Source organism: Ahaetulla prasina, chromosome 17, assembly GCF_028640845.1.
Source record: "Ahaetulla prasina isolate Xishuangbanna chromosome 17, ASM2864084v1, whole genome shotgun sequence".
Classification (NCBI taxonomy): Eukaryota; Metazoa; Chordata; class Lepidosauria; order Squamata; family Colubridae; genus Ahaetulla; species Ahaetulla prasina.
In genome coordinates this window covers 609397-873567 of record NC_080555.1, presented here as the reverse complement: position 1 = coordinate 873567, position 264171 = coordinate 609397, and the positions used below count along the sequence as shown (strand labels likewise).

The window sequence follows — 264171 nt, the reverse complement described above, 5'->3', positions numbered from 1 at the left end:
TCGATTTTCGATTTTTGATTTTTGAAATTTTTGATTTTTGATTTTCGACTTCTGACTTCCAAGTTCCTCATTTTGATTTTCAATTTTTGAAATTTTTAATTTTCAATTTTTGAAATTTTCGATGTATGATTTTCGATTTCCAACTTCTGACTTCCAAGTTCCTCATTCTGAGTTCCTCATTTCAATTTTCAAAAAAAAACCTGCACACAGACATGCACACACACACACCTTACAAAGTCGATCAGTGCTGTTTCCTAACCTGGGTCCCGTTTCCTTTCCAGGGTCTGGAGGTGGAAACCCTGATTGAAATCACCTCCACTCGACCTGCAAAACAGCTTCAGGAAATGCTGGCTTATTATAAACAGGGTAAAAAAAAAATTAAACTTATCTGCTTGTTCTTAAAAAGGTAGAGAAATAAGAGAAGGGAGTTGCTAGGAGAGAAAGTGACCTGATAAACTTGGAAAACCAAGGGAAGCTGGAGCTGCCCTCCTTTTCATGCCTGCGGAACTCCCCGCAACATGATACGATCCTGAGCTTTGACTTTTAGTGTTTTGTTTGTTTTACTTCGTTGAGCATTCATATAGACCAGGGATGTCCAACTACGGCTATTTGAAGACTTGTGGACTTCAATTCCCAGCACATCCAGCTGTGCTGCCTGGGGAATTCTGGGAGTGGAAGTCTACACCTCTTAAAGTGGCCAAAGTTGGACACCCCTGATGTAGATTAAGAAAAACGTAATAATGCCTGGCCATAGAGTTTCAGAAAGGATAATTCCATTAACCATACACAACCCATAAAATCTATGAGACGCTCAAGAATGTCTCTTTCCTGAGCTTACTGCAGAGCCCCCTTGGGCAAGAGCAGTCTACCTCGGAGCATTTTCTCAGGAAAGGAAACACACGTATCCCTCCTCTCCTTGCTTGGGTGTGGAGAGCTAAAACTCCGTCCTTCTGGCTTCTTCCATTTGTTCAGATTTCAAATCAGACTTGGAAAAGGACATCGCTTGTGGTACCACCGGCGGCTTTAGAGACCTTCTTCTCGCCCTGATCAAGGTAATAAATAAAATTAAGATAAAATAAAATGAATAAAATAAGAATATCAAATAAGATAAAAAAATATAACATTACAATGTAATATATTTTATAACACTATAAAGTAAAATAAATAAAAATAATATAATATCACATAACAAACAATTTATAAAAGTATAAAATAAAATTAACATAACATACTAACCCTAACCCAACATAACATAACATAACTTTACTTTATAAAGCTGTCAATGCAATACAATGCAATGCAATACACAATACAGGGTCCCTTTATACGAACCCAAGGAATGTGGGGTGCTTCCCTAACATTCAACGCTCTCCAGTTTATCCTTTTTAAGCCCAAACTGTTTGGCCCAATCAGCGCCTGGCATCGTTTAGGAAAATAATGTCTATTTTGCAGCAAACCCTCACAGCTGACTTTTTCACGCCGTCCTTCTCCGCAGGGCCAGCGGGAATGCTACTCGGGGACGATCGATTACGTCTTGATACGGCAAGATTCAAAAGTGAGACGGGGATGTCAGGGTGCTTCCCTTCAGAGTCCCCTCCGCGCTGGGGCCCCTCTCGGGACCCATTTCCAGCATCCCCCCCAAACACCCAGACTTTCTCTTCCACTGCCCCCAGGCCCTGGCTGACGCAACCAACGGTGGGGACGCTGGACTCCTGGAGGAGAGCGAGTGGATCCGGATCCTGTCTCAACGCAGCCCCGAACACTTGAGGAGAGGCAAGGGCAACCCCGGGCCAGGTGGCTGCGTTTCACCAGGCTGGCATCCCCAAACGTGCTAATGGTCTAGGCCAAGCCGGGCTAGGGAGGCTGCCCGCTGCAACCCTGGCAGAGTCCCTGTTCCAAAGCTAAAGAAAACCTGGCAGTTCCAAGGCACAAAGGGGGCAGTCTTCCCCCCACCACCCACGATAATTTTTTCCTTGCCTTTCTTCCAGTGTTCAGCTGGTACCAGGAGATGACCGGAATCTCAGTTGAGGAAATTATGGAGAAACGTTTCCAAGGAAACTTCCGGGAAGCGGGTTTAACGCTGGGTAGGCGGACCCCAGATGCAGAGAATTTGAGAGCCCCCCCTTTTTTTAATATGGATTAGATTGGGGAGGGGGGGTATGAGGCTAGAGTCCCAGCAGAGCTTTCTGTACATGTTCAGGAGCACTCTCAACCTTCGTTGTGTCTTGTTTTGCACAGCCTGCGCTGTGAATACCCAGAATAAGATCCGCGAATCTTCATTTTCGTTGCTTCTAAAAATCCCAAGTTGCTAGTCCTCTTGATCCTATTTCAACATGGCTTTTACGGGACTTTGTCTCCGAGCTAAGAGAGGGTTGGAAGGCCGCTTAAATCCGCTTCTTCCTCCTCTTCCTTCTCCCAAACGAGCCGAGCAAGAAACATTTAGCCTAAATTTGAGTTTGGGAATTTTGCAAGCCGATAAGCAAGTTTTAAACCAGATCTGTTCTGCTTGGCCAGCCTTCCTTCCCGTCTCTAGTGCTTTGCCAGGCAGAAATCCAACTTGCGCAGCTCACTTCCCTACAGCATTTCAGCCCAGAAATAGGAAGGGAGCAGAACAACAGGAAAAATAATTGTAATTTTTTAAAAAAAATCTTTCTTGCAGTTTCCCTCCTGAGAAACACACCGCTATATTTTGCCACCAAGCTCCACTCAGCCATTACGGTGAGAGTCTCTCCTTTTGGTGCCCGCCCCTTCCTAAATCCCACCCCCTCTTAGCCCAATGGGTCTACCCTGAACCCCCCAAGATGTGCCCGTCTTTGGCGTTCTGCTTCCTGGCTGTGATTCGCACAGGAAACCAGCTGAGCTGCTCCAGACAGTGCAGGAGGGTCTCCTCTGGAGGAAATGAGGCCCCGCTGACTGGCCACCCCCCCAACAAGCCCCCTTCCCCAAATGAAAGCCCATAAGCTTTCTTCTGAAGTGAAAGAGAAGGGCAGAGATGGACTCTGTAGTCCTTTTTCACAGTCTGGCTTGGGGACAATGGAAGGTATTAAAACACGCACCGTCTTGTCCATGAGTGGGGCAAAGAAGCGAGTTCGATTCCTGATTTGCAAAGCTTTCCAGCTTTTTAAATTATTTTTATTCAATTGATTGGCTGCCTGGTCTCGTTTCACAGCCATTCTGGGTGGTTTACAACTTTCCAAAGGCGATTTGTCGTTTTATTCCAGGATGCAGGAAGTAACCCCCGGACGGCTGTCCGAATCATGATCTCTCGCAGCGAGACCGACCTCCTGAGCATCCGCACTGAGTTCAAGAGGCGCTATGGGATCTCGCTCTACTCCTTCATTAAGGTAAAGCATTGGGTAGTATTGGGGACGTGTTTCAAGGGCATGTTAAGAGACCCCAAGTGGCAGCCACAGGCCCCCGGGGACCCCCCACCCAGCCAGGATTCCCTCCAATTTATTTTCACGACGTTCTTGCAAGGTAGGCTGGCCTGAAGCTTCTTGGCCAATTTTATGCGGCCTTGTCCATTCCCTATATTGCCCCGCTCACCAGGAACAGAACCTCTGTCTGTAGGAGCAGTCTATCTGCAAGTTAAAAGTTTGGGGGCCAGCAGAAGTACCTTCACTGCAAAAGTATCCAGAAGATACAGAAAATGCCCCCCACCCATGGGAATTAAGCGCCCCTTTATTTCCCGCTGGGGTTGCCCCAAACCTTTCTCCTCCTTGCCCCTCCCACCCCTCAGGCAGAAACGCAAGGCGAACACCAGGCAGCTTTCCTCGGCTTGTGCAAGGCGGAAGATCTGTGAGACACGCTGCCGGCCGAGGATCCTCCCCGTCCAGAGGCAGTCTATCTTGAAAACCCTCCAGCTTTTCCTTCCAGCGAAGCTGCTGCTGCCTCATGAAGTTGCAAAAAAAGGAGCCGCCGGAAGGCAGCTGCAGAATTCAGCCTGACCGGTTGGACAGGTTTCTGTCTCTCTCTCCCAGCCCAAATTCTTCTGATGCTTTGCAGGGTTTTTTTTTTGGGGGGGGGGAGAATGTAGAGACCTGCCAAGTTTTGCCAGGTTTTTACAACAAAACGCGGGTCAAAAGTTTAAAAGCAGGGGATAGCAAGCAGCGAAGACCAATAGAGCCTCCAGCATCAGGAGCAATCTACCTCTGACTAGCTGCCAGAGAATTGCCGACGGGCTTCTCACTGGCCGGTTTAGGAAATCAGACCCTGGAGTAGATACAACTTCGGTCCGATGGCATTTTAGGGAGGGGGGGCTTAGATTTCTAGAAAAAAAGGCTTAATTTTACATTCCACCTCAACAGCTCCACTTCTTCTTCCTTCAGCCCCATATCCTCCCCTCAAGGGACCCCCCAACCCATCAGCCACAGCCCCACCCCATGTGCCTGTGCAACCCCGCACATCCTTCCTCTTTCCCCCCTCCCCCCCTCAAAAAAACTCTGGGCCTCCCCTTCCCGGGAACTGAACCGTTGCTTGTAAAAATAAAACGAAACCACCATTGGGATCCGTCTGGACCGAGTGGATGATCTGGGGTTCAAAAACGCTTCCCTCACCGTCAGGACTGCTTTATTCCAATGTAAACAGAGGCAGGATTAATCGATTAATCGACTCAAAACGGAGGCTTAAGCAATTTTAGAATTTAGTCCAGTCATAGCCCTCAAAAACCAGGAAAAAGAAAGACAGAGAGAGAGGAAAAGAAAGACAGAGAGAGAAACAGAGAGAGAAAAAGAAAGAGAGAGAGCTCATTTGGGCTGCATCCCCGGAGGCGTTTCTGCCTCGCTTCGGCTGCCTTTGAGGGGGGTGGAAAAAAACCCAGAGTTTAAGCCCACCCAGCCCAAAAGGTGCTTTTGGCAAAGAAATCCATTTTTCCATCGGGTGAAAACCGCACCGGTTGGATTGCTTCGGTGGTAACTTTGGGAGCGGTCCCTCATCTGTGTGTGCGTGGCCCTCGAGGGCTTTGGCGATAACCCGATCCGGGGTGCTGGCGAGGTGCGAAACGCCCCCCCCCCCCAATTCCGAAGGCTCGGCCCTTCCAGGCAGGGACTCGGTTTCTCCAACCTGCAGAAACTGTCTGTCCCCCATGACGAGAATCACATGGGAAACCTCCCATAAATTGATGTGGCCTCCATGGGGATCCAAGCTAAGTCCCCTCTTCGCTTCTCTGTCCCTCTTCCCACGTTGACACCCCTGGGTGGGAGAAGCAAATGCAATCTGGGGAGTTCCCCCCCCCCCAGTGTGGTTTGTTTTTTTCCAAAACAGAGCTGTTTCCCCCCACTTCTGAAGCATTTTTAGTGTTGCAGGAGAGCCCCTATCCGAAGTGCCCACATAGCAAATTGAGAGGGGAGGGGTCCTTCTCAGTCGCAGGCCCTGGAAGGAAAGTGGGGGGGCTCGTGGGACTCCCACAGGCTGGCCTCAAAGGACGATGCAATCTGTGTCCGCCTTCTGCCGCTGCCTGCGTTGTTCTCCGGCGGGCCGGGGGGCCGGGGGGCTTCTCCCCTAAAGGCAGAAAGGGAAAGACGAGGAAGGGGTTAATTGGGGGGGGCAGAATTACTTTCAAAACAGGGCCCAGGGGGTGGTTAGGTGGGCGTACCTGTGCCGGGGAGGGCAAGGGGCTGGGCGGTGGGGGCTGCTGGTATTCCTCTTGCTGCAGCTGCTGCGCCAGCTCCAGGTCGCTCATGGCGGGACCCCCTTGCTGGCGTTGGAGGGACAAGGCAATCATGTAGTCCTTGGGGAGGGGAGGGGAGAAAAACAGGGAGGGGTCAGAAGGGCTCCCTGTTTCTTATCCACACCTTAGGCCAGGAGTCTCCAACACACGGCAACTTTAAGACTTGTGGACTTCAACTCCCAGAATTCCCCAGCCAGTTGTGCTTAAAAGTCTTAAAAGTTGGCTGGGTTATTCTGGGAGTTGAAGTCCACAAGGCTCCAGGGCAGGGGCGAAATGTAAAATTTGTTACTACTGGTTCTGTGGGCGTGGCTTGGTGGTGGTGGGGTAATGTGACTGGGTGGGCGTGGCCAACCTTTTTTTTTTTTTTAACTTTTAAAGCATTTTTTTCGGCCGAAGAGGTTGTTAAAAAAATGCTTTTAAAAGTAATTTTAAAAAAGGCTCTGACGATCGCGTGGCTCAGCTAGGCATGGTGTGTGTGTGTGTGTCACGCAAGGATTTTTGCTATCGATTCTCTGAACCACCCGCCACCATTGCTACCCCCGGTTGGTGCCCAGCAGAACTCCAGTTCCCAGGATCTGAGAGGGGACATGTCAGCCAGGTTGAAAAAAACTTGCCAGAGCCACCCCCGTCCTCCCAGGGCCCTGTCCTTGGAGTGATCCCGCCAGGGAAGGCAATGCACAAGTGACCCCCTCTGCCAGGACTCCTCCCCCCCCCGCCCGCTGCCGCTGGCATACCTGATCCACCTGCCTCTGGTCGACCGGGGAGCCCCCTGCTGCCTCCTTGCCCAGCGTGTGGCTCAGGTGGAACTCGGCGTCGCAGAAGCAGCTGTCTCCGTCCACGTTGTGCAGACTTTCCCAGGTGACCTGGTCTTCGTTCAGGAAACCCTGGTCTGTCACCAGCAGGTAGAGGTGGCTCTGAAGCCCAGCGGGAAAAGGAAGGAGGAGCAAAAAAGTACAAAAATTATAGTGAGGGAACGGGATCCATGGAGCAGTTTCTTTTCAAACAGCCGACACCGGAATGTATTTTCCAGGAACAGAAGCTAAAAGTACCCATTTGGGCATGCAATGTCGAAACGGTTGTGCCAACCAGTTTTTAATTTTATTTATCCTGCATTTTTACCCCAGTGAAGCCAATCCTCACTTTGCTTTGGTTTTCTAAGCTTTTCTTTTTCTTTCTTTCTTTCTTCCTTCCTTCCTTCCTTCCTTCCTCTTTTTTCTTTTTTTCTTTCTTTTCTTTCTTTCCTTTCTTTCCTTCCTTCTTTCTGTCTTTCTTTTCCTTCTCTCCTTCTATCTATCATTAAGTGTTGTAAGTGTTGTACCTTGATGAACGTATCTTTTCTTTTATGTACACTGAGAGCATCTGCACCAAGACAAATTCCTCGTGTGTCCAATCACACTTAGCCAATAAAAAAATTCAATTCTATTCTATTCTATTCTATTCTATTCTATTCTATTTTATTCTATTCTATTCTATACACTGAGAGCATCTGCACCAAGACAAATTCCTCGTGTGTCCAATCACACTTAGCCAATAAAAAAATTCTATTCTATTCTATTCTATTCTATTCTATTCTATTCTATTCTATTCTATTCTATTCTATTCTATTTTAGTCTAGTCTAGTCTAGTCTAGTCTAGTCTAGTCTAGTCTAGTCTAGTCTATTTCTTGTTTGTTTGTTTGCTGCTCATCTCACCACAAGGCGACTCTGGCCAGCTTACAACATTAAAACAAAGCCATAAATATACGTATAAAATCACATTACAGTAAAATACAAGTTATAGCTAAAAGATTGAAAATATTTGATTGGTTAAATCTACGTGCCGCTCCTCCCGCCTTCAAGCAACTCCAGGCAGCTTACAAGACAAAACTGACAACATAAAAAGAATTAAAATATGAAAAGGATAAATGCTGGCATGAGAGGCTAAGAGATGCGAAGCCCTTCTTCACAAGGAAGGGCGAGAAACTCATCCTTTTTACAAGAACAAACTGCAAAGAGGAACAAACTCAGTGGAGTGGCGTCATAATTCTGTTTATTCATCAGGAACAATACATGGCAAGTAAGTTCTGAAGCCCCAGCCATCGTCAACCATCATAAATCCCTCATTTCTCCAGGAAAAGAAAATACCTTGTGCTTGATCATGGCACTAAAGTGGTTGTTTCGGAAGAAAACGCTCAGTTCGCCTTCTTTGACCGTGGACGTGAGCTCGCACAGCCCGTGGTAGGTGAGCTGCGATGCCGTAGACTCCAAAAACTGTTCTGCGATCAGGCCTGGAAGAGGGAAGAGACGGAGCCAGTTCATCCTTTTATATCGGGGTGGCCAATCTGGACAACAACTTTTAAGACTTGTGGACTTCAACTCCCAGAATTCTCCAGTGAGGTTTAAGACTTGTGGACTTCCACAAGGCTTAAAGTCGGCAGGGGAATTTTGGGAATTGAAGTCCACATGTCTTAAAATTGCCAAGAATGGACACTGTTGCTTTAGAGGTTTCTAAGCCACCTTCCCAGGCCTGCCAGCTACCAGCAATGCCCACCCACCCCAATTTGGAAACGATGGTTTGTGCTTAGACCCACCCCCCATGTTACCTTCGGTCACCAGGTTTGGGTCGCTGGAGTGTTTACAAGTGATAATTTTTTCCACCAGCTGGTTGTAGCTCAGTTTGCTGACGGCTCCAGCCACCTCGGGAATCTGGGGGAGGAGAGGATAGAAATGCCCACCCTAAAATCAGGGTGCAGGCACAAGAGGGCATAGCGAGAACTGGGTTTCATTTCTGTGTTTCAATGCTACTCTGCAGGGGTGTTGTTCGTGTCGGGGTGGGGGGTGGAACAGAACTGTCTACAGGCGAGTTTTGAGCACGGACACAAGAACAGAAATCAGGGACTTAAAAACAGGACGCTTACAATTCCCTCTGGTGGTTTTGAGCCTTCCAAAAGGCCAACCTTGCAAAAATCCAGCTTTCTAAATTTCTCCATGAGGACTAGTAGCCTGGTTTTTTTTTCTCCCCTGAATTGGAGTCTGCAGTCTTATCTATTGGGTGGGGAAGTGGAGAGAGTAGCGCATCTTCACACCAGGCTAGGCCACTTTTGAAGCAGTGGATTAAGGGCTAACTATGCCAGGTTTTGGTAATCCTTAAGAGGCCTGGACTTCAACTCCCAGAATTGCTGGCTGAGGAATTCTGGGAGCTGAAGTCTAGACCTTGTGGAGTGGAAATTCTAATTTATGCCAAGGCCTCTGGCTGTGCGGAAGCCTCGGTATATTTCACTTTGCTCACCACCACCAGAACCCACAGCTCTGGCCCCAACCCAACGCCAGGGGAGCAAAGCCACCCACCTGGGGATCCACCAGCCATCCGTGATAAAGGGGGACATTCAGGAGATCAAAAACAATGCACTCGGGGGTGTATTCGAAGTCCGAGACCCCCGTGAACCTCACGTTGACGTCCAGCCCCGTGGAGAGCTTGGAAAGGACCATCATGGCGTCATTGACGTTCTGCCCGGGAAGAAAAGTCGACGTCTTCTCAAAGGGGGCCCAGAAGCCAACAGGCCTGGATAAAGTGGCCCCCAAAGGGCCCCAAAGGGTCCTGGAGCCATTTGTGATGTGCTCCGAAGCAAATTCACTCACCTGCTGGAAGTTGAGCTGGACGGCCTCAGCTTGGTCCTGGGGCTTGATGGACAGGATGCAATCCCCTGCAGGGGCAGAAGGGGAGGGGGGAAGAGACCCCTCAGTTAGGGGGACCCCACATGGGGGTGGGGAGGGAGGGACAGGGGAGCCTATTCAAAAAGGACCTTCCACTGGGGAGGAGGATACGGGAACGCTGCTTGTGTAGAGAAGGAAAAAGGGAGGGCTGGGAGGACTGAACAGGCAGCACACAGAACCCCAGAGCAGGAAGGGACCCCCCCGAGGTCTTCTAGTCTGACTCCCCTGCTTGAGCAGGAGACCGTAGCACATTCCTGTTCAAAGGCCTGTCCGGTTTATTTTTGAAAACCTCCAGCGATGGAGCACCTACAACCCCACCATGCCAGCTAAGAAAGGCCACCCAGGATTTCTGGGATTCCCCCAAAACGTTCAGCATTATTCTGTCGTCAAGAAGGCGACGACCATCACTCCCCTCGGGTGCTCTCCAATGCTGGCCTACCTCACAGGATTGTTGTGCGGAGGGAGGGGGAAAAGGGAGGGACGGAAGGAGATGCTTTGCCAATGCTGGCAGGTGGGTAGCGCCTTCCAGGATTTGGAGAGGTGCCAACCGCGAGGGGGCTCCTTACCGAGGTAAGCCATCAGCTCATCCGAGGTGACCACTTCCTTCTGGGCAGGCAGCTTTACCTGGGGGAGCAAAGAGTTGAGGGTCCGTTTCTCAGCCCCCATCCAGGGCAAGCTGGCTGTGGCCCCTTCCCCACAGGTGCCCGTTTTTACCTTCCACTGCAGAAAGAGAATGTTCATGATGGCCAGCAGTGGACAGGGACCATTCTCGCTCTGCATAATGACCGGCGTCCTCTCGCCCTTCCAAGTGATCCATTTCACGCAGTAAAAATCCGGTGGCTTGGGCTGGCTGGCTGGAGACGGGCGTGGCTTGGGGGCATCCTCCGCCGGGCTGCAGCTGGCGGGCACCGGAGAGGCTGGCAGAGGGGAGGCCTCCTCGCTTGGGGACGGGGGTCCCTCCTTTTGCCGCCCTTCAGCAGCTTCTACAGAAGAAAGCCACCCGTCGTCTTTCTGCGTGACGCTTTGGCCGCCGTCCTTGGCGAGGTGGGGTGGGGTCTCTTCTGCAGCCCCTGGAGGGAGAGCAGAAGAAACCACCTCCTCGCTACCCACGCCAGCCTCCGTGGGCTGGGGGAGGCCAGATTCAGTGGGCTCCGTCTCCCCCCGAGCTGCTTCCCCTGCGGCTGGCACTTGGGTCTCCATCCAGAAGAATCGTCCTTTGGCTTCTGAATTCTCAATTTGTCTCAAATAAATTCGAGGTTTTTCCAAAGGGGGTTGTCTTTTTGGGACAAGCCTCTTCACCGACTTTAAAAGCAAGTGCTTTGTAATCAATTGCGGGAACAATAGTTGTATTTTTCTTTCCCAACAGCCAAAAAATGCAGAAACTTCACCGAAAAGGGAATCTGGGTGCTGTGTTCCTTCCCGATAGATTCCTTCCTGATCTTTGCTATAAGCAGACAACCCTTTTATAAAAACTTTACATGGCACGAGGTTTTATTGGCTGAGTCTTTTCTCCTTTGGTTAGGCACTGATGAACATTGGATGCAAATTCCTCAAAAAGTCTATTAATTTATTTGGTTTGTTTTTTGTTTTTTGTTTTTTTACTTGCCAGTTCCTGGGAGGGTCATTGAACATTCAATACTGCCATTTTTCTCCCGGATTTTACACTCAATTATTTAAAATCTGGGGGAAGGGGAGGTTGTGGCTCTCGTGACCTCCGCTTACAAGTTTTCATCTGTGCCAGATCTGGATAAGGCTCAACAGACAAAAACTCTTCTTCCAAAAAAGAAAAGAAAAGGAAATCTCTTTCTTATCCCAGAAAAAGGAATACAAAATGCTTTTCTTTTTAAGAAAAAAAAATATCAAAGCTGTCCTTACAATAAAAGAAATGGATGCTTGTGAAATTTTTAAAAAAGCATTAAAAAGGCGATGCGTTTCTCTATGGGTGATATTTTAAAGCTTTTCTTTTTTAAAATATATATATATAGAAAACAAAACATGCACACACACATACACAAAATCCCAGTGTCTTTTTCAGGGCATTAATTTTTAACGGATTAGTAGAAGGGAAATTCTGTGTTTTATTGACCTTTGTGTGTTTGTTTGTTTTTGTCCTTGAAGCTCAGCCAAGAGCGTGGAGGTGAGTCCTATTTTGCTTTGGTCAGCTCTGGGTATCTTGTGCAAACGGATGTCCAAGAAATCTTCTTTTCTCCAGCTTCATGGCCCAAAGTCGAGAGTGTGGTTTGTATTTGTGGAAAATGCAGAAATTTTAACAGCCAGCCAGCTCTGAGCCTAGCAAAAGAATAAGTGAAACAAAGGTTGGAAAATCAGTTTTTTTTTTCAACCCCTCGCCTGCCTTGCCATCTCTCTCTCTCTTCATCTGGAAAAGTGCCCAAATTTTGCCCAGTGCCCGAATTTTGATCCCATGGCTGTCGGGATGTTGTGGCAGACAGAGAAAGGGTGAGGATAAGTGATAAATCCAGGGGTGGGATTCAAATAATTTAACAACTGGTTGTCTGCCCTAATGATTTCTTCCAACAACCAGTTCACCAAACTGCTCAGAAAGTTAACAACCGGTTCTCCCGAAGTGGTGCAAAGTGGCTGAATCCCACCACTGGATAATTTACAGACCCCTCACATCCAGGACATAAACTGTTTCAACTCCTACCCTAAAAACGACGCTATAGAGCACCGCACAACAGAACAACTAGACACAAGAACAGTTTTTCCCCGAAGGCCATCACTCTGCTAAACAAATAATTCCCTCAACACTGTCAGACTATTTACTAAATCTGCACTACTATTAATCTTCTCATAGTTCCCATCACTAATCTCTTTCCACTTATGACTGTATGACTGTAACTTTGTTGCTGGCAATCCTTATGATTTATATTGATATATTGACCATCAATTGTGTTGTAAATGTTGTACCTCGATGAACGTATCTTTTCTTTTATGTACACTGAGAGCCTATGCACCAAGACAAATTCCTTGTGTGTCCAATCACACTTGGCCAATAAAATATTCTATTCTATTCTATTCTATTCTATAAGCCCCATTTTCAGTCCTGGTGTCACTTCAGTTGCTAAATGATGGTTGTAAATTGAGAATCACCTGTACACAAAACTGCCCACAATTCAACGTGCACAAAACACTCACACTTCTGACTTTTGAAGTTGTACAGGACCCCGGCAGATCTGCCTGGACCATCTGGACCCCTGCCCTGGAGATGTGGGCGCAACCACTTCCAAATGTTTCCTTCTGTAGCCCAGAAGGAATGCACCTAAAGACAGGCCTGGGTTGACCGGGGGTGGGGGGGGGGTGGGGGGGTGTCATCCAGCTGTTCCTGGGCCATCCAGCAAGGTCCGCAGCAGGAAATGCCAGAGAGGCACTTCAACATCTGGAAGAAATCGGCTGCACCCAGGAAGCAAAGGAGGAAACCGCAGCCCTGATGGCTCTCTCTCTCTCTCTCTCTGTGTGTGTACATGCCAGGATTTACCTGCTGACAAAGCAACCTCTTTTGCAAGAAAGAAGCCGCCCAAACCAGTATTTTGACAAAAACACCTCCCTGTTTTTAAGCAACAGCTGGAAACTTCCAGAGGGGGGCAGGGGAGAGGAAGAGAGGGACCGTCTCCTCACCGCTGGGCCCCTTCCGCTCCCACTTGGAAAATATGCCCCCCCCCCCACAACACACGAAAAGTGGGAAGCCTGCTCAGGCAGGGGGGGGACTTCAACTCCCATACTCCCCAGCCTTGCATAATAAGGGAAAAGAGGGGGTTGAGTTCCCTGCTGTACACAGCCAGAAATCTCCTCACCCACCTTGCAAGGTTTAACGTGCCAGGAACGAAGAAAGGAAACCCAACTACGCCAAGAATTCAATCCATTCTCCCGTCATAAATTCCACAGGATTTTATTATCCCTCCCCACCCGCCAAAAAATCTCTCCCTTAAGTGGCACCCCTTCCCTTCCAATAAATCTCTTCCGCCGGCCCCCCCCCCCCCGCCTTTCCACCGTTGTAGGTTTGCAGCAGAACCGAAGGAGCTGCTGCAAACTTTGTTTTCGAAGGAAACTGTTGCACAAGGGAAACTGTCAACAGCTTTGTGAGCTTGCAAAACAAGAGGACGGATGGACAGTTGGGTCAAAATCCACCCTTTCCCCTTTCTGGTTTTGGGGGTGGGTGGGAAAGAACACCTCATTTCCCCCCCTCCCCATCTCCAACCCTGGGGGCAGAGGCTCAGCTGGGCGAACCCCACCCGGCTGGGGCAGCACCAGAGGGGCGCTCTCTTTTTAAGACCCACCAACCCAGGAGGAGAATCCGGAAAGAGGGGTTCCCGGCAGCCGGCACAAAGGAAGCACCGAAGCTTCAGGTTCTGGATTCGAATCCCGCCCGTTCTACTCCAATAAGCAGGGCAGGGATTGAAGAAGGACTCAAATACGCCATACCTGGGTTTTCCTCCTCCGATCCTTCTGGGCATAAATCTTGGGTTTTTTTTTCTTTTCTGCCGGTCAGCCTGTCTTTCTCCTCCCTTTCCTCCTGCCACCACCCCTCCCGCCCCCCCCCCGGGTGAGGCCAAGACTGGGAGGAGTGGATCCCAGCCTGGCAGAGGAGGGAAAAAAGCACCCCCCACTTTTTTAAAAAAATAAATAAATAAAATACAACCTAGCTGGGGTTTATTCTGCCCAGCCTCTCCCCTTTCTGCAGGGACATCTATGGGAGGGGAGGATACACCGCAGCGCAGGGGCGTTATAGGGAAGCCAGGATTGGGGTGGGGGGGGAGAAAAGAGGGGATGGGAAGGAAAGAAAACAAAGGAAGGAAGGAAGGAAACTCTGTAGCCACCCAAGGAGAAAAAGAAAAGCAAAATTTAAACAAAGTAGCAGCCAAGCAAGGAAGTGGAGGAGGAGGAGGAGGAGGGGAGGCTTCGCGAGACGCTGGAAGGGACCGATGGGGGGATCAAAGCAAGGGGGGGGGCTTTGGGGGTCCCCAATGAAAAAAATAAGGGTTGCTCCTCCCTTGCCAGCCTCGCCGCTTTGCAAAGGCGGGGGAGTCGCATTGCAACCTGCCACGCGGTGCCTGGGAGTGGGGTGGGTGGGTGGGTGGGAGGCTTTACCTGTTGAGCTTCGGCTTGGCGTTCGGGGTCTGGGGGGCTTTTCTCCCCCCCCCCGGCTAGGCGGGCGCGGGAGAGAGGAGGAATTGGGGGTCCGGAAGCGGCCACGAAGCCCGCACAAACTCTGGAGGAAAAGTCCGGGATCGCGCGGGGGCCCAGAGGGAGGGGAGGAGGGGGTCCTGGGGTCCCGTTCCGCCCCGCCCCCTTTTTTTAAGGTCCGGGGGCTCCGCCTTGCAAAGACTCGCCCGAGCCCAGCGAACTGCGAAGCTCCCCCGTTAAAAACGCCCCTTCCGACGACCGTGCAAGGCTGCACGGAACCCCTTTCCACGCGCCCGGCTCCCGGGAAGAGCTTCTCCTCCCACCCCCACCCAGCGTGCTTACCGCCCGCCCTGCAAGGTAGGCAAAGCCGCCTTCAGCCGCGGTGACGTAGCTGGGAAAGCGCGTGCTTCGGCCACGCCCTTTTTTTTACGCCAGCAGGGAGGGGGAGGAGGAGGAGGAGGCGGGGCGCTCCTCCGCGCCTGCGCAGAGCGGCGGGTGAAGCCGCGCCCTTCCGCCTCCCCGCCGGCCAATCAGGCGCGGCTGTTCCGGCCCCTCCCGCCGGGCGCCCGTAAGGAGGTCGGGTCGACACGTGTCTGGGCGCCCTCTCCATTCACACGTGCGGCCGGGCGGTGGGGAGGGGTCCGGAGCCATGGAGAGCTTCCTGGCAGGCTGCAGGGCCGCCCTTCAGGTACCCCCGCGCGCCCGGGGAGGACTACCAGCCCCATCATCCGCTCCCCGGCCTCTGCTCGCTCCCATCACCCCCAGCCGCTGTTGGCATCTCTGCCAGCCTGATTCCCCATCATCCCCACTCATTGCTTCGACATGGGCAGGATCCGACTCCCATCCTCCCCAGCCGCCGCTCCCGAGGAGGCTGGACTCTAGCTCCCATCCTCCCCAGCCGCTCCTGGCATCGCCCACCTGCTCTGGACCACTCTGACTCCCATCATCCCATTTATCACTCATTGGGAGTGCTGCTAGATTCCAGCTCCCATCATCCCCAGCGGCTCCTGGCAGCTCCACTTCTTTTACATGATTCTGACTCCCATCATCCCCGCCCTCCGCTCCTACAAAGGCTAGACTCCCATCATTTCCCTTGTTCAGTTTTGTTTTATTTCCTGATCAAGTGTGAACCCATCTCCTTCCCGCTGGAGCGCTCTGACTCCCATCATCCCCGCCCACCACCCCTGCATGGGCAGGATTGGACTCCCATCATCCCCGCCCACGGCTAAGGAGGTGGAGACTGCCAGCAATCTGAATGTTCCCACTCTGCCGGCTTCAGGGATGAGGCTCTTCTGGGGGTGGGAGCGAGAAGGAGGTTGGGGCCGTGGACAGGATTCGAATCCTGCCTGGGGAGAGGAGCTTTTCCCAGCCCAGCCCCCCGGGGGGGGGGGAGGTGACCCCTTCCCCAGCCTTGTTTTGACACCCATCTGCGGGTGACTCACCGTCTTGTGTTCCCTGGACTGGGGTGAGTCAGCTGCTTGTGCCCGTCTGCTTGGCATCCTCTCTGGCACAGAGGCCACGCGGGCAGAGCCACCCCTGGCCGGAGGGTCCAGACCCGGTTGGACAACTCTTCCACCTTGGTCAGTGCTTCCAACTGCCCCTCTGGACCAGAACTGTCCAGTAGCCAACTTTAAGACCGGTCAACTTCAACTCCCAGAATTCCCTTGTGGCTGCCTGGGGGATTCTGGGAGTTGAAGTCCACCAGTCTTAAAAGTTGCCAGACTCGGATACACCCCTGAGATGTACACTTTGTACTAATGTCCAAAACATTTCATACAGATAGTCCTCAAGTTAAGGCCATACCAGAAAACCCGTCGTTAAGCAGCACGGTCATTAAGTTTGCTTTTCCAGGTGGCTTCTACCTGGGCAGCCCTTTCTGTCGGACCGCTCTGCCCTCTCTCTTTAGCGTTTTAATCCCCCTCCCATTTTAATTTCCGGTCTGCCCCGCAGCCATCTGCCACTGCCGTTAAACCTGGCCACATCCCACCTTTTAAGCCTCAGGTGATCTGAAGGTGGCTTATCGCCTGACAGACATTCTGCCGGCGCTGGGAAACCAGAGTTTGTTTGCCGAGAGGGAGGGAGGGCCGGGGTGGGTGGGAAGCTTTTCAGGGCTCCCTGATGGCTGTCAAAATGGATTTAAAAGGGGCACCAACTACTTCTCCACCAGCCATTTGCAAACCCTCCTTAATTTAAATAATAAAAATAAGCCGTGTCCATCTGTGGTTCTAATCTCGACCGAGTTAATTCAGAAAATGTGGAAGTCTTGTGAGCCAAACGCCGGCGTTTTTTCACTTGGGATTTTCCTTCATTTATCCCGTTCTCTTTTCTTCCACTTGGTTGGCAAGTAGGAAGTGGGTGCCCTGCATCCATATCTATCCCCCTCCGAAAGTGGGCATTGCACCCTCTTTGCGGACGCTGCCCCAGGCTGCGCCAGGGAGGTCGGGTCTCGAGTGCAAGTTTTCCCCTCGAATTCAAGCCCGGAGATCCAAGCCCCATGCGCTCCGCAGCGTCAAATGCCCCTTCCTTTTCTTTTGACGTCACCAGAAGGTTCTCCCCAAACACGCCCTTCTCTTCTCAGCAAATGCCAGGGCAGAAGGGCTGGCACCATGCCACCCTGTGGGCAAAGTCAATTTTGAAGAATGAATCCTCCCTTCTGCCATGTCCCAAGTCTCCCAGTCCTTGCACCCTGGACAGCAGCCCTGGACGTCATCCCCCAGTGGTTGGTTGAGGATTATGGGAGCCGGAATGCCGATCCCACAGGGAACCAGGCTGAGTGCGACTGTGCTCGTTTCATCTCTTTCTTTGTCCCCTGGCAGGACCACGTGCAGAGCAAGAGGGCCGTTCACGTGGTGCTGGGCAACGAAGCGTGTGATCTGGACTCCATGGTATCCGCTTTGGTCCTCGCCTACTTTTTGGCAAAGGTCAGCCTTTGCATGCGCTCCGCAGCGTCAAATGCCCCTTCCTTTTCTTTTGACGTCACCAGAAGGTTCTCCCCAAACACGCCCTTCTCTTCTCAGCAAATGCCAGGGCAGAAGGGCTGGCACCATGCCACCCTGTGGGCAAAGTCAATTTTGAAGAATGAATCCTCCCTTCTGCCATGTCCCAAGTCTCCCAGTCCTTGCACCCTGGACAGCAGCCCTGGACGTCATCCCCCAGTGGTTGGTTGAGGATTATGGGAGCCGGAATGCCGATCCCACAGGGAACCAGGCTGAGTGCGACTGTGCTCGTTTCATCTCTTTCTTTGTCCCCTGGCAGGACCACGTGCAGAGCAAGAGGGCCGTTCACGTGGTGCTGGGCAACGAAGCGTGTGATCTGGACTCCATGGTATCCGCTTTGGTCCTCGCCTACTTTTTGGCAAAGGTCAGCCTTTGCATGCGCTCCGCAGCGTCAAATGCCCCTTCCTTTTCTTTTGACGTCACCAGAAGGTTCTCCCCAAACACGCCCTTCTCTTCTCAGCAAATGCCAGGGCAGAAGGGCTGGCACCATGCCACCCTGTGGGCAAAGTCAATTTTGAAGAATGAATCCTCCCTTCTGCCATGTCCCAAGTCTCCCAGTCCTTGCACCCTGGACAGCAGCCCTGGACGTCATCCCCCAGTGGTTGGTTGAGGATTATGGGAGCCGGAATGCCGATCCCACAGGGAACCAGGCTGAGTGCGACTGTGCTCGTTTCATCTCTTTCTTTGTCCCCTGGCAGGACCACGTGCAGAGCAAGAGGGCCGTTCACGTGGTGCTGGGCAACGAAGCGTGTGATCTGGACTCCATGGTATCCGCTTTGGTCCTCGCCTACTTTTTGGCAAAGGTCAGCCTTTGCATGCGCTTCTCCGATCTCCCCAGGACACTTTGGGCCTGCCTCTGGACCCCCTGGCTGCCCCCCCCCTCCCTCATTTGCTTATGCATTGGCAGCGGCTCCTTCGGGAGGCCCTCCTGCCACCCCGACACGGCATCTCCTCCAAATTCCATGTCGCAGAATTAAAACAGGGTGCCAGGCGGAGATTGGCGTCTGTCTGCTGGATTCAAACCAGAGGGGGGGGGGAGGGTCCCAGGAGGATACAGAGACTTCTGCCCCTCCCACCCACCCACCCACTTCCAGGGACAAATTGAATATTTGGGGTATTTTTAAAGCAATTTATTTGGCTGCTGCCACCTCATGGTTGTGTCATTCTCTTCCATGGAGGCTTGTCTTTGTCCTATTAAGAGCCAGGAATGTCTGGTTTGGAGGCTTCATCCTTGTCTGATGCTCTGCTTGCTGGGCAGGGATTCCCACGATCCTTTTGTGGCCCCCACAGACCTCCCCGGACTCCAAGGCGGCCTTCGTCCCCGTCCTCAACATCCCCCGGGCCGACTTCCCACTGCGCACCGAGAGCACTTTCCTTCTCCTTCAGCAACGTATCCCCGAGGAAGTCCTCATTTTCCGGGATGAGATCGACCTGGCGGGGCTGCACAAGGCCGGGTTGCTCTCCCTGACCCTGGTGGATCACCACATCCTGCCCAGGTGGGCGGTAAGAGGAGCAGCTCCCCACGCGAAGGGGGGGCAGCTCGGCTCATCCGTTGCGTCTCTGCCTCCGGTTTGGAAATGTTTGATGGAGAGATCTGGGGGAGCGGGTGGATCCCTCAAGATCCCTACAATTTGAGACCCGAGCGAGATCTCTCGTAAGCTGGTTCGGATGGCATTCGGACCAGCAGAAACGACCTACAGGTAATCCTCGAGTTACGACATTCCTTCAGCGGACGTTTGAAGTTATAACAGCCCCGGAAAATGTGACTTACGATCGTTTTTTCACACTTAACAACTGTTCAGGCTTCCCCAGGGTCACGTGATCGAAATTCAGGTGCTTGGCAACTGCCTCATGTTTATGACGGTCCTGGGGGGGGGTGTCAAGTGATCCCCTTTTGCGACCGTCTTGACGAGCAAAGTCACTGGGAAAGCCAGGTTCACTTAGTGTGTCGTAAAACGAGGCAAAATTCAGTTAACAAATGTCTCACTTAGCAACTGAAATGTTGAGCCAGTTGTGGTCCTAAGTCGAGGACTACCTGTACCCAAAGTCCCCCAGCTGTGCTCCCTCCCTAAAATGTCTACCGACTTCAGAGAAGCCGCTCTTGGCAGCTGCTGATGGGTTGGGGAGTCCTTATCCCCACCTCTGTGTTCTGTTCCCCAGCAAGGACGCAGCGCTGGAGGCGGCCGTGGTGGAAGTGATGGACCACCGGCCCCTGGAGTGGGAGAGACCCCCTACCTGCAGAGTGACGGCCGAGCTGGTGGGCTCCTGCACCACCCTGGTGACCGAGAGGCTGTTCCAGGCACAGGTGCCAATTTTGGACGGGCAAATTGCCGCAATGCTCTACGGTGAGGGCGAAATTTGGTATTCGTCCCCGTTTGAAATTGGCAAGAAAATCCAGGGGAGATCGTCTGAATGGGGGGGAGGCTTCTTGAATGTAGTGTTTTTGCTCCGCCAGGAACCATCTTACTGGATTGTGTCAACATGGCTGTCGAAGCCGGCAAAGTGACCCTGAGGGATGCCCGTTGCGTCTCTCGACTTGAGTCCTCGTTCTCTGAGCTGCAGCCGAGGAACCGCGTCTTCGACGCTCTGCAGAGAGCCAAGTTCGATGTCTCAGGTGGGTAGGGGGATGGGGGGGGGTTTCCGGGAGGGGCCTTTCTTTTAAACACCCCCCTCCCCCCCAGCCAGGGTCGTCTGCAAGCGAAGATGGCAGGATGCGGGCTTCGCATCCTGGCCTTTTTTGGGAATCCGCTGGGAGGCAGGACGAGGGGAGGGAATGCCGTCGACTTCCCAAAAATTAACAGCTAAGAGGGATGCCGAGGGGACCATCAGGCCTCAAGCCCAACCTCCCTTGGCAGGAATGCCAGGTGACTCCCCCCACCTCTCCCCCCCCCACCCAAAATAATTGGGACTCTCCCTCCCACAGGCCTCACCACCGAGCAGATGCTGCGGAAGGACCTCAAAAGCCTGACCAGCAAAAAAGCCACCGTAGCCATCAGCGCCCTGTACATGAGTCTCCAGGTGAGTGGGAAGCCTGCAGAGATACAGGCATCCTCCTCATACGACCAGATTTGAATCCAAGACACTTGGGAAGGGTCCCGCTTAACGGTCTTTCTTGCCGCCGTTGTTAAGCGGATCCCGTTTGTATCAGCAGAACCTTGTTGGCTTCCTCTAAACCAGGGTTGTTCAACCTCAGCAACTTTAAGACGGGTGGACTTCAACTCCCAGAATTCCCCAGCCAGCACAGCTGGCTGGGGAATTCTGGGAGTTGAAGTCCACCCGTCTTAAAGTTGGTGTGGTTGGATCGACCTGTTTTAAATCTCCTTTTCTTAGGATTTCTTGCATCGTCCGGGTCTCGAACAGGAACTGGCCGACTTCTGTCACCAAAAAGGCTTCGACCTCTTGATCGCCATGGCCATCTCCTTCGGGGACCACAAGAAGCCGTTTCGGCAGCTGGCGGTGTATGGCCAACAAGCCGAATTTCAAGAGGCGGTGAGTTTCCTTCAAGATTCTTACCCACCCACCCACCCCCGGCCCGGATTTTGCCTTCTCGGCTACTTCTGCTGGTTCCGTCCTCATCAAAAGCTATTTTAACGCAAAATTTCCAGCGCTATCTCACAAAACGCATGCAAGGAAGGATTATTTGCACAGCTGAGCTGCAAAACCGCCTCTCTCTCCCCAACCTCCCGGTTGATGTTAGAATTATTCTCCTACCGACCCCGCTAACGCCGGTCTTGGATTTCCAGTTATTTTTCCCCAAGGTTTGAAACTAGGTGCGAGGCAGCCAGCCAGCATCCCCTCTTGGAAAGAAGCCTGTTTGGCAGGTTGCGAAGCCCAGAGGGGCGTTCACGCAGGCGCCCCGTGGCGTTTCTGTCACTCATTAACCACAGCCAAAGGTCCTTGCGATTGCCGGTTAGCCGAGCAAGCAGGTGGGGAGGGGGAACAGCCGGGGCAGCTGTGAGGAGGGGGCCGGCCGGAGAGCGGAGGCATGATCGCCCGTCCTCGCCAGCCAGCAGCAGCTCCACCCGGGAGGTAAGCAAAGCATTTGGTGGGTGGGGGGTCTTTTGTATTCCCTTTGCCACACCCACATCACCCCTCCCTTCTCTTCTGCCTCTTCCACCCCCCCATTATTAATGACCCCAGTAAATACAGTGCTGGGTTTTGCAAACGGTGAAGGATTTCAGGAGCGGAGAGATGGATGGAGTCCATTTTAATCCTCCTCTTAGTTATTTGCCCATTTCTTTGAATAATCCATCCGAAGGAGCAAAGCCAGGAGGGTAGAACAGGGCTGTTTGCGCGGAGCGTGCGATGCACAGAATTGCAGCCTTTTGTTGCTTTTTAATTGTCGCTTTTTTAATCGCCCTGCGAGTTCCGGAGGCTTTTGCTGCCGGCAAATTTGACTCAGGGGTAACAATCACAAAAACGTTCTTGGCTGGGAATCATCATTTTTATTGTCAAATCTGGGTTTAACGTCCCATTTCCAAATCCCTTATTTTTTTTGTTTTTCTTTTTAAGCGAGCTTTTGCTGGTTCCGTCCTCATAAAAAAGCTGTTTTCATGCAAAATTCGCAACCCTTTTTCCACAAAGTGAATTCAGGAAGGATTATTTGCTCAGCTGACATGCAGACCGGCTCTCTGTCCCCCAACCTCCGGGTTTATTTTGGAATTATTTTCCAACCGACCTCGCTTAATGCCGATCTTGGATTTGCGGTTATTTTTTCCAAGATATGAAAGTAACAACTCTCGGAAGGTTTCCGGTTCAGTCTTGTTTTGCCTTCCTGTTCAAAACCAGCTATTGTTGGTTTTTTTTTGTCTTTTTCCTCTTCACTTATTTACATTTTAACCTGTGTTGCCAAGTGGATAAATAATTGAAGTTCGGCCGCCACCCTGCATGACAAAACATTAGCTAACTCAAGTTTCTCAAAGGTGAGGCTGACTCAAGAGTCATGATGCTTAAAAAGAAAAAATATTTTTAAGCCCGGCTGGTGTTCTCTTGCAGAAACGACAAAGAGCTGGTGGGACTCCCTAAACATTAATGGGTGAATTTGTGATGTGAAGTTTGCCCTTTGCACGCCCAAACGGTTTTCCATTATATCAGAGGTGGGAATCTTAGGGGGGGGGGGGCACCTTCTCTTGCTGGCGTTTAATTCAGTCATCCCGAATAAATTCACCCTGCGATTTTTAGGACCTGTTGGCTTGTCAGAAAAAAGCAGTTTTCAGCTGGGGTCGCTTCTTGTTTTATCCCAAAGAGGGATCGAGTTGATCAGTTACCCCCAAAGCCCCTTCCGGAGTTCAAACTGAAACTTCTCTGCAACCTTTCTAATGGCCGTAAAATGGACTTGGAATGGCCCCAGGGCCGGGCTTTAGAAAGGCAAGAGACTCATTTTAATGAAAAATGGAGCTTTTTGTAGAATTGTTAGAATGGCAGAATGCCCAGTTTGGAGAAAAGGGGGGGGGGCTGGGAAAAAAAACCAGGCATGGTATAAAAGATTTCAGTGTTTCCCATTCCAAATACTTTTCTTTCTGGAGCAGGACTGGCCCAATGTTGTGAAGAAGGGGTGAGCGCCCGCTGGCATGGAAGTTCCTTCCTTTTTGACCTCCTTCCCTCCCTCCCTCCCCCCCCAGCCTCCCCCAGGCCTGCAGCTCCCCGATGCCGGCCTGAGTCATCCTTGGGTGACGGCAAAGAGCCCTTCTCCAACTTCCCACTTTATGCCAAAGCTGAAAACGCCCTCTGGAACTCAGGGCGGTGTGGAGGGAAACAACCTCTGCCTCGCTTTGCGGCCGTCGTATCGGGCAGTTCTCTGGCCCAGGTGGGTGCTGGGGTTGGGTGGGGCAGAGGGGCAGGGGAGACCCTCCTGGCTCTGGCTTGCTAAACCTGAGTTTTGGAGGGATTGGTAAAAATGGAACAGGGGGTGAGAGCTTGGGCAGAATTTGCTCTAATGTTTCACTTCTCCACAAGAGAGGCCAGCGTTGATTCATTTAATCTGGAGTATGGGATTACCTGGGAAAATATGGCCTTTCTGGCACAAGGGAACTTTCACAGTTAGGAATAGTTTACCTTTAAACCCATTCTTTTGTACGTGAGAGAAGGCGTCCTTTCGTGGTTGGCTTCTGGACATTCTAAAGAGGCCCGTTTGAATGGAATGGAATGGAATGGAATAGAATTCAGAACAGGATAGGATAGAATAGAATAGAATAGAATTTTTTATTGGCTAAGTGTGATTGGACACACAAGGAATTTGTCTTGGTGCATACGCTCTCAGCGTACATAAAAGAAAAGATACATTCGTCAAGAATCATAAGGTGCAACACTCAATGATAGTCACAGGGGACAAATAAGTAATCAGGAAACAATATCAGTATAAATTGTCAAGACTTTGGATCCTCCAGAGCTGTTTTCTTCCAGAGTGGAGCTTCCATGTTCAGAGTCACTCTACCTTTTGTATAACTAGCTGCTGAGGATAACTAGCAAGCTTTGGTTTCAATAGAAGAAGATGTCTGTTGCTCAGGATTGAAATGAGAAGTCCCTGGTGGTCTCTCAACTTGGTGGTTTCCTTGAGGACATTTCATCACCCAACTAGGTAACGTCATCAGGGCTAGAAGGGAGTGGGGCTTGCAGAGTGGAAGAGGAGGAGGCCTATGGGATCCTTGGGGGTTGCTGAACTTGACTGTTTCCTTGCAGACGTCTCATGACCAAACTAGGTAACATCATCAGTACACTGGTTTGCAAACGGTGCTGAAAGCTTTCCAGATCCCCACAGGGTCTGGGTGTAGGGGGGAGGGAATGTGGGTCTCCCCCACGTCCGGAGATCTTCTGAATGTTCATCCTTCCTGGGCTTCTGTCTTTTTCCAGGCGTGCCAAGCCTTGGAGGGCTCTAGCAACCCATCCCTCGGCCTGATCCGGCTGGAGACCCCCTGCCACACCGTCCGCGCCTACCAACAGGTCAACACCGGCGCCTCGCGCAAGAAAGTCCTCCCCATCGTCCGAGAATTCCTGCACCAGTGGGCCAGAGCCAGTCCTACCGGCCCCGACATGCAGCCAGAGCTCTCCAGTTGCGTCCCACCAACCAGGGTGGACCCCCAAGGCGCCGGTAGCCGCGATCCCAGCGGGGCCGCCAAGGATGCCCCGAAGCCTCCCCGCCTGGGTGAGGAGGCCGCTGAGGAAGACACCCTACTGCCTCCCACCCCCATGAACAGCCTGGTGGACGAGTGTCCCCTGCACCAGGGCCTGCCCGAAGTCTCGCCCGAGGCCATCTTCGAGAGAGTCAACCGCATCGCCATCGATCGCTCGTCGGGCGGCCGCAGCCCGGAGAAGAAGTGAACGCCAAATCCAGGGAGGCTGTCAGCGAGTGGCGGGCGTCGGGTTTTCAGCTGGAGGGGCTGAAAACATTGTTTTTGAATTAATTGTAGGACATCCTCTGTGATTAAATCCCCATTGCAATGAAGGGAAAGGAAGGGTGGGGGCTGCTGAACTCAATGCGGGGGGTGGTGAGTGGGGGGGGTTGTGAAATTAAACTGACCGACTGTTGCAAAATTGCAGAATTCTGATTCTCGGGGGAGGGGGTGAAAATGTCTTTCCAGCACCCCAAATCCTTTCCTTTTTTTTTTTCTGGTGCATCCTTCCAAATTGTCCCAAAATGGATTTTGGGGGGAGGGGGAGGGGGAACCGAAATGTTACGTTGGTGCTTGTTGAAGGGGAGACTTAGTTCAGGCTCTGTTGAGGCAAGGACAGCAACGGCCACTCGGTCCCACCTCAACATGTTCCAGAACTGCCTTTTTTTCCCCAAAAAAATAAAAAAATAAAAACCTGAGAGAGTACAAAAATCTCACTGAGACCCCCACACCCCCTCATGTCCATGCATGAAATGTAAAACGTTGTGGGTTTTTTTGCAGCTGAGCTCTGCCTTTTCAGCTCGGCTGAATTCTGTAAAACGGAGGTCTCCAAATTTGGCAGCGTTTTAAGACTTGGGGACTGCTGGGAGTTGACGTCCCCAAGTCTTAAAAGGTTTCCAAATTTGGAGAGCCCTGCTATACCACGAAACTCGGGCTAATTCCTCAATAGTGAATAAAAACACTCGTGTCCTCTTTCTTAAAACGCGTTCCTATGAATGTCTGAACGGTCCTGTTTTTTATACTTGCGCAGGTTTTACCGCGTTTTGTAATCCAGCCAGGAGGGGTATTTCACAAATAACGGTGTTTTATTAAGGTAGCTCCTAAGGCAGGGGTGAAATGTAAAATTTGTTACTAACGGTTCTGTGGCCGTGGCTCGGTGGTGGAGGGGGGGAAATGGGTGTGTGGATGTGAGTGGGTGGATGTGGCCAACTTTTTTTTTTTACTTTTAAAAGCATTTTTTCTACAACCTCTTCGGCCAGAAAAATGCTTTTAAAAGGCTCTGACGATCCCAGCTGAGCCGTGCGATCATCAGAGGCTTTTTTGTTTTACTTTTAAAAGCAATTTTTCGGCCGAAGAAAAAATGCTCTTAAAAGTTAAAAAAAACCAACCTCTGATGATCGCGTGGCTCAGCTGGGCATGGGGGGGGGGCAGGGATTTTTGCTATCGGTTCTCTGAATCACCCGCCACCATCACTACCAGATTGAGCGATCCAGTCCGAACCGGGAGCATTTCACCCCTAACCTCTAGCCTAACGGGGGGGGGGGGGCTTTTGGAGCCCCGAAGCCAGGCCCCTCACTTGCACACCTCACCCTCTGCACTCTAGCCTTAATTTTGGCCCACCTGGGATAGGCCGGTGGAGATGTTTGTCTTGACCCCCAACGAAGGAGAAAAATAAAGCAATTTTTAGACACACAGGAGGAACGGATTTGTGGTTGCTGGGAGCAGACTGGTGTTGTGTAGAAACACCGGATCATTTTTAGAAACGGTGTCACATCGGTGTAAATAGTGTTTTGCCTTATTTCTGCCACCCCGACAGTGAAAGCCTGAGGCCTGAATCAGACCCCCCCCCCTCGTCTCTTGCTCCTGTTTGTCAACGATAGAGTGCCACTGAAGCTGGATGTTCTTCCCTACCTCAGGCCTAATTCAACCGGTAAAGCACAAAGTCTTGTGTTCACACATGCATCAGCCCTTCCCTTACGACACGTCGATCCTGGTTCTGCATTTATCCTCCAACCTGCGTGCCAATTCAGCCCATTTGGGGTTATTGTAGCCAGAGGCTAGTTCACAAAAGGAACCCCGCCGACGCGCCTTCGTTGTTGAGTGCGATGTGTGAACCGGTGCGAAATGTGCCACAAACAAAACTTGACCTGATGGAAATTTAATTCCTCCCACCGGATTTTGACTTCCTGTTTTGGCTTCCTTAGGAGAAGAGTTAAGGGCACAAATTGTATGTTGTTTTCCCCTTGGATATGTATATATTTGTATATATTTGCAGAAAAAAATTATCAGGGTTCCTGCCCATCAGGACCAGCCTGGCCTCAATCGTCCTTAAACTAACAATGGCACAAAGATCATGTGTCCCATAATAGTCCCTAGGGACCATCAAAACAATGCTTGTACAACCAGCGAACTGCACTGGTGGTGTGCAACCGTGGCTGCTTTTAAGACTTGTGGACTTACAACTCCCAGAATTCCCCAGCCAGCTGCCTGGGGAATTCTGGGAGTCCACAAGTCTTAAAAGCAGCCACGGTTGGACTTTCTTGTTCAACACCCATCAGCTAACTTGGCTATAAATATTGACACCTTCTCCCTGCGTGGCACCCAAATAGGAACCGAGCCCAAATCCCCAACGCTGCACTCTCCTAAAATTCCCATCATCCCCAGCTGACCAGTGGCTGCTCTCCCAGGGTGCTGTGTCTCCGGCGTTAGGACCCAGCCTCCTCCTGCCAAGCTCTCCAAGCAGAAAAACCAGTTTGAGAACCATCATCTCCCGGCTTCCGCTGGCATGTCCACACCTCCAGGGCTGCAGTGCGAGTTCGGGTGTCCGTCACAAGCAGGGTTGGCTGGAACTGCACCTGGCCAGGCAAACCTCCCTCCCACCCACCCTCCATGGGTTCCTTTGTGGGAGATGGCAGGACCCTTCCCTCCGAAAGGTGAGTTCTTACCAAGGTGGGGAAGGGAGGACTCTGGAAGAGTGCACGGTTCTCAAACCAATGAGTGTTTGCTTTCTTTACCCTGGGCAACTCGGGGCCAAATGTGTTCACAACTCCCCTGCAAGGTTGTAATTCGTCTCTAAGGTGGTGCCTGGCCAGGAGGAGACACCCCCCTGACCCTTTGGATGTTGGTGGGAATTGTAGTTCAGCCGCACCTAGGGAGATAACCAGGTTTCTCCCTATTTTCTAATTGACCACACAGTGAGATTCTATCCTTCTCTCTCACCTTTTTATGCGGGGGAAAAAATTTCACTAAATCTTCCAAAATATAAATAAATCAGAACCGCCTCACTAAACAAGGCAAAATTTACCTGATGGTCTTCCACCCACCCAACCCTTCTGCAAACATTAATTTTAAAAAACTATTTGTTAGTCTTATTTTTATCATTGTGGTTTAAACACCTCCTTTGAGCCAATCCAGGAACTTCTGTAGTTCTCTTAAATGGGAAAGCAAATTCTCGTCGCTTTGAAGGTTCTTCCTTCCTTCCTTCCTTTATTTTTATTTTTTTTGGAAGTTTCCCTTGAAGTCAAAATCTCCTGGTGGTCTTCCACCCACCCCTGCTTTGCTTTCCCAATTCAGGGGAGGTTTTGCTACAAAGGTTTTTGGTACTGAAACAAGTGCCGAGAGAACTTTTCGTTGACTTTAAAGGGGCACCAACTGTCTCGCCCAGTCATGCTACAGATTCTTGCGCCTAGTTCAGGGATGAGAAGTTCAGGTGCTGGATCCTTGCTGGATCCAGCCCAAATTTTGGCCCAAAGTATTGTGGCTCCCGCCCCCAAAAGGATAAGCAGAGGCTGAATTTTGACCTGGAAGATGTTCAGCTGCTATTGCAAACTCTCTGAACCGGTTCATTAACTAGACACCTATTTGGACGTCATGCTCGCCTGCTGGCAAAGCGCCTTTAAATTATCCCGGGTTTTAATTTCAACCCTTCAGGCCTTCTGACCATCCTGTTTACACGGGGTTCTCCCTGAGTCACGGACAACGCCGGAGGCCTCTCTGGAAGTGGGGCTGCCCCCATCATATCGACTAGTATCGTCTGAATGCAACCTTCACATACAGGATTAAATGTCTGGATTTTGTCTCTACTGCAGTGGTCCAATTCACATTCATAAGGTTATTTTTCACCCCACGAGGGTTCTTTTGCAGCTAGGCAGGGCACCAATTTCCAGCTGTTCAATGCCCCCAGGTCTGGAAAGGAAGAGCCTTTCCCTTCTTGCCTTTTGAAGGTCAACTGCAGCTGAAGCTGGAGGTTCTACACATCTTAAGAAAAACAATACTCTCTTTCCATTTCTTTCACTTCCTTCAAACCTGCCCCAAATTAGGTTGTTTCTCTCCCTTCAAGTGGATTTCCCTCTGGATGGTGGGTGGGGGGAGTGTTTCTTCTCTGCAACGCCCCTTCGGACAGACGTAGATACATCTGCACTTCCTCCCTCACAGACTAATTACAGGTCTCAGCGCCCTGCGACACATATTTGGTCTGCTTTGGCAGGATTTCCCCTCTACCTGCCCGGGAAGCTGTTGATCAAAGTTTAATCAGCTTTTGGAGTTTCTGGAATAAGGAGGTTTAGGAGCATTCTACCTGGGTGCTAGTTGACTGGAAGACTGGGAGAGTTGACCGCAGAGCCGGGGTCCTGCTTGGGAATTTCTCGGGGGCAAATAGTTGGATTCAGGCGGGCACTAAACCAGGAGTTTGCAAAGTTGGGCACGTGGACATGTGGACTTCAACTCCCAGAATTCCCCAGCCAGGTGTGCTGGCTGCAGAATTCCTGGTGTTGCAGTCCACGCGTCTTAAAGTGCCCAACTTTGGTGACCTCTGCATTAAACGAAACCTTCCAAGCAGTCTGCTGGTTTTGTATATTTAAAACATCAAGGGAGGGGTAGATTTGTCTTTTTCCTGGGTGTGCCGGGAACTATCTCAAGGATTAGCCAGAAAGAGAGAGAGAGGAAGAAAAAAACACGTTTATTTCGCCCCAGCTATTTACTGTCCCATCCAGCCCCAAAGAGGAGTGGGGACAGAAGTGAAAACGGAGAGACAGATTTGGGTGGGACATTACAGGGAGCGCCAAGGAAACAGCCAAAATTTTGTAGAGCAGACTCCAAGAGCCCCACAAAAATCCACGAGTTGGAAGGGACCTTGGAGGTCCTCCAGTCCAACCCACCCGCTCAGGCAGGAATGAGAAGATTGTTGGTTGAGGAAGTGGGGGATGTTTTTCCTGCATTGAGCAAGGGAGGGACTAAATGGACTTCAGGAATCCCTCTGACTACAACTGCATTCACTAAAGCAGGGGTCTCCAGCATTGACAACTTTAGGACTTGTGGACTTCAACTCCCAGAATTCCTCAGTGATGGCTGAGGAATTCTGGGAGTTGAAGTCCACAAGTCCTAAAGTTGCCAAGGTTGGGGACCCCTCCCCTAAAGCAATTTTAATCCCTTCTTGGAGGTCCACTCCAGACATGAGTAAGGCCTTAACCCAACAGGCTGAGTGTGCCAGCCTACAAAGTGAGCGGAAAACCATCCTGCCCGTTTTAAGGCACTGGGTGACTGCATCTCTACCAGGGAGATTGCAGCCTGCGATTCTGGACAGGGCAGGTGGAAAATCCGTTCGCATTTTTGCCTCGGCAGGCTTAAGAAGGAAGCCACGGAAGCGTCGGAGAATATCCGAGACATGGAACTGAGAGAAGAATGGCAAGACGACGAATTCCCACGGTAAAGGAGACTCCATGTTCGAGAGCAGCCTATCCTTGAATACCAAAAAAAGTTCCCTTAGTTAGGATTCAGCCAGGCATCTCACTTTTCTTTCCAATTCCTGCTGTTTCCCCCCTCCCACCATCCTAGATAAATAAAACCGGATATCTGAGGCTGCTTAAATTGAAGCCAATTTGCAAACTTGCAAACTGTCTATAATGAAAATTATTAGAGGGTTTCCTGCATGCTTTGAATCCTAGAGCTGGAAGGGACCCGAGAGGTCTTCTAGTCCAACCCCCTGCTCGAGGTTAGAGTCCTTATAATCCCCTCGGTAGATTGAATTGTCTGTATGGCTTGACTTATTTATTTATTTAGAGAATTTATATGGCTACTCACCTTCAGTGCTATATAGCTTCATATAGCGATATAACATCATAATCCAAAGGCTTTCTTTTAGATGTCTTCCTCAAGCCAAAGTTTTGGAGATCAGGGTTCAGTTCCGAAAATATCCAGATTCTTTCCTTTTTGGTCTTACAGGCCTTTGCCGGAGGATACGTCTGAGGAAGATCTAGAAGTCTCCAGTTCAGAATTGACTCCGGGTAAGATTCAGGAAAAATACTGCCTTTTGGGGTGGTTGGTTTTTTGTTTTTTGGTAGAGCCTCCATTGCTGAAGGCAGTCTACCTGTAACCACTCATGTGTCAAGAGATTGTCTTACAATCCTTTCCTTCTTCTGCAGTCGCCTCCAACACCCTGGAACTCTGTGGCCGGAGACACATGAGGAAGCGTCTCCAGGCGCCGGATCTCAGCGAGGGTTCGGTTAAATCCGGGGACCTCCCCGAAAGCACCCCAGATGACAGCTTGGACATCAACCTGGACGAGCTGGAGACGCCCTCTGAAAGCGAGTTCCAAGAAGGCCCGGAGAGCGGGCATGAATTCGAATGGGAAGGTGAGGCCCCGAGTTCGAGTCCCAAGGAAGCAGAACTAGGGGGTTCGACCTGCCGTTAAGATCCCAGCTGGCAGAGATGCGGTCCCTTCCTGGTTTTATTCCGCTGGGATTTGATGCCCGCTTTCCCCGTCTCCCAGATGACCTCCCGCGGGCCAGGCGAGTGGAGGCCAACCTGCCTGAGAAATTCTGCACTGGCTGCGTGGTGGACACGAAGGGTCCCGACGGACAGCTCTGGCGCATCTTCCTGGGAGACGAACATGAGCACAAAGTGGATCTAAGCGCCATCGAGCCCTACACGAGGGTGATCTCCCATGGAGGTAAGCTCACCCTCTGGGTAAGACGAAGGCGGCTTAAATTTGGAACCATCATTCCTGGTTTGTCAAATTGAGTGGTGCGGTGGCTTTAGGGGTGGAGCTCTGGGCTCACGATCAGGAGGCTGTGAGTTCGATCCTAGGTAGAGGCAGATATTTCTCTGGTCACAATGAGAATGTATCTGCTGGAATAAAACTCAGCACTGGCGATAGGAATGGCATCCGGCCAGTAAATACTTGGCTCCATTCAGTTGCCCAGACTCCACCCCACAAGGTGATCTCTTCTCTTCCCTCCTTTCTTTCTCCAGGCTATTGCGGGGAAGGTCTGAATGCCGTTCTCGTCTTTGCTTCTTGTTACTTACCAGAAAGCAGCGTCCCCAATTATCCCTACATCATGGAGAACCTGTACAGGTAACGTCCACCTGTCCCTCTACCTGAGCTGGGGAGAAGTTGGAGAAGCACTTTTTTTTCTGGAAAAGAAACTGGGCTTCTTATTGTTTTGTGGTTAGCTAGCCCTCAAATCAGTGAAAAGCGAAGTAAAATAAAAATAATCCTTCCGGCTGATTATCTGGAAAAAAGGGGTGATTTTTCAGGCTGAAAATGCAAGTTGCAGCATGTCGAGATTCTGCCACGGGTAATGCCTGATAAGTGTGCACACACTTCTCATTTGGGGTGTGTGTTTGTGTGTCAGCTGCCTGCTACTACAAGTTTGCCATGTGACCGTCTCCTCCCCGTGAACTGAACCTGGAAAAGAAAATTGGGGCAGGGCTGTCTGTTGTTTTATATACATACAAGGAAGAAAAGAAAAGAAAAAAGAAGAGAGAGAGAGAGAGAGAGAGAGAGAGAAAGGAAGGAAGGAAGGAAGGAAGGAAGGAAGGAAGAAAGAAAGAAAGAAAGAAAGAAAGAAAGAAAGAAAGAAAGAAAGAAGGAAGGAAGGAAGAGAGGGACGGATGAATGGAAAAAGGAGAGGGAGAGAGGGAGGAGAGAAGGCAAGAAGGAAGGAAAGAAAGAAAGAAGAGAGAGAGTAAGAGAAAGAGAGAGAGAAAGGAAGGAAAAGTAGGAAGGAAGGAAGACAGGAGATAGAGAAAGAAAAAGAGACAGAAAGAAAGAAAGAAAGAAAAAGAAAGAAAGAAAGAGGAAGAAAGGAAAGGAAAGGAAGAAAGGAAGAGATAGAAAGAGAAAGAAAAAGAGAAAGAGAGAGAAAGGAAGGAAGGAAGGGTGGGAAGGAAGAGAAGAGAAGATCGTATATTCTCCAGCTATTATCTTTCCATGTGGATTGTTCTGTTGCTGTGGGAGCGAATTAAATTGGATTTTTTTTTGTAGGCTAAAATGCAGGAAATGGACTCCAGCCTATTTTCTCATTCCCCACAGGTACATCATAGGCACTCTGGAGCTGATGGTAGCCGAGAATTACATGCTGGTGTGTCTAAACGGCGCCACTTCCCGGAGTCGTCTCCCGTCTTTTGCCTGGATCAAGCAGTGTTATCAGGCAATCGACCGGCGGTAAGAGAAGCAGCTTCCAAATTAAAGCAAAGCCATTTGAAGAAACCCCCCCTCCCTCCCCCACCCACCCTGATATTTTCCTTTTTTTTTTTTTTTTGCGTGTGAACCTGGCTTCAATCTGCGATGGGTTTTTTGTTTTGTTTTTTAAAGGTTACTATACAAAGCTGAGATCTCCTTTGTGCCTTTTAAGGGCCGTTTGCAGAAAGGGGAGTTTTAGCACGGCAGGAAAGGGGGGAGCGCAGAAACGTGGCTGGGTTTGGGCATAAATAGCATTTTCAAAGCAGGCCTGTGTGGCTGACAGATGCTCGCATCTCTCAGGGACATTAAGCAGCAACACTTCCCCCCCCCCCCTTTTTAATTCTGAATTCTTCAAGGTGAGGCCTCTAGAAACAGGTGGGGCAGATTTTTCAGCCGCTTTGACATCAAGGGCATTGAATGGCACGTGAGCGCCCGTCTCAAAGAACAAAAGGAATAGAAATATGGGGGGGGGGACCATTCTGCAGACTGGCAGAAACTATTTCTGTTTTTCAAATGCCTTTTGAAAAGTGAGGCACAGAGGCTCAGCAATTCGGGCACGTTGGGTATGTCTAGTCCAGGGAAAAGAAGCACTAGGGGGGGACAGGATAGGAGCGTTCCAATATTTGTGGGGCTGCCACAAAGAGGAGGGGGGGTCCAAAGCACCAGAAGGCAGGACAAAAAGCAACGGATGGAAACTGATCAAGGAGAGAAGCAACCTGGAATTAAGGAGAAACTTCCTGACAGTGAGGACAATTAATCAGGGGAACGGCTTGCCACCAGAAGTTGTGGGTGCTCCATCACCAGAGGCTTTTAAGAAGAGAATGGATAACTATTTCTCTGAAATGCTATAGGGTCTCCTGCTTGAGCAGGGGGCTGGACTAGAAGACCTCCAAGGTCCCTTCCAACTCCGTTATTCTGATATTCTGCGCCAAGAGTGAGACAAGGGGCATCTACATTTAACAACTAAATGAAAATTTTGACTATCTCAAGACCACACAGCGAGTCGAGACAACTTAGAAAGCACGGTATCTCCAGTTTTACTCAATTAGATCAGCTCCACACACACACACCCTCGAGAGACAAACAAACCAGGATATCAAAATCATGTGGCATGGAGTTCCACTGTCCCTTTCCATTTTATTTTCAGGCTTCGGAAGAATTTGAAGTCTCTGGTCATCGTTCATCCCACGTGGTACATCAAAGCCCTGATGACCGTCTTTAAGCCTTTTATCAGGTGGGTGTAAGATGCCAAGACAAGGCTATGGGCATCCATTAACTACTAGAAGGATGGGTGCCAAGGTTGACTTGGAAAAAAAGACCATTGCATTGCAGCCACAAAGATGGCAAAGCCAACATAAACACACCCTTCACCAGCCTCATCTTCCTTTCCGCAGTTCCAAATTCAGCCAAAAAGTGAAGTTCCTAGACAGCTTGGATGATCTGGGCCAAATCGTCCCCCTTCAACAGATCCACATCCCAGCCTGCGTCCAGCAGTGAGTATGGTCTGGTTTTTTTGGCCTGTCCAGTTTGTTCCCCATCTCAAAAGACCCTCCGGACTCTGGCTGAAGTGCAAAACTCCCTGCCTTGCAAAGCTATCCAGAGTGCCCTCTGCACATGTTCTGGGGAGGCGATCAGGCTTGAGCAAAATATGAAGGCCCTCTTTAGGGGCAGAAAACCCAGCTATGGGAGAAAACCCTTAATTCGTGGGCGACCTGCTCAACCGCCAATGGGCAGGGGGAGCCACAGAGGCCTGTCAATCCGGTCCAGCCACCCGGATTGGGGATGATGGAGACTGGAGTCCAGCAGCTTCCAGCCATCTTCCCTCCAAAAAGGCTTTTTAACAGGAGAGAAATAAATTGCTTATTCTATTTTTATTTATTTTTATTTTATTTTTTTATTTGTCAAATCTTATATAAGATAACAGGTAAAAGTATAAACATAATTTGGATACATGAAGAGTAAGTAAAATGAAAAATCAAATATAAATAATATATAAATAATAATAATAATAATATAAAAATAAAAATAAAAATAAAATGAAAAGAGAAGTTTCAACCTTGGCCTTCTGTTTTCTCTTTCTCTTTCAGGCTACATCAGTCCAGCAGCAATTCCTGAAGCCCCCCCTCCCCAAATAGCCAGACCGGCTGGATGGCCTCTGGGGACCCCCACATGCCCACTCAATGCTTCCCTCTTTCTTGCTCTTCTGTTTTAAAGGGATACTGAAAAGCAGTCCAACGTGCATCCCTGCCCTCCCCAGAGTTATGGGCCGTGTTCCTATCCTTCCCATGGTCCACCGCCCCCGATGGGGGGGAGGGACGGGGAGCGGAATGGATTCGGACCCCCAGAAGCAGAGCAAAAGCCCCCGGGACTGTCGGGCTCATGGGGGGGGGGGCGGGGGAGGCGAGGGAGACTCTTGGGCACGCCCGGAGAAGTTGCGGGGGGCGAGGCCGGAACAATAACCAGGTTATTGCCCTTCCCCCAGGTTATTGGGGGCTGGGGGTCGACCGCAGCCCCGGGGGACCGATGGGGAGGTGGCGGCGAGCGGAGGGCCGGGCCGGGCCGGTGGGGAGCCCGCAACGGCTCCTGCCCCGAGCTCAAGCCAGGGGAGAGAGGGGGCAGGGGCCTGGGAAGGAGCCCCCAGCCCAGCCCTTGGCGCTGCCCTGCCCGGATGCCCGGATGCCCGGATGCCCGGATGCCCGTCCAGGCAGCGGACGAGGCCGAGGAGTGGGCGTGGGTCTGGGCGCCCCCCGCGTTCCAGCCGCTCCTTTGTCCGGCCGGCCGGTTGCCTAGCGAAGATCCGAGCGGCCGAGGCGGCGAGGACGGAGGGTCCCCGGACCCCCATGGCCCCCGGGCGGGCGCTGGCGCTGGCGGCGCTGCTGGGCTGCTGGCTGCGGGCGGCCGGGCTGGTGGTGCACGAGGTGGGCGACGAGGACGAGGGCGAGGCGCTGGTCTCGGCGCCCCCCGAGCTGCTGGAGAAGCTGCCCGCCGCCGCCAAGGCCACGGTGGCCGCGGGCTACATCAACCCGTCCGAGGCGGAGGCGGCGGGCACCAAGGAGATGCCGCTGGTGGCCGCCACCCCGCCGGGGACCCCCGCGGCCGGCTCCCCGCCCCACGGGACGGCGCTGATCGTGGGCGACACGCGCTTCGCCTGGCAGGAGTGGAGCGCCTGGCACTGCAACTGCGAGGCCGGCAGCATGTCCCGCGTCCGCGACATCACCTACGCCAGGCCGGCCGCGCGCCTGGATCCCGCGCAGTACGACCTGCTGCGCTTCCAGCGCCTGGTCTGCAGCTACGCCCTCTGCGCCTGCAGCCGGCGCAAGCGGCAGTGCGACCTGCTGACCCCCGTCTGCCACCTGGGCCAGATGCACCTGTGCGCCTTGCGCGACATCCAATGGGACCAGGATGAGAAACGGCGGCGCTTCTGGGCGAAGGTGAACAGCGGGCTGAAGGCGCTCTGGCGCAGCCTGAAGGAGGCCTTCCCCAGGGACAAGAAGGTGCGAATGGAGCCCGGCGGTCTCGGTTGCACTTTGCACATGCTCGGGGGCAGGATCCCCTTTCGCTAGCCCCGCCCCCTGTGACTGGGGAGCCAATCACGATCAGTTTCCAAAAGCAGAATAAAGGGGCAGCGTTAAAATCTGGGTAAAGAGCCTTCCCGCAGATATGGGATAGGTCACCACGAGGTGATTTTTCTCCTGTGGTTTGCAACCCAGAAATGACATCTGCTCCATCCAGGCAGCTTGGCCCCCATCCTTGACCTCATCCGATTCCCAGAATCTTAATCGAGCCAAGCGGGCTTAAACCACAAAGAAGCGAACCATAGTTTCTCAAATAAGGTCCATAGGTCTCAAATAAGTCCCAGAAGTGCTATCCCAGAAGTCTTTGCCACCCTGAAATTCCCTTTGACGCTTAACAATCAGTCAAAACAGTGCACACCAGTGATTTCCAACTTTGGCAGTTTTAAGACTTGTGGACTTCAACTCCCAGAATTCCCTAGCCAGCCTGGGGAATTCTAGGAGTTGAAGTCCACAAGTCTTAAAGCTGCCGAGGTTGGGCATCACTGGTGTACAGTCTCTAATGTGGTATTTTTGTGGGTCTGCTGGCATTTTGTGGCCTCCTTCAGCATTCAGAGAGGTATCGTGGTCTCTTTACCTCCAATAATTAATTTCAGAATATTTCATTTCCTTCTCCAATTCTGACACCCTCCAGAGCAGGGTTTCCAACCTTGGTCCCTTTAAGACTTGTGGACTTCAACTCCCAGAGTCCCTCAGCCAGCAAAGCTGACTCTGAGGAGCTCTGGGAATTGAAGTCCACAAGTCTTAAAGGGACCAAGGTTGGAGACCCATGGACTAGAAGACCTCCAAGGTCCCTTTCAACTCATTCAATGAATCAACCACATTATCCAAGCTGGGGGGAATGGATGGCTTCTTAAACCTCTTTTCTTACGTTTTCAGTCGAAAACAATTCAAGTGAAGAGCAGCCACTGACCACGGGTTCAAAAGACGCCGGAGCGGAGCAGCGGCAACACCAAGTCAACACCATTCACAAAAAAACCCCTGCCCGAATTCCCCCCCCTCAGAAAGCGAATGAGTTTATTTTCAAGAGATCGAAAGGACCCTTGGTTTGGGCAAAGCAGCTGCTTTTTTAGCAAGTAGCATTTCCCTCTCTTCCGCCCCAAGTGACCCTCAAAAAAAAAAAAAAAAGGATTTTTAGCTTTATCAGGCAAGAATTTTCCAAAGAGGGCCCTCCCCACTCCCTTGTGCTATAAAGACTTAATAAAATACTGATTCCTACAGCCAGTTTGCTTCTATTGGACCAAAGAGGCGTTTTGAGACCATTGGACTACACTTCCCATCCTCCTTGCCTGCATGGCCATCATACGTTCTCCTCCAGTCCCTGAAAATGCCCCCCCCCCACTTTTTTTTTGCTTCAAAGGAATAACCTGCTATTCTTTGTGTTATTTCTCATTCCAGCATCAGAAATGTGACTTTTAAAATATACATCTATCTATCTATATATTCTATGTATTCACCCTGAAGCCTTTTCTTTTTTTGTCTGGTGTTCATTTCCTTCAGTTGCAAATTTCATTTATTACATTACAGCCAGTGAACAGCAGCTCGTGTTCGGTCCTAAATCTGCTGGTTCTTTTCAAAAGTAGCTCCCGTCCCTGAATACATTCTAAATATACCTCGGAAGGAAAGTCACGGTAGAGTTCGCACGTTCTCCTGGCCCATCCTTGGCCAAGGAGCAAATTTAGGAAGGACTGGCTTGGTCTGAATTCCTGTTAAAATGCTCTCTCAAAAAACAAGAACAACCCCAAATCACAAATTTCTCCTTTGCCATTTAATTTCATCTTTCCAAGCATACATTACATTCTGTGCAAATAAGGGAGAAACATATCAGAAAGAGATTGCGTAATTCTTTTGTTGCACTTAGCCTAAAAAAACAGGCTCTGGTTTTTTTGTTTTTTTAAAAAAGACCAAGCCAGCACACAATACAGATCTCTCTTTCTCCCAGATTTTAGTGTCTCAATTGCAACATTATATTCAAATAATATATTTTCTCCCTTCACACACACACACACGATCATTTTCTTGTTTCCAAAAAAGAAGAAAGATAATTTTTTGGCGAATAAAAAGACAGGCGAACAGCTCGGCTATTCTTTTCCCCCAAAGCAATCATTTTTAACCCCAGACCAGCTGGGAGGGAAAAATAATAATAAAAAACATGGCAAAAGTTCCATTTTTTTTGTGTGTGTATGTGTGTTTTTGAAACATCGACCCATTAGCTAAATTCTTGGAGTGACAAAAAAGAGAGAGAGATGTTTTTCAGGTAAGTTAAACTATAGATCCCCTCATCCACTGCCAACATGTGGTGGGAATAAGGGACATTGCAATCCTAAAGCCCAGAAGATTAAAAGTCTTGGTAGCCAAACAGCCGTTCTGCTCCCGGAAATAATCTTAACTTTTGCTTGGTCAGCAGACACAGGAAACAAAGAGGAGAAAAAATGGACACTTTTAATTTGACACTTCGCTGTTCTCGCGCCGGGGAAAAAAGGGGGAAAAAATGTCAGAGTTTATTGGCTGCTGAAAGTTTTCTCTTTTAAGAGCTGACCTGCTTGCAAGGAACACAAGAGACATTAAAAACCTCTCCCTTTTTCCAACCCTGTAATCCAGGGGTCTCCAAATTTGGCAACTTTAAGACTTGTGGACTTCAACTCCCAGAATAACTCAGCCAACTTTAAGCACAGCTGGCTGGGGGATTCTGGGAGCTGAAGTCCACAAGTTGCCAAATTTGGAGACCCCTGCTGTAATCCCTTAATTTGGCGACTGGATGGAGCTGGAGACACAACGGAAGAGACAATGGTGCGGGTTTCGTTGCAGTGAGAATCCACTCGGGGTTCTCAGGCTCAGCCGGATGGCGTCATGCGGACTGCAACTCCAGTTTTCAGAAACGGCATGAAGAAATCCCACAGTGGGACGGAGAAAACTTCCACAACCTCACATGTCAGGATGCTGGAAAAGCTGATCCTGGAATTTGAAACGTATGTAATTTTTTTCCCTCCTCCTCTAGGCTGGACCGTCTACAACGCTTGTTTTGGCTCTGTGGGTGCCTCGTTCCTCCTCTTTCAAAAAAATCAGGTCCCTCGTTCAGCGAGAAGGAGCGCGGGAGAATCGAACCTGGGAAACAAGGAAGCAGGATTTTCATGCCTCCACATTTTTAACCCAAGTCTGTCTGGAGGAAAGAGCCACATAATCCAGGATCAAACAGAGGTGGGACTTTCGGACAAGGGTCAGCAACTGAGCTTCCTCCAGGCAAAACAGTCTCCATGCGAGATTCTCTCCAGCCCCGTTACAAGCGTGCAGGGATCTGGTTGATCCTGGTTGCAAATTTGCCCCAGTCCCCAGCTGCTCCATCGGCGGGTGCGGTGGGGGGCTTCAATCCGCGAAGGAAAGCCCCCCCCCCCCAGAGCGAATTCCTCCTGGCTGGCGGGAATTTGAGTCACGGAGCCTCTAGGCTTGTCTCTGGACCCCGACATCTTCGCCACCCTGTGGGGGTGGATTTCCCCGGATCCCCATTTTTATGCCAAGAGCAGAGGGGTGATCGATTTAGGGCAGAAACGTTTGAGAGGAAAAAAGCCGCTCAGTCACATCGAACCGCGAGATAGGCAGCAAGTAAATTTGACAGGTAAGGCAAAGAACCCCAAATCCAACCTGAGCATCTGGCTGACTATGTGACAATCCAGAATAATAATAATAATAATAATAGCAAATATCACAAGCACCGCATTGCTGTTGGTTTTCGAACTCTGCTTCCTGGAAAGAATCGGGAGCTGCTGGCTGGCACCAGGAAAGTGGCCCACCCTGTTTAGGGCACCCCCTGCCTCCTCCGCTTGGGGGTGGGGTGGGGGGGTCTGTAAGGAATCCGGAATGAGATTTGTCAGCCTCCCTTTGGGGGGATCGTTCTGCAAGATGGCGGCCGCAGCCATTAATGCCACCCGAGATGTCTCGCATCGTGGGCAGGACACGTCCTTGAGAATAAAATCCAGTGGAGAAACTTTGGCGAAAACACCACGAATAATTCGTTCCGTCTCGATGCTTTCTTCAATTTGTAAAGGAACCAAAACATACGGATTATTTGTTATTGTGGGCACGTTGTGGATCAATGCCGGGTAAGAAAGCTACAGTTCTTCACGAGGTTGCCAGACACTCCACTCTGCTCACCAAGGCAGGGGTGGGGGGGTTTCTGCCAAGCGAACAATGCCAGGAAAACAACAACAACAGTCAACTGGGCATGTGCAGAGTGATGGATGTCGGTGAGGCTGTTGCTCTTACAATTTTTTTTTAAAAAAAGGATAAGTTACGCGGTGACTAATTCACTCAACGGTTTTGAGTTTGGCAACCCGTTTCGACAAGACCAAACAGGAAATTCAAGTCAGGCAGAGATGGGTTTTTTTTTTCTTTTAAGGTTATTTTTGCAATTAATTAGCCTGTAAGAAAAGGAAAAAAGAGAGGAGGATAAACACGAAAGGCTTTCTCCCCCCCCATACGTTGGCAATAAGGTAAAATTATGAAAGAGGAAAAAAGCAAGATTTGGACCAGCCTCGTAGGGAGCTACTCCGAAGCACAATGGTCCTCCTGAGGCTTTAATCGATCTCCTGGATTTGATCAAAATGGATCCCCCAAAATATCCAACTTTCTGCCCCAGCTGCCAGGAAGACAATCCTTCCTCCTGTCAATGATCGCTTATTATTTTATTATATTAAATTTTTACGCCGCCCCCTACAAAGTGATCCTGGCAGCTTACAAGTTATAAAACAGGTAAAAAAAATACTTCAAACATTAATACATCAAAACTAGCCAGATAAAAATGTTATTTTTTTAAAAAAAACCTCCCAATTCTTCGAGTTGACGCAAACCTGGGTGGCACCTTTGCAAATCAAGTGGCTAGTCCTCATTGAGCAGTTACCGACCGGGGGGGAGTGTTTCTGGAGGGGCTTGTGCAATTCATCCAAAACTTACACGAAAGGGACGAGGGGGAGGATCTCCACAAGGTTATAAAATGTGGGAATTGCTCCAAGGTCTTTCTCGCCCGCATTTGGATCGCATTTCCTGGACGGCTCCCGACTGCAGGAAGAGGGGAGAGAAAAGCAAGAGGGAATGAAGACCCTTCCTCAATCTCTAGGCTGCGCCACAGCTTTCAAACCAGCCTCCCTGCACTTAGAAATCTAGCGCTTCATCTTAACTGCTAACTTTCTACTTCTGGGGCATTTCTGATTACATGTCGTCCTCGACTTACGACAGTTCATTTAGTGACCGAAGTCAATGGCGCTGAAACAAAGTGACTTGGGACCGTTTTTCCCATTTGCAGCAACCCCAACGGTCGCGCCCTCGAAATTCCGATGTTTGGCAACTGACTCGCATTTATGACGTGATCCCCTGTTGTGACCTTCCAACAAGCCAACTCAATGGGGAAACCGGATTCACTGAATGACCGTGTGGCTAACTTAACAGCTGTGGTGTTTCGCTTAACAGCCGTGGCGAGAAAAGTCGCAGAACAGAGCGAAATTCACTTAACCAATGTCCCGCACAGCAACGACAAAAATCGGAGGCTCAGTTTATAGTCGTAAATCGAGAACTGCCTGTCCTGTACTCTCCCAGATATACGTCCCTGCAAAGCCCCCGGCCCTCTGGATGAGACCACCCAACAGATTTTGTTAAAGATTCCGCAAGTAAATTCCGCAAGAGCGGAATATCCAGCCTCCAATGTTTTGGGGGCCAAATAAAGCTGGCCTCTTGGCAAACGGAGCTCGTCGCATGTCTGAACTCTCGGGATTATAAATATGCCGGCCCTCTGCCAGAGTTTCCGGCTGTTTAATCAGCAAACTCGCTGTCTCCGGAGGTTTTTGCCGCCCTCCCATCCTTGCTGCGTCCCCCGAGGATGGCGCTTGAGATTCTCGGATTGCAGAGCTCCGAATGGAGAATCTGCACAACCGTTGCGGGTGTGTGGGAGGCGATTCCAGGGCAGGGCAGGGAAAACCTCTCCTCCACCATGTCATCTTCGAGTGGAGGCCAACTCTGGAGATTCTCCAAGGCTTCAGTTTAAAAAAGGCAGCGCTGCTTCTTCCCTGCACGGAGCCCAACAAGCCAGAGAATGGCAGGCAGGAGGGAGGAAAGCCAGACGCTGAGCCGGCCTCGTCACGCAGCGGCAAAACGGGCAAATACCATTGTTAGGAGTGTGCCCGGATCTCCGGAGGGGATGCCATCCTTTCAAAAAGGAGGACTGTTAGGCCTGCGGACTTCAATTCCCAGAATTCCCCAGGCAGCCCTGGGGAATTCTGGGAGTTGAAGTCCACAAGTCTTTAAAGTGGTCAAGGTTGGGCTCCCCTGCTTTAGAGAAGGAAGCAGCACCCCAATCTCCGTCCCCCCCCTCTGCTTGGGCTTAAATAACCAAACCTGGGGTCCCAACCCACCACTTCAGCCTCGGGCCCTTCCCCACAAAGCACTAGGATCCCCTGACTCAATTTCTAAGGACCTTCAATTTTCTTTGCTTGGGAGCAGCCCTTTAATGCCCCCTCTGGGTGGGCTCCCGGGATTTAATAGGGGACCCCTCCCCCGTCCCAGTTTTGATCCAGAAAACTCAGCAACGTCCCCGGAAGCAAAGATGAGCGAAGTCGTACCACGGCAGGGAGACCCTCGTTCACCATGTCGCCGGAGCCGATGTGCGTGAGGTGGATGAAATTCATGGGCTCGCCGATCATGCTGCGGTCGATCCGCCGTCTTTTCCTCTGCTGCTGTGGAAGATGGAACCAGGGGAGAGTCGGTGAGGGGAGGAAGGGAAGGCTGCACCAACCCCAGCTGGCACCTCCATGCCCGGCAGAGGCCACCCCTGGGATGCGAGACCTAACCCGAGCTCACCGGAAGCAGAACTCACCGGCTGCGGTTTCTCCACCACGCAGCAGCCCAGCTTGTGCCAAAAATCACTCATGGTTAGAGTCGCTTCCAGCTTTCTGACTGGTGGGTGCCAAGGACTTGCGGACGGGTGGTTAGGACCTCTTGTCCAGCCAGAGATGCTGCTCGGACGGTGCCGTGGGGTGCTCTGGTTTGGTTTGGAGCCTGGAGAGACCTTCAGAGGGCAAAGAAAGCGATTCGGATGCTGATGGTTGAAAAAGACCTTTGGAAGAAGGAGAAGATAAGATTAATGTCAGGGGAGGAGGAAGAGGAGGAGGAGGAAGAAGAGGAGGAGGTAGAGGAGGAGAAGGAAGGGGAGAAAGAAGAGGAGGAGGTAGAGGAGGAGAAAGAAGAAGAAGAGGAGGAGAAGAGGAGGAGGAGGAGAAAGAGGAAGAAGAGGAGCAATTTAACAGTGTTAAATAAAAATTGGAGTAAAGGAGGAAGAAGAAGAAGAGGAAGAAGAAGAGGTGGAGGAGGAGGAGGAGGAGGAAGATAAGGAAGGGAGGAGGAGGAGGAGAGGGGAAGAGAAAATGATGACAACACTGAGTAAAAATTAGGGGAAAGAAAAGGAGGAGGAGGAATTTAACAGTGTCAAATAAAAATGAGAAGAAAGGCACAAGAGGAGGGAGGAGGAAGAAATGGCAGGAAATAAAAACTGGAGGAAGAGGAAGAGGAGGAAGAAAGAAAGCCACCACATCAACAACTAGCAGACTTTTGTTCCCTCCGGCCCCTGGGGAAGGCCACCCGCCGATCTCAGGGGGGCTGCTCTGCCGTTGCCCCACCACTCTGGGAGGGTGAAGGAAGAGGAGCAGAAAGTGGCCACTCAGCCTCCGCAGGCAGGAAAGGCCACAGACGCGGCTGCCGCCTACGACTTCGGGGAAGAAGCCCACGGGTGTCCCCCCCCCCAGCTTTTCTCTTTCGAAATGCGGCCTCAGAGGATGAGTCACGCTGGGTGTTGCAGACGTCGTGCCTCAGTTTCCTCTCGCAAAGTTCAAGGGTAGACGGAGGAGGGGGATGGGCAAGAAGAAGAGGAAGAGGAGGAAGAAGAGGAGGAGGAGGAGGAAGAAGAAGAAGAAGAGGAGGAAGAAGAGGAGGAGGAGAGGAGGAGGAGGAGAAAGAGGAAGAAGAGGAGGAATTTAACAGTGTTAAATAAAAATTGGAGTAAAGGAGGAAGAAGAAGAAGAGGAAGAAGAAGAGGTGGAGGAGGAGGAGGAGGAGGAGGAGAGGGGAAGAGAAAATGATGACAACACTGAGTAAAAATTAGGGGAAAGAAAAGGAGGAGGAGGAATTTAACAGTGTCAAATAAAAATGAGAAGAAAGGCACAAGAGGAGGGAGGAGGAAGAAATGGCAGGAAATAAAAACTGGAGGAAGAGGAAGAGGAGGAAGAAAGGAAGCCACCACATCAACAACTAGCAGACTTTTGTTCCCTCCGGCCCCTGGGGAAGGCCACCCGCCGATCTCAGGGGGGCTGCTCTGCCGTTGCCCCACCACTCTGGGAGGGTGAAGGAAGAGGAGCAGAAAGTGGCCACTCAGCCTCCGCAGGCAGGAAAGGCCACAGACGCGGCTGCCGCCTACGACTTCAGGGAAGAAGCCCACGGGTGTGTCCCCCCCCCCCCCAGCTTTTCTCTTTCGAAATGCGGCCTCAGAGGACGAGTCACGCTGGGTGTTGCAGACGTCGTGCCTCAGTTTCCTCTCGCAAAGTTCAGGGGTAGACGGAGGAGGGGGATGGGCAAGAAGAAGAGGAATAGTTTTTGGTTTTTTAAAAAAATCATTTCAGATAACAGGAAACCACAAAAGAGTTTCCATAGAAGCAGACTAGAGGCATTTAAAAAAAAAAATCACACAAACACAAACGCACAAACGACTCCACTTCCTCCTTGTGAGTAACCTTGCCGGAAAGTTTATTTATTTTATTTAATTTTTTTTGTGTGTGAAAGTGACGACAACCCCTTGGGAATTTCGCTTGGCAAGAGATTTGGAAAGACAGGTGCCGCCTTGTTTAGACTGCTAAGATTGGAGGGGCCCCTTGAGGGCATGAAGAATGACCCTCCCTGCTTGAGAAACCAACTCAAGTGACTTCTGGGAACCACGCAGGATGCGGCCACGTTTTCCTAGCATCAACACCGAAGTGGCCGGCCAATCTTTTCTCCCAAAACGCTTTTGCAACCTTCCAGCTTAGCTTCCAGCCCTAAGTTCCTGGTGGCCTCCCCTCCATCCCTGCTTGGTCTTCCCGAGAGAGTTGCTAATCGATCCTTCCGGGAATCCAACCCAGTTTGGCCTCTTGCCCTGCTCCCTGGGCCGAGGGAAGACCCTCCAAATGAGGAGCTGGACAGAGTTAAAGGGGAGCGAAAATGCTGGAATTTTCGTACCTTTGGGTTTTTTTAAAATTTTTCTTAAAATAAGAAAAACCAGGGTTTGGCTCTGCAGAAAGAGGCCTGGAGACTAAAACATCTAAAGAACGGTTGCTGGAATTGGGTTTGACCAATCTACAGAAAAAATGGGCTGGGGGTGGCGTGATAGAAGTCTTCCAGTATTTGAGGGGCTGCCCCAAAGAAGAGGGGGGGGGGTTCAACTTATTTTCCAAAGTGCCAGAAGGCAAAGCGAGAAACAACGGATGGAAACTAATCAAGGAGAGGAGCAACCTGGAATTAAGGAGAAACTTCCTGACAGGGAGGACAATTAACCAGTGGAACCGCTTGCCACCAGAAGTTGTGGGTGCTCCAACACGGGATGCTTTTAAGGAGAGATTGGACAGCCACTTGTCTAAAATGGAACAGGGTCTCCTGCCTGAAAAGGGGGTTGGACTAGAAGACCTCCAAAGTCCCTCCCAGCTCTCTCATTCTGTATTCAGCAGGAGAGGAGAGGATCTCCCCGCAGAGAGCAAAATATGATTTTCCACCATATGGGCTGGTCTGCTTCCAACTCCCGCCCGGAGCTGATGAGACCCCCACACACACATCTGAGGCGAGAGGCACCAAGGGAGCACAGGATTAAAGTTTGCGGCCAAACAGCTGCCCTGCCAGAAAAAGTGACTCAGCGAACCGACGGACACGGCTGGGCTGCTGGGGGTTGGCGGGGGGAGGGGGGGGGAAGAGGGCTTTGCAAAAACTCTCACGTCATGACGACCTTCCAGCCGGCTTTGGACAAACAAGGTCAACGGGTTCAGGACGCCGTGACTCGCTCAACAACTGTGGCCAAAATGTCATTAAGAACGAAATTGCGACGTGCTTTTTTAAACGTTTTGCCCATAAGCAAAATAAGCGCAACCGAGGAAGTCATAAAATCAAATACGGATGTTTTAACTGTTGCTTCGCTGAATGACGGAAGCTCCCGGCGTCCTGATTTTGGTCATACGTCGAGGACTACCCATAATCCCGAAAGAAATACAGGCAGTCCTTGAATTATGACCACAGTGATGGAGCCCATAGGATCTGTTGCTCAGCGAGAGATTTCTGAAGTGAGTTTTGCTCCGTTTTACGACTTTTCGTGCCGCCGTTGTTAAGCGAATCACTGCCGTTGTTAAGTGAGCCACACGGTTGGTTAAGCGGCTCCCCCTGTTGACTTTGCTGGTCAGAAGGTCGCAAAAGAGGGACCGTGTGACCTCGAGAAACTGCAACAGTCCATAAGTCCACGTCAGTTGCCAAATCTCTGAATTTTGGTCACCGTGGGGAATCCTGCAACGGTCGTAAGTGTGAAAAAACGGTCCTAGGCCATTTTTTTCAGTGCCGCTGTTAACTTCGACTGGTCACTAAACGTACTGCCCAGAGCCTGGAAGAAAGAGGCCAAATAAAGAATCTGTTTTCGCACCATGGGATGGGCAGGGAAGGTAAACCTGCTTGCACGCACCTGTGTAAATTGGTGTGGCTTTGCAGTGACTTTTCCCCGCCTGTTCTGTGCCGTGTTGCCGCAGGAGCGAAATAACCATTCTAGGCGTTGGGGGCAGAGGCACCGGGCAAGACCCAGCCTGCCCTAGACATCATCAGTGGAGGCCTGACTCATCTTTGACTCACCACCCACCTGGGCCAGCTGGAATTGCCGAGAAAGCAGGAAAAAGGGAAGAGAAAATTCCCAGAGTTTTCCCACCCTCCAACTGGAGAGGAGAAGAGAACGAGGGGCCCAAAAGTGAAAAGGGGGTGGCTAGCCATGTGCCCCTGACGCCACTTGGGGGTCCGAAGATCGCCTCCTTCGATCTATGAGTGATCTCATTGCTCAGAAGGTGGTTTCCTGCAGCTGGGGGCTTGGACTACAGGCCCCATCCTCCCCATGCAGGGCCGGACCTGAAGAGGACCTGCGATGGCCATGCCTGTGTGAGAAAAGTGACTTTTCCTTCCTTTTCTGGCATGTTTTTGCATCTTCTTAAGTCTATTTTCCTGCCCCGGCTTCACCTGGTGGTCTCCTTTCCATGTAGAACCCTGATCCGACGGACTTTGAATAGCACAAATTGCCATCAGGCAGAAATCTTCCTGGTTTTGTAGACAGCAGCCCATCAGGTGCAAACGCGGGACGTGTGCAAAAAATCTCACGCACCTACCAGCAGCAGGCGTGACCAGGCAACCTTGCAAAACTTTACACGCTTGTTTGGAAAGGAAGTGACAGTCTCCTGTGTGCAGCCGGAGGTGGAGGCTGTGATTTTTGGTCCCTAACCCTGTGGTCTCTTCACCTCATGAGGGCCAGAAACATGAAGTACCTTCGGCTGGGCAAATTAAAGCCGGTCGTTTTTAGGGAAAAGGGAACACCCCTGCCTCCCGCAAATCATTTTAAAATGGGGGACGTCAAACTAGGATAAAAAGTTACATGTTTGATCCACTGTTTTAACCCCCCAAATACTTCAGCGTCCGAGCCATTGAAAAACCAAAGTTAATGATTTACCAAGCAAACATCCAGAAAATGTAACATTTCTGCCAGATAAACTCCCAGTGTTTGCTAACCGCTGTGATTCACCAGTTCCAGTTCTGAGCGTTTTCCTGACAACAAGCTGACCATAATTGGCCTTTTGGGATGTTTTTATAGCTCCCAGGTCTAAGCCACGAGCCTGGCATCTCCTGGTGGCCTCCCATCCACGTTCAGGTTCCGCACTCTCCTCCTGGAGCAATCACGAGGGTCAACAAGGCCTGTGCCAATCCATTTCTTCTGCATTTGTATGAGAAGATCGAAGGAAAATCCTGTCCCACCTAACAAAAGCATGGAATATTCTCCATCAGGAAGGCCGGTTTCTTTTCCAGCTGAGTGGTGCCGTTCCCCCCACAGCCCAGAGAGCTCAGAGCATCCAGCCGCTCTTCCCCGTAGTTCTGCCTATTTTTTTTTTTGAAAGCTGTGACCACCGAGCCATCCTGTTGACAAATCTGTTTTCTTTTCCAAAACCCGGCCCTTACTCTGAGCCAAGTTGCAAAACAGACTTTTCTTCGCCAGCTTCTCCAAGCTCCTGAACCACCGACGGGGATGATGGGAACCGGAGTACGCTAGGAACGCCGGCCTAGAGCAACCTCTCAGCCGGGGTCTCAAGAAAACGGGACCACCAAAGAACGCTGGTGACTAGAAGTGGCCCTTTGCATCTTCTCCAGGCCACGGATCCACCCTGGCTTCGGTGAGTTGCGGCTCTCCGCCTGGTTCGGGAGAAGGGCAGCTGCACAGACCAGGTCTGACTCTGGCTTGTGATCTGAGGAGGATTCAGGCCAACATTGAGCTAGAACTGTCCCAACGCACTAAGCTAGAATTCATGGTTTGTCTAAAGCCACAAGGCTGAGTTCAGAGCTAACCTAAGTTGAGTCTTCTTAACTTAGCACCATGCACATTTTTTTTTTCCTGTGGGGAAGAATTCCTATTTTTTATTTTTATTTTTTTGCAAATTGTGCATCCCGCCACCATGCAGAGGTGCAAACGTGGAGAACCTCCACGTCAGGAGACAGTTCACCTGCAAACATTGGCCTTCGCCTCTTCGTTTGTTAGCACAGAACAAAGACCCAAAAACGAATTTTCGGTCCCAGCTGGAAAAAAAATCCCCTAGGGCCGTCCCGTCCAATGCAGCCACGCAAGCTGGGCATCTCCAAGGCTTTCCTTGCCAGGTGGAGAACCAAGCCGTGCCAACACCCCATCCCAACGTCCCTGGTTTTTCTTCCCTCTCCAATGATTTAAACAAGGCTGGTTTTTCTGCTGGCCGGTGGCATCCAGCATGGAGAGGTTGGGCTCCTGATCGCCCCTCCGGCCAGGAAGCGCCAAGCCTCCCTCCTGTGGCCAGAACAAAAGGACCCTTTGTTGCAAGAGAAGGCGGAGAGGAAGATCTGCGCGCGGCTGAAAAGGAAAAGGGCCTTGAATCCCATCTGGAGAGTGTGTGGGGGGGAGAATTTCCTCCTTGCATAGAAGGAAGGATTGTCGGCCGTCTGGCCCTCCCAGTGGCTGGCCAGCCAAGTCATCTTTGCCCCCTGGTGATGTCACAGGAGCAGCCGTGTTTCCTCGGCAGCTCCAGAGAAGCGCTTGGCTCTCCGAGAGACACTTTTGCGCTGAATGTTGGGCTTCCTGTGAGGCCCCATCCCAGCACAAACCCAGGTCCGACTTTGGCTTGTGAGCTGAGGAGGATTCGGCCAACAGTGGCCTAGAACCGTCCAACACCTAAGCTAGAATCCATGGTGTGTCTGAGCCACAGGGCTGAGTTCAGAGCTAACCAGCCTCCTTAATTTAGCACCGTGCACATTTTTTTTTCCTGTGTGGAAAAATTCCTATTTTTTATTTTTTTGCAAATTGCGCAGGCAGAAAAGGGCTCCTACGAATGCACCAGGGTCTTCTCCAGAAGCTCACCTTGAAATACCCCAAATTCCCCCCACAGTTTTTTTTTTCTGCTTGCAATTTGGTTTCTACTGTTTCTGATGTCCACCAGAGCAGGCAAAGTCTCCAACTCTGGCAACTTTAAGCCTGGCGGACTTCAAGCAAAGCTGGCTGGGGAATTCTGGGAGCTGAAGTCCTCCAGGCTTAAAGTTGCCAAAGCTGGAGACCCCTGCACCAAGGTGTGTGTGGTGTGAGTGGCTGAGTTATAACAAACGTCGGAAACCTCAAAATCAGAAGTGAAATCCAGCATTCTCTGACAGGTTCTGGAGAACCGTAGCAGAAATTTTGAGCAGTTCAGTGAACGGGCAAATACCATCTCTGGCTGGCCCCAGAGTGGGGTGGGAATGGAGATTTTGCAATATCTTTCCCCCAGGAATGGAGTGGGAATGGAGATTTTGCAGTAACCTTCCCCTGCCACGCCCACCAAGCCACGGCCACAGAACGGGTAGTAAAAAAAAATGGATTTCACCTCTGCCCAAAATGAACCCCAAAGCGGGCGTCCCGTCCCTGGCCACGAAGTCTTGGCTTTGAGAGGAAGACAAGGCTGAGGGATTTCGGGGGTCCAGGAATTGGGGTGGTTGAGAAAGAGCCCCCTGAAGAGCAGAAACATTTCAATTCACAGCAGAGGCAGTCAGTCCTTGGATAGCGACCGAAGCTTTATCAGGGACGCATTTAAAGGTCTCTTAACTCCGTCCTGACACCCCAAGTTTTTCCCCCTCTTCCCACTGCTGGGCTGCTCCCCACCCATCCCTGAGTCACCAGAAAGCTGCACGGGCACCCTGCCTTTTTTTCCAAAGCCTGGCAGATTTTGCCCCCATTGCCTGAACTTTCCCGGGACGAGGTTGGGGAAAGGGTGAGAGATCCTGCTTCACCCCAAACAGGGGTCCCTCCGACAAAATGAACCCCACCCCCATGAATTTTTTTGGGGGGGGAGGAAGCCAGGTTAAAATCCGAAATCTTATCCTGGTTTAGAAGATCAGGAAGTTTGCAACCCCTTGGAGAGATTTATAAACTGTGGTTACTCAGGGACAACATTTTAGTCTGGCCTGGAGGGCATATTTGCAGGCTGCCCCCTGTCATTTGGGAACTAGTCAAACAGCAGAGAGAGGCAAGGGCTGGGGAGGATGGGATCTGGAGTCCTCGGTCAGCGACGAGTAGGAAAACCCAGTTCACTCGTCTGCTGTTTGCAATCTGTGTGCAATTTGCCCCACTAAGAGGGTTTATAATATTTATAATGTCGACCAATCTGGCTAAATTTGCCCCATGAATGAATTGTGGAATCTCTCAGCCTGGCTCACCTCGCAGGGTTGTTGTTGTTAGGGGGAAAATTGGAGGAGGATTAGATATGTTGGTCATCTCTTGAGTTATTTACAAACATAAACATAAAGATTTTGGAAATGCCAAGGACACGTTGTAAAGATTCTGTTTCAAATTGCAACTGGATGAGAATTTCAAATAAATAAATAAGAAATTAGCAGCCATGCCAATCCTAACAATAAATAAACTTCCTGCCTAGAAAGGTGGTCTCTGAGATAGAAACACCCAGCCACGGCTTGCATCAGAGCATATGAGGATGTTTGCAGTGGAGACCCCTGAGCCCTTGCACACGCATGTTACACACATGTAAATGTAAACACATGTAAATGAGGACATTTTCACTCTTGCTTGTACAGAGGTGGGAGGCAGAGAAAAGCAAAGCAGTTGGATAATTTGGGAATATTTCCTTGCAAAATATCCATTAAAATCTCACCACACAGACACAGACAGACAAACACATAACACCAATGATGGCATTTGGGGGGAGGGGAAGAAACCCACATTGCCCCTTTTAGATTGTGACTCTGTCACTAAGAAGGTTTTCTTCTTCAGTGCCAAAACATTACAGGTTTTTTTTGTTTTTTTTAATCTATTCTTTCAAAAATCAAAATTTCTCAAGATAATGTCCCTGGCCTTCCTCCACCTGCAAGAATGCAGGAATCATTTTTATTTATTTTTTTAAATGTGATTTGGGCACAACTCAGGAGCACTGCAGGTACGTCCAGCCTTCCTCAAAACCAGGCTGCAGATGGGAGAGAAGCCAGGGTGATGGGTGGGTGGGTGGGCTCCAGAAGGAGGCAAGTGCGGCCCTGAAGACTTCCAGCCGAGCTGTTCCCTCTCTTGAACAATGGGGCTGCTTCTGAGTCAGGGCCGTAAAAGGAAATGCAGAGGTGGGGAGGGGGAAGGGAGGAACATAAGGGTTAAGCAGAAAATTAAACTTCCTTAGGAGAATTTTGCAAGACTTCTTTCTAAGAGAAGAGAAAGACAGATGTTTGGGGGAAGGAGAGGGGGGTGGGCTGGGGCTGCGGGGCGGGGGGGGGGGTCTGGGTACTACTAACCCAAATATAGGTACTTTCTAAAATAACAGAACGATGTAGAAATCATAACTGTAATCAAGAAGGAAATAAAGTTGCATTCACACCACCGCCATGCAGCAAACTTTTCTAAGAGAAAGGAAGGGTGGATCCAAGGGGGGGGGGTCACTCGACGTCCCCTACACCAGGGTCTCCTGGAGGGACCACACGGGCCATCCTCCACATCCACTGGGCCCAAGGAGGCCTCCCTTGTGCTTCCCAGCCGTTACAGGGTGGGAAAAATGAGGTTTTAAAATCCAGCCAGCCTCTTGGAAATCCCTGTGGCACAAAATCAGCCCCTCCCCCTCATCAAGCCAAACTTTGTGGGGTGGCCAATAAGCCTTTTCATGTATTAATTGGATTTTTCACGCTGCCACATTCCTGGTGAAGCCTGAAAAAGTGTTTCAGAAACCGAAACGAGGTGGGGTTTTTTGGGGGGGGGCATAAAAGCATCTCTCAAAGCGAGCTGGGTTTCCTTTCGCCAAAGTGTCACCGGCTCCAGCCGGTTGGCGACAGGGAAAGGGAAATGAAAGAATGGTTTTGGAGGGGAAGAAGAAAAAGTTTTGGGGGAGAGAAAGAGCCCCATTTCCTGCCTTTTTCTATCTCCCCCATTTCTTCAGCTGAGATGCTCTAATCGTTCTTCCCCTCCCCAAAGTGTCAGAGTTTTTAAAAAAAACCCACTTTAGATCCTTTGCATGGAAACAGAGTCTGAAATGAATAGGGCCTTTCTTCTCTACCGCAGGAAGAAAAGGAGAAATGAAACGCATGGTTAACACCCAAACCTCTTGCCCTGAATCAATGGGACGGTTTTTTTTTTCTTCCTTTCGAAAGTGCCAGTCTGGGCAAAGACGCCATTCCAAAGGCAGAAAAAACCCAGTTTTCTAAAAAGGGAATTAAAATAACCCGTTCTTTCTTTTTCTTTTTTTTGGGGGGGGGGCGGGGGGCTTGTCTCGCAAAACGTGTTTGACCAACGAAGGTGGGTGGGTGGGTCGGGGAGGAAGGTCGTGAGAAATCTCAGGTGCGGAAGAAGAAGAAAGAGCAACTCGCCTGAACTTTCCAAAGAGAGAGAGAAAAAAGAAGACTTCGGATGTCCGGCAAAAGTTTTGCGCAAAAGTTTTGGGAGAACTTTGAAGCCACGAAGACAAGGCTAGGAAAAGCAGGCGAGGGTCTCCCTGCCCACCCCGCCCCCACGAGTGGTCCCCGAGACCCCGAGCGCCCTTCTCCCCTTACCTGCCCACCTGGGGGTCCCGGGACGCCTCCTTCTCCCTCGGCGGTGCCTCCTCCTCCTCCGAGCGCGCCAGCAAACCAACATGGAACGGTTGTCTTTCCGTGGGAAAACGAGGCTCGGCTCCTCCGCCCTCCTGCTGCCGCTGGTAGAAGGAGGAGGAAACGCTCCGAAGGATTTCGACAGGCAGACCGAGGAACACCGCCTCCCCCCCCCCTTCCAACATCCCCGCCCCGCGATGATTCAACCCACAGCCGTCCCCTGGACTCGCCGGAGCGGCTGCTGCCAACTCTGGCGGTCTTTGGGCATTGCAGCCCCTCGCCCGGGGGATTTCCAGATGCTGGAGGGTTTAGTGGGGCTGGCGGTGTCTTCACCCCCCCCAATACTGCTGTGCCAAGAGGCGAGGGTGCGGGAGGGGGGGCATATCCTGACTTGGTGCAGTGCCCAGTTTGCAGTACACCCCCCCACCCCAAATGTGGCTTTGGGACAGAGAGAAACTGGGTTACTGAGGCTGCCATCCCCAGATAGAACAGAACAGAACAGAACAGAACAGAACAGAACAGAACAGAATAGAATAGAATAGAATAGAATAGAATAGAATAGAATTTTTTATTGGCCAAGTGTGATTGGACACACAAGGAATTTGTCTTTGCTTCATAGGCTCTCAGTGTACATAAAAGAAAAGATACATTTGTCAAGAATCAATATTCTATTCTGTTCTATTCTATTCTATTCTATTCTATTCTATTCTATTCTACTTTACTCCATTCCAGAATAGAATAGAATAGAATAGAATAGAATAGAATAGAATAGAATAGAATTTTTTATTGGCCAAGTGTGATTGGACACACAAGGAATTTGTCTTTGTTGCATATGCTCCCAGTGTACATAAAAGAAAAGATACCTTAAGGTGCAACACTTAATGATGTGGAGGTTTTTAAGAAAAGACTGGACAGCCCTTTGTCTGAGAGTTGGGTTTCCCGCTTGAGCAGGGAGTTGGACTAGATTACCTCCAGGGTCCCCTCCAGCTCTGTTATTCAGCCCGGCCTCAAAGCAGGGATGACACCAACTTGGCCGAAGGACTTGTGGTGTCTGTCACAACACATTTTTAGGAACCGAATCAGCCCCACCAGTCAGGGGACTCCCAGGGGCCTCGTATTACGGCCACGTTTCTGTTCAGAGACGGTTGTGAAGTGAGTTGAGTAACCCCCCCACCGCCACCCCAAAGCTATTGAATTCAGCACACTGGATAGCCGGGAGTTCCACAGGCTAATTTTTTCATTGGAAGAACCAGGAGCGTCTCAGATTGGCAGGTGAGCCTTTGTGGGAGAGGGCAAACCAGCTGCCCACCACCCTTTCTCCCCACCTCCCCCTACTCTCTTTCTCGGAAGCCAAGGCAATCAATGCCTCCTTCCCTAGAGACCTCACACACACACCCGCCCCTCCCGTGCAAAACATCCCTCCCCTCCAAGCCCTCCCCATGCCCCCCCCTCCAGCTCCCCATCGCTGCTTTTCTTCCTTCCTTGGAAATAGCCCTTCTAGCAGATTCATTGGCTGGGTGGACGGTGTGGGGGGAGGACCCACCGCCAGTGAAATCTCTTTCCAGGAGGGGCTGCATTGCAGCAAGAAAGGAGGGGAGACAGACACGCCTGGCAGCCCCCACCTCCCTGCCCAGCCCAAGGCAGCCAGACGCAGCTTCCCTGGTAGCCAAGGAGCATCTTCTGAAGAGGCAGGCAGACAGATCAGATCTCTTCCCCGAATCCTGCTGAGGAGGAGGTAAGACTGGGGAGACACTGAAAGCACCCCAAAGGTTAAGTTAGATGCCTGGAGGGAGGGCAGAGCGAGCCCGTTGCATCCTTAGGATTCATCTATTCCACCTTACAAGGGTTGAGCTGCTCCAAAGCCCCCCCCCGCCCCCCGCCCCGCATCTGGGGAATGGGATAAGGTATTTTATCGAACCACATAGATACTTGAGGGTGGGTTACACTCATTTCTGTGGCAGGAAATCTTGGTGTACTGTGGTATTGCTGTAAGTGAACAGACAATGCTATATTAGATATTTTTTCTAGGTTATTTCCAGCCAGCAAACCGTGGCCTCATGTGATTTTATATGATATAATATTGAATATTGTATTGTATTATATTACACCAGTACATGGTGCTATCTATCTTTATCTCTATCTTTATCTCTAACTTTATATCTATCTCTCTCTCTCTCTCTCTCTCTCTCATCTCTCCCTCGCTATCATCATCTATCATCTATCTCTCTCTATTTCTATCTCTCTATCATATTTCTCTATCGTTCTCACTCTCTCCTCTCTGTCTCTCTGTCTCTCTGTCTGTCTGTCTGTCTGTCTGTCTGTCTATCTATCTATCTATCTATCTATCTATCTATCTATCTATCTATCTATCTATCTATCTATCTATCTGTCTATCTATCTATCTATCTTCCTTCCTAAGTTTTATAGATCCAGAAAACCCTGACACAATATATAATTTCATTTCATTTTCCTATTTCTTAGCAACCTTTTAGCTGAAGCCCTTGTAAAGCTGTATTATGTCACACACTTTATATACTATAATGTTTCAAGGATTCCATTTTTTTAAAAAAAAATGCCAGTTTCTTCCATCTTGTCAATTTCAGAGAGCTGGAGCGTAAATAAATCTGATGGAGCCCCTTTATACATCTTTTTAAAGCCCAAACCTCAGTCCTTTTAACAGACGCCTTGCCTTTTTTTCTCTCTCTCTCTAAAATCAGTGGGGGGAATTCAGCCCCACCTACCCCCAAGAGAGAGGGGATTTATAATTGTAACCACTCCCTGTCTCTTTTCTGTTTATTAGGGTGGGCACACGCCTTCCTTTCTAATAATGCCAAGTCATTCAGCTATCTCTCTACTGCCGGGAGGGGTAAAATAATTCTCCAAAAATGTTTCCAGAACACAAATAGAGAGATGCAAATATATCTCCTTCCGTACAGTCTGCTGAAGATGCTATATTTAAAGGAAGACAGATGTCTGAGTAATTTCATATGCGCCACCAAGCTCCTCGTTCACAGCCTGGCCATCCTGGGTAAAATAAACCCAGCCCGGATTGGCTTGGAAAAGTCTTCATTAAGGCCCAGAGGATGGCTGGGCATTTTAAAAGGGTTTTGTGGAGGAAAGGAAGAAGGAGGGGGCGGAGATGGCGGCAGAGTGGGTCCCCTGGGAAGGGGGCCCAGAAGGGAACCAGGCTGGCAAATCAGCCACCCCAAAGAAACAGGCCTGTATCTGGGGGGATGCACGCAAGGGAAGAGAGGAATAATTATTGCAGAAAAATCTTCCACCGAGCCAACAGGAGGGACCCCTGAAAAGAGACCTGCCTTGCAAAGCAATTCATACAAGGAAGTGGGTGGAAAAGATGAGGAGAGCAGAGGACTCTGGGCAACTCACAATTCAGGAATGTATACAAACAGTCAAGCTTACAACAGTTCATTTAGTGACCATTCGAAGTTACAACCATTTAATGACCCTTTTTCGCACGACTGTGGCCCCTTCCCCATGTTGTTGTTGTTGTTGTTGTTGTTTACATTTATACCCCGCCCTTCTCCGAAGACTCAGGGCGGCTTACAGTGTATAAGGCAATAGTCTCCATGGTCGTGCGAACAAAATTCAGACGCTTGGCAAACTGACTCGTATTTAAGACGGTCCCAGGGTCCTTCTTTTGCCTACCTTCTGACAAGCAAAACCACTTAACAACCGCGTGACTCACTTTTAAGAACTGCAGTGATTCACTTAAGAACCTTGGCAAGAGAGGGTTGTAAAACGGGGCAAAGCTCGCCTAACAACTGCCTCACTGAGCAACATAAACTTTGGGCTCAGCTGTGCCCGAACTGTGGTCGTAAGTTGAGGACCACCTCTATTACCATTCAAATCTCAAAAGCTTTTTAAAACCATCATGTCGCCTCTTTCCTCCCCCAAGGAAGAAATGAGGGACACCGTGAACTCCCAGTATGATTCCTTCCTTTACTGGAGAATGCCCATCCCTGAACTGGATCTTTCCGAACTGGAGTGCCTGGGACTGGCCGACCTCGCCCTCTTCAAGCCCAAACGAGGCTACGGCAGCCTCGCGTCCGAGCAGAAGACCCAGAAGCCGAGCCTGGGGGACCCGGAAGACGTGGAAAGCGCCCTGCTCCCCTTCAGCAGCTTCAACTTCTGGAGAGCCCCCATTGCACGCATCAGCCCTGTAGATTTCGACCTCATCTGAAGTCCAGCGGCCTGGCGGAAGCCACACATTTTTTTTATTACACCCCCAATTGCATCTTTTCTGGTGGTGCTTCCTCCCTCCCCAAACTTCTCTGTGGTTCCTCTGTGCCGTGTTCGCGCTTCCACGAGCTGATGTCTCCGAATCATTTGCCATAAATGAAAAGTGAACTGTTCACGTTGGTATGAGTGTATTTGCTAAAATACTGTCTCTCTCTCTCTCCCCCACCCCCCATATACCCCAGATCTGCCAGGGTCCACAGGAGGACTAGGAGAAGGAATTGTTAAAAAATAAAAAAATAAAAATCCATCTTCCTGTCCGCGTGGGACTGATCAGCCACTGGGGTTAGCAACTGGCAGCTTTGTGCCCAAATCCGTCCTGCAAAGATTTGGCCCATGCATATTATTATTATTATTATTATTATTATTATTATTATTATTATTATTATTATTATTATTATTATTATTATTATTATTATTATTTTCCTTTGACCGAAAATCTCCTGCCAGCAGGAAAAACACAAGTTTTGCGTTAAAATAATCCCAAACTGAGAGATTTATTTGAGCTGGGGGGTTGTTCGTTTTGTAGAACCTTCCCTAATTTTTCCTGGAAAAGGAAGGAAATGGCAGATAAAAAGGGAATTAAAAATTGGAGGGATGTGCATAGAAGAAAAAAGGGCTGTCCATTATGGGTTAAAGAAAGAGGTCCAATTAAAATATGGCAGGGGGAGGTCTGGTATGCTTTTCACAAGCTCTGAAGGATAGCAAAGATTAGTCAGGTATCACCCCCAACGCCCCACCTCCTCCCACAAGTCGGCACATGTGGGTATCTACAGCCCAATGCTGGCTGAAGCTTAAAACATCAGGAATTGAGAAAAAGCTTTTTTTAAAAAAAGGTGGATCTGGTTCAGGTGATCCAATTGCTTGAGGGGTATCCAGAGGCTCTGGAAACGGTCCCAGCTTGGGGTGCAGGGGTGAATTGGAGTGCTTTATTCATTTCCTTCTCCAGAGATGGGGAAGTCAATGGGCAGGATTCACACACACCCATTCCTCTCTGAGTGATCGCTCAAAATTCAGCCCTGTTTTAAAACCAGGCTCAGGTCCAGAACCAAAGGGCCACCAGAAAGAGGCAACTGTGAAGCAGCCCCTGGCCTCTGATCCGGTCCTAAGCGTGGATTTTCCATGGGAGCAAACAGGTCCCGGGGTCTCAAGCACATGCGTCACCATGGCTCATCCATGGGTTCATATCCTCCACATGTGGCATCTTCAGCGTGTTGCAACTGGAAGGGGTTGCGTCCACTTGGCCTTTTTTGGGGGGTGGGAGTGGAGGAAGGAATGACCAGAAGGGCTGCCATCCAGGATGGGAGCATGTCAGGCAGTCCTGAAGTAGCCTAGAATTAAACTCTAGAATTAAACGCTCATAGCCAGCGGGCATCTCTGCTAATGCTGCAGTTCACACAGCTGGGGAAGATGGGACTCCTAGTACAACGCTTTGGGGTGGGGGGGGGGAAGGGGCTTCATTGGAGGGGTTCCCAAAGCACGCGGGGATCCAGGATGATGGTTTTTGGGTTTCCAGCCCTGTTTGTGCTCCCCATATAATCAACACACACAATCAAGGAGATGGGAGATTTTTTATGCCATTCTGGGCACTGTTGGTGATTCTACAGGAGGCGCCTGACCATGGAGATGCGGAGGGAGAGAGCGCCTCCATTCAGGGAGCGTTAGGACGCGGTCGGCCTCGCCCTACCATAGAGAGATGGAGGGGCAGAGCGTCCCCACCCGCGCCCAAGCGGTTTCCTTTCCGCTGCCGGAAGAGCGAGGCTGTGTGTGTCACACCCTAAAGGTTCCCCCATTAGAGATACTTCCGGGTGTGCCATTTTTTCCTCCCGTTTCGGGGAACGGCTTGTCCCGTTTGAAAACAGCCTCCTCTTATCGCCGTTTCCTCCGGAGCGCGAAGAACTTTCCGAAACAGGCTGATCTGGACACGGGGAGCCCCCCCCCCGCTGCTTCCCAGGGTGAGTCTGAATCTGGGTGTGGGGGGGTGTTAACGGTGTCTGGACTGGAGGAAAAGAAACCCCCCCAATAGGGTTGGACTACAACGCCCATGGTCCTGTCCTACCCTACGTGCCTGGATTGCACTGCCCGTCCTCCCCTCCTCCTGGACTCCAGAGCTTTTCGTCCCCACGCCTGGACTACTTCATTTCCCATCATCCACCGACCAGCAGAACCACAGAGACTGCGGCTCCCATCATCCCCAGTGCCAGGACCGGCTGGGCCTCCCTTTAGAGTGGGCACGGCCATGAGGACTACAACTCCCATCCCCGATCCCTATTCCTTGGCTAGGCTCACACCAGATCCTTGCTACTTTCTCTTAATTCCCCTGGATTGAGATCAACAGAATAACAGGACTTGGAAGGGGAGGCCTTGGAGGTCATCTAGTCCGACCCCCTGCTCAAGCCGGAGACCCTATTGCAGGAGTGTCCAAACTTGGCCACTTTAAGACTTTGTGGACTTCCAACTCCCAGAATTCACCACCTGGCCATGCATGGCTGTCAGGGGAATTCTGGGAATTGAAGTCCACAAGTCTTAAAGTGGTCAAGACCGGACACCCCTGTCCTAAACTCTATCCCATTCCGGACAAATGGCTGTCCAATCTTCCATTAAAACCTCCAGGGTTGGAGCAGCCACAATATCCAAAGGTTAAAGCCGAACTTGTCTTTCTTGTTAAGATTTTGCAGAGAGAAGGACGCCAGGCGAGGAACACAATGGCCCTCTTTCCACCTGTGAGTAAAGCTTGACCCTAAAAGGGAGGCAAGGGGCCACGCAGACCCACCATTGACCTCCTCTCCCACCACCCCAGTCCAAACCAATGAGATTTCTCTCCCCCCCCCCAGATGTTTGAAATTATCTGTTCCCCTGTATAAAGATGTCACTGATGGACCTGGGGAAGAAGCTCCTGGAAGCGGCCCGCCAAGGCCAGGATGATGAAGTCAGGCTGCTAATGGCCAACGGAGCCCCCTTCACCACTGACTGGGTACGTCCAGGGTGGAAAAGCCAGCAAGGTGGGGAGGAAGGCCAGACAGGGACAGTAGGATTATACATTTCAGGAGATAAGATGGAAAAGGGTTATCTCAAGCAGAGCCCTCCGCTATGGAAAAAGGAAACAAAGAAGAAGAAACTCTGCAGGGCTCGGCGAAAGAACCAGAGGACAACCAAGGATAATAATCTGCTTAATCATCCAACAGCTGGGAATATCGGCCCTTCACCTCGCTGCTCAGCACGGGCATTATTCAACGGCCGAAGTTCTGCTTCGGGCCGGAGTCAGTCGAGATGCTCGGACCAAGGTTGACCGGACGCCCCTCCATATGGCGGCTGCGGATGGTCACAGCCATATTGTCGAGCTGCTGGTCAGGGTAAGCAGGTGCTTCTCGTGGCCTTCCGCTTTTCCTTGTAACTCTTGTAAACATGCCGAGGCTTCTGCCTTTCTTTTCTCCGCCCTCCCCAAATGGTTCTGATCCCCCCGGCGGTGCCTCCCTGTCTAGAACGGTGCTAACGTGAACGCCAAGGACATGCTGAAGATGACCGCTCTGCACTGGGCCACCGAACACAACCATCGAGACGTTATTGAGCTGCTTCTCAAATGCGGGGCGGACGTCCATGCCTTCAGCAAATTTGGCAAGTCTGCTTTCGACATCGCTTTGGAGAAGAAAAATCCCGAAACTTTGTTGCTGCTGCAGGTGGGCCGAAATCCCATCTTTGGGCCTTTTGATTGTCCCTTCTGCTCATTGTTTAGTTGTCATTTGGGGCTGAATTTTTGGGATCCTGGCTTTAATTGAGCAGGGCGCAAGAGGATACTGGACTCTGGTACTTATTTGAGTCGTTTCCACTGTGGATCTCTGCTCAGATTTTGGCTTTGGCAGCAAAGAGCGGTTTTTGGCCTGGCTCCATGAAGCCCCAAAGGCTTTCTCTTCTTCAGGAAGCGATGCAGAATCCGGTCAGTGCTAACCCCGAAAGGGCGCATGTTGTCCCAGGCTCCGTGATGGTGACCCAGCCCTTCATTCTGGCTTCAGGAGAACTGCTGAGCCTGGCCAGCATTGTTTCTTCGGTGGATACCAAAGCAACCTCAGGTTGGAGCATGATTCCTCCCTCCAACCCTTGCTAAGGGGCAGGGATAGGGGTCCACCTTGTTAAGAGGGCCATCTCCTTCTGGAGCATTTTAATGTTTTGACTCTGTGTCTCTCTCCTGTTTAGGAAATTCCATTGTTTTCATGGGACAGTTTCTAGACTCTACCACCTCTGTTCTAGCTACCCTGGCGGCCGTTGCAGAGGCCTCTGGCCCCATTTCCAGTGCCAACCAAATTCCTGGTGGGTTCAAAGGGGCAATCAGGCTGGCAGAGAGAGTGTTGACATGTGTGGGTCGCAGTTAGACAACGGCGACACTAATAACATGCTTTTTTTCCTTTTAGAAATTTCGCAGTCATGTCTGAAACAAGGAGAGTGTCAAATCTTTAGAGCAGTGTTTTCCAACCTCAGAAAATTTAAGACATGTGGACTTCAACTCCCAGAATTCCCCAGCCAGCCTGAAGTTCGCACCTCTAAAAGTTGTCAGGGCTGAGAAACAAGGTTTAGAATAATGCACTTTCCCTTCTTAATTGAGGGAAGAAGCCAGGCCTTCACCTTCCTGCAAATTGCTTGTGCTTTATTTCCACCAGGAGATCAAGACGGTTTTTATTTATTTATTTTTTTTAAAAAGCGAAGCCTGCCATTGTCTAGAAAAGTGCAGCAGAGCCTTAATTTTGGGGACTCTTTCGAATCTCGATTTTTACACTGGTTTAAAGACTCCTTCCTCCATCGTTGCAGCTGTCTCGGAAGAAATCGTGGAAACTCTACCAGCCGATACTTCTCCCCGGCAGGCGGTCGGTAGCGGCCAGCATGTTCTCACGCTCGTGACGGAGGGCGTCCCTCTGGGTCATCTCCAGGCGGCTGTGCCAGCCACTCACCTAGGACAGCGGTTCATTGTAATGGCGCAGAAGGAGCAGGAAGGTAAAGAGCCTTTGGAGAAGTCCTGCCAAACAGTCTTCCTTGATTCAGGATACCCAGGTGTCTGGACTGCCATACCCATAAGCCTGGGGCTGATGGGAATTGTGGTGTTTGAGGCTGAATGCTGGGAAGATGGCCAAAATAATTTAAATTGTTTTTAATGCTTAACAATTATTTTCGGCACTGGCTTTTATTTTTTGTTTTAAAAAAATTTGGTGCCAGCCAACCTTCTGCATCTGCCCTTCTCAAGGTCTGAGAGGGAGGGCTGGAATTTATCAAAAAAAAAAAAAATTCTCCCACCTATTTTATCTGCCTGCGTTGTATTCAGCCCCTCCCTGATCTACTCAATTTCTCCACTGACTCCATCTTTTAATGTCTTCCTTTTTCTCCTCTGCCCCTGCCTCAATTTTCAGTTCTGATTGTGCCTGCTGGTCAGGAGGCAGAAGGACCCCTCCTCAAGACCCTGAGCGAGAACAACCACGTGGCCGAAGCAGAGAAGCCCCCCTCCAAGAAAGTCAAAATGAAACCAGCGGGGGATGGGAAGGAGGAGGAGGAAGAGGAGCAGGAAGGGAGGAAGGTAAGAGCCACTCCCCTTTGCACACCTATGTTCACACCCGTCCTCACAGCATTGGTGCCCTCCCAGAAGTGCTGGACCTCAGCTCCCATCATCCCCAGCTGGTACATCGGATAATCCAGGTCGTCCGATACGCAAAGCTGGAGAAGCAAAAGGGCACCAAAGGTGAATTTGAGATTCAGGAGACTTGGTTGCAGTTCAGCTACCCCTTATAGTCGGTTTGTTTCTGGCTTTCACCCTGGTGCAAATCCAGCCCTTTCAGGTTTGTTTACCAGGATTCGTAGCTTAAGGTATCACGCAGCCCCACTCCGTGGTCGATGCAAGCCACCTTCCTTCGTAAACCAGAAATTCAAAGGTTTCTGCAGCACGCTCCCTCTCTCTTTGAAGAATGTTTCTCTCCCCCGTGATAAAAGTCCTGACATTTTCCTAGGACGGCCACGCCAAAGAAGCTTTGCGACAGCAGCTCCAGGAGGCCAGTCACCGAGCGGCAGAATACCGAAGCCGGCTGCTGAAGAAGGAGCAGGAAGCTGAGCTCTACCGGCAGAAGCTGGCAACCATGAGCCAGCAGGGAGAAGGGGCTGCCCAGGAGGAGCTCGGTGCGGCTGACACCGTCAAGGTGTCTTCGGAAGAAACGGGAAACTCCCAGGGACAGCGGCAGCTCCTGGCCGACCCAGGCACCCAGACGGCCACTTCCTAACCCTCAGGTTGTTGTTTTGCCGCACTTGTTAAAAAAGTTTTGCCCCAGGAAAACTTGAGATGGGGGAATGTGGGAGAAGGTTCTTGAGGCTGCCCCTCATCAACCCCCTAATGGGCTCCTCCTGGGGGCTTGAAGCCCCCCCGGGTGTCTCTGTTCTCTTCAACAGAGGCCTTTAAGGCAAGCCAAGGAAGTCAAAAGTCCCCCTAGGAAGGTCAGCTTGCAAGCGCTGTCTTGGGAAAGGCCCCGTGTCTTGGGGCAATCCTGGGGTGCAGGAAGAGGGGAGTGGGCCCTGGGAAAGACCCCTGGATCAGCTGAGAGCCAAGAGCAGCCGCAGGGATCCGGCCAGCTCAGAGAGAGCCAGAAATGTTGTCCAGATGCCACATTCTTTGCGGTGAAGGTTGCTCGAAGGAAGTGGGGGCTCCACTAGCCCCCCCCCCGAACCCAAATGACACATCTATCCAAAGTCCTAAAAAAAAGCTTGCAAAATTGCAAGGGGTCATCAAAAGCGAGGGAGTCAGTCTCAGGGACCTCCCCCTGCGTGGAAATCGCCTTCTGCTTAAGCCGTCGTGCAGTTGTGTTAGCGTGAGCTGCGTTAAGCCAGATTTATGCGAGACGGGACACACTTTTCAACAAACCCTGTTTGCTGCCTATAGGAATGTGGCGTTTGTGGCCTTCCCACTGGTGTGTGGACCGAGTTAAGAAGGGCTGGGCATTGGGGTGCAGCCACATCTGAGGAACCCACCCCAGCCTAGAGGGGCGCAGAAGGACGGGCTAAACTTTTAAGACCTGTGGATTTAATCATGGGGGATTCTGGGAGTTGGAGTCCAAACTGGGATCCTTGCACACTTCCGGGGCTGCCCAGTTAGGATTGTGAGTGTGCTAGCAGGGAGGGAGGGAGGGCGTCTGAGGTCACAAGGCAGCCGCTGTGGAAAACGGGCCCTGTTTTATTTGAGACCTCTGCCCACCTTGGTAGAAGGGTCTCCAAATGAAAAGTTGTGCCTTATGGGTCCTTAACGGGGCAGGATTCACACGGGGTGCTTTTCCCCACAATGCCCTCGTCTCTTGCCGGCCACAAAATGTCGCTCCCTCTTTTAGGGCAGTAAAAAAGATTTCCCAGACACGTCCAATAAATTCTGCTTTTCAAATAGCTTTATGTGCAGGGGTGTTTTGTTTAGCAAAAGCAAAGGTTCTTTTAGAGCTTAAAATATGCGTTCTGCAAACTGCGCGCCTCCCTCTCCTCTCGCCCTGCTTTGAGGCGGGCACGTGCCTGGCTATTCAGATGCCAACCGTTACCTGCCTCTTGTTCCTCTCTAAGCCACAAAATCTTTGCCCCGAGTTCAAACCAGGATGGGCAGAACCTCCCATCTCTGCCGGGCCCGAGCAGGTAGACTGCCCCCGTGCGTGGAGGTTCCGCTGAGGCAGCCGTATCCAGGCTCGGGCCAGCCATTTCCACCGGTGCCTTCAGGCCAGGCGGTAGTCCAAGGTGTCTTTCTCCACGTAATCGGTCCAGGTGGAGGGAGGTGGCATGCTGCGGTAGGGGTCCAGGAGGATCCGGAAGCAGCGGACAATCAGCACCGCCAAGAAGACGAAGAGGAAGAAGACGAAGAGGAAGGTCGCCTTCTGCTCCAGGGAGAGGGTGGGGTCGGGTCGGAGGGCGCTGGCCAGGGCGGGCAGGGAGCTGCCCAGGCTGGTGGCCATGAGGACTGGCACCCCCAGCGAGCGAGCGGCCGCCTGTGTCCGCAGCACCACCTGGAAGGGGGAGAAAGGCCCCGTTAGCAGTAGGTGGTCTATGCAGCTGCTGAAGAGCCAGAAAGTAGAGAGGAGCCCATGGCCAAGACGGTTGGCAAATCAATTGAAGAAATAAATGTTAACAAATCGATGCAAGGTGGGGTCTGTCATTCCCTGGCCTGGGAGCCTTTTGTAAAAAACGCCCTTTCGTTGCAACTCTGATGAACCTCAAGACTGGGGGCTGGGCTCCTGCTTTGGGTGCTTTGATGCCCAGCCCAACGAGAGGGTGAGAAATTGGGGAGGGGTCATCCCAGGTTGCTTTCTTGCCCTGCCCTCTCTCCAGGGTAAAGTGCTTTATTTTAAAGCTCGTGCAACAGGGCTCTAAAATTTAAAAGCATCCCTTTTGCAGAAGGGCTGAACGTATTAAGAATGCAACCCTGAACTGCAAGAGGAAGGGGATTTTTAAGGCTGGGAAAGGGGGAGGTGGCAGGTGGGGCATGGAGGGGGGGAACCCCACAGCTGTCGCCCACTTGGGACCCTTCCCATCAAAGGCTCCCATCCCACCCTACGACCTGCACTGTTTGAGCGCCAGCCACTCCAATTCAGCCCCCTGGAATTGGAAAAGGGAGAGGTCTCACCTGGAGGAAAGCTCGCCGCCAGCCAGGTAGACGGCCCCCTTCTTCGCCCAGCCGTTCCGGGAAATCAAGGCTGGGTGGGATTAGCAGACAAGCCGTTGCCGGAGGCTTCCTCCATCTTCCTCACTGATGGACAGCAGCATACGAAGGCAGGGAGCAGAGGAATTCATCCCAGCTGGGACTGGGGCTGGGGAGGGAGTCCTGGGGAGGGCAGGGGTCCCCTCTTTGCCGGGGGTGGGGGCAGCTTCCTCCGGTGCCCACGCGTCCCTGGCCAAAGCACCCAAGATGCTTCATAGCTGTTGCCAGGGGCAACCAGTTGCTATGGAGATGACGAGCAAACTCTGGACCAGGCAGGAGGGAGAACGCCGGAAACGGTGGATGTTCAGCTCCCCCCATCTGAAGCTAAACTTTTGGGGCGACGGCCGGGCCGCCTTCTGAGCTGCCCCCAGGAAGCCAATGATGGCCAAACCCTAAACCTGGAGGAACAAGCCACAATTTGCGGCGTCCGTGTGACACGCCTCGCCCAACCATACACACAACACAGTTTTCAAACCTTTGCGTGACCTTCTTGGGCCGTCACACCGGATCAAGAGAGATGGTTGGGAATCTGCCCCTTCTCTCCGCCCACCCATCCAAAAAAAGGATAAATTTTGGTGGGATTTGGCCTCCTTTCACAGAGAGAAAGAATTGTGTTTCCAGGTCTCAAAAAATCCAAGCCGTTTAGCAAAAAACAAACCTGGTTTAGTCATCCTGGTTTGGTTAGGGTTGTTTTTTTTTATGACCGACCCAGATTGGTACATCTTTGATCCAAGGCCAGTCACGAGCAAATGGGACCCCCGATGCCCCCCTCCTCTGAATCTGCATCCTTTCTGGATGTTCCCAAAAGCAGAGCTGAGTCTCTGGAAGACCCCAGACCTTTGCAGACTCTCCATTGGAGCAGGGGGTCTCCAACCTTGGCAACTTGAAGCCTGGAGGACTTCAACTCCCAGAATTCTTTGCTTTGCTAGCTGGGGAATTCTGGGAGTTGAAGTCCTTCAGGCTTAAATTTGCCAAGGTTGGAGACCCCCTGCTCCAATGGAGCCTGCTGGTGCCAAGGAAGTGTGACTCACAAGGGGCCACCAGGTGGCACTGCCAGGCCAGGTTTGCTGCTTTGGAGGGTGCCCAGATGTCTCGGCACTCGAGGGAGAAGTTAAGGGACCCCAATTTCCTGGGTTGTTTTTTTTTTCTTTCAAAGAAAAACCTCAGCAAAAAGTTCTCTTTCACATCCTCGTTTTTTAAAAAAATAAAATTGGATGCACGATTAAAGCTGCAAAGACACTTTTCTAGGGTATTTTTTAAGAGAGTTATTTGGTGGCTGGCTTTCCTTCCCTCCTAAGAAATTTATCATCTCCAAATACTCGGCACCCCCCCCAAACTTTTTTTGGGGTGGCCCCAGAATCCGTGAAACGGAAGGAAGGAGAGGGGACGTTGGCTGGAGGATTCAAACTGAGCTTCCCAGTGGACTCAAGGAACCTCCCCAAAAACTCCCGTCTCTTCCTTTTGCTGCACCCACAAAGGTAGACTGCTCCTGGAGTCGGAGGCTCTCCAACTTTTGCATAGGGTGGGGCCCCTCTGTGATCCAGCATCGGAAGAGCTGGCCAGGGGTTGTGTAGCAAGAACCACTTAGAAACTCTTTCCCCTTCCTTCTTTGCTGTTTCACCAGCAATAAAGGTGCAGGAAGGCAGGAAGCTCCATTTTAAAAAAAAAATTCTTAGCAATGGCTTCCTTGCTCCTGTTGCCTCCTTCTGCCCCGCCCCAACGGGAAGGCTCCCAAATCATCAACCACATCTGTAGGCCTTTTGGCATAAAAGGAGAGGAGGAAGAAACACCTGGCAACTTAACACACACACACAGACACACAGGGTCTAACTTGGCATTGTCTTCCCAGTTTTGCAGGAAGTTGCAGCCCTATTAAATGCAAAGAGCAGCAAAAGTCGAATGCTGAGGTTTAACATGAGCCAGCAGAGACATTGGTGGTAGGGGGGGGGATTGTTCCCCTCTCTCCCCCAGCATTTAGATTTCATCTCCAGGTTTTGGAAATTAAATCTAAACTTCCTTTTATTCTGCAACTCATGGAGGGGGAGGATAGGAGACCGATCACCAAGCAGGGAAAAATTCTTATTAGGTCATTTTCTGCAAAATCCAACCAGTTCGGGCAAATCCTCCGTTTTCTCCTCTCTGGGTATGGATTCAGCGGTTGTGTGTGTCTCTCGGCTGCTGTTTTCGAGGGGTCTGCGACTGGTCCAGGCTTTGTAGGAGAAAAGGCAATTTTGGGGATCTGTCTGGTCACCGTGTTGCAATGTTGGGGGAAAAAACGAGATGCGGATGATGGGCGCAAGAATTGCAGGTCCACTATCCTTGCAATCGATCGCAGGAGCCCTCAAATGGCCTTGCCAGCTGTGCTGCACCTCTGGCTAGTTTGAATAGAAATGGTTTAAACCAGGGGTCTCCAACCTTGGCAACTTTAAGCCTGGAGGACTTCAACTCCCAGCAAAGCTGGCTGGGGAATTCTGGGAGTTGAAGTCCTCCAGGCTTAAAGTTGCCAAGGTTGGAGACCCCTGGTTTAAAAAGCTGTTTTAGCTAAAGATCGTCTCTTGCGCCTTGGAAAGACAGTCCCCATAGTGCACTGCCGGACTACAACTCCCAAAAGCTGGGGGACTCGATGGGGAGGGCCGTTGCATCCACTGAAGGACTCCACTTTGGAAGGCGGGGAAGCCAATCCATCAGCCCAGCTCTGGGGTTGCTCTAACCGCAGTTTGGAACGTCCAAATTAGGATTATGAGCTCATCCCTCCCACGGTTCGGGTGTTTCTTTTGGGGGTGGGGGAACTGTCTTCCCTCCCCCAGCCACCTGCCCAATTTGGGGAGGGGGATGTCTGTTAAGATGAAACAAGGAGGAAGAGACGGGGTGGGGGGGGAGAAAGAGAGGGACTGTCTGCTTTAGCAATCAAACCTGTTTATTCTCCAAGCGAGCCAAGAGGGATGGGGGGGGGGGCGCAGAGATGGCCAGATGTGCTGCAGAGGCAGGAAGGTCTGAGAGCAGAGACAGCCCCCCCCCGAAGGCTGCAGGGTTCTGCCAGATGTTCAGGGAAGCTGGAAGCGGCAGTCTGGCCAAACGGGGCCCATTTCAGCCCCTCCGAGGGAGACCCTGGAGACCCTCCCCCCTCCCAGCTGCCCCTCCTTCCTGGAGTTGTAACCCAACTTAAATAGGAGAGAATCTGTTCAGGATAAGCAGATCAGCCTTCAGCTATTCTGGCACCAACATGCGGGATGGGACTTGTAGTCCAGCTAAATACCTTGGACTGGACTGGCTTTTTCCTCCAGATTGTAGAGAGGAGCAAATTCGATCAGGAATCAAAAAGGACCAACGAGAGTGTCACGGTTGTACTTCCTTCGCAGGGGGTTAGACTAGAGGACCTCCAAGGTCCCTTCCAGCCCTAAGGTTTTATATTGGATGGGGGATAATGGCCAGGGGTGCTCCAGTGGAAGAAGCAGGCAGGGGATGATGGAGGAAGACAGATATCCCTACACCCCCCCACCCCCAGAAGGAATTGGTTCTTGATGGTAGGAAACGGAACCTGGAAAATATATATATATATATATATATATATATATATATATATATATATATATATATATATATATATATATATATATATATATATATATATATATATATATATATATATATATATATATATATATATATATATATATATATATATATGTTTTCTGAGGTTTTATATATATATATATATATATATATATATATATATATACATATATATATATATGTATATATATATATAATTATTGCTTTTTAGGAACACTTCTGCGGTCATCTAGAACGGACCAGTGGCACTGAAGAAGTCAGGAAGAGCCCCACGTGCAGTGGCACTCTACCTCAGAGCTCAGCCCTGAGTCACTGGATGCATTTGAAAAGAAAGTTTGGAGCCTCCATATCCTTGCTGTCCAGAGGAGGGGTCGTCCTCTTTTAGTGACCACAATTGAGGCCGGCAATTTGGTCACTCAGCCTAGCGGTTGCTAACTGAAACCGCGACTGGGCTTGTGACCGGAACCACCAACTTTCCTTTACTTGACCGAGTTGAGAAGATCCGTCAGCGCCAGGATTGGTAGCCAAGGAGCTTTTCCATCGTCGTCGTAACGGTGCCCGGTCGCTAATTGAGGCTCTGGGAATGCCCATTGTGTAGATACGCTCATCTTCAAGCACACCCAGCAGACTCCACACAAACACAAACACACACACACACACAGCAGGATTGGCCTGGGCAGGCTGCAAATTTTCACTGCTTGGTCTCCATTCTGAATGGGGTGAATTAAAGGTTTAATTATTAAACCTTCGTTGGGACCAAATTAGGTGCTGGTTTTCAAAGTTTTTTTTACTTCTCTTATACGAAGTTAAAACAATGAAATATACACATATATTAATACTTTATGTACATTTTTTTTTTTAGAAAATAAAAGTGCTGCAAGGAAAAACTTTCCACACACACGCTCCAACCCCCCCGGCCCTCCCCCCCCCCAATATCCTGCCCACATGATTAAAAAAACAGACAAACCAGAAAACGGATTTGCAGCCCTCGGTGGGTTTCTCCGGATGGCACTTAGCAAAAATAAAATAAAATAAAAATGGGTCGGTTTACAGATTCTCCCCTCCTCCTCTTGGGTTGCCCACCCCTCCCCATTTTGGAGTGGGACAGATTTAGGGACTATTGAAGTACGACACCAAAATAATTTCCCACCCCCCCTCTGGTTTTCATTTTCTTTTGCAAGCCACGCTCTCCGATTCTGGAGCATGTGGGAAAACATCTATACATTATTTTCACTGTTCATGACCGGGGGTGGGGGGGCACCACCTTGGAAAGGAGTTTACAAACCTCTTTGTGGACTAGCTCCTTGCATAGGCTGGGTTTGACAAGCTGGGGCTTCCAAACTCAGCCAGCCAAGAATCGAGGCGTAGGTGAGCAGGATGAACCAAGCTGGCCCAATGGGGGTGGGGACTGTAACTTGAGAAGAAAATTTGCCCCCCTACACCCTAGGTAATTTGGCCTTTATCAGAGTCTCTCCACCCACCCCCCAAATGGGAGGGGAGGGTCTTTAGAAAAAGAGAGAGGTCAAAACTGGGTGCAAGGAAGAACGCCAGCCAGGAGGGGCTCCTTGGGGGCCGAGCCAGGACCCTGAAGATCTTCCCTCCCTGGAGGGAACGGCTGCGAGTTCAAATTCCGCAAAGGCTCATGTCTCAGAAGGCCATTCAAGCAACAGGAGCCACAATAATCTGCCCTTTTGGGAGAAAAACACACGCACAAATACCAAAAGTGCTACAAAGACGGGCTGGGGTGGGGGAGCACCCCCTTCCCCACTAAGCAAACACGGTTCTCTCACCCCATAGAAGGGGCCGTGGTCCAGCCTGACCTGAGTTCAGATCATTCGGAGTTTGAGCATTGCATTCCTGATTTGGAGAGCCTGTTTGGTTGCTGAAATGCCCACTGCTCTCCAGCTGGCTACACCCACCTGTTTGAAAAGGACGAGGCCACCCCAAAACCTGCCCTGGGACCCCCTCCCTCCCTCCCACCCACCCCAACCCTCCTTTTGCTCCCCCGCGTGAAATCCATCCTTTGAAACTTCAGGTTTTTGCAAAACGCGAAAACGTTGAGTTTGGAGTCCTTCGGCCACGTGGCAGAATCGAAACACGACCGTTTGCAGGTTGGCCCTGGCAGAGAGGAGGAAGGGCCCCACCCGGGGGGGAGGACTGTTCCCAGCCGGTTGCTCGAATGGGTCTCTGCTCCCCCGGAGAATCTGTGCCCAAGCATTTCGCCAGCCTTTGGAAGCAGAATTCGGTTGCCCGTTGGCAGGGCGCGAGCAAGCCAGGACGGGCATCCTTGGTGGAGATTTCTTGCATAAGGAATGGGTGAGGCTGGGCTTTGCCGAGGCGGCCGCCTTCAAGGCATCACCCGTGAGGTAGGGAGGAATGGCCAGCTTTGCTACTTTGGGGCCCCTCGGGGGCCCCGGAGGCCGAAGAAGCTTCTGGAAGAATCTCGCGGGAAGAGAGAAGGAAGCAGGTGTCCCTCCAGCCAAGCCCCACCTGTGCCACCTGCGTGGGACCTTCCCTCTCACAAGGCACTCGAATTTGAAATCCCTGGGGGGTGGACGTGGCAAAAGCGACCTTCGCAGAGGGGCCCGGCTCTGGGTTCAAGTCACGCTTCTCCTTCCGCAGGGCTCAATAGTTGAAGGGGCCGGAGGGCTGGGCGGGCGGAGACGAAGGCTGGAAGAGAGGCTGGGGGGCCATGCCCGGCTTGATCAGCGAGACGGACCGCCGGATGCCGCCCCCGTGGCTGGGCAGCGGCCCCTGGTCACCGTAGCTGTGTTGCCTGGCCAGGAAGATGGCGTGGTGGCCCTCTTGGGGCAGGGAGCTGCCCGTGGAGTGCATGCGGGTCAGGAGGGCCGGGGGCAGCCTCCCCGCCTGGCCCAGGCTGTGCTGCCGCATCAGCAGCCCCCCACCGCCCCCACCCACGTTCACCAGCTTCGGGGCGCCGCAGAGGGAATGTCTGTGGCCCACGGAGCGGCCTCCTTTGTCCGAGCCCAACGGCAAGGGAGCGTCCGGAGGGATGTCCAGCCGCCGAGGCAGCGTGGAGGTGTTGTAATATGGGGTGCCCTCCAGATTGGGCACCTTCGGCTGCACCCGGTTGGCAAAAGCCACGGCTGAAGGCGGGAAGGCGGGGGGCACGGAGCCCCCAGCCCCGTGGAGATGCTTGAGCAGCTCTTCCAAGGTGGTGACCTCCATGCCTTTGGGCAGGTGGGACGGCCGCACCAGCACCCGCTCCGAGTTGGAGATTTTCTTCTCGTCCAGATAGCCCCCCAAGGGGGCCTCGTAGCCGTGCAGGTGCCCCGGGAACCCTCCCGGGCTGGGGAAGGAGAAGGTGTTGGGCACCGGGGTGTGGAAGGGCATCGCCTTCCCCTGGGCATCCTTGGCGTTGTTGAAGTTCTGGTTTTTCTCCCACTGGTTCCGGATGGCCTTCATGTTCTTGACCGGCAGCTCTGGCGTGGATTCCGGTGTGGGCAAGGCGGAGAGTTCGGGGTGCTCTCGGACGCCGGGCTTGGCCGGGGCGCTGGGCAGCTCCTTCTCGCTGGGCAGCAGGGTGGTGTAGAGCTGAGGGGCGGCCGTCTCCATCAGCCCGTCCTTGGCCTGGCCACCTTCCAGCAGGGTGTTCATCTTGGCCAGGCTGCGCAGGGACAGCGGACGCGGGATGCCGTTCTCGGGGTCCTTGCTGGGGTGCTTGGCGCGCTGCAGGCTGTGGCTGCAGTAGCAGGAGACCAGGAGGCCGGAGAGGAAGGCGCCCAGAAGGAAGGCCACGAAGACGCAGCCGATCAGGAAGGTGAAGTGGACTGACTTGGCGCCGTCTTTCGCCTCCGACTCCTGCCTCACGCCTAAACCCGCAGGAGAGGAAAAGAGAGTCAGGAGGGACGGTCTCTCCCTACAAAGGCCAAACGGCTCGCCCGAGACCCCCACCGGGTTTCCGTCCCGGCTGAGCCAAGATCTCCAGAACTTCCCAAGCCATGCAGGGATGTCCCAGCCATCTCCCCGACATTCCTGGGGCGCACTGCAGCTGCTTTTTGATGCCCGCAGGGACCCCACATGGATCAAAAGGAGGACCAGGGATTGCAATGTGGTGGAGGTGTTAGTAGGAGCAAAGCAGGCTGGGTGGAAAGGCTCTCGAAATCCCAGCAGAAGAAATAGGGAACTGGGATGGTGCAGGAAGACCCACTAGTTCCCTCCACCCCCTCCCCAGGCCATTGCTGTGCCCCAAAACTTTCTCTAGGGGCCAGGATGGTCAGGAAGACAGCAATTGGGCTTCACCCCCAAAAAAGAGAGCCAATGTTGGTTTGGGTGCCCTGAGTAGAGGGGTGAAATCCAGCAGGTTCTGACAGGTTCTAGAGCAGGGGTCTCCAACCTTGGCAACTTTAAGCCTGGCGGACTTCAACTCCCAGAATTCCCCAGCCAGCAAAGCTTAAAGTTGCCAAGGTTGGAGATCCCTGTTCTAGAGAACCGGTAGTAGAAATTTTGAGTAGTTCGGAGAACTGGCAAATGCCACCTCTGGCTGGCCCCAGAGTGAGGTGGGAATAAGGATTTTGCAGTATTCTTCCCCTGCCATGCCCACCAAGCCACGCCCACAGAATTTCACCACTGCCTGAGTACACTGAGATCCGTTTCTGGGTCCATGCAGAGGTGCAAAGGAGCAGCACCAGAGGAGGAAGGCAGAACCTTGCAATGGGTGTGTGTGCACACACACGTGTTTACACACCCAGTGCAAGGTAGTCCAAGTGGTCCAGACTAAAACCTGAGTCGCTCACGAAGGGGAACGGAGACCCGCCCGGCTTTGATAACGAAGAGCTCTCCATTCCCAAAACCACAGAGAAATTCAGCCCCAGAAGGATAAAAATGGGCTGCGTGTTTTCAGGGAAGATGGAACCGCTGTTGATTAAAATTACTTTACAGAGGTTGTTGGGTTGTTGTTTTTTTCCTTTCCCCTTTTAAAAGCACAACTGAGTTTAATGAGCTCGCTTCTTTTAAATCGTGTAAATGGTACAATTACATAATAAGGAGATTCAATTAAAGGCAGCCAAACAGGTCAGCAGAGCCCTCATTTATGCCACGCTTGTAATGACCCAGAATAATATAATCCTGTTTCATGAGGGGGGGAAAAAAAACCCTTTATTTTCGCTGTGCCCGGCTGGAAAATTAAACTCGCTGACGTCAACCTCTCCTCCTGCCCTCTCAGGGGAAGATCTACCGATTTAACACAAATGTCATTCCTTCACCACTAATTTGATTATATTGACTTTTAGAGGGAGAAAAAGTGGAATATTTTTCTTCATCGTTTTTTTCATCCAAATCTCTCATAGCAATCTATTAATTGTCATCTGTACCTTTAAGGACCAAACCCAACAACTTAAAATCATTTCTATCGGTTAAATTTCTTTGTCTCTGCTTTCTGAATCCCCCAGTAATTATGCAATAAATATAAAAACCCACAAGCCGTGTTCGCAGGACAATCAGCTAAATATAAAGACGTAGCGACCACATTCATACAGCACATGAAACCTGGCTAAAGTTAACCTGGTTTGTTTTATTTGTGGCTTGGGTGCGCTGGCAAAAACCCAACCCGTTTGGATGACTAAACAAATGAACCCAAAAAATGCTTGGATCGCACATGATATTTGACCCGCTTGCAGAACTAACCCAGAAAATGGGTGAGTTCAGCAAGGAGGCTAAATGCATCGTGTGAACGTAGCCAGTGTGTACAGACGGCTTATGTGCAAGACGCAGTGTGCCAGAGACGCTGCGTAAAAGCGTTGGCGAGTGTGACTTTTTGTGCACGTGTTTTCAATTAAAAGAGGCTGAGCTGCTTTGCCTCACAACATCACCAAGGCGGCGCGTGGCTGGTTTGCCAACGTGGAAAAAGAATAGAAATGGAAGGAGCGGGGCGGGGGGGGGGAGACGGTGAACGGGAGACAAAGACAAGTCAGGAAACAGAGGAAGGGGCGAAGGAGGCGGCCAAAGGACCGAGCCAAAACACCAAGAAAAAGGAGAAATATTGGGGTGAAGAATGGCTGGATGTCTCTGTGTGTAAGTGTGCAAATGTGACACCGAATTAGTGAAGCCAGACACCACCAGCCCCATAGCCCTGCAGGCCCCTGCGTGGGTGGGGGAAGATCCATCCTCATCTTAGCAATTATGAATTGGAAACACAGTTGGGGAAAAAAAGCTGTTTTTTGTGGGTCATTTGTGCCCTTTTCAACTCACACATTTCCTAGGCTAACAAGGGCCCTGCTGTTTTGGGTTTTTTTTCTTCCCCCACTTGCAACCAAGACTTGGAACCGACTCAAATTTCCAGCAAACTGCAAACATTTCCACAATCTGTCTGGAAAGTTGCTTTCCGGGGGTGTTTTTGTTTTTCAAGATTTTTTAGAAACGTTTTCTTTTTCCAGTTGGCTTGCTAAACTTTCAGGACACTTCGGTTATGGGGAAGCATCTACCCTGCGTCTCCGTTCTCAACGGACCGAGCGGTGAAGTTTTGACTTTTTAGAAATTTATATATCAAAAGTTCAGGAAAATGTTTCAGCTCTAGAAATTGGATCCTTGGTGGTGAACCGTCGCCCTATAAATCTGGACAGCGTCAAAGCGCAAAGAGAAGCATTTCACTTTTTAAAAGTTTCAGCTGTTAAATGCATTTTTTCATTCAGACACAGCTTTTTCACAAGGCTTTTTCAAGACTGCTCTGTGTGTGTGTGTGTGTGTGTGTGTGTGTGTGTTTTGGGGTGTTTTTTTTGGTGGTGATGGGGAAGAGATAAAGAGAATTTTGCATTTTGTTTGGGGGTGATTTTTCTCTTGTGCTCCAGACCAGGAAAAAATTAGTAGCTTGCAAAGTTTTGCTCCAACTCTGCAGACACTTTATCAGTTGCCGAATGTTTTATCTCTTCCTTTGCAAAGTAATAAAAGGGCTTTTTACAAACAAAACAAAAATCTCAGAGTTTGTCTGGGGGGGCGGAGAGAGCTGGAGATCAGGAAGGAAGGAAAGAAAGAAATTTCACCAGTTTTATCTTGCCTGCCACAGCTTCCCCCGGTTTCTAGACAAAGCAAAGTCTGGGGGATTTTTTATTTTTTTCCCCAAGACAGTCTAAAGCAGCAACTTTCCATTGCATAAATGGGGCGCAATGGCAGTTGCGAGCTTTTCGGCCAACGCAAAACACCTGCAGACTGTTTCACCACAACACGCTGCAGCTCCCAAACACCCTCGAGATGCGTCCGGTCCTGTTCTGAGAATATGCCCATCCTAAACAGTGGAGGATGGTGGGAACCATAACCCCACACAGGTAGGAGGGGGGAGGGTCTGCCCACCGCCAACTCAAAACTTCTTAGCTTCGTGGCTGAGCAAGTGAAATTTTGGAAACCAACACAGGAAGATCCTGGCCGGTGCAAAATACGGGCCACGCTGAAGTCACCACAACGGAAAGCTAATGCGGGCGATAAGCAATCACAACAGGAACCCACAAAGTTGGCTGGGTTGCAGGAGAAAAATTCACCCGCCGCAGCCCCACGTTCGAATTTCAGCCTTTCTGGTGAGGACTGCAAACCCCCACCACCACCAAACCCACCTGCCGATGATTTTAGATTACAACCCTCCCCCCTCCCAATTTTAGCCTTGCTAGCAGTGGATGATGGGGTTTGTAGTCCCAGCAAGCGAGGAAACTACCTGGATGGTGTCTGGTGGTGGATGTTTTCTCCACTCAGCTGTATCTGAAATAGCGCCAGGCTGGGTCCTTCCTTTGCAGGCAGGGGCATCTCACAATCACACACCCGGCCCCTGTGCACCTCTGGGAGACCCCACCCCATGGCACATGCAGTGCGCAGGTCCAACGGTGCACAACCTCGCTCGCATGCCCCAACGTTCCAGGTTGTGGGTTAGATTCCCGCCTGCTTCAAGTTAGTGACCTCGTGCGGGCAAGCATTATTTGGGGGTGGGGAAGAGGAGCACCTCCTTACCCTGTGTGCTCACAGCCACGTGGAGGGTGAAACGGGGGTCCCCTGCACCAGGGGCTGGGCGGGCGCCGGGAGCCAAGCTAGCGGAGGGAGACCCTGGGGGCGCCTCTGAGGAGAGCCCGGAGGATGCTGGCGTGGTGTGCGCATTTCCTGCATCAGCAGTGACAAACACACCGTCAGGATTGAGCCTGTCACATTCCCCGAGCAAAGAGTGGGTAGCACAGAGAGCCGCCTACAACTTCAACACCACAACCCTGCAGGGTAGGCTCAAGACATTTTCTAGACCTAAAGGATTTGAACTCGTCTCTTCGCTCCATCCCAGTCTGGGGAGGGAGGTATATCTGTGAGAAGGGCTCCAGGCCAGGGGGTCTCCAACCTTGGCAACTTTAAGCCAGCAAAACTGACAACAAAGCTGGCTGAGGAACTCTGGGAGTTGAAGTCCAGAAGTCTTAAAGTTGCCAAGGTTGGAGACCCCTGTTCCCAGGCCACTTGTAAATAAAGGGGATCCACATGACCCCCCCAATATGGGTCAGTGAAGACCCACTTGGCCGAAATGCAAGTCCGGTTATTTGTGCCCTGAGCTGGGCACGGCCTGAACGACACTATCCAGGACCCAAAGGCTTGTTCTGTGTTCGAAACCTCCCTGAACCCTGGTTTCTCTCTTGATCTTTGCAACTGCCAGCCCTCGTGTCAGCCCACCCCCTGCCCAGAACCCCTTCCGGCCAGAAACTTTGCCAACTCCTTGCAGGGCACAGAAAACAAGCAGGGGAGGTTTGCAAAGATTGGGGAGGGGGACTCAGGGTGGGCCCCAGAAGATCCCATCCGCCTCATGCAGGAGGAAGACAGAAAGAGCATTTTGGGGTGCTAAGAAATACCTCCCCCCAATCTTCCTTCCTTCCTTTTCCCCAAGAGATGCCCCCACTCTCAGCCTCTTCCTTTGGCCCCATAACAATACCTTCCCCCACCTTCCCAGTCTCTCTCTCTCTCTCTCCCCCCACCCCCAAATTCAATCAAGGGAATTTGCTCCCCTGCTGTGCAATTAATGGACTTGCTTAGGGATTTAATTGCCTTCCTTACAAGGGATTAACTTCACAGTTGCCCAGTTGGGAGAAAGTTGGAGGGGAGGGAAGAGGGAGGGGGGGAAGAGACCGCTCCAGGGATCCTGGCTGATGGAGTGGGGGTGGGGGGGTGCTGTCCACATCTTTTCCCCAGCAAGCAAAGGGTGCGGCTCGGATCCTTCACTGAAGTCAGTAAGCAAGGAATTGTGTGCTGGGTTTGCTGTCCCATGGGATCCTCACAATGTGAGCAATGGCCCCCCATCTTCTTTGCAGAGGTTCCCCCCTCCCCTGAGAATCTCCACAGATACCACCACCCCCCGCACCCCTATTTACAGGCCACCCAATCCTCTTTTGCTCTACGCTCCCTGGAGGCATCCCCCCCCCTGCCCAAATGGACCAGAGACACGTTTCGCACACGGCACCCAAGACCATCTTCGGTTGGGCCCTGAATGTGAGATGTGTGGGGGTCCCCCTCTTTTCCAAAGGGGGTTCAGTCAGGGTCAAAGAAGGTGACTTTGCCAGCTGCATATCCGCAACATCTGGATGGATTGGACGGTGCAGCTAAACAGCTGCTCACCAGTTGCTTTGCCAATGCTTGAAAACTTTACCTGGGGTCTTTCAGAGCGGAATCTCCCCCCACCGTGGCAATTTGGGAGGGTGGAGCCAAGCTGGCAAGGTGAGAGAAACTTAACCCAGATGTCCGAAAGAGCCATGAATGTCAGTCAATGTATGTCTGTCCATCACACCCTAAAATGCACCATTGAGGACAGTATCTGTCAAACTCGGGCACTTTAAGAGGGGTGGACTTCAACTCCCAGAATTCCCCAGCCAGTTGGCTGGGGAATTCTGGGAGTTGAAGTCCACCCCTCTTAAAGTGCCCGAGTTCGACAGACACTGATTTAGAAATGGGGAGATGTGGCCAAAAAGCAGGAAGACAGGGTGGGTGGAAGGAAGGTGAACGATGAAAAAGCATGGGGGATGGAAGAGGAGACAGGGGCTACTGACCATAGGCCGAGTCACTGAGGCTGTCGTGTTCTCCCGTGGACGTCACACCGTCTGGAACGGAAAGAGGGAAAGTCAAAGGCTGAAGAAAAAAAATACCTGGCTCAACCAAAGGGCCCCACCTCATGAGCACAGAATAGAGGCAGCCAGGATGGTAGCAAAATGAAGGAGGCCCCATTCATTTCTTTGAATAGTGGCCTGTGGGCAGGAATAACAACTGGGGTCTTTAATTAACCCCAAAATGCTTGAAAAAATTTTCTTCTGGAGGCTGTTACCTTCCAGGCCACAGGTGCCAACTTGCCTGCTCGCTTCAAGCCACAAAATTTTGATCTCTTAGATTCCAGGCAAAATAGGGGATGGGAACAATTGTTTTATTTCAGCTTTTTTTTTAAAAAAAACAGCACAAATTCAAAGGGAATCATAAGGTGGCTGAAGGGTTTGCAAATTGTGTGTGGGCAGCAGGCAGTGGCTTTTAGGGTGGGGGGGTCTTCTCCAAAAGATTTCTGCTTCTCCAAATAGTCACCCACCTTGACAATTGGCGGAGGGCTTGATGGTGTTTTCCAGATCTTGCTCAAATCCGCTTCTGCAAGGAAGAGAGAGAAGAGACGCCTCATTAAAATTGTCGGCTGCTAATTAGTCAACTGGGCAGCATCCAGAAGGAGGGAAGGAAAGCAGCGTTCACACACAGAGCCCAGAAGGGACTCCCATTCTAAGCTGGCTTGGGTTCAGGATTGGCCAATGGGGAGAAGATTAGACCAAGATGGGGTGATGGAGGTTGGGGAAGGAAGACCCTGAGAGAGAGCGAGACAGAGGTCTCTTTGTGTTTACTAAAATCCTAACCTCTCTGTTTTGTTTTTTTTACATCAATTTTTATCTAAGCTGTTCGAAAAGCGTGTTTCTAGTCCTCATGGAAAGAAAGACAAACACAAGAAGCCCCCCAATCTAAATTCAAGTTTTGGTTTCTAAATTCCAGGCAGAATAAGGAACGGGAGTCGTTTCGTTTCAGTTAAAAAATAAATAAATAAAAAACAATTCTTCTTCCGGAAGGAATTCAAAGGGAATAATAAAAGTTATCAGGATAGGCAGCGCTTAAAAATAAAACATGCAATGCCTTTGGTTGACCTGATTTCGTTGCCGAAGTTTGCACAAGTCCCGGAGGGCAGCCAAACGCAGTAGGGATCTCGGGAAGCCAGGCAGCTCCTGCAATGAGAAAATGAGAGGAGGGGAAATGTTTGCACGCATCTGCTCCCCCCACTTAGAACTGGGGGTGGGTGGGAGAAACCTGCTTTACAGGGTTGTTGTGTGCGCCGACCCCCACGTTTCTCGAAGGAGAAGCATAACTGAGAGGAGGGAGAGAAGGGTTTGGTTCAGTGGTAAAATCCCATTTTTTTTACTACTGGTTCTGTGGGAGTAGCTTGGTGGGCGATGCAGGGGAAAGACGGTGCAAAATCCCCATTCCCACCCCACTCTGGGGCCAGCCAGAGGTGGTATTTGCGGGTTCTCCAAACTACTCAAAATTTCCGCTACCGGTTTTCCAGAACCTGCTGGATTTCACCCCTGGTTTGGTTCCCAGCTATCGACCACAATAGAGCCTCCAGAGAGAGGGGCAGTCTATCCCAGAACAGCACCAAGTCCTTTCTTTGAACTCCAAAGCCTAGAAATGTCCCAAGGGATCCCCTCCCCCCCCCAGGCACCCTTCCCAGGTTCCCACCCACCCACCCACAGTAAGGGGAGATGCCAGGCCCCTTGACTCTCCTACCTGCGGCAGGTGCTGTGGGACCCACAGCGGCTGAGGGGCATCCGCACCACGCAGCCGGAGAAGGCTACATAGAGGGCGTGGTTCGCCTTGTCCAGCTGTAGCCCCAGGACCTGTCGGTCCTCACGCTTCACGCTACACCTGTGCAGGTAAGGCAGAGAAGGGCGGGCGTGATTTCTCCCACGCTTGGCAAACTCTGGACTGCTCGTTTTGGGATTGGGGAGGTGGGGTGGGGGTCAGCCCAGCACACGGCAGTGGGAAAAACCAGCATTAGAATAGAATAGAAGAGAAGAGAAGAGAAGAGAAGAGAATAGATTAGAATAGAATAGAATAGAATAGAATAGAATAGAATAGAATAGAATAGAATAGAATAGAATAGAATAGAATAGAATAGAATAGGAGTTTTTTATTGGCCAAGTGTGATTGGACACTTTAAATTTAAACAATTTAAAATTTAAAAAATAAATTTAAATAATAAAAATAAAAAAATAAAATTTCTCTCTCTCCGTACTTACTTACCTATCTCTCTTTGTAGCCTATCATAGCATCTATCTATCTAGCTCTCCATCCAGTCAAAAGATATACCTTCTAAGATTGGGGTGTCTTAGGAAAGAGGGGGAGAGAGCAGGGGGGGGGACCCCAGGGGAAGACGGCCTCCAGAAGCGGCTGCTGGAGGAAGCAGCCTTTGAAAAGAGCTGAATTTGAAAAAAAAACAGAACGGGGTTGAAAATGAGCAGAACTTCACACAGGTCTGCGAAAGTGACGGGTGTGTGTGTGTGTGTGTGTGTGTGTGTGAAGCCCCAGGTTCTGCACCGATTTCTGTTCATGCTTTTTTGACTGCCAAGCGGGATGGGCCACTGAATGCGGGGAGCCCAGCTCTGTGCCCTGTGGGGCTCCTACCGGGAGGGCTGGTAGACGGAGACCTCTTCCAGGAGGAGGGTCTGCACCGAATGGTTGCCGGTGGGCCGCGAGAGCACTTTAAGCACGGTGCCGTCTTCCGAGCCCAGGAACAGTACGGTGCTGTTCCTGAAGGGACCGGCGGAGGCGTCCACGGCCAGGCGGGTCAGCCGGTACCTGCGTGGGGAGGGAGAATGGGAAAAAGTGAACCGCGTCATAACAGCGAAGGGCCTTGAGGAAGAAGGCTGCGGAAGAGAACCGCTTCTACCTGCTGGAGGTCTTGGTGAACCAGGGCTGCTCGGCCACCGAGGCCACAGCTTCGTCCAGGAGAGGGTGGGACTTGATGAAGCTCAGCGTGGCGTCAGGAAACTCGTTGGAGGTTCGGTACCCCGAGGCTTGGCCCACCCCAGAGCAGCTGCCAGGTCTGCAGAGGGAGAGACACCCCCCCCAAAAAAATAACAGGAGGCAGGTGAGAGAGATGGTGGAGCCCAGCAGGCAGGTTTCCTGTTCTGAAACACAGCCTCGAGACACTGAGGACTAGAAACCTTGCTCTGGTTATGAAGAAGCGGCTGGTGAGCCTTGGTTTATCCTGCAGCATCGGTGGCCCCGTTTCCACAACTCACCTAAGAGGACCAATTAAGCCATTCAAGGGGATTGTGACTTGGGGCACAAATGGGTGTATTTGCATTTTTTTTCAGACTTGACCTCCAGGCTTTTTTAAAGTCTCTTTTCACGAACTGGTAACTCAGAGGTTTCAATTTCTCTTAGGAGCTAGAAACTTGATTGGGAAATTTAGTTTGGAGAGATGAGAGCAGAGCGCAATTCGATCAAAAAGGTCTGGGGAGTAGAAGGAAGGAAGGCAGGCAGGAAAGAAGGAAGGAAGAAGGGAGGGAGAGAAGGAGGGAGGGAGGGAGGGAGGGAGGGAAGGAAGAAAGGAAAGAAGAAAAAAAAATACCTGGGGGTCGGGACTTTGTCCTCGGAGATGGGGGTCCAGCTGGCATCCGTGTTTTTCTGTTCTTTGAACCTCCCACCAAAGACCCTCTCCACTTCGTCCATGTCAAAGGTGCAGACGGCTGAGCCGGTGATGCTGGGTTGAAAAAGGGAGGCCCCCCCAAAACAACCTCAGAATCGAACCTCTCAGGTCCTGAAAAGCCGGTCTGAAATATCCCTCTCTTCAGGACTCGCACTCGGGTCCTGCCCGGCCGAGCTTCCAGAGCCGGACAGAGATTGCGGCCGGCCAAGCTTACCTGTTGGACTGGGTGGTAAAGACGCCGAAGACGGCCGGCCGGCCATTGACCAGAATGACATCTGTGACAGCTTGAAGGACGTCGAAGTAGAAGAAGGCATCCCCGGGGACCGAGCAGTTGAGCCGGGCCTTCAGGAACGACGTCCAGTACTTCTCCAGCACCCGTGGGGAGCCCCCCATGTCGTTCTTACAGACCCTCCCCACGCGGGAAAAAATCACCTGAGATTTTTCCAGAGGAAAAGAGGCAAAAATTAAACCCCTAGAAATCCCTTCCCTTTGGAGACCTAGCAGAGAATAAAACAGGCAAAGCAAAGCCTCCATGTGCAGGAGCAGCATGCTTCGAGTCCCAATCCAATCTCTCCAGCACGAAAAGAGGATTAATTGAGGCATGAAGAAGGGAAGGGCAACCCGTGGCTGTTTTAAGACACTCGCAGGCCAGGTGGAGCCTCCACAGAGAGAGGCAGTCTCTCTTAATGTCACAAATAAAAGCAGGGGACCTTTTGGGAGAGTGAATTTGGCCCTTCCTGAAGTGGGGCAGCCTGGCACTCACCCGTCCCAGCGTGGTATATTCCACAGAAATTTCACGGAAAAAGAAATAGACATACTCCTTGTATTCCAGAGCGTGAATAAAATGAGGTTCTGTGGGAAGAAAACAACACTGAAAAGCACGACAAATTTGGCACAAGGATGAGCATTTTCGGAGCGAGGGGGAAGGGGGGGAGAAGGACCCGACGGTCTCTGAGCACGTGCAGAAAGCCAGAGAAGGTGAAGGCAGCTTAGGGGACGTCCGAAACTTCCTCACCTCGTAACCACTTGGAGTCGTACTTGACCGTCCTCAGCACGGGGCTGCGCTCGCCCAGACTCCGATAGATGACGGCATCGCTGGCTTGGAAGTCGGCCACGGTGGCAGAATAAAGGTTCCCGTCTGGAAAATGGGCAAAAAGGGGAGGAAATCTATGGGGCTGGCTGGTCTGTGGGGGTCACAGCATCCAGGACCCACTTCGTTATCAGCAGGGGAATAGAAACAGTTCCCTTCTCTTTCAAATCCTTCGTTGTTCCGAGTCCCCATTTTTTCCAGCCTCTTTTTCCAAACACCACAAATTGCTTCTCGGTTCTCTCCCCCTTAAATCGGGCTAATTGCCGACCCTGCTGCCACCTTTCCTTGTTCATTGATCAACCTCTTAATTAACTCTATATTTAAGTTATTTCTGTGGCTGCCCACCTCACCCCAGGGACGCCGCTGGGCTTCCAAGCGCGAAAACAGTCTGGCGTGGAGTTTGGGATCACTTTAAGGAGATGGAAAAATGGATTTAATCCAGGGGTGAAATCCAATTTTTTTTTTTACTACCGGTTCTGTGGGCGTGGCTTGGTGGGCATGGCAGGGGGAAGGATACTGCAAAATCTCCATTCCCACCCCACTCTGGGACCAGCCAGAGGTGGCATTTGCCGGTTCTCCAAACTGCTCAAAATTTCCGTTACCGGTTCTCCAGAACCTGTCAAAACCTGCTGGATTTCACCCCTGAGTTAATCTCCCCAAGTCTATGAAACAGTCCGAGGTGTGTGTGTGTGTTTGTGTGTGTGTGTGTGTGTGTGTGTATGTGCGTGTGTGTACAGAGATGTGGCTGTTTCAGAGACAAACCTACCCGCAAAGATGGCCACGTTGGTCTGCTTGGTATCGAAGGGGCATCGCGCCTGCCCGTTGAGCTCCTCACCTTCCTGTTGAAAGTCGCTGATCTAGTGGCCGAGGGGAAGGGTCAATCAAAGCCCCTCTTCCAGGGGAAGAAGCCCCGCCTCTAAAGATCCCCGAAAGACACCCCCCACCCAGAGTCTTGATGCAGGCCCAAAGCCCCTCCCTGGCAGTGCCAGGACAGCCAATGGGGTGGATGCAGGGTCCCCCCCCCCAAAAAAAAGCCTCCCTCGCTTCTACCTTGTACGTCCGGCACACCGGGTGGAAGGCGTTGGTTCCGCAGGCCAGGAGGGTTCGGTCGTTCTTGGGCACCAAAACTTTGATGTAGTTGTAACATTCGTCCTGGGGGTTGGGAGAGAAAGGTCAGCCCGATGCCCAGCGGCCGTGGGAGAGTGCAGAGGTGGTGCCCGCTGAATGGGGCGCTCTTACCCGAAGCTTCCCCCGGACGGCACAGTTCTCCACATCCTGCGTCTTCCAGGTGAGATGCTGGGAAGGGAAGGCAAACATCAGAACGAGGCAGAGAAACCCGGGTCAGACTGCAGAGAGCAACAGGGGTCCCTTCGGGGAAGAGATTTAATGCAAAGGATCTCTAGGTTGGCCCATAAAGGATCCCCCCCAATAAAAGGTAGCCCTTGATTTGCAAAAGTTCATTTAGTGACCATTTGAAGTTACAACGGCGCTGAACAAAGTGACTTGCAACCAGGGGTGAAATCCAGCAGGTTCTGACAGGTTCTGGAGAACCGGTAACAGAAATTTTCAGTAATTCAGAGAACCGGCAAATACCACCTCTGGCTGGCCCCAGAATGGGGAGGGAATGGAGATTTTGCAGTATCCTTCCCCTGCCACGCCCACCAAGCCCACCAAGCCACGCCCACCGAACCGGTAGTAAAAGAATTTAGATTTCACCACTGCTTGCAACCATTTTTCACACTTACGACCACTGCAGCATCCCCAGGGTCCCGTGGCAACTGACTCATATTTATGACAGTTGCAGAGTCCCGGGGGGTCACGCGATCCCCTTTTGCGAAGCCAGTGGGAAAGCCCGCTTCACTTAAGAACGGTGTGACTCATTTAACAGCTGCGGTGATTCGCTTAAAAGACCGTGGCGAGAAAGGTTGTAAAACGGGCAAAACTCACTGAACGACTTGTCTCCTTTGGTAACAGAAACCGTGGGAAACCGTGGCCGTAAGTCGAGGACTATCTATAATGGCACCTTGCAGTCTTGGCTGCATGATCAAAGTTTTGATTCTGCCAATTTTGGAAATGACCTGAAATCCACCATCCGCTGCCTTCTAAGACAAGCCAAACTAGGTTTAAATCAGCTGGCTCCCACCTGACATTCCCCCAGAGGGAGAGATTACAAGATTGCAATCATGGGGGGGGGGCGTGTGTGTGTGTGTGTATGTATGTGTATATATATATATATATATTTGCCTCTTATATATATATATATAAGAGGCAAATGCCCAGGTCTCTGTATTTGTAAGCCTGGAAATTGTGCGCACAAAAATTAAACGCAAACGGGGGAAAAAAGCCAAAATAAGGAAGGAATGTGGGGAAAAATATCCAAAAATTTGATATTGGGGCACGAACAAAGGAAAACGGTACTCAAAAAAGACAAACAGCCTCTCTGACAGACCAATTTTTTCCCTGCAGACTTTGAAACAAACTTTCTCGCTGGAGCCCAAACAATAACAACAAAAAAGAACAATATAAAACATTTGGGAAAACGTTTACAGGCCGGTAGAAAGTGAAAGGGGTGACCCTCCTCTCCAAAGGCCGGTCACCAGCAAGGACATCCAGCTCACCCTCGTGGGAGAGAAACTGCTTGTGGTCTGTCCGAGGTCAAAAGCGAAGACGTGGTCCCTAAAATCCAGAAAGGGGACGGGGGGGGGGGCAGGGAAGAGGGAAGGAAGAGAAAGAGAAAAACAATCCTTGATTACCATTTAAAAGTATCCAGAGTGGAAAAAGAGTTTTGTTTTATTTGTTTTGTTTGTCTCCAAAGCACCTGACCACGGTAGGACACGAAGCAAAGGGAGGAAACTGATCAAGGAGAGAAGCAACTTAGAACTAAGGAGAAATTTCCTGACAGTTGGAACAATTAACCAGTGGAACTACTTGCCTCCAGAAGTTGTGCATGCTCCAACACTGGAAGATTTTAAGAAGCTGTTGGATAACCATTTGTCTAAAGTGGTGTTGGGTTTCCTGCCTAAGCAGGGGGTTGGACTAGAAGACCTCCAAGGTCCCTTCCAATAGAATATTCTATTCTATTTATGCTTTTGAGCTGGGAAGAGCCGCCGATTTTTAATCTTGGCCTCCAAATTTGGTGGGAAAGAAGAAGCAAAGGCGAGAAACCTTTCAGCTCTGGGTGCTAATTTCTATTTTCCTGCCCAAATCTTTAGCCTTTCGCGGTGGGTTCTGCCCATCTCGGGCAGGGAATTGGTGCTTCTCCTGAAATGTTCACTCCTGCCGCCTGAATTTAGGGACGCGCAGCCCAAAAATTCACCTTTTGGCAGGGCTTTCTACCCCAGAAAGAGGGTGCAATGCCCTCCCCTCCAATGCCAGCTTTTTCTCCTTGCATAAAGGGGTTATTCTTCGAAAAGAAAGCATCCCTTCTTCCCCCCCCCCAACATTTTTCTTTCTCCACTGCACATGGCACACGTCTTTGGCATCCAGGATGGGAAAGGAAAGAAAATAAGAGGACCGAACCCCGGAGGCTGCAGACGGCTCTCCTTTCCCAAAACTGCTCCCCGATGCTTATTTTCAATGGGGGGGGGTCTGAGCTGCAGGGAAGGAAGATTCGGACGGTGTGGCGAGAGACCCTTGAACCGTCCCCCACCTCCTCCTGTTGTGTCTGCGCCCCCCCCCCCCGAGCCAGGCCCCCTGCCAGAAAGTGACTTGGAAAGTGAGGGGGAAGGGCCATCAGGACTTACCCCTGGAGCACCGGCTTCCCTGGCTCAGCTCCAGGAGCCAGAGGCAGGTCAGGTGGAGGAGATAATGAGGCCTCCGTCCCCTGACTCTTCCCCCCCAGGCCACACCTCCAGACCCAGCCGATGGCAATCAGGCCTGGCTGGACCCTAGGTTTCATAGGCAGGAGAGGCGGGAACAACAGACGCAGGGGTGAGGCAGGCCTAGGAAGTGCTGAGTCATGGAGCCACACCCCACAGGATATAAAAGCAGCAAGGGCTGCTATGCCTCTTCGTAGCAGGCAAATCAACTGCTTGACTAGAGCTGAAGTACTGTTTGTTGACTCATCGGCATCAAGGGAGATAACAGAGACACTTGGCAGATGCTCGCTAGTTTGCTGCCAGTGCCGGCTAATTAAGTCATTGCTCGGAGGGAGGTGATGGGGGACAGAACACCTCCCTTGCTTACCGGGCAGCCACGAAGAGCGTCCGGTTAATTTGCAACATGCTTTGGAAGTCCAGGCCCAAAGCGTCCGAGTCATTCTCTCCCCCCAAGCCACGGAAGGAAGGATACAGATGGGTTCCTGGTGGGAGAAACTGCTTGTGGTCTGTCCGAGGTCAAAAGCGAAGACGTGGTCCCTAAAATCCAGAAAGGGACGGGGGCAGAGAGGATCCGGGGGTGGGGCCGGTGGGAGCCTAGGAGCCCAGCATGCTCCCGCCCTGAAAGACGAGGACTGCATTTCAACATCCAGGATGGCAGAAAAGAAAAGACTGGCCAAAATGGACCTCTGGCGTGGGGCCTTCTCAGTGGTGGCTCCCAAAAGGGATTTTCTTCTTCTTTTCCCCACTCAAAAACTGCTCAATTGGATCTCCGCAGCTACACCTCCCATCTGAAACAACAGCCAGCCTCCTCCCGCCCAGATACTCCAGACTGCTTGGACTACAGCTCCCATCATCCACAATCAGGCTGGCCAGATGGGCTGCTCCACCTTTTACAGAAAATCAGCTGTCCGTTATCATCGTCATCCTCCCCCACCCCCACTGTTTCCCCCCTGCTCTCTTGACAAAGCAAAGATTAATTTAAGGCCAAAGACGGCTAAGTCCGGTTCCAGCCCTCCAGCCACCGTCCCTTCCCTCTGCCCTCCCTCTTTTACCCTCCAGAAAACTCTCCTTGAGGTCTCCATGCCGTCCAAGGCCCCCTCCCCATTTTGCTGAAAAAAGACAGCATCCAGAACTAACTGGCTATGAGAAAGTTTTACAAGAAAAAACTCCAAGCTTCTCCAAGGGGAATTCCCGCCCTCCCCCCCACCCACATGGATTTCTACACCCCTCCCCATGTAATTAGCCAGCCTCCCTTCTCAGTGGGTGAGCTGGGAGGCAGAGGCCTGGCCAACGCCATAAAGGAGGAAGCGCAGGGCACTCTTGCAGTGCACAGTCTCCTTTGGGCAGCAGCGGGCGAGAGAAACCCCAGATGGAATGCCAGGTGTGCCAGGAGAAATCCGGTGGGGCAGCCGGCTCCTTCTGCAGTTAAATCTCTGCCCTCCCCAGTCGGATGAAAGTGGCTGGATTGGGGCTGAGCTCAACCTGTCCCTGGTCTGTGGGAGGGGTCTCACTCAATGGCCGGGCCCAGGAGCCCTGTGGGGCAGGGAAGAGGGAAGGAAGAGAAAGAGAAAAACAATCCTTGATTACCATTTAAAAGTATCCAGAGTGGAAAAAGAGTTTTGTTTTATTTGTTTTGTTTGTCTCCAAAGCACCTGACCACAGTAGGACACGAAGCAAAGGGAGGAAACTGATCAAGGAGAGAAGCAACTTAGAACTAAGGAGAAATTTCCTGACAGTTGGAACAATTAACCAGTGGAACTACTTGCCTCCAGAAGTTGTGCATGCTCCAACACTGGAAGATTTTAAGAAGCTGTTGGATAACCATTTGTCTAAAGTGGTGTTGGGTTTCCTGCCTAAGCAGGGGGTTGGACTAGAAGACCTCCAAGGTCCCTTCCAATAGAATATTCTATTCTATTTATGCTTTTGAGCTGGGAAGAGCCGCCGATTTTTAATCTTGGCCTCCAAATTTGGTGGGAAAGAAGAAGCAAAGGCGAGAAACCTTTCAGCTCTGGGTGCTAATTTCTATTTTCCTGCCCAAATCTTTAGCCTTTCGCGGTGGGTTCTGCCCATCTCGGGCAGGGAATTGGTGCTTCTCCTGAAATGTTCACTCCTGCCGCCTGAATTTAGGGACGCGCAGCCCAAAAATTCACCTTTTGGCAGGGCTTTCTACCCCAGAAAGAGGGTGCAACGCCCTCCCCTCCAATGCCAGCTTTTTCTCCTTGCATAAAGGGGTTATTCTTCGAAAAGAAAGCATCCCTTCTTCCCCCCCCCCCAACATTTTTCTTTCTCCACTGCACATGGCACACGTCTTTGGCATCCAGGATGGAAAGGAAAGAAAATAAGAGGACCGAACCCGGAGGCTGCAGACGGCTCTCCTTTCCCAAAACTGCTCCCCGATGCTTATTTTCAATGGGGGGTCTGAGCTGCAGGGAAGGAAGATTCGGACGGTGTGGCGAGAGACCCTTGAACCGTCCCCACCTCCTCCTGTTGTGTCTGCGCCCAGCCAGGCCCCCTGCCAGAAAGTGACTTGGAAAGTGAGGGGGAAGGGCCATCAGGACTTACCCCTGGAGCACCGGCTTCCCTGGCTCAGCTCCAGGAGCCAGAGGCAGGTCAGGTGGAGGAGATAATGAGGCCTCCGTCCCCTGACTCTTCCCCCCCAGGCCACACCTCCAGACCCAGCCGATGGCAATCAGGCCTGGCTGGACCCTAGGTTTCATAGGCAGGAGAGGCGGGAACAACAGACGCAGGGGTGAGGCAGGCCTAGGAAGTGCTGAGTCATGGAGCCACACCCCACAGGATATAAAAGCAGCAAGGGCTGCTATGCCTCTTCGTAGCAGGCAAATCAACTGCTTGACTAGAGCTGAAGTACTGTTTGTTGACTCATCGGCATCAAGGGAGATAACAGAGACACTTGGCAGATGCTCGCTAGTTTGCTGCCAGTGCCGGCTAATTAAGTCATTGCTCGGAGGGAGGTGATGGGGGACAGAACACCTCCCTTGCTTACCGGGCAGCCACGAAGAGCGTCCGGTTAATTTGCAACATGCTTTGGAAGTCCAGGCCCAAAGCGTCCGAGTCATTCTCTCCCCCCAAGCCACGGAAGGAAGGATACAGATGGGTTCCTGGTGGGGAGAAAACAGGATAAAAGGACATCAGATGGGGATATGGGACTCCTGCCTTGGGTGGGGTGGACTAGATGACCTCTAAGGCCCCCTCCAGCCCAGGATTCTATGAAAAAGGAGGGAAGGGTTGTACATAAGCAGGTCTAGGGTAGGGAGGGGGCTGAGGGAGGGAGGGAAACCAAAGCTGTGGCTTTTCTCATGCAGGGGCACCTGAGGAAGAGGGGAGGGGTGGGCTCCTTGCAAGAGATCCCCCCCCCGCGAAGGTTTGCCTGAGGGTTTGCAAGGGACGGGGTTCCTCACCTGCCTCACTGACCACGTGGAAGGGAGCCAGGTCTTTGGGGAAGGAAGCCGCAGATGCCAGGAAGAGAAACAGAGCAGGCAGGGCCTGAGAGGTCAGGATCATCCTTTCCAGGGGGGCAGAGAGGATCCGGGGGGTGGGGCCGGTGGGAGCCTAGGAGCCCAGCATGCTCCCGCCCTGAAAGACGAGGACTGCATTTCAACATCCAGGATGGCAGAAAAAGAAAAGACTGGCCAAAAATGGACCTCTGGCGTGGGGCCTTCTCAGTGGTGGCTCCCAAAAAGGGATTTTTTTTCTTCTTCTTTTCCCCACTCAAAAACTGCTCAATTGGATCTCCGCAGCTACACCTCCCATCTGAAACAACAGCCAGCCTCCTCCCGCCCAGATACTCCAGACTGCTTGGACTACAGCTCCCATCATCCACAATCAGGCTGGCCAGATGGGCTGCTCCACCTTTTACAGAAAATCAGCTGTCCGTTATCATCGTCATCCTCCCCCCCCCATCCCCACTGTTTCCCCCCTGCTCTCTTGACAAAGCAAAGATTAATTTAAGGCCAAAGACGGCTAAGTCCGGTTCTAGCCCTCCAGCCACCGTCCCTTCCCTCTGCCCTCCCTCTTTTACCCTCCAGAAAACTCTCCTTGAGGTCTCCATGCCGTCCAAGGCCCCCTCCCCATTTTGCTGAAAAAAGACAGCATCCAAAACTAACTGGCTATGAGAAAGTTTTACAAGAAAAAACTCCAAGCTTCTCCAAGGGGAATTCCCGCCCTCCCCCCCACCCACATGGATTTCTACACCCCTCCCCATGTAATTAGCCAGCCTCCCTTCTCAGTGGGTGAGCCGGGGAGGGCAGAGGCCCCTGGCCAACGTCATAAAGGAGGAAGCGCAGGGCACTCTTGACGTGCACAGTCTCCTTTGGGCAACAGCGGGCGAGAGAAACCCCAGATGGAATGCCAGGTGTGCCAGGAGAAATCCGGTGGGGCAGCCGGCTCCTTCTGCAGCGAAATCTCTGCCCTCCCCAGTCGGATGAAAGTGGCTGGATTGGGGCTGAGCTCAACCTGTCCCTGGTCTGTGGGGAGGGGGGGTCTCCACTCAATGGCCGGGCCCAGGAGCCCTGTGGGGCAGAGAAGTTGGCAAGGCCCTGCTGGAGAAGACACAGGGTGATGGAGACGGCCACCGATGGGGCAGAATTTTTCCAGTGTGGTCAGAAACCAGGGTGGGGGTTTTTGGGGGGTGGGTGGGAAGGTTACTATAATAAGACAGGACAGGCCCAGAAAATAGAAGCCTCGAGCAAACCTCGGTTAACGCCAGTCGTGGGTTTCAAAACCCGTCGCTACTGGTTCACTCATGGGCACATGCGCAGAAGCAGCCGGGCGGGTGGGGAGAGCCCAATCCTGGCCGAACCGGTAGCAACCCACCACTGGTTAATGCAGGTAGCCTTTGACTTACAACAGTTCGTTTAGTGACCGTTCGGAGTTACAGCAGCACTGAGAAAAATGATCTACAACTGGTTTTCATACTTGTTACGATCCCGTGGTCACACGATCAAAATTCATTCGCTGGGCAACTGACTCGTATTTATGACATTCCTGGGGCCACGTGATCCCCTTTTGTGACCTTCTGTCAAGCCAAGTCTACAAGAAAGCCAGATTCACTTAATGAATATGTGACTAAATGAATGCAGTGATTCGCTTAACAACGGTGGCACTTAACAAGGTTGGAAAATGGAGCAAAAACTCACTTCACAAACGTCTCGCTCTGCAGCATAAATTTTGGGCTCTACTGCGGGGGTCAGTCGAGGACTCCCTGTAGTTGGGAAGGAGACCACTAGGAAATCCCAGCGGTAGGTAAGCGTGGGAACGTGAAACGCTTCTGGCCCTTAAAAAATGACTGAATCTGAAACCAAAATCTCGAGTCTGGTGCACAAACACCCTCCTCCTCCTCCTCCTCCTCCTCAAGACTGCTTGGATGGGCTGAGATCCAGGCAAGAACAGAGGCGTGAAAAAGAAGATGTGCCTACCTTACAAGGCTGTTGTGAAGCCAAAGAGGCCCACTTGCTCCCTGCGGGGTGGGCAGGGACGGCATCCGATGCCGGGAAGGAAGTAAAACAGGATTTGTAGTATCCTGAACGAGGCCTTGGAGGGCAGACGATGCCAGGCGCTATAAATAGCAGGAAAGGAGACACCGCTTTGGCCACGGATGGCCACGGGAGAGAGGACGGTGGGATATTTAGGGAGGGACACTCATGTTGTGCAGGAAAGGTCCAGCCAAGCTGCCAAGAGGTTTCCCGAAAGCGAATGGCAAAGTAATCCCCAATCCCAAAGAAGAGATAAGGCTGAGTTTTCAAGCGCAAACAAAACCCAGACCCAGACGGGTTTCTAGTCCTCATGATGAGCAGCTTTCCAGCTAGCAAGTCATCTCTCCTAGCCAGATTCACTCCACACACCCACCCACAAACACACACACAGAAAGTGCAGAGTTGCAGGTTTGCGCGAAGAAGCGGTTTAACGAGTCCCAAGTGCCAGGCTGCCTTCCTCGCCATCTGTTTTCCGCATGTCACCCGCACATCTGCGTGGGTAGATTTGCATTTTTCACATGTCCTGGTCTCTTTTTTCCCCCTTTCTCTCCAGACTCTCTTCTTCCCCAAGTGAGCCACAAGGTGAGAAAAAATCCAGGCCTGGATTTGTTTACACTTGTGAAGCTGAACTTTCCAGCGGGTGTATAATTAGAAGCAAGAACTCAGCGGGGGAATTGCTTTCATAATAATTCCATATTTATATTTTTATCTCATCTGCAGAAGCTGCGGGAGAAAAAGCTGGAAGTGGGGGGGAGAAACGGGCCAGGCTCCATCCGCCTGGAGCATTTACACCCCCCGCCACCATCCCCTACCCAATGGTAAGAAATGGGTCCAAGAGGCAGGAAGCGATCAGATTGCAAGGAGGTCAGAGGTCAGGGGTCCCTCTATGGCTAGGCACCTTTCGACCTTGGCACCTTTAAGTTGGGTGGACTTCAACTCCCAGAATTCCTTAGCTGGCAATGGACTTCAACCCCCAGAATTCCATGGCTGCTGGTTAGAGCATTCCAGGAGTTGAAGTCCACTCCTCTTAAGGCATGCTGACTGGGGAATTCTGGGAGCGTCCATTTAACACTTGGGGGGTGGGTTAAAGCCCACCCCAATGGGGAATGAGGGTGGGGTTTTTTTTTAAGAAAACAGGGCATAAAATCAACCCAATGTCCCAGGGTCTGGGAAAATGCCTACCAAGGGGAGGGGGCATTTTGCAGCAAACCGGGGGTGGGTGAGTGGGTGGGTGGCAGCCTTGGTGGGGTCTGGACCTGCTTAGCTTTCCGGGGATGAGCGGCTGCGGGGGACACACACACACACACACACACACACACACACACACACCTCAGCCATTCCGGTGCTTTTGTTCTTTTTTTTAAAAAAAACTCCAGGCAGATTTTCTGTGATTTTTGGGGTGGGGAGTTGTCTGTGTCAAATCCAGATCCAGAAAACGTGTGAAAGGGAGGAGGGACCCCTGTTACGGCGTGAAGCCGCCACCGTGTCAGCACTTCCCTGAACCATCTGCCAGGCACAACTTTGTCACTATAAATACAACTCAAACGACGTTGTTGCTGCCACCACTGAGGGTTCTCAGCCTGGCATCTCAGCGCCACCCAACAGCTGAGCAGGCTGCTGTGCCTCGCCAGACGCTGACGGGAAAGTTGTCGGGAGAGATCATCTGTCCAATCGCACGCCGGGCATCGGAGCCCCTGATCTGCCCTCCTCGGCCACCCTCCTTGAGCTGCCAGGCCTGCAGCAGGCAGGACGCCCCCTCCAAGATGCTAGTCCTCATGGCAACCAGTTTGTGCGAGGTTCGAACCTGGCCTCTTTTTCTCCCGAGATGGAAATAGCTGAATCATGTGCAAACACACACACATACACACAAATACAGCAGGGAAGTGTTTCTATCTGTCTTTTTTTTTTAAAAAAAAAAACATCCTTGCCTTCTGGCTACCAAAAAAATATGTCTTCCTTTGTCATCATTTTAAGTAGCTGAGCCAGGCACCCTTCACTTAATGAGAATCTCCAGGCTTTGGAATTATATATATAACATACATACATACATACATACATATATATATATATATATATGTAGGTCTTTGGTTATTCGGGTTTTCTCCCGTGTAAAATTGGAAGTGTCTTGGCGACGTTTCGACGAAGTCTCATTCGTCATCTTCAGGCTTCAGCTTCGTGCTTCTGGGAGAAAATATATATATATATTTCCAACGGGGAGATAAAAATGAAGATTTTGTTGGATATTTGCAACAAATTTTACTGTAATGTTGCAGTAAAATGATCTTCTCAGCACCTTAATGCAGTGGGAGTTTGCAAAAAAATCAATTTGGTGATTTTTTTGCCTGCTGGCTGTGCAATCCTGGGAGGTTGTAGTTTTTACCCATTGTAAAAAAAATCCTGGGGAATTCTGGGAGTGGAAGTCCACCCATCTAAAACTTCCAAGGTTGAGAAAGACCTCCACCCGAAAAAGAAAACCCATCCAGGCCCACGTCTGAATGGCAGCTTCAGGGTGTCACACCTGAAATTTATGAGAAGTTTGGCATGAGAATAATTGCCTCCTGGAGGTGACAGTTTTTTCAGGGGATTTTCCATCCCTCTTTGCACCGTGCAAGGAGACCTCCAAGAGGAAAACAATTGGATGGAAGAGACCCTCCTAGCCCAACTTGGTCCATCCCAGAAATGCATTTTTTTAAAAAAAACCTCTCCCATGCTGCAAAGCCGGGTGCCCCCAAACGACCAAACCTTGGCTGAAGAGGAAAGGGTGAAGATTCTCCAAACTCATCACTTTCTTAGAGGAGGGGGTGGGTGGGGAAGAAGAGAAAGAGGGGGAGGCTCCTTATTTTCCCCCCCACCCTCAGATAGACTTTGCCTGGACATGGAGGTTCCATTCTGAGCCTGAAAGCCAAACCTAGCCACCGTGTTAGGAGTTCTGTGGCCATTTCCACACACACACACCCCAATTGCATTTTTACATTTTATTTTAAATGGATCCTGTTCACCTGGGGTAGCGAAAAGCAGCGCAGATCCATTGACGTGACTCCTGGGTGGGGTGGGGGCAGAGAAGAGGAGAGGATTGGGGGGGTATTGGGGGGGTGGTCTGGGTGTTCTCCCCAAAGGACGATGGTTGCACAAGCACAGAAAGGATCTGCACCCTGCTGTGAGCGCACAGGCAGCCTCACCTCCGCCTGGCCAAATCCAGGTATCAAAATCTCATTACTGGAGACTTACAGATTCCCGCTTGCTTAGGACCTTCATCTTCCCTGCCTTTCTTCCACCACCAAAGAGGAAGGGTGCCCCCCCACAGAAAACGGCCCCCGCCTGGCCCACAAACGGAGATGTTGCAGGCAAAAAAGACCCCAACCTATTTCTGGTGCTTGTTGCTGAGTGTTTGGGAGCTGAGAAGCATTCTAGTCCTCATGAAGGAGAAGGGAAGCAAACCCGGATGGATACCTTGCAAAATAATTGGGGTCCCCCCCCCGCTGTCTGTTTAGAAAGGCCTAATAAATAGAGGTCAGCCTGAATTAGAGGAGGGCTTGTTTGCTTCAAGCGATAAGCCTAAAATTAAGTCATATCTCAGTCTCTATCTGACTTACTTGGCCAATGGAATAAATAATACATTTCTAGATAAATCTGCCTTTTCAGGTAAGGTTCTGTTTGGGGCAAAGCACACCAGGTTAACGGACTGCTGATGTTTATGGCAAACAGCTTAGCCAAAGAGAACATACTTGCAAGTTTCTAGCCCTCAGGGTTTGGCCAGACCTGGGCAGCGTGGGGGTGGGGGTGTGTGCTTTGCGAGGGACGGCCCTTCCATCCCCTCATTTCCCCTTCATTAAAACCACAACAACGACAACCACCAAGAACAGGAGAGATTTTTTCCCGTGCAAAAGGCAGGCAAAACAGTTTCTCAACTCCAACAGGGAGAGGAATGGCTGCCTGGTGCGCAGCAACCGGTCCTTGGAAATAACAGGCCTTCTGCCAGGGCCTGCGGGGGTTTGGGGAAGGGGGGGGGGGAGGCAGAAACAGAGGACCCTTCCTTTTTATTTTAAATATGCCTAACTGCCATTCTGCAAAGCGCTGCATCCCACTGGGATGCTCCCTCCCCTCCCTCCCTCCCTCTCTCTCCCCCCTTGGCGCCTGTCCCATCCTCAGGAAGGGAGGGAGGGAGGGCTGCTACCGGAAGCTACAACTGGCAGGAGAGGAGGGGGCTGGAATACAGAGGCAGCTCTGCCTGGCCCAGCAGAAATGCTTTATTGCTTCCTGGCTGCGGAGAGGGGGAGGGTCTTTGTCCCACCAGCCAGCCGCCTCCCCCAACCCAGCTCCGGCTATGTGCCAGCTCACTGGTGGGTTTTTGGGGTGCCTTGGCGCAAGCTAACCGAGCTAAGAAGGAGCAGATTGATTGGGGGAGGGGGCTTTGGCATGGTTTCTGGGAAGCTGCACCTGCGGTCACTTTAAAAGATGCCAATAAAGGAGAATATTTGTAGCTCGGGCTCGAAATAAGGGGGTCTTTGGTGGTCTCTGAGCTTGGTGGTTTTCCTGCAGACATTTCATGACCTAACTAGGTAATAGCATCTGTGCTAGAAGGAGGGGGGAGGAGGAGGAGGAGGAGGATTATTGGGGCTCCTTGGTGGTCTCTGAGCTTGCTTGTTTTCTTGCAGATGTTTCATGACCCAACTAGGAAACATCACCAGTGCTCGTGGGGTTTGCTGCAAATGTTCCTTCTAGCCCTGATGATGTCACCCAGTTAGGTAATTAGATGTCTGCAACAAACAACCAAGCTTAGAGACCACCAAGGAGCCCCATTTAAAAGATGCTTTTTGGAGGCTGGACAAGCAACCAGGCATGGGGTGTGTTTTTCCGTCGTTCACAAAGCCCAAGATATTCTGCCTCTGAAGCCATAAATAAAAACAATAAATAAATAAAATCAACCTGAAATAAAGACTCAAAGCGATGCAGAGGTTGACACTTGGAGAAATTAAAACCCTAAAACGATTGGTGGGCTTGCTGGCCATCTAAGAGTCAAACCCAGCACTCGGCGGGCTTTCTATCTGCGCCATCCGTACAGTTGTTTGTGTGTGTGTGTCATATTTACTTTATCCATCCTTTCTTCTTTATTATTCTCTGGTCTCTGCAACAACAACAACCTTGAAAGGAAGGCCAGCGAGGGAAACGCTGGGTCCTTTGGCCAGGGCATCTCTTTATAGCTTGGGCATCAGCTGGCGTAAGAGCTGGACTCAAACGGTCAGAAAACAGAAGCTGAGTTTTGGATCAGGTCTAGCCAGAGGTTATCTAAGGTCCTCCTTTACCTGCTGCCTCTCGCAGCCAAAAATATCTGGATCAGTTGGGTGTCGAATGCCAGGCTGGAAAAAATCCCTGCTTGGCTGGCTCCCCTGCTCGGGAGGGGCTTGATCTGCAGAGATCACAATTGGGTGGGGGGCCGATAATCCCCAGCACTGCAGAATTGCCGGAGAGAAGTCGAAAAGCTGGCAATTCTCATTTCCAAATACAGAGGCAAAGCTGGCACTTCGTCCTTGAGCCGTGCCAGGTGCCAACCTGCCCCGTCTGACCCGAGGAGTTTACCCCAAAGTTGGTCTCTCTTTCCTGGAGATCACAAAGAACTGATGGGCAGGGAGTTTTCCCCCCACCCTTAATGTGAAGCACCGAGCCAGCCACGTGGTCGCCTCCAAAAATAGACGGTGTAATTAAATGAAATATTATGCCAATTAAAAATCCAAAGCTGGCTTCTTCCCCATCATCTTCTTCTTACCCGGGGCCACCTCGATATAAATTTAATATATTACTTCTCATCAACTGGCACATTATATTCCAGGCCCTCCGTTCGATCCACACGGAGGAGGGCTAATTTTAGCAGCTGCTCCAGCTGCCTTTTTCTTTTCCAGAAAGAGAGAAGAAGAAAAAAGGGGGGGGAGAGGAGGGAAGTGGTGTGGGAAAAGAAGGGGAGGGGGGTTTCAGAAAATTGAGTTGGAAGGCGGTGGGTGAGACGCTGTCAGAGGCTTTTTATCTGAGCGATAAACACACACACAAAGCGCTGGAGTCTCTGCCAAGGCTTGGAGAGCATTTGGAGTCTTCATTAAGGCGCTAGTCCTCATGAACTGGACCTGGGGGGGTTTTGGAAAGTGTTCAGAGTCTTTATTAAGGCACTAGTCTTCATGAACTTAACCCAGGGAGGTTTGGAGAGCATTTGGAGTCTTCATTAAGGTGCTAGTCCTCATGAAGTGGACCTGGGGAAGTTTGGAGTCTTCATTAAGGTGCTAGTCCTCATGGACTGGACTGGAGCAACCTCCTTAAATTATAAAAACACACAGATCTTCCTACATGTGATGTGTGACACTGACATCCAGAAAGTCTAATGAATATCACCTGGAGGGCAGCAAGCTGGGACCCCCTGTCCACACACAAACACACACACACACACACACACACACACACACAGAGTGTTCCTGGGCGTGCAAATGAGGGGGGGGGCTCCAAGGGTAAAGAGCAGGCGGGGGTGTCAAACTGGCTGCTGAGCCCCTCCCCTCCCCTGAGCCCTCCTGAGCTTTGGCACCGATGTCGGAAATTAAACTATTAATAATTCAGGGCCCGGCATTGCCGTTATAAATTCAGCGTCCTGCAGGAGTCATCCATGCAGCAAGCTGAGACGGGGGTGAGGCGCAGAAGTGTGTGTGTGTGGGGGGCTTTTTGGGGAGGGGGGGAAAAGGAAGGAGAGCCCAAAGCCTTTACGTTGCCTCTTATTGGAGATGGGAGCAAATGGGAAGGAAAGCGGAGCCTTAAAATTAAAAAAAAAAAAATCTCCCATGCTGGAGGATGGATGAAGTTATAAAACAATAGGAAAAGAGCCTCTGCACTCAAGGCGTGCTCAGAGGCACTCTTGTCTAGCAGGCTGAGCAGGGACAGAGCCCCCTGGGTGCCATTCTCCCCAGGCACCCGTTTCCCCATAGGAACATTAGGGGGAAAAAAACAATTAAAAGTCTCTCCTGAGTTGAACCCAATTCGTTTTGTGTACAGCAACATGGAAGCATTTTGCTTTTTCTCCTCCAAAGTTGGCTTTGTGCAAACAGATTCCCCTGAGACCCTTTCCCATTTTATTTAATCGCATTTTTTAATTTTATTTATTTAATCGCATTCCCATCCTCGTAGGGTCCCCAGTAGAACCCCCCACCCCCCCCGCAAAAAGGCACTTTATCTCTAACTACCCCAACTTAACCATGGGAACAGAAGCATTTGGGAGCAGAGCTAAATTATCTGGCTGCTGGGCCTTGGCAGAGAGACTCCATCTCAAACCCAGGTTTTAGCAAAGGGCCCCATCCCTCCAGCATCCCCGGGCCCTAATTCAGGTGCAAACCAAATAAATAAACCCCAATTTCATGTCCCTCCTTTGGAAGACGCTTGTCCCTGTTTCTAGAGAGCTGTAAAAATTCCAGTTTGGGAATCGGGGAGATGACATCGCCCCCGAACGGTCCGGCAATAACCGTATCAGAAGATTCGGGGGTTCCACTTTGCTGATATAAATCCCCACGGCCGCTTTGCCTCGATAAAACCCAGCCGGCCCAGCAGCTGAAGCAATGAAGACAGAAATAAAACAACGTTCACCCAGCAGTCAGTCTCCCAGTCGTACAAGTGAAGCCCTTTCGGTGCCAAAGGCCTGTCTGGATGGGGGAAAAAAATAAAAAACCCAGAGAAAGCAACCACTGGGGCCGGTTCCGAGGACACCCCCTATAGGGGATGTTGAGGGCGCTTCCTCCCAGGAAATTTGCAATGATCTCTCAGCCCTTTCCTTGCCAGATGTGCCAGAGTGGCTGGCTGGCTGGTCCTTTACCTCTCGCTTGTGCTTTGCGACATCATGAGTTTGATTGTTCCCTCTACCCTCCTCGCTCCTCCTTCCTCTTCTGCCACGCCTTTGGGAGAGGTGTGTGTTTGTGTTTGTTGTTTTGTTTTCCCCTCTAAATTTCCTCCGGGGACTTTCTGTGCATATCCTCAACCATCCAGAAGCAATTTGACTGAACGGATATTTTTTTGGCTGAGGTGCTTCGCCCTGTCTAAACAAAGGGCACCCAAAGGAATTGGGAGGTCAGTTCTCCAGGCAGCACCCGCAGGCGGAAGAGTAACAGGACAAATGAGCTGCACAAACCAGCCGCAAAGCTGGGACAAACAGGCCAGGCTCCAATCGGCGGAATTAAGCTTCTCTGCCCTCCCACCCCCCATACCTCCCCCCAGTCCTGCTGGCTTTGAAGGAAGCCAGGAAGAGGCGCGCAGAGGAGCAAAATCGCTCCGTCGGTCGAAACGGTTTGGCTTGGGCCGAGTAAAACTGGATTTTCCATTATGGGAAGAACAAAGATGGACTCCAGAATCCAGAAGGGGCTCAGAAGAGGAAGAAAGGAGAAAGCGAGAGGAAGAGTTTCCGAACTTGGCAACTTTAAGCTGGCTGGGGAATTCTGGGAGTTCAAGTCCACACGTCTTAAAGTTGCCAAGTTTGGAGAGCTCTATGCTGGAGACATTTGCTCTCCAGCAGATGACAAAGCCAGCCCTGGTTTCCTGGAGGAGACACAGCAGAGCCTTTGCCGTTTATCTAACGCTGGGAGGCAAAATGAGTTAGCTTTGCAAACGTTCTTGCAAGTGACCGGAGGGGCTACACAGGGTTCCTCCGGATTGTCCACTCCACACTCCACTCGGCGCCTCCAGCTCGGAGGTTTTTTGCTCGGCTGTTTTTTTGGCAAGCGATTCCCCCCATTAAGAGCTTGACTGTCCAAATGGGAGGCAGCCGGGTGGAAAAATCCAGAGGTTAAGAAAACACAGACAGAAACGGGCCCCGGTGAAGACAAACAGGCTGTTGTGTGCCCAGCGCCTCGCTAGGAAGCTGCCAGAGCACAAAAAGGCCGGGGAATCGTTTATTGGGGATGTATACCTTTCCAAGACTTCTTTTTGTCTTTTTCTTCTCTCCTTCCTTCTCTATCTCTCCCTTCCTTCTTTCCCTCACTTCTTTCTTCTCTATCTCTTCCTTCCTTCTTTCCCTCTCTCCTTTCTTCTCTATCTCTTCCTTCCTTCCTTCCTCCCTGTCTTCTCTATCCCTTCTTTCCCTTCCCCTCTCTCTCTCCCTCCTTCGTTCCTTCCTTCCCTCCCTAGATAGATAGAATAACTTTGTCACATCAAATGTACACTAATCGGCATACATTAAAATGAAATTTTGTTGCATACAGCTCTCAAAGGGTCAACACCTCCAATATACACTACATAAACATAACAAAATAATAAATACAAAATTACACATATATCCACATAGGTTATATGACACAGAAAAAACAGTCTAGTTCCCTCCCTCCCTCCCTCCCTTCCATTCCTTCCTTCCCTCCCTCCCTTTCCTTCTTTTCCTTCCCTTCCTCCCTCCCTTCTTCCTCCCTCCCTCCCTCCCTTTCCTTCTTTCCCCCACTCCTTCCTTCCTTCCTCATCTCCCTGCCACTCAGGGCCCCACGGGGCAGACCCCCCCCCAAACAGCGTTCAACACCCCTCTTCCTAACCGCCGCTCAGAAAAAGTCCAGGACAAAGATAAACCCACCGACTCTCCCTCTGATATCACAGGATAAAACGGCTTGTCACGAGATTAATCGCTCGCCCGCTGCTGTCCATTTCCACGCACCACGAGGCCACCCGCTGGCTCCCGATTCCTCCAACGGGTGTCCAATTTAGGTCTTATGATGATAATAAGACTCAGGAGGGGAAAAGACACGGCTATTTTCAAAAGAAGATCTGCTTTGTTCCAGTGCCCAAAAACAACTCGATCAGGGTCTCCCTTGATGTGGCTCCGAGTGGCAGCACAGAAGCTCCCGGCCTAAAATGCTTTCTTCAGAGTTTTTACTGGGAGTTGGTTTTTTTTTTTCTGGAATGCTGACATCAAGACCAGGTTCTTGGGTCGCAATAACACAAGTGAAGAGACCCCCCGCTTTCAAATTTCCACCTGACTGACCTGCTCCGAATCCTTCCTTTGAACTTAAATCAGTTTTGTTACCCAATCTTGAAAACCATCACAGGAGGTTAAACAAAGGGACGTTTGGTTTGCCTATTTCAACGTCTCCCTTACTTTGATGCCTGTTGTGTTGGACTACAAGGCCCATCTCCCTGCCCTGGAAGAGAAGCTTAGCTTCCCTGGGAATCCATCCGGAGAACCAGAAACCTCTACAATGCATAGGGACGAGCCTTTCCTTAAAAACAGACTCAAGCTGCTAGTCCTCTTTGTTGGATTAAAAAGCAGGCAAAGAGCAAGCCCAGCGTTTTTTGTTCGCATTGCCCCCCCTCCCCCCCAGCACCTGGCTCCATACTGCAACCCCAATTTCCAAACCTCCGGTTTCCCAGGTCCGCTGAAACAAACGTGCTACAATTCCCAGCGCCGTGGTGTCCACATCCTGGGAACTGCAGACCCTGCAGGTTTTCGGGGAAGGAATTGAGTCAGCCCCTTCTGTGTTTTGGAAGAAGCTGGGGTCTCTCATCCTGAGGGTCTGGATGTCCAAGTGCAGGAAACGGGGCGCAGGGAGGCCCAACACCCACCCCCCCGAGTTAGAGCCCCCAGACCACTTAATCTGTGCGGGGGCTGGACGGCTTGTGTCAGCCCCACCCCAGCTCCATCGATTCATCTGTTTGCTTGACAAATGGCGTCTTTTCTGCAGCCCCTGGATGGGATGGGCACTGAGAACCAGCCACGGTGATTTATGTGCCGCCCGACTTTAATTCGATTCTCTCTGAATATGGGCTGCGGTTCAATAACCTCCTTTGGCAATGCTTGGGCCGTGTGTGTGTGTGTGTGTGTGTGTGTGTGCGCGTGTGTTTACGTCCTCCCTCCTGCCAAGCATCAAGGCCCCACGTGGCTCAACTCGTGGTCTCTTTTTCAGAGCAGACAGCCCAGCTCTTTCTGTAGATGGAAGAAAAAGATGTCCTTTCAAAAAAGCAGCCGGTATGAATTGTCTCAAACTACAGCCGTTAGCCCTACAGAAAGGGGACCACAAGGAGATCTCGGTCCTATAGTCAAGGCCAAGGGAAAACATGGGCATCCAGCAACTCACTGCAGAAAATGGGGGAGGGAGGGGGAGAGAGAGAGAGAGGAAGGGAATAACAAGCCAGGCACGGATTCTAGCAATCGTACTGCAGTTGCAAGGAAGTGGCCCACAGCAACTCACTTGCAAGGATTATGGGCAGTGGAGTCCAAACCAAGGACCTGCGAGAAGGCCTCCTTCCAGTCTATGATTCTATATTCTACGCAAGATGTCCTTGAATCCACCTGCTCAGCCTTCTTACTCCGCTGAGTTTAAAAAAAATAATTATTTTCCAAATTCGCCCCTTTCTTAAAACAACAGCAGCCTCTATTATAACAGAAGTCTAATGGAGACGTATTAGCTTTTTATTTTTTTATTTTTCAAACAGAGTTGCCCAAATGGATAGAAATTAATCAAGGAAAGAACCAACCTAGAAATAAGGAGACATTTCCTGACAGTGAGAGCAATTAATCAGTGGAACAACTTCCCTCCAGCAGTTGTAAATGCTCTTAACACTGGAGGTTTTTAAGAAGGGATTGGACAGCCATTTTTTTTTTTTGTTTACATTTATATCCCGCCCTTCTCCGAAGACTCAGGGCGGCTTACAGTGTGTAAGGCAATAGTCTCATTCTATTTGTATATTTACAAAGTCAACTTATTGCCCCCCCAACAATCTGGGTCCTCATTTTACCTACCTTATAAAGGATGGAAGGCTGAGTCAACCTTGGACCTGGTGGGACTAGAACCTGCAGTAATTGCAGGCAGCTGGTTTTTAATAACAGGCTTCTTATAGCCTTGAGCCACCACGGCCTGCTTTTTAATCCAACAAAGAGGACTAGCAGCTTGAGTCTGTTTTTAAGGAAAGGCTCGTCCCTATGCATTGTAGAGGTTTCTGGTTCTCCGGATGGATTCCCAGGGAAGCTTGTCTGACATGGGATAGGGTCTCCTGCTTGAGCAGGGGGTTGGACTAGAAGACCTCCGAAGTCCCTTCCGACTCTGTTATCCTGTTCAATTTGAAGGATTAAAAAAGCTCCAGAGAAACCGATGGAAAAGCAATCATTTTTTGGAGGGGGAAGGTTTAAGGGACAAAAAATCTACCAGAAGCCAAGCATTTTGCAAAACTGATCCCAAATGTTTAGGAGGAACTTTTGGCAGCACTGATGCTGAGTTGGCATGATCAACCTCCTCAATCTCGATTTGTCGAATAAACCCTCATTATTCCTGCCACACGTGAACCAGCAAGTTGAGCGTGTGGTGCGAGCCCAGCCCAAGGCGGGGGGGAGGGGGGCAGGGGGGCAGAAATCGGCCAGGTTTTCACCGCCGCTGACCACTTCGGAGAAGCCGCCTCAGGTGTCCCAATCTCGTGTCCATTTATAGCACCTCGGCTAATCCCTTTTAATTCCCTTTCCAGCCACTGCCGAGCCCCGCCTGCTGGGCCCGCCTTTTCATGCCTCTCGGCGGAGCCCAGAAAAAAGGAAAGAGCCTTGGCTTCCTCAACAAATTCCCTGCTTTCGTTTGCAAAAACAACCGATAAAGAGAGAGAGGCAAAGCGGTCCTTTGGGGAAAGGAAGGCCACGCAGGGCCACACAAACAAAACAATATTAAAAGTGAAATCAAGGACGCTGGAGAAGAGCCGCGATTCCTCTTGAAAATGCTCCGCTTCTCTCCACATCCGCAGTGCTCCAGTTTACGTCCCCCTGCGGGAAAACAATTTGATGATTTCCCCGTATTGAGGCTTCAAGACGAGCCATGAGGACTAGCACCTTAGTTTCTTCTTTCAAGGGCAAGCAGCTTAGCTGCGCTTTTGTAAGGTTACCTGAAAAAAGGAACTAGATTTCGGAGGGGGGGGGGTCGCCTCCCCAAAGTCACAAGCATTCCCCAATGAGTTAACCCCAATTCAGCTGCCTTCTTCCCACCCCTCTTTTCAGACAAGCCAGCCTTGTGCATGGGAACCGCTTCATGACAAGCCTGGCGCCAGACCACGAATCATGTACAAACCGGACTTTCTATTTGTACACAATACAGTAATATACACTAGCCACGCAGCCTGTTTGCGTAGACGCTGCGCTCGAGCGAAGGGCCAGCCAGCCTCAGCCGTTTTGGGAAACGCAGCGGCCCGTCCTGCTGCCAAAGCAATGCAAATCCCGGGGGGGCCAGGCTGCCCCCAGAGTCGTGGGAAGAGCAGCAATTTGGCGGCACTGACCGCCCGGCCGCCCTTCCACCCACAGCTGCGGTGACCCCAGGCCTCTCTCGGCCGAGCTGGGAACCACCAGTCCCTGTGACAGTCTCTCTGGGAAGCTTCGCACCCGAGGCTTGACATCCGACGTGCCGGCCGCTTCCGAGTGTGGGAACAGTGTAGTTGGAGGACTCGCACGCAAGGCAGGGCTCCCTCGGGCCGCTTGCTGGACTGGAGATGGTCCTTTCCCAATGGAGCCCCAATTCCCAGCTGTGGGGAACAGAGGCTGCAGAATAAGGGGGGGGGGAGTCAGAGCCCAGAGATGGAGGGGCTGCTTTAGGGGCATCTGAAATGTCCCCGAGTCTGTTCCGGAAGCTCACCAGAGCCAGAATTTCTTATTTGGGGCGGGGGACTCCTTGAGGGTCTTCAATCATCCAAAATTCAAAGGAACTGGAGTGCAACACCCTTCGATCTTAGCCAGCCTGGTCTACCTCGCAAGGCTCTTGTGAAGATAAAGAGGTAGGAAGGATTGTACGTGCTCTTGCAGGCGTCTTTGGGAAAAGCAAAATTAAAAGGCCCCAAATCCATCAAGGATATGGTCCCTTCACCTGATGATCGCCCTGTGGCCTCCTTTCCCTAGCCTTTTCTCCTACAGATGCTTGGGACATTCTCCCCCACTGCACCCCCCCCCAACCAGGCCCAATGAAAGCCAAAAGTGACCTCAATGTGCGAGTCGAAGGACTGATGCCCCTCCCCAATTCAGATTTCTGGGCAAAGAAAAATTGAGGGGGGGGGTTTTGTTCATTTTTATCCAGAGCCCAGTCAGCACAAGACAAACTGGAAATTTCCCTCAAAATTTCCAGGAAGGAAGCTTCTTGAGGGCCGTTTGCAGAAGTGGAGGGGGGCAGAGAAATCTCTTAATGGCCTCTTTTCCCTAATGAGATGCTATTTTTGTTGGTTAAGGACCAACAAAAGAGAGCCCTGGGTGGCTGGAGAAAATTGGCGGTTAAAACAAGAATTAAGGAAATAATCCAGAAATGATTTCCAAGAAACAAGATGCTGCTGGCCAGGAAGGAGCCCAGCAATGGCCATTCATCTCCGTCCCCTCCCGCCACCAGGCGCTTTGCCCAGCCCCCCCCCCACTTTCCCCTGGGGCCCAGTTCCGGCTCATCCCCAAGCAGAATGAAGCCCCCTTCCCAAACAGAATTGGAGACTGAAAGCAAAGGTAGACAGGTCCCCCTGCTTTTATTCCAGAAGGCATTTGTAGATTCAGGTTTGTGGGGGGGTCTTGGAAAGGGGAAGCCCCTCCTTCATGCCGGTAGAAAGCTGAGTCCTCTCTCGGCCTGGCTTGATTAGCAATTAAAGGTGCAGAAATCCCTTCCCTCATTTGCAAATGGGGCAGCTGGAATGGAGGGGGGGGCTGGCAAGATTCAGCTAAGCACCTTCTGCCATTTTTCAAGGCTGCCGGGTGAGACCCCCACCCACTTCCCTTTCCTTGGCAGCTGGGTGAGATCCCTACCTGACTGCAGAACACTCCTGGGGGGCTGAAGGACCCTACCTGGACCCCCAGTGACATCCCCAGTCAGATACTGGACCTGCCCTGCCCTGCCCTGGATGCCAGTGTCCAAGCCCCCCTTAGATGAGCGGGTGATGCCAACTCAACCGGGAGAAAACAGGAATTGCACAATACAAGCCTTGCCTTCTGCACATCAAGCTAAACCATGGCTTGTTCTCCACACTGGACAAACCACGATGATTTGTAGGGCATGTCGTGCTGCCCTGTGGCTTGGCTAAACAAACTTTGTGGGGTATACACATTGCCAAGGGCTGTACAACAGCAACACTGCCACAGTTCCGCTGCGCCTTGCACACTCGGCCCCGAGCGAGGAAGCCGTATCTGGGTTAGTGCCAGGGTGATCCTCCCCTCGGGGTGAATTCCTGGCGTGGTTAGTTTACTCCTGGCTTCGCAAGGGGCACAACCTGGCCTCTTCCCAAAACGCTGGTCGGTTTCCCCAGCTCCAAACTCTAGCAAGCGGCTCAGCCAAAATTAAGCCAGGATCGTTACTCTGGAAATGATGGCTTATCGGCAATAGCCACCCACTCTTTTTTTTCAACGCAGTGACCATGTCGCAAAAGAATGAGAGAGTCTCAACGTTCGGAGAGCAAAGGCCGGCTGGAGCTGCTCTGCTGCCCCACTCAAGACAGGAAGGTCCCTGAGCACGTGCAAAGTGCTTTTTCATGCCAACAAGGCAAAAGACGCCTTCTTGGGGCGAACCTGGAAGCCATTCCGTGTTTTAACTGTAGGAATCAGGCAGGATTTGGCCAAGTCACGATAGCATCCTTGGGCACATGGTTCAACATCAGGGTTGGTTTGAAAGCTGCTGATGGGAAGCCCCCTCCCCTCCTTTTTCCGACCCCTTTAAGGGTTCAAGCAGCTTCCTCAAATAACCTTTGGAAGAGTTCAGCCCTCCACACGTTTGCTGAGTGTGCGATTGTGGAGGGGCACAACCTCCAGCAACGGGGTGGGGGGGGTGCGGGATCTTTCCAGACCGTTTCCTCTGCCAATTTTTCTATGCGCAGGAGATGCAGTTTTGTTTTTGCATAACTTTCCTCTTGTTTTGTTTTTGGCATTTTTTTGGGTGGGGGGCAGAGAATGGGCCAAAGACCACAATTTCTGCGGTGTCGCCTGGCACCCTGGCAGGGGGAGGGGGCCGAGACGGAGTTGTATTGAGCCCACCCCCAGGGAAAAAACCATGGCCACAGCTACGCGATAAGAAGACCAAGCTGCATAGAGGGTCCTTGATTTACGATGCCCACCGAGCCCAAAATTTCCATCGCTAAGCGAGACAGCTGTTCAGTGAGATTTCCCATGCTTTAGGATCTTTCTTGCCACCGCTGTTAAGAGAATCGCTGCATTTGTTAAACTAGCAACCCGGTTGTTAAGTGAATCCAGCTTCCCCATGGATTTAGCTCATCGGAAGGTTGCAACAGGGGATTACGTGACCTCACCCATAAACTCATATTTATGACGGCACTACGACTGTCATAAATATGAGCCGGTTGCCGAGCGTGTAAATTTTGATCACATGATTGGGGAGGGGATCTTGCAGTGGTTGTTGAAAAACAGTAATAATAAATGCACACAACTTTCCGGCTTAGGATAAACCTGGTTTCCCTCTCGCACCTTCATCTCATCCCATGAACATCCCTCCTACCCATGCTCTTCCGCAGAAAATATTTCTTTCCAGGCAGGCCTACTCTGCAGGGTTGTTTTGAGGCTAAAGTGGGCCTTTTGCCATCCAGGAATACATGAAAAGAGGCAGGATTTTGGAGCCATTTTTTTCCACGGGAACCAAAATTGGAAAAAAACCGACGGAGAGATACTGAAATGCAACTAATTTTGAACCATCTCATGTTTGGTCCACAACAAGCCCTGCCTTACAACAACTTTGCAAGGTAGGCCTTTATTATGAACCACAGGCGACAGAGACCTGGAGAGGGTGCTGAAAATCACAGATTATCCCCAAGCAACAATAAATGAAAACCTCCCCCCAAGGCAGAATTAAGCAGAATGTTTAGCAACGAATAACAAGGGACGAAGCGCACTTCGTCCATGCTCAAAGGAAGCACTTTTAGAACACTGTGCCACTTGGAAACTGAGACCCCCAAAGCGGTTCCATAATCTCCTGGCCTTAACCAATTAAAAAAGAAAAACTAACCAACACAGACACACACCCCGCAAACTTTCCAGGAACTACAACAACAATACAGCCAAGAATAAATTCCCTCTGCGAAGGCCAAAGACCCAGATATGATAGGAGGGGAAAAAAGGTCGAAGCCTTTGTGGTGTGAAGCAAAGCACACAACTGGGAGGAATCGCACTACAAAACCTTGAGCCGTTCAGTTTAAATTTGGCTTATTCTGCAAAGCTTTCACTACTCCTTGGAATCTGCTATCTTGATCCTCATCCAAATCTCTGCATTAACCTAGTTTCAGGTCGGGCCTTGCTAACTTTCTCAAGATTTCTTAATTTATTTCCACCAGAGGGGAAAGTTAGAGAGAGAAAGAGAGCGAGAGAAACAGGCATCGAAGTTATCCAGACCAGGGGTCTCCAACTTTGGCAACTTTAAGTCTGGAGGACTTCAGCACCCAGAATTCCCCAACCAGCTTTGCTTTGCTAGCTGAGGAATTCTGGGACTTGAAGTCCTCCAGGCTTAAAGTTGCCAAGGTTGGAGACCCCTGGTCCAGACCCTTGTCTAGCTCCAGAGAAGCCAGAGGCCTTCTCTGGGGGGGGGGGGAAACCAGCACCATCCACTTAATGCAGCTTTCTCCTTGCAACGTGGATCAGGAGTCAAAAGCAGAATATTAACAGGATTTGGCTAATCTAAGCAGTCAGCTGAGCCTCGGCTGTTCCCTTCCAGTCCAAGCTGGGTTACTATATTCCAGCTGTTGGTGCAGGCAGGGCTGGGCTTCATTATTAGCCAAGCCAAGCCAAAGACATTTGGGGAAATATTTCTTTTATTTTTTTTTTTCAACCGTTTTGCAAAAGGCGGCTGTGTGTGTGTGTGTGTGTGTGGACGTCAACACTCCCAGAGGGGCCTTTCCCACCCAGCAGATTCCCATAAGCAGCAGAGAGGTTTCCCTGCCCCCCTCAAATACACACACACACACATAAATGTCCCTTCTTGTGCCTCCTGTCCTTTCCACACACTGAATGCCCCCCCCCTTAAACAACAAAAACAAAAGTCTTGGTGGGGATTCAAAGACATCAACCCTGCTCTGTTTATTTGTGGGAGAGTTTTTTCTTCTTTCCTCCTGTTCTTTTAAAGTTTTGACTTTTATCCTCTTTTTTTTTTTTTTGGTGTGGGGGGAGGGAGAGATAGGGATGAAAACAGAATAATTTGATCGAACGGGGAGGGAGGACTGGAAGAAAAGGGGGAGATGCTTTTTAAAAGGCCGGTCTGTGCAGCAAAAGCAGCGGGAAGACAGCCCCCCCCCGCACCCTCCAGCGTTGCAAAACGCAAAGGAGCGAAGGAGCAGCTACCCGACCTTCTCAAACGGCGGGGGACGGGGGACGGGGGACGGCGACTACAATTCCCATCGCGCCTCCGTTAGTCCAGTTCAGGGCTTCCCGGGGGGATGATGGGCGTTGGAACCCCCGCGCCTGCGAAGGGCGCCCGGTCGGAGAAGGAGGCAGCGAAGAGACGCTCCTTTGGCTGCCCGCAATGGGGCGAGGCTGAACTTCCAAGGGGGTCGGGGAGCAAAGGGACCCTTCCACGGGTGGGGGGAGAGAGGGGCTTCGTGGGGGGTGCCCGGATGGCACGGAAGAGCCTGGCAGCGGATGCCCGCGGCGCTGGGGGAGCTCCGGAGGGCAGGCGGGAGAGGCGAGGAGCCGGGCTGGGCACCGAGAGGGAGGGGAGGGGGAGGACGGCAAAGAACCCCCCCTCCAGCCCTGGCCGCCCCCCTCCCATCCCGACGCCCCCGCCAGACACAAAGCGCAGCCGCGACGCCCGGCTCGGTCTCTTACCCGGGGGAGGAAGACCCCGCCCGTCCCCCGCGGGGCTGTCCGGTCCGGACGGGGCTGCAGGAGGGGGCAGCAGCGGGCCGCCAGCCCCCCACGCCGGGGAAAGCTGGTCGGAGGTGCCGAGCTTCCCGGAGCGCCCCGGGCAAGTGGCGGGGCGGGAGGGAGGGGCGGGCAGGGGGCCAGCCAGCCAGCCAGCCAGCCAGCCCGCCTGCGGCGGGGAAAGGCTCCGGAACAAAGCCGCGGCGGCAGAGCCGAGCCGAGCCCAACCGAGCCTCGCAACTCAGCGCCGAGCCCTGGCAGCCCTGCTCCAATCCGGGCGCGCGGCTCCGCCCCCTCCCCGACGGCCCCTCCCCCACCCGCGACCCCCCCGCCGACCCTCCGGAGGGCTCCCCACCCCGGACGCCCCCCAGAGGGGACAGGCGGGGGAGGCTCTGCTCGCGCGCGGGGTGGGGGTGCAGCCGGGGGGCGCCTTGGGCCCCTTCCCTCCCCGGCCGGGCTCGCGGAAGAAAGTTCGGTCCGCAGGCTTCCTTGGTTTGGGGGCGTCCGCTGAAGAGCATCCCCGCGGCCCATCAACAGACCTGGGCCGACGACGGTCCCGCAGGGTCGGCCAGTCGCGGGGTCCAAACGCAACCCGGGGAGGGGGAGAGGGCCGGGGGCTGCGGCAGAAGCGAGCCCGAACTCTGGTATGCTGGGGTCCCCCCGGTCCATCATCCTCGGCCTGCTGGGTCCAAGGAGGCGATGGGAAGGCTGGGAAGGCGGGGGGGGGAGGCAGATCAGCTTGGCAGCTGGACCGCAGCGGGAGGGGGGAGGCTCGCTCCGGGGCTCAACATCTGGCTAGAGACAGCGGCAACATTGGGGGCTTGGAAGCAACTGACACCGGCAGAGGCGCCCGAAGGCTCAACGGAGCTTCCTTTCCCAAGCTGTCACCTGCCGGCTGCTTCGCACCACCGCCCCCATCATCCCCGCCCGCAGGCCTTGGGCTCCGTATCTAGACGGATTTCAAAGGCCGGCCGAGGAAGCACTTCGGGGGAAAAGAGAGACCCCTGGCCTCGCGGGGGGGGGCGGCTCCGGACCCCCTCGTGCCTTTTCTCCCGGGTGCAGAAGCCCCCTCCCCAGGAGCATCTGAAGACTCGGGCGGGGGACTCTTAAATCGGGAGGGGGGTGTCTTTCTTTCCCCTCGCTGAAGGGGGGGGAGAGCCGGCCCCTCCGCAGCCCCTTCTCCGCCAAAGGAGCCCCGGCGACCAAAAAAATAATAAAATGCGATTTTGAAGATGCTAAACTAGGAGAGGAAAAAAAACAACCCACGAAGCTTAAAACCTCCAGAGGAAACTTTGGGCCACGAAGCTGGAGCTGAGTTGACAAACCTCCCCGCTTTTTCCCCATCCAGTCGGCAGGAAAACCATCCCCGGGATCTGTGCACGCGCGTGTTCGTGGCGCAGCCCACTGAATCGCCGCTCCGGAAAACGCACACACACAAAAGAACCGCAAAAGCGACAACCGGAGAGACGTCTTGCCCTGGCGTGGGAATCTGCTCACCCATCCCCCCAGTTCCGTGACCAACGAGCCACGCGGGGAGACCCACAGTGGAGGAGCCGAGGAGCCACCCCAAGGGGTCACTCCTGGATTGGATGTGGGGGGGAAGAGAGAGAGAGAGAAAACCGTGGCCAAACAATGAAAAGTTCATATTGCATAGAAGCAGTATGTCCCCCCCCCCTTAAAAATGGGGGGGGGGGAAATTGGGGGGAAAAGGTCGGAAAAGGCAGAGATTTTCCAGGAAAACTTTGGACTGTGGAGGGATGGTGCCAAAATTTGTGTGTGTGTGTGTGTTCTTCTGTCCCTTTTAGTACCTTTTTTTTAACCACCTCATCCATTTATTTCCCTTTTCCGTAAATGAAAGGGGAATGGCCCAGAAACGCCGCCCGCCCGTCCCTAAGCGGAAAAGATTGCGAACAGGACGGGAGGGGGGGCGAGGAGGGGGGAGAAAGTTCCCTACGGGGCGCCCCCCCTGCTCCCCCCCTTCCCTTGCCTGAGCTCATTAGCCGCTGCCAGCGGATCCATTAGCGAGAAGGGTAATTAAAAGTGTACAACGGGAAAGGCCTCGGAACAGCTGCTTCCTGCAGGGAGGGGCCGGTGCCCGGGGACCTTGCCGGGGTGGGGGGCCTTTTGCACCATCAAACATCTCTCTGCCTGCAGAGAAGGGGCGGATGGTAAGGGGGGGCGCTGTCCCCCCAGGGGCTAGCAAGGAGGGTGGGGGGAGGGCAGAAGGACCACTTTTGCATTCTGGTTTATGCAAACTTTTGTTTACTCTGCTCTGCAAATATTTTTTCCTTGTGAGATTGATGTTTGAGTGGGGGTGAGTGGGTGGGTGCGGGTGTTGGGCTCCCTTCCTCTCCCCCAAAAGAGCCTTAACCTCCCTCCCCCTCCTGCGGGAACTGAAGGCTAAACGCCCCCTCCCAGAAGTTCTCCGGGACAAATTTCGCAAGGAAATGAGCCTTAGAACTGCTGATGATTTTCCAAGGAGTTGAAAGAAGAGCCTGGAATAAAATAGATTTATAAAGGGAGTGGGACACACATTCAAAAAAGGCTAGGCAGATTCCAGATTCTGCAGTCCCTCCAATGTTGCACCCCATGTGCCTGGGCCACAGGGTGCAACATTGGACGGGTTGTAGAATCTGGAAACTGCCCAGCCTTTTCTGATATATTGAGGCCCCAAACCCAGATTCTACGTTGGGGGCCACCAGCCCCCTCTTTCAAACTCTGCTCCCCTTCTTTGCAGGTGGGTCAGACTTCAACTCCCTAGATTCCAAGCTGGTGAGGGGTTGGGGGGGTGTCGCCCCACAGTCTTCCAGCCTGGCCTGCCTCTCTGCACCCCAAAGGTGGAGATTTATTTTCCTAGACATCTTTTGCAGCCCCTTTGACAGCTGCCAAACACCAAGTTGTGGCTTGCAGAAGAATAATCCGAGGAAATGCTTATCAACACGCAAGCCCAGACTCGTTGCCGTTTGTGGGGTGTCTCGGCCCACCCCGAGTTCTTCTCCTCCACCCGCAGTTTCGGCAGCCAGGGACTTCCTTGCTGGTGATGACAGAGGTGTGGAGCAGGGCAAGAGAGTTTCAGGCACAAGAGGAGGAACTGGTTTTGCCCGTGGTGGACCCCCCCCCCAAAAAAAATCTGGCTGAGATTCGGACATCTCCCCAAGGGCTCCTCCTTTCTAAACCGTTGTGCTTGGCCAAAAACTGCAGTTGTTTGCTAGGGCTCGGTGGGTTCATACAACACAGAAAACCTGTGTTTTGTCAACCTTGGTCTTTTGAAGATGGGTGGACTTCACCTCTCAGAATTCGGCAGGCAGGCAGGCAGGCAGGCAGGCAGGCAGGCAGGACCTCTGGACTTCAACTCCCAGGATTCCTAAGCCAGCATAAAATCCAGGCATGCTGCCTGTGGAATTCTGGGAGTTGAAGTCCACCCACCTTTAAGATGCCAAGGTTGACAAAACACTGTTCCTTAACTTGAAGAAATGGCAGCTGCATTCACAAAGCACCAATTGACGCTTCACAGCATCCACTTTTTCTGTCGTCGTTCCCCCCCCCCCACTTGGTCTCCCTTCTCCCTCCCCTCCTCCTTTCTCCCACCCCCCCCCAGGAAGTATGGATCCAGGCCGTGCCATGAATGCCAATTGAACTGTGGCAAAGTGGATTAAGCCTCGCCATTTATTTATTGATCTGTCTCGGTCTGCGCAAAAGTCACCCTTCCTCTGCAGGGAGCAGGGCCCCCGTAAGGAGGGGGGGACGAGAAGAGGGGTGGGGAAACAAGGAAAAGGAGCGTGTAAGAGGGATTTGGGGAGCCGGTGCCTCTTCTGGACTTCCGATTTGAAGGGGAGCGGAAGGGGATCATCGAAGCACGCTCAGTGATCTGGGTGGGCATCTCTGAGCATGTCAAGAGAGCATCTTTCAGCCCTGAAAGGGAGGATTTCGGGTCCCTGGATGGGGGGGGGTTTAAAAGTAATATTCCCCCCCCCCATTTTTCTTCTGGTTTCCCCCCCTTGTGGGACTTGCCTTGTGAGTAAAAAAAGAGACACCTGGTGGAAGACACGACACCCCCTCCTCAGGAAAAAAAATCAGCAAGGAGGCGGGGGGGTGGGGGGGTTTGGGGGACCTGAACAAAAAGTCTGGGGTGTTTTGTATCTTTGGAGAAATGCGTCTTCCACACAAAGGATGGGACCGAAAGGATGGGCAGCCAGCCACCTTCCCGGGGGAAGGAGAAGGATAAACGAATGAATGTAAAATGTCTTTTCTTTCCCCCCAAATGAATCCTTGCACTGCACAATTCCATCAGCGCCAGGAAATTGCTTCTCGGCTGGTGGCCTCCATGCAGCCTTCTGGGGCCCAGGGATGACGGTGGGCACTACACACACACAAACACAGAGACACACACACACATTCAGAAGAGCAACCATTGGCTTTCCAGAATTGGAGCAAGGGGAGGAAGAGGTAGATCCCCCTCCGCAGCTCCCCATATCAATCCCCCAGCCCCCCCAACTCAATTCAAGACCTCTTTTGCAGAGAAGGTCTTTGCACAATGCCAGATGTGTGTCTTTCAGTCCCCACCTTCTCCAGCCCCCCCCCACCCCCGGAACAAAGGGGGAAGCGTGGGAGGAAAGACAACAAAATCTGGCACAGCAAAGGACACCCCCTCTCTCTACTCCCCCCCCCTCAGGGCAGGAGAGGCTGAAAGGCCTGCAGACCCCCCAGGCTCAAAAACGGCTGCTGTTGCTGCTGCTGCTCCTCCTGTGGTGGGGAGAAAGCCGGGGGGGGGGTTGGTTGTCAAGCAGGAAAGGAAGGCTGCAAGGCCCGAGAAGACGACTTCCGAATTTAGCTTTAAAAGCAGATTTTCCTTTCCTTGCTTCAGAATTTAGGAAAGATGGGCTTAAAGGCAGGGCGGGGAAGTCCTGCACGGAAAGAATCAAGAGGAATGGGAGACTTTGGCCAAAGAAATCCAGAGGGTGTTTGTCTGCGGGGCTGTTATTCTTCCTTCTTTTTTTCACTCTCCTGTATTTTCCAAAAGGGAAACAAACCCTCCTCCCGTCTTGCTGTCACAGCAGAACTGCCTGGGAGGAGGGTTGCGACCTCTTGCAAAAAGACACACACGTTTGTTTTGGCACCCGCTGGTGGTGTTTTGGCCGCTTCGGGCCTCCTTGCTCTTGGACCCAACAGGGCAGAAAGGAAACCCAAGAAGCGGAGGGCGGGATCGTCCCTTCTGGGAGGTGGCCCGCCACAAAAATAGGTTCACGGCAGCTCTCCTGCATCCCCAGATTATCCTGCAACCACCAACAGAGCTGTTGCTGGACGCCCTCCTTGGTCACTCCCTGCTTCCGAGATAATTTTTACACGGTTTTCTCCCAGCTCGGGGTAAAGCTCAGCGTTGGGAAAACAGGTTCCTGCCCACAAGCCAGGTTTCTAGATCTAATTAAGGTTGCTGCTTTATCACGTTTTTAACAGGTCCTGGGCAGGGTGAGGCAAGAGGGATGGGGGTGTCATTAGGTGGGGAAGAGTTCTTTCTGGAAAGCCCCCACCCTCACAAAATAGGGGAGAAGTGGGGAAGGCCAAAGGCTTGCTGTGAAAGCAGGCAGAACAGAGGGAGAGAGAGAGATCGATGTTGGTTTGTAGAGTTGAGATGGCGGTTTAATCCCAGCAAGGGAGGGGGGAGGGTGGACAGCCAGCCCTGGAGACCAAACAGGTTCCCCAGCAGGTATCTGATCCTCCTCCCCTCTCCTTCTCTCCCTAATCTGGGCCTCCAAAACCTGCCCCATAGTCTCTCCCAGCATCTTCGCAGCCTGTCCGGGCATGTCACGCTAGGCATGGTGCCACATTGCTTGGCTCCAACCCACAGAGAAGGAAGTCACACAAACACCTGTTGCCACCTCTGGCTCTGTTTCCCCAAGCCAAGGACCCCATCCTGGACAGGTGAACATCTGGGTGCAAACCAATGCCAACCAGGGCGGTTTTGCTGTGTCAACCAAGCCTGGCAGGATGGTTGTGCCAAGGAGTAGGAGTCAGCTTCCCCCCACCCCTTCTGGAGAAATGCAGGGGGTTGCAACACAAACTTTGATGAGGAATTCAATTGAATTGTCAACTTCCTTCCAAATGGATTCCTGTAACTTGGTTAAATGTTTCTTCTGGTTGGCCAAGGAGGGGCAGTTGGAATCCCCACCCAGTGGTGAAATCCAATTTTTTTTACTACCGGTTCTGTGGGTGTAGCTTGGTGGGTGTGGCTTGGTGGGCGTGGCAGGGGGAGGATATTACAAAATCTCCATTCCCACCCCACTCTGGGGCCAGCCAGAGGTGACATTTGCCGGTTCTCCGAACTACTCAAAATTTCCGCTACCGGTTCTCCAGAATCTGTCAGAACCTGCTGGATTTCACCTCTGGCCCCAACCCACCCTGGACAACTCCCCTTGGTTGCAACTCATTTTGGGTGATATTTTCATTTTCATCCCATTCACAACAAATTTCTTCGCCTTTTGGACAAGCAACTGAGCAAGAAAAACATCATTTGAAGCCACCAGCCATACAGACATTCTACTATTTAAAAAAAAAAAAACTTCTTTCAACTCTAAATATTTGGCTTTTTCAAGAAAAAAGAGAAAGGGGGGGGAATAGGGGGGAGGGGGGACCAAACTAGGGCAGGAGCTGGTGATAACAGCCCCTCTCCTGCTTTATTTATCACAGGTGTCCCTTGGATGGAGATAATTAAAAAGTTGGCCATCTCCTCCGAGGAATTAATCATCCCCAAAGTGACAGAGGTCCTTTTTTTTGGGAACCAGAAATAGCAAGAGTCATCAGTGGGGTGAAAGTGAGGGGGGGGGAGGGCTGGTGGTTTGCTGGAATTCATAGATAATCTCCTTTCATTTCTGGAAAGTTGCGTGTTTGAAGATTAGCAGGCATTAGCCTTCTTAAATTAATAACTCAGAAGCAAAGAGCAGCGGGTGGTGGAGGGGTGAGAAAGGGTCCCCTGATCCGTCTTCACAGGCAGAACAGCGGCCCGCCCACCCTCCGGTGTTCAGAACCACAATCGCCAAACCATGATGGCTTGAAAGCTTGCCTGTTCTGTGGGTGCCAATCTGGTTTATACCCTACCTGAATCTCTGGCTTGCTTTGATCACGATACATACAGACAGACCCCCCCTCCCCTCCCCCCCCCACAGGTCGGGTTTGCAATCTGGGCTGAGCTGTAAACCATGGTTAGAGGTTGGAGTTTTTGTGCTGGCTGCCGTGAGCGACGGCTGCCTGCAAGAGATCCAAGGCAGAACCACGGTGGTGTCTCTCGTCTCATGAACGTAGCTACTTCCTCGCAGCCAATATAATCTGTTATGGACATGGGGCTCAAATCAGGTCTGAGCTCTTTGCTGCTGTTGCTGCTCCAATCTGGTTAATACCGAGTAAGAGCCAAACAAGACTGCGACCCAACAAGACAGACACAGACTTCAGAGGAGAATTAAAACTGCAAAAAAAACAATGGCTACCAACCTGCCTTCCATGGAGGACCTGTATACTGCATGAGTCAAAAAGAGGGCTGTGAAAATACTTACAGACCCCTCACATCCTGGACATAAACTGTTTCAACTCCTTGAATTTGTACCCTATGACCATCATTCAGTGTTGTAAGTGTTGTACCTTGATAAAGATCTTTTCTTTTATGTACACTGAGAGCCTATGTACCAAGAAAAATTCCTCGTGTGTCCAATCACACTTGGCCAATAAAAAATTCTATTCTATTCTAAATGCATGGAGTCGTTTCCTCGGAACCTTGAGGACTAGCAACTTGGCTTCAGGTTAAATCCTCAAAGATGGAAGCCTGCCACATTCAGCAGCAGAGGAAGCTTCGGAAGAGTTGTGGGGAAACAGTTTAGGGAGGAAACAATGTCCGCAGACACACGTTAAGGTGTGGCTGCACAATCACCCCGCCCCTTTTGCTGCCGAAGGAGGCACTTTCCTTCCCCCTTGTGTGTATGTGTGTCAAGAACAATAGAGGCTCTTCCTGCACACCCAGCAATACTGCAACCCACACCCTTTTGTCCTTCTTCCCATCCATCACAATTAGCAGGGCTGCCAGGGTCTCGGGGGGGGGGGTGGGGGGGGATGGGGGCCGGCTGGCTGGCCCTACAGAGGGGGCACCTGGCAGGCCCCATGTCTTCCTTCCCACCCGTGATGCCCGCATCTGTCTCTAAACAAGGATTAAGGCTCTATTTTTAGGGTGGAGTGAAAGTAATCCACTTTATCACCTTGGGATCAAGGAATCCTTCTCTTGAACCGTTCCATGCTGCCGGCCACCACCGGCTTTCTGGAAGAGCAAGAAAAGAGGGTTTCATTGGGAGGGTGGGATACAAAAGGCCAAGACGGGGAGACATAAATAGTAACGGAGGATGTGCAGAGTGCAACCACCCACGAATGGGGGGGGGATTGCTCTGCTCTCTTCGCAGCCCCACCAATCCGTAATCTTAGCAACACCGAGTCGGATCCAATCCCGCTTCAGCACGTTCTGGGAGAACCAATGACTTGGACGGCTCGTTTTTATACGATCTGATTACATTTTGAATTAAGGGCAACCGTCCCACACCGGTTGTAAACCACAGCTGGTCTCCGACTTTGCTAAAAATAAGGCACAGAAATTGTTGGAATCGGTCGGACACGAAACAAACAATAAACCAGCAGCACAGCCTGCCTGGAGAAGTTGTAGGTGCTTCATCCCCGGAAGATGTTAAAGAAAGACTGGACAGCTTCCTGTCTGAAATAGGGCAGGTAGGGTCTCCTGCCAGAGCAGGGGGCTGGGCTAGAAGACCTCCAAGGTCCCTTCCAGCTCCATAACTGATGAAACATCGAAGAATCAAAGTCAGGCCTTTGGACATCGTCCAGCCTGATTTGGTCTTTGACCAAAATGAGCGAAGGCAGGGGGCTCCAGCCTTGGCCACTTTTAAGACTTGTGGACTTCAACTCCCAGAATTCCCCAGCCAGCCATGCATGGGGGAAGTCCAGAGGTCTTAAAAGTGGCCAAAGTTAGACACCTCTGGACTAAGTGCGTAAATCTTGCTTGGATCCCCCCAAGGCAAGTTAACTCAACTTTTGCTCTGTTTAGTCAAGAAGTACCAGGTTTTTTTCGAATCCCAGAATCTGGGCGGTGTGTTAATTTTACCTTTCTTGGTGTGGATCCAGAAGCACACAAGCGTGCACCGCCTGACAGACACACAAGTCATCCAGGCAACCAGCTGGAAAAACATCCAGTCCCCTACAGAATTTCCTCTTCCAGCTACTGGGGTGGAAAAGACACAGATGAATGCAGAGGCAGTGGGGGAAGCAGAGGAGTAGGGAAGCCCCCTCCCCTAAAAGCAGATTCTGGCTGCAAGGATACCCAGCCGAGGGAATGCAATGCACAATAGCTGCGGTTGTGCCGGAAAAACACATCGTAAAAACTGGAAACGGAGCCGCTGAACTGCTTTCCAGGGCTTGTAGTTCATTGTTATTTTCTCAATGGCCATTTCTTAATTATTTATTTTTGCTCTGGATGCAGGGGAAGGAAGCCGAGCGTGTTTGGAAAAGGGGAAACAATGGCATTTTCCTTCCGGGTGGGAAAGCTAGGTTGGGTTTTGCTGCTCAGCTTCCGATTTAAGGAGGGGGGGCTCCAGGTCTGGTCAAGCCATCCCACCCCTCCAGCAAAGGGATGGATCCAATCTGAAGCGAAGGGCTTCAAATTGGATGCATCCCTGTGGGAAATCTTTTGAACAATGGAGGCAGCATGACCAAAGACCCAGAGGTCCCGAGTTCAAGAAAAGACCCTGCAGGGAGGGGGCAGAAGGGTTGGCCTGAAGGGCCTTTGGTTGAGGGCCAGCCTGCCAAAGCCCAAATCTGCTGGGTGGAAATTTTCCCACCCTGCCTGGGGCTCTTTTGACGCACAACAGCCCTGCAGAGTTGGACAGCATCTCGTCTTGGATAAGATGCCCTGGAAGGGCAAGGAATTAAAACCAGGTGGAAAAGGGGGAAAAAAATCCCCTTTAGTAAGGAAATACTGTATTGGCTAAATTCTCATGGCACCCAAAATTCTCTTTCCCCAAATTGTTTGAAGAGCTCGGCTGCTTGAGGTCCCCCCAGGAGCCAGGATGGGATGGATCAGTTCCAGCAGGGGCCAAAGGGCCCCAAATCCCTGGGACCTTCTTTAGGGCTATCGGGCATCGCTCCAGGGGGCTTGTGGGCCGAGAGAAGGCTGACCTTTCACCCTGACCCTGAATAAATGCTGCAGGGAGACCCCGGCAAGTAAACACGGCAGAAGCCAAACAGAGGGAGGCACGCATAGGTGTGTTCTGCCAGACTGCTCCTGTGGGTGGAGGCTCCATTCCTTTTCCTTGGCTGCCAGGAAGGAAGGGAGAAAGGAAGGAAGGAAGAAAAAAGGAAAAAATTAAGAAAAGTTCTGGAAAGTAATCATGTGTCTCAGCTGGCGCCTAATAGTGGGGCATGCCCTCCCCAGCCTACCGCTTCCTAGCTTAAAAGCCTGACCTTTCCAATTTTGAAGCTTTCCGCAATTTATTCTGCCCCCCTCCCTGCCGACTGGCGCAGAACATTGCTCCCTGTTTTTATTAAAGTCCCCACAGCAATAATTTCTCATAAGACTTTTGCCTGATCACTTCATGTCTTCGGCCCATTTCTTCCTCTCTCTTCAGCCTCCCCCCCACCCAAATCTCAATTTCTCATTTTCAGAAGGTGGTTCTCCCGGGGGCGCTGGGAGGGAAAAATAATATGAAGGGAAAGGGATTTATTAAAATGCAAATTTCTGGGATGCTTAAAATGTTTAACTTTTCGGCTCTCTTCCTCCTTCAACCCAGAGGAAAAAACATCCAAACTTTTTTGGGGGCAGAAGGACAGCTGTGCCAGGGGTGGCAAGTTAAGAATAGCAACTGGTGATGCCAGAACAGGTGGGGGAGGGAAGATGTGCCCACCTGGAGGATTTCATAATACGCGCTCGCCAACCACCTGACACGGTGGAACCGTGGGAGGCAGGCAGGATGAGTCCCAGCTGGAAGGACCTATTGAAGCACAGGGACCACAGTGGCACACCTGGGCAGGTGGCAAGGAATTGGAGAAGGGGGGGCGGGGAGTTTACAAAACAAACCCCACAGTTCAGGGGTTGCTCCATCCTGAGCCCAGGTGGAACACAGGCAGAAGACTCATGGCAAAGCCACCAAGAGGGCTAGAAACTTGAATCTGCCAAAACATCAGGAATCAGGAAGGGAATAAACAAAGAAGGTGGGGCTGTGTGTGTGGGTGTGTGGGAGTGGGGAGGAGCTCATTGTTCTTAATTGCTGGCGCTATTCATCCCCTTTCATCAAATTAGCTCAGGATTCTTGGTGGAAGAAAAACAGATTTTTTTCCCTCCCAAAGGGTGGTGAACACTGCCCTCTGGTGGCCAGCGCTGGGATGGCCCCGATGTCCCTTTTGCTCCACCATCTAGTGATGAATCCAGGTTGGTTCTGCCAATGGGGAGCTGTTTGCACCCTCACAACAACCTTGCAAGGTGGGGTGGGTTTAAGACTAAAGGAAGGAGCCCCATGTGGCCATCCCAGGCTGGCAGCCAGGTTTGATTCCAAGGCTCAGAAGCGTTGGAGTGTTAAAAGTGGACCTGGGGGCTTTTCTGCCCTTGAGGCGGGTGGGGGAAGTAGCATCCCAGCTGGCAGTGCCCCCTCCCCCTTTCTGCCTGGAAGAAAACTCTAAAAGGAGCAGCTGGGGAGGTCTCCCTGAAGAAGAAGAAGAAGGAGAAGAAGAAGGAGGAGGAGGAGGAGGAGGAGGAGGAGGAGGAGGAGGAGGAGGAGGAGGAGGAGGAGGAGGAGGAGGAGGAGGAGGAGGAGGAGGAGGAGGAGGAGGAGGAGAAGAGGAGGAAGAGGAGGAGGAGGAGGAGGAGGAGGAGGAGGAAGAGAAAGAAGAAGAAGAAGAAGAAGAAGAAGAAGAAGAAGAAACTGGCGTGGCTAGTCCTCATGATTTTGCTGGGCCTCTTCTTAGTGGAAACACAGAATTTTCAGATTTCAGCCTTGGCTAATTTCCTGCTTTCAATTACTCTGAATTATTCAGGGAGCCTCATTCAAAGGGAGGCAATGCATTTAATTCCCTGCCTGCACTCCTCTGAGGGAATTGCCCCCTGAGGGCTGTTGCGGAGGGGAGGGGAGGGGAGCGGGTGTTGGGCAAAAAAAGGAACAGCCTCCTGTTAACCTAGGACCCTGATGGCGAACCGATAGCACGCGTGACAAAGGTGGCACGCAGAGCCCCCCTCTGTGGGCACACGTGTCATCGCCAGCTACTCTTCTGGTTTCTGACATGCACATGCGTGCTGGGCATCTGGTCTTTGTGGGCGCCGGAGTGATGGAAATGGCCTGAAAAACGGCCAAAAAACAGACTGTTTTTGGGCTGTTTTCAGGCCATTTTTTTGGGCCCGTTTTCCAGACAAAACGACTCAAAAACAGCCCCCAAAACAGCCAAAACTGTCCCCAAAACAGGCATGTGTGCAGTGACCAAGCTGGTCTTTCGGTGCACACACGTGGACACGCACACATGCAAGCGCATTCTGGTTTGGGCACTTGGTGCCGACAAGGTTTGCCAACACTGACCTAGGAAGTGGAGGTTGGTTAATCAGTTTATGTGTGTGTGTGTGTGTTTGTGAATGTTCAAATAAAAGAGGTGAGCCAAGTTTCTAGACCTTAGGAAGCTGCTCAGATCATCTTTCTCTCTCTCTCTCTCTCTCTCTCTCTCTCTCGTTTTTTGTATTGTTCTGCTGTGGAAGGGTTCTGCCTTTGGGGCAGCCCTTAAAATGCCCCAACAGGAAACAGGAAACCAACCCAATGATGAACTGTGTGCATCTGTGTGTTTGTGTGTCGATACTGAACATTTGCTGGTTTAAAAAAAGGAATTTTTTTTCCTCCCCTAAGCAAGACTCTTGCGGGGCTTTTCTGGGTTCCAACAGTCAGACTGAAAAACAAAGATTGAATCGTAATCATGATGGCGCAGGCTGTCTCTTGTGAAATCCCCCCCCCTCTCTTTTCCCCTCACCCACCCACCCCCTCCCCACTCACTTCCTTTTTGTCTGTTGTGGTTTCCTTCCACTCTTCCTCTTTTCAACTTCCGGCTTTAAAGTTTCAGGCTGAGTTGGTAAGCAGAGCCCTTCAAAGCCCAGCCCAAGAAGACTCCCCCTCCCCAGGCCCAGAAATGGGGCGGGAGAACCCAGGTGCAACAGGGGCGTCCGTCCAGGGCCCCCTGATTTTGCCCTCGCCTGCTTTCCTGCCCACCTTGAGAAAGGTCTTGATTCCACTGCAGAATTCTGTCTTTCTGCCTCCTTTTCCTTGTCCATCAACAAGAACTTTTCAGATAAAAAAAAAGGGAGAAACAGACCGGGAGGTGGCCAGATTTTGTGCTGTTGTGTTGCTTTTTGAGAAACTGCACTGCTGACAAGGAGGCCTGAAGAGCTCAAGTAGCTTGTCAGTTTCAGCCTCTTGGGAAGCAGGTCAGATCCGATTTCTTTGGGACACACACAGCCCATCAGACAGAGGGTTAAAATCAGGAGGAGGAGAATGACGCAATACTGGAAATTCAACTCAAAGACCAGTCTGTCCTGGGGTTTCTCTTCCAGGTAATGGGGGGGGGGTGCAGTTGTAAAGAAACCACCCCCAAGGGAAAGGTATCCCCAGACTCAAACAAGCCTCATGCGGCTCCCGTGTGAGGGAGCCAAGCTGCAAGAGGCCACAATCAGTGTTTCAAAGTGAAGAGAGCAAAACTATGTTTTTTGGGGGGACTATAGCAGGCAGGGATTTCTAGCCATGCTCAGAAACTTGGTGTCTTCCCTCCTCCCTGCCTTTAGTGACATTAGTCCCACCTATAACCCCCCTGCAAGCAGAGACCCCGACCAGACGACCCCACAGGCACCACTGGCAGGCAGAGAGTTCCCGGCATCCCCTAACCCTTGACTCCCTCTGGGGTCACGTTTTGACATTCCCAGGATGGTTTTGAAAAGCTCTCCCACTTTTCCAGCCGGGCAGGGGGATGCTGCAGGCCTCTAGGGAAAGGGCTGGCCGGGAGGGGGGGGAGAATGCCCCCCTCCAGCCAGGAGGGAAAGGCGCGGACACGGGTCTGCCCAGACGTGTGAGCAGAGGTCTCAGACCAGAGTCCAGACCTTCTTGGGAAGAAAGCGGCTGCAGAGGTGCGGGAACCCGGGTGACGCCGCGCACCAAATATGCGGACCGTCCAGTTTTCCTGTCTTGCCTTCGGCGGGAGCTTCAGCGCCGAGACTGCCTCGCTTCGGGGGTGCGCCGGGTTTTGCTCGGGCGGGTCAGCTGACGGGGCGGGCTCGCCGCGGGAGGAAGTCTTGGTGGGACCCGAAGCGGTGGGGGGGGGACCTTCCCGAGGCTCTTCTCCCGCCCTCGGGGTGCAAAGCCGGCAGGGGCGTCTCGGACGCGCCAGCAGGACCGCGGAGCTCCGGTGAGTGAGCGCCGCGCGCTTTGGGGTACCTCCCGGGCAGGTTTCTTGGGGGGAGAAGGGGATGATGGAGCCTCTTCCTTTCCTTTGGGGTGGATGGGGGGGGGCTTCATTCGCCTCCCCCTTGTGTTGCAACCGGCTCCAGCTCTCAAGTCAGCGGGATGGCGAAAGACAATTAGGGAAGGTTCTGGTTTTTTAGAAAGTCGGGTTTTTTTTCTTTTGCGCCAGAAAATGCGCCCTCTTCATCTAAGGCTGAAAGCGGCGTGGAGAGGCTCAGGTGAGCCTCTGGACATATGCAAAGCGTGCTCCTTCCTTCCCCCTCCCTGAGCATCCCCCTCCAGACGTCCCAGGGCGGGCCACCCCCTCCCCACCCCCTTCAGGGATTCCTGCGCCGCCTTTCCTCCCAGGACGCATCTTCCAGGGGCCAGCAGCTTGCCAGGTGTGTGTGCGGAATGGGCTTCGGTTTCGCCCTGGGGCTGCACGTGCCGAGCTCCGCCGCCTCCAGCATCCCGGGACCGCAACTCGGGGGGCGTCGGCGGGCAGGGGTGGGGGAAAGCTGCTTTGAAAACGAGGAGGCACCCGCCGGATGCCTCTTAGCGGGCACCCACTCCGCTTCCTTTCCTCCGTTCTGGCCTCTCCTCCAGCACTCGGACCGGGCTGCCTGCTGGTCGCTGAGCACGGTCTTTGGGGACCCAGCCCTCTGCACCTGCTCAGAGGCACCCTTTTCCTCTCTCTCCTCCAAGTAGGCAGAGAAAGGAGATTCCACCTTTGGCCCTCGGAGTCTCTGGAAGAGCAACGGGGACCAGACTGGGTGGCATCGCTGTTCACCCTCCACCCAACCCCATACGTTTTACTCTCCCATCTCTGGCTGGGTCTGCATTCCCCTGGCTTTTTCAGCATTTAAGGGCCAACGGTCTCCCTGCCCGGAGATCCGAAAAGAATGCAGGATGCAGCTAAAAGCAGGAAGCCCCCTTGGCACCTGGAGCGGAGAGGGTGGGTGAGGGGTAGCCAGGAAGAAAAAACGGGGGGGGGGAATAGCTAAAAAAAAAAAAAGCAGACAGGCTCATCAAAGCCACTCCTTGCAAACAAGGCATGGGGCAAATCCAGCACTGGATACCGTAAGATTAAAGGCTCCCCTCAATTCCCCAATATTTCTACCAGGGCAACCTTTCTCTTGGGCCCACTCAGAAGGGACCAGCTTTGGAGACAGGCAGGTCTCTTCCTCAGGCAAAAGGAACAAAGAGCTGAAAGGAGAGAGAAGTCGGAAGAGGAACTGTTTGGTATACAGAGGAAGTCGAAGCAAACCAGCAGAATTGGCCTCTCAAAAAAATATTTTTTTTTTAAAAAAAAGCCAAGCTTTACTTAACGTGGCATCCATTTCAGAAATCAGATCTGACGCAGCAAACCTGATTTATTTCCCCTAAAAAATAATAGTAATAAGCTGTTTTTTTTTTAAAAAAAATCTTTATGCAGGACTGGCATAAAACGGGTTTTAAATTGGGTTTTAAATGGGGTTTTATAATGTATGTTATTTTTAAATTATTGGCTATATTGAATAAGTTTTTTTAATTTTGGTTTTATTGTATTGTATTGTATTGTTATTTTATCTGGCTGTTAACCGCCCTGAGTCCTTCAGGAGAAGGGCAGTATAAAAATTAAAATATTATTATTATTATTATTATTATTATTTTACACAATCTGACAAACACAATATATATAGCATATAAATATTTCCTATTTCTAAACAGTGTTTCTTAGTGGTCTTCTTTTGCTTTTATACCTTTCCCCCCATATCACATTTGTTATTTTCTTTTCTTTCTTATCCCCCTTTTTTTTGTTTACATTAAATTATTTAACATTAATAAGCTTTTCTAGATTCTTATATATTTATTATTTACATATTGTACATTCCTAATACATTCCGTACATTCTAATTTCTCCTTTATTTTTTTCCCTTTATTTCTAGACTCAAGCCATTCATACCTCATCTTTTTTTTTGGTCGGAAAACGTCCCCCTGGTTCAAGGAGTTCTCCTGGGGAGCCCCCCCCCATTCTGAGCCTGGGGTCGTGCCCCCCCAACCTCACCCTGCTGCTCCTTTTCTCCCCCCTCCCCCCAGCCAAGATGGAGGCCTTCAGCTCGCGCAACCTGGCCTTGCAAGCGGAGAAGAAGATCCTGAGCCGCATGGCCAGCAAATCCACCGTCACCATGTTTATCGATGAGACCAGCGGAGCTGTGCTGGACGAGCTCTACCGCATCTCCAAGGAGCACACGCAGGACCGGGCGGCCTCCCAGAAGGTCATCAAGAACCTGGTGAAAGTGGCAGTCAAGGTCTCCGTCCTTTTCCGCAATGGCCGCTTCAACGAAGCCGAGCTGGCCGTGGCCGAGGACTTCAAGCGGAAGCTGCGCCAGGGAGCCATGACGGCCGTCAGCTTCCACCAGGTGGCCTTCACCTTTGAGCAGGGCGTGCTGGGCCAGCTGCTGGAGGAGTGCCGGGACCTGCTGCTCCGGCTGGTGGAGAAGCACCTGACCCCCAAGTCCCACGGGCGCATCCGCCACGTCTTCGACCACTTCGCGGATGCCGAACTGCTGGGCCGGCTCTACAGCCCCGGGAGTCCCTTTGAATCGCACCTGGAGAGGGTCTGCCAGGGGCTGAACCAGCTCATGGACCAAGGGAAGCTGTGACGGCCCCAAAAGGAGGGAGGAGAGGGGGATGGAATGGGGAGGGGGGGGTCTCTGGGTCAGCCGATGGAACTCACGGCCACTTGGGCATCCGCTGGGATTTCGTACCGGGGACATTTTAAAGGAGGGGGGCAGCTTCAGATTTCTGGAAGGAAGCACCCACCCACCCACCGACCCTCCAGAGCTTGCTTTTGGGGCCTAAAGACTCAGCAGGTTGTGTTTGCAATGGATCAATGAGGACTAGGAGCTTGGAATGAAAGTTCTTGGCTTCTTCAGCTGGATGGAAGAGTCCCTGAATGCAAATGGGGTCCACTTGATGGACAATTCCTTCTGGTCAAAGGATGTGGGTTTTTTTCTTCATGACTTGGATGGGGGGAGGGATTGTGGTCAGTTGGAAAAGCGGAAAATGCTTTCCTTCCTTCCTTTTTGCTTTCTCCGGCAAGCAGTGCTTGGAAAGTGCCTGTTACGGCATCTGCGGTGAGCCAAAACTCAGAATTGGACCTGCTTTGTGACCTCAAGGGGACCCCACCCCCTTTCAGTTTGGCTGGCTGGAATAGTCTGGAATAAGAGATGATCCTCTGGAAATGATTGAAATGGATTCCTAGCTTGGCTTTTGGGGTGGGGGAAACTCAGAAATGCCCCCTCCCCCACATCCCATCTCCTTCCTATCTCTGGGTTTGGACTTTTCCCCAGCGTGGAATTTTTGTCTCAGGGAATGCAAAATCTGAAAATACAATGATTGTGGTTTTTCAAGTGCTGTGTTTCTGGGGTTATTTTTCCCCCCTTCCATGCAGGCCAGGGACTCATCAGGAGAGACAACAGGCACCCTCAGGAAGGAAAAGCCCTTCTCTGGGGCCTCCACTGCAGGAGCGTTGGGCAGCTAATTGGATCCCATTCACATCAGCCTGACCCGAGCGAGGGAATCACGCAGAGACACGACAGGGAGGCTCCTTGAGACTCCATGGGGAGGGGGGGGGAAAGGATTCCTGGGGCTGCTGAAGACCCCCAGGGTGTTCTCGGGTGTCACTTCCTGAAAACATTCCGACAGCCACATTCGGCACAGACAACAGCAGCACAACCAATTCGCAAAACCTGTATTTCTTTAATCAGAGAATTACGGGCCACAAATTCCAAACGAGAAAAATCAGAAGGCGGAGGGTTGGTGGGCGAGGTGGGAAAGGAGGCACGCGCTGCTCACTATCCTCCCCTCTGGCCCATACTCCACAGCCCTTCCCAGGAACCCGGATGGACCCGAAGAGCCTGAGAAGGCAGAGGGAGGAGGTGCAGATGTGGGGCCGTTTCCCCCCCCACCTCCAAGGTCAAGCTACTGGACAAAGAAGCACTTGAGGCAATAAATATTAGGGGTAGGGGGTGAATGGGGGGGAAACAAAGCAAGGGACCCACTCAGGCGCCCATCGTCCTGGCCGGCTGGCGGGGGGAGGGGTGTCCAAGGGAAGTAGAGCTGAAACCAGAGCTGGAAGTCCCTTTGCGTGGAATCTTTTATTCCCCATAGCGTGATGGGGGTCAGGCTGATGCCTTTTGGGCCGGGGGGTCTCAGAGCTTGAAGATTTCGTCCTCCTGGTCCAGCAGAGCATCGGCACGGGCGATCCGGGTGAGGGGCACGGGGCCGAGGACTGCCCGCTGCTGGGTCTGGGGTGAAGGCTCGCCCTGGTAGGAGCCGGAGGAGGAAGGTGTGGGGTTCATTCCTGATGTCTCCCCCAAAATCCTGCAGGGGGAGGACGGAAGAGAGAGAGAGAGGGAGGGGGTGACGCCAGGTGCCAGTGGGTGCCAGGGAAAACAAGCATCTTGCCTTGCCCAGTTTCTTTGCCTGGCATTTCATGAAAGCGCCCTTTAGCCGCAACGGATGAATTCGAGCGAAACAGACGTTGAGCCTCCAGAGCGAGGGGCAGTCTACCACCAAGCCAATCCACCCACCCATCTACGTTTCCTGGCTGTGTTAACATCCATTAGTAGCCTTATTTGATGCCACCTGTATTTATTGTATTTTGTACCATCTTGGTTGTTTCAATAGTTTTTAAGCTGTAGAAATTAGACAAATATAGAAAATAAAAATGAACATTCATTTTTATGGGTTGGGAGGGAAATAGAGGAAGCTGTTAACATTTCCCCATCAGCAGTTTAAGAGTCTGCAACTATCTTCTTGTTACATGGGCGTCTTTTGTAAGAATTTAAAACACAAACTTCCCTCGAATACAAAGCCGTTTAGAGCAAGGGCGCCCCCTGGTGGACAACACAGAGGCCGGAAGAACATTTAGTCAGGTTGAATTAAAGGTGAGTTTTACTAACATGGTCTCCAGAATATTAATATCCTGCCGGCCTGGAATTACCTGGTGGTGCCCCATCCACGCCTGACTCAGGTCTTAACTGTTTTTTTTAAGGTAGCGAACATAATAAAAAGTTTTTCCTCTCTCAAGCAAACACTTCCACACTTCTGCCTCCATCCCGAGAAAAAAAAAAGTCAAGTTATTCATTCCCAAACGCAGCTTGGCTCATTTGCGCCGAGCTACCTAAAACAGCGCTCCCTGCAAGCAGCTGGGCCAGCACTGCCTGCATGTAGACCCCCCCCCCCCACACTGTTAATCGTCTGCTCCTTGCAACCCCCCCCCCTCACCTGCTCTCTCCTTCTCGCAGCTTCTTGGCGGCTGCTTGCTTGGACCGTCGGATCTCGGAATCCAGTTTGAAGAGAAAATCGGCAGCCGAGAGGTCGTGTTTGGGGACTGAGCCCCCCGAAGAGCCGTTCTTCCGGGGCTGCTTCTGCTTTTTGGTCGACTCGGGCAGGACAGCCTCCCGCTGCCCTTCCTCTTCCTCCTCATCCTCAAAGTTCAGTCCGTTGGAAAAAGCTTTCGGTTTGGTGGGGATCAAGAGCGTCTTTTTGAGGAAGATGGAGTCGTTGGTGTACAGCCGGTTGGCCCTCTTGATCTGCTCCGTCTGGAAAAGGAAGGAAGAAGGATGCAACGCAGAAGGAGGACAAAGCAAGGGGCTAGTCCTCATTCGGTCAAAAAAACAACACCGCCCTGAGCAGACACAACATCCCCTTGGTCCTCTCTGTGCCAAATTTTAAATTCGAATTGTAGATCCCAGGGTCCGTTGGCTGATTTTAGGGGCAATGTTTTTGGAGACATTCTGCACAGGCAGAGCCTCTGACCTTGCGGTGCTGGGCTGCCTGCTGTGGCTTATGGGAGTTGTGGCTAAAACAAAACTGAACTTCCCTGCAGATTGGGGGGGGGTCTGGTTTAGAAGAGGAAATACCCAGTTCCGAAGGCCTTAACAGGAGATGGGATCAGATCAGTGGTGAAATCCAGCAGGTTCTGGAGAACCGGTAGCGGAAATTTTGAGCAGTTCAGAGAACCGGCAAATACCATCACTGGCTGGCCCCAGAATGGGGTGGGAATGGGGATTTTGCAGTATCCTTCTCCTGCCACGCCCACCGAGCCGGTAGTAAAAGACATTTGGATTTCTCCACTGGATCAGGTGCCCTTGCAAGAACGGAGCTTCCACAGGGAGAGGCCGTCTATCTTAGAGGGGGGAGGGGTTGGTGGTGCTCTGACCGCCTCTTGCAGATTCGATGAGCTCCCCTTCCGGAAACACACTCTGTGCATGCTCAGAGGCTGCTGCCTTTTCCAACCCAGCCCGGGGAGGGGACACGCACCCGTCCCACCCCACCGCACGCTCACCGTCACCCCGTACATGACGGCCAGGCCCTGCAAGGTGTCTCCGGGGCGCAGCTGGTGCTCCAGCCGCCGTTCGCGCACCGGCGAGCTGACCAGGCTGCCGTAAGACCGCGCCCGGCTCCCCCGCAGCAGCCCGGCGGCCCCCGGAGACCCCTGGCCGGAGGGGGAGGCCATCCCGCCGCCCGCGAGGCTCGCCCCGAGGAGGGAAGGAAGCTGCTGCCCCGCTGCTGCCGCCGCCCACCGCCCGCCCGGGGCATCTCAGCAGGCGCCCCCCGCCAGGGCCGGCAGAAGGCGGGCGAGCGGCCCCATGGAGACCCCCGAGATCGCGGCTGCTGCCCCGCTGCTGCCGCCGCCCACCGCCCGCCCGGGGCATCTCAGCAGGCGCCCCCCGCCAGGGCCGGCAGAAGGCGGGCGAGCGGCCCCATGGAGACCCCCGAGATCGCGGCTGCTGCGCTCCGGCGGTCAGTTGAACAGAAGCCCCGCCCCGGCCCCGCCCTCTCGGCCGGTGGATCGCCCGCAAAGGCTGCTGGGAGTTGTGGTCCTGGCCCTTCCCCTCCCCCCAGCCTCCCCCACCCCTTCTTTCAAATAATAGAATTTTTTTATTGGCCAAGTGTGATTGGACACGCAAGGAATTTGTCTTCGGTGCATAGGCTCTCAGTGTACATAAAAGGAAAGATACGTTCATCAAGGTACAAGACTTGCAACACTTAATGATAGTCATAGGGTGCAAATTTAAGACTTAATAAGTTTCCCTATTTTAAAATTCCCCCCCCCGACGTCGTTCCTGGTTGCTTTGCCCATTGACGTGCCTGGCCGCCCCAGTTGCTTCTCCCCCCGCCCCTCGTCTGGGGTGCAGAAAACAAACTACATAGCCCATGCTGCCCCTCTGGCAAAGCCGTCCTAGAAGGAAGGGCTCCTCTTTTTTTTTTCTCCTCCCCCTCCCCATCCGAATGGAGGAGCTTTTTCTCATTGCAATGGGAGGGTGGGGGAAAAGGCCCCTTCCTCGGGACAATAAGAGATAATTTCACGATTTTTTCTATTATGATGGATAATTTTGCAAGATTTTCCGGGCTCTGCTTTTGCAGCAAACAAAACTTCCCGCGGGGCCTGCTGGGAAATGGAGTCTCTCGCCTGCAGGTCGCAGAGAAAAGTAGGCCGGAGCGCCCCCTGCCGGTCCGCCGGGAGTCGCGTCCTGATTGGCGGAGAGGGAAAAGGGCTCGGCCGGCCCGCTGCCTGCTGGGCAATGTAGTCCGGTCGTCCCTCCAGCCAGGAAGCCCTTGCCTGTCCGGGCGGGGGGCAGCGGTGGGGCGAGCGGGTGGGTTTTTTTGGGGCGGGGGAGCATGTCCTTCAAGCGGGAGGGCGACGACCCCAGCCAGCTGCAGGTGCTCAAGGTGAGGAAGGGGCATCTGGGGCATGGCGGGGGTCTTCTGCCCGGGGTCCCCCCGTCCTTTGCTCGCAGCTCTTCGCTGCTCGGTGTCCAGGCAGTGCCGGAGCACGTGCAGAGTGCCGGCCAGCGCAGATTGCCCGTTAAGGGTTGCCAGTCGTCGACAGCCAGAAGTTGGGGATTGTAGTCCAGCATCCAAGGCGGCCACCATTCGGGTGGGGTGGGGGGCTCGCCCCCTTCCTTTCACAGACACACACAGGCTTCCTCCCTCCCTGGAGCACGACAACAGCCACCGGGTCTCCCTCGCTGGGTTGTTGTAGGAAGCGCTTCACACATGGAGAGGTGCCCTGTGATCGCCCCCCCCCCGTGCTTCTGCAAACAACCTGACCTGTTGGATTTCTGCCTTTTTTGCTCCCTGTGCAGAAACGGAGGGTGGCAGAGCTTCTGGCCAATTATATTCCCGAGGACGAAGCCTTGTTGCTGCGCGATGGCAGGTGAGGTCTGGCTGGCTCGGCCCCGAGTGCTGATCCTGAGCCTGCTGTGTACACCAGGCGTGTAGGGTGTGAGCAAAGCTTGCCTTTCCCCCCCCCCCTCCCTTTTTTAGGTATTCCTGCACCGTTTGCTTCCAAAGGCCGGTTTTTGATACTCTGGACATGCTCACGATTCACCGTTCTGGAAAGAAACATTTAGCCAGTAAGTCCTGCCAGGATCCTCCCGGGCTCGGGGCTTCAGCTAATTTCAGTATCTCCCTCAGCTTTGCAACCAGGGTAAACACCTAACCCTGGCTCTGAACTCGGTGAGGCTCTCTGCCAAATCAGTTTGCATGCCTTTACAAGCCACAGAGAGCTTAGTCCCATTTTACAGACTGAGGCCCTGAGATTTTGCTTCCAGTCCAGGTGGCTTAAAAGACCGGCTGCTGAGCACGTTTTTTGACCCTCTCCATCACAGGTTTGCAGAAGTTTTACGGGAAGAAACGCTCCCTCGAGAACGAAATTCAGAAGCGTCGGCATCAGGCGTACGTGGACGCGGAAGAAAATGGCGCCCAGGTAGATCCCGCAGAGTGCATTTCTTTAAAAATAAGTCCTTATTCTGAAATAAATGCTTAGCATGGAGGGAGCCTTAGAGTCGCCGCTGAGAACTTAGTTGGTTAAATTAAAAACCCTCCAGATTCTGGCTTTGTTTTCTAGGTGGCTCAGGGACCGGCGCCATTGCTTGCCCAAACGCGGAGGATTACCCAGAATGCATTGCTGAAAACCGTGCCCTACAACAGCTGCTGCCGCCCCAAAAGGTGAGACCCACCTCTGGAAAGGGCCAACCGCTGTTTCTCTGCTTTCTATGCCAGGAAAGTCACTTAATATGAACATCTGGATCTCCGCGGTTTCTGATTTGGTGCAGGAATGAGGCTGCTGCCGGCAGTTCAGGGGCGAGTGCCGGCTTCAGAGCAGCGGAAATGCCAGTGATGCCCAAACCCTCCGGTTCTGACTCGGTGGACGAAGAGAGGCAAGTTGAAGAGGAAGCGAGCCCCTCTGCCCGTTTGTCCGGCTGTGGACACGCAACAGCAGGTCAGAAGCTGTTTTGAGATCTTGTAAGTAAGCCCAGACACAAAATGGGCAGGGAAGGGAGGTCCACCTCGCAGGGAGCATAAACCCTAATCCTGGGAAAGGACCAGAGTTAGCCAGGGAAGTGTCGAGGACAGGAAGAGGGAACGTGGGACGTGAATCTTGTTTAGGTCCAAGAACCATTTGTGCATGAAAGGTGGCTTAAACGTGGCTTATTGTTTTATATCTGCCCAGAGTCTCTGGAAACCAGATGGGGCAGGGGTGAAATGTAAAATTTGTTACTACCGGTTCTGTGGGCGTGGCTTAGTGGGGGGGGGTAATGTGCCTGGGTGGGCGTGGTCAACTTTTTTTTTTTACTTTTAAAAGCATTTTTTCTACAACCTCTTCGGCCAAAGAGGTTGTGGAAAAAATGCTTTTAAAAGGCTCTGATGATCCCAGCTGAACCGGGCGATCATCAGAGGCTTTTTCTTACTTTTAAAAGCATTTTTTCAGCCAAAGAAAAAATGCTTTTAAAAGTAAAAAAAGAAACCCTCTGATGATCGCATGGCTCAGCTGGGCATGGACGGGGGCGGGCAGGGATTTTTGCTACTGGTTCTCCGAATTACCCGCCACCATCGCTACCCGATCGGGCAATCTAGTCCGAACCGGGAGCATTTCACCCCTGAGATGGGGGCAAATACATTTCATGACAAATAAATAAACAAACTCCACTTGGCTCCACCTGCACAACAAATGGCCTTTGCAATCCACAGGGGGGTCCTGCGTGAGCAAAGCTCAGTCATTTTCACCGTTGTTCTTTCTCGCAGAGACTCGGGAGAAAAAGGCTGCCCGACAAAGAAAGAGGCGCACAACCCGGAAATCGTCCGAGCCCAACGATCCGGAGAAGAGACGCACCTTGGAGCATTACCTGAAGCTGAAAAGGTAAGGGCAGGGAAGAGGCCCTGGGGGAGGGGCCTTATGCGTTATTCTGGAGTCTCCTTCCTCAGCTCAAATGTTCTTTTCTTGCAGTTCAGGGTGGATTCAAGACGGGTCGGGCAAATGGGTCAAAGATGAGAACGTTGAGTTCGATTCGGACGAGGAGGAGCCCCCAACGCTGCCCCCATCCTGATGGCGGATGGAAAATGCCCCCACCCCACCCCGCCGTACTTTGGAAGTGTGTGAAGAACATCCTGGAAATCTGGAATGAAAGAGCACAACTCTCAGAAAAAGCACTTTTGGCCCGAACACTGTGACCTTCGTGCATTGAAAGCATCCTTTTTGCCACCTTTGTGTTTTGTCTTTTACTCGTACAGTTTTTGGCGTTTATTTGTCTTTGGTTGCAGTTTGCATTTTGTTTCCCTGGGTGCATTTCTGACAATGCCTTCGTTTCAGTTGGTTGGAAAGTTTCCAAGCAGTTTCTGAGCAAGGGAGCGGCTGGAGAAGAAAAGCCCCCAAGACAACTTTAAAGTAAATAAAAATAGAATTTAGGGGAACTGCTGCGGAGAAAGAGCTGGCCTTCTCCCTCAGCTGCTCTTTCTTATTTACGTCGCGCAGAACCACGAAGATGGGAAATCTGATTTTTCTATTTTGGAAAGTGAAAAGGAACCAACTGGTTTAGATTCCTTGTCTGAGTGGTTTAGGTCTGAAAATTTGGAAACTCGGTGCCAGTTTAATACAGTTCGAATTCCCATTTGTTTTTTTCCGCTCATAATCTACATTTGGGTGCCCGCGGATGGAGCAGTTTTAAATGCAGTTTTGTTGGTTCCTTTCTTCACATTGTAAAAGCTGTTGCTTGCATGCTCCCTGCAGGCAAGGATTTGTACCGTCCTTGGGAATTTCAGAGACCTGCGACTCCCCTTCCTCCTCCTCCTCCTCCTCCTCCTCCTCCTCCTCCTCCTCCTCAGGCGGCCATTCCAGGATCCTTGCAACCCGACCCCCTGGTTCTCCCATTTCGCCTGCTGTGTCTCAAGGACGGGCTGGGGGTTGCGCCCAGCAACACCTGCTTGGGATAATTCTCCCCCGTGGCAGCTTCTTCGGACAGCGGACAGCCTTGGTCTTCTCTGGTTTCAGGCAGGGACGGAGGCCCTGGGCCACCGGAAGCCAAGCCAGCCGAGAGGAAAACCAAGGCGAGTTGGATCCTGTTCTGGTCCTGCCTGCCCTCCCCCCCCCACTGACTGTTTCTTATTTCTCTTGCCCCCACCCCCACCCCAGGTTGCCTAGATAGGTCTGACCCTCCCCAAATCTTTGAGCCATTTCTTGTCCCCAGCAAAGGAATCCGATGAAGCTTCCCCCCCACCCCAGTGCTTAAATGTTCAATAATCCCTCTTCATCTCTGAAGGGTCTCAGCTGCCTTTCCTGTGGACTGGAGAACCAAGCCCCTCCCTCCTTCCACCCCAGGCCCCTTTATTTATGGAAAAGACGTCCCCCCCCCAAGTCTACGGTCAAAATTCCTGCCTACCAAGTACAGGTAGTCCTTGACTTACAATAATTCATTTAGTGACCATTTGAAGTTATATTTTGAGCTCAGTTGTGGCCGTAAGTCGACCACCTGTAATTAAGAGCCTTAACTGCCTCGGGAAGATCACAGACGCCTGAGTGGCAGAACGGAAGCCAGTTGGGAAGAAGAAAAGACAGGTCATCCCTGGGGAGGGAGGGGAGGGGTAGCATCCTTCGGATCTCTTTTATTTACAGAGGTATTTAAAAGACGGGGGGGCCCTCGGAGGTGAAGGGAGGAAAAAAAACCTGAGTTGGGCACGTGAGACCCAGAATGGCTCTTGGGCCGCTTTGGAGTTATAGCCATGGGGAGATGCCTGAGCCATGAAAGTCGCTTCCGGGATGATGGATTGTACCCCCAATTTATGTCTTCTTCTGTTTGCGTCCTGCAAAAGGAAAAAAAAAAAGATGAAAAGGAAGAGGGCTGAGCAAATGACCACTCCCCCCCCCCCACTGATCCAGCTCCTCCCTCCTTCCCTCCCTCCCTCCCCTTCCTTCTCATCCTTCCCTTCCCCTCCCTCCCTCCCTTCTTCGCTTCCCTCCCCCATCCTCTCCTCTATCCTCCACTCCTCCCTCCCCTTTCTCATCCTTCCTTTCCGCTCCCTCCCTCCGTTCTTCGCTTCCCTAACCCATCTTTTTCTTCCCTTCCCTTTCTCATCTTCTCCCCTATCCTCCATTTCCCCGTTTCCCTCCCTCCCTCCCTTTCTCTTTCTTGCACCCCATTGCTCCTTCCTCCCTCCTTCCCTTCCTCATCCATTTCTTCTCTCCCCTCCTCTTCCCTGCATTGCTCCTTCTCCCTCTCTTTCTCCACTCTCGGCCAACCTACGCAGTTCATTGTTCCTGGTGATGGCGATGGAGGCTCGGGCTCTCGGGCCCTGCTGCGTGAAGTGGTACCCAAACCGGGTGATGGAGGTGCAGTTCTCCAGCATGGCAGCCATCTCCATCTCCACCGAGTCGCCCAGCCGCTGGCGCTGCAAGGAGGGAGGGGAAACAGTGTCAGGTGGAAACTTGGGAGGGTGTCTAAAATGTCATTGTTCCACAGTTGGGGAAATGCAGGATCCCTAAGTCTGGCTCGATGGTGTTGGACACTTCTTAACCGTGTCAACTTTAAGCTGGGTGGACTTCAACTCCCAGAATTCCCCAGCCAGCAACTTTGGGAGTTGTAGTCCACCAGCTTAAAGTTGAGGGCCCCTCACCTGGTTGTCCACCTTCAGTTCGGCCAAGGTGCTGTTTCCCTTCATGGCTTTGATGACCTCCATCATCCCTGCGCTGGTGATGAAGTTGGACTCGATGCTGAGGCTCTGGAGGGTCTTGTTCTCCTTTAGCATCTCGGCCACCGCCTGGATAGGAAAAGGGGTCGGAGGAGGAGAGAATCACGGGGGTGGGAATTAAAGCCCAAGGGCAGCCAGGCTCAACGGCCACTGGGTGCCGATCCCTGGAAGAGGATTTTGGAGCTTACGTGGGCCACTGGATCGTTGCTTCTGGTGGCCACTAAGCTGAGCTTCTTCACGTGGGTGTTTGTTTTCATCGCTTCGCAGATCTCCTTCAGGGTCTGGATGGGGATGTCCTGCACGACAGAAGAGAGGAAACGACCATTTTTGTTGAGGTCACACCTTGGATGGCCACGTTTTTCCTCTGCCCTCCTCATCGGCCTTTCCTTTTAGGCCACTTCTTCCTTTCCAGATTCTTAACTTGAAGCTGCTGGCAAGGAAAAATTGTGACACACACCCCCCCTCACAGGTGTGGGGTGTGAACGACAACCTCCGTGTTCACAATATGGGCTCCTGCTTTCTTGTAGTCTTCGACTTACGACCTCCATTGGAGTCGGAACGTCTGTCAGAAGTCATTGCGGTCGTAATTGGGATCAGATTTGCAGCCGTTTTGACAAGGGTTGTTAATCCAGCTCCCCAACGGGAAAAAAAACCCTCACAAATCGTGCTCCTGTGACCACAGGACGCGGCAACTGGTCGTAAAGGTGAGACAGTGCCAAGCACCTGAATTGTGATCTGATAACCGCAGAGTGGAGCAACGGTTATTAAGTGTGAGTACAGGCCATTAAGTTAATTTTTGCAGGGCAGTCATAACTTGGAATTGTTGTTCGACAAACAGCCGTAGATCAAGGACTAAGAACAGGATAATCCCAGGATAAGACCATTTTTTAAATCCATTTTTTTTACTACTGGTTCTGGGGGCGTGGCTTTGTGGGCATGGCAGGGGAAGGATACTGCAAAACGTCCATTCCAACCCCACTCCAGGGGAAGGATACTGCAAAATGTCCATTCCCACCCCACTCTGAGGCCAGCCAGAGGTGTTATTTTCCGGTTCTCAAAATTTCTGCTACCGGTTCTCCAGAACCTGTCAGAACCTGCTGGATTTCATCCCTGATTGGACCATTCCACGTCTCCCTGGTCAATTCACTATGGGGTAATCTTGTGGGTTTGGCACTCACTCACCTGGATGTTATTCAGGTTCACCTCTTCCAGGTCTCTGTCGTTGCTACGGACTTTCGCTAGGGTTTCTTCGACGTTGGTGGGGTTAGGGGGCTCATCCGGGACCGGCTTGTACTTGTCTGGCTGGACGACACCTGTGCAGAAGAGGATTGGGGGGTTGGGGGGAGAAAGAGGTCTGGCTAACCCTCTTCTTACATCTTGGTGTTGCCCTCAAGTCTTAATCTTTGGCTGAGAAGCGAGATGGAAGCCAACAGAAGCTCCTAGTCTGAAGACCACCCTCTTCTGTCCCCTCCCCCAGGTTGTCCCCCCCTTGGCAGGGGATGATGAGCTGTGTAGTGAACGATACAGTGTTCAGCCAACTGGTAAATTGGGTAGGGGGATCTATTCAGTCAAATTGGGTAGGGGCATCTTTTGAATCAAGAGAATTGGGTTGGTCTCCTCGAAGCCCCTCCGTTGACAGGGAATCAAATGATCTCTACCTGCCCAAACTGTTTTAAATGCGCCTTGTAACAACACGGTAGGAAAATATTAATTTCCCACCAGCCGAAGTGTTCTTTCTCTCGTTCTTTCACCTCTGCAGCTGAGGCAGGGGAAGGCGTGGCTGTCACTAGGACTAGAAACTTGACGGGAAAGCGACTCCTCTCTTAAGTGTTTCACTGCCCTGAAACCCAACCCTACCCACTCACTGTTGATGCCTTCGGTGCTGGTGATGTTGCCGCTGCAGATGGCATCGTAATATTGCTTGTTGCTCATCAGGGTGTACATGCCCAGGATGGCTGCAAGGAGGCAGAAGGAAAACAAGCCCAGTTGCATCCAGGTTCAAAAAATAACCAGGTTTGCTGCAAAATCAGGCACGCTCTGGCCCGGCCGAGCCTGGCCTGGCACAGTTGCTAAAGCTGAGCGAGCGACGGGGCTGGCAGAGTGCCAGGCAGGGACTAAAAGGAGAAAGGCTGCTGCCCTATCGGCTTACACCTGTCAAGGGACAGACTTTCTTGCTGAGTATTGATGTGGGGCAGGCCGCTGACCCCCCTCCTCCCCTCCCCCCATTTCTCTGCCACTGGCTGGGCCAGGCGAGGCTGCAAAATGTGGAGGGATTGATCTCCTGTGGTATTTGCTACAAAGAAGCTGCATCCCAAAAACCAAACCTTGAAGCTTTTTTTGTGTGTGTGTGTGCGTGCATTGATCCAAAGCGGGATTGGGCCCTGCCTGCAACAGCGGCAGCAAAGGGCGGTTCGCAGCCAACTGCCCCTGGATAGGGAGGCTCCATGGGGGCCCTGGATGCGCCTCGCTGTTTGGCACCTGTTGGCCTCCTTCTTACCTGCGATGTCGCACATTTCAGCATCGGTGGCATTGGCCAGAGCTTCTTCCAGTTCGGGCTCCAGGATCACGTCCTCTTCTTTGATGACTTCTTTCTTCTGAACTTTTGGGATGAAAGGCTTCCCTGTGGACAGAGAGACAGAAAAGGGTGAGAAACGGAAGAGAAAAGGAGGATGCAAAGAAATTGAAGTCAGTTGTAGTGCGGTGGGGGACTCATGCGGGGTTCGAACAGGCAGCCTCCTTCATAAGCAACTAGAACTGCAGAAAAAACAATGGCTACCAACCTGCCTTCCATTGAGGACCTGTATACTGCACGAATCAAAAAGAGGGCTGGGAAAATATTTACAGACCCCTCACATCCTGGACATAAACTGTTTCAACTCCTACCCTCAAAACGACGCTATAGAGCACTGCACACCAGAACAACTAGACACAAGAACAGTTTTTTCCCGAATGCCATCACTCTGCTGAACAAATTATTCCCTCAACACTGTCAAACTATTCACTAAATCTGCACTATTATTAATCTTCTCATCATTCTTATCACCCATCTCCTCCCACTTATGTTTGATTATAATTTTGTTGCTTGTATCCTTACGATTTATATTGATATTGATTTTTTCCTGATTGCTTATTTGTAGCTTATGGCTATCATTAAGTGTTGTACCTTATGATTCTTGATGAACGTATCTTTTCTTTTATGTACATTGAGAGCCTATGCACCAAGACAAATTCCTTGTGTGTCCAATCACACTTGGCCAATAAAAAATTCTATTCTATATTCTATTAGAGCTCACAAAATTCTTTCCTTCCTTGCTTCCTTCTTCCCTCCCTCCCTCCCTCCCTCCCTCCCTCCTTCTATCCTTCCTTCCTTCCTTCTTTCCTTTTCCTTCTTCTCTCCCTCTATCCTTTCCTTCCTTCCTTCTTTCCTTCCTTCCTTCTTCCCTCCCTCCCTCCCCTCTAAGAATAGAGGGGATTTTCCTTGGTTTTTCTGCTTTGGTTGGGGCTGGCTCTCTCCTTCCCCCTCTGGGTCCTGAAACCCCCTGGGGAGGGAAGGAGGGACCCCAGGCGTCACCCAAGCCTTGCCAGCATGGACAGTGGAGGCCAGGTGGGCAGTGCGGCCCTTGCCTTTCTTCTCCCCCGTGAAGGGCACCAGGTCTTCCCGCTCCTTCGCTTCCATCGCCTGCTTCTCCAGGTGCTGCATCAGGGCGTCTCGGTCCAGGGGCCCCGTGGGGTCCTTCTTCGTCTGGTCCCGTTGCCGGAGCCCAGCCGGGAGCATCATATTCTAGGAAGCAGAGCAGACATCAGGGTACCAAGGATGGCCAGAGCAAAACCTCCTTCAATGCCCTGTAAAAACCCACCAGGAGCATTGTGGGGGGGGGGGCACACTACTGTCCCCTGGCGCAGGAGTCTAAATAGTGCTTAAAAGGGGGGCAGGATGATGGGCTTGGGGATGGGTTAATCTTTTAAGCAGTGATAAAAATGTGCCAAATGAACGAATGAATTTATTTTATTGATAACATTTATCACTCCCCCAATCTTATCATAGGGCTGTGATGGCGAACCTATGGCACATGAGCTCAGCTCTGGCGTGCATGCCAGCTGATTTTCACCGGAAATAGGGAAACAGATTGTTTCCAGCCTCCGGAGGGCTTGTGGGGTGGGTGGGGAAGGCCCATTTTTTGCTCTCCCCAGGCTCCTAGAAAGGATCTGGAACCTAGGGAGGGTGAAAAACGGGCCCACCGTGCCATTGAGTGCCAAAAGTGGGGGTCGCGCGTGCATGTGAGGTGGGGGCATAAAATTATGGTTGTGGGCACACACACACACACACGACCCCCCCGCAGTCCCCCCGCTTTTGGCACGCGATGGCAAAAAGGCTAGCCATCACTGCCCTAGGGTAAGTCACAACTAAATAAGTCACAACTTTCTGATTCTCCCCAAAAGATGGCACAATTTTGCTACTTTGGGCAGGACTGCCGTCTTCCCAATCTCTCAACGGAAGAGGCTCCAAGTCCGTTTGATTTGGAGCGTTTCAGAGTGAAATCCAGAGTTTGGCAGAGTCCTCCCTCCCCCCCCCACCCCGCCCCGGTTGCCCCTGATCTCACTTCTGGATCCATTTCCTGCAGCTCCATATCGAGCTGGTCCAGCTCCTCCGGGGAGAGTTCCTTGAGGAGTTTGTCTTCATCGATATCTCGGTATTTCTCCAGCTCTTGTCGGTAGGAAGTCGTCATGGTGAGGGTAGCCAAGAGGCAGTTGGCGGAGGGTCTTTCCTGTAAGAAAACCCAGCCAGGCCGGGGGTGGGGGGTGGGGGTGGGGGGTAGAGCTGTAGCTTATGGGTAGCCCAAAGAACGTGCTGCAAACATGCTTACCGAGCAACAGGGGGCACTATTAGTGGATGGGTCAGCAGAACTCCCTGCCTCATGATTGTCGGAATGCTCTTATCATCTTAATCTCGCCAGCTGTGCCGCCTGGAATTTGGGGGACAGCTGGATGAATCTTGCATGGGAGGCGGGGGGCGTTGATGCCTTCCTTTGCAGATTCCCTCATTGTTTCGAGGATCAATGGAAGAGGCACTTAGCAGCAGCTTCCAGAGTTTCGTCAGCCGCTGAGCTGTCTTGGCCTTTTGGGTTGGCCAGCTGTTGATGGCGGGCAGGAAGGAGAAGGGTGTTGAATGAGCTATGGGACCAGCTGACTCTGCTCCCACCCGGTTTACGGCCCCAGATTCAGTTCCTCCGAGGCCTCCTTTTATGCCTCGAGAAATCTAAGACGAGCAGCGATTGCTGTGGTTTTAGCCAGAGCTCCCTGCACATGGAAATCTAAGCATTCATAAAGATGTCTCGGCCAGGCACTGACTCCCCCCCACCCCCCACTCCGGTGCTGTAGCCAGATTTGAGGTCCACCGGTAGGAGGGGACGAACCACATCTGGATGCCCCCCCCCCGCTTTTTAGGCATCTTCACAACTTTTCCAACACTTTGTCCCAAGTTGTGAAGTTGCAAACCATCTCTTTGTGTGTCAGCCGGCTGCCAATCAGTCAATTCCTATTGCAACTAAGGGATCCAGTCGATCCCAAAGAGTGGAACCTGCACAACTTTTGGGAACAAGCTAGGTGGAGGGGGGGAAAATCCCACCCACCCACCCACCCAACTCCCCACGAAACAAGTGAATTTGCCATGGGAGAAACAAGTTTAGCAAATGTCCCCGTTTCAGGCCTTCCCCCCTCCTCTTTCTTCACATGTCACCCAGGCCAGCAGGTAGAAATTTGAGCTGGAGGGTTGAACTTCTGCCTTGGCCGCTGGTGACCTACAAGAAGCCGCTGGGACTGGATCCCCTTTTTCTCTTTGGCAATGGAGGGATCACCAACCAGGATCCCTTTGCTTACGTTTCCTGTCTGCGGTTTCTGCTTTGCTCCATCTTCAAGAAAGTTGCCCAAAATATTTTGTGTATTTTGCCCACACACACATACACTCAGGGAAGGAAAACCTGCATTTGTCCAGTATGAGGGAAGCTGGACATTTCAAGGACTTATGGAAGATCAGATTTGGGGGGTGTTATGTTTTTTATTGGTGCCATTTTAGAGGGAATTCATCTAATAATCAATCTCTTTGGATGATTTTAGCCTTATGGGGCGGGGGGAGAGGAGGGAAGTGGCTTCTTTTGTGCAGGCAAGCCACTTTGTCCAGGAGCCGAAAGCAGCTGTAAGCTCAGAGGCACTCTTATTCCTGAATGGCACATTTATTTCCAGACCCCTGTTTTGCTCCCCACCTCCGGGTCTCATCCCCACATAAACTCCCCTGTGGACCAGAGCATTTTTCTCTCCGGGGCTAAACTAGCTCAAAGCAAAACTCCCACCCTCCAGACGTCGGGCTCTCTGTCCTGCTCACCCACCCACCCGTTCCCCAAATCTTTGGCCCCAGAGGACCCTCCTGGCCTGGAGTAGCCCCCCCCCCGCGCGCTCCATCACGGGTGTGGCCAGGTAGCGGGACGCCAAGCCCAGATCAAAGCGAGCTTGTTTATTTCTCCGGTTTCCGACTCGCAAAGGAGCCTTGGCGCTGAATTCGCACCCGGAGGAGCATCGGCGGGAGTCTCGGACTGACCCCCGCCGGCCTGGGAGATGGAAACCGCCGCCCCCCCTCCCGCAGAAGCGAGCCTGCTGAAGCCGGACGACCCCCGCCCTGCCCTGCCCTGCCCTGCCCAGGTGCGCCCAGGTGCGGCGAGAAGCGCGGAGCGGCGGGAGGGCTCCGGATGCTTACCTTGGTCAGCGGCAGCCTCTGCCTGGCCCCCGCCGGCCCCCCCGGCGCTGTGCATCCAGCGGGCGGCCAATGGCGAGGCGGCCGAGGGGAGGGTGAGCTCAGCGCTTTTTTATTTTAGCCTGGCAGAAGGGCGGGGGGGGGGATCGCCCGGCAGGCTCGCTTATCAATCACTCCGCAGCCGCCCTGCGGAGCCCCGCCGGCCTCCAGTGGCCGCGGGGGGGAATGACCGGCTCCGGAGGGAGAGGCTGCCTGCCTTCCTGCCTTCCTTCCCCCCCCCCACCCTCTCTCTTTCCTTCCTTCTTCCTTCCTTTCCTTCCTGCCCTCCCTTTTTCCTTTCTTCACTTCCTCTTTCCTCTCTCCTTTTCCTTCCTTCCTCTCCCTTTCTCCTTCCTCCTTTTCCTTCCTTCCTCTCCCTTTCTCCTTCCTCCTTTTCCTTCCTTCCTTCCTCTCCCTTTCTCCTTCTTTCCATGTCTCCTTCTCTTCCATCCATGGTGGTAAAGTGCTTAAAAATCTTTGCTTGCTTTAATTCGCACCCCCATTCCCATACAGGTCAGTCAAAGAAAAAGACACTCTGCAAATATGACCAATAATCATCCTGCTCCCAAGTGATGATAGAGGTAAACTGCCTCTGAACCCGGAGTCTCACCAAGCCTCCATGGTTTTGCTCAGAGCAGAAGAGCCCCCCCCCATCAAAACAGCCCCCAGCCTGTCTAAATCAGTACTTTTCCTTCTTCATTGGCCAAGAGAGGCTTCCAGCAGATTTCCTGGCTGGGACACAACAGCCCTCGCTTGCGGTCTGCCTTTAGTTTTCAGATACACTGCCCCTGACCTTGGAGGTTCTGCGGGGCATCCTGCAGCCCCGGACAGGGTTACGCTTTCTGGCCGGGCTGTTTCCCACAGGCGTGCGAGCGAAGAAGTGTTGAAATAAGGCTGCCATTCCAGCTAATCAAGTTCTACCATTAATATTTCTGATAAAACTTTTATATTCCTCCATTCGCCAATGGGATTATTGGGAGATTTAACCTCTGCTGACATGATTTGATCAGCAAATGTGGAAATCTCAGTTTGAAACTCCTCCCTGTTCAGGAGCTTTCTCACATCCCGAAATCTCTGCGCTGGGACCTAAACATGACCTTTCTCCGCCTGATCTTCAGGAAAATATTCCTAAAGCTGATCAAGGCTTCCCCTGACCGAGGCAACCCAGGACAGGAATGCTGGCAGAGCGATCTATTCCAGCTTTGATGGGGTCAGTTTAATTAAGAATCAGGACTTACTATGAAGCTATGCATTTATCATTTTTATTTTTTTTTAAAAAAAGAAATACTAGCAAACGAATATCGAGCCATGGCTGGGATTACCGCTTTTCCTGCCCTGATCCAGCCTGGAAGATTTGAGGGCGGCAGAATTTCCCAGCAGAGTGAAGGAGCCACTCTCTACAACAGTCCCATATGGGACACAAAAAAAGGACAGAAAATAAATAACTTGAGAGTCACAACGGAAACAAAAATCTAACCAGAAACAAGAAACTAACAGAAATAAAAATCATGAGATGTTTTAGGAAAGAATCAGAATTATGCACAATCGTGAAGGAGCTGGCACTAAGCTATTGTGGCTCATGTCCGGTTTGTTAGCGACAGATCGGAAACTCTGCCTGTGCTCAGGCGCCGTTCCACCATCAGGATAACGTAGCGAATCGGAAAGGAATAAACTGGGAATAAAAGGAAATATTAAGCTTCCACCATAGACTGAGATTGCAGATGGGGTGTGGTTGGGGGTTGGGGTTCAGCTGCAGTCCCCTCTTGAACTGGTCAGAAACTGACTAAATCCACCCCCACCCCAAAAGTCAAGAAAGCTGTCAATGCTGGTCTGCCACGATTTTGGTGCCAAATGACCTATGGTGGAAACGGGGAGGCCACCTGGCCTTCAGGTGGCCGGCACGCTCTGCTTGATGATGATTTTCTGCCTGGTGGGCCGGACGCCGGGGTCGGGCATGGGGGAGCCAGCCGCCAGGGCAGCCGAGGCGCCAGCGCTGGGCAGTCCGTGGGCGGTGATGTACTTCTTGTAAGCCTCCCGGATGATCTTGAAGGAGCGGATGTTGGAGTAGGGGATGTCGGTGACGGGGTCGCGGTAGATGGCGGTCTTGTGGGTGACGGGGCAGACCTCCTTGACGGGCAGCTTGGGGGGCGGGGCTCTGGGGAAGACGCGCTCGAAGGTCTCGTCGTCGCTGAAGGTGATGAAGGTGCGGGAACATTTTGCGGCGGGTGCGGCGGCCGAGGGGGTCTCCAGAAGACCCTCCTGCTCTAACCTAAGAGACGGAGAAGGAAGCAGAGGTCAGTTCTCAGACCCTGGTCAGGCTGGCGAAATGGCCTTTGGGGCAGGACCCACAACGGCAGCCGGGTGTCCTAAATGCCATTGTGGTAGAGATAATCCTCGACTTACGACCGCAACTGAGGCCAAAATGTATGTTGGTAAGTCCTGGGCAAAGCTGCTGCTCTCCGCCCCCTGCCCAGCGAGCATGAGGGAAGGGGGCACTTACCCCTCCACGTCCACGTTCTCCTCCTTGTAGCCCAGGTCGGAGATGAGGGGCATCGTCCCTGAATAGTAGCGGATGGTGGGCCCTGTGCACTTCCGCTTCTTCTGTACCTGCCTCTTCTTATCCGCTTCCAAGCGTTCATAGGTCTCTGCAAGAGAGAGGCAAGCTCTGAGGGAGGGGCTCAGCGGCATGGGAAGGGCTCCCACCTTTGACCCCCTCCCCCATCAGTCGTGTCCCACTCCTCCGCTGACGGCCGGGTCAGGGAAATCCGAATCAGGCTTGCCTCTGCAGCTCTGCCAAAGTCCTAGCAAAGTTCTCAAGGCAGGCAGGAGACCAGAAAGTGACTTCAGCAAGATAAGTTCGACTTTGCCTGACTCAGAGAATGCCAGAAAGCAGGTCCTTTATATAGGCCATGGGGTGTGGCTCCATGACTCAGCACTTATCCAGGCCTGCCCCTCCCTTCCTTCTGACGCCGCCGCCTATCAATTCTTCTGAAGCGAGGGTCACTCCAGTCAGCAGCTGTTGGCAATTGAACTCCCTCAGGCTCACATGCTGTGGGGGAGGGGGAGGGGTCTAGTTGCTCCGTTTGCCTGGGCATGGAGCCAGGGCTGGGGCCGGGAGGTGCTTCCTCCTCCTCAGCCTGTCTGGGCATGGAGCCAGGGCTGGGGCCGGGAGGCATACTAGGACATTCCTCAGCGTTCGGAAGCAGATAAGAAGGCCCCGGCTGTGGTGAGAGCGGGCAAGACACATCACCATTCAGCAAACCTCTGGCCCCAAATCCTGGAATCCTTCCTACTTTCCTGTGAGAATAGAGGCCTTCCTTTTTTCAAAATGGATTATTTCTGCTCCATTTGTCCCAGAGACCAACAACGTTCATTACGCCGACCAACGCGTTCCATAAAATATGACGAGGGGACGTAGATTAAAACCCCTCGAAACAGGCCAATAATTGAGAGCTGCTCGAAAAAGCGCTTCTGTCTTCCTCAATGTGGACTAGCTGCTTTGGCAAGCGAATTGGCCCGGCTTACCCAGAGAGCGCAGGTTGAGCTCCTCGGTGATCTTGGCCTCCCTCAGGAGTTCTTCCTGGGTCAGGGGTCTGTCGTAGCTGGGGCCGCCCCCCTTCTTGCGCCTGGACTGCACCTGGCGCTCCTGGAGGCGTAGAAACGTCTGGCGGGTGTGTTCGGTAGTCGACTGGCGCATGTATTTCCGGCCTGCAGGGTGGTGGGAGGAAGAAGAGGAGCTGGGAGGCCGAGCAAGGGGGCTTCGGGTCAGGCTTGGGAGAGAAGGAAGCATCACACAGACACACAAACACACACAGAGACACACACAGAGCTGCCCCCTCCCTCCAGGGACACTCACTGTCCACCGTGTCTTCCAGTTCTGCAGGTGCTGATCTTTCCTCTCGGGTCTTCTGCGAGCTGCTGGCCGGAACATCAGGCTTCTTCAGCCTCAGGCTTTTGAGGGGTTCCTGCAAAAGGTTCAGACTCACTCAGTGGCACGTTGCTAAGTGGGTGGAAAAGTCTTTAGGGGCCTGGAAGAATAGGATCCGCTCTTCCTGAGAAAGAAGAGCCACTAAGATGATTAAAGGCCTGGGGGCAAAAACATGGTTGCAGGAACTGGACTTGGCCAGTCTAGAGAAAAGGAGAACTAGGGGAAACATGATAGCAGTCTTCCAGTATCTGAGGGGCTGCCCCAAAGAAGAGGGAGTCAAGTTGTTCTCCAAAGCACCTAAAGGATCAACGGATGGAAACTTATCAAGGAGAGAAGCAACCTGGAACTAAGGAGAAACTTCATGACTGTGAGAACAATTAATCAGTGGAACAACTTGCCACCAGAAGTTGTGGGTGCTCCATCACTGGAGGTTTTTAAATGGCATAGGGTCTCCTGCTTGAGCAGCGGGTTGGACTAGAGGACCTCCAAGGTCCCTTCCGGCTCTATTCTGATTGAAACGGGGCCGCTTTGGGGCTGGCGCTGCCCAGACGCCACCAATGCTGCCGCCCAGCAGGGACTCTCACCTTGTAGGCCTTGGTGACCACCCTCCTCTTCCTCTTGGGCACCGAGTCGTCCTGGTCGCTGCTGGGCTCGTCCCCTTCGTCGATGTCGAAGTCGGAGTCCACTTCGTCCTCGCTGTCCGACTGGTCCCCCTTGTACTCGTCGTCGCCCGATTCCTGCCAGAAGATTTCAGACTCCAGAGCTCCATCCTTCCTTTGGACTACAATACCCATCTCCCAGGAAGATGGATAGGGTAACCCCGCATCTCCCGAGAGGGGAAAGGCTGCAAGATCTCTCACAAGAAAGCCCATCCTTCCCACCCTGAAACCGAGACGGGGAGGATGGGTATGGGAATCAAGGGCGGCCCGGGGGCGACCGGTTGGGGACGCGGGCCCTGGAGGAATTCTTAGCCCCGCCCCCTGCCTTTATTCCAGCCAATCCCGCCCGAGCCCCGCCTCCTCCGTCCTGGCCCCGCCCCCCCCCCCGCGGTCCTCCGCCGCCGACCTCGGTGAAGCCCCCGTAGGTGGTCTGGTAGAACTCGTCCTCCTCCTCGGCCTCCAGCAGCCCCGAGAGCCGGTTCCCCGCCGTCCGCCGTGGCGCTCGCCCGCCGGCCAGGCCCGACGAAGACCCGGAGGCCGACGAGCCCGCCGCTCCCGCCGCCGCCATCATGCCGCCGCCGCCTCCTCCTCCTCCTGCGCTCGATCCATGCGCTCGGCTCGCCACTGCGGCGCCTGCGGGGGCGGAAGCGCTGAGCCGGGCGGCCAGGCGCGACAAGTCGAGCGCCGATGCGGCGATCGGGGAATGAGCCAAGCGAGCGCCCATGGAGGCGGGGGCGCCCTCGCAGCAGCCAGCCCGGCTCCTCCGGCCTCCTTTTAAGGCGGGAGAGCGGGCGGCTTCCAGCCTTGGCTTGGCGGCCCCCGGGAATAGGTAGGGGGAGGGCTGCTCCAGGTAGACTGCTGCTGGACCTGGAGGCTCCATTGGAGTCCTGGGCTGATTTATGAGTCCACGGCCGGGGCTGCAAGTAGCGCTGCGTCTCAACCCCCCCCTTTTTTTTCCCGGGCTGTCCGGGGTGGGTGGGTCGCAAGCCGTGCTGGGAATTTGCAACGATTAATGGGAGGGAAATAAAAAATCAAATCCTGCACTTTTTCCTTTAATGGCTGGTTAGGAGACTTTGGGTGTGGTTGTATTTTTAGGGGACAATTTATATATTGCATTTCAGCCTTGGGGGGGGGAGGGGAGGGGTTACCCCAAAGAGGGAATAAAACGAATTTATTGCAGAGTCTGCAAATAAATCATTCTAAGGCTTGACGTCACTCTCGCCCGGCTCGTGACGTTTGGAGGCGGGCGCCCAACGTTGGTGGCGTTGCCTTGGCGACGGGCGTGCCTCCGACGTCAGGACCACGCAGGCCTGCCCCTCCCACTGCAACGTTGACGCGGGCAGCCACGATCCTCTGTTTTCTCTTCTGCGGCTGCGCGGCACCGATGTCCCTGCCCCTTTCCTGACGGTCAGTTTTCCGTTAGGATAAACAAGGAGGCGCTGCCTCTGCTTCTCTTTCTCCCCCCACGTCGCCGGCGGAAAGTGGTTTCTCCCGACGCCTGCCGGGCGGGCCGATTCCAGGAAGCCGGGGGGAGGAGGCGCTTCCAGAGAGCGACCGGGAGGAGGCGTGGCCACCCCTCCGGAGGCGAGCGTGGCACGGCCCACAGCGGCGGCCGGAGCGGGGCGGGCGAGACCAAGGGGGCGCCGCGGGGGGAGGCGAGCGGAAAAGCCGGGGACGGAGGCGCTGCGGCGGGAGAAGCGCTAAAATGGCGTCGGCCGGGCCCGAGTCCGGGGGGAGCAGCAGCAGCAGCAGCGGAGCCGCCACGGGTAAGGGTCCCCGGGGACCTCGTGAGGCGGGGCGGTGGGCGGAGGGAGCCCCGTTGAGTCTGGGGGACCGGAAGAAGGGGGCAGGGCAAGGGGCAACGGTGAAATGAGGGGCGAAGGTGGGAATGTGGGAGGGGCCGTTGGGGAGGGGCGCTAGGGATCCTCCTTCTTCAAGGATTGGGCCAGGGAACCAGAGCCCCCCCTGCAGGAGGGACCATCAAGAGCCCCAATGGGAGCCCTCGGGGGGGGGAGGGAGGAGGGCAAATGAAGGGGGGGGCGGATCCTCTTTCTCCACGGCCGCTGTTGCCATGGCGACGAGGCGGCCCCCGGAGGGGCTCTTCGGGGAGCCTCCTGCCTCCCCTCGCCCACCTTCCGCCTCCCGGATGGGCTGGCAGGATCCCACCCAGCCGTGGCCACTCATGGACCCCCACCCCACCCGAAGGCCACCCGAGGGGAGGGGGGCGAACTGCCTCCCCCAAGCTTGTCCTGAGTCACAAGGTGTGTCTGTGGGGGGGGGAAGCTTTGGGGGGGGCTAGAGCAGCTCCCCCCCCCCGTTGTCTCCCCAGTGTCTCTGTATCTGTGGCTGCCTCTCTTTATTTCCTTCCGAATATCTGCTGGCTCATTTTGAGCATTGAAAAGTTGGTCCAAGGGCTGCCAACGCCTCGATCGATACCACTGATGGCTTCAAGCTCTCTTCCGGCTAATTCGGACCGTAGAGCTGAAATAAAGCCCAAAATTCCTCCGAATTCATGAATTCATCAGTTGTGCTTCCCACTCCCTTCATCCCCGGCCGGAGAGACCAGATAAGAAAGCAGATGTTAGCCTGGGTTTTCCTGACTCAGCAAGGCAGCAGCCTTTTTAAAAAAGAAGAATGCGTTAATTGGAAAGGCGTTTCTGTCATTGCTCTGATTCTCTCACATGTCTCCTACTTGTACCAAACAATAAAATCCTGACCGTGCCATGGAAAATGGGAAATGCTGTGATGTCTTTGCCAGACAAATATCTTGATTGATTCTTCTGTGTAGGTTGCTATTTTCCACTGTCTTAACACCAGGTGGTTTCCTTTCCGGCCAAACATGTTAGGAGAGAGATTAGTTTATGGCCATCGGCCTCTAAGGGCCCCCTTTCTTTTTTCGGGAGATACTCTGCTATTCAACCGCCTCCTTCCTTACCGTTGCTTTCCTTGAGGACAGCCAAAATCTTCAGTTGGGAAATAAGCTATTTTAGGCGTTGCCTTTTAAAAATAGGCATTGATTCTTCCTGCAGCAGTTCTGCTCTTTGGAATGAGGGCTGATTCTAGCCCCTTTTTTTCTCCCTCCGATTTTAATTTTTGCAAGCTTGAGTGTTGCAACCTTGTGGGATCCAGATGTCAATAAACCGCCTGTTGGATGGACCCAGTGCCATCCACCTTCCCTTTTAATGCCGTTTCCTGGAAGCTTTTTGCGCGGAAGCGTTTTGGATTCGAACTGTGTGGTCCGAAACTCATCAGGATGTCTGCTAAAGCCCCCCCCCCATCTTTTGCAACATTTCCTGGTCGCCTCTGCTCTGGATGGTCTCTTTGCCTTTCCCGGTTAATGTGATTCTGACTTCTCCCTTCCTTGCAAGCTGCCTGTTCCTCCTTTAACCAGTGGAACATGCAAGACGTGTTTCCGTGTTTCCGTTCTCTTTCTTTTGGGTCTCAAGTGGCTCGGATGTAGCTCCAGCATCCTGGAGTGGTTATCTTCTAATATTCCTTTACAGTCTCAGTGAGGAAATTCAGCCTTAGCCTAGGGAAGGAAGGAAGTAGGGAGGGGGAGGGGCCGTTGGGGAGGGGCGCTAGGATCCTCCTTCTTCAAGGGGCGATTGGGGCAGGAAGCAGAGCCCCCTGCAAGAGGGACCATCAAGACCCCAATGGGAGCCCTCGGGGAGGAGGAGGGCAAATGAAGGGGGCGGATCCTCTTTCTGCAGGGCCGCTGTTGCCATGGCGACGAGGGCGGCCCCCCCCCGGGAGGGGCTCTTCGGGGGGGGAGCCCTCCTGCCTCTCCTCGCCCACCTTCCGCCTCCCGGATGGGCTGGCAGGATCCCACCCAGCCGTGGCCACTCATGGACCCCCACCCCACCCGAAGGCCACCCGAGGGGAGGGGGGCGAACTGCCTCCCCCAAGCTTGTCCTGAGTCACAAGGTGTGTCTGTGGGGGGGGGAAGCTTTGGGGGGGGCTAGAGCAGCTCCCCCCCCCCGTTGTCTCCCCAGTGTCTCTGTATCTGTGGCTGCCTCTCTTTATTTCCTTCCGAATATCTGCTGGCTCATTTTGAGCATTGAAAAGTTGGTCCAAGGGCTGCCAACGCCTCGATCGATACCACTGATGGCTTCAAGCTCTCTTCCGGCTAATTCGGACCGTAGAGCTGAAATAAAGCCCAAAATTCCTCCGAATTCATGAATTCATCAGTTGTGCTTCCACTCCCTTCATCCCCGGCCGGAGAGACCAGATAAGAAAGCAGATGTTAGCCTGGGTTTTCCTGACTCAGCAAGGCAGCAGCCTTTTTAAAAAAGAAGAATGCGTTAATTGGAAAGGCGTTTCTGTCATTGCTCTGATTCTCTCACATGTCTCCTACTTGTACCAAACAATAAAATCCTGACCGTGCCATGGAAAATGGGAAATGCTGTGATGTCTTTGCCAGACAAATATCTTGATTGATTCTTCTGTGTAGGTTGCTATTTTCCACTGTCTTAACACCAGGTGGTTTCCTTTCCGGCCAAACATGTTAGGAGAGAGATTAGTTTATGGCCATCGGCCTCTAAGGGCCCCCTTTCTTTTTTCGGGAGATACTCTGCTATTCAACCGCCTCCTTCCTTACCGTTGCTTTCCTTGAGGACAGCCAAAATCTTCAGTTGGGAAATAAGCTATTTTAGGCGTTGCCTTTTAAAAATAGGCATTGATTCTTCCTGCAGCAGTTCTGCTCTTTGGAATGAGGGCTGATTCTAGCCCCTTTTTTTCTCCCTCCGATTTTAATTTTTGCAAGCTTGAGTGTTGCAACCTTGTGGGATCCAGATGTCAATAAACCGCCTGTTGGATGGACCCAGTGCCATCCACCTTCCCTTTTAATGCCGTTTCCTGGAAGCTTTTGCGCGGAAGCGTTTTGGATTCCGAACTGTGTGGTCCGAAACTCATCAGGATGTCTGCTAAAGCCCCCCCCCCATCTTTTGCAACATTTCCTGGTCGCCTCTGCTCTGGATGGTCTCTTTGCCTTTCCCGGTTAATGTGATTCTGACTTCTCCCTTCCTTGCAAGCTGCCTGTTCCTCCTTTAACCAGTGGAACATGCAAGACGTGTTTCCGTGTTTCCGTTCTCTTTCTTTTGGGTCTCAAGTGGCTCGGATGTAGCTCCAGCATCCTGGAGTGGTTATCTTCTAATATTCCTTTACAGTCTCAGTGAGGAAATTCAGCCTTAGCCTAGGGAAGGAAGGAAGTAGGGAGGGGGGGAGGGAGGGGCCACCCTTAGGAGGCTGCTCCTCATCCCAGGGAGATTAAAGGGCTTATCTGAGGGCAGTTCTCATTTCTCTTTTTTAAGATGACTCGTTTCCCCCATTCTTGAGCCCAAGGCTCCAATGTGTATGAAGCAGGAGCCATTCCAGGCCTTGTAATGGGGGAGGGGGGCAGATCAGACCCTGCTTTGCACAGAGGGAGGTGTTGTCCTATTGAGGAATTCAAACAGGTCTCCCAAATGGGGTTAGCCAAACAGGCAGAGGTCAAAAGCAGCAGAGCTGACTTTACAAAAAAAGAGGGGGGGAAATTTTTTTTTGTTCCTCCCAGCATGGGAAAGCTGCACCTCCAAGCCAGCTCCTTTCTCTGCGTCTTCTTCAGAAGCGTCCAGCCTTTTCAGACTTCAGGGGGAAGCCGCTCGAAATCTGTGCTGTCAGCATGGGAGGAGGCCAGTTCTGACCCAGAGTTTCCTTCTCTGGAAATCTCAGCCGCTGTTCCGGATGCTCTGCCCCGGAGATGTGTTTTAATTAGGAGCAGCGGTTCAAAGGTGGCTTCCCAAAAGGGCGAAAACAGCCCTTTTCATGATGCCGGTCTGCGGCCTGTAATAAAGACGGGAGTCGGCAGCCCTTTCGCCGAGCGAGCGGAAAAGCTGCTCCTCTCAGGGAGGGCGTGTCGGCAGGCGAGCCCGGCGGTGCCAGAACCGGGATTGCCAGGTTTTCATCACAGGGAGATATTCAAACCAGGGCGTTGCGGGCACGATGGAGGATGGGGAGGATTAGATGGGCAGGTGACAGAAAGTCAGTCTCTGGTGAGCTTCCCGGCCTCAGTAAAGGAGAATGTTTGTAGCTCAGGGTTGAAGTGATACGCTCCGAGTTTGATGGTGATCTTACAGACGTTTCACGACCCAACTAGGTGATGCCATCAGTGCTGGAAGGGAAGGGGGTTTGTGGAGAGAAGGAGGACGTTGATGATGACGTTGATGGGTCCTTGGTGCCCTCTGAGCTTCGTTCTTGCAGACGTTTCATGATCCAAACTAGGTCACATCATCAGTGCTGGTGGGGTTGGCGGCAAATGCTTCTTCTAGCACTGATGTTGTGACCTAGTTGGGTCATGAAATGCTTGCAAGAAAACAAGCGAGGACTTCTGAGCTCTTGCGCTGTTTTGTTCCTGGGGAGATGCAGAAGGAAGGGAGGGGGAAGAGACGTGTGGGAGGGGCGGTGTTTCCTACTTGTAGGTGAACCCACAACTGACACCACCCTTTGTGGTGGTTTTCATGGACAGCCTTCCTTCCCTTCCTCTCCAACTGAACTTCAGTTCTTCGTGATCCCGACTATCTGCTGAGCAAGCACTCTTTCCTTCCGGAAAATTTCTATTGCTTCCTCTTTTCTCTCTCTCTCTCTCTCTCTCTTTCTCTTTCTCTCCTCTTTGCCAGCCTTTAGCTTCCTCTGCTGCTCCGTGATGCCCTCTCGAAGACGTAGATGTATGGGTAAAACCATGGCCTGAGCATGACCTTCCGCTAATCCGCCTGGCCCGTCATTGCCTGCCGTGGTGGTGTGGAAGTGACCGGGTGATGCACTGGCATTTTTGCCCCCCAGGCAGGGCTGGTTTGACATGAAGCAGCTGCTTCGCTTCCTCCTCCCTTCTGGTCTTAAAGAATCCCCGGCCTCGCACTCGGGCCCCTTCTGGGTTAACTCCCTGGCAGGGTCTGGGGGTGATCTCAGAAATGCTTGGCGGGTCACTCCTTGGGGAAACATACCCCACTTTTAGAGATGGAAAGCTGGAGGCCTCAAGGCCAAAGTCGTCTTCAGAGCGTTGACAATGAAATCTCTTTTCCCCAGGATTTAGCCTTGCTGGCCTCTTCCCAGCGCAAGCTTGCTAGAGCTGTGGAATCAACCGCGACAGAAAAATGTGAACTAACCTGGGGTTTCCCCCCCCCCCCCCCGCATCAAACGGGGCTAATCTTGCTGCAGACGTGGTGCTGGCAACACCGCCGTCTTCTCTCCTTTAGAGCTTTTGCAAGTTCAGCGCATGGTTTGGCCAAGCTTCGCCTGCTTTGCAGCACGTCTTCCCGCTTGGGGGCTGGAGCTCCATGGGGCTGGGCCTGGCCAGGGTGTCTCCCGGTCAAACTGGAAGCGGCAGAGAACAAGGTCTCTGCAGAGTGTGTTGAGACAGGAGGCGTCTGACCCAGATGCCTGAGAGAAAATGGGGATGAAGGGGGGGGTCCCCTCTGCTAAATATTTCCCCCACGTGCTGCAGCACCAAGGGTGAAGCCCACTCTCCCCTGCCCCCCCCAGGGCCTGTACAGTGCCCCCCACCAGCCTCCCTCCCTCCCTTCCCCACAAGTGGCTGCGGACTGAATTCCGGACACAAAGGAAGAGCAAATCCAGAGCAAAGCCACATACCTGGTGAAGATGTCCTGCAACTCCTTTGTGTGGAACCTGACTGTCAAAAGTCCAGGGTTCAGAGCCGAGGGGCCCTTGAGATCATCAAGCCCATCTGCTCAGGGCAGGACCCCAAACTCACCTGCTCCCTGCCTGGCAGGCAAGCAAGCAAGTGACTATTCAGTGGCTTTTGCAAATTTCCCAAAGCAGAGAGAGCCACGACAGGAGAATTGGAAACCGAACCATCATTGTTTATTCAAATTGTTACAGCCGCCAACTTTTGACAGATCCTGCATTTTCTCAACCAGCCTAATGAAGGCTGGAAAATGAAGCTGGCGCTCTCCCCTCCAGCCCCTCCTAAGGACCAGTCTTGATCTCTTCGCTGAGCCAAGCTTTGGCCCGCAGCCCCAGGGAAAAGCCTGCGTTCGGCGGGCTGATGCAGTGACGCCTTAACCACCTCCTTCTCCTTCAGTGCCCGCTGGGCTCACAGCACTGCCGTGGCTGCCTTGGCCCACTAGAGGGCGCTGTTCCCCTGGCCCCCTCTGCCAAAGGGCACCCCTTAGAGGACGGGTCTCCAACCTTGGCTACTTTAAGGCTTGTGGACTTCAACTCCCAGAATTCCACAACTCTTTAAAGTGACCAAATTTGGAGACCCTTCCTCTAAGGCTGTGATGGCAAACATATGGCACGTGTGCACAGGTGGCACGTGGAGTCATATTGGTGGGCACGCGAGCCAGCTGATTTTCAAGCCTTCTGGGCCCACCAGAAGTAGGGAAACAGGCTGTTTCCTGCCTCCGGAGGGCCTGGGGAAGGCCCGTTTCTTGCTCTCCCCAGGCTCCTAGATAGGCTCTGGAGGCTGGAGAGAGCAAAAAAAGGGCCCGCCGGGCCATTGCATGGCAAAAGCAGGGGAAGTGCACGCACATGCATGGTGGCAGGGTGCATATTATGGGTGTGGGCCCACACACACGCAAACCTCCACCCCCCGCTTTTGGCACGCGATGGCACAAAGGTTAGCCATGACTGCTTTAAGGGGTGCCCTTTAACAGGGGGCCGAGTGAAGGAGGGGCCGCTTTCAGTGCCCAGCCCCACCCGGGTGGGGTGTGTTTCCCAGAGCAGGGGGGGGGGGAAGTCCTGGCCGAAGTGCAAGGCTTGTGGGGCTGGCGTTTCTCCCCCTCAGCCAAAGGCACCTGGGGTTGCTAGCAGTGGAGAGCCGGCCGCTGCCTGCAGGCCTTCCTGGGGGCCTATCGCAGAGCTGTTCGGATAGATTGCAGGCAGCTGGAGTTTCCCCGAGGCTGGGTCCACCCCTTGGCCCCAGGCGCTGAGCCCTTGGCATCTGGGTGACTCAGCCCCGAATGACGTGGGTGGCTCCCTTGACAGAAAATGGGTGGGATTTGGAGAATCCCTCTGCGGTGGCACCTGGATACGTCAGGCCACAAGCCAGGGAGAGCCGCTAGGTGCAGGGGGTGGGGAAGATGGAGGGGCAGCCTTGCAGGTTCTCCCCCCCACACCTCCCTGCAAGGCAGAAGTGAGCAAAAGCACCTGCCAGGCTGAGCAGAAGACCCTTTGGGTTTGATTCATTGCAAATCCCCCGCCCACCCACCCACCCACCCCCTTGGGCCAGTTATTCCTGCAGGGACATTGACCGGGGTCAGCTTAATCTCTGCCTTCCTCTTGGTTGCCTGCCAGGGGTCTCACCCCCTCCCCTTTTCCCTTCCAGGGGCGCCCTCAGCCGGGACCTTCAAAAAGTCCTTGGAGGTGAGTTTCCATTCAGTTGGGTTTTTTAAAAAAACAACAGAACCCGGGGGGGGGGGGGGGCTGGTGCCGAAAGCGGCTACCACTCATTGTTCGGTGGGGAGGGTGAAGGGAGCAGCCTGGGATCACAAGGCAGTGACTGCAAACTTCTGACTTTGCACCCTGTTGTAAACGTGGAGGAAGACCTTCCTGCCCCTGTGGAGAAGCTTGGGAAATAAGGAGGGAAGGGGCTGCTGAGCCGAGCCCTGTCCCCTTCCCCATAAAGGCAGGGGCCGCCTGCTCTCCAGCTTCAGGCCTCTCAGGGGGCCTTCCAAGTGCAGGGCCTCCCGGCCTTCAGGTGGGGCCGCGCTGGCCTTGTCCCAGGCACACCGAAGCTGTGTGTGCACATAGTCTTATTCTCCCCCCCCCCCCACCGCTGATGGTCTGGTGCTGCCCCCACCTGAGTGGGGAGAGGTGCCCCGATTTTGGGGGGCTTGTTCCACTCTGCCAGCGGGAGGATTGGAAACCCTGGGGCCTTTCTCCTCTTCTGCCCCCAGGTGCCAGGCTCCTCCGGGCACGGGTCCTCGCAGACCATCAAGAAAGGCCACCGGAGCGTGGATTCCAGCGGAGAGACCACCTACAAGAAGGTAGGCAGGTCGGTCGGTGGGTTGTTGGTGCCAGGCTGCTGCCGCCGCCTCTGAATTCCTCTCTCCTCCCCTTCTTCTCCCGGGCCCGCCTGCCTGCCCGCCTCCTCCTCCTCGCATTCCCCAGCCTCTGAGTCACCCCACTCGCGCTCGGCATAAAAGGCCCAGGTGCGGTTTCGGAGACAGGTTTCTACTGGCAGATTCAGGCAGAGCAGATCCAGGAGATTTGAAGGCCTCTCAGTTGGTCGGTCACTGCTGCTGCTCAGGATCTCTCTCGTGGATCGAGGGGGGGGGGAGGACGGTTTCTTTCGTCCTTTCGGTGCTTTGGACTATTGAAGACGGTGGCAGCAGAGCGATCTGGGATTCCCTTGAAGGGTCTCTTTCCCCCCCAAAAAAGATGCAGAGGTGCTCTCTGGAGCATGCATAACTTCCTCCTCTCCTCCGCACGGGGGTTGTGCTGACGCTCCCTGGATCCAAGGGGGCTTGGATCTGGGCCGGCATGTTCCAGTGGACTCTGAAATGGATATTAGCCGGGATGGGTCCTTTCGGAAGCCGCCTTTATCCGTAAGTGGCCGCCTTGCTGTGCCCAGAGATACGCCTGAGATTGTGGAGGTGATGGGTACTTGGGGACCCTGAGGATAGTGGTTGCTGTGGGTGGGGGGAAATACCCAGGGGAGATTGGAGGAGGCCTTTCCTCCCCTGGTTTGTTTCTGTGTACAGCAAACCAAGCAACAGTTGGTGGAATTTGAAAGTTTACACAAGAAATTTCACTCCTCCCTCCCTTCCTATCCTTCCTTCCTTTCCTCCCTCCCTTCCCCTTCCTCCCTCCCTCCCTCCCTCCCTCCCTCCCTTCCTTCCTTCCTTCCTTCCTTCCTTCCAACCTTTTGTGGCAGCTTCTTGGCCTCCAGTGCCTTGTTGTGCATCACTTCTGTCCACCCTCCTGAAGGGTGTCCCTGACACGGGGTGGGGATGGGAGGGGCAGCCCTCTTTCTCCTGGGGTTCCTCATCCCTTTGGTGGGTGGCTGTTGGATGCTTCTCCGGAGCCTGGTCCCCAAGATTGAGGCAGTGTGGGTGGCGAGGAAGCCCTCTCTAAGCTCCCCCTGGCTTAGCTGCCCTCCAGGCTGTGAAGTGATCCGTTTTGGCACACGGCGCCTGTAGCTTGGCACAAGTCCCCTCCGCGTGCCACCGGGTCCCTGGCCCCTCCAGCCCTCTGCCCTCCCAGGAGGCATCCGGGCATCCATAGCTCACCTGGAGACCCCCTGGCTCACCTGGTTTTACTTCTAAGAGAGCCAAGGGTGGCCCCAGAAGTTAGCAGCAGCCCTGCCCCTGGCAGGCAGAGAAAGAGGCACCTCCCTGGCATCCTTAGAGGGGAGAAGAAGCCCCGATTGGGAGCTTTCCAGGGGCATGAAGGTCTCTGATCTTCCCAAGAAACAAGCGGAAAGGTCCACCGTTCAGGGCTTGGGTGGTGGACTGGCCATCCCGTCCCCCCAAGAGATCGAGTGGGAGATCCCTGTTTCGGGCTGCCAGGAGGGGAATCAGGAAGCAAAAGCAGCCAGGGGAATTTCCAGGCAGAGAAGGCGCCCCGCCTTTGCCTTTGACGTAAACAGCCCTGTGATTTACGGGAGGCTCCCGCAGGTGAAGCCCCGTCAGTTCTCAGGAGAGACTTAAAGACACTTGAGGCAGGCCAGTTTCCCCCCCCCCTCCTCCTTATGGGGGCAGTGAGGGGTTTCCTTCATCCGAAAATCAGCCATCAAGTTTCTCCTCTCCTCCGTTCAGCCCCAAACACCGGACTTATCAGGCCTGGCCAAATTAAAAGGGCTCCCAGATTAATGAAGAGGGCAGGTGGGGGGGGGGTGTTTAAGGTTCAGGTGGGCTCCAGGCGGACGGCAGGTCTGCGGAGCTTCCTTGGGTGGGTGCAGTCTGGCGGAAACGGGCTGGATTCCGTGACAGTCGTTTCCTGCCTGTGAGCTCCCAAAAGGTGTTTCTCCAGCTATGGGGAACCTGGGATTGAATGTGCAGCCCCTGCCCCCCCCCCTTTCAAGAGTTTCTCCAAGGAATAACCCGGCTCAAAAGTTATGGTAAAATGCTGATTTGGCAGCAGGAACGGCCTAAACTCGCTTGCTCAGCAAACTCCAAGTGAGCCGGGAAACGTTTGGGGTGCAAAAAGACGAGGGTTGTTTTTTCCCCCCTTGAAATCAGCTCTTTTTTTTTCCCCCTCCCTCTTCTAGACGACTTCCTCGGCTCTCAAAGGTGCCATCCAGCTGGGCATCACCCACACGGTGGGCAGCCTCAGCACCAAGCCGGAGCGGGACGTCCTGATGCAGGATTTCTACGTGGTGGAGAGCATCTTCTTCCCCGGGTGAGCCGCCACCTGCCCACCCCCAGGTCAGCCGCAGCCAGGCTGGGAGGCTTCCTCCGCCCTCCCCTCCCGACGGGGGATGCTGACCCCGGCCCCTCCCCTCTCTCCCTGCAGCGAAGGCAGCAACCTGACCCCGGCCCACCACTACAACGACTTCCGCTTCAAGACTTACGCCCCCGTGGCCTTCCGCTACTTCCGGGAGCTTTTTGGCATCCGGCCAGACGACTACTTGGTGAGTGGGCTTCACGGGGAGGCCCTTGGCTTGGATGGAAGCAGCTTTGGAGGAGGGGAGGAGGAGAGGGTCAAAGCACTGATCCTTCTGTCCGTGTCGTTCCCCCCCCCCCGACAGTGTTCCCTCTGCAGCGAGCCCCTCATTGAGCTCTCCAACTCCGGCGCCAGCGGCTCCATCTTCTACGTCTCCAGCGACGACGAATTCATCATCAAGACCGTCCAGCACAAGGAAGCTGAGTTTCTGCAGAAGCTGCTGCCGGGATACTACATGGTGAGCTGGAGGGGAGGCAGCCCAGGCTGAGCGGCCTTCCTTGGGATGGAGGACGGGGGGGGGGGAACCAGTCCCGGGAGACCCTCCCTCCCTCCCTCTCCCTTGCCTTGCCCCCTGGAGCCAGGACCCCCGAGGCTCCTCCTCCACCCTCCTCGGTCAGCCTTTGTGGCAGGAGGAGGAAAGGGCTCCGGTGCCTTGAACGGTGTCGTATAAGCTATCAGGAAAAACTGACTGAGGAACTGTACAGGGAGTCCTTGACTTACGACTGCAATTCAGCCCCAAATCAATGTTGCTAAGTGAGATATTTGTTAAATGAGTTTTGCCCCGTCTTGCCGCCTTCCTTGCCACAGGGAATCGCGGCCGTCAGAAAGCTAGTAACACGGCCGTTAAGCGAATCTGGCTTCCCCGTGGACTTGCCAGAAGGTCGCCAGAAGGGATCACGTGACCGTTGTCATAAATGTGAACCAGTTGCCAGGCGTCTGGATTTTGCTCGCGTAACCTCACAATGGTCATAAGTGTGAAAAACGGTCATCAGTCCCTTTTTTCAGTGCCGTCGTGACTTGGAACCATTGCCGGATGGACAGTTGTAGGTCGAGGACTACCTGTGGGGCCAGGCAGCATGCTGAAGGTGGAGGAGGGTCACCTGCTTGCACCACGAGCCCCCTTCCCCTTCTTTGCACTCCAGCCTGCAACCTCCTGTCCCTGGTGGTGGTCCCTGCCCTTCGCCTTAAGGACCCCCCTCTCTCCCTCCCCTCCCCCCCAGAACCTGAACCAGAACCCCCGGACGCTGCTGCCCAAGTTCTACGGCCTCTACTGCGTCCAGGCGGGCGGGAAGAACATCCGCATCGTAGTGATGAACAACCTGCTCCCCCGCTCGGTGCGCATGCACCAGAAGTACGACCTGAAGGGCTCCACCTACAAGCGCCGGGCGTCGCAGAAGGAGCGCGAGAAGGTCTTCCCCACCTACAAGGACCTGGACTTCCTGCAGGACATCCCCGACGGGCTCTTCCTGGACGCCGACATGTACAGCGCCCTGTGCAAGACCCTGCAGAGGGACTGCCTGGTAGGTGGGGCAGCCGCCTGGGGGTCTGGCTGGCCAGCCAGTTTGGGGGGGGGTCTCCAAGGATCCGAGTTGTCCTCATTTGGGGGTTTGCAGGAGAGGATGGGCGAGATGGGCTCCCATCCCCAAATTTTGAAGCCAGGAGGGGTCCGTTTCTTCTTTATTTTGAGGCTGGGGGCCTCTCAAAGCAATCTTGGCTCTAGCAAGGAGAGAAGGGAAAACCAGGAATGAATGAATCCACTTTCACGAGTGGGGTGTGTGTGAAACCAAGGGGGTCTTGAGATGGGGCCCGCAGGCCGGGCTGGGTTGAGAGGCAGGGGGCTGTTTTGGGAAGGGGGGTTCAGGGCGGCTTCTCCAGCCGGGCCCTGGGCCTCCTTGAGGAAGAGGCCTCCTGGGGTTCTTCAGGGTCAGTTTGCATAAAGGCCTTTTATAACTTCCTGGGACAAAGTCTGCCTTTCATTCTCCACTCACCTGAGCTGTGACATTGCTGCTCCAGGGGGTGGGAAAAGGGAGCACAGGGAGTCCGGACCGGACCTGGCAGGATCGTGGCCTTGTGGCTTAATTTGGGGGCTTCCTTTTCTCTTCTGTTCCCCCCCCCCTCACCCAGGTCCTTCAGAGCTTCAAGATCATGGATTACAGTCTGCTGGTGGCCGTTCATAACCTGGATCTGGCCCAACGGGAACGGGCGGTAGCCGACGGGGCCTCCCTGGCAGACACACGGCGGCCGGCCGGCCAGAGGGCCCTCTACTCCACGGCCATGGAGGCCATCCAGGGGGAGGCCCGGCGGGGGGGCACCATCGAGACGGACGACCAGTAAGTGCAGCGGCAGAGAAGGGAGGCTGGGGAGGCCCACTTAGACAAGGCCCTGCGCCAGTTTGCGAGCAAAGCCACGGGGTCTCGGAGGAGGGATGTGGTATCCTGTGTGGGTGGGGGGTGGTCTTCCAGTCAGCACTAGCTCCAGTCTGAGCCACCCACCCATCCCATGCCTCCGTTTCCTCTCTCCTGCAGGATGGGAGGCATCCCAGCCCGAAACGCCAAGGGGGAGAGGCTGCTTCTGTACGTGGGGATCATTGATGTGCTGCAGTCCTACAGGTGAAGCACCCTGGCCTTCTCCCCTCGGTTGGGGCCCTGCAGGATGCCAGCCTGGCAAATGGGCCACCTGCCTCCCTGATGGAGGAAGCCAGGAGCCCCCCCTCCCCCCGGAGGTTTCTTTCCCTCTCCCAGCCGGCAGGAAGCAGCCCCGGTGCAACTGCCCTCCCTGCCCAGCCTACTCAGAGGCTCCGTGGCTGCTGGCAAAAAGAGGGCGGAAGTGAATAATGGTGGCAGGGAAGCCGTGGGAGGCTGGAACGGAGGAGAGCCAGATCAGCCTCCAGAAGCAGATCCCAGCGGGAGGAGAGCAGCCCAGATGGGCAGTGGGGGGGCAGATCCAACCCCCCTCCCAGCCTGGTTTTCAAAGTGACCTTCTCTTCCCTCCCTCCTTCCTTCCTTCCGATCTCTCCAGGTTCATGAAGAAGCTGGAGCACTCCTGGAAAGCCCTGGTTCACGACGGGGTAAGCAGCCGAAATGGCCACTTCGGTCTTTGGACGCAGCAAGTGGGAGAAAACAGAGGTCTGGAGGGGGAGGGAAGGCAGAGATCCTCTGTCCCCTCCACCCACTCCCCGTACCCCAGATTTCTTTTGGGGGTGACTTTCGCCCACTTTCCTGCAGGATACGGTCTCGGTTCACCGGCCGAGTTTTTATGCCGAGAGGTTCCAGCGCTTCATGTGCCAGGCGGTCTTTAAGAAGATTCCGCGTGAGTCCCTTCGGGCCACCAGTCGGTCTGGTGGGAGTGGGGGGTCTCCTTCCCGTGCCCCCCCCATATTATTAGCATTAGAGACCCTCCAAAGACTTCTCAGCTGATTTTGGTGTCTTTCTCTCCAAAGTAAAATCCTCTCCTTCAAAAAAGAGCCGTTCCGGGATGGGTCCTCCTCGTCGGCCGGGCCAGACTGGGACCCCCGCCCAGGTGCTAAGCGAGATGAAAGTCCAGGTCACGATGGAGGCAGAGATGGAGCCAGGTGGGGGGCCCTTTGCCTGCAACCCTGTTCTTGTCATCCAAGTTGGGGAGAGGCTCCATATTCAAACCCCTCTCCCCTCCCCCGCTTCCAGCCCTTTGCACAAACAGGAAGCTTCCACCCCCCCAACCAGGAGCCCTTCTAAAGCAGGGGGGTCCAACCTTGGCCTCTTTAAGGCCAGTGGACTTCAACTCCCAGAATTCCCCAGCCAGTCATGCATGGAATTCTGGGAGTTGAAGTGCACCACCGGTCTTAACGAGGCCAAGGTTGGACACCCTATTCTACAAGGTCTTCCGGAGATTACTCACCCCCTCTATCGCCCTTCCCAGCCTTCCCACCCCTATACCCAGGAAGGGTTGTTCAGCCTTTCTCTCCCCCACCCCAAACCCTTTCTCAGGTTCCCAGCTGGGGCGTCCTGATCTGCTCCCCCAGACGCCCCCCGTTGAAGAGGCCAACAGCGACTCGGCGGCGACCACCTTGTCCACCTCTTCTCTGGGCAGCCCCGGGCACAGCTCTCCAGCCAATCGGTCAGTTGCTGTCCCCCAGCAGGGCGGGGAGCGGGCTGGAGAGTCCCTGGAGCCATTGGGGTGCTTGGACAGCACGGCCAGGGGGCAGAACAGCCTCGTCCACCCTGGGTGAGATTTCGGAAGGCTGATTCGTGGGGGTATCTCGTTTGGAGATGGGTCTGGCGTTCACGCTCTTCCCCTCTTTCTCCCTTCAGCTCTATGGGGGCAGAAGCGCCCCCACCGGACACCCCCAAGGACCTGGCTGTCTTCCATCTGGAAAGGTGAGGGGCGGGGAAGAGATTGGAGACCCCCAAAGGGCCTCTGCGTTCTCGTCCATCTTGGTTTTGATGACCGAAGGAGACCTTTTGCAAGAACAGCGTAGTTCTCTGAAAACTTTGAAGCCCTTGGAAAGGGACGGGGTGGGGGAGGACCTTCTCTTTCCTACAACTCCCCCCCCTCCCCAGTTGACCAAAGGTCTGTCTCCTAATCTCCACGTAGGTCAGAGAGCCGAGAGTTTGTCAGATCAGACAAGTTGCCTACGGAGCTAGATAGTGCAGGATGCTTTCAAGTAGGTGAGGCGGAGTCTAGGCAGATGTGGGCGAGGAAGCCCCCCACCCCACCCTGGGGCCAAGGAAGCGGCTCCTGGGAGCCCCCAATCCTGCCCTTCTGGCCAAAGAGGGTTGCTCTCATCCAGGGAACACGAGTGGCCGTGAAGGGCACCACATCCTTCTCCACAGCTTGGAAAGAGCTTTCCGGCACACTCGGATGGCGCCTCTCGATGGCACAAGGGGTTTGTGTCACAGGACCAGGACACTCTGTGTAGGTGGGGGTGGGGGTGGGGGGTCACCTACTCTTCTCGGCCTCCCCCTGGCTCACCCCTGCCCCAGACAGCTTAAGGCGAACCCCGTTGACTGCTGTGGCTCTTGGGCAGCCGTGCCGGGGATGTGTGAGGACTTTGGTCCAAGAATGGTGCCCCCCTCCTCTCTGCTCATCCTCTGCTTTCCTCCCCCCCCCCCCCCAGTGCTTCCCCCAGCCCTTCAGTCACAGGGCAGCCTTCTGAGCTGATGCAGCAACTTGGAGATTTGGCCGAAACGGAAATCAATTGTGTGAGTCTCTCTCTCTCCCTCCTCCCCAGCCCCCATCCCACCCCGTTTGGGGGACCGTTTTGGGGAGGGGCACACAGAGGAAAGGGTGCCTGCCCTCACCGAGACTGGCAGCACCCCGTCTCAAGCCGCCCCCCCCCCCCCGGGCTTGGAGCCTCCCCAGATCTGATTCTCCTTCCTTCCTTTTTTCTTCTTGCAGTGAAAGTGCCCTGGGGGGGTTTCCTTTTTCCCCCCTGGGGGAGGAACGTGAGCAGAAGATCTTCTCTGCGCTCTGCATGGCCTGTCTTTTTGTGGGGGGGAGGGGGTGGACCAGCCCCACCCCCACCCCTAGGAACTGCAGATACCACAAACTCCTTTGAACTGAGCAAACTGAAAGAAGCCTGGGGCCCACTCGCACCCCCCCCTCGGGCAGCCAGCTCCGGGGTGCAGGGACTCATGGAAGGCGTCTAGCCCCCTCCAGCCTGGGCAGAGGACAGAGCGGCCCAGCCTGGGGGGGCTTCAGAGGAGAGGGGCGTCCAGAGGAGTGCCGGCACCAGCCCCTCTCCCCACGCCCCACAAATGACCATTCCATAGTCGCTTCCTCCTGGGGTGTGTGGAAACGGATGCCGCCCGCTTGGAGAAGATTGCAAAAGACACACGATCTCTCGTAATTTTAGCTTCCTAAAGTATAGCGATGTTTCTTCTCTCGTCCATTGCCATATCGGGGCAGGGGGAGGGGCTTGTTTGAAAGACAGCCGGCTGAGGCCAGGATCCTCTCAGCCGGCCTGTATCGGGAGGGGGGGGAGCCCCTTTTTCAGTGCTGTATTGTGGTGGAAGGTGGGTCCAGAATCTCCCCCCCTCACCCATCTCCCTGCTCCAGGACACTTGTGGGCCTTGTTTGGTCGGCTCCACCAGCCCACCCGTGACCTCCGGGCCTCCCTGCCAGGCTTGCCCAGAGGGATGGGAGCTGGAGTCCAGATGCAGCTGCTTTGCTCAATGCTGCCAAGTATAGTTTTCCAGGGCTTTTAGTATTGTACTGACGGACCAAACTTTACCTCCTGGCTTTGTGGCAATGGGAGATTTCAGTATTAAACCCCTTTTGAGAAGCCTGTAAAACTTCAGGGTTTCCTAGCTCTGCCTTCAACCTCCGTTCTGACTAATATTGTTTAGCAACTTGTAAGAATTGCTAAATTCACCCCTGAATTCTTTTGCACATACAGAGGGGGTGTTTCCCCCACCCCTTTCGAGCATTGGGTTGCATTCGGAGATGGCCACCCTCAGCGTGGCTTTCCTTGCCCCAAGCACGTTTTTCTGGCCCGAGCGAAGCCTCTGCAGCTACCACGGGAGGAATTCTTGGAAGTGGCGAATGTTCAGAAAAGGTTTTAGGGCGTTGTCAAGAGAGACATCTCACTGTCTGGGAGGGAGAACACATATTTTTGTTCCTTCCGACCCATATTTGGAGGGAGAGCAAGAAAGAAAAAGAAAAAACCACAGTTGTGTTCCCAGTGAGTTTTATAGATATTTTTGTGAAGCATTTAACAAGAAACAGACTAGCATTGAATGTTGGCTGCAGAAAAGGGGCAACTCAGCCCCTGAACGAAGGTGAGATCAGGGTAAATAAAATGGCCAATTCTATTTTTGAGAAAAGAATTTGAAAGGGAGCAGTGCATCTGTTACACCTCCAAAATATATATATATATAATCACATGGCTGGTTGTGAATATGGGATCTGCCTTGAGAGCCCCCTTTGGGGGGGGGGGATCTTGTTAAACTTGAGCCTTTGAATCTCTCCCCAAACTGTTACATACATGTTAAGGAAATGTCTACATTAGACCGGTTTGGAAGTTTCCTGCCACAAACGTTTGTAATTTATAAACTTATATTTCAAGTCTGTTTGTAGTGGTGCCTGTCTCTTCCCCCAGGGAAATCGATTTTCAGACTCCATCGAGGTCATTGGAGACTTTGGGGGAATGAAGTGGGAACTGACTGCAGGTCGGAAGCAAAAAATAAAAAATGGTTGTGTGACATCCCAGTGGGGTATCTGAAGTGCTGCCCTGCCCCTCCCCATTGTGTCATGAGGGGTCTCCATCGGGGTCTCCACCTTTGCTCACTTTTAAGACTTCAACTCCCAGAATTCCCTAGCCAGCCAGTGATGGCTAAGGAATTCTGGGTGTTTAAGCCCACAGGTCTTAAAAGTGAGCAAAGTTGGAGACCCTTAACCTAAGGGCCCCTCTCATACCTGGTCAGAATGTATAGACCCTCTGCCCAAATTCCCTGAACATGGTGAGGGGGAAAGAGTTCATGTCACCCAATTATATAATTCCCCCCACCATCCCTTAGACATTCAAAAGACTTTAGTATGTGGATTTGAACACCAAGCCAGAACTATGTGCACCTTTTATTGGGGAGGGCGACACTCCAGGGGTCATGAGGCTTTGCAGTCTCCTACAGGGAAGAATAGAATTCTTTATTGGCCAAGTGTGATTGGACACAAGGAATTTGTCTTTGGTGCATAGGCTCTCAGCGTACGTAAAAGAAGATACCTTCATCAAGAATCATAAGTACAACACTTAATGAGTGATAGGGTACAAATAAGCAATTAGGAAACAATATCAATGGAAATCATAAGGATACAAGCAACAAAGCCAGTCACAGTCATAATCAAAAGGAGATGGGTACCATGCATTTAGTAATAGCTTGACAGTGCCGATAGAATTATTTGTTTAGCAGTGATGGTATTCAGGGGAAGAAACTTCTTTGTTTAGTTGTTCTGGTGTGCAGTGCTCCCTAACGTCGTTTTGAGGGTAGGAATTGAAACTTTTTATGTCCAAGATGTGAGGGGTCTGTAAATATTTTCCCAGCCCTCTTTTTGACTCCATGGAAGGCAGGTTGGGAGCAATTGAGAACCTGAGAAGAGAACCTGAGCATCCCAGTCTTCCCCTGGGTCCAGCCAATAAGGGCTGCAGGGGACACGTATTGAGCCTGTGATTTCACGCTCGCCCTCCTGGTCAGTTCGCAGGGTTCCCATCAGGGCCAGTCCCTTCGCCTCTTCTCGCGAACTGCGCTTCTACCCCACCGATGGGACCTCTATTTATACTTGGCGCTGTCCGGCTCCTAGCCAATAGCGCGTGGCTGCCTCACTGAAGGCCGCTCCATTGGTCCGTGGCCAGTGACCAATCGAGAGCCCGTTTTTCGGTGACTCCGCCCATTCCCAGGGGTACCAATGAGATGCGTCCCTTCCGAAGCCCCCCCCTCGCCCTATATAAAAAGCAGGAACGCGCCTCAGTTTCCTTTCTGTTGGACTGAGACTGGGTTGCTGTTCTTTTTAGTTCGCCATTCGGGCTCTGCTTCACTTTCGTTCGGTCGCTTCGAGGCGAGCGGCTTTCTTTCTTTCCGTGCCTGAGCAGGCATGGCTGGGCTCGAGCCGCTCCCCGCACTGGCGCGCCTCCAGACTAGCTAAACTCCAGTCCTCATCAGCCCCAGCCAGCAGGAAGAATAGAATAGAATTTTTAGAATAGAATAGAATAGAATAGAATTTTAGTGGCCAAGTGTGATTGGACACACAAGGAATTTGTCTTGGTGGATAGGCTCTCAGTGTACATAAAAGAAAAGATAGGTTCGTGAAGAATTCTAAGGTACAACACTTAATGATAGTCATAGAGAACAAATAAGCAATCGGGAAACAATATCAATATAAATCATAAGGATACCAGCAAGAAAGTTACAGTCATACAGCCATAAGTGGAAGGAGATGGGAACGAAGAGTGGGACATGGATGATAGATATCCCCCTATATCAAATAAACGATCTCCAGAACAGAACAGAATTCTTTATTGGCTAAATGTAATTGGACACACAAGGAATTTGTTTTTGGTGCATATGCTCTGAGTGTACATAAAATAAAAGATACAAGAATCATAAGGTACAACACTAATGATAGTCATAGGGGACAAATAAGGATATATATGCATGCATGTAAATAGATATGTATTTTTGTATACATATTTATACCTACACATATATGTATAATTTATAAATTATATTTATACTATATACAAATTATACAATTTATACGTATTTCGGGAGAACCTGTATGTAACACACCTTGGAAAAGAGAAAGAAAAAACCTGCGCCTGCGCGTTCCGCCCACGAAAGCTCCCGCGCAGGCGCTAGAACTACCCCTCCCGGGATGCCCCGCGCCCTGACCTGCCAAGAAGAGCGACGCTGATTGGCGGTGGGGCAGCGGCCGGTCGGCCGGAGGGACAGAGGCAGGAAGCAGAGTCGGGGGGCGCCGGTGGGGCGAGCAAAGGGGCCGCGATGGTGCTGGAGAGCACGATGGTCTGGTGAGCGTCGGGGGCACCTGGGGCCGGAGGTGGAGGAGCGGCCGGAGGGGCGGGAGCGGGTTTCCCTGAGTCACGGCGGAGTCTGGGGCGGCGGGTTGGGGGCGGGAGGGAGGCGGGGAGGAGGGGCTCCCTCAGGAGGACGGCCGCCTTCCTCGCCCGCGGGGGCTCTGGGGCTTCCCGAGGCCCCCAAGTGCCCCCTAAGCCCCCTCCCCCCAATTCGCAGCGTGGACAACAGCGAGTACATGCGCAACGGGGACTTCCTGCCCACCCGCCTGCAGGCGCAGCAGGACGCCGTCAACATCGTCTGCCACTCCAAGACCCGCTCCAACCCCGAGAACAACGTGGGGCTCATCACGCTGGCCAAGTGGGTCCCTTCCCCCGCCCCGCTTCGGGCCCTCCTGGCCTCTGAGGGGGTGGACTGGATGACCTCTGGGGGTAGCCCCCTGGGACTCTTAACTGGGAAGGGGGTCGGACTAGATGACCTTTGTGCGGGGCCTTGCCAGCCCTGGGAGTCTCTAACCTCTGCCTTTATCCCCCCCCCCCCCCGCTTGGCTTGACGTGCCTGTCTGTCCCAAATACACACACGCACACACGTGTCTCTGTCAACCTGGCCTGTCTTGTGTTGCGGCACCTGGGAAGAGGGTCAGATTAGATGACCTCTGTGAGGGCCCTGCCAGCCCTGGGAGTCTCTAACCTCTGCCTTTATCCCCCCCCCCCCCGCTTGGCTTGACGTGCCTGTCTGTCCCAAATACACACACACGCACACACGTGTCTCTGTCAACCTGGCCTGTCTTGTGTTGCGGCACCTGGGAAGAGGGTCAGATTAGATGACCTCTGTGAGGGCCCTGCCAGCCCTGGGAGTCTCTAACCTCTGCCTATATTCCCCCTGCTTGGCGTGCCTTTCCTGGATCTCGCTGGGGCCTTCTTGGGAGGGAGGGAGGGAGGGCTTTGCTTTTTGACCCTGGCCGGTTTGTGTTGCAGCAACTGTGAAGTGCTGACCACCCTGACGCCGGACACCGGCCGGATCTTGTCCAAGCTGCATTCAGTGCAGCCCAGAGGGAGGATCACCTTCTGCACCGGCATCCGAGTGGCTCACGTAAGCCGCCTCTCTCCCCCCCCCCCACCCCCAGGTCTCTCCCTCTCTGCCTGGATGGAGTCATTCCCCGCACACCCACATTGGCTCTTGCCTCGGCTGTGCCTGCTGGGATCTATGAGACTTGAGCTCTGCTTGCTCAGAGAAGCTTTGAGCAAACTTCCAGAGAACTCTGGTGTTCTCTCTGCTTAGTAGATGGGCAGAAAAGTGGGGGGGGAATGGAAATGGACTACAGCCTCTCCCCTAAAACACTTCCTCCTTTGCAGCTGGCTCTGAAGCACCGCCAGGGGAAGAATCACAAAATGCGCATCATTGCCTTTGTTGGGAGCCCGGTGGAAGACAACGAGAAGGATGTGAGTGACACAAAAGACAAAACACCTCAACGTATTTTAAAAACGTAGATGCCACAGTCCCGAGAGAGACTTTCAATAGAATAAACTTCAGAAACGCTGCTGAAGCATTTCTGGTCCCAGCATTCCTCACCCTAGAGCTGGGATTCATCCAGAGGGCCCAACATCCAGCCTTAGTCTTCCCAAACGGAGCTCCTGTCCTTGGTTCAGGTTGCCCCATGGAAGGAAGGATGCCCTCCCAACGCCTCCTTTATTTACAGCTGGTGAAACTGGCCAAGCGGCTGAAGAAGGAGAAAGTGAACGTGGACATCATCAACTTTGGAGAAGAGGTGAGGGGACCCCCAAGGTTGGCTTTGCAAATCAAGTCTTTGGGGTGACCTCATCTCCCCTAACATCTCCTTCCCTCCCTGCTCTCTAGGAGGCCAACACGGACAAGTTGACGGCTTTTATCAACACCCTGAACGGCAAAGACGGCACCGGTTCCCACCTGGTGACGGTGCCTCCCGGGCCGAGCTTGGCCGATGCCCTCATCAGCTCCCCCATCTTGGCCGGAGAGGGAGGAGCCATGCTGGGCCTGGGGGCAAGCGACTTTGAGTTCGGCGTGGATCCCAGCGCCGACCCAGAGCTGGCCTTGGTAAGGCAGGCCGTGGCGCTCTGGAAATCTGCTTATTCCAACTTTTCAAGCCGGCTGGTTTGCAGTTCCCTGAATGTCTGAGTTCACTATGAATTGTGCAAGGCAAGGCTGCCCAACTTGCCCACTGGGGAATTCTGGGAGTTGAAGTCTACAGGTCTTAAAAGTTTCCAAGGTTGGGCCCCCCATAATGTAAAGCATTCTGGTAAATGGATCCCAAACTGCCTGGGCATCCAGCACCATTGGGGAAGGGGCTGCTGATGTTTTTTTCCTGCCCTTCCAGGCTCTCCGAGTGTCCATGGAAGAGCAGCGGCAGCGGCAGGAGGAAGAGGCTCGCAGGGCGGCTGCCGCCTCTGCTGCCGAGGCTGGCATTCCTGCCACGGGTGGGGATGGTAAGAGAAGAGCTTGGCGGCGGGGCGAGGGGGGCAGCACGCACTTCCTCTCTTTCGAGGCCCCTTGGCTTTCCTCGTTTTCTGAGCAAGCAAGAATTGAACTCATGTATGTGTTCAAAACGGGAGAAACTAACGTTGTGGCATTATATTTACCTGTAATCAACCAAGGGGCAATATGTGTGTTTGTCTTTTGTCCTTTTTAACAAATGTTTTTCTTAATGTTTTGTCCTTTTTTTTTGTTTGTTTCTTTTTTGCTTGTAATTTTTTGGGGGGAATTTGTATTTTAGCTTTCTGAATTGCATAATTTTTTTAAAAAAACTGGCTCTCTTTAGCTGGATGGCATACAGAATTAATTTCAAAGCCATCTTTGAAAATGCGGAAAGAAAGCCGGGCATTTGCATGCCACCAGGCAGACCCTTGGGAAAGCTGAGAAATCGTCTCGTTCAACCCTCGCTCGGGGCAGCTTTGAAGCCCACCACCTGCCAACGTGAACTCGCCTCTTTTCTATGTTTCAGATTCAGACGATGCTTTGTTGAAAATGACCATCGGGCAGCAGGATTTTGGCCGAGCCGGTCTTCCCGACCTCAGCACCATGACCGAAGAGGAGCAGATAGCTTATGCTATGCAGATGTCTCTTCAGGGAGCTGGTGAGCTGGGAGGAAGGGGTGGCAGGCTGGGGCAAGATTCAGGCCTGAAGAAGCTTGACCAGTGAAACTGACGTTGCCACCAATCTCTTTTCTTTCTTTCTTTCTCTCTCTCTCTCTCCAGAATTTGGGCAAGGCGAGTCGGTGGAGGGGGAGAGTTCGGCTGATATGGACACGTCAGAACCTGCCAAGGTTTGAGTTTTGGGGGCGCGCGAAGGTGGGCTTGAAGGGGCAGCACTGAAGACAGTAGCCTCTCCAGACTGCTTGGAGGTGGGGGGGGGTGTCTCATGAGACGGGATGTCCCCTGGCCCAGGTTCTGTTGCAGCTTGGGGAAAGCTTGCCAAGCAATTTTTTATTTTTAAATGAGACGTCGCCGATGATAGCAATGCAGGAAAGGGAAATTCTTGCATGGTGCGTCCCTGGGCCTGGTCTCCTCTCCTGCCCACCCAGCTTTCCTAGAACACCTGGTTGAGGGGGTGGAGGGGCTCCCATTGTGGTCTGTTCCCTAATCCCAGATTAACCCAGTTGTGGTCTACTGTGACATCTGACCCCTCCCTCAGGAAGAAGATGACTATGATGTCATGCAGGATCCTGAATTCCTCCAGAGCGTTTTGGAAAACCTGCCAGGGGTGGACCCCAACAATGAGGCCATCCGCAATGCTATGGGGTCCCTGGCCTCCCAGGCCTCCAAGGAGAACAAGGAGAAAAAGGAGGAAGACAAGAAATGAGTGTGGGGGGATGGGGGCGGCCGAGTCCCTCCTCCTCCTTCCATCCACACACCTCCCCAGGTTGTGTGGCCTGGTAGCGTTCGGTTTCCATAATCTTTCTGGGCTTGTCTGTCTGCAGGGACGTGGGGTCCCGGGGGAGGGGTGGGGTCCTTTTCGCATTTTGCTTCTGGTTCAACAGTTAATAAAATCCTTAAATTTTCTCCGTACCTGGTGTGTTTCTTTGAAGCAGGCACCTAAAGTGTCCCGGGGGGAGGGGGAGCGGGGAGTGGACGTGGTATGTAAACCTGTCTCTGAAAAAAGTGAAAATTCATCCCTGTGTAATTGGAGAATGCCCAACTCCTAAGCCTCCATCCAGATCTTATTTCTCCCCAGGCTTCTGCATCTTTGTCCGTTAGATGCTCCCGGAGAGGATTCTAGCAACACATGGAAACAGCCCTCTCCTAGAACTATGATTACTGCCGATTGTAAAGCACTGCATCACTTACACCAGCGAGTATCTCTCTCTCTATGGTGGGTTGCAGGAACATCAGAAGGTGCCTGGAATTGCGTCCGACGAGGTGAACAATCCCTAGTGCCTGTGATTAAGCTTTGTTAAGTTTGCTGCAACCATCCCCGGCTCCTATTTTTAGTTCAACATTTTAAAGATTGGTGGCTGTGAATGAGACGCTTCTGGCCCCCTCCGTCCTTCCCGTGTTCTTAAAAGAGTTGGGAACTTTGGAAATGCAGAGGGTTTTTCTGAACTGAATTATCCAGACCAAAGACTTCCGCGTTCTCTCTTCTTTATTAAGTGCTACAAATTCAGCGAGGGGGGTGGAAGACGGTCTCGTGGCTTGTGGCTTGTCTTCTTCCACAGCCATGCAGCCGTCTCGTGGCCTCTTCCGTGGCAAGGGAAGATTTTAGCAGGAAGGAATAAGGGGATCTCTTTCCTAAGTAGCTCTGGTTCTCGGAGAAGCCACTGGGGAAAGAAGTGAAGAAGAAGAAGAAGAGGGTCTGGCTCTGTTGGAATGAGGGAAGGAAGGTGGGTTATGTTAGGCCTTGCATTCCACACACACACCCCAGTTTGGGATGCAGAGGGAGGCCTCTTGCCCACCTTGACCCATCCATGCAACTTACATGCTGAGCTTCCAACCAGGTATGTTGGCTTGTTGCTGCACAGCAAAGTGACCAGGCCTCCCAGGGCCCCCGTTCCCATCATCTGTACCTCCGCGGTGATCCCCAGAGTGACGTTTTTCTACAAGGGAATTGAGAGCAGATTTGGCTTTGGATCACCCCATCCTCCTTCCCTTGCCCCCCCCCCCCTTTCTCTGCTTCCCTAGAGAAAGAGAAAAGGGAAAGAGCAAGAAGCAAAGCTGGATGGCTGGACCATTTTAGGCAGAGCCTCTGGGAGCGTCTGCTCTGTAAGGGGAATAAATTGCACCCCTGCCCCTTCCCTTTGCCCCAAAGCAGCAGAGAGAATTACCAGGACAGCTTGGAAGAAACTTTCCAGCTCTTGGCAGGACGGCAGCAGTTCAGAGGGGTCCATTTTGCGGGTCACACACCCCTCCGGCTGGCCGTGATACACCATCAAGCGCTGGAGAGAAAACAGCCCATAGACAAGGGGTTGGCATTGCCTGCACCTAAGTTTCAACTAAACGCCTCTTTTTCCTCTCCTACACATTAGAGGGATCGTTACTCCCACTGGGCAAAACAGGATCCAAACAACACACCCCACCACCGTTCAATTAAATCTGATCAGCCTTGGGGAGGGGGGGGGCGGAATCCATTTCTGTAGCTGCAAAATGACAAAGGGAGACGATGCATTCACCAAAAAGTGCATCTGAAGCTTTCCTTCATGGCTCTCCACTCCCTGGAAAACCAAGAGTGGCTTTTCCTTCCACCGAGAGTTTTGCTATTTAAACATCGTTGCTTTAAAAGAAGGGTAAAACGCAAACACATTTTACATTTGTAACCGAGATTGATTAAGAATACTCTGTCCTGGCTCTCTCCGTTTTGCAACGCAAGCAAAATGATGAGGGATATTGGCAAGCGCTTTAAATTCCCTGCTCTGGAGATGGTGACGGGAAAACGCTCAATGATTCCAGGACCCTTTGGCTAAACTAACGAGGCTACGCCAGAAAAGAGGGGAAAGGCAGAGACCAGCCCAGGTCACCCCTCGAAGCTCCGGCTTGATGCCGTGACTCACGTTTCTCAAATCGCAGGTAATGCCGGGCGAGAGGCCCTGTTCGTCGAGCTCGCTGAGAGCCAGGAGCAGGGATGCTTCGTTTTGGACGTTGACTTGTGCAGGGTAGGCAATGGCGCCTCTCTTTGAGCAGGGGAAGGGAAAAGGAAAGTGGGGAGACCGTCAGATTTGGGTTCAAGGCTGCCTTCCATCCGGACTTTGCCAGCAGAGCATCTGAAATGCCAGCTGTGTCACGGGACACAATCCTACCCAATCTCATTCCCAGCCTACATGTCCCACAGTTTATTTACTTTTATGGATCCAATATCGGGTGTCTGGGATGCAGTATCCCCACCTTTATTCTGGTGCTCCTTCACAAAATTAGTACAGGACGTGCAGTTTTGGCATATTCCGATCGCTGCCTATGTTGGTGCTGTGTTGTGATCACGCTTTATGATTGCATTGGCTCCTGGCCAGATGCTGCCTGTGACCTCCCTCTTTTAACCTGACTGGCTCAGAAATGTAAACCTGGCCATCTCTGCTCTGTGCTCCGGCCCCTTCCATTCAGAGACAGACAGTCCAGCCGCCGCCTCCCTTTTGGTACCTGGAGACAAGAGGTTCGCCCCAGGAAAGTCGCCACGAGGATCCCAACGATGCTGATGGAAAGAGCAGCGATGGCACCCACTGTCAGGATCACCAGCTTGTGGTTCGAGACCGCGGGAGTCTTGGTGAGCTCCAGTCCTGAGTGGAGAGACTGTCGAACCAATTGAGAAGTTCAGAAAGAGACAGACGATACAACTCAAGGTCAATGATCACAAACGCCCAGTCCGTATGCCTTGAACCCCACTTACATAAGGAGGGCTCTTCGGGTGCAGCCCTTCTGGCCAGGAATCGGGGTGCTTCTCTTCATTGGCCATGTCCTGTGGGAAGCACACGGATGGTAAGGAAAAAGGGGTCACATTGCCTCTTTTATAGCATTTGACTCATCAAAGCCTCACCCACCTGGCTGGGAGCCGAGGCGAACAATGCGCCTCTATAAATTTCCCAGCTCAGCATCCTCTGAGCTAGAAATCCTTCTGCGCCTCTCTGACACCCAGTAAGTTTGAAGGTCATGAGGCAGGATTAGAAAACAGGTATTTTTCTCTCAGGTAAGAAAGTCCCTTTATTAGAGAAAATGCAGAGATACCCAGGCTAGGTGTAGGATATTGACTTCCCCCCCCCTTTTTTTTTAAGTAAGTTACTAGAGTTGAGTTTACGCAATTCAAAGTCTTGCTAATTTTTTGGAGGTATTGCTTTATCTCTTCCGACACTCCGAAAAGTATTATTTTGGTGACTGTTGGCCAAGGTCCATGCCAAGGAGCAGAACGGGGAGGTTCAGTCTATTGCTGCATCATCCTTTGCAATCCGATGTCCATTGAATAAGGTGTTTCTTTCTAAAAGGTGAAAGGAAAAAAGGTTGAAAACAGCGCAGGAGAGAAGTCCAAGTCCAAGCCAAAAACAAAGCCATCCATTTCATCTCTCCTGTTGCAAGAAAAGCGAGAAGAGAGGCAAGCAAGAAGGCGGCCTTTGTTTCAGGGTCCAAGAAGATGGCGGGAGGGCCCGTCTCTGTTTCTCTCTCATTTTGTTCAGGTCAGGTTGCACCATCTGAGATTGGGAACAAGGCGCTTTTGAGAGGGAGGCCCCAGGGCTGGCCGTTCACCCCAACTGGGCCCAAGCAAGGCCACCACTCTCCCTTCGAGGAAAAATGCCTCGTCACGGCGGCCTTGGAAAGTATCCAAAGCCCGGCCTTGGGGAGGGGGAGACTGAGACCCTGGCCTCAATGGAGCACAAAGGGAAGATTGTTCCAGGCTGGACCGGCATGGCAAGCCGGGCCAGGGAGATCAAGATCTGGCTTAGCATGAGGCAGGTGGAGAAACAAAGCACAAGGAGAGTCAGGAGGCCAAGGGTCTCGCTTTTTCTCTGGGCCTGAGACTCCGGCCTCCTCAGGGCTCTAGTCCTCATGGGCAAATCTGCCTTGCAGGGTTGGTGTGCAGAGCTGAAAAAGCGATTAGGGTTGCAAGAGCAAAGGTCATCTGCTGCAAAGCTTTTTTCCACTGATTTTCCCAGCCATCTCTCAGCAATACCCCTGTGAGGTAGGCCAGGAAGAGCAATAGTGGCTTGGATAGGGTTTTCCATGCTGGCTTATGCAATAAGCCTTGGCTTGGAGTGGAAAGGAAGCCGACTTTTTGACCAGGCCTCCTTCCTCCAGGCCAAGGCTCTCAAACTTGGCAACTTTTAAGATTTGTGGACCTCTCAACTCCCAGAATCCCCCAAAATAGCTGGCTGAGGAATTCTGGGAGTTGAAGTCCACAAGTCTTAAAAGTTGCCAAGTTTGGAGAGCCTTGGCCTAGAGAATTTTTAAATTTTTATTTTTTTTAAACACAAATCAGTTTCATTGGGTTTTTTTATTTAAAAAAGCACATTTTCCCCTGGCCGGAAGTCTAGGTTGGTCAATGTCGCCCACAATCCTTTGCGCTCTCCCTCAGGCGCCGGAGTCATTTTCTCCCAGTCGCCCTTGCGCGGCTTCCGTGGCCTCTCCCTCCCATCATGCCTTGCGAGTTGGTGTTTTTCATGTTTTCAAGCCCTTTGAGGGCGGACAATTTATTTGAATGACGGGAATAATACGCAATAGGATGATTGGAACACGAGGACAAAGCCCCGCCCCTTCATAGTCGAACACCAATAGGCGGTTCGTTACACCTGCTGCAGTCGCTGTGTTCTCAAGCAATGAGTCAATATAATGAATGTCCCGCCTGAGGCGGATTATCACCAATTGAAAAGCGACCTTCGGTGTCAGTCTGAGTGACGTTCGTAAGAGCCAATCGCGACGAGAAGTCCCTGGGCAACTATGGCACTCTTAGCCAATAAAACCATTGGGGGGAAGCTCACCCTGCCGAGTGAATTTACCCAGCTGGGTCTCACAAACCGATCTCCCCCGGCCAGCGGATGAGGCGTGCCGAGCGTCGATAGGCAGGCCGTCCAACCAATAGATCCACAAGGCGACAGGAACATGCCAGCCCCCTCTGCTCCCTCGCCTCCAATGAGTACTGAGGTCGAAGTGGGCGGTGCATCCCTCTGTAGCGAAGGCCCTTGACCCTATAGCCACCCGGAGCGCCTGCTCCCGCCCTTGAGTGACGTCCCTCTCGACCAATGGCAACCCGCTAAGCCTCTGGAGTGGCGGGCGAGCGTTCCAATGTCGATTCGCGAGCGCTGGAGGGGGGCGAAGCAGGAAGCGGCCGAGGAGGCGGAGGCCCTCGGAACAGTCGGAGAAGCGCCGCGCCGACCGCGAAACCTCCACGCCGGGCTGCCGAGGAGGCTGGGCCCGCGCAGGTAGGAGGCCGTGGGGCCGCCTCGGGGTTCTCTTCCCCTCCCCCGGGACCTCCAAGCGTGGGGGAGGGGCAGGGCAGCCGCGTGGGGGGTCTCCCCCCTGGGGAGCCCCCTCCCTCCCCGCCCGGAGGCCTCTGCAACCCCACCCCCGCCTTCGAGGGGTAGGACTACAAACCCCATTTCCCCTGGACTCCAGATCCCATCAACTTCGCCCGCTCCCCTCCCCCCCATCTGTGCCTTTTTTTAAAGGGAACTTCCAAAATAAATACAGCCCCCCCCTCAAAATAAAGCCTACCTGGAGGGAGGGGGGGCTGCTGAAAATTGCAGTGTCCCTGATTTCCCCCCCCCCAAACCAGGAAGACCCCCTTCCCCCATTATGACACTGGGCTAAAATTTCATTAATGCAAAAAAAGGGTGGATATTTTTCCATGGGGGGGCAGATCTGGGGGAGACCCCAACCCTAAAAAAAAAAAAGAGGAGAAGCTTTGAAGGAGCTCAAGGGGGCTTCCTGGGGGCTTCTCCCCTTTCCCCCTTAAGAGGGATGAGAATTAAGGGAGATGGGGGGGGCTTCCTGTGGTTCCCCCCCCCCCCGCATTAAGAGAGCAGAATAAATGGAAATGAAGAGTTTTGGGAGTCCTGCAAATCCCCCTCCCCCAAAACATTAACATGCAGCATCTTCTCTGGTGACTTATTCCTGCTCTTTTTGTGGCAATGCCAGCATTTTAATATTTCACAATTTTAAAGCAGTTTGCCGGTGTAACTTCAACAGCTTCCAAATTTCCTGCCCGCCCGCCCTGTGAGTCCTTACCAGCCCTGGACCTGTTCAGCTTTTTCCCCTTAATTTTTAACAAAATTAATCAAAAGGCGCGCCTAGATTACGGGCATCATCATCTGCCTGGGTTGGGGAGTTGGAAAGTGTGCTTGGCAATATTGAATTGATGCATCAGTTTTGGGCAATGCGAGGTCATCTTGTGCAGGATCTAAATGGGGGCGGTGATGGATTTTATGTACTTTTTATTTTATGCACTTTTGAAGTCTGGAAATTTCTCTTGAGAGGCGGCTCATATCTTTGTGTTATCGATGAAACTCGGGACAGGGGGGAAAAGTGGTTAAAGAATACACGAAGCCCCTTTCCCCAAACCTGCAATGGGGAGAATTTATCTTTAATTCACTTTTGTTCTTGGTTTTCTTTCTTTCTTTCTAAATCCTGTGCAGCTCTTTTCTGTCCAGCGGACAAAACTTGGGCTCTCCTACAGATCTGTGCCGAATGCATTGGGGGGGGGGATCTTTGCCATAAGTATATAAAGGCCCACCTTGTGTGAATTTGATTAAAGCAGAAAAAGCTGCATGGTTTGAAGAGGAAGGTTTAAATATTTTTTTAAAAATAGATTTTTCTTTTTTTAATTTTCACCCTGGGTCCTTCTAATCCTTGAGAAATTTATAGGTTGCAGAAACAGCCAACCAACTATTGGCTTTACCGTTTCCTTTTTAAATATATAATATAATATGCGCTTTTTCAGAGGGAGAGAAGAGGCTTCTTGCTAAAAGTGCCACACATTGGGGCATTATTGGGTTTTTTGAAGTGTGGTGTCCACTTCCTGTGGCTTCCTTCCTGGGGTGGGGGGGGGAATTTTCTTGTGAATCAGAGTATTGGGGAAGGGGTGGAGTGTGGGTGGGCTGGCCAGAAAGTTTGGTGTTTTTCCTGAGATGCTAGTTTTGGATTTTAATGCTGCCTTTCTTACTGTTTGCATTTGAATTGGTGCCATCTAGGAATGACTTAAGCCACTTGTTGCTATTCATCTGCCCTTTCTGCCCTAGGTGATAATGTGCCTTGTGGGTTTGTTATGCTTAAGAGTCCCTCCAGCCAATCAATATTGTATTTTCATTAAAATTAACCTCCCTTCCCCCTTGAGTGAGCTTGGAGTCTTCTTTTTTTTCCTTCCCCTTTCTCCTCCCTGCTTAGTACTTTTAAGTTAGCAGATGGTCCTGTCTTAATTCTCTTAAATGGGCAGGAATTTAATCTCTTGCCAGACATGGCTTGGTCGGGTCGTGGGTGGGCAGCTGCTGTGGGCGTTAATTCATCTGGAATAGTAAACTCCATGAAAAAAACACAAACCACAGCTTCTTGCCCAACCTGTTTCTAGGGTGGTTTTTGAACCCTGTGCTGGAGAAAGAAAAGAGGGGAGCGTGAAAGTGGGTGATCTGCCCCTGCCTTGGAGGGCGGGGAAGGGGGGGTGAGTGTTTGGATAACGTCTCCAGCTAGAAAATCCACGCTTGGTGTTTGTTTCGGCCCCTGCCCGGAATGTACTGCAAGGTAGGGTGTGAAGAGGTCAAAAGCAGAGAGAAGGTGGTGCTAAGATACAAGCAGGCTTTGCAAGATCCTGGTCAGCAGGTGGGCTTCTCTGGCCTGCCTCTTTCCCCAGCTTCTGCCCTTCTCATTCATCCTGTGAATTAATTTTCCACCCTCAACTCAAAATTTCTTCAGTTCTCCTTGGCTGGGGTGCAGGAGAATAGGGGCCCAGTGTTATTGTGCACCCCAGTGCCAAATTGGTGGCCATAAATATTGGGGCTTTCTTTCTAACCACTTTTCTTCCCTCTCTCTCTCTCTCTCTCTCTCTCTCTCTCTCTCTCACACACACACACACACACACACACACACACACACACACACACACACACACAGACTTCAGTGTGCTAAGACTTCCAATCCCAAAGACATAACAATTTAATTTCCCATCACACGGGTCCATTTTTAAAAAAAATTTGGGATCCGACAAGTGGGGGGCCAGCTGTGTTGCACATTTGCCCGGAGGAATCAGGGCACCCAAGCGCAGGCCGTTGGGTGCCCTGTGCGATGCCCTGGCAGGAGAACCAGCTGTTCCTTCCATAGATTGGCAGCTAATGAACGGCCCCCTATCAATTTCTGTGCCTTCCTCAAACACTAAGCCTCACTGACAGGGATTTAAATCTCTCCCAGGGGAAGCCCAGCCTTTAGGATTTAAGAGATCTGCTGTGGGGGAATCCCCCTGAAAGCTTTCCTTCCTGTCCTGTTTCGCCTGGCTCTCCCCGAGCGGAGGTGAGCAGGGGTGTTTGAGACAAGATGTTTGTGTACCCTGGTGTGACTCTTGTTTTGGCTGCTGGGCCTAGGAAACCGGTCTGTTTGGGATTGGCGTGCAGGGATGACTAGTGATCGGCCACAGCGAAGCTTTGAGCGTCACCTCCGTAGATTTTGTCCATTGTGGAGACTGTCAGATGTTGAGCAGAGTTTGGGGAAAACGGAGCTGTGGGATAACTTGGTGTGGACAAATTGGCTTTTAGTCTGAAACTGTAGCTCAGCTGTTTCAAGGGATTCCTGAACCAGAGGCGCCGTGGGAGAGGTCGGAGGGCCCGTAATGGGGGGGGGGGGCTCGTCTAGGAGACCCCTGCCAGCGTTGCTGAAGAAACCTTTAAAGGGCTTGGTCCTTCCTTAGCAGGGAGCACAGCCACAAACTTCCCCCTGGGCTTTTCCTTGCAGGCAGAGGGCCCTGGCCAGGGGCTGCCATTCAGCTTCTGGGGCCTGAAACTTTGCTTGAATCTGGTGGATCAACAGAATCTGCTGGAGGATGAGGTGTGCCCTGGGGCTGCTCCTGGAGTGGCAGTGGGTTGTTGGCACATGTTTATCCAACCTTCCTTGGAGCAGAAGCTTCACACACACACCCACACCAGGCCTCCCTCTCCCTCTGAGGAGGGGTCCCTGCATCCGTCTCCTAGACCTCCAACCAGAGGCAGAGAAGGGGGATGGGGTGAGCGAAGGGTCTCCCCATCTGGTCCCTTGGTGTGGTGGAGCCTTTTCTTCGCCCTGGCGGCCCTGCCTGGCGATGGGCCTCCCTTCCTCCTCTTATCCAGCCAGCCCTGGTTTTCTCTCTTGCCAAGAGCCCAGTCGGGCCTTCCTGCCCTCCACCCCGGGCTCCAAAGGGGCGGCTGCTCCTAACTCCGGGTTTTCTAGCATCAGCAGATGGCAGAGCAGGGCAGGTGCCCTTGGGGAGGTGGGGGGGGACGTGACTGGCACGCCTGGGCTGGAGAGGAGCAGAGCTGCGGGAAAGGTAGCCCTGCCTTCCCCTCCCTGGCTCGGCCCCAGGGGGGGAGCCGGGTGCTTGTTTTCCTCCGCGTGGCTTCCCTCTGCAGCTGGCGCTGGCTGGGGAGGCTGGGCAGAGGGACTGCGCCCGCCTGCCTCCTTCCCCAGGCGGCACCTGGCTTGCTGGCCTGGCAGGAGGCGAAGGCCCTCGGTCACCACCCTCCTCTTCCTCGCCACCCCTGTGCTCGCCTCCCGCCCCGGTTCCTGTCCTGTAGGGAGCCTCCTTGTCAGGTTAGTGATGTGATCCGGTAGGTTCCCCTCTCCAGTGTGGAGGGAGAGAAACGGCACCCTCCCTGGCCACTGCTGCCCTTGCTTCTCCCCTCCTGGCAGGAAAGGAGACCAGTTCTGCCACCTGGCTGCACAGAGGCTCAGGCAGGCGGGCGCCTCTCAAGAGCGGAAGAGGGTCCTGCATTCCTCAAGAGATTGGCCTGGAATAAGGTGACACGAACTGGGATGCTGCCTAGAGTGGTTAAGAGTGAGGTATCCTCTAAATCTAGGGGCGCGGTGACTCAGTGGCTAAGACGCTGAGCTTGTCGATTGAAAGGGTCGGCGGTTTGAATCCCTAGTGCTGCCGTGTAATGGGGTGAGCTCCCGTTCCTTGTCCCAGCTTCTGCCAACCTAGCAGTTTGAAAGCAGGTAAAAAATGCCAGTAGAAAAATTAGGGACCACCTTTGGTGAGTGGTAACAGCATTCCGTGTGCCTTTAGCGTTGAGTCATGCCGGCCACATGAGCACGGAGACGTCTTCGGACAGCGCTGGCTCTTCGGCTTAGAAATGGAGATGAGCACCGCCCCCTAGAGTCAGGAACGACTAGCACATACGTGCGAGGGGAACCTTTCCCTTTGCCTTTTCCTCTAAATGCATAAATGTATGGAGGAGAAGTACCATCCCAGCCAGATCCAGGGGGGCTATTTTGCCTCCAAGCCTGTTTGCAGAGCTGGAGGTCAGATGCCAGGCTGCCCCTCTGACCTCTGGAATTGCCAGGAAGTGCCAACGCCTCAATACAGGGACTGTGTCCTTCCTTTTCTCTGGGGAGAATCAAGCAACCCACTGGAGCCCCTAGTCTTTATACCCTCCCACTGGCCCCCAGACCCCCCAAGGGATGATGGCTGTTGCCGGGTGGGATTTCTGCCCGCAGCCTGGTTCAAATGAGTTCAAACCCATAAACTGCAGCTGAAGGTCCCTTATAGGGCAGTCCTGGCTTCTGTTGGGTCCCTAGATGTCCACAGCATCCCAGGATCCCCCTTTTGCGACCTGCTGACAAGCAGAGTCAAGGGGGAAGCGGGGTTCACTTAATGACCGTGTTCCTAACTTAACAGCTGCGGTGATTCACTTAGCAACTGTGGCAAGGAACGTCGTAAAATGGGGTAAAACTCACTTAATGGCTGTCTCGCTGAGCAACAGAAATGGGCTCCATAGTAGCCGTAAGTCAAGGACTCCTTGTGTTCCGCCTCCGAGGACAATTATCAGCTCTGCTTTTGGGCCTTTTGGTGTCTTCTTTGGCCTTCGTGGGGAGGTGCCGTCTGGGCAGCCGGGGGTGGGGGAGCCTTGACCCCGTTGTGTCCCTCTCTCAATTTGACCGCTGGCCCTTGTCTTCCAGAGCCTTCCGAGCCCCTCGCCATGGGGGACATGAAGACCCCGGATTTCGACGATCTCTTGGCAGCCTTCGACATCCCCGACATTGACACCAGCGAGGCCATCCATTCGGGCCACGAGGAGGCTGAGGCTCCCGTCCGTCCCGTCCCTGTGGAGGCGGCCGCCCCCGAGCACGTCCTGCCGCACGCGGACATCACCACCGTCAGCGTCATTGTGAAGAACACCGTCTGCCCTGAGCAGCTGGAGGCGGCGGACGGGCGGCTGAAGGACAGCGGGGGCCACCCGGGGGGCTCCCGCTTGCTGCAAAACGGCTTTGCGGCTCCCGAGGTGCCTCGCGCCTCCCCGGTCTCCTCGGCGGAAGCTGTGGCCCCCACCAACGGCGAGTGTTGGGCCCTGAAGGAGAAGGCCCCCAAGAGCCTGGATCTCTTCTCCCCCTTCAGCCCCGAGGCGGACAAGGACGGGGAGGCAGACCTGATTGACCAGCCACGGGGATGCAAGGCGAAGGAGCAGGGCCCCCACATCCCCCCAGTGCCCCTCTTGTCCGCCGCCCCCTCCCTGGACGGCCCCGAACCCATCGAAGAGAGCTTGGGACCCTCACCCCCTCAGGCCTTCCCTCCAGCCTTTGAAACTGGTCCTCCTGGTGGGATGGGCCTCTCGCTGACTCCTCCTCCTCCTCCTCCTCCGGCTGCTCCTCCTCTTCCGGCTCCTCCTGTGATCAAGCAGGAGGTGGACTGTGAGATGGCTTGTCAGGGCTCCAGCCCGTTGGGGCCGCCCAAGTCCGCTTCTTCCTGCTACTCCGCAGAGACGTCCCCGCGGGTCCCCTGGCCTGGCTCCGAGGCGGACCTGGAGGGAGACCTGCCCGACATCAAGCACCCCCTCTCCAGCCCTCGGGAGCAGCTCTTCCAGGGCTCCCCACAAAAGGGAGCCAGTCCTGGGCCCCGGGCCTCCCCAAAGCCCCCCGGCAATGGGTCCCTGAAAGAAGAGCCGGTGGAAAAGCCACTGCAGTGCCCCCCAGTCCCTTCCAGTGGGGAGGAGGAGGAGGAGGAGGAGGATGGGGGGGACCAGAGCCCTGGTTCACCCTCGTCCGGTTCCTCGCGGCCCCTCAAGGTGAGGATCAAGACCATCAAGACGTCCTCGGGAAGCATCACCCGGACGGTGACGAGGGTCTCATCGGACTCCAATCCAGGAGCTGCCAAGTTGTCCTCAGATCAGGGGGGCCCGGAGACCCCTGCGGCCGGGGATACCTTTCTCCCTGCCGTCATCGCCCAGAAGGAAGAGGCCGCTCCGGAGAGCCCCAGCCGGAAGGCCCTGGCAGCCAGCCCGGGAAAGGCTGCGGAAGCCCCCAAGGTGGTCAGCGTCCAGCTGGGCGACGGCACCAAGCTGAAGGGCACGGTGCTGCCCGTCTCCACCATCCAGAATGCCAGCAGCGCCATGCTGATGGCGGCCAGCGTGGCCCAGCAGAAGGCCGTGGTGCTGCCCAGCAAGGCCTTGGCCAAGAGCATCCTCAGCCTGGTGCCCCAGGCCCTCCCCAAGGCCCCCGAGGTCAGGAGCGGGGGCCCCGCCCCGCCCGCCAGCCAGAAGGTCAACGGAACCACGGTGGTGGTGATGCAGCCGCAGAAGTCCTCGCCCCCCGTGGCCGGCACGGTCATCTCCCGCAGCCAGTCCAGCCTGGTGGAGGCCTTCAACAAGATCCTGAACAGCAAGAATTTGCTTCCCCCCTACAAGCCCAACCTGCTGCCCCCCGCCGAGTCCAGCCTGGCCCTCCCGCCCCTGGGCTACCGCTGCCTGGAATGCGGCGACGCCTTTGCCCTGGAGAAGAGCCTGGCCCGGCACTACGACCGTCGCAGCCTGCGGGTGGAGGTGACCTGCAACCACTGCGCCAAGCGGCTGGTCTTCTTCAACAAGTGCAGCCTGCTGCTCCACGCCCGCGAGCACAAGGACAAGGGGCTGGTCATGCAGTGCTCCCACCTGGTCATGCGGCCCATCGCCCTCGACCAGATGATCGGCCAGCCGGACGTGGCCCCGCTCGTCTCCCCAGCCCCCCTCAGCCAGGCCAGCAAGGCTCCCTCCCCAGCCGGCCTCACAACGGATGTCGGGGTGGCCAACGGAGGCACCGGCCAAGACCTGCCCGTCCTGCCCCTGGGCGGCGGCGGCGGCACCGAGCAGCTGGCGGCCATCAACTCCTGCCAGTGCCTGGAGTGCAAGGAGCAGTGCAAGGACAAGGCTGGGCTGGCCGCCCACTTCCAGCAGGCCGGAAGCAACGCCTCCACGGTAAATGAGGGGAAGGGGACGGGGGGGGGGCAGCTGGACAGAAATCCTGGGTGTCCCCTGGGCGGTTGGGCCTTCTGTCCACCTACAGAAAGAGACCGGACGGCCCCTTGTCTGGAATGGGAGGGGTCTCCTGTTGGAGCAGGGGGTTGGACTAGAAGACCTCGAAGGTCCCTCCCAATAACCCTGTTATTCCTGCCCCATTGAAGGAGCCTAGATTACCTTGGAGGGGCTTTGGGTGGTGGAAATTCACCGTGGGTGGCTCCTCTTGTGGAAGCGCAGCGTAGTCCTCGCTTACTGGTTGTTTTGTTTAGAGACGGTTATTATGGGAAAGTCAGTTTGTCGGCAGTCCTTGCATTGAGGTCCGCAAGGAAGAGGGAAGCCGTAAACACAATCGCAGCTTCACTTAGCAATCCCTATTTTGCTGAATAACCATGCTGGCTGATCCCAAGGGTGGTCACTAAGAGAGGACCGCTCCTGCAGCCTGCAAGGTCCCATATCTCTGAACTTCTTCTGCAACCCCCAGGCAGAATTTGAGCTGTGGGGATGAAGCTCCCCCCCCCCTCACTCTGGGGAAAGAGAAGGAGGGTTGGCGATCCTAAAGTGGCACTTTTCTCTCATTGATAAACGCCCCCCCCCTTCTGCTTCCCCTCCCCCCCCATTCCAGGTGTGCAACAGCTGCCCGATGATCATGGCCAACCGTTGCAGCTTCAGCGCCCACCAGCGCATGCACAAGAACCGGCCGCCCCACGTCTGCCCCGAGTGCGGGGGGAACTTCCTGCTGGCCAACTTCGATGCCCACCTGAAGGACGCCTGCCTCCATTTCTCCCGGAGGATCGGCTACAGGTAGGATCGGGTGGCATCCTGAGCTGCCCTCGCCTGCCCTCCTTCAGGGGAGCGAGAAGAGGCCTCCGCCTCTCCCTGCCTGGCCCCCAGTGGGCTTGGAGGGCAGCCAGGGGTCTAAAACGAAACTCCTGCTTTTGGGCCTGGCCTGAGCCACAAGCTCTCCCCGCTTCCTCCCAGGTGTCCCAGCTGCTCGGTTGTCTTTGGCGGCGTCAACTCCATCAAGTCCCACATTCAGACGTCGCACTGCGAGGTCTTCCACAAGTGCCCCGTCTGCCCCATGGCCTTCAAGTCGGCCCCCAGCGCCCACGGCCACATCTACACCCAGCACCCGGGCTTCAGCAACCAGCAGTCCAAGTAAGATAGAGCTGCGGGACAGAGGTTGCCGCCAGAAGTGGTGGGTGCTCCGTCAATGGAGGTTTCTCAGAAGAGACCGGATGGTCACTTGCCTGGAATGGGATGGGGTCTCCTGCCTTGAGCAGGGGGCTGGACTAGAAGACCTCTAAGGTCCCTTCCAGCTCTGTTATCCTATTCCCTTCCGTTCCGTTCTGTTCCGTTCCATTCCATTCTATTCTATTCCATTACGTTATTCTATTCTTAAATCTATTTTATTCTATCCTATCCTATCTTATCCTATCCATTTTCTATTATTATTATTTCTTCTTATTCTATATTCTCGTCTACTCTACTCTTGTTATTCTTATTCCTATTCCATTCTTATCAGAGGCCACCTTGGCTCTCTCTGCCTGTCCCGGCAGGGCTGGGGGTGGGGCTCCCAGTTGGAGGGGTGGGGGCACTTGAGGGCAGGAAGGAGACCCCCCCTCTTAGGACCCCCTCCCCCGTCTGTCTGTGCCCAGAATGATCTACAAGTGCGCCATGTGCGACACGGTCTTCACCCACAAGCCGCTGCTCTCCTCCCACTTCGACCAGCACCTGGTCAACCAGAGGGTCAGCGTCTTCAAGTGCCCCGACTGCCCTCTGCTCTTCGCCCAGAAGCGGACCATGCTGGAGCACCTGAAGGTCAGGAGGGGGTGCGGGCCGAAGCCGGGGGTGGGGGTGGGGGGGAGGCAGGGAAGGGCGGCTGGACCGGGCCTGACCACTGCCTCCGTCTCCCTCCGGCCCTCAGAACAGCCACCAGCAGCAGCAGCAGCAGCAGCAGAAGCCCAAGGAGGAAGCGGTCCAGAAGCCGGCCCCCGCCACCCCCGCTGCCCCCAAGCAGAGTCCGGCTGAGGAGGAGCCCCCGCCGCCCCTCCCGAAGCCTTCCTCCTCCTCCTCTTCCTCCTCCTCCTCCTCGGAAGACGACCCCCCCAGCTCCCCCGAGCTGCGCAAGAGCAAAAGGGGCCGCTTCCAGCGCAAGGCGGAGATGGGCAGGCGGTCGCGGAGCAACGGATGGACGTGCGGCATCTGCCATTCCTGGTTCCCCGAGAGGGACGAGTACGTGGTGCACATGAAGAAGGTCCATGGGAAGGTGAGGGGGGGGCGGGGAGTGGGGAGACCCTCAGCCGGGTGGGGCCAAAGGACCTGGCTTGGGGCGGCATCCCCACATTCGCCTCTTACCTGAGCAACCTCCCAGTCAGGGAGTTCTGCCAACTGAGCCAGGTTCATACCCAGTTTGGGGGGGTGGGTGTCATCCCTCACCCTGGCATCTCTCCCCCCCCCTTTTCAGTGTGTGAAGAAGTTCCCCTGCCATCTGTGCGAGCGCTCCTTCTGCTCCGCTCCCAGCCTGCGCAGGCACATCCGGGTGAACCACGAGGGCATCAAGAGGGTCTACCCCTGCAGGTAGGTGCCTGCCCTCTGCCCAGGCAGGGAGGGCCTCGGGGTCTCCTAGGCTGCCCCCCAAGCTCCCCTTCCCCCTCCCTCCCTCCCACCCACCCCTCCCTTCTTCTCCCAGGTACTGCACGGAGGGCAAACGGACTTTCAGCAGCCGGCTCATCCTGGAGAAACACATCCAGGTGCGGCATGGGATCAAGGTGACCGACGCCAACCGGAGCCAGGAGGTGCTCGCCACCCGCTTGGGCTCCAGGAACTCCCAGGTATGTGGGGTGTGTGGAGAGGGAACCCGCCCCGCCCCAGACCAAAATCTCTGCAGGAACTCAGAGGAACATCAGCAGCCTTAGCAGAGACGGCCCAGGCTCTCCGATTTGGGTCTGAAAACGGGGGAGGCTGAGAAAGGCAGGTGGGGGGGAGGGTCTTTTCAATCGGTCAGAATGTGGTTAGGGGGCCCGTAAAGGCAGTCCTCGACCTACGACCGCAATTGAGCCCAGGATTTCTGTTGTGAAGCGAAATATTTATTAGGTGAGTTTTGCTCTATTTTACAACGTTTCTTGCGGCAGACATTAAGGGATTCCCTGCAGCTGTTCATTTAGCAACAAGGTTGTTAAGCAAGTTGGGTTCCCCCATTGACTTTGTCCAGTGGTCGCCAAAGAGGGGATCCCGGGACCCCAGGACCCTGTGGCCATCATGAACACAAGTCAGCTGAATACGAATGAACGGTTGTAAGTCAAGGCCTGTCCTGACTCAGGTAGAATTTGCTTCCTGGAGGTTTAGCCTCTTTGGCTGCATTTCCAGTCCTGCCAGAGAGAGAGAGAGAGAGAGAGCTGCCCCCTCCCCACGCCTCTTGGGTGGGGATCCCTCCAGCCCCACCCCCCTCCAGCCTCGGTCACGCCGCCCTCTTCCTTCGCCCTGCAGGGGTCCAGCCGGAAACGCAAGCTCTCCTCGGACGACGGTGACTCGTGCAGTGAAGAGCCGGACAGCACCACCCCGCCCTCCAAGACCCCCAAGGGCAGCCGGCGCTCCCCCTACCACTGCCGGAAGTGCGGCTACGTGGCCCCCACGGCGGCCGACTTCCAGGAGCACATCCCCCGCCACCGGACAGGCGAGAGTGCCCACCAGTGCCACGAGTGCGGACTCTGCTTCACCTCTCAGGTGTCCCTCAACCGCCACCGCTTCATCACCCACAAGAAGAAGCGGGGCGAGGGGGAGGCCGGCGTCCCCCGGGGGGCCCCCGAGGAAGGCTCCCCCTCGGCCAACGAGGGCAGCCTCTCCTGCACCGTCTGCGGCAAAGCCTTCGACACCCAGCTCAACCTGAAGACTCACTTCCGCACCCATGGCATGGCCTTCATCAAGGCCCGACAGACAGGGGGGGCCGAGAACTAGCCGGGCCTTGGAGCCACGTCAGAGAGGGGGGATGTGCCCCCCCGTGGCTCCTTCCGTGGCTCGAGTGATGGAGACGCCTTATGTATCGTCCCAGCAGCTGCGGTCCTGCGGCCGCCTCTCTGGAGTCCCGGTCTCCCTTGGCTGGCAGCTGTGGGCCCGACTTGGGCTGCCCCTCGCGCACTCCTTTCTCACGCCCCTCGTGGTCCAAGGGTGCTGGGCTTCAGTGGCAGGGAGGCTCTGAGCGTTAAATCCATTCTCGCTCCGGAAGGTTCCCCTAAAGTAGGTCAGGAGGGGTGTCTGGACTTCAGCCCTCGCCATCCTGTCCTGCCTGAACGACGACATGGGTGTCGAAGTATGATGCATGAAGAGGACACGTGTGTTTGCGGGCGACTTCCCCGTCAAAAGGCAGGTTCTTTGGCCGTCACCACTCCAGTTTTCCTTTCCTGTCTGAGGTTCCCAGAGAGAGAAATTGGGGGCTTTTTTGTGGGGGGGGGGTTGAGGAAGACAGCTTGGCGTCTCCTGTGCAAATGATGGCTAGCTTAAAACCAAGACAAACCAGGTTTTTTTCTCTTTCCAAACCATTCCAGGCCTCAGAGTTTGGAGGTCTGCGCTTCCTCCCCCCCCCCCCCCCGGTTTCTTGCTCTTGGCATGGTGCCCTCCCAGCATTGGGGGGGTGGGTCTTCGCCTCGCGGTCCCCTCTGTTCCTTCTTTGGAGCTCAAAATACCTCAAGAGCCAGCTGGTGCTTAGGAAAATAACAGATTAGCAACGAACGCATTGCTTGTAAAATCCAAATTTTGCGGGGTCTGAGCGACGCGTCTACACCTGGTCAGACGGGGGCAGGAGACAGAAATTGGTTCCCGTGAATGAGGAGGGCGGGGTCTTTCCCAATGGGCAGGGCCTCTTCACAGGTAGCCCAGCTGCTCCTCAATTCAGTCCTTGGGCTCCCCATTGGGGTGTCCCCATCATGTTATTTGTCTGCCCCCCAGATTTCTAGTCTGTTCCCTCCGTCCCTTCACTCTTCCCACCAAAACTCCCAAGTTTCCAGTCGCATCCTGACACCCCCCCCCCCTCCGAGCATTCCTCTTCCAGCTCAGCCAAAATCCGGAGCCATGTTCCCATCCGGTATTTGCCAGATCCGCCCTTTGGAAAATGCTGGAATTCCAGCACAGCCATCTCTTTATCCGAACACTTGAGACGACGGCTGCGGGTTCAAGACAAGGCGCATTTCCATGCTTTAGGCCTTCACATTCTCTGGAATCATAAAAATGACTTTTGGGGGTTGGGATTTTTTATTTTTTTTTATTTTTGGTCTTAAAAGGCGTTTCCTTTTGGGGGATGGGATCTCTCTTGATTTGTGTTCCTTTTAGTTCCTGGGTTTGGTTTGGTTTATTTTTATTATTATTATTATTATTATTGAGTTGTCACTAACGCAGACTAACGAAGCGCGTGTCTTTTGAACCAATCATGTAACATAAAAGAAAAGAAAAACATACGAATGAAAGCAAACAGGTTGAGTGATTGATGCTAAGTGATTATTTCCCAAAAGAGCAGAAAGACCCTTTTGCTCCTTGGTTTTATAAAAGAAAAGAGATGGGTTAAAATTAGGTTTTTATTATCGTTTGCTTCGGTCCATGTTAAATCAGTGCTCCCGGATTAGGGAATTGTGCAAAAGAAATTTTCTTGGCTTCTGGGCGGGGAGCCGCTGGTCAGCTCTGGCAGGCCAGAGGCTGGTGGTCTTTAGGCCTCCCTGGGGTGAGTTTCCCTGTCCCCACCGCCCCCCCCCCCCGAGCCCGGGGAAGGGGGCCTCTCAGAAACTCTTTAATCTCCTGCAGACTTTCCTCCATATGGTGGCTTCCCTTGCCCCCCCCCCCTCCCCGGGGCCAAACACCGAGAGGCGTCTCCCTCTGAGCCGGTTGCGGTTCCTTTGCAGTGGCAGAGCTCCAGGTTTGGGCCAGTAAATTCCACGCGTGCCTCGGGCTAACCCAGTCTGCTTCCTTAATCATGGTCTGTCGGGGAAACAACCATCCCTCCTCCCGTGTACCCTGGAATCCTCTCGCAGGAAACGCAAGGTGGTTTTTTGTTTTGTTTTTTAAAGAAAAGGGAAAAAAAAACATGCGGCAACAAATAAAACTCCATTTTCAGAAAGGGGCCTGAATGTACATAATTTATTTATCTCGCTTTTTTCCTACGCTTCCTGTGCCGCCTGCAAATTTTAGCATTTCTCCCTCCCCCCTCCCAAGGGGCTTTTCTTCTGGAAGACTGGATTCACACGGGTTTGGCAGCAACCGGGCGCAGCCCCAGGCCCTCCCATCGTGGCACGTTTGAAAACCCAAGACAGAAGTTTGAGGCTTCACCACGTCAGCTGCAAACTTTTAAAAATTCATTCTAAAAGTCCCATTATTATTTTTCTGCCTTTAAAACATTTGTTGCAGTTCTCTCTCTCTTTCACGGCTACCAATTCTCCCCCCCCCCCTCTGCCCGCGTTAAAAAGGTCCACCAGGTTGGCATCTCTTGGTGTGGCTTTTAGGGCAGCAAGACGGGCGTTCGCATCTGCAGCAAACAGACCCGTTCCTGCCTGGTTATCTTGGCCGCGTTCAGAGGAAACCAAGTGGCACCAAATTTCTGCAGGCCAGCGAGGTGCCTTCCCTTACTCTCCTGCGAATATCGGCTGCCCTCCGGTAACGTCCTTCAGGAAACTCCAGGCCTTTTCCCGCCACCAAGCGAAAGCCGTGGGGCAGCCCCTCGTGCCAGTGCCACCTCCGTCTCAGATCTTCTCCACGTAGTTCCCCGGAAACAGCCCTTCTTTGCCCCGAATGCGGCCCTCCCACCATCCGGATGGATCTGCAAAGGGGAGAAAAACAAGACGGACTGGATCCCTTCTCCATCCCAGCATGAAGACCCCCTAACCCCTGATGCCCCTCTTCCCTCCAGGCGCTGATCTTCCAGACTGACCCACTGAGCAAAGCGGCTGTATGGATGGCCTCGGGGGTTCCCCTGGAAAGCCTCACCTTCCTTGATTATTTCAATGAGGTCGTTTGCGTTGAAGCTCAGCTCGTCCGTGTCCTGGGCATCGTAGGCATACAGAGCCCGGCACCGGGGAAGGCACGGCTGGGGTTTGGGCTTGGGTTTGGGCTTGGCACGGCCTCCTCCTGGGATGGGTTTGGCTTCTTTGCTAAGGTGGCGCCGAAGGCTGCAAAAAGACAGTTCTCAGCTCCCTGGCATTTTGTGGGCATGCCTGCCGAAGGGGAACCGACTTCCAGGGTGTCCCACAGCTGTAGAGAGTCGTGAGTGACAAGGCAAAGGTCTGTGCCTACCCACTACCCACCTACCAGTCGGGCACAAAAAAAAACAAAACATGAGCAAAGAAGTTCTTGAAGACAGCAAACCTCAAAATATGTGAATTTTCAGCTCTTAAGATGGGTGGACTTCAACTAGAATTCTGGGAGTTGAAGTCCACCCGTTGGCCTGGTTGAGAAACGCTGCCAGCTGGAGAAAAATAAAGAGAAAGCAGGAAAATTCCTCACCCAGCCACCCCTCGGTCAGGAACATCCATGAAGCCCAGGTCAAGCGGTGCAGGGAAGGCTTTGGCACGCGGACTGGCTCCCTGGCGTGGCAGGCTGGGCTGCTCCATGCTGCCCTGGCGCGTCATGGAGTGGCGCTGCTGGAAGGAGGGCCTGGCCCCCCGGGCGTGGCTGCCCCACACCGGCCCTGCAGAGAATGAGAAAGTCAGCAGCCACCTTCTGCTTAAAATGCCCAGCAATTCCACCCAGCCAAATGGAGTAATGAGAAACGGTCATTCTGGAGGCCTGTTGGTCTGTGGGCAGTTTTTGGCTTCTGCAACCAGGGTCTTTCGTTCCCAGCCAGAAGCGTTATTTGAGGGTTCCTCATATCTCCCAAGAGATACGAATTGGGGAAATTCTGACTTTTAAGGAATCGGGATGCTCTGCAAATCATGGTTAGCAAAAACCCTGGCATATAGCCACAACTCTGTGTTACCTGTGCGGGTCTGGGCATTCCAGCCCAGGGCAGGGCCTCCCGCTGAGTACCGGCTTTTCCTGGTGTCCTTCCGGTTCGGGCCTGCAAATTTTGCAAATATGTTCTGAAAATTCTGCAAATGATTCCTGAAGATTTATGCAAATAATTCCTGGAACATTTGCAAATACGTTCTGAAAATTCTGCAAATAGGTCCTGATTTTTTTTGGCAAACCGTGCGCCTGCACTTTCCTTGCACTTCGCTTGTTGCTCTCTCGCTGGGCTTCCCCCACATGCGCAGGCTTGGCGTCTCCCCCCCCCCCAACAATCAAATCGCGTGTCCCCGACTTACGGGCATTGCGGGGTAGGCCTGGCCCAATGCTGACCACCAGCACTTTGCCGTTGGTGCGGAGGAGAGCCAGATCCCCCTGGCAGATCTGGAATTGGATCTGTCGGGAGCCGGCCGCTGCCCAGGGCCCCCAGCCGTCCTTCTTCACCTTGAACTCCAGCCTGGGGGAGGGGGGGGAACGTGCACAAACAGAGAGAGGAATTGGGGGGGGGGATGCAGGCAAGGGGCAGAAATCAGGGCAGAAGTGCCCCATTAAGGTTGAGTTCAAATCCTCCATACTAAGCAGCTTCCAACCGCTGCCTCCTGGGATGTTTTCGACAGGGCTTTGATCTCCTGACGGTGCCCCATCCCTAACTTTGGGGAGGTTGGCCAAAGACAGCCCCGCCCTCCCGTCTCCTTGAGGAAGTCACCCAAAGGAGAAATTTGCAGTGACGATCAACCAGGGCTGGGAAACGAGGCCTGGAAACCCTCCGTGCGCAGGAGGAGTCTACCCCACAGTCCCTCAGAGCAGGAAAAGGGGAAGATGCTGCTTACTGGTTGCTGAACTTGATGGGCAGCTGCTTCTGGGTCCTTTCTCCGTAACGCTTGAAGAGCAGACTCAGCAACTCGGTCTTGAAGACGGACTCCAACACGGTGTCGTACTGGGACTCGTGGAGGATGAGGAAATCGTCCTGCAGCGTGCTGGAGGGGAGGGGGAGGGGGAGCATAGTCAGGAGGGGGTCCTCTTGGCACGGCTCTCCCCCTCCGCATGCTGGCTGAGCTGCACGATCATCAGAGATGGGAGTTTTTTTTTAGTTTTAAAAGCATTTTTTCTTCGGCTGAAAAAATGCTTTTAAAAGTAAAAAAAAAAAAAGCCTGAGCAGGGCTCAGCTGGGATCATCAGAGGCTTTTAAAATCATTTTTTCTACAACCTCTTTGGCCGAAGAGGTTGTAGAAAAAATGCTTTTAAAAGTAAAAAAGAAAATGGCCACACCCACCCAATCACATCACCCCACCACCAAGCCTCACCCACTGGTAGTAACAAATTTTACATTTCACCCCTGGCTCCAGGGTGAACAATCTGCAAATGTCTGGGAATCCCGGTTTCAAGTGGCAGGGAGTCCCACGGGCTCCCTAGAGGACAAGTACTTAGGAGAGCCCCTCTCTGCCGGGGGAAGCCCCCCAACCCCACCTCCCTGATTCTCCCAGCTCACCTGAGGGAGACCGACTGGATCCTCTCTACCTCCAGCTGCCTCTTCAGGACCTCCTTAATGGCTCCCTTCTCGGGGCCCTGCTTCACCTTCTCCCGCCCGATCAGGTAGAGGAATTTGGGGGTGAGGATCAGGTCCCGCTTGACCGTCTGCAAGAGGTCAGTCCCCAAAGAAGGTCAGCACCCCGGCCAGCCAGATGTGCCCCGCAGGTGCCCCTCTGCTCCCCAAAGGCCAAATCCTCATCTTGACAAGAGAAGGCTGCCTTTAGCCAAGGTGGAGAACCTCCAGCCACAGGCATGGTCTATCTTAGTGCCCACCGAGAAGGGAAACGGCCAGATCCAGCCGCGCCACACCTCACCTTGAAGCGACGGTCATACTTCGTGACGGTGTCGGCAAAGTCCACCCGCTCCCTGCGGCCCAGGAACCGGCGGAGTTCGGGGTGATTGTCCAGACCTATGTAGTCGCCCATGAAGTTGCGGTTCAGGCTGTTGCGACGGCGTTCCTTCTTGTTCAGGACAAGGTTGGAGGCTTTGGTGGGGGGAGGGGAGGAAAAAACTGCAGTTAGAACTGGCTGCATTTGGCGTGGTGTAGAAGGCAGGAGTCCCTCTTCACATGCTCAGAAGCAGCCTTGCCCTTCTTCCTCTGCAGGAGGAAGGGATGGGCTTCTCCAAAGGATGGGTAAAGGCTGCCCTCTGGTGGCTCGTGTTGGTGACTGCACCCGGGCAGGAAAATAGAATAGAATAGAATAGAATAGAATAGAATAGAATAGAATAGAATAGAATAGAATAGAATAGAATAGAAGTTGGAAGAGACCTTGGAGGCCTTCTAGTCCAACCCCCTGCTTAGGCAGGAAACCCTACACCACTTCAGACAAATGGTGGTCCAATCTCTTCTTAAAAACTTCCAGTGTTGGAACAGCCACAGCTTTTCGAGGCAAGTCGTTCCACTGAACAAATAAACCCCCAGTTTTGAATTCTCCACCAAAGGAGAGAGAAGAGGGGGGGGGAATTCAGCCATTGCTCCTCCTCCTTAAGCCAGGGAACGTGGCGGGGGATGCTCCCAGATGGCTCCTGGGCTGCAGCCCAGCCAAATCATCCCCTTTTCTGCCCGCCACTCCGTCGCCTGAGCCTGCAGGTCTGGCCGGGCAGGGGTCTCTCTCACCTTCCTCTCTCATCTGCATGTTCCTGCGGACAGCCACGTGTTTGCGCCAGGCCTTCTGGATCACCCGGGCGAAGCCGTCGTAGCGCCGTTCCCGCATCTCCTCCAGGAGGAACAGCTGCAGTGGGGAGCCCAGGGGAAGGGCAGCGTTGAGTGCCAGGCAAGCGGGCACGAAGGGAGACAGTCCCCATTTCCCTCCCCCTCCCCTAATGGGGGGGTGTCTCTGCCTTTTGGGGAAGGGAACCAGGCCGTCCGCGCTCCCAGAGGGGCTCCTGGAGCTCACCGATTCGGGGGCTTTGATGAACACTTTGGTCCGTCCCAGCTGGAATTGGTCAGGGTCCATGTTGACCGACTTCATCAGGTGTACCACGCCCTGCCTCTCGTTGCCACGCCAGCACGGCCACGTCTCGGGCGTCAGGATGGCGTACCTGGGCAGGAGGAGGGGAGAGACGGAAGGGTGGAGTGCTGCCCTAAAGGCTGGAGGGATCTCTAAACCGGAGCTCTTCCTCAGTGGAGCTTGGCAGATCCACCTCAGTAGGTGGGCTGAAAAAGCAGAGGTTTTTTTGGGGGGTGGGGTGTAATAAGAAAGGCTGCTGGGAGGCCAGAAAACAGCTCTCACCTCTGGAGGAACTTCTGGAAGACTCGCCGATAAGCGTAGCCGGCTCGGCGCACCCGGATATTCTCTTGCAGCCCCAAATATTCCACCTGGTGCTTCACCCTGCAAAGGGGGCAGAAATGGAGGGTCTCGGAGGCCCACCTTCCTATTCCTGCACTGCTGTGACACCCCCACCCCCAGCACAAATTGTGGGTCCCTGATGGAGGGTGGGGGGGTTGCGCTCTGTTTAAATTAGTGTTTCCTAATCTTATCCAGTTTAAATTCTGTGGACTTCACCTCCCAGAATTTCCCTGGGCAACGTGGCTGCTGTCCTACCGGCTCTCCTCCCAATCTCGGGACTTCTTGGTCTCGTTCGGCTTGATACATCGGATGTAATGAGGGCTGCACTTCATCAGGGTGCTGACCAGACTGTTGGCTTGTTTCTTTGGAGGAAAGAAAGGGAGGGACGGAGGGAAGTAGAGGAAGGAAGGGAGGGAGGAGGGAGGGAGTGAATAAGAAAGAAGGGAGGGAGAAAGGAGGGAGGGAATGGGAAGGAAGGGAGGGAAGGAAGGAGTGAATGAGAAGGAAGGGAAGGAGGGAAGGGAGGATGGAGGGAGTGAATAAGGAAGGGAGGGAGGGAGGGAATGAGAAGGAAGGGAAGGAGGGAAGGAAAGAAGGAAGGAAGGAAGGAAGGAAGGAAGGAAGGAAGGAAGGAAGGAAGGAAGGAAGGAAGGAAGGAAAAAGCTGGCTGCTGTTACCATCATATTTGCAAACAGATTTCCCAACAGCCAAGGTGGTGGGGGAGTGTCTGCCTTTCTCTTAGGCAGTTCTGAAGCCACCAAAGGGCTCCCCTTCCTTGCCCCGCCTGGGCGAATCTCTACCCCTCCCCTTACCTTGATCTTGCTGCCTGCAGTGGTGGGGCGCCCCTTCTTCTCCGTGCTGAGGCTCTCGGGGAAGAGGTCGCGGATGAAGGGGCTGGAGGAGAAGCGGAGAGCTTCAGTTCCCCAGGACAGAGAGAGCCACCATCGCTCAATAGCCACGAGGGGGCTCTCTTTTGGGGTCTGATTAACCCTCCAAGGATCCTCCCCCCCCCCGTTGTTTTCCCACACTTCCCCCCCCCGCCTCGCCCCCATTGAGGAAAGCAAATCTTTAAAAGTTTTTTCGGGAGGCAGAGCCAGGCTTCAAAAGCGAGTCCTCCGGGTGCCGTTCGGACAGAGACGAAGACTGGAGCAGAAGGGAGGTTTAGGAAGATGGGGTGGGTGGGAGGAAGAGAGGCATTCTAGGGTCTTCGGACTGTGTAGCCCACCCACCCCCCAACACACCCGGGCCCTCACATCTCACTGCTCTGCATCAGCTCGACCAGATCTGGGAACAAAACATCCCGGTTGCGTTCGCAGAAGCCTTCCACGTCATAGGAGACCTGGAGAACCAGAAAAGGGGCTTTGGATTCCAGCTGGCCCTTGGGAATGGGGTGTATGTGTCCCCACAGGCTGGATTTTGGGGTCCCCGGGGCCCTCACCTTGCCAGCGTAGTGGTGGATGATGAAGCCCTTGTTCCAGCTGTTGAAATGGGGGTGCGTGCCCAGCGCCGACTGGAGCTTCTGCAGCAAGGTGTGGTCGGCCCCTTCGCCTTTGGCGTGCATGGTGGCACAGACGTCATCCAGGATGCTCATGAGCCCTGGGGGATTCTGGGAAGGAAGGGAAAAGGGAGATAAAACATAAAAAGCAGTAAAGAATTCTGCCTTCCCTCCCCCCCCCCCCAAGTCCTGTCTCATTCTGTCATTTGGCCCAACCGCAGCACCACTGTAGCCTCCTTTTATTGTATTTATCAAATTTCTGTGCTACCCATTGCCTGTCCGTTTCCCCTCCTGCAAAACCACGGCCAGGTTTCCCTGCAAATCCAGAACTGGCCTGTTCCATTGCAGCTTTAAAGCAAGATGATGTTTTCTTTTACTCCAAAATTTTTTAAAAATAAATAAAAAGAATCTGCTGCATAGATCAGTTCTTCTTTCAAGCCTAAATCCCAGGCGCCTGGCAAGGAATTTAGTAGAGCCAAGAGTAGAAAAGTTTGGGGTGCTTTTTAACGCCCCAGAAGGGATGCTTTAAAATCGCTCTTTAAATAAATAAGGCCTACCTTACAAGGAGGGTTTTTGCTTACCACTTTGTTCTCGATCAGGTCACACACAACTTTGTTGTTGAAATAATCGATGGGGCTCCATCGGATGCCCTCTTGGACGTATTCCTCCTGCAGAGAGGAAAGAGAACGGGAGAAAAGAGTTAAAAGAGGGAGAAATGGGCCAAAAATTAAACATGAATTAAACACTCAGTTCAGCCTTGAACTTTCTTCCCCACTGAAAAATTCTCGTTGTATATTATTAAACAGGTTTATATGGGCGCCCAACTCCCACAACGCAACCCTGTTCAAGTTTCAGGTTTTTGCCCCAAAGGCATAAATTTTAAAAATGCAAAAAGTTTCCCCGTTTGCAAAAAAAAAAGAGAGAGAGAGAGAGAGAGAGAGAGGGAGACTCACCTGTTCAGCCTTCAGGGTCAACTCGATGAAAATCTGCTGGAGTTTTTCATTCACAAAATTGATGCAGAATTGCTCGAAGCCGTTTTTCTGGCAGGAGAGGAGCACGAAGTCAATCAGGGGGGCCAGGCCAGGCGCAACGTGGAGGAATTGCTCATCTTAGCAGCCTGGTTGGGGGCCCCCAAAAAATCCAGCCCCCGAATATGTGCAATGGTGCAAAACGTTTGCATCGCATTTATCGGGCATTTATTCCTTCGAAGCTTAACCGGGGGGGGGGGGCTGCCAGGGGGTCTCGGAACAGCTTCTCTCAGGATCTGCCTCCTGGGCCGGCCGACTACAAAATTCCAAGGCTCAACGCAAAGCTGCCCTTCCAGATCTTAGCCACAAAGCGTTTGCCGCTTTCCACTGACAATGGTGAAATAATGAACTGATGAAGCCACTGTGGGGAGAGTCCCTTCCAAAGAGGCTTTTGTTCCTTTCGCTGAAACAGAAAGGAATGGAATGCTTCTCCATTTTCCCACGCATCATGGATATTTTTCTCAAAAACCACGTCTGGCTCAGCTGGGCTGCTTTGCAACTGGTGGCAGCCATGGGATCCATGAGGTTAATTAACCCTCAACTCCAACTGGCAGTTTGTGCCAGGGGAAGAGGCTGGCATGGGAAGATCTCTTCTTCACCTGGCGGGGAGCCAGGAATGGAGGATTTTTGGGGGCTGCAGGATTACCTGGAAAATTTCGAAGCCGTAAATGTCGAGGACACCAATGTTGTATTCCTGGTGCTGTTTTTCCATTGCTTTGTTGACCGCCTGGGAAGAGGAGGAGGAGAGAGAGGAAGAGACCAGGAAAAGGGAGGAGAGAGAAAATGAAGTAAGAATGAGGGGTGGGCCATGAATTGTGGCTGTGCTACCAAAGTATTCATTTTTATTTAAACTTCCTATTTCCCTCAGTGCGTTTGAGCTTTTCCTCCCCGGCTCCTGAGATCTGCGTCACTCTAAACCCTCCATCTGGCTTCGGAAACCCCACTCAGGGTGAGTGGGGGTGGGGGGTCCGGCTGGCCACTCACGTCCACCAGGAAGTCAAAGAGGCGAGCGTAGAGGGCTTTGGAAAGTGCATCTCGGCTGAAGTTGGCCTGTTCCACGTTGAGGGTGACATCGATGACCTCCTGCTGGCCGCCCCACTTGCTGTCCATCTTGCGGCTGGTCAGTTTCTCCTGGAGGCGCTGCTGGTCGATGGCCAAGAGGTAGGAGGGGAAGGCCAGGACTGGAGGGGGAGAGAGCTCAACCGGCTACTTCTTCCCTTCGGAGTTTCCCCGATTTTTCACCCCAGCCCAGGAAACAAGCCTCGCAGCTCCCTCGGCCGTCACCCACTAATCCTTGGCCCCCTGCCCTGCCAGCAGTGGGACCAGGGGTGAAATGCTCCCGGTTTAGACCAGACTGGCCAATCCGGTAGCGATGGCGGTGGGTGGTTCAGAGAACCTGTAGCAAAACTCCCTCCCCCCCCCCACCCAGCTGAGCCGCACGATCATGAGTGTCTTTTTTTTTACTTTTAAAAGTAAAAAAAAGATCGTGTGCCACAGCTGATCTCCTCCGCGCTCCCCCCCACCCCCGGTGCACTATTCTACTTACTGCATGCCTCTTTTTGGCATGCACTGCATGTGCGCACCTCGCATTTGGCGAACCGGTAGTAAACCGGTTCAGATTTCACCACTGAGTGGGACCCTCCCCAAACCTCCCCCCCCACCCCACTCTCGGCTGAAGGCGGCCACGCTGCCCAGACTCACAATCCGCACTCTCCACCACAGCATAGTTGCCCGACTCCCGGAAAGTGATGTTGCCGAGGTGCAGGATACCAGCCACAATCTGGAGTACCAGGGCCTGCTCTTCCTCCGAGAGGCCAATTACCCCCATGGCTGTCTGGAGGAGGAGGAGGAGGAGGAAGGAGGAGCAGAAGGAGGAAGAAGAAGAAGAGGAGGAAGAAGAGGAGGAGGAGGAAGGAGGAGGAGGAGGAAGGTATCAGTTGTGGGTAAACAGGGCTGCCTGTGGCACAGCAAGAGCAAAGCTCACGCAGAAGCCATGGGCTCAGTCACTCTTCTTCATCTGGCAGCTCATTTCAATAAACTTTGTTTTGAAAAGGGGACGTGCCAACTCTATCCGCTCCCTAAAAGTAAAATTGGGGTCTTTTCTGCTGCTTAAATGTTCAGTGCAGCCTGGGAAACCCTCCCCGCCTTTGGTAGTTTTTCTGGGGAGAAAACGGCAAGAGGCAAAAGTTGAAAGCCACACCGAAGGGTCTCTTTTTCCCTGGGAACCAAGCCAGCTTCGCTGCCCAACCGAGGGTCCCTTCCTCCAGGCCTCTCCAGAGGAAGGAGGGGCTCAGAGTTAAGTATTATAGGAGAAATATTCACGGCTGACCCACGACAGATGCTTGTTTTTAAATCTGTTTTTTTTTTGGCCTTCCAACCTCAGGGAGGGAAGCTGAGCAGCCTGGCAGGACTACAATTCCATCGAGGAATTGGTTGCAAGCGGGTGACCAGGAATCATGGGGGATGTAGTCCAGGATGGCAGACCCAGGGGTTAAGGCGTGCTTCCCCCACACACACACACATCCACCCTCTCATCCTGGGCGCATTTTCCCAAAAGTTGGGTGTGAAAAAGAAAACAGCCCCTTCGGTGCCGGCGTCCCTACCAAAGTCTCTTGAAATTCCTGACGGTCATTCATGTCGTCCACCTTATAGGCTGCCGACTGATTGAGGTAGTAGTAGTAATCCGGGCTGGTGATCCCCAGATTCTCCCGCTGCTCCGGGCTGGCTCCCTCCAGCAGCTGCATTCACACAACGGGGGCCAAAGAGGCGGGATTCAAAATGCCGCATTGGGATCACACAAGGAAAGACAAAAATGTGGCTGTCTTGGTTTGCAGCAGGGTTCCCAGGAGTAACAGCCATGAGCAAGGGTGGGGATGATGGGTTGGGAGTCAGGCCCATCCAGAGGGTCAGGGGCCTTCCTCGGCCGCTCCCCCACCTGGTAATAGATGTGGAAGTTTCTCTCTCCAGAATTCTGGCTGACCACGCGGGATTTTTCCAGCAGGAAGTTGTAGATTTTGCCCCCGTCCGGCTCCCCACCGCGGCTGAACTGGATCTCAAAATATTTGCCCTGGGGGGCAAAACAGGACGGGTGCCTTAAATTTCCCCCTTTTGTCCCAGCACCCCAGTTCCCCCCTGCTCCTTTTCTGGGGCACATCCATAATTCTCATGCACCTGCCTAAATTTTCAATATTGTGTTGATGGGCTTAGATCAGTGAGCCATTTACCCGGTCCCTATGGACCCTGTAATTGTCACCAGACTACACTAGGGGGCAGCACTCATCCAAGCTCCTCAGGGTCAGGCCACCACCAGGAGATCCCAGAGAAACAAACGCCTTAAAAAGAAGACAAAGCTTAAACAACTTTCATGTTGTTCCTGAGAAAAGCATCGGGACGGAGCAACGGAGTCACCAGGCGCAAGTTGTGCACGCACTGCACACATTTAGGATCCGCCAGGCACCCCTCCCCCCCAGGCCCTGCCAGGACTCACAAATCGACTCGAATTGTTGTTCCGCACAGTCTTTGCGTTCCCAAACGCCTCCAGGAGGGGGTTAGATTTTAGGATGATATCTTTTACATGCTGGAATGAAAGAAATATTACTTATCATACTTATTTTTATCCTGCCTTTATTATTTTTTTATAAATAACTGCAGGCAGCAAACATGCCTCCTCCTATTTTCCCCACAACAACAACCCTGTGAGGCGGACCAGCCTAAGGTCACCGGGCTGGCTTTCATGCCCAAGGTGGCACTAGAACTGCCAGCCTGGCAGTTTCAAGTTCTGAGCTTCCATCAGGTGACCAAAATGGGCACTTTTGCCCACTGCCAACCCAATGTGACCTGGACTGGAGGGGGGGGCAACCGGGGGGGGGGCTTATTTCATGCCAGGACAAGCTGCTCACCTGAACGCTGGGGCCTCCGCCGGACACCTTGGAGATGTAGCTCATGATGTATTTGGCCGCCACGGTCTTGCCAGCTCCGCTCTCCCCACTAGGAGGGAAAGGGGGGGGAGGAATCACACCTGGAATGAACTTTCCACAGACCCCCAGCTTCTCCCCCCACCCCCAGTGAAGCCCCCAGCCTCACCTGATGATCACGCACTGGTTCTCCCCGTCAATCAACATGTTGCGGTACATCTGATCCGCCAGGGCGTAGATGTGTGGAGGGTTTTCGTACTGGGCCTGTGTGAGATGGACACAAAACACGTACAGGGAGGCCCTGAGCCTCTCAGCAAATCCCAGGGGTGGCTAGAGGTCATCTAGTCCAGCTGGACCCAAACCGGAACCTTTGCGGTTCAGGGGCCCATAATCCCAGGGACCATTCTGGGATTAGCAAAGAGGCCCCCACATGGATGCAAAGCGGGGCTTCCCACCCCAGCTACGCACAAACGCACTCACCGCCCCCTGGTACATGTCGATCTCACGGTCGGTGAAGTAGGGCAGCTGCTTGAAGGGGTTGACCGAAATCAGGACCGGGCCGATGTACGTCTTTTCGGTTCCAAGTTAAGGGGTGGCACGGAAAAGGGGGACCCCGGAGGCTCCCGGTTTGGGAAAAAAGAGGCTTGTCCCCACAGCTCCCTTCCCCGGAGGCTTCCTGCCAGAGATAGATTGCTCTTATACAGGGAGGCTCTGGCACCCTCTCTTGACGGGTGCCTGCCAGCAGGTTCGCCGGTGCTTATTCTGCCTGCGGAGCCTGTCCTTCTCCTGGGGCTCAGAAAGGGATACAAAAATGTAGTCATCCATGAACCTCTTGCGCAGGTTCTCCACGATGGCGTCTTCGTGGATCTTCGGTAGGAGGACCATGTCATCCACCCCGCTCTGCTTGACGTTCTGCATCTGCCAGTGGTATCGCTCTTTGCTGCCCTGGGAGGGGAGGAGGAGAGATTTGGGGTGGGCTTCTCCCCTTCCCCCCTTTGAAAAGGGAGCGGGTACCACTTTGAGAGCCCAGGAAAGAAATGGCCCCATTCAAAAAAAAATTCTTTTAAAAAGCGAAAATCCGTGGCTCTCAAGCAGCCACGAGGCCTGAAGTCCCATGCTGCACAGCCTTCCAAGTCACGTTTGTTTTCAGAATGTGGTGGGGGGCACTAAGGGGGCACGGCCTGCATGCCTATGGCTAATTTTTTGGGGTCTGCCCGTAGCCACCAGCCATCGAAAGGCTTTTAAACTTCCAAGCAACTCTTCACAAATCTTAGCCGCGCTTGAGAACAAATTACAGCTGCAGCCACCAAAAAAAGCCCACCAACAATGCGGACTTTAAAAAACCCAGGAAAGAACCTTTTTTTTGCCAACTGAGTGGGAAAGAAAAGCCTTCCAGGAAATTGTTGGGTTTGAGCTGAGAAACTGGCTAAAAATACTAGCCCTTCATTAGCACCGCCAGGTTTGGCTGAGCCGGCTGGGGCAGGCGAAAGAGGGGGAGGGAAGGAGGGAGGGAGGATGGGTGAGTGGGCAGCAGAGTCGAACTTTGCAAAGTTTGCCCTCGCCACCGTTTCGTGGTGGGGTTTGTGTCTGGGAGTCAAGGTGTATTTGCCCCATTACAGCCCACATCCAGAGGCGGCCCTTCTCCCCTGCACCATAAAACCTGGGTGGCCTTTGGGGACAGATCCCCCCCCCAAATCACCGCCCGTCTTGGTCTTGCAAACGTTCCCAAAAGCCGGTTGCTAAGGTTTCTTCCTAGCCAAGCTGGGAAGACAATGCCGGTTAGGAGTTGCCAAGCGACCAGCCAGGGAGAAGCTGGACGGACGGGCGCTTCGACCGGCCAATTGACTCTTGGGTGCCCGGAATGGAAAGCAGCCTCTGGCAGAGAGGGAGAGAGGGGGGGGCGCCATCTGCACCCCACAGTGAACTCAGGAGGCGAGTTCAAATGCCCCCACTCTGGAATTGGGGAGGGGGCGAAGGGGGCGGCCTCTGGAAAGCCCCTCAGGAGCCACCAAATCCAGGAGAAAAGCTTAAACACCCCACACACCCCACCCTGGGCACTCTGAGGTTTCGTTCACACAGCACACCTCACAAGGAATTGGGCTGCGTCCTTTCACACAACCTGCTCGCTTGGGGCACCTTCCTGGTTAGCATGCTTGGTGTCACCGCGAGAAAGCCGGACGGATACGACCAGCTGAGCCCAGGAGTTTAAGAGGGTCAACCAGTTGTGTGAAGACAGCCTGCTCTGCCAGTGCCCGGATTGCCAGTGAGAGAGAAGCGATTGTGAGGTTTCTGCCTTTTTCCTTTCCTCAGAAATCCTCAGTTTCTTGGCTCCAGGCTGGTGGGCCTTTGCGTCACCTGGGCGGAGAGATCCTGCCCTCGGTTGGGAAACTGGCTTTTCCTTCCTTCATTTGGGTTGGGTGCCTCCGAGATCCCCTCCGCTCTGGGGAAGGGTGGGACTGAGACGTAGGAGACCCCAGGCACCTTTTCCCTCTCCCCCGCTGTTCCCCCTCCCCCCCCCAAAAAAACCTGCCAAGGCAGCGGCGGCAGCTCCCACTGGGGAGTTTGCCAGGTTAACTGGCTTTCCAACCCTGGTTGCAGGAAAGCTAAGAGGGTTGGCACCTCCTTCCTCAAATTCCAGTCCAGGGAAAGGAATGTGAAGTGTATTTGCAGTGCTAACAAGACTCCACCCTGCGCCACTTTGCAGCCATCACAGATTGGCCAAGAGGCCTGTCTGACTTCAGTGCCCCACAAGGGGGTGGGAGGCAGCCCCTCTGCTCCCCCAACAACCTTCTGGCCAGGTAGATTGTAGGTGCTGAGGAAGGAAGGATGAAAAGCAGGAAGGAAGGAAGGAGATGATGAAAATAAAAAGGAAGGGAGGAAGGAAAGGAAGGAAGGAAGAAAGAAGGAAGGAGATGAAAAGAAAAAGGAAGGAAGGATGAAAAGCAGGAAGGAAGGAGATGATGAAAATAAAAAGGGAGGGAGGGAGGAAGGAAGGAAGGAAAGAAGGAGATGAAAAGAAGGAAAGAAGGAGATGATGAAAAGGAAAAGGGAGGAAGGGAGGAAAGAAGGAAAGAAGGAAGGAGATGAAAAGAAGGAAGGAAGGAAGGAAGGAGGGAGGGAGGAGAAAGAGGAGGAGGAGGACTAATAATACTGCCTGCCTCTTCCCACCACGTGTGAAGCCTCTCCTGCCAGCCTCACCCTTCTGAATCAGCGGCTTCTGCCAGTGTCAGGAGGCCCTGCGGAGCCCCGGAAGGGAGACCCTGAGTCAGCCGTGGGCGGGCAGGCAGGCAGGCATTCCAGGCCATCTCCCTCTCATGCCTGGTCCTGTATAATTTGGCCCCACCTGGCTGGACTGGGTGCGCGTCACGCGCAGGCGCCCAGCGGTGTCAGCCTCCCTCCTGCCCAGCAGTTAAACATTAGCTTTAACGTGAGCTGCTGGAAAGAGGCTCTTCTCTTCTGAGGACAGAACCAGCCGGGTGAGGTTCGCACCCCTGCCAGCCCCACTTCCTCTTGGACTACAGCTCCCATCACCCCCGCCCGCCAAGCAGAAAAATTCAAATCTTCTGGAAATTATATTTTTTTTAAAAAAAAGAGTGACAAGGCAGGTGAGATGATCTGGAAAAACAAACAAACCAGGTTCTCTCTTGATTTTGGAGGCCTCAAAGGTTTGCACCCTCTCGCTGCACAGAGACAGGAAAGCACTCTGCACATGCTTGCGGTCACTGTTATTTATTTGCCCCAATTCCAGAACTGACGAAAGCCCTGTGGGGTGCGGGTGGGGGAGCCAAAGAGAGCAGATTCTTATCCTAGAGAGGGGAGAACGCCTGCCCTCCCCCTCCCCTCCCTCCCACCCCCAGGCCATTCCTTTCCCTGCAACCTTTGCTCTCTTTTCTCTTGAATGATAAAACCGGAATATTCAAGCTCTCAGAATTGCAGAGATTCAGGCCTGGAGGGGTGGGGGGGAGGGGGGGAAAAGGTCTCAGATCCAAGATGGTCCCAGAAGTTTGGGACTGCCAATCCCATCAGCCTCTGCCAGTATAATCGGTGGCCAAGAATCAGGGGAACGTTTGCCCCAAATATTTGACATTTTGGAAAGAGCCGGTTAGATCTGCTCCATAGTTGTGGAGCTCTAAGGCTCTCTCTCTCTCTCTCTCTCTCTCTCTCTCTCTCTCTCTCTGTGTGTGTGTGTGTGTGTGTGTTTGTGTGTGTCTGTGTGATGCAGTATGGCGAATCTCACCTTGAGTGCCACCCTGAAAACCGCAGCTCCTGGCTGGGGTTGTGCAACCATGTGGGCTCCCCCGTTTGTCTCCGATTGTGAGCAGGGAGAGGATCTTTGCAAAGCCATCCTCTCTGCCTGGCGACCCCCGTTCCCACCCCCCACCCCCATCAACTATTTCTTGCCCCTTGAACACAAACGTCTCCGGGGCTGTTTAGTCTCCCACGGAGTCCCGACGGGACCGGGCCACCGAAAGGAGCAGCTGCTCCCACGCAAACCCGCGCCGACTCTGGAGAAACCGGGACAAAACGGCTGACGGACAGTTCTTCCCGGGGACAGACAGAGAGGCTAGAATCCCCGTCCTTCTAGCCCTGAGCAAGGGGTGGGCTGGATGGCCTCGACGGTCCCTTTGAGCACCAGTCCAAAGACAGCCCGGGGGGAACTGGGGAGAACGGAGAGCCGCAGGGGGCCAGCGGAGCGATCTTCTAAATCCTTTGAGAAGAATTTAATCAGAATAAAGAGACTTTTTTCTGCTCGGCCGGCCAAGCAGGAAGCGAAGCGAAGGCAAAACCCAGCCGAGGCTGATCCGGCGCTGGACTGCCCCTCCGCGGCCACCGGGAGGGCGATGCGGTGCCTCTCCGCCGAAGACCCCCGCAGCCAGCCGCGGCACTCGGCGGGGCAGCCCGGAGCGGGCGCGGGTCTCTCCTCCCCCCGGGCGGGAAAGAGTGGAGAGACGGGGGGGGGCTGAAGAGGGCGATCCCCCCCGAAGGAGAAGGGGGTCTCCGAAGCCCACCGGCGGGCCAAGACTCACCATGGTGCCAAGGGGCTGCGCTCCTCGCCCGCCGCAGCTCCGCTTCCTCGGCGCGCCTTGGCTGGCAGGTGGAGGCCGGCCGGGGTTCAAGGGGCCAGCATCGCCCCCGCCGGGACCCTCTGCTCGGACGCCCCTGCCCGGCTGGGAGGGAGGGAGGGAGGAGGGCGGGCAGGCGGGCGGAGGAGGCAAGCGGCTCCCCCGGAGCAGCAGACAAAGCGCGGCCGGGCTCTCCTTCCCCGACGCGGCCGGACAGGCTCCGACAGGTAGGCGCTCCAGCTTGAGTTTCGGGCTGGGGCGGGCGGGGGGAGCTGGCGGAGAGGCGGGCGACCCCTGGCGGAGAGGAACGCGACGCTGCTTCGCGCGCGCACGCCCCCTGCTGGAGCAGAGCAGAACTTCCCCCCCAAAAGCGTTTCCTTCCCGACGGGACGGCGGGGGATGTCGGTTTTTTTACGCCGGAGGGCAGGTGGATGGCTCGATGGCCCTTCGGACAACCCCTCTGCACGCGCCTGTAAGGGCAACGTCAATCTTAAAACATCTGGATTGAAGAAGCCAATTGCTGATCGTGAGAAAGGGAGGCGGAGGGGGGGGGGCTTCTGGCTTCTTAACTGGGATCCTTGGAGAGCATACCGGCAAGGGGCTTCACCCCAATTCCCCCCCCATCTTTCTTAGGAAACGACCCCAACTTTGCTTTTAAAATTGGAGACCTCAATTGGTCCAATTGTGGGAAGAGGGACTCAGCTGTGCTCTGCCCCACAACTCCTTCCCCACTTCCACAGAGCCTTAAAGGGTGTGTGCCCCATTGCTATGCTGCTCCCCAAAAGGGCCTTTGAGGGGATCCCACTCAGGAAGGAGCCGGGGAGGGGGGCTGCCAAGAAGCCTTGCGAGTCTCCGGCAGCTGCTTCTCCCTCACTTGCGGTACCCCGTCGGGACCTGCTCAGAGACCTCTTGGCTGGGCAGGGGGCACATCAAGGAGAGGGCAAAGACAGGGGGGGGGGCTTTTGCCAGCCAGGGAGGGGTTCACATGGGGAAGAAGGCAGCCACGGAATTTTCTTTCCCGCAGCTCACAGATGTCCCACCTTCTCCAAGAGGAGTGGGAGGAAGAGGCCACTGCAGCTGGATTTGGGAAAACATTGCCAGGCACAAAACCGCCCCCCCCCCCAAATTTTCTGTATCTGATCTCCCACCTAGGGCCTTGCAAAATTCTGCACTGCCCTCCTCTTGGGGTGAGGGGAGTTGCAATCCAATAAATGTAATAAATAATAAATAAACCAGCCCATCAGGAGGGCACTGCGACCTGCCCTAAGACAGGAAAAGGTTTTTCCAAGTAAAAACAAAAACAAAAAACCCTTTCTTTAAAGGAATCTGACAACCACCTGTTGAAAATTGCTGCTGCGTCTCTCTTTTGGGTGTAAGTGGGGGGCTGTGTTTGTGCTTGTGTGCGTATTGGTGGTGGTGGGGAGCCCAGAGGTAACATACCTCAAAGGCCCAGATAATGGTGGGGGGGGGGCTGTTTCCCACTTTAATGATCACTCAACAAGCAACAGATTCTTTCCTTTTAAAAAAAGGGGGAGGGGAGTTTTAGGAATCGGGAATTGGGGGGAGCGATGCACACACGCACAAACACACAACAACCCTGGTACAGTGTGAAAAAAAGTTCATGTTGAGAAAGGGGAGGGAGATTGGGCGGGGGGGGGAAGACAGGAAAAGAGGCACCCATGTCGTCCCCTGGTTTTCGGAACCCGTCGCCCTCCAGAGAATTCCAAAATCCGCTCTCGGGCTCACTTTGGAGGACCAAATAAAACAGTCACAGTTTCAGCGAATCAAAGGACCAACAAAAGGGAGTCGCCCCCGCCCTCTGCACATACATACACACACACACACACACACAAACACACACAATCGCAAAGGAACCCCTCCCTGCGAGAACGCCAGAGTGGTGCCTGAAATTCATACTGTGTGTGTCTCTGCCTGTAAGGAGACATGGCTCCTGGGAGAGGAAGGGGAGGGGGCTCCTGCTCCGTTCCTAGAGAGGAAGCTGGTTTGGCCAAGGGCAAGCCTGGGAATCTTGGGGTCTTAAGGCCCCCCCCCCAAAAAAAAGGAAGGACTCGGAACAGGCCCATTAAAGGGGGTGATGCTGCCCAGGGAATATCTGTGGACCTCTATAAATTGCTGCAGCAGCCCGTGGGAGGGGAGGGTCTTGAAGCTCTCACCCATCAACTGCATTCTATGCTCCCCACCCCCATCCCCGTCCCGGGGGGGGGGCGGAGTGGGAGATATCCTGCCAATGCCCCCGCTCCCAATTCAAGGGAGGCTCGAGTTGTGCTTCAAGCAGTGAAGAATCAGGGAAGAGAGATGCTTTGCGCCCCCTCCTTGCATTCAACTGTCTGGGGAGGAAAATGGGCACCGGGGTTGATGGGTGGGTGGGAAATCTTCATTAGTGACACAAGGTACATACACACATTCACACAAACACATACACACACTCTCTCGTGCCCTGTGTGAGTCCGGAGATGGGAGCGCACTCCCCAACTGCACGGGAGAAACGGAGCCCTCCCGTCCCCAGTCCGTCTCCCCCCCCCAGGGACCCCCGAAACACAGGCAAGGGGCTGGAAAGCCGGGGGACACGGAGGAGAAGAGTTGTAATACTGAAATAAAAAAGATCCGAGGAAGGAGGCGACCCTCGGTTCTGTCCCTCCTCCGGAGGCAAATCTCAACAAGGTCCTTGCGCATGATCCTTCACGTGGGGGGGAAGGAGACACAATGCCCCCCCCCACCCCCATTTACAGTCCACAGTCTCCCCGGGCTCCTCTGGTGGCTGCCTCCCTCTCCTTGCAGAGGCCCAGCCCAGCGGCGTCCGTCCGTCCGGTCTGTCCTGGACCCTGGGCTGGGAGGAGGAGGGGGAGGACAGGGGAGGACGGGAGAGCTGCCGGAGGGGAAGGTCCGGTCCTGGCCGTCACATGATGCCGTTGGTGAGGTACTGGAAGCCGTCGTAGAGCTTGGTGGTGAGCGAGCGCATGCTGCCATCCACCAGCTGCTCGATCAGCACCTGCAGCTGCTCCTCTGTCATATTCATGTGGAAGCGCTCCTTCAGGTTCCGGATGGTGCTGGAGCCGTGGAAGCAGGGAAGCTGGGAGCCTGCCGGGGGGGAGGGGGAGCAGGGGGACAGAGGCAAAGAGAGGTCAGGGGGTCTCGGACAACTCGCCGCAGGACAAGAGCTACACTCGTATATCAATTAAACGGTGGAACAGAATCATTAAAGGATGCAAAAGGAGGGACGGAACGCAAGGCGAACGGCAAAAAATTAAAATATTCTTAAATAATTAAACAGAATTGTTAAAATTGTTCCACAGCAACTTGTCCTGCTGTGACTTGGCCGTGGCTAGTTGTCCCATTCTGGAGGCCAGGAGGGTGCAGGGACCCCCAGGGGACCCCATGTCAGACCTGGTCTCCTAGGAAAGAAATCCTCCCAACTCCACGAGCAGCGGAAAGATGGTTTGGAGGAAGAGCCAGAGGTTACAGGGGAGCAAAGCCAGAACTAAGATTCTGCATCCGAATATCCCCTCAAGAACTTTCCCCCTGCTCCTTCTGCCCCCCCCCGCCCCCCGCCCTGGTCATCTCCCAATTGTCCAGTCCTATTTGACTAAGATGTTTTGGTACCTCACCCTGCAACGGTTAGGTAGATGGAGAGCATCAACTTCCCTTCCCAGGTATTGAGGCCTCTGGGTGTCTCTGGAGGGTACGAAGATCGCTTCCCACAGCCCCTTCCCCCCATAGTTCATGACAGACCCCTCCTCCCTTGAGGACCCTAACACACCTTGCTGCATGATCTCCACAATCTGCACCACCTTGTCCATGTGTTTGCGAGCGGCAATTAGGCCCTGCAGCATCAACATCTTGAAGTAGTTGAACATGTCTCCCCCAATGCCGCCCATCACCTGTGGGGAGGGAGGGGCACATTGCAAGGCAGGAAGGACACCCCCCCCCCAGGAATTCACATTTTTCAGAGAACGGCTCCCCTCTGTTACAGGTAGCCCACAGCTTACTTCAACAGAGCCCAAAATTTCTTTTTTTTTTTAATTCAAAAAGTTTTACAAAAAAAAAATATCCCCCCCTTTCCCCAACCTCCTCCTTCACTAATCCTCCCCTCTGACTTCCCGGAAGAAGCACAAGGTATAGTTAAAAATAAAACAAACATATGCTAAGAAAATTTTTCCCCAAAACTATTATACCAATTTTCCCTCTCTAGCTCTGACTTCCTCCTAACATAACCAAAATCCTTCAAAAAAAATTAACAATTAACAGTAATAAAATATATAAATCAATAGAACAAATTAATCCTAAAGTATTTAAAACCAGCTAAAGCATAAAAATCCAATCCAATTCAGAGAATATCTCCCTTATAGCTTCTATAACCATATAATTTTTCCCCCAGGTCTTTCTTACATAAGATCTTTCAAGAATATTCTATTTAAAATTCAGTACAACACATTATAAAATTTCAATACAGAAAATTACAATATCTATTCAACTTTAGTCCTTCCTCGTCAAAATCCAGTATAAATCCAAATACCTAGTCTTTTATGATAGATATAAAACATATAATCAACCCATTTCTTCCAGATCTTCCTCACATATTGTCTTTCAGGGACACTAATATTTTTGTCTATTAATATTTCAATACAACCTTGTTTCAAGGATAATATGGCTCCCCTCTGTTACAGGTAGCCCACAGCTTACTTCAACAGAGCCCAAAATTTCTGTTATTAACTGAGACATTTAAGTGAATTTTCTCCCATTTTATGACCTTTCTTGCTGCAGTTGTTAAATGAATCATTGCAGCTGTTAAGTGAGGAACCTGGTTATTAAGCGAATCAGGCTTTCCCAATGCTTTTGAGAACTCTGCAAGGGTCGTGTGACTAATGGTCATAATTCACTTTTTTCAGTGCTGTTGTAACTTCAGTCACTAAACGGACTGTTGCAAGTCAAGGACTATCCGGATAGGTAGTCCTCGATTTATGGCTGTAAGGAAGCCTGCCCCTTACGGCCGTAGAGCAGGACATCACGTGCCCGCCCACGATTCCGCGGAGTTGCCTCCACTTCAAGCGGCACCAACTTACGTCCACAAACTCGGCGGTCAGTTTGAAGGCCGAGGTTTCGAAACCCAGATTACGGGGGGAGCTGGACAGGATGAAGCCGAAGTCGATGTGGATGATGTGGCCGTGCGCGTCCAACAGGATGTTGCCATTGTGCCTGGGGAGGGAGGGTGGAGGAGGAGAAAAAACTGTATTTTGAGTTTTTGCAAAAGAAGTCCCGCCTCTCCCCCTCGTGCCAGCGTTTTAATTTCTTTGAATTAAATATATCTCGGGCAGGGGGTTTTCAAGGACCCTTGGTAAAGGCACTCAGTACATGCCCAGGAGCCAGAACCGGCCCCTCCAGCCTCACCTGTCCTTCACCTGCAGCAGGTAGCAGACCAGGCAGTAGCCGGCGCAGCTCTGCACGAAGTTGCGCTGGGCGGTGAGGAAGCCCTCGGAGGTGAACTGGCCATGCTCCTGCAGGAAGAAGTCCAGCAGGGAGAGCTGCGACTGCTTCTTCACCTGGTGGATGGAGACGGCGTTGACCACGGGCTCAATCATGCCGCTGTCGGCCGAGATGACCAGGATTTTGTAAGGCTTGATCCACAGGGGGACCCGCTCCTGCTCCCAGATGGCCTGCAAGGGAAGACCGGAGGGCTGGGCACAGAGGCCGGGGAGGGGGGGAGGGGAGGGGATTTCTGCCCCCCGCCCCACACCTAGTCTTAATTCCAAAGGCAGGTGGAGGAGATTGGAAGCCCCCTGACCCATCACCTCTGGGGTGCAGACAAGACCCCCCTCCAACCCCTTCCCGTCTTTGCTTGCTTGCTTGCTTCCTCCCTCGTTTCTCCTTCCCTTTCTTCCTCCTTTCCTTCCTTCCTCCCTTTCTTCCTGCCTCCCTCGTTTCTCCTTCCCTCTTTCCTTTCCTTTTTCCCTCCCTCCCTCCCTCTTCTTCCTCCTTTCCTTCCTTCCTTCCTTCCTCCCTTTCTTCCTGCCTCCCTCCCTTACCTGAAGCTGCTTGAGCACCTGGAAGGCCAGCAGCTCCTGCCGGAGGTCGTCCCCACACTTCACGATCATGGAGAGGAGCCGCCAGTTGGGCAGGTGGCCGTAAGGGGAGCCCTCTCGGATCCGCCTGGGGACAGCAAGGAAAGGCTGAGCCTCCCACTGGCCTCCATTTGAGGGGTGGGGTGGCCCTCCTCCAGGGAGCCTCCCGGACCAGCCCAGGAGGCCAACAGGTACGGCAGCTGCCCCTCCTGGCTTCATCAGCAAAGAGAAACGAAGGGCTGCCCTCCCCCCTCCTTTTCCTTCCGCTGAGTCCTCTTCTTAAGCCTGGAAAGTCCCTGGATTTTGCACTGGCTGCCCCACAGTCTTGCTTAAAGCAGCATTTTTCAACCTTGGCAACTTGAAGATGAGTGGATTGCAACTCCCAGAAATCTATGCTGCCTGGGGAACTCTGGGAGTTGAAGTCCACCCACCGTAAGGATCCCAGGAAGGGCTTCATTGGCTCCCAGGGGCCCAGCCGGGCTCTCCTGGCCACCTCAGAGGCCACAGAGAGCCCCCACCCCCAGACCCATCCTCACCTCACTTTCTCCTGCCAGGGCTCCTTCAGGGCGACAGCCGAGGGGTCTTCAGGGTCCCTCTTGAAGGAGGTTGGCGTGTGGGCCAGCTGCTCGGAGAGACGCCGCCTACGGAAGGGAACACAGGTCAGCCGTGCTTCTGCGGGGAGGAGGGCTGAATGGCCAGGCCCCTTCCAGCCCCTCTGGTGCCCACTTGCTAATTGGACAGACAGACAGACAGACGTGGCTTTTGGGTTTTAAACCACTTCCAGAAGAATGGGAGGCATTAAAACCCCTCCTGAAAATCCACAGTTCCCATCATCAACACCTTCTTCTAAGAGCAGACTAAATTGTTTTATCCTTACGCATGAAGGCAAATATCTGTGTCCCAGGATAATGTCGCAAAATTGAATCTGGATGGGTCAGAAGGACCAGACGTTTACCCTTCCAAGCTGTTGGGCTCCCCGAGGATGGGCTTCAGCAAGCACGAGGAGTCCGAACGCTCGGATAGGTAAACCTCTGGTCCCGCTGACCAACCCAGATTTGATCTTGTTTTCTTCTTCTTTTTTCCCTAGACCTGGGATCTAAGGTGGGATCAGCCAAAGGGGGCCTCCCTGCCTCACTTCAATGAATGGACTCCGGCAGCCTCATTCCTGCCCCTCCATGTGTCACCTGACCAGGGCCGAGGGCGGCTGAAGCAGGGTCCCTTCACCTGATGTCTCCCGCAGCGATGAAAACTGGCTCCTTGCTCTCCTGGCTGGTGATGCTGTCCACCGAGAACTGCGAGATGTTGTCGCAGCTGCTGGTGTGTAGCTCGGGCAGCTGGAGGGCAGAGGAAGCAGGGCCTGAGTGCCCGAGGGGGACGGTCCGGGATAGGAGCCAAGCGCCGTCCCTCTGACCGACTCCCCTCCTTCGAGCCGCCTCTCCGTCCCTCCCCTCCTGGCCCCCGTTCCATCCCTGGCCACTCACCTCCACCTGCAGCTCCCCGATGTCGTCCACAGACCAGGCCTCGTCATCGTTGTCGTAGTTGGGCACGGTAGTGAAGCTGCTGGCGCGCTGCTCATAGGTGATGCCGCACTCGGGCAGGTTCTCCACCGAGCGGGTGCTGCGGATCCGGTTCTCGGGGATCCGGGCCGGGACGTTCGTGGTGTCGAAGTTTTCGCACTCAAGTACTTCTACGTAGATCAAGTAGGGAGCCTGCGGGAGGGGTGGGGGGGAAAGAGAAGGGGAGATGTGTGAATGTGAGGAGGGGTGTCGTTCTCCGGATGAACACTCTGCTCTTCTAGGATGCCCCACTGCACGGAAATGGGGTGTCCTGGCCTAGGCTGGCACTTTGGGGGGCATGTATAGGTAGCCCTCAACTGATGAACGTTCATTTAGCGACTGTTCAAGGTTACAACCCTGAAGTGACTGACAATCAGTCCTCGGACTTACAACTATGACAACCCCCCACGGATGTGTGAGCGACATTGGGGGCCTTTGTCAACAGGCCTCCCCCTTTGCAACGGTTGCCGAGTGTCCCACGATCACCATCAAAGTCACTGGGGGAAGCCAGATTCGTTTAACGACCAAATGATCCACTTAACGGCTGCATGTATTTATTTACTGTGGCAAAATAGGTTCCCAAATTGGGCAGGAGTCAATTTAACAATCGCCCCACTTAGCCACAAAAATAACCCTAACTCCCTTGGCCGTCGTCCTTCTCCCTCCATGGCCCCGCCAGCCCCGCTTCACCTTGTCCTTGGAGTTCAGGACCACCGCCTGGGTGTGGGGCACCCGCACCACGTGGTGGTCAAAGCCGGCGGTGGGCAGCCAGACCCGGGCGGGCAGCTTGTGGTTGAGCAGGGACAGCTCTGAGATCAGCCTCTGCGTCTTCTGCTCCTTGGTGGGCAGCGTGGTCAGCCGCTTCCCGATGGCCATCAGCGACTTGATGAATTCCCGCTCGGGGGCCAGACGGACGGGCTGCGGGGGGGGGGGGGTGTTGGAGGTGGGGGAAGAAAAGAGAGAAGGTGAAGCCCAGTGGCTGCGAAGAGCTCCCACCAGGAGGTCCAGGGCTGCCAAGACCCTTTCAGCTGGAGGTCTTATTTTGCAGAGAGAAGGGGAGGGGGGCCTTCTGGTGAATCCCCTCCCTCTAATCATTCCAGATGCGCTGCAAGAGCTGACCAGCTCGGCCAAAGGGTCAGCCACCATCTCTGGCTGTGGGGAGAAGCAGAGCGAAAAACCCCCACCTTTGCAATGAACTCTGAACTGAGCCCCCTGCCAGAAGCCCAGACTTGGGGTGGGGGGGCTTGTAGAGCGACTCTCAGCAGGAGGAGAAAGAACACAAGGGGTGTCGGGCGTCCTCTTCACCCTGGCTAAAGGCTAGGCTGACCCTCGCTCTACGGACGTCCTTGGCTCTCAACGCCCAGTCCTGCGCCCCGGGGGAGGATTCGCACCCTCCACTCGTGCCTTTTCCCTGCAGGTCCCCTCCATTTTCTCTCCCACCAAGACGTGGGGTGAAAACCACCTAGGTGCACTGTATCGGCGTCTCTCCTCCAACAAGCCAACCACGGCATAAATCGAAGTCCCACCTGGGTGCAGCCGCCCAGCCCCAAAAGGGAGGCACCTTCCTTGACCTCTAAGCCAACTGGGGGGGCCCCCAGGAGCAGGAGACCCTCGCTGAGCCAGAAAGAGGAGGGGGGAGGGCTTCGCTTCAGACTTTTGGCCAGGTGGGGGCAGCACTGAGCGTGGGAAAGCCCACTCGGCGACCAGGCGAGCCACCCGGGTTCTACCCTTGGGGGGGGGGGCTGCTCTGTCCCTGCTCTCAAAACCTCCCCGTCCTCATAAAACCTCCCACTTCCATCCAAGGGGTTTATTAACATTTATTTAATAAATGGCATAGGACCGGGTTATTTACGAGACCACCTGCTGCTACCAATAGCCTCCCATCGACCTGTGTGCTCCCATAGAGAGGGTCTCCTCAGGGTGCCTCGGTCAAACAATGTAGACTGGCGACCCCCAGGGGAAGAGCCTTCTCTGTGGGGGCTCCTGCCCTCTGGAATGAGCTGCCTCCGAGGATACGTCAACTTCCTGACCTCAGGACCTTCCGCCGCGAGTTAAAGACCTTTCTATTTCATCGTGCAGGGCTGGCTTAATGAAGTTTTTATTGGGGTTTTATTATAGTCTTATATTCCTTCAGCCTTTAATTTAAGTAGTTTTTAAATGTTTTTTAACTTTTCTGAGTTGTGCTTTTACCCTGGCTGTAAACCGCCCTGAGTCCTTCGGGAGAAGGGCGGTATATAAATTAAATAAATAAATTTGTATGAGCATCAACCTCACACCCACCCTGGAAAGAACGAGAATTAATTTTAGGCAGAAGGAGAAACGGATGATTGAGGGGGGGGAGGAGTGTCAGGATTGTGGATGAAACCCCTTGCCAAGCCCCCCCCCATTTATTTTTCTCTGTTTACCAGTCTCGCCCTGCGACCCAACACAACCGAGGGGGAAAGTAGAGGTTTGCGGAAGGAAAATAAAACTTTGATTGGCACGAGCAAAATTTCAGCAGAAAGAAAGAAAAAAAACAAACCCAAGAACAACACCCCCAATTCTTAATCTGAGGCAGCAAAGGAAGAGTTGGAAGAGTCGCACCAGACCCAGGACATGCTAAATCAAAACAAATCTCGGTCCCCAAAAACAGCATTTCCTCTTTTTTTTCCAGACGAAGTTACGGGGCGTCTGCAGCCTCCGAGGCAGGTCAGTTGTGGGAACGGCCGAAACTTTGCAAACTTTGGGAACTTTGCAAGATAAGGAAGATGATGCAGGCGGGAATTACGGGGGGCACTGTGACGGTCGTAAGTCTGAAGACCGGTCATTAAGTCCCTTTCTTCACTGTAACTTCAAATGTGAAGTGTTGAGCGGGGGGGGGGGCTCCACCCTTAAAGGGGGTGGGTTGGCTGTGGCAGAAGTAGCTGAGATGCTTTGAAGAAAGCAGGCACTGTGTTTGGCCATGCAGAATTTACTGCTTTTAAGATCCTGGCATGCGCTGGACGGTGGCATGGTTCTTTCAGGAGGGCGGGGTGGCGGTGGCTGGAAGATGAGAGAGGCACAGCCCCCAATGCAGCCCCCCCAGCAGTGCAGGATCTCACTTGCAAAGGGGGAAGGAGGAGGAGTTGGGGGAGACCTTGTGATGCCAAGGCTAATCAGGAGGGTCATGAGAGGAAATGCTGCTGGGGGAGAAGGGGGGCTGAGTGGGGTCATAAGGTGGGGGGAGAGGGAGGAAGACAGGAAAGAGGCAGGCAGCTGGGTTGAGTGGGGAGGGGGCAGAAATGGGGGGGCACTTACGGAACAAAATGATCTATCGAGACTTTCGGAGCTCGATGACAGTTCCTGGGAAATGAATGAGGGGGGGCGAGGGGGGAGGATGGATTTCCAGAGGGGAGGGAGGGAGGGGGGAAAGTTGAGGAGAGAAAAGGTGAGAGTTTAAAAAAATCAGCTCTTCGTACACGCCCCCCCCATCCTGCTCCCCCCCCACCCCAACTGCATCCGACCGAAGAAACGGGATTGTTCCTTTAAGAGTTGGAGACCTGCTGGGGAAGGGCAGCCTCTCTGGGGCCTTAAAAAGCTAGACTGCCCCTGGATAGGGAAGCTCCACCAGCTCTGATGGGAGGGCCAGATCTCAATTACAGATTAGGGACCCTTCTGCAATCTTCATGGCCCTCCGTTGGGGAAGCAGGGAAGAAGCAAGGGGGGGGCTTGGAAGCCGTGGGGCAGATGTGGGGCCCAAAGGGGTCCCTGTTGCAAGGGGGAGATGCAAACCTCGCTGCAAAAACGCCAGGAAGAGGAAGGAGGGGTGCCTGCGGGGGGTGTGTGTGTCTTGGCTGGTCTTAAACAAAGTAAGCTTTGAATGGGGGACCACCAGGAGATCCATGGGGGTGGGGGGGGAGGGAAGAGTGGAAATAAGAGCATCGAGAGGCCTTTGGGGAGCAGCATCCGAGCCACACACACACCCCCGCCGCCCACCTTGGCTGAAAAAGTCCCAGGAAGGAAGGAAAGTCGGAGGCCCCCCACTCCCTCCCCCCACCTCCCACTTTCCCCACCAGGAGCAGTGGGGCCTTGCGGAAAGCACTTGCAACACTTCCTCCAAAGAGCCACTTGAACTTGACAGCCCTCTGGACTCTGCCCCACCTCAGCCTCACCAGGCACCCCCAGAGAAGGTGGGGGGCTTCCCCTCCAGTGACACAGACCTGACCCCAACTCCAGAATACTTTAAAAGAGGGAGGGAGGGAGGGGAGATAGAGACAATTTGTTTTTAAACTTTTATTTTCTCTTTGACTTTGTTTTACTATTTACGTCTTATTCTCCTTATGACCAAATCTCAGGAAAACCACCTAACCCTCCAGCCTCCTCCGCTCTGCCAACTGGTGGAGGGCCAGGACTCCCAATCCCATCATCCCGAGGTGACTCAGCTGCCCTCCTGAGGCTGACCTCTCACCCATCCCTCCAGGACGGAGGCGGCGGCTGCTGCCCTCCAAGCAAACAGGAAGTGGCTGCGGTGGGGCAGGCAGCCTCCCGCCCCACAGGGCTCCCTCTGACTCAGCCTCCTTTCGGCTGCCAAAGGTTACCTGTGGGTGTGAACAGGGGGCGGGGGAGACGCTGGGCACATTTTGTCCCAGGACTGGAAAGGAGCGGCTTTGGTGAGGGGCACCCTCCCGGTGCTTGGCTTTCGAGTGGGGGGCTGGGATGCCCCCCCGCAAAGGGCAGGAAGGACCGAAGCAACCTTGGATGAGATTTTGAGACACCGTTCAAACAAAACAAGCATTTGTCTCTCGGCCTAGCCTACCTTACAGGGTTGTTCTGGTTATCAGAAGGGGAGAGAGAAAGAGAGAGAGCGCTGTTTTTTAAGAGGTTGTTTTTTTTTCCTTTCCAGTCTAGTTTTTAATCCTTTCTTTCCTTGGCTACGGAGAGTGGCAGGGCGGCCTTAAGTAAAGCAGAAAGGTCTTCGGGGTCCCCCGGATGGTGACTCTGGGCCGGACCGAGCCTTGAAGTGGCCGGATGGCGGCAGCAGCAACAGCAGCAGGCGGGCACGGCGGCCAGGCCCCAGGAGGGGGTGCCAAGACGCCCTGGGCTGAATGGAGCTGGTGTGTCCATCATGAACAGGCACGACGGTTCCCAGTTGGCACCCAGCAGCCTCCCAGCATCCGGCTCTCTATCGGCCCGTTGTGCTCGGCCCAACAATGAACTGGCTGGGAGTTCAATAGGGAGGGCACCGGGGAGGGGAGGGCTGGGGGGGTGAGCAAGGAGACCCAGCCGAAGCCTGGCGTGCGCATCAGGAGACTGAGCCCTCGGCAGCTCCAGCGTGACCAGCAGTCTTGCAGGGGGAAGAAAAAGGGGTTGGAGGGCGGCATTAGGCAGCAGAGCCTGTCCTGACTGCTGGAGGCTCAGCCTAGCCCGCCTTACAGGGCTGTTGTGAGGCAGGCAGGACCATAGACTGGGTAAAATGGAAAAGAAATTAAAAAGAAAAAGTATATATTATTAGAAAATCGGAGTTGCTCAGATACCAAATAGGGGAAATATTGCACAACAAAGGAGAAAGAAAGGAGAGTGAAGTAGAAGGTAAGATAGAAGAGCGAGAGAGAGGAATGGAAGGAAGGGGAAAGGAGAGGAAGAAAGGATAGGGGACAAGAGTAGGAGAGAAGGTGAGAAAGGGGGAAAAAAGGGGAGGATTGGGGGAAAGGAAGGGGAAGTGGGGAAGAGGAAGGAGAGGCGGAAAGAAGAAAGTAGGAGAGGAGGGAGGGAAGGGAAAGGAAGGAGGAGGAGGAGGAGAAGAAGAAGGTTTGTGGTGAAATGAGGAAAAAGAAAAGGTAGAAGCAACCCCGAATGCAATTCAAATGCCTTATTTTTATGCTTTCTTTAGAAAAAATAAGTATATGTATGACCCATTATGGATAAGAGAATGTACATTTAGAACATGTGTATAAGAAATAAAAATAAAAATAAATTCAAAAAAAAAAAAGGAAACGACCGAGGGGGGCAGGATTTTCCTTCCAGACTGTGACAGCAACAAGAAAACACACCGCAGCGTCCGATTTAATGGGAATTGTGGATACAAAGGAAGTCAAGAGAAGACGGACCCACAACTTCCCTTCTGACTGGCGCAAGCACACCCTCTCCACGAAGCCCGAGTCCCCCCATCTCACCCCCCCACATACAAATAACTGTCTTTGGGATGAGCCAGTCCCTACCGAAGCAGGAAAGACAAGAAATGAGTGGACACGCTGGGGTTCACACAACCCCTGGGCAGGTTCCACCAGCCACCGTGACCGATTCCCACCACAAATCTCCGTCAGCATCGCGAAGAGAAGGGAAAGGCCCCCTTCCCACCCACCCACCCTGCCCGAGAAGGAAGCCGAGCCGGGCCCCGTAACGGGTGTTACCTCGTCCTCGTTCTCCACCTTGGGGTTGCTGGCGGTGCGCTTCAGGTTGCTGCCCAGGCTGATGCTGACGGTGGCGTCCGACTTGGAGCGCTGGTGAGTCCGCTTGGTGGGGGAGAGCCCGGCCTCGGGGGCCGGCACCAGTGGGGGCAGCTCCCTCTTCCGGGCGGCTGGCTTGAGCTCGTCGGACAGGATGAGCTTGCGCAGCTTGGTGCCGCGCGAATGGCGCTGGGTGGAGATGTGCATGTCGGAGGAGTAGGCGCCCAGCAGCAGGGCGCACTGCAGGGAGAAGTTGATGCTCTGCCGGCAGCGGTGGACGATGTAGGGCTTGATGGCGTCGCCCACGTCCTCGTCCATGTGGATGTACATGTTGAGCAGCTGCGGCAGGTAGAAGCCCACCTCCTCGGGGCGGAAGCAGAAGAGCCGGTTCCCGATGTAGGCCTGCACGCCGGGCTCCTTCGAGTTGTAGAGGTACGAGATGGCCATGGAGATGTCGAAGAGCTTGGACTCGAAAAGCCGCAGCAGCCACGACTGCTTGGCCGAGTTGTTCTTCTGGCGCCGACGGACGCCCTTCACGGAGTTCGGGGGGTGCTCGTCCTCCTCCCAGATCTTCTCGGGGGGGTCGTCCAGACACTTGATCTCGCAGCACTCGCCGTTCAGCCCCGGCCAGCGGCCCCCTCCCTTCCTGTCCTTGGCCCGGATGGACCCGTCCGGCGAGACGCAGTGCATCGACTTGACCTTCTCCAGAACTTCCTCGCAGGCCTTCTTGGCCACCTCGGGGTCGATCACGGCCAGATCGCCCACCCCTTCCGCGATGACCCCGAGGGCCGGCCCGCCACCCTCTCCCTGGGGAGGCACGGTGGCCGAGGTCTCCGCTGGCGTCTCCTCTCCCGGAGGGGGTTCTGCGGCAGAGTGACTCATGTCCACGGTGGGCCTGTCCTCTTTCACAGCTGGAAAACAGGAGAAGGTTCCTCTTTTTTTAAGGGCTTCAAACAAAGACCAAAATCCACTTTTGCCACCCAGAGTCAGGAGGGGTCGCCGGATTTCCTGATTTCTCAGGGCAAGCGGCTGACTTTGTAACTTCACGCTGATCGTTTTTCAATTTAAAAAAAAAAACTGGGAAGAAAGAATGGCAAAACACTTCTGCTGGGCCATCTAGAAGAAATCTTAACTCCCTCTGGGTGACGAGATCTTAACTCTGGGTGACGAGAATTACCACGAAAGTGTCGTGAAGCAGGGGGCTCCAACCGTGGCCACTTTAAGACTTGTGGACTTCAACTCAAGACCTGCTGGCTGAGGAATTCTGGGAGTTGAAGTCCACAAGTGTTAAAGTGGCCACGGTTGGAGACACCCTCCTATAAAGCCGACTCCCATTGGCTCAGAAAATATAAATGAACCAAAATCTCCATCCTGGCTTGGGACAGACTCAGCTTAGCCGGGTCTTAACGGGGCCTAAGAGCACCAGAGGGCAGCTCCTTGGACCAGAACTGAAGGATGTCATCTAGAGCCCCCCCACCAAAAAAGAGGGAAGAGTTTGATCCCACTTGCAATCTCCTGTCGTGGCATCTGGAGATGGCCTCTGCGCATGGCTGTGGGCGCTCATCCCCTCCGGAGGATCCCGAAAGGGACCCAAGGGCAGGAACCTCATCCCTGGTTCCTTTTCCCCCCAACTGGCTCCCAATTAGAAGCCAAAAAACTCTTGGAGTGGTGCACGAAGGAAGGGAAGGAGGGAGGGAGGGAGGAAGGGAGGGAGTGAATAGGAAGGAAGGAGGGAAGGAAGTGAATGAGAAGGAAGGAAGGAAAGATGATGAAAAGGGAGGGAAAGAAAGACAATTTCAGAAACAATGGCAGGAGGGCAGTTACAAAGGAGGGAATTTGGCAGGACTTTACAAACAGAGAAAGGATTCTCCAAGAGCCACAAAGGGGGGGAGAAGGAGGGGCGAAGGCCTTCACTGCCGGGCACTCTTGCCAAAAACAGGGCCCTTCGCCCAAGCAGGCGCCTCCCAGGGACCCTCCAAGAGGCGGCGGCTTCTGCATCGGAAACAGGGGTCAGAGCTGCCCAGCAACGGAGCAAAAGCTCATCAGTTAAAATAGATGCTCTATTTAAAGTGATTAAAACATCATCCTCTTAAGCGCATCCGAGCAGCCTCTTCTGAACCTCTGCCAAGACCCCAAAGTGGGCCGACCCCAAGGCGGGTTCACACCCTCCGCCAAAGTACCGGAGACCTACGGAAAGAAAGCAAGCAAAGCGAACCACGTTCGGATCCAACCGGGCCCAACCCGGCTTAGTCCCTCTGAGACTCTCGCCTGCCTGCCACGGCTCCCCTCCTGGGATTAAGCCCCACACACGCCACCTCTAATCCCGCTCTTTTGCTGAAAGGAGCCCCTCCTGCCAAGCCCAAGCGGCCGGCTGGCGGATCACAAGGTCGGTCGGAAATTACAGGCTTCCCCGCTAATCGGGAGGGCAAAGTTGAGTCCACAGCAAATTCCCGGCTTATCGGGCCGGCTTCTTCTCTCTAGCAATTCTTCTCCGCCCTGGTTTTAACAAACGGGAAAATCTATTTAATCCACTGGGGGATTTTTGTTGTTGGTTTTTTTTTGCAAGTTTCTAAAGCTGCCGCACCCACCCCAAGACCGATCCACCAACTGTACTGCAGTCCTTCCTAGCCTGACTGGGGTTTCCCCAAAGTCCAAAATGCAGGCGGCTCTTTTCCAAAGGTGGGTCTCTTGGGGCTGAGATTCAAGTCAGGGGCGGGGCCCCTACAGACCCCCCCCACCCAGAGTGCCCCCCCTCCCCCTAAGGAATTTAATAAATAAACGGCCGGAAGAAACCGGAGCTCAGCAGCTGCAGGTCCAGCAGAATTTCCACCTGGGTGGGACGATCAATTGGCCGAGTCCAGCTCAGTCTTGCACAGACGGCCACCCGATGCTCCCTCTCCACCCTGCTTGCAGGTAGAGTGCCCTCAAACAGAGAGGTTCCACTCCACCCTAAGTAAAAATGTCATGCACCTCCAGTCTTTTTTTCTTTTTAACTCGCAAGCTTCTCTCATCGCACGTCGCAAGGAAGGCCTTCCGCCTACGCAGGCGCCCCCCTCGCTCAGACATCGGCTGACATCTGGTTCCCATTACGGGGCCTGCCTTTTCCCTGTGCTCAGCACTTGGCAGATTTCACGTACGCCCTTTGCCGCCCCCCCCCCCAAAAAGACCAAACATACAGTCATCATCAAGTTGCGCCCACCGTGCTCCGTGTCAAACCCTCATTTCAAGAGCTGGTTTGGGGATTTGGGAGGGGCGGGGACAGAGGGGTGTAAAGAGAGGATTAGGGCTGTAGCCCAGATTAACAATGCAGTTGGTGGAACAAAACAAACACACTTTCTCTTTGGAGAACAAACGGCCGCATAAAACAAACGAGGCGTCTTTCCATGCACTACGCAGTGCTCAAGAGGGACCAGAAACTTGCTCAGTCCTACAGCCGCCATCCTCATCATCCTCAAGCTGCATCCTTCTTCTGCCCCCACCTCACGGGTTTGCATCTCTCTTCTTTCTTTTGGTTCCCTACTCCACCTCTTGTTTGCGGCCTCTTTCTCCCGAATTAGCAATTCCGAAGAGAAGGTGCCACTCCAAAGAAGGCCCCGTGCCCAGCAGCTGCTAGCCAACCCAGGCAGGGCAGAAGACGGTGCTCTCCTCTGTCAGAAGAGCCTAGTTTGAAAGTGCTTTCCTGACTTGGCCTGGGCCCCAGGTTCACTAAGGCTACAGAGCACGGAACTGGAACGGCAACCTTCCATTATCCCCATCCCAGCTGGGCAAGATGGGTCCAAGGCTAGATTCGCACCCAGCTGAATCCCTACTTCATCCAATTCCACCCCAGGGATCCTCCTTCTTGGACCAGATCCCAAAGGTGGCTGAGATCAGACGGAGTCTCACACCACAGGTGATGCACCCCATCCTGGCACCCATTGAAGGAAGGCTCCGTGGCTGCTTGGGAGAGGCACTTGAACCCTCAGCCGTGCACGGCCGCTCGGAAGGAAGGGGGAAGCTGCCTTCTCTTTCCCAGGCAGAAAAAGGCGAGTCCAAACAGGCTGTGCCATTGCTGAGTCACCCCTGCCCAGATTCTCCCAGGGCCCCTGCCAGCCCATGCGTCACCCACAGACACGCGTGTGGGAAAACCACTTGGCTGGCCACACTACAGGTTGGGGGTGGGGTGGGGCATTCCCCCTTGCACCCCACCTGTCTGCAATAGCGACACTGGCTCAACCCCACTGGGCTCCTCCGCCCTGCTCTTTGCTCTCAGCTGAGCTGGTTGTGCAAATTCAGCCTCTGTGGCTCGCAAACCACAATTCGTGGCCACAAACTCAGCTGACTTGCTGGAAAGCCCGGTGGAAGGGTGATGCCCAGGCCAGGCCAAAGTAGATTCCTGCTGGCTGCCACTCAGGGAGGCACAAGAGAAGGACGTCAACTTTAAACGTAACTATTTTAAGAAGGACCCTTTTCTGAAAGGCTTTTTTTTTTGAAGGGGGGGGGAGAATGAAGTGTTAAAAACTGGCCGCATCCAAGAGAGGCGGTAAAGCTGTCACTTGCCTGTTTCATTTCTATCTTCTCGGCCCTGCTGCCCGGTTCAGACGCACCTCCATGGCACCGGTTGAGTCGGCCATCTTCAGAGGAGGCCTCGCCAAGGGATTTTGCAGGCTGACTCTTACCGGCTGTTGGGGAAGAGGAGAAAAGGAGAGGCTCATCAGCAGGAAAACGGGGGTCTCGGGTGGTCGCTCAGCTGCTTGGAACTCAGCCTCAGTCCAGCCGCCCCCTCCCCCCACTGACTTTTGGCAGGAGCCCTGTAACTGGAGATCCCTCTTGAAAAGCAAAAATCCTGGAAGGACATTTGGCGCACGCAACTTGCAAAGGGACCCCCCCACCCCCACCCGTCCTTTCTGCTTCCCTTTGGCAAAGCAGCTGGTCTGGCTTCCAGAGCCAAATCCAAGCCGGCACCCATTCGCACAACCCGATTCCACGCTTGCAGATGAAAAACCTGGACGGATGTTCACAGCGCACGCGATCGAGGCGACGCAAGCTCCCTTTTGAGCGGGGTGGGTGGGTGGGGATCCCTTTCTGATCCAGCCGCTCACTCACCTGGCCAACTGGCTCCCCGCCCCCGTCTGACTGGGCAGCACCAGGGAGACTGTCACTACCCCCAAGAAGCCAATTTGCATGTTTATGAAAGCTGGGATTGTAATTAAGGCTGCTTTAAACACAACTCCCCAAACTTGCTTTGCGGCAAAACTCAGACGCCGTCCCGGCGTTAATGCGAAATATTGGCAGAGACGAGGACGCTGATGGGAATGACAGCCGTCGCACGGGATCTCCAGAGCAGCCCTTCAAAAAAAGGGGGTTCGCATTAAAGCACCCCAGACTCCCAATGTTGCTCAACTTTGGCCGCCAGACTTCAATTCCCAGAATCCCCCAGCCCTGCAGGGACGGACCTCTGCCTACAAGACGCCCCCCACCCCCAGAACTAGAGGACCAGGCTTCCCAGCGGGCGGACTCCAGAGCCCATGGGGGGAGGGTGGATTCTGGGAGTTTGAAGTCCAGGCGTCTTAAATGCTGCGGAGAAAAGATCCTGTTGTCCGGCCTCCACCAACCGGTCACCTGCGCATCGCCCCGGGGAACCCAGGAAGCGGCTGATGGGCTTGCGGGTGGCCGGGCAGAGCAGCTCTTGCAGGGGGAGGAAGCGGCGCCTCTTCCGCCCGCAGCGCTTTTGCAACAGACCCTGCAGAAGCTGCGACGTTTGCAACCTCCCCCCACCCTCACCGCCTGCAGCCCTGGGGGGGTCCCGGGGGGGGAAGCGCCCAAAGGGACCGGAGGGGAGGGGGAGACCCTGGGGGGCCAAGGCTTTCGGGGTCTGCAAGGAGGGGAGGGAGAGGGGGCTTTGCAGAAAGTGGGGGCTATCCGCTCCAAGCGCTTCCCACCCTCTTTGCAGGGTCCGGGGGGGGGGCAGAAGGGAAAGGCAGGCGCTCTCCAGCTGGCGGGACTACACCGCCCATCATCCCCTGCCAAACGCACCCCTCCCCCCCGCCCTGCAGGGACGCGCCTGCGCCACCCCGAGGTTTCGGGGGGGGGACGCCCCCTCCCCTCTGCCCCGGAGGAACCAGGCGCCCCGGCGGGCGGACCCCAGACCCCACCCCCCCCCGCCCCACCCCCCGCGCCGCCGCCGCCGCCGCCTCTGCCGGGCCCAGCCGGGGCTGCCCGCGCGGCGCCTGAGGGTCCTTCGCGGGGAAAGGCCGGGGCGGGGCCAAGGGGGCGGTGGGGGCCGAGAGTAAGAGGAGGGGGGGTCGCCGCTTTCTTCGGGGGGGGTTCCGCTCGTCGCCCCCGCCCCCCACCGAGTCCTGCGAGGCCCCGCGAGAAGAGGCGGCGGAGGGGTGGCCGCGGCGGTGCCTGAGCGGAAGGGCCAAGCAGAGCGCATGCGCAAACCCCCCCGGGAGCGGCGCTTGTGCGCAGGCGCGCGGGGAGAGGCTCAGCTTTCTCCGCCTCCGGGTTGGGGAGCCGCGCGCGTCTCTGCGCTCGCGTGGAAAGGCGCCCTTTGCTCCCTGCGCCCACGCAGCCCTCGGGAACGGCCTCGCTGGGCCCGGATGCAAGATTCGCTTCCAAGTGCAATAGCCCAAAATTAATTCTCCCCCCTAAAAAAAGTTGGGGGACGCAGCTGGAAAGGGGGCGCTGGGAAGAAGACCCCCCCCCCGCATTCGCTTCCATGCATCTGGAGCATCCTCCGAATTGGGCCGGGCGGGCACCGCGAGGGGAGGGGCTGCTTCTGCAAGAAGGCTGAGATAGAGTGCGCCTGGCTGGGGCAGTTCCATTGTCCCTGCGGCAGACGAGATACCCCGTTTTATCAAAGGCGCCCGGCCAAAAAACCCCAGGCGCTTTTCCTCCCTGCAAAACGGGCGAAGCGAAGACAAGAACCACCTTAGATTAAAATCAAATAATCTTTTAATAAAAAATAAATTAGATTTGGACAAGGGGAAAAAAATGAAGGTGGACAAAACTAATCGGCGTACATTCAGCTTTATCATAGACATTTCTCTCTATATAAAATATATATATTTATATATATATATATAATCTGAACTCTGTAGGGACCGTTGCTATGATCTTACTACTTAGGTTTTAAAAGCTGCAAAGGGGAGTGGGGTTTATAGGTCCAAGAAGGTTACAAAAATCCCACCCACCCCTTTAACTTCTCATTTTCCTGGTGGGGATAATCAGATTTTTGGGTCCAGCTGCTGCATCTTTTATGTTGTAGCATATCAGACTGAAAAGGGGTTTTTAACTGCTTATTTTCAATTTAGAACAATTTAGTAACACGTTAGAACAATTAACCAGCGGAACTGCTTGCCTCCAGAAGTTGTAAATGCTCCAACACTGGAGGTTTTTAAGAAGAGATTGGACAACCATTTGTCTGAAGTGGTGTAGGGTTTCCTGCCTAAGCAGGGGGTTGGACTAGAAGACCTCCAAGGTCCCTTCCAACTCAGTTATTTTATTCTATTCTAAATTTAGGGAGTTGCTGGATTTAGCTGCACTGCAGGAAAATGTCTGTTTCCTTTCTAAAGAGACACAGGAAAGGAAGAGGGGAATATCCATCGTGGGATGACACAAATGTAACACTAACAAATCCTCTTTGTAACTTTTCCTTTGATAAATACTGTCATTTGTTTATGGCCTTTCTGGTTTGTGTGTGTGCAAACTTGGCCACTTTAAGACTTGTGGAATTCAACTCCCAGAATTCCCCAGCCAGCCATGCTGAATTCTGGGAGTTGAAGTCCACAAGTCTTAAAAGTGGCCAAGTTTGGGGGACCCCTGGTTTAGAAAGTCAAAAAGCACTTCCCCCCCACCAAGGCAACATGAAAAAGACACTCTGAATCATTTGAAACCCCCCACCCACCCACTTCCCGCCCCCCCCAAGTCTTTTTCGCCTTTTTACGCTGTTGTGGGAAGGGGAGGCTGTGGCGAAACCCACTGAGAGTTTCTTCATCTGGAGCTGCAGATGTTTCATCCCAGAGACTAAATTTTGTAAATTCAGGAAACGGTTCCTGGGATGGACCCTCAATCAGATCCTTTCTTGGTTTGTTTTCTTGTTCTATTTTTCCTGCATCTTTGTTAAAAAGAACTTTGGCGTGTTCCAGGAGGAAAAACCAGCAGCAAGAATATAACAGACATCCGGTATTGGCCTCACGGGGTCTCCCTGCGTGTGGGAGCCCATGCCACGGGCGGGCACTCCTTCCCAGGGAGAAGGAAGGGTTGGAGAGGGGTTCCCGAAGCTTCCAGTCCTCTGAAGCTCCATGTGCCACAGCCGGGAAGGAATTCCAAGGTCTATAAGCCAATCCGTGCTCCATTGCTGTGCACCTGCTGCTGGAGAGGACCCAGTGCGAAAGCTTGGCTGCTGCTGTGGGGCTGAGCTTATGCCCCCAAAAAGACTGGCTTCCTTATGAGGAGACATGCTGGTAAGTCAGCCGTGATCTGGGGTTTGAGTCCTTCTGGGGCGAAGCAACACTTTCCCAGGCTTGGGGCTCCCTTCCCAGCCCCTTCTTCGTCCTGTGTCCCCCCCCCATTCGAGCAAGGGGGCAGGAGGCAGACCTCCTTGGCCTGAATCCACCGATGCTATCGGCTGGGGCCCTCCACGTGACGCCTCTCCAAGGCGTGTGAGCAGGAAACGCAACAGGCAGCTTTGTAATACGAATACACGCACAGCCGAGCTTGCACGATCACCGCACAGTTGGGGTACTTGTCCCGGCAGGTCACATCTGCCAGAGGGAAAAGGCAGGAAAAGAGGTGGGGGAGAGGCTTGTGGCTGCCCACTCCCCCAATGAACAGAAGAACAATTCAAACATGATCCTTTGGTTGGAGGAAAATAAATGAGGTGGGGTCTTTTTCTCCCTTTCCCTCAATACCGAACTGGCTATAAAGAGCAGAGACGCCCCTCCACCACCACCCCATTTGCTCTGCCCTCTTTCTCACCCCACTTTCCTTGGGGAGGGGGAGGAATGGGGGGGCTTGCGGTGGGCTTACCAAGCGAGGGAAGACAGGGCTGGCTGTTGCAAGGGCGCTTGGTGGCCGGTTTGAGGTGGAGGGGGCAGCCAGCACTCATGGTCTTATTCTGCGTCAGACACTGGACTTCTCTTGTCTGGACACCCCCCATGCAAGACCTGGAGCACTGCAGGGGCAAAAGGAAACATTGGGGGGGTCAAAGTCCCCCCCTTCCTGGTTCTGCTTCCTTGATTATTTGAGGGTTGGAGGGATAGTAACACAAATCAGAGCTTGGGCTCCATGAGGCTTTCCTTAAGCTGGGGAAACCTATCTGGGTGGAGGGGGGTTAACGTACCTTGGCATGAAAGAGGTTTTGTTTCTCCCCCAAAATAAAGCCTGCCCCCCCCCCACTCACTGTGCTCCAGGCGGTAGAAAACCAGCGGGCCTCGCAGTCCGTCCCGAGGCAGGGCTGGAGAGCAGGAGGCTTCTCCAAGTGGGCGCACTCTGCAGCCTCGGTCACACTGAACTGCACCCCCTGTTTGCTGACACAGATGATGTCGCGTCTCTGGGTCCCGTAGCCACATTCGACCGAGCACTGGGGAAAGAGGGTAGAGGTCACCAAGGGGGAGAAAAGAGCAAGGGTCCTGGGGGGGCGGGGCGGAGAAAAGCCCTGCCTGCAAAAATTCAACCTGATGTGGTCCGCCAACAGCCTGCGAAGCTGGCAAGGGAATCGGACAGCAATGAGACTGAGGAAGAGCGTGGGCCAGTCCTGGATGCTGGGGAAGACCCGGATGAGGGCTCTGTGTCGGAGGCAGAGGTGGGGCCAGGGCCATCGGGGAGTGGTGTGCGGACTCCAGAGCCTGACAGTAGAGAGGCAGAGGAACAGGAGGAACCTGTTCCTAATGCATGCATGAGAAGAGCTGCCAGAAGGCAAGAGCAGCTCAAGCAAAGAGGACAACTCGGGAGTAAGGCCAAGAGACAGCAACAGCGTTTGGGCTTTGCCATAAAACGTTGGAAGCTTTGTCTTCTTGCATTTATTTTTCTATTGGTGTCTTCTGAATTTTTGCCATGAAAGGCCTTTGGCAGTTTGCCTAATTGGACCAAGGTTGGTGATAGGACTGAGGAATTTGCATTGGGAGGAATTTGCTTTAATTTAGTTGAACTATGCTGGGAATGAATTAATTCTCAGCTGTTTGAGTAAAGTTTGTTTGTTTTTACACTGACTGAGTTTCCTACGACCTACTGGGGCCTGGGTCACAACACAATAATTCACAATAGAGCTGGAAGGGACCTTGGAGGTCTTCTAGTCCAATCTCTTCTTAAAAACCTCTAGTGTTGGAACACCCACAACTTCTAGTGGCAAGCCGTTCCACTGGCTAGTTGTCCTTCCTGTCAGGAAATTTCTCCTTAATTCCAGCTCGCTTCTCTCCTTGATTAGTTTCCATCCGTTGTTTTTCGTCTTGCCTTTCGGTGCTTTGGAGAATAAGCTGAGCCTCTCCTCTTTGCGGCAGCCCCTCAACTACTGGAAGGCCGCTTTCAGGGTCCCTGCTTCTTTGGGGACCAGGAGAGGCTGGGAAAACCCAGGAAAACTCAGCCTGCCCTTACCGAGCTCCAGGGGCCCTTGTACCACCTAGTCGCCCGTTGGCACGGCCCTCCGTCACAAGCCCTCATATCGGCTGGCTTGGGAGTGGCGCAGTCTTCGTCCGCCTGTCCGTCAGCGTTGCTGGAGAGACAGACGACCGAACGGCGCTGGATGCCGGTGCCGCAGTCAGCTGAGCACTGAAAGAGAATGGTAGGAATTCCATGCCTCGCTTTCCGTTGGTTATTCCCCGAATTTTCTGGCAGCCGCAGGAATCGGGCAGAGGGAAAGACGAAGAGAGGCGCATCAAAGGCGGTGGGGACGATGTAAATGCCTTATTGGCTTCAGAAGGGTCTGAAATTGGGGGAGAAAAAGGAGTCGGGGCTGCCCCAAAGTCCTCCTTACTGTGTTGCTCCAGTCGCTGTAAAACCAGCTCCGCACACAAGGGCCCATGTTGCAAGGCTCGCTGCTCTGGGGCCGGTGGTTGTCCGGGCAGTCAGTGTCCCTCAAGAGATCTCCGTGGTTACTGACACAACGCACGTGGCGGGTCCGGTGGCCTGTGCCACAAACGACCGAGCACTGGAACGGCCGGGCGGGGGGGGGGGGAGAAAAGGTGCGGAAGAGTCAAAAGCCACGGCATTACAGGGTGCAACTCCCAATTTCTGAAAGTTCTTGCAGTCGAGGAGAGAAACAGGGGTGCAAAGTTTTATTTAGAAATTCGTGGTGATTTAGAAATGGGTGGATGAGTCAGTTACCAAGCAACTGAATTCTGATCACGTGACCATGATGGGGAGGTGCTTTTTCCAATGCTATTATAACTTCAAACAGTCACTGTTGTAAGTTGAGGACTATCTGTAGAGGTTTTCTCCTTGCTCCGGAGATATTTCTCTCTGGGGAAAAATATGTGCCCTGCTTTGGGGCACCCTCTCAAATGCCCAGGATGGAGGCTGGGCACAGCAAACCCCACGGCACCCCCCTCCCTCCCTCCCTCCCTCTCATGGCTGCCTCACCGAGCTCCAGTTGGACTGGACCTGCCAGTGGCTGCAGAAGTGCACTTGGCAATCCTGGGTGGCGTCCGGCTTCTCCAGGTGGCCGCAGCGCTGAGGGTGCACCATGGTGGTGCGGTTGGCGTAGATCTGCCGGCAAAGGACCTGGCGGTGCTGGGTTCCCGGCCCGCAGGACCTGCTGCAGGCCGACCACTCGCCGGCATCCCAGCTGGAATGGACAAGCAGAGAGGAGCATAAGGGGGGGCGGGGGAGGCTTGCAAAATACGACAATCCTGATTGCCAGCGTCACACATTTTGAAAATGGCTTATATTTAATCATCCGGTTCCCTTGGGCACCCAAGCGTGTTAAGAGCAGCAAGGAAAACAATTCAGGACAAAATGCCTCCCACCCCCCCTTGGGAACAGATTCCGTGGCTCACAAATTCCAGCTGGGCTGTAATCCGCTTTGTGCAAAAGGATAAAATCTCCGCAGGGACGTGAAAACATTTCCAGATCCCCAGAGGCTGATCCGTCGACAGGGCGGCTGCAAAGTTAGACCCCACTTTTCTGACCCTTCCTCAGATTGTCACCAATGCAAAACGCCTTGCAGATCTCTTGGCCGAGACACCTCCTGCCACTGGACCGGCCCCTCGGCACACACACACCCCAATCTCTGGTGCTGGGCTCAGCCGGGGGAGAAGGCGAGATGTGGGGAGGGGGCTGAGTCCTCCTTAAAGGTCCAGAGGGAAGGAGTGGCGGCTTACAAGGCCGGGCAGGGTTCCGTGTTGCAGATCTCTTCCTGCACAAGCGGTTTGGGGATCTGGTGGCATTTTTCTTCCCCGACTTCCTCCTGGGAAGCGCGAGAGACGCAGCGGAAGACAGACTGCCAGAAACCTGAAAGGGAAAAAAAATGGAAAAACATCCAGGGCTGCAAACCATCATATTGAGGGAAGTATTGAGGGTGGGTGGGTGGTCAGGGGTCTCAAAAACAGTCAAAGCAAAAATTTGGGGGTCTCTGCAGCTCCATGTCTCTCTACACAATTGACACAAGTACAACAAGTTCTATTTTTGCCCTGCGTTTGGGACAGGCTAACCTTAAATTAAATGCACCGTGGAAAAGCCAGCCAAGAGCATAGACTGTCCTCATAGTGTTAGCCTCCTCTTCCTCCTCCTCCTCCCTTCATCACTGGGTTATTCTCCAAAAGAGATACCAGTGGCTCAGAGCAAAAGGAAAACCTCCTTGCTCAGCAGCAGTCTACCTGCCTAGGAATTGGCAGAAACGGCAGTGGCTTCTTCGCCCTTCCCGGCTCACCTTTCCCGCAGGAGGCGGAGCACTCCGTGTTGCCGAACCGCTTCCAGGCAAAGTCCTGGCTGGGTTCGGAGGGGTGCCGGACGGGGGGTGGGGGAGGCGGCAGGGGTGGGACCCGGGCACTGCGCTGCAGAGTCTCCAGGCTCCTCCGCGATTGGCTGGCTGGGGCAGGAGGGGGAGGTGCCTCACGGGGGCTGCCCCATGAGCCAGAGGGAGGGGGCAGCTGAGCTGAAACAGGGCTCCGTCTGGGGGCCGAAAGCAGCTGGCGTGCCCTGCCAGCTGGAGGCTCCACCGCAGCCAAAACACCTGGAAAGAGAGAGGAGGTTTCTTTAGAGTGGCTTACAGGCGATCCTCGACTTATGACCACAATGGAGTCCAACATTTCTGTTCCTAAGCAAGACAGCTGAGTGAGTTCCTTCTTGCCACAGTTGTTAAGCGAATCACCACATTAGTAACATGGTTGTTGAGTGAATCTGACTTTCCCACTATTTCTCAGAAGGTCGCAAAAAGGGATCACGTGACCCTGGAACTTCGCAATCGTCATAAATCCGAGTCAGTTGCCAAGGCTCTGAATTTCGATTACGTGACCATGGGGAGGCTGCACTGGTCATTAAGTGTGAAAAGTCACTTTTTCAGTGCTGTGGTAACTTCAAACAGTCACTAAATGAACTGTTGTAAGTTGGGGACTATCTGTATTAGGTTCCAACATCTAACCCTCCCCTTGAAGAATTGCAGAGCTAAAGGGAGCTCTCGGGGGTGGGCAAACTTGAACTCGGACCCAAACAGCAAAAAAACCTGCTCACCAAACCCCTCCTGAGGCCGCCGGGCATTGCGGTGGGAATCCACCGGCTGAGCCAGCAAGAACTGGTACGACACCCCGGGGTTGTCTTGCTGGAAGATCATCTGCGGGGGTGGGGGGAGACAAGGAAAGTGGCACTTACTCACCCGATCCTCTTCTCTATGCCCCCTTTCCGCCCAGAAAGTCCTTGTGCCACACGAACCCTCAAGCAGCCAGGCCATCCGGAGTGCCCCCCCCCTACTCACATACAATTCTACGGGCTTGGTGGTGGGTCCGTCAGCCGTCAGGAGCTCCCCGTCCTCCTGGTCACTGTAGACGAAGACGGTGCCTGCTGCCTCGTAGTGCCCGGGAGGGTTCACTGCCCAGTTTCCGTTGATGATCGATTTGCCATTCTGGGTACGGAGGGCTGGGAGGGGGAAGGAGGGGGCTCGTGTAATTGTTGTAGTCTGCCAGCAGCCTGCGGAGCTGGCAACTGAGTCAGACAGCGATGAGGCTGAGGAAGAACATAGGCCAGTCCTGGAGGCTGGGGAAGGCCCGGATGAGGGCTCTGCGTCAGAGGCAGAGATGGGGCCAGGGCCATCTGGGAGTGAGGTGCGGACTCTGGAGCCTCCAGAGGCTGACAGTAGTGAGGCAGAGGAACAGGAGGAGCCTGTTCCTAATGCACGCATGAGAAGAGCTGCCAGAAGGCAAGAGCAGCTCAAGCAAAGAGGATGACTCAAGAGTAGGGCCAAGAGATGATTGGCCCCTCCCATAAGGCTTAAAAGACCAGCAATGGCGTTTGGGCTCTTTGCCGGAAAACAACATTGATAGCTTTGTCTTGTTGCATTTATTTTGTATCGGTGTCTTCTGAACGTTTGCCAAGAAAGGCCTTTGGCAGTTTGCCTAATTGGACCAAGGTTGGTGATAAGACTGAAGAATTTGTGTTGGGGGAATTTGCTTTAATTTAGTTGAACTACGCTGGGAATGAAGTAATTCTCAGCTGTTCGAATAAAGTGTTTGTTTTTACACTGACTGAGTTTCCTACTACCTACTTGGGCCTGGGTCACAACAGTCATTTCACACCCAGCCCCAGTGACTCCAGACCCTCCTTCTGGCCAAGCCAACCGGGCAATGCCAGGAGCCCCCATCCCAGAGACTGGGTAGCTCTCATGCCGCGCGTGGCCTCAAGAGAACAGGGAGCAAATGTCTGGGAATAATTCAGTGTAAACGGAGAGGATCCTCCTATCTTGGACCTACCCAGATAGTTGGGGCTACGGGACATTTCCCGGACTTGGATCTGGGTGGCCCCCGCCGGGATCTGCAGGATGCGCTGGTAGCCGATGGGGATGTTGGTCTCGCTGTAATTGCCCGACACCAATTTGCAGGTGGTTTGGTCCCCTCCGCACACCCCACACTTGTCCAGGGTGCGATTCGACCCCAGGATCCCATCACAGCCAGGGGTCTGCAATGAATGAGAGAGGAGGAATGGGGATCCTCTGAGGATCACTGGCCCAGAGGATCCCTCGCCTCCCGAGCAGTGCCCTGGAGATACAGATTAACAGAGTCGGAAGGGACCTTGCAGGTCATCTAATCCAACCCCACACCCAGCTGGCATTGCTTTGCAAGCGGGACCCCACCCCCACCCCGTCTCTGTTCCCCAGAAGCTGAGGGACTCACGAGGCACTGCCCGGCTACACAGATGTCCTGGGACGAGGCCTCGCAAGGAGTGCCGTCCTGCACTTTTTCCGTGTGACGGACGTAAAAACGGTAGCCAAGGGGACGGCAGTTCAGATCACAGCGCTGGGAGCCCCACACTAGGAAATGGCCAGGAAGATGGGAATCAGGATCTTACACACACACACACACACACACCAACACAAACTCTTGGTTGGAAAATATTGCATTGCAATCACAGGCATTCTCAGCACTCGCCAGCAGAGGCCGCCAGCACGACAGCTACACCATCAGTCCTGAGATCTGGACATAGAGGGGGGTCCCTATAAAGGGAGGGGGAGACCCAGGGCCCTTTGATGATTGTGGACTACAACTCCCAAAATTCCTGAGACAGACAGGCTCAGAAATTCTGGGAGCTGAAGCCCTCAAGTCATCAGAGGACTATGGTTCCCCACCCCTGCTATAAGGGGTATAACTTAAGCTCCTATGTAAGATTTTGTCTCTAATATCCCCACTTCCGGGGTGTGGGGGGGAGAGAGAAACCATCTTGGGCCATACCTGTCCCCTCCTGGGATGCAGCACCTGAACTAAAGCTCCAAAACAGTAGAGAGGGAGAGAGAGGTCTTGTGGAACTCACTGCCACCAGAAGCCAGAATAAGCAAGGGAGAGAAGAGGGAGGCCATCTTCTGCATCTGAGCTTCCATTCCCCAGCCCGGTGGTCAGAGACAGGATGGAGAAGGTATCTGGATAAATACTCACCCTCCGTGAAGGGCTCCCACTGGTAAAAGCGGCCCATGAACTCCTGGTCGTTGTAGGCAGCGCACTGGACAGCTCGGGGGTCCGGGCGGTCCAGGGGACACGGCTGCGGAAGGAAGGAAGGAAGCCGAGAGCAGGTTGAAGTTTCCACGCGCTGCTTCTTCTGCCACGCTTAGCCTGCAAAATTTCCCCCTCTGGGCATGGCTGCAAGTCTCCCACCTACCCCTGAAGTGGGACCCTCCCCCACCCGCTCACCCCAACAGCCCTTTCAGGTGTCAGGCCGTCCCAGCTGAGAAGGGAAACCAGCCAATGCCAATTTAAAAAGGAATTTTGTGTGTTTGGCTTTGATGTCTTGCCAGGAACTGGGACAAAATATTTTTCCCAGCCCTTCGGAATTTGGCATTGTGGGTCTGTTGTGCAAACATGGAAACCCTGTTGTTGTTCCGAAAGCTGGACACTCAGGAGATTCATCACCGAAGGGAGCAGGGAAGTGTGGTCAAGGACGGGTCAGCTGTCCACTCCAAAGGCCTGGCGACCTTTCACCCTTCCTGCGAAAGCTGGCCAAGAGAATCCTGGAAGAGCAGCAGCTTCCCAGGACGCGCACAAAAGTGTGCAATGAAAGGATATAGATTTTTCTGCTTCCGTTTCGGTTCACTAAGCGAAGAAACCTCCCCATTCTCCAGCTGGCTGTTATCTCCTCCAAGGGTGGAGCCCTGGAGAATTTGGAAAGTAACCCCTGCCCGCCCACCCGCCCTCATGCCACTAGTCCTCAGGGCCACCCTATCAGTGGAGAGGTTTCACTCAACTTATTATTTTTCTTTTTATTTATTATTCTCTTTGCTTGTTGGATGTGGCTATGGAGGTTGTAAAGGGCGCCTTTGAGACCCCCCCCCATAAGGGGCCAATGGCATGTACCCCACTGGGGAAGCACGAAAGTCTGGTATAACTCTTACAAGTGTCTTGTAATCTCAAATGGTCACTAAACGAGTGGCTGGCCATAAGTCGAGGTCTACCTACATTCTGTTCCTGAAACTATCACTCGGCCCGAGACGCAGCTCCGTTCCCATGAAGGTTTTCTAGAGACAGACATGGGGCTGTGCACCATGGGCCCCTGGGGCTCACCTGTTGCCTGCAGGCTCTGAACTGCCTGCTCTCCCCTTCACAGTGGAAGGTCTCGGTGCCGGGGGCATAGAGGTTCCACTGGGGGGTCTCTGCCTGGGGTCTCTGCCCCCCAGTGTGCAGGGGGACGGGGCTGCCCTGATGGAGCAGCCAGATATCGGGCTCGGCAGGGCCACGGAGCCCAGGCTGGTCCACAAAGAGGTGGTGTGAAAGTTGGGGGCCACGGCCACCCCTCCGAGGTTGGTGCTGCCTCTGGTTCCGAGAACGGGCCCGGCTGGGGGGCAGGTGGGGGTCTAGGCTGAGTCGGGGGGGCCGTCCCGGTGTGGCCCTTGGGTTGGGTCCCCTTCCAGGTCCTTTGTCTTGGGTAGCAGAGATGTGGCCGTTGGGGACTTGAGGGCCCCGGCGCAGGTCTTTTTGAGGGTGTGGTGGGGGGTTGCCAGGGGGAGAGGGCCTTTGAGAAGAGGAGCCCCCGGCAGGAGCCGAAACCCCCTCCTCTGCCACGCTGCTCCCTCCAGCATGAGACACGGAGGGAGAGTCTTTTTGGGGTCTTGGGGGCACCCCCGGGATGTCCTCCTCTGCAGGGATGGAGGGGGGGTCCTGCTGGGGAGGGCTGCTGGGGGCTGCTGAGTCCCCTTCCCCAGAAGGTCTGCTGTTCAGCCCCACAACTGTCCTAGGGTCCTCGGGGAAGACGGCTCCTGCCAGGCCCTCCGGTTGTTCTGCTCCAGGCTGAATCCCGCCCGGGGTCCGTGGCTTTTCGCCTGAGGTGGGGGCTGATTTGGGGTGCTCCTTTTCGGCTGCAGGAAGGAGAGACGAGGGGGTGGAGGAGGGCGGGGTCTCCCTGGTCTTCTCTCCATGGTGCCGCTTAAAACGGGGGGCGCCCTCTTCGGCCGGCTCTTTGTGGAGAGGCAAGGCGAAGGGCACCCTGCCGTAACCGTATTTGCCAGGCTTGATAGCCTCTCGAACTCGGGACCTGGAAGGCACAATGTTGTGCAAGATGACAATGTTGGAACAGAAGGCCGGGGTGCGGGGTGGGGACGACGACACCCCATTTTCCCTGGAGGTTCCTCCAAAAAGCTAAGTCAGGAGTGGGCAAGAAAATATTAGAAAGTCCCAGAACGGTGAGATGATTTGGGGGGTGTAGGGAGTGACACCCCCTTCTCAAGTGCCCAGAGGTGAGGGAAACTTTTGTAGTTTCCCCTCCCCGATTGTTGACATACACACAGTCCCAAAATTAGTCTCCTGACACTCACCTCCAGGCTGCCTGGGAATCTGGAGTGCCCTCAGGCCAGCTTCTTGGAGGCTCCTCTTCCTGGTTCGAGCCCCCCTCACGGCCCCCCTGTCTCGACGGCTTATACAATGGGATTACTTTCTGGGCAGAGGTCCTGGAGCCCCCAGCTGTAGATGGCCTTTGAGGCCCCGGTTGGCCCGGGAATCCTTCACGGCCAAGGGGAGTTCCCCAAGATCGCGTGGCCTCGAAGAAGGGGTTGGAATCCCTTGGCGCTTCGGCGTGGGAGGCGGGCAGGGCTCCGTCCGCAGCTGCCCCGGCCTCCTGACGGACATGGCGGTTGATGGAGCCATGAGGGCTTCCGCCGTAGATGGACGAGGCTGACCAAGAGTTCCTGTCCGAGCGCAGAGGGAAAGTCGACCAGCGTCTGGACGGGCGAGGCAGCCGTTCCCCGAAGTGGGGTCTTTGCTGCTGCTGCTGCGAGACTGCTGGTCGGGGGGCTCCGTCTGTCCTCCCAGCCCAGGGGTCCCGCTGATAAGGGGACTGGCAGCTACGGGTCCGTTCCAAGACCCCCAGGCTGCAGGGCTGCGAGCAAGAGGACCACGATCCCCAGCTGCCCCAAACGCCAGGCACCCTGCTTCCCGTCGACTCTTCCCCAGATGTCTGCCGAGGTGTCCTTGGGGCAACCTGCAGGAAAGACAAAGATCTGCAGGAATTTGGCAACCCTGGCTCAGCCTGGCATCTCTGTGCGAAAAACACCGCAAAAACCCAGCAACTTCCCCGCTTTACTCCTTCAGCCTCTTTTTAATCCGTTGATAGAATATGAATTTCACCGAGTGGCAGCCTATGCATAAAGCAACTCTTATCCAGAAACATGGAAGTTAAGAATGGAACTTCCAGATTCTGAGGCAGTCTACCCTTCCACTTGGCGACATGAGTATTTTCTTCTGCATCATATACACAAAAACCTCCACAGTGGAGGGATTCCACGTGGGATTTTGCACTGCGAGTTTTTGCGAAAAGAATACCGTTTCTGCTCAGCCGCCTTTCGCAAGGTGCAGCAACCCCCAACCCCTTATTGAGCCTTGAGGGCTAGAAACTTAGGACTTTTTCAACCCAGGGGCTTAATCGGATGGTTGAAAGCTTGCAGTCATTCTCTCTGCCTTTCCAGCCGTTTTCCCTCTCTCCCTTCCAAGCGAGGGGGCCTGGGTCCCCCTTTCCCCTCCTCCATTCTCCTCCTTTCCCCCCCCCACCCTCCGAGGTGTCCGGGAGGCTTCCCAGCTGGTGGCCTTTGGGTCAGCAGCCGGTTCCTGGATGGCCGGTGATGTCAGAGGCGCACCAAAAAGAGGAGAGGAACAAAGAGGGCAGATTTTTCTGCCATAAAAGGAATCAATTAATAAAATGAAGGTGATTTTGCTAAGCAGTCCAACCAGGGAAAGTTTTGGGTTGATGGGCAGTAAATACAAAAAGTGCCATTGGTTCAATGGTGTGGCAGAGAATTCTTTCTATTCCTTCTTCTTCCTTCCTTCCTTCCTTCCTTTCCTTCCTATTCACATCTCCCTCTTTCTCTCCCTCTCCCTCTCTTTCTTTTTCTTTTTTCTTTCTTTCTTTCCTTTCCTTCTCTTTCTTTTCCTTCCTACCATCCTTTCCTTCCCATTCACATCTCCCTCCTTCTCTCTCTCTCTCCCTTTCTTTCTTTTTTTCTTTCTTTCCTTCCTTTCTTCCTTCCTTCTCTCTCTCTCTTTCTTTTTCTTCCTTCCTTCCTTCCTTGCCTTTCTTTTCATGCTGGCTGGAGAATTCTAGGAGTTGAAGTCCACAGGTCTTCAATTTGCCACTCATGACCAAAAGTCAGGGGTTTTTTTCCAGCAGGAGGAATGCAGAGCCAGGCATATCTAGGGCCTATAGAGAGACTTTCTCCCAGGCTGGATTTTAAGGGAGCTGCTGCCTGTAAAAAGGCAGTGACTCTTTTCATTCTGCTGGCCTCCAACGCAGGAAGTTCCACCTTCCCCTTATGAATTGTTCTTGGGTTTCAATTGCATAAGGTCAGGCTTGCTTGAACCCACGCAAGAGCGGTTGCCGTTTAGCTGCGTGAGAGGAGTGACGTGTTTTAAAAGGAAAACCTTCTTTAAAAGAGGAAGGGTGAAAATATTTCTTGGCCTTTTAAAAGATACAGTTAATCCACAGGATAAAGCCCCAATTGCAAACTCCTTGGTGGCTGCCAAATTTTGTCATCTTCTCAGTCAAATAAACTCTGAGGCATAAAAAGGTATGTGGAGAAGTAAAATGGAAGGGGAAAACTTTAAATAAACCTCAAGATCTTTTCCAGACTCTAACCCCTCTTTTTTATTCCCTAAACCATCGCTAATCAAAACTCCCCAATTTATTTTCACATAATACGTTATGGAGCCAATGCAAACAGTCCCTGTTTAGCCACTGCTTCATTTTGTGACCGTTCGCAGTTACGACGGTGCCGAAAAAACCACTTCGCATCCTCACTTTTAAACCTTCCCAGGTCTGCAGAGCAGAGCTGTTGTAAGATCAAAGATGCGCCTTCACTTAGCGACCGTTCTGCTTAACAACAGAGTTGCTCGTCCCCATTGTCATCACTAAACAAGGATAACCTGTCCCATGTTTTGCGTTCATGACCCCGAGCAGTTCTTGCTGGCGAGAATTTGATCGTGGAGGGGGAACTTTGGAGTGGGCCCAATTTTTGAGCTATGGACAGCAAATTTATTTCTTCGAGTTTCTAGTCCTCAAGCACAGATATTAGACAGAGTAACCACCAGAGGCTTCTACCGGCCCTTTCAGGCAAGAAACAGGTTTCATTTCTTTTCAAAGGAGTTTCAGGGCTGGTGTATGAAATCGAAAGAGGCCACAGGGAACCCCCGTTTGATGGAGCCCAAACGAGGGGAGGCCTCCGGTATGGACAAGACGGGGCAGGCAGTGCTTCCTCCCTGGGAAAACACCCCCCCCAAAGTCCCTCTGGGCTTCTCTGCCAGCAGATGAGTAAGCCTCTTGGCCGACAATGACTCACCTTCTCGGAGGCCAGGCTCAGCACCACCAGGGAGAGTGTCAGCAAGCAGCCAGCCAAGCAAAACCTAGAAAGAAAAACAGAGCTGGGATTGGATTCTTCAAGGCTGCTGCTGCTGGGGAAAAGGCAGCTGTGCCAGGCGAAGAACTTGGTGGCCAAACTGTACGCAACACAGCCGCCTCCCTAGGCCTGAAGGATGCTCCAGGAGCAAAGCATGATGGGAATATCTCTGCCGAGGCACCTTTTCCCCAGCAACGGCTTCGCTGAAACAGATTCTCTCGAGCATCCCCTTCGGGTTTCAGTCCATCTTGAGGAGGGGGTCTCCAAATGTGGCCCCTTTAAGGCAGGTGGACTTTAACTCCCAGCATGGCTGGTTGGGGAATTCTGGGAGTTGAAGTCCACCCGTCTTAAAGTTGCCAAGTATGGAGACCCTTCATTTTGAGGGTGACGAGTAGGCATCTGTTCAAAGCCCAGGAAGCGCACACACACACACATGCAGACACACACACACGTGTACATATGCACACAAAGACACAGCATCAACCTGGGGGTGGGGTTGGATAGCAACTGCCAGCAGAGTTGGTGTCAAAATTGCCACCAAATATGGCAGGTACTTGTCATCTCAAGACCACCACCAACCCCTTGGACCTTGGAATGAAAGACAGGGGAGCAGAATATTTCTGCAGAGCTCTCCCTGTTTTTCTTGGCCTTTCTTTCCAAGTGGGGTGGGATGGGAGCGATTCTGGCCAGGTTAAGTAAGCCCTCCCAACAAACACACTTCCAAGCTGTGGAATCTCTCTACCTGTCCTGCCTGGACTTTCCAGACAGAGGAAGTACAGAAAATCCAATTTCTGTCTCTCAGTTGTTAGCGATGGAGGAAAAGTTGTGTGATGAACTGATCATGTTTTATAATGCATCCATCAAAGCCAATTTATATTTTTCATCTCTCTTAATGCACGTCCCTCGAGATGCAAAATCTCTCAATCAGGGAAAGTGAAGGGCTACAAAGCAAGCTTCTAGTCCTCATGAGGGCAATAAGTTTACATGTGAAGAATAAGAGGTTCCACCGTTTTGAGAGTCACCCAGACTACCCCCCCTTCGGCACCCCGAATTTTCTCCCCAGCCTTACCTCCCAATCTGGTTTTGGCCCGCTGCTCCCATCGCCTCTCCGGCTGTGTCTTGGCGTGTAAAGGGAAAGGCCGCCTCCTTGCACTTAAGGTTTGCACAGCCCGCCCATCTCTTCTAGCGGTGGGGAGGGGACCCCCCCTCTCAGGAACCACCTTTCAATCCCCTAAAAGAGCAATAAAGTTGATGAAGTAAAAAGAGATAGCCAAGCGAAAAGTCAATATCCGGAACCTGTTAAAATGCTTGAAATATTGACTTACAAATCCTGCAAAAAGGGAAGGAGGGGTGGGGGGGAGGGGAAAATTTGGCCAATGGGTTGGGAGGGGGGGAGAATGTCTTTCTCTTAAAACTTTTGAACTTTTCTTCAACTTTCAACCTTGCGCTGACCTTCCGAAAGGAAGAATCGTGACTCACTCGGAGATGGGAGGAAGCGAAGAGGAAATTAAGAAATTTCTCAAAGAACCCAGAACTGCCTGGGGGGCTCCATTCTGCAAGGAAAAGCCCAGGCCCCAATCTGGGGCCCTCCTTCAGGTGACACCACCCTCACACACCCCTTGAAAGTCGTCCTGAAGAAAGTTGGTCAATTCCTCCAGAAAGTCTCCTTCCCATGAAATTGGCTCCATAATCCCCATGACCCATGGCTGGCGGCTTCTGCCCAGTTCCCACCCGGCTGCCCTTTGTGCTAACTTTGAGTCTGCCCACCCCTCAGGCTGGGGAATTAAACCTGCCATAATTTGTTTGTACAAGCCAGATTCATGGATGGCTTTGTATAAACTGGCACTGAGCGACCCTTCAAATACAGGATAGTGAAGTTTTCTTCCACCTTTTAAAATAAAAAAATCAGTGCCACACGCACACAGCAACCAGTCTCTAGTTTTTCTTCCAACTCTCTGCTCTCTTCCTTTTGTTCCCCACCAGAGTCATAAAATATAATGCCCGGCTGCAGTTCGAAGGGTCTGCGGTGGCTGAAGCCCGAAGAGAGCAGTCCGGAGACCTTGCCAGCCAGCGTTGCCATGGCCGCCTAACTCCAAAGTTTGGTCTCCCAGGCCTTTGTTTGTCCAGCCTGCTTTCTAATCTGTCCTGCGGTATTTTTATCCCGCTGGGAACCATGCAGTTTTCTTACGTTGCCCAGGATCGGATGTCCAGGCCAAATATACCAGCCACATTCCTTGTTTATCTTTCCAGCAACGGCCCAGGCCAGAGTGGGAGGCTGCCTTCCAAAGGGTGCCCTTGCTTGGAGGTGTGTGGGGAAGGGGGCTGTGAGGGGGTCCCGAGATGACCCTCAGGCCCAGACCCTTTCCTGCCATCTCCCCAGGGCCCCACTGCTCACCCCACGCAGGAACCCCTCACAGACCACCTCCTGGATCCTGACTGACAGGTGCGGTCAGTGTGGAGGTTTTTTTCTCCCAGAATTTACAAGAGAATTAGGGGTGCAGGTGGATGGAGGGAAACCCCCCTATTATTGGCCTCTGTAGTCAATTCCAGGGAACGCAGCACAACAAGGCCAATATTTTGACACACGCGTGCACACACACCGATCCAGAAACACATTGCAGGACGGATTGGATCTGGGGAAATGACAGGAATTGAAGCAACCGAGGTGGCTGATGCTGGAAAAGCAATTAAGGAAGGGGGGGAAAAGGAGAAATGAAAGTTCTGACTGGAGATGAAATCATTGCAAAAGGATTGTGTAAAAAAAGGAGTAAAAAAGGTAAAAATGAAGGGATGAAGGCATCTCTCTCTCTCTCCCCTTCTCTCTCTTTCAGGGCTTTTCCAAAACAAACTAGGGCCATTCCTGGCTGAAGGATCCAAGAGGATGGATGCAGGGCCATCTTCGCCCATCTTCAAGAGACAGACAGCCTGGATTGGCAGGACCAAGTTTGCCTTTGTTTGCTCAAGTAAAAGAAATGCCCACTATTTCTTTTCCTTGGTTTTTGTCACTAGGATTGGCTTTTGCAAGGCAGCTGATGGGCCACCCAGGCAGGGGACCCCACAAGTCAGGGACGCTCCTGAGCATCTGGGAACAGCTGGGAAGGGAGAGCCCACCATTCAGGGCAGGGTCGCCCACCAGCCGAGCCCTGGACCAAAGCGGCAAGTCAAAGCTCCGTCTCTGCCTCTCCAACCTGGCGACCCACACGCGCCAAGACCCGCTTTTTGCTTCCATCCACGTGTTTCCTCTTACAAGCCGCCACCCCCAACACAACTCGGATTCCGCCCGCTGCGGTTGGAATTGCTGGCGAAGCGGTAGCAACCGCAAAACAGGAGGGCAGCTTCTGAGAACGCGCAGAGCGCCCGGGCGCAGCTCCGGGGGGCTTCTCTTGCTGCTAAAAGTCAAAACAACCGACCAGCGGGTTGCAAACATAATTCCTGGCCCCGGAGGCTTTTTGGTGGCGTGAGCAGCTCCCTCCCTCCCTTCTTGGCTCCGCTAATTACAGTAACATTCCCCTCCTCTTACTTCATGCTTAGCCAGAGGGGGAGGCGGGGGGGGGGGAAGGATGCTGATAAAAAATGATTTAGCCTCCCTCTGCTTGGCTGGCGGTTTGGAAAGTCCGCAAGAAAAGGCCGCGCTCGCTGGGAAAGCGACCGGAGACCAAAGGAAGCGGCAACCGCCAAGGTTGCGCTCTCGGCCGCCGCAATTCCCTCTCCGGCCTGGCCAGCGAGCCAAGCTACCTCGCCTGACACCAGCGCCACCCTCCGCTCCTGGGCGATGGGGGGGGGGAGTCTGGCAAGGCAGCCAAGGCAAGTCTCCAGTCCGAGGTGCCAGAGTTCTTCCTCGCACGCACCGCCCGGCCCAGGAGGACGCCTGACCTGCGAAGCCTGCCTTGACTTACCCACCCAGCGCAGCACGGCGGAGCCTCCACCTGGCGGAGCAGAGCAGGGCCGGGCCTGCCAGGGACTTGGGAGGAAATATGCCGAAGTCACGAAAAACCTTGGAAGGAGGAGGGAAAGCTAAAGTCACCCAGAGGCCAGGCAGGAGATACCGGCCGTTTCTTCAGCCACTGGGCACCCTGTCAAAGCTCCGAAGGGAAGGCTGGCAGGATTCGTATCTGCTTCCCAACCGGTGTTTCTCAATCAGAATCCGAATAGAGCTGGAAGGGACCTTGGAGGTCCAACCACCTGCTCAGGCAGGAAATCCTATAATTAAGACAAATGACTGTCCAGTCTCTTCTTAAACGCCTCCAGTGATGGAGCGCCCAGGACTTCTGGTGGCAAGCTGTTCCACAGGTTAATTGTCCTCACTGCTAGGAAGTTTCTCCTTCATTCCTGGTCGCTTCTTTCTTTGATTAGCTTCCAACGGATTAGTTTCTCAACCCTGGCAGTATTAAGATGGGTGGATTTCAATTCCCAGAATTCCCTAGCCAGCATTGATGGCTTGAAAATAATGCAATGAAGTAAGAAGAGACCTGGCTGGGGAATTCTGGGAGTTGGAGTCCACCCATTTTGGTGCTGCCAAGGTTGAGAAACAATGGTTTAAAACTTCAGTCCACTCCCCACCAGCCCCTGTTGAACAACTAAACCTCTATCCCAGCACAACTCCGCCTTATAATCGTGCCTTTATTATGGGTTTTATCTTATTTATTTTTTATTTTATTTGCCTGACAGAGCAATAAAGCAGTGGAATGACTTGCCCCCTGAGGTTGTGGGTGCTCCAACATCGGAGGTTTTCAAGAAGGGGGCAGGACAGCCATTTGTCTGAAATGGTTTAGAGTTTCCTGTTTGAGAAGGGGTTGGACTAGAAGACCTCTGAGGTCCCTTCCAGCTCTGTTATTCTGTTAATATTTTATCTTGTATATTGTATTGTGCACATACCTACACACACGGTATGTGTGTGTTTGTGTATGCTGATGCTTCATTTAAATTAATATTTGTACATCAGTGATTAGATGACCTCTGTATGCCATAAACTAAATAAATAAAAATAGCAACCAATCCATCTGCAAAGGCCTCCCCCCTTTAAGTCTCTAAATACTCCACCAGAACACTGGAGAGAACAACTAAAATAAACTGAAATAATTAATGAAGGCTTAGGGTTGAAAGGAGAAAGACAGATCTAAGCTGGGAAGGCTGATTTATCGCAAAAGCCTTTTTTAGAAATTCATCAAACTAAGCTGCCTAACAAGATGGGAGAAGAATGTGGCTGCCTGAAATCAAGTTACAACAAAGTTGGCTTTTCAGAGGATGGGCTGCTGGCTGGGAAGGGGATCTGGGAAGGGGAGAGGAGAGGAGAGGTGGGCAGGATGACATAGGCTGAAGAACAATCCTCCTCGCCTTGCAAATGGATAAGAAAGAAAGAAAGAAAAGAAAGAAAGAAAGAAAGAAAGAAAGAAAGAAAGAAAGAAAGAAAGAAAGAAAGAAAGACATAGTTTTAGCACACTTTGTAGAAGGAAAAGCAAACTTCTAGTCCACATGGCTCACAAGTTGGCCGTTTACTCCTGGTGACATGCCGGGGGGGGGGGGGAGAAATCGGAATGGGTCCCCTGAGGAATCCGGCTTTGGCCACTGGAATGTGCCAGCCTGGATATAATCCGTGCAAATGCAGCCCTGATTGTACTCCGGCCACCGGTGGGGATGGAAGGACAGAACCTCCTAGACTGTCCACCCAGCCCCGGAGAAAGATGGGGAGGCCTGCAGGACTTTCGCTGGCCAGTCGGCCAACTCCTGCATCCTGGAAAGTTTCTGGAAGTCCATCTGTGACCCTTTGCCAAGTTCAGCGGTTGCTGGATCCAGAACTGGATTCTCTATCCTGACCGGCTGTGGCTTTCCAGGATTTGGGGAGGGACCTTCCCTGAGGCCGAGGATCAAATGGAACCCCAGCACGGTTCCCCAGAAAAAAACACCCAAAAGAGATTCCAGTCATGGGTTCACAATCACCCATCGTGAAGGAGCCTTCCTCCTCCTCCTCCTCCCTCTTCTTCTTCTTGTCCTCCTCTTCATCCCCCTCCCCCCTACAGCCCCTTCCCCATTTAGCTTGGACCAGAGGGAGGCTGACATTGCAACGGAAAACAGACAGTCTGCAGATCTGGGGGCTGCATTACAGCGGGGACCCCTTGCCCCCCCCCACCGCCCCGCCCATCCCACACTCTGCTCTGCATTCCCATCCAACCCCTTTTAAAACTGCACCCCTCCGCACTTTTACAGCTTCTTTGCACAAGGAAGGAAGAGAAAGACACACACACACACACACACACACACACACACACACACACACACACGGACGCAGAGCATAGATTTCAGCAAAACCCTGAACCTTTGGAAGACGTGACAAGAAAGCCTTGTATGTAGCTAAACATGTGTGTGGGGGTGCAGGCTGAATCTCCTGTGGGTTGGGCCTTAAAAAATCTCCCCCACTCCAAAACTTCAGGCTCATTTTTAAAGATTTTTATAGATTTTTGGGGTTTCCCAGCTGTTTTTGCAGCAAGGCTGTTTGCAACCTCTGGGTGGGAACAGGGGAGGGGAGGGGTCTTGGTGACCCTCAAGGCAGCCCCCCCTCCCCCAGGACTGAAAAAGAGCCCCAGCCCCACACATTCTTAACCTGGCCCGGCCTCTGCAGCTGCGGCCCTAAGGATCTGGAAGGCTGGGCGGCTCGCTTTGGATGCTCCGGGTGGCTGCGGGTCGTGCTTCTCGTTCGTCCAGGGAAGCCCTCCGAGGCCGGCCGAGAGCTGGCAGGACATCCACGCTCTCCTGGAAGGGGGGGGTCAGTCAGGAGGTGCCGGCTCAGCTGACCTCCTCATGAAAGCCCACCGCCCGTCACGTCACCCGGGGAGAGGAAGCAGGTGAAGGCAGCAGCCAGCGTCACCTCCAGGAATGTGACCCTCCCCTCTGGAGGTGGGGGGGGGGAAGAACCGTGGCCCCTCACCCCTTCACCTTTGAAGGAGGAGGAACCTCACCATTCCTTTGCTTTGGAGCTGGTGAGAGGGAAGGCCGGCCAAGCTCGGCCCCCCTCTTGGCTTCACCCCATCCTCTAGCAAGCCTCCTGCCTTCCTGTTCCCTGGGGTGACAGCTCCCATCATCCCCGGCACTCACACCCAAATGGCATCCCGGAGCATCAAAAGGATGCCAAGGGGAAGATTGGCTTTAAAACCACCACCCGGGCAACTCTGGGGGATGCCCCAGCTTTTATTCTGAGGGAAGAACACCTGAAAAGCAGCGATCCCCAGTAGGGGTGGGGGGCATCCTGAGGCCTCCCCCCACACACTATTTGGAAAGCTCTCCAGAGAAATTGGGGGGGGGGCTGCAAAGGAGAAGAAAACCTTTTGCAAGGAACAGGCCGGCCTCAAGGAAAGGAAGACACTCACGGGACTCCCCCACCTCTGAACATGCACAGAGTGCCTTTTTGTTCCCTCTCCCACAGAAAATCCTTGGCCCCACCTGCACTAGAGAAAAAGCTGCCCTGAGCTATCCCATCCCCTCGGAGGCTACCTGGCCCCTCCCATTTCCCCCAGTCCTACCCAGGAGGCCCGGAGCCAAGCACATTCACCCCCAAAGTCCTCTGGATGGGGCAGCCTTCCTTCCACGTTTCCCATCCTGGGGCTGATGGGAGGAGCCCCCCCCCACCCCCAACAGCCCATTACTTAGCGGTGAAGCAATGCGGAGCACTGCACACGGAAAAAAGCCTGATGTCTCCCCAGAGCAAAGCGGAATGGGGAGGGCCCGGCGAAGACACCCTGCAGCCTCCCAACAAGGGCGACCCCTCTGCTTCTTTGAGGGAAGCCTCAGCCCCCTGCAAAATGCCTTGGGGCGGGGCGGGGCGGGGGGGGGGGGGGCAACAACGTACTCTTCAACAGCTGCAGGAGGGAGGGGAAAGGAGAAGGAGGGGAGCATTCTTTGCTGGCGCACATGGAGACCAAAACAACACAGCCCGATTGCCAAAAGATGAGTAATCGATTGTCCCGCATAAACACAGCCACAAAATTTGGGTCAGAATCGCCCCTGTTTGGTGGGCTGGCCTGCAGCTGCAAGATTTCAGCCCAGAGACAAGCGTGGGAATGAGACCAGCCCTTGGCCTGGCTGCCCAGGGAGATTCGGACAGGCGTCTAGGTGGCCACACAGGAACCTCCACCACCACCCCCGTCTCTTTTTGGAGGGGACGCAGGTGAAGACAAACAAATTCCACCCCCCCCCCATTCCTTTCAAAGTGGCTCCTTCCAGTCTGGGCTCCCACCTCTAAATCAGCCCACCGCCCCCCACCCAAAGGATTCCTCCCAAGCACCTGTGACTATTTAGGGAAAGGAAGAGGCGGGAGACTAAACTTTCGGTTCCAAGGGGGGGGGGGGCATCCGTTCTTCTTTTGGCCTCCACTCTCAGGATCCTGTTGAAAAAATGAACTCCCCGGTGCAGGAACTGTGGGATTGGTGCCAAACCAGGGGTGAAATCCAGCAGGTTCTGGAGAACCGGTAGCAGAAATTTTGTGCAGTTCGGAGAACCGGCAAATACCACCTCTGGCTGGCCCCAGAATGGGGTGGGAATGGGGATTTTGCAATATCCTTCCTCCAGGAGTGGGGTGGGAATGGGGATTTTGCAGTATCCTTCCCCTTCCCCGCCCACCAAGCCACACCACACCACGCCCATCACACCACGCCCACAGAACCGGTAGTAAAAAAAATTGGATTTCACCACTGTGCCAAATCCATGTATTAACCCCCACAGCCATTTGAGCGTTTGCAAATTAAGCTTCCCCCCACACACACACTTCCCCATGCAGGCAAAGCCCCCAGCAGTGACATTGATTAATAGGGAATTCTGAGTTCCTGAATTCCTCTCTCCCCCATCAGTGGAGGCTAAAAATTTCCCCTCCCCACAAAGAGTAACCTGGAAATCACAGCAAATAAAAATTACACTGTCTGGGCAGGATGGGAGCGGACGCCTCGGGCATTTTTAGGATGCGCAATTGGCAAAGCTGGTGCAAATTGTAAAATCAGAGAGCTACACAACTCTGAATATACACACCAGTGGTGGGTTTCCGAATTTTTTTACTACCAGTTCTGTGGGTGTGGCTCCATTCCCACCCCACTCCAGGGGAAGGATACTGCAAAATCTCCATTCCCACCCCTCTCCAGGGGAAGGATACTGCAAAATCCCCATTTCCTCCCGATCAGCTGCGACTTGGGAGGCAGAGAATAGATGGGGCCGGGGCCAGTCAAAATTTTTACTACCGGTTCTCCGAACTACTCAAAATTTCCACTACCGGTTCTCCAGAACTGGTCACAGAACCTGCTGAAACCCACCTCTGGGACACACAAGAGAGGGAGGGAAGGAAGAATTCACACCTTCTACGAAAAAAGCATTTTGATTTGTGGTCAAACTTATTTTGGACCCCAGGAGGAACTTCCTTAGTTTAATGGAAAAACTTTTTTTTCCACACAACTCCTGTTGTTTTTGGCTATTTGTGCATTTACCAAGTCCTTGCCACCACATCTCCACAACAAAACTGAACAAAAAAAAAGGGGAACTCGAAAGTAGCAAAATAGCTTCAGGGCTAGGAGACCCCACACCCCACAACTCTGCGGAAACTGCACTGGGAGGCAGGCCAATTCTTCCCTCCTTAATAAGGACTTTAAAAAAGTGGGGAAATTTGGGCGGGGAGAAGTTGCAATTTAACCTTCCCCAAAATTTGGGGCTGCAAAGAGAAAGGGCCTCACTCCCAGGTAAAAAGTTCTTCTCAAGCCACCCTGTTTTCAGCTGCCTCTTTCCAAAGTTAAGCTTTCGGAAGCCAGAAACTTTTAGCTTTTCACCCAATTCTTCCATTTTTAAAGCGTTTTAAAACACTTTAAAAGGTTGGGAAAGGTTGGGATTTCATTTTAAGGCTTTCTTGCCTTTCCTCCCCGCGGCCCCCCCCCCCCCCGCCCTCCATTCTGCACAAGCAAATCCTTTCCAGGGAAAGGAACAACAGCAAAAACCCCTTGTCAGAGGCAGTCTACCTGAAAAGGACCAGGTAAAGCACCTCCTGGTTGGTTTTGGGTGGTTGTTTTTTGGTGGTGGGGGGAAGAGGAATAATAGACCCCATTTGAAAGCTGGAGAGAGGAAGAGAAGATCCTCCGCCCCCCCCCCAATTAAACCAGCAGCGCTGACATTTTCCAACCCTGGAAGCATCTCCCCCTCCCTTCCTATCACATTACAGGTCCTGAAAAGGAGCCGCGAAGACCAACTCGCACCTCAATCACACACTCACAAATCGCCGAGAGGGGCCTTCAAAGCGTGTGTGTGTGTGTGTGTGTGTGTGTGTGTGTGAATCCCTGTCTCGTGCTCCCCAGCCCAGCAAACCCGCCCCCCGATATTATCAAAGTCCTTCCTTCTCTCCCGGGTGGTCCGTGGCCAGGCGCCTTCAAAGCCAGGGCGAAAGAATGCCCCATTGATGCTCGTCCAAAGGACGGGCTCCGCGAACCGTCGCCTCCCCCCCCCCGCCAGAGCCTCGAGGAATGTCAGGATGGGGCCCTGATCCTTCAACACCCCCCTCGCCCCTCCAAGACCGCCCTTCTTTTTAGCCAAGGTTTTTTGCTTTTTTTGCTTTTCTTACAAGACCCTGATAAAGAGAAGGCAGGCAGGCACGGAGGCAGGGAGGGAGGCACCAGGTGAAAGCCGGTGGAAATTTCCGCGGGAGCCCAGGGGGCTGGCAGGATGTGGGCATCAGAATGGTGGCCCGGGAGGGGGACTAAAAGCCACAGGATGGGCACAATATTCTGCTCTGAAAAACTTCCAAGGTATTTAAATAAATTAAAAAAACCACCATCAGGGCAAATTGGAGAGACAACGAAGCGGAGCAGGAGAGAGCCCGGATCGAGGCAGCGTTAAGGAGGCTTCTGAGCACCTACAGAGCGCTGCCCTTGGTCCTTTCCTCCGTGGGCGGAGGCTCCAGGCGGCCGGGAAGGAGATGCTCGGATTCTCCCTCACCTGTTCTTAGGATTCCCTTGCGCTTCCCCGGCCTCGTCGTTTTGGGGGGTGGGTGGATGGGTGGGGGGGGGGGTGGCGAGCAGCAGCGGACCGGCCGATCATCCGATGTCTGGAGAGGCGAGAGAAGGGGGGCTTAGGAAGAACTGCGGGAAACTCGGGTCCGCCCGGGGTTCAGACGACCCGTCGCGGCTTATCTCAGACGGGGCTGGGGGGCAGCGCAGGGCGCGCGGGGCAAGAGACCCTCCTCGGAGAGCTCCTTCCTTCAGATGGGCTTTGTAGTCCAACGGCCAAGCCAGCGACGCCCCCTCCTCCCCGCCCGAGCCCCCCTTACCTGCCATCTCAGGTGCCCCGGAGGAGAGGAGACAGTCCTTCCCGCCGGAGCCGAAGTTCTCCCGGGCTGGGCGCACTGCAGCGCTTCCCTCCCTCCCGCCGGCCTCGGCCTGGCTCGCCCCCGCCTCCTTTCGGGCCTCGCAACGCCCCCCGCCCCCCCCAGGCTCCTCCTCCTCTGGCTGCTCCTGGCCCGCCCCTCACCGCGCGGCCCCGCCCCTCAGGCGCGGGGGGGGGCAGAGAGCGCGAAAAAAGAGACCCTTCTCCCTCCCTCCCCCTCCACGTGGACCTGGCCCCCCCCCGCCCGCGCATTCCCCGAGAGGAGCCATGGGGGGGGGAGGGGGCGCGGATGCTGCCTTGCGCGATCCGCAGAGTTCTTGGTCGGCTGTCGGTTCCCATCCAGACCAGAGCCGGCAAATGGGCAGCGGAGCCCCCAGGAAGGCGCCTCCGAGTCCCGGAGCAGTCCCGGCAGGGGTGAAAAATCCAGCAGGTTCTGGAGAACCGGTAGTGGAAATTTTGAGCAGTTTGGAGAACCGGCAAATGCCGCCTCTGGCTTGGCCTCGGAGTGGGGTGGGAATGGGGATTTTGCAGTAGCCTTCCCCTGCCACGCCCACCAAGCCACACCACACCCACTAAGTCACGTCCACAGAACCGGTAGTAAAATAATTTGAATTTCACCACTCAGCCCCAGGAACGCAGAACGCTTGCGAGAGGCCCAGCGGCAGCCAGCACTGCAGCACCAGCTGAGTGGGGAAAGCAAGCCGCCGCCCCCACCCACCCCCACCCCGGGCACCTGCATGGCCGGCGCTTGCATAGGACCCCTCCGGCAGTGCTCGCTCTCCATCCTCCTTCCCCCCCCAAAAAAAACCCTTCCCGTGCGGGGGAGATGCCCAACGAAGCTGGGGGGAAGGGGCTGTCTGGCAGACTGCGGGTGGCGGCTATCCCCCAACTGAGTCTCCTGAGCAAAGGGGCCCAATTGGCCCTTTGAGGAAAGCGGTTGCAGGCTCCAGAAGGTGCCCCAAACGTGGGCTGCCTAGGCAGAAGAGCTCTTTCTCCTGCTCAGCATCCTAGTCAGGGAGCCGCCTGGTGCAGGACCAGTCTACCTGAAAGATGGTAGAATGCGGTGGAAAGAACTGCTTCCCTGGCCTGTTCCAGGAATGGTCAGAGGCCCTACCTAAATCAGGGGTGTCCAAACTTGGCCCCTTGAAGAGTGGTGGACTTCAACTCCCAGAATTCCCCAGCCAACATGAGCTATAAATACGAGCAAGTTGCTGGCCTGGGGAATTCCGGGAGTTGAAGTCCACCACTCTTCAAGGGGCCTGCCCTAAATGCTGAGCTTTGTGAGGCTGTGTGTGTGTGTGTCTTCCCTTTCGACCCTCCAAAGCAACAGCCAGCCATTCATAAGATCTTCTCCTGGCCTTGTCCCGCAGGTGACCTTTGGATCAAGGGCTCCTTGTCTCTGTCCCGCATTGAAACCGCAGAGACTGGAAAAGCAGCTTTCCTGAAATCTCAGCGTTCTGGAGATCCAGAGGCTGCGGTTTCTTCTTCGCTTCCCCCTCCCACAAGGAGGCCCCATAAAGCCTGGCCTCTTCCCTGCCTTCTGCCCAGGAGGAAAACGGAAAGTGGGGAGTCCCTCATCGGCCAAGGAACCCAGGTAGAAGGAGCCCTCCCCCTCCACTTTTGGGGGCTGGACCACTCTGCCTTCTGCAGGGTCCCGGAATGGAGCCCAGCGCTCAAAAGTAGCATTCACAGAGCTCCAGAAAAATTTGCTCAACCCCCTTCCTTCCTTTCTCATAATTTCAAATATTCCCAGCCCTGTTTCCCCTCTGAATTGCAGGCCCCAAAGTGCAGGAGGGCAGGGAAGGGCTGACCCCTGTGAACCAGAGGTGGGTTTCATCAGGTTCTGACCAGTTCTGGAGAACCGGCAGTGGAAATTTTGAGTCGTTCGGAGAACCGGTAGTAAAAATTCTGACTGACCAGAAGGCGCCCCAGAGGTGGGCTGTCCGGGCAGAAGGGGTTTGAACGTACCTCGGTCTTACACCGGCAGTTCCTCTCCTTCGCTCTTCTGCACCACAATTCCACGTTTCGGGAGCCCAGCTGAGTTTTGGCAAGGCAGACCCGTACTTGTGGGCAAAGAGGGACAAGGGGGTGGATAAGCTTTGGGGTTGCTGGTGACCCACACGCGGCCGCATAATTGCAAGGTTAAAAAAACCCCAGAACCTCAGTGGCCTGTGAGAGAAGTCGGGGCCCAAAGGAACAGGTGGCTGAGAAGGGAGGAAGGGAGGCTGATCAAAACACATTTTCTCTGTTCTGGAAGTTAGAGGAGGAGGAGGAGGAGGAGGAGGAAGAAGAAGACGATGATTTAGGAATACTTGGAGATCAAATTCAAAAGGACAGAAAAACCTGGATAAGAGAGGAGGCCACACAACAAGAGAGGATGAGCTGGCAGACGGAGGCAGCCTCTCATTTTACCCAAAGCTGGCATGTGATCCATCTTAGCAGATTGCATATCTTGCCAACTTTTGATCACCATTCTAGCTTCCTCAAGGCACAAAGTCTGCCAAACCCCAAATAAATTCCTGACTTGTTCTCTTGAAGGGCCTGGTGTAAGCGGAAGGCTGTTTCTGCCAGAAGTCCAGAAGGAGACGCTTTGGCCTCAGGGCAGAGTGGGGATGGGGAGGTCATCTGCATGCACCCACAAGCCCTCCCCTCTCCCTTCAAGACCTGGCATGAAAAGAGCCCGGCGCCAGCGAAGCGCAGAAAATCCCTTTCCCTCGGGGTTGGTGATTCACACCATCTCTATTTCCTTCAGATGAGAAGTCAGAAATGGGTTAAGATTAGGCTCCAGGGACGAAGTTCATCGGTGGGTGGCATTCGCGCCAATTAAAGTCACTCCTTTATCTGACAGCTGGCTTGCCCCTTTGGCAGCCTGGAGCCGCTCCTGAACCCGTTCTGCCAACCGGGGGAAAGGGACAGCACTTTGCACATGCTCTGGTTCATAGTTTGGGATGCCCAGCACCAACCTCTGGCCC

At 53.4% G+C, this 264171-nt stretch overlaps 23 protein-coding genes across 49 annotated transcripts in view; 11 read left to right on the top strand and 12 right to left on the bottom strand.

The window, feature by feature from the left end:
* The window catches only part of ANXA9 (annexin A9), a 10274-nt gene extending 5864 nt beyond the window's left edge, over positions 1–4410 (top strand). The window contains exons 5-12 of one of the 2 annotated variants that reach the window (XM_058160236.1): positions 282–366; positions 973–1052; positions 1496–1555; positions 1674–1773; positions 1989–2084; positions 2660–2718; positions 3222–3344; positions 3740–4410. In XM_058160236.1, coding sequence (XP_058016219.1) covers positions 282–366; positions 973–1052; positions 1496–1555; positions 1674–1773; positions 1989–2084; positions 2660–2718; positions 3222–3344; positions 3740–3802 — 666 coding nt within the window. In that variant the 3' untranslated portion in view covers positions 3803–4410. Of the gene's footprint in view, positions 1–281; positions 367–972; positions 1053–1495; positions 1556–1673; positions 1774–1988; positions 2085–2659; positions 2719–3221 lie in introns of both variants that reach the window. The other variant, XM_058160237.1, reaches the window with a different exon arrangement.
* Positions 4411–4552: 142 nt separating this feature from the next.
* MINDY1 (MINDY lysine 48 deubiquitinase 1) lies at positions 4553–14942 on the bottom strand. 5 transcript variants are annotated; one of them, XM_058160235.1, is made up of 11 exons: positions 13801–14413; positions 11447–11649; positions 10075–10343; positions 9927–9984; positions 9286–9350; positions 8995–9153; positions 8250–8352; positions 7792–7934; positions 6403–6582; positions 5594–5728; positions 4553–5499 (listed from the first exon to the last, which is right to left on the bottom strand). In XM_058160235.1, the coding sequence occupies exons 3-11, from the start codon at positions 10138–10140 to the stop codon at positions 5416–5418; spliced, it is 993 nt and encodes a 330-aa protein (XP_058016218.1). In that variant the 5' UTR covers positions 10141–10343; positions 11447–11649; positions 13801–14413; the 3' UTR covers positions 4553–5415. The 5 variants fall into 5 exon arrangements, with proteins under 5 accessions (XP_058016218.1, XP_058016217.1, XP_058016215.1 ...); XM_058160234.1 differs by lacking the exon at positions 13801–14413 and adding an exon at positions 14845–14942 and having other exon boundaries at positions 10075–11649; XM_058160232.1 differs by lacking the exon at positions 13801–14413 and adding an exon at positions 14467–14622 and having other exon boundaries at positions 10075–11649.
* An 88-nt stretch (positions 14943–15030) lies between these two features.
* On the top strand, positions 15031–24970 carry PRUNE1 (prune exopolyphosphatase 1). 2 transcript variants are annotated; one of them, XM_058160229.1, is made up of 8 exons: positions 15031–15190; positions 17319–17423; positions 18789–18994; positions 19659–19843; positions 19954–20112; positions 20422–20516; positions 20829–20987; positions 24348–24970. In XM_058160229.1, the coding sequence occupies exons 1-8, from the start codon at positions 15152–15154 to the stop codon at positions 24813–24815; spliced, it is 1416 nt and encodes a 471-aa protein (XP_058016212.1). In that variant the 5' UTR covers positions 15031–15151; the 3' UTR covers positions 24816–24970. The 2 variants fall into 2 exon arrangements, with proteins under 2 accessions (XP_058016212.1, XP_058016211.1); XM_058160228.1 differs by lacking the exons at positions 15031–15190; positions 17319–17423 and adding exons at positions 17937–18099; positions 18197–18301.
* A 1445-nt stretch (positions 24971–26415) lies between these two features.
* Positions 26416–35466, top strand: BNIPL (BCL2 interacting protein like). The gene is made up of 10 exons (XM_058160344.1): positions 26416–27540; positions 30227–30310; positions 30827–30888; positions 31027–31236; positions 31374–31553; positions 31856–31958; positions 32919–33050; positions 34216–34302; positions 34463–34561; positions 35156–35466. Exons 1-10 carry the CDS (start codon positions 27497–27499, stop codon positions 35181–35183), a joined length of 1029 nt encoding a protein of 342 aa, XP_058016327.1. The 5' UTR covers positions 26416–27496; the 3' UTR covers positions 35184–35466.
* Positions 35467–35518: 52 nt separating this feature from the next.
* On the top strand, positions 35519–38246 carry C17H1orf56 (chromosome 17 C1orf56 homolog). Its single transcript, XM_058160345.1, has 2 exons — positions 35519–36562; positions 37520–38246. The coding sequence occupies exons 1-2, from the start codon at positions 35753–35755 to the stop codon at positions 37550–37552; spliced, it is 843 nt and encodes a 280-aa protein (XP_058016328.1). The 5' UTR covers positions 35519–35752; the 3' UTR covers positions 37553–38246.
* A 143-nt stretch (positions 38247–38389) lies between these two features.
* On the bottom strand, positions 38390–54129 carry CDC42SE1 (CDC42 small effector 1). 3 transcript variants are annotated; one of them, XM_058160349.1, is made up of 5 exons: positions 53957–54129; positions 43500–43739; positions 43246–43356; positions 41588–41692; positions 38390–41055 (listed from the first exon to the last, which is right to left on the bottom strand). In XM_058160349.1, the coding sequence occupies exons 2-4, from the start codon at positions 43551–43553 to the stop codon at positions 41621–41623; spliced, it is 237 nt and encodes a 78-aa protein (XP_058016332.1). In that variant the 5' UTR covers positions 43554–43739; positions 53957–54129; the 3' UTR covers positions 38390–41055; positions 41588–41620. The 3 variants fall into 3 exon arrangements, with proteins under 3 accessions (XP_058016332.1, XP_058016329.1, XP_058016330.1); XM_058160346.1 differs by having other exon boundaries at positions 43246–43359; positions 53957–54128; XM_058160347.1 differs by having other exon boundaries at positions 43246–43359; positions 53965–54126.
* Positions 54130–55130: 1001 nt separating this feature from the next.
* On the top strand, positions 55131–58365 carry MLLT11 (MLLT11 transcription factor 7 cofactor). Of its 2 annotated transcripts, none has more exons than XM_058160422.1 (2): positions 55131–55264; positions 57909–58365. In XM_058160422.1, the coding sequence occupies exon 2, from the start codon at positions 57915–57917 to the stop codon at positions 58191–58193; it is 279 nt and encodes a 92-aa protein (XP_058016405.1). In that variant the 5' UTR covers positions 55131–55264; positions 57909–57914; the 3' UTR covers positions 58194–58365. The 2 variants fall into 2 exon arrangements, with proteins under 2 accessions (XP_058016405.1, XP_058016404.1); XM_058160421.1 differs by lacking the exon at positions 55131–55264 and adding an exon at positions 55558–55727.
* A 1661-nt stretch (positions 58366–60026) lies between these two features.
* On the top strand, positions 60027–65647 carry GABPB2 (GA binding protein transcription factor subunit beta 2). Of its 5 annotated transcripts, none has more exons than XM_058159976.1 (10): positions 60029–60204; positions 60919–60972; positions 61116–61223; positions 61435–61602; positions 61732–61926; positions 62094–62316; positions 62441–62554; positions 63050–63232; positions 63643–63806; positions 64234–65647. In XM_058159976.1, exons 2-10 carry the CDS (start codon positions 60955–60957, stop codon positions 64498–64500), a joined length of 1440 nt encoding a protein of 479 aa, XP_058015959.1. In that variant the 5' UTR covers positions 60029–60204; positions 60919–60954; the 3' UTR covers positions 64501–65647. The 5 variants fall into 5 exon arrangements, with proteins under 5 accessions (XP_058015963.1, XP_058015959.1, XP_058015961.1 ...); XM_058159978.1 differs by having other exon boundaries at positions 61084–61223; XM_058159979.1 differs by having other exon boundaries at positions 60032–60204; positions 62166–62316.
* Positions 65648–65659: 12 nt separating this feature from the next.
* Positions 65660–66845, bottom strand: LOC131186430 (cortexin-3-like). The gene has a single exon (XM_058159993.1). The coding sequence runs from the start codon at positions 66196–66198 to the stop codon at positions 65962–65964; it is 237 nt and encodes a 78-aa protein (XP_058015976.1). The 5' UTR covers positions 66199–66845; the 3' UTR covers positions 65660–65961.
* Positions 66846–71868: 5023 nt separating this feature from the next.
* LOC131186421 (semaphorin-6C-like) lies at positions 71869–89603 on the bottom strand. 2 transcript variants are annotated; one of them, XM_058159970.1, is made up of 17 exons: positions 89483–89603; positions 87916–87973; positions 86537–86593; positions 86348–86449; positions 86064–86154; positions 85223–85345; positions 84971–85059; positions 84422–84639; positions 84130–84261; positions 83443–83598; positions 83178–83351; positions 82281–82418; positions 81644–81721; positions 81049–81104; positions 80525–80575; positions 78465–78611; positions 71869–74347 (listed from the first exon to the last, which is right to left on the bottom strand). In XM_058159970.1, the coding sequence occupies exons 1-17, from the start codon at positions 89518–89520 to the stop codon at positions 73140–73142; spliced, it is 2916 nt and encodes a 971-aa protein (XP_058015953.1). In that variant the 5' UTR covers positions 89521–89603; the 3' UTR covers positions 71869–73139. The 2 variants fall into 2 exon arrangements, with proteins under 2 accessions (XP_058015953.1, XP_058015954.1); XM_058159971.1 differs by lacking the exons at positions 78465–78611; positions 89483–89603 and adding an exon at positions 89041–89210.
* On the bottom strand, positions 89589–113654 carry LOC131186791 (semaphorin-6C-like; the record flags this gene model as incomplete). The annotated part of the gene is made up of 4 exons (XM_058160714.1): positions 113350–113654; positions 92535–92709; positions 92120–92234; positions 89589–89652 (listed from the first exon to the last, which is right to left on the bottom strand). Coding segments are annotated over exons 2-4 (282 nt in total), but the record flags the coding sequence as incomplete, so codon positions are not given.
* A 13224-nt stretch (positions 113655–126878) lies between these two features.
* On the top strand, positions 126879–131275 carry TNFAIP8L2 (TNF alpha induced protein 8 like 2). 2 transcript variants are annotated; one of them, XM_058159992.1, is made up of 2 exons: positions 126879–127000; positions 129809–131275. In XM_058159992.1, the coding sequence occupies exon 2, from the start codon at positions 129965–129967 to the stop codon at positions 130523–130525; it is 561 nt and encodes a 186-aa protein (XP_058015975.1). In that variant the 5' UTR covers positions 126879–127000; positions 129809–129964; the 3' UTR covers positions 130526–131275. The 2 variants fall into 2 exon arrangements, with proteins under 2 accessions (XP_058015975.1, XP_058015974.1); XM_058159991.1 differs by lacking the exon at positions 126879–127000 and adding an exon at positions 127720–127845.
* A 722-nt stretch (positions 131276–131997) lies between these two features.
* On the bottom strand, positions 131998–134544 carry LYSMD1 (LysM domain containing 1). The gene is made up of 3 exons (XM_058159990.1): positions 134218–134544; positions 133155–133471; positions 131998–132248 (listed from the first exon to the last, which is right to left on the bottom strand). The coding sequence occupies exons 1-3, from the start codon at positions 134386–134388 to the stop codon at positions 132077–132079; spliced, it is 660 nt and encodes a 219-aa protein (XP_058015973.1). The 5' UTR covers positions 134389–134544; the 3' UTR covers positions 131998–132076.
* A 982-nt stretch (positions 134545–135526) lies between these two features.
* SCNM1 (sodium channel modifier 1) lies at positions 135527–138420 on the top strand. The gene is made up of 8 exons (XM_058159983.1): positions 135527–135605; positions 136022–136092; positions 136203–136291; positions 136547–136644; positions 136786–136886; positions 136994–137160; positions 137964–138078; positions 138166–138420. Exons 1-8 carry the CDS (start codon positions 135555–135557, stop codon positions 138263–138265), a joined length of 792 nt encoding a protein of 263 aa, XP_058015966.1. The 5' UTR covers positions 135527–135554; the 3' UTR covers positions 138266–138420.
* Positions 138421–139797: 1377 nt separating this feature from the next.
* Positions 139798–147762, bottom strand: TMOD4 (tropomodulin 4). Its single transcript, XM_058159982.1, has 10 exons — positions 147649–147762; positions 145502–145666; positions 144525–144681; positions 143398–143520; positions 142766–142855; positions 142083–142213; positions 141089–141196; positions 140826–140969; positions 140456–140600; positions 139798–140015 (listed from the first exon to the last, which is right to left on the bottom strand). The coding sequence occupies exons 2-10, from the start codon at positions 145625–145627 to the stop codon at positions 139993–139995; spliced, it is 1047 nt and encodes a 348-aa protein (XP_058015965.1). The 5' UTR covers positions 145628–145666; positions 147649–147762; the 3' UTR covers positions 139798–139992.
* A 1219-nt stretch (positions 147763–148981) lies between these two features.
* VPS72 (vacuolar protein sorting 72 homolog) lies at positions 148982–153340 on the bottom strand. Its single transcript, XM_058159975.1, has 6 exons — positions 152678–153340; positions 152197–152349; positions 151541–151649; positions 151210–151392; positions 150185–150329; positions 148982–149953 (listed from the first exon to the last, which is right to left on the bottom strand). The coding sequence occupies exons 1-6, from the start codon at positions 153149–153151 to the stop codon at positions 149572–149574; spliced, it is 1446 nt and encodes a 481-aa protein (XP_058015958.1). The 5' UTR covers positions 153152–153340; the 3' UTR covers positions 148982–149571.
* A 354-nt stretch (positions 153341–153694) lies between these two features.
* Positions 153695–178188, top strand: LOC131186790 (putative PIP5K1A and PSMD4-like protein). The gene is made up of 26 exons (XM_058160713.1): positions 153695–154037; positions 158925–158978; positions 161591–161628; positions 162162–162251; positions 164477–164607; positions 164722–164839; positions 164957–165109; positions 165873–166172; positions 166777–166982; positions 167178–167261; positions 167671–167719; positions 167877–167961; positions 168092–168223; positions 168618–168855; positions 168942–169007; positions 169748–169832; positions 173982–174151; positions 174375–174515; positions 175133–175247; positions 175511–175597; positions 175855–175923; positions 176013–176228; positions 176509–176617; positions 177133–177264; positions 177386–177453; positions 177822–178188. Exons 1-26 carry the CDS (start codon positions 153977–153979, stop codon positions 177987–177989), a joined length of 3165 nt encoding a protein of 1054 aa, XP_058016696.1. The 5' UTR covers positions 153695–153976; the 3' UTR covers positions 177990–178188.
* Positions 178189–178313: 125 nt separating this feature from the next.
* LOC131186427 (uncharacterized) lies at positions 178314–183236 on the bottom strand. Of its 5 annotated transcripts, none has more exons than XM_058159988.1 (8): positions 183076–183236; positions 181389–181580; positions 180999–181067; positions 180752–180901; positions 180172–180291; positions 179449–179559; positions 179103–179220; positions 178314–178944 (listed from the first exon to the last, which is right to left on the bottom strand). In XM_058159988.1, exons 3-8 carry the CDS (start codon positions 181062–181064, stop codon positions 178916–178918), a joined length of 594 nt encoding a protein of 197 aa, XP_058015971.1. In that variant the 5' UTR covers positions 181065–181067; positions 181389–181580; positions 183076–183236; the 3' UTR covers positions 178314–178915. The 5 variants fall into 5 exon arrangements, with proteins under 5 accessions (XP_058015971.1, XP_058015969.1, XP_058015972.1 ...); XM_058159986.1 differs by having other exon boundaries at positions 181404–181580; positions 183076–183233; XM_058159989.1 differs by having other exon boundaries at positions 181404–181580; positions 183094–183225.
* A 127-nt stretch (positions 183237–183363) lies between these two features.
* Positions 183364–197635, top strand: ZNF687 (zinc finger protein 687). Of its 2 annotated transcripts, none has more exons than XM_058159965.1 (9): positions 183364–183516; positions 189227–191493; positions 192158–192336; positions 192514–192690; positions 193191–193353; positions 193460–193801; positions 194000–194112; positions 194225–194366; positions 195022–197635. In XM_058159965.1, the coding sequence occupies exons 2-9, from the start codon at positions 189247–189249 to the stop codon at positions 195487–195489; spliced, it is 3831 nt and encodes a 1276-aa protein (XP_058015948.1). In that variant the 5' UTR covers positions 183364–183516; positions 189227–189246; the 3' UTR covers positions 195490–197635. The 2 variants fall into 2 exon arrangements, with proteins under 2 accessions (XP_058015948.1, XP_058015949.1); XM_058159966.1 differs by lacking the exon at positions 183364–183516 and adding an exon at positions 186318–188065.
* A 5-nt stretch (positions 197636–197640) lies between these two features.
* LOC131186420 (unconventional myosin-Ie-like) lies at positions 197641–214732 on the bottom strand. Of its 2 annotated transcripts, none has more exons than XM_058159969.1 (28): positions 214300–214732; positions 210080–210217; positions 209753–209842; positions 209442–209536; positions 209258–209345; positions 208846–208935; positions 208294–208425; positions 207962–208096; positions 207060–207192; positions 206343–206539; positions 206005–206085; positions 205284–205370; positions 204912–204998; positions 204274–204441; positions 204089–204174; positions 203648–203729; positions 203091–203197; positions 202779–202877; positions 202443–202587; positions 202163–202277; positions 201360–201529; positions 201005–201150; positions 200346–200492; positions 199815–199972; positions 199487–199567; positions 199015–199198; positions 198499–198680; positions 197641–198331 (listed from the first exon to the last, which is right to left on the bottom strand). In XM_058159969.1, exons 1-28 carry the CDS (start codon positions 214300–214302, stop codon positions 198255–198257), a joined length of 3303 nt encoding a protein of 1100 aa, XP_058015952.1. In that variant the 5' UTR covers positions 214303–214732; the 3' UTR covers positions 197641–198254. The 2 variants fall into 2 exon arrangements, with proteins under 2 accessions (XP_058015952.1, XP_058015950.1); XM_058159967.1 differs by lacking the exon at positions 214300–214732 and adding an exon at positions 211357–211736.
* Positions 214733–216921: 2189 nt separating this feature from the next.
* On the bottom strand, positions 216922–234735 carry PI4KB (phosphatidylinositol 4-kinase beta). 3 transcript variants are annotated; one of them, XM_058159972.1, is made up of 13 exons: positions 233458–233613; positions 232912–233033; positions 228337–229283; positions 225245–225289; positions 222659–222886; positions 221894–222121; positions 221637–221746; positions 220949–221053; positions 220377–220500; positions 219742–220007; positions 219417–219549; positions 218114–218234; positions 216922–217434 (listed from the first exon to the last, which is right to left on the bottom strand). In XM_058159972.1, exons 3-13 carry the CDS (start codon positions 229252–229254, stop codon positions 217253–217255), a joined length of 2460 nt encoding a protein of 819 aa, XP_058015955.1. In that variant the 5' UTR covers positions 229255–229283; positions 232912–233033; positions 233458–233613; the 3' UTR covers positions 216922–217252. The 3 variants fall into 3 exon arrangements, with proteins under 3 accessions (XP_058015955.1, XP_058015956.1, XP_058015957.1); XM_058159973.1 differs by lacking the exon at positions 225245–225289 and having other exon boundaries at positions 233458–233610; XM_058159974.1 differs by lacking the exons at positions 225245–225289; positions 228337–229283; positions 233458–233613 and adding an exon at positions 234527–234735 and having other exon boundaries at positions 232912–233034.
* LOC131186789 (uncharacterized) lies at positions 232918–234981 on the top strand. Its single transcript, XM_058160712.1, has 3 exons — positions 232918–233034; positions 233588–234305; positions 234926–234981. Exons 1-3 carry the CDS (start codon positions 232963–232965, stop codon positions 234979–234981), a joined length of 846 nt encoding a protein of 281 aa, XP_058016695.1. The 5' UTR covers positions 232918–232962.
* Positions 234982–236281: 1300 nt separating this feature from the next.
* Positions 236282–261261, bottom strand: ADAMTSL4 (ADAMTS like 4). 4 transcript variants are annotated; one of them, XM_058159961.1, is made up of 19 exons: positions 261144–261261; positions 260813–260921; positions 250929–251090; positions 249803–249866; positions 246794–247455; positions 245547–246513; positions 244428–244530; positions 243672–243808; positions 243252–243456; positions 242261–242421; positions 242020–242119; positions 241220–241522; positions 240672–240801; positions 239932–240136; positions 239327–239500; positions 238948–239121; positions 237758–237937; positions 237385–237529; positions 236282–237119 (listed from the first exon to the last, which is right to left on the bottom strand). In XM_058159961.1, exons 3-19 carry the CDS (start codon positions 250958–250960, stop codon positions 236977–236979), a joined length of 3885 nt encoding a protein of 1294 aa, XP_058015944.1. In that variant the 5' UTR covers positions 250961–251090; positions 260813–260921; positions 261144–261261; the 3' UTR covers positions 236282–236976. The 4 variants fall into 4 exon arrangements, with proteins under 4 accessions (XP_058015944.1, XP_058015946.1, XP_058015945.1 ...); XM_058159963.1 differs by lacking the exon at positions 239327–239500; XM_058159962.1 differs by lacking the exon at positions 260813–260921 and having other exon boundaries at positions 261144–261251.
* Positions 261262–264171: the final 2910 nt, after the last annotated feature.

What these genes read in the sequence shown, in the direction of transcription:
- C17H1orf56 (XM_058160345.1), top strand. Translation starts at nt 35,753, where the DNA reads ATGCCCGGATGCCCGTCCAGGCAGCGGACGAGGCCGAGGAGTGGGCGT. An exon ending in CCTTCCCCAGGGACAAGAAG is followed by an intron (nt 36,563 to 37,519) that starts GTGCGAATGGAG and finishes TTACGTTTTCAG; the next exon opens with TCGAAAACAATTCAAGTGAA.
- PRUNE1 (XM_058160228.1), top strand. Translation starts at nt 17,962, where the DNA reads ATGCCAGGGCAGAAGGGCTGGCACCATGCCACCCTGTGGGCAAAGTCA. An exon ending in TCGCCTACTTTTTGGCAAAG is followed by an intron (nt 18,302 to 18,788) that starts GTCAGCCTTTGC and finishes TGGCCCCCACAG; the next exon opens with ACCTCCCCGGACTCCAAGGC. An exon ending in AATTGCCGCAATGCTCTACG is followed by an intron (nt 19,844 to 19,953) that starts GTGAGGGCGAAA and finishes TTGCTCCGCCAG; the next exon opens with GAACCATCTTACTGGATTGT.
- MINDY1 (XM_058160234.1), bottom strand. Translation starts at nt 10,560, where the DNA reads ATGGAGACCCAAGTGCCAGCCGCAGGGGAAGCAGCTCGGGGGGAGACG. An exon ending in TGAGCTGATGGCTTACCTCG is followed by an intron (nt 9,351 to 9,926) that starts GTAAGGAGCCCC and finishes CTGCCCCTGCAG; the next exon opens with GGGATTGCATCCTGTCCATC. An exon ending in GATGGCTGGTGGATCCCCAG is followed by an intron (nt 8,353 to 8,994) that starts GTGGGTGGCTTT and finishes CTCCTCCCCCAG; the next exon opens with ATTCCCGAGGTGGCTGGAGC.
- LOC131186420 (XM_058159969.1), bottom strand. An exon ending in GCGGAGGCCCCAGCGTTCAG is followed by an intron (nt 208,936 to 209,257) that starts GTGAGCAGCTTG and finishes CTTTCATTCCAG; the next exon opens with CATGTAAAAGATATCATCCT. An exon ending in ATCCAGTCGGTCTCCCTCAG is followed by an intron (nt 200,493 to 201,004) that starts GTGAGCTGGGAG and finishes CCTCCCCTCCAG; the next exon opens with CACGCTGCAGGACGATTTCC.
- BNIPL (XM_058160344.1), top strand. Translation starts at nt 27,497, where the DNA reads ATGGGTTCCTTTGTGGGAGATGGCAGGACCCTTCCCTCCGAAAG. An exon ending in AGGACCCTTCCCTCCGAAAG is followed by an intron (nt 27,541 to 30,226) that starts GTGAGTTCTTAC and finishes TTGCCTCGGCAG; the next exon opens with GCTTAAGAAGGAAGCCACGG. An exon ending in ATCCCAGCCTGCGTCCAGCA is followed by an intron (nt 34,562 to 35,155) that starts GTGAGTATGGTC and finishes TTTCTCTTTCAG; the next exon opens with GCTACATCAGTCCAGCAGCA.
- ADAMTSL4 (XM_058159961.1), bottom strand. Translation starts at nt 250,960, where the DNA reads ATGGGAGCAGCGGGCCAAAACCAGATTGGGAG. An exon ending in TGAGCCTGGCCTCCGAGAAG is followed by an intron (nt 247,456 to 249,802) that starts GTGAGTCATTGT and finishes TCTTTCCTGCAG; the next exon opens with GTTGCCCCAAGGACACCTCG. An exon ending in GTGTAGCCGGGCAGTGCCTC is followed by an intron (nt 243,457 to 243,671) that starts GTGAGTCCCTCA and finishes CATTCATTGCAG; the next exon opens with ACCCCTGGCTGTGATGGGAT.
- PI4KB (XM_058159972.1), bottom strand. Translation starts at nt 229,254, where the DNA reads ATGAGTCACTCTGCCGCAGAACCCCCTCCGGGAGAGGAGACGCCAGCG. An exon ending in AGGTGGAGAACGAGGACGAG is followed by an intron (nt 225,290 to 228,336) that starts GTAACACCCGTT and finishes TTCATTTCCCAG; the next exon opens with GAACTGTCATCGAGCTCCGA. An exon ending in TGACCGCCGAGTTTGTGGAC is followed by an intron (nt 218,235 to 219,416) that starts GTAAGTTGGTGC and finishes CCCTCCCCACAG; the next exon opens with GTGATGGGCGGCATTGGGGG.
- CDC42SE1 (XM_058160346.1), bottom strand. Translation starts at nt 43,553, where the DNA reads ATGAGTGATTTTTGGCACAAGCTGGGCTGCTGCGTGGTGGAGAAACCG. An exon ending in TGGTGGAGAAACCGCAGCCG is followed by an intron (nt 43,360 to 43,499) that starts GTGAGTTCTGCT and finishes CATCTTCCACAG; the next exon opens with CAGCAGAGGAAAAGACGGCG. An exon ending in ACGAGGGTCTCCCTGCCGTG is followed by an intron (nt 41,693 to 43,245) that starts GTACGACTTCGC and finishes CTCTTCCTGCAG; the next exon opens with TCGGGAGCCGTCCAGGAAAT.
- GABPB2 (XM_058159976.1), top strand. An exon ending in GGATACCAAAGCAACCTCAG is followed by an intron (nt 62,317 to 62,440) that starts GTTGGAGCATGA and finishes TCTCCTGTTTAG; the next exon opens with GAAATTCCATTGTTTTCATG. An exon ending in GGCGCAGAAGGAGCAGGAAG is followed by an intron (nt 63,233 to 63,642) that starts GTAAAGAGCCTT and finishes CTCAATTTTCAG; the next exon opens with TTCTGATTGTGCCTGCTGGT.
- SCNM1 (XM_058159983.1), top strand. Translation starts at nt 135,555, where the DNA reads ATGTCCTTCAAGCGGGAGGGCGACGACCCCAGCCAGCTGCAGGTGCTC. An exon ending in TGGAAAGAAACATTTAGCCA is followed by an intron (nt 136,292 to 136,546) that starts GTAAGTCCTGCC and finishes TCTCCATCACAG; the next exon opens with GTTTGCAGAAGTTTTACGGG. An exon ending in CTGTGGACACGCAACAGCAG is followed by an intron (nt 137,161 to 137,963) that starts GTCAGAAGCTGT and finishes TCTTTCTCGCAG; the next exon opens with AGACTCGGGAGAAAAAGGCT.
- LOC131186427 (XM_058159984.1), bottom strand. Translation starts at nt 181,260, where the DNA reads ATGACCTTCAAACTTACTGGGTGTCAGAGAGGCGCAGAAGGATTTCTA. An exon ending in GGCGAACCTCTTGTCTCCAG is followed by an intron (nt 180,292 to 180,751) that starts GTACCAAAAGGG and finishes CCCTGCTCAAAG; the next exon opens with AGAGGCGCCATTGCCTACCC. An exon ending in GTTTCTTCCAAGCTGTCCTG is followed by an intron (nt 179,221 to 179,448) that starts GTAATTCTCTCT and finishes ATTCCCTTGTAG; the next exon opens with AAAAACGTCACTCTGGGGAT.
- LOC131186430 (XM_058159993.1), bottom strand. Translation starts at nt 66,198, where the DNA reads ATGGCCACCAGCCTGGGCAGCTCCCTGCCCGCCCTGGCCAGCGCCCTC.
- MLLT11 (XM_058160422.1), top strand. Translation starts at nt 57,915, where the DNA reads ATGAGGGACACCGTGAACTCCCAGTATGATTCCTTCCTTTACTGGAGA.
- VPS72 (XM_058159975.1), bottom strand. Translation starts at nt 153,151, where the DNA reads ATGGAGCCTCCAGGTCCAGCAGCAGTCTACCTGGAGCAGCCCTCCCCC. An exon ending in ACTGGAAGACACGGTGGACA is followed by an intron (nt 151,393 to 151,540) that starts GTGAGTGTCCCT and finishes ACCACCCTGCAG; the next exon opens with GCCGGAAATACATGCGCCAG. An exon ending in GCTCAACCTGCGCTCTCTGG is followed by an intron (nt 150,330 to 151,209) that starts GTAAGCCGGGCC and finishes TCTCTCTTGCAG; the next exon opens with AGACCTATGAACGCTTGGAA.
- LOC131186790 (XM_058160713.1), top strand. Translation starts at nt 153,977, where the DNA reads ATGGCGTCGGCCGGGCCCGAGTCCGGGGGGAGCAGCAGCAGCAGCAGC. An exon ending in TCGAAGACGTAGATGTATGG is followed by an intron (nt 158,979 to 161,590) that starts GTAAAACCATGG and finishes TTTCCCTTCCAG; the next exon opens with GGGCGCCCTCAGCCGGGACC. An exon ending in GATGTCTCTTCAGGGAGCTG is followed by an intron (nt 177,265 to 177,385) that starts GTGAGCTGGGAG and finishes CTCTCTCTCCAG; the next exon opens with AATTTGGGCAAGGCGAGTCG.
- TMOD4 (XM_058159982.1), bottom strand. Translation starts at nt 145,627, where the DNA reads ATGACGACTTCCTACCGACAAGAGCTGGAGAAATACCGAGATATCGAT. An exon ending in CAGCACCGAAGGCATCAACA is followed by an intron (nt 142,214 to 142,765) that starts GTGAGTGGGTAG and finishes TCTTCTGCACAG; the next exon opens with GTGTCGTCCAGCCAGACAAG. An exon ending in TGAACCTGAATAACATCCAG is followed by an intron (nt 141,197 to 142,082) that starts GTGAGTGAGTGC and finishes TCTGTCGTGCAG; the next exon opens with GACATCCCCATCCAGACCCT.
- ZNF687 (XM_058159965.1), top strand. Translation starts at nt 189,247, where the DNA reads ATGGGGGACATGAAGACCCCGGATTTCGACGATCTCTTGGCAGCCTTC. An exon ending in CCGGAAGCAACGCCTCCACG is followed by an intron (nt 191,494 to 192,157) that starts GTAAATGAGGGG and finishes CCCCCATTCCAG; the next exon opens with GTGTGCAACAGCTGCCCGAT. An exon ending in TCCCGGAGGATCGGCTACAG is followed by an intron (nt 192,337 to 192,513) that starts GTAGGATCGGGT and finishes GCTTCCTCCCAG; the next exon opens with GTGTCCCAGCTGCTCGGTTG.
- LYSMD1 (XM_058159990.1), bottom strand. Translation starts at nt 134,388, where the DNA reads ATGGCCTCCCCCTCCGGCCAGGGGTCTCCGGGGGCCGCCGGGCTGCTG. An exon ending in CCGTCATGTACGGGGTGACG is followed by an intron (nt 133,472 to 134,217) that starts GTGAGCGTGCGG and finishes TTCCTTTTCCAG; the next exon opens with ACGGAGCAGATCAAGAGGGC. An exon ending in CTGCGAGAAGGAGAGAGCAG is followed by an intron (nt 132,249 to 133,154) that starts GTGAGGGGGGGG and finishes CTCCCCCTGCAG; the next exon opens with GATTTTGGGGGAGACATCAG.
- TNFAIP8L2 (XM_058159992.1), top strand. Translation starts at nt 129,965, where the DNA reads ATGGAGGCCTTCAGCTCGCGCAACCTGGCCTTGCAAGCGGAGAAGAAG.
- LOC131186421 (XM_058159970.1), bottom strand. Translation starts at nt 89,520, where the DNA reads ATGTTGCAAATTAACCGGACGCTCTTCGTGGCTGCCCG. An exon ending in AATATACCACGCTGGGACGG is followed by an intron (nt 84,640 to 84,970) that starts GTGAGTGCCAGG and finishes GAAAAATCTCAG; the next exon opens with GTGATTTTTTCCCGCGTGGG. An exon ending in CGTGGCTGTGAGCACACAGG is followed by an intron (nt 74,348 to 78,464) that starts GTAAGGAGGTGC and finishes CTGCGGGTTTAG; the next exon opens with GCGTGAGGCAGGAGTCGGAG.
- LOC131186789 (XM_058160712.1), top strand. Translation starts at nt 232,963, where the DNA reads ATGGCACCGGTTGAGTCGGCCATCTTCAGAGGAGGCCTCGCCAAGGGA. An exon ending in GCAGGCTGACTCTTACCGGC is followed by an intron (nt 233,035 to 233,587) that starts TGTTGGGGAAGA and finishes ACACAACTCCCC; the next exon opens with AAACTTGCTTTGCGGCAAAA. An exon ending in CTTCCCACCCTCTTTGCAGG is followed by an intron (nt 234,306 to 234,925) that starts GTCCGGGGGGGG and finishes GCGCCCACGCAG; the next exon opens with CCCTCGGGAACGGCCTCGCT.